This window comes from Onychomys torridus, chromosome 14 (genome assembly GCF_903995425.1).
Source record: "Onychomys torridus chromosome 14, mOncTor1.1, whole genome shotgun sequence".
Lineage (NCBI taxonomy): Eukaryota > Metazoa > Chordata > Mammalia > Rodentia > Cricetidae > Onychomys > Onychomys torridus.
The window spans coordinates 69,405,538-69,638,825 of record NC_050456.1 but is presented as its reverse complement, the minus strand read 5'-3'; the positions used below and the strand labels follow the sequence as shown (position 1 = coordinate 69,638,825).

The window sequence follows — 233,288 nt, the reverse complement described above, 5'->3', positions numbered from 1 at the left end:
ATAGTAGCCAACTATAGTGCTGGTAAACAGACATCTCCCACATGCTACAAGCAGAGGCTACAACCCCCATGACCTAGCCCTGAAACACAGGCTGGGGAAAAGCAAGACAACACGGTCAGAAAGAAGAGCAGCGGGGAACACTACAGTCACCTAGTGACTGCGGCTGTGTCATTAACCACTGGAGAGGACTTCTTTAGAGGAGGATGAAAATCATTATTTAAAAAAAGGAAAATGCACAGTGTTTTATTTATGTATTTTAAAATAGAGTTATACCAACCAGGAACCTAACATGCAAAAATTAAATAACTGCAGTTAAATATATGAAAATAGAAAGCACACTAAGTTATTAAAAAAGAAATCTTTTTATTTTTATCCCTAAATACAATTAGTTTCCCTGATTATAACCCATAATCAGTGTCACCTAAAATATGGAAAGGTCTGGACAGAGCAACAACCCCCAGGGTTCTTGTTCTCTCTCTCTCTGTCTCTCTCAGTATCTAGGGCAACTAACTGTACTCAGAAAAAGCAGAACTGAATTTGTCAAATTACTGTCTGCATTTAGAGAGACTCTATGGAAATCAGGGAGAGTCAAGACACCAGAGTAATAACTTAAAGATTAAAAGCTTTCCATGAGGAAACCATCTTGTGCACTGTTCCGAGCAGTCTTAGGTCTTTCTGTAGACCCTAGCTCTGGACAATGGCAGGCACTCTTGGGAACCAGTGGCTCAGTTCACTTGCCATATGGTTGGTCATGGTGCATTTCTGGTGAGTAAGTCAGCAGGACAATCATGACCCAGAGGTGAAGCAAAGCCTAGAGGGAGAGAAAACAATTCATATGTCAGTCAATCAATCAGTCTTTAAGGACTGTTCAGGGAGGACAGGGACCATGCCTTGTCTTTGTACCCTCTACGACAAGGTCTGAAACATAGCAGGGGCTCGGTACATTTACTGGCTGAATAAAGAAACAAATGACCAGTGGTGAACAGAGAGCTGCATACTGCAGATCTAGCTGGAGAGGCCCCAACACCAACACTCCTGACTTGCATGCATCTGCAGGAACAACCAAGCAGGTGGCTGCGCAGAGCTGGGAAAGAACTGCTAGGCAGACAGATGCTGGCTGGCAAGACCCTGTTAGACAATTAGTGACTGGTCTTCTGAGGACAGCTTAGCCAGCTTTGGAGAAGAGATGGGAAGCACACTGGGCAGGAGCAACACGTCAGTGTCAGAGGTTGAATTAGTGACAAATTCCTGGCTCCCTTGGGGCACTATCAATGGTTCCATCAGTTGGATGTGTAAATTCTGTAGGCAGCACACACAGCATCTAATACCGACCAGTACCCACAACACTCATGGTGGCAGGCGCCTGGGCAGTCGGCACTGTGAGGTGCACTCTGAAATCTTTCTGATGCCTTTCTATTTTCTTCCTCCCCACCCATCCTCCTTTCCTAAAGCTTTTTATTTAGAGGAATGACTCCTCCCTCTAGTGGATCACATAGAAATTTCTTTTCAAAGCAGGTTTCTATTTCTTAAGAAAATAGCCTTTAAGTCAGCTTAAGAGATACCCCCAACTCAGTACAGTGAGTGGCTTTTAGGCACAGCACACATGAACTAGCATCCCAACTTCTACAACTGGTCTGAACAACTAAAAAAATCAGAAGACAATGAATTGGCCTTCAGATCCTTCTAGAAAAATAAAGTAAAACACATGAAAGTAATCAGAGCAACTTTATAGCATTAAGATAAAAATTAAATCAGCGGTTCTCTACTGTATTTTTGTCATTAGACTTAAAAATGGAGATGACTGTTAAACTACATTACAGTTAACTTTATCTTCAGGAAAAGCCTCTGAGCAATGTATGTTCTCAACTTGTAATGTATTTTTAAAAAAGTTTATCAAGGAGCTGGAGAGATGGCTCAGAGGTTAAGAGCACTGGCTGTTCTTCCAGAGGTCCTGAGTTCAATTCCCAGCAACCACATGGTGGCTCACAACCATCTGCAATGAGATCTAGCGCCCACTTCTGTATACATAAGTAAATAAGTTTAAAAAAAAAAAAAAAAAAAGAATATTTAAAAAAAGAAAAAAAAAGTTTATCAAAAATGAGCTCTATTCTCTTTCAAAGTTAATTGGAAAAATATGAATAAGATTAACAGCCAAAACAACAGACAGTAATCAAGTGTGGCACTACTTTTTTTTTTTTTTTTGAGCTGAGGATCGAACCCAGGGCCTTGCGTTTGCTAGGCAAGCACTCTACCACTGAGCTAAATCCCCAACCCTACTTTTTTTTATATAATTTACTCACCATATAGATAATTACAAACACTCGTGCTATGGGGTATCTTCGGAGAAAAATTCCCAAGCGAATACTGTGCAAACAGGAGAGAAAAAAAAGGAATTATACTCAAAGCAATTCTTCCTGGGTTAACATCCTTTTTTTTGTGTGTGTGTGTGGTTTTTTGGAAACAGGGTTTTCTCTCTATAGCCTTGGCTGTCCTGGAACTCATTCTGTAGACCAGGCTGTCCTCAAACTCACAGATCCACCTCTCTTTGCCTCCCGAGTGCTGGGATTAAGGACATGAGCTACCACCACCTGGCTAATATCCAATGGGTTTTTTGTTTGTTTTGCTTTTGTTTTTTGAGACAGCATTCCACTGTGTAGCCCTGGCTGTCTTGGGACTTGCTTTGTAGACCAGGTTGGCCTTTAACTCACAGAGATCCACCTGCTTCTGCCTCCCAAGTGCTGGGATTAAAGACACACACCACCACTACCCAGCCTATCTAATATCCTCCTCTCCCATCCCCCAGATAGGATTTCTCTATGTAGTTTTGGTGCCTGTTCTGCATCTCACTCTGTAGACCAGGCTGGCCTTGAACTCACAGTGATCCACCTGGCTCTGCCTCCCAAGTGCTGGGATTAATTTTTTAAAGCATCACTCAAACTATTCATGTGACTACCACAGAAGGATGGTCTAATTGTAGACTTACATGATTACTTAAAATGACCACACAAGAAGGTCAAACAAATACTTCTATTGTTATTTGGAGTTAGCTGTTAAAACTTCAGTTCAAGCCAGGCGGTGGTGGCGCATGCCTTTAATCCCAGCACTCAGGAAGCAGAGGCAGTGGATCTCTGTGAGTTCGAGGCCAACCTAGTCTACAAAGCGAGTTCCAGGAAAGGCACAAAGCTACACAGAGAAATTCTGTCTCGAAAAACCAAACCAAACCAAACCAAACCAAACCAAACCAAACCAAACCAAACCAAACCAAACCAAAACTTCAGTTCAGCTGGAGAGATGGCTCAGCAGTTAAGAGCACTGGCTACTCTTCCAGAGGTCCTGAGTTCAATTCCCAGCAACCACATGGTGGCTCACAACCATCTGTAATGAGATCTGCTGCCCTCTTCTGGCCTGCAGGTGTACATGCAGATACCGCACTCAATACATAAATCTAAAAAAAAAAAATTACTAAAAAATAGTTTCCTCTAAATAAATAAATCTATGCAATTAAAAAGAAAACAAAACACCACAGCTCTATTCTGACTCAGAAAGGCTAAGAAAACATTACTCTTATCACACAATTCATTAAGACCATGTCTAACTATAAACACTAACGGGAAAATTGGAATATTAGATTTTTTTGAATAGGAAATTCATCAAGGCTCTAGGTAAAATATTTTCTTTATAAAGTGGATGGTTGCAAGCATCAAAATTCTGTATGTAAATACATAACATAAATTCTAAGTATTACTTATGGGCATATTCAAACAAGTTATAAGGAACATTGTTCAGCTCTCTATTGCAGCACTTTTTCTTCAAATCCACAATGAAGTACTAGATAAGACATCACATGGACACTTTTTCATGAGCAGAGGACTCATCACTCAGTGAGTTTCTTCAAATCCACGATGAAGTACTAGATAAGACATCACATGGACACTTTTCATGAGCAGAGGACTCATTACTCAGTGAGTTGTTCTGAGAAAGTCTCAATATTTGGCCCAAGCTGGTCTTGACCTCGGGAACTCAAATGATCCTGTCTCTGTCTCCTTGGTGCTGGGACTGGTTTCAGTGAGTGATGACAGCTTCTGTCATGCATGGTGGTGTATGCCTTTAATCCCAGCACTGGGAGGCAGAGACAGGTGGATCTCTGAGTCCAAGGCCAGCCTGGTCTGCAGAGCGAGTTCCAGGACAGCCAGGGCCAAGGAAACCCTATCTTGAAAAAGAAAAAAGAAAAAAGAAAAGAAAAAAAGAAGTGGATCTACCTCTTTCAAATTAGGTAATGCCAGCTTCTTGGTAGAGTTTGTTGGGAGAGGACGGCCAGTACTGATAATGTTCAATAATGCGGAGGCACTGGCAGACTGCCTAAGACAACTTCACAGCTTGGGAGTAGGAGTATCACAAAGGAATAAGGGAACTGTCACTTTAAATATTAGCTCTGCCCCAATGGGCTCAGGGTGGCTGTGCCAACTGGAAGACATTATTAAAATAGTTGAGGCCATCACTCATCCTGAGTGGCACTGCTTACCTAAATTGGTCAATGGAGCTAGCAGCTTTTCGAACCTTTCCATACATTCCTGCCAGATTAGTTTCTGTGTCGTTAAAAAGAACAGGAACATTCCGAAGGCGTGTCCCTATTGAAATAAGAGAACAGATTAACATACTGATACCAAAATTGACTTTCTAAGAAAACTAGAGTTGAAAATGTATCGTATCATATGAGGAAGAATTTCTCAAGGCAAACTTTCTAAGCACTGCCCCTAAAGTAGAAGAAATTGTTAACATGGATCAACTACAGAAAATGCTTCAATTTCCACAAAATTTTAGTAGACACTAAAAAGTTTACAACATCTGATGCTTGCCAGAGTCAACATTCCCGGGCCTTGGCTTTGAGAGAGGCCAGTGGTCCCATAGCACTGAGGATGCTAGCTCCTAGATGGGCACTTCCAGCTGCACCCCACTCCAGCCATCCAGCTGCTTATCTCTTTCTTCTGCATCACTAAGGGCACAATGATTCAGTCTCTCTCTGGATGTCTTCCCATTCTGGAATATAACAACTCCACCTTTCCATCCACTCAGGCCAAAATCCTTCACTCTTTTCTTGCAAGCTTTTCAGTAAATTCTGCCAGCATGCTTTTCAAACAAATTCTCACAGCCCTCCATCCCCCACCAATCCCACTCTGATCAAAACTACCATCTTTTACATAGATGAATGCAAAGGCACCCTGGCCTCTCTGCCTGCCTAGCCCTCTGAAACTTAAGACTTTTTTTTTTTTTTTTTTGGTGCTGAGGAAAAACCCAGGTCTCTTACACATTAGCAAATGCTGCACCACTAGACCACATCACCAGCCAGGTCTGAGTCACCCAGAGACATCACAATCTGGTGCAAATCAGACCCCTCCCTTCCTTGGAGTGAAGTCCGTATGTAGGTCTACGCAGCCTTCTCCACGCTCTCTGATTCACCTTGTACTGCTCCCAGCCTCACTCCGTCCTGTTCCTGAATCATCAGGGCACCTGCTCTTCCAGCTACTTGGAACACTTTTCCTCTGGGCCTCCTTACAGTTCACGTTCTTATCACACCCTCTGGAACTTGAATAACGTGTTACTTTTCAACTGGATTTTCCATTGGCCACCCTAAATTCCAACTAATCCCCCTAAATGGCATCCTCTTTAAATTTTTTAATTTTTAAAGGAATGTTAAAGCCAAAGAACTGAGAGATTTGCTCCATGACTGCATATAGGTTTTATGAGGTTGTAAATTTAAAATTCTGACCTATCGATATTATTGCTGACATACTTTTTGAATATGCATTTTAAAATCTTCATCTCAAAAAATCTTCAGATTTTGTTATCATATTAAAGTGCATGGACAAACATGCAAATTAATACAGACATCAACACTAATTTACTAAGGGATCATGAAAACACATTTCCTGTAAGTGTCCTGAAATTTCTATGCTATTGAATTCCTGCCTTTTCTCCGTCTTGTCAAGTATCTACTTATTCCAACATGCTTCCCAAATCCCAGGCCCTCTTTCTCCAAGTCTAACAGCTGTGAGGTATTAGTCCAATCTACATCTTTCTAATGATTATAACTAACAGCACAGGGACCAGGTCTCACACCAGGAAAAGAGTCACTGAAGAAAATTCTTTTTCAGTACAAATGGTCTTTCTGTAATTTTTCAGAATCATGTTTTGTTGCTGTGCTCTCTCTAGGGTTACCTTCACCACTGTCAACTGCAGACATGTTAATGGAGGATCCGCTGCTGGGCCCGGTGGAGGTAGCGTGCACCTGCTGCTCCAGGCGCTCAAGCTGGAAGACCAACGAGTTCTTTTCTGTGCTCAGGCTCTCCAGCATGGTCTGCTTCTGGATGAGTGTCTCCGTCAGCTGATGCAGTCGGCTTTCTAGCTCTGACTGGCTGCTGCTGCTTAAAGTTTTGTTGGTAAGCTGCAGGGGAAAGCGTTCCCTTACTCAGTTCACAGGCTCAATGGTGTATGCTATAGAAAGGACATGAACTGGGTCTTCAAATCTCTACAGCAATAAGAGATTTCTCACTGGCTAGAAGTAATCTTTAAACCACATCAGTAGGCCACATACCAGCAGTTAGAGAATGTAATAGATGGGGTATTTCCTGGAATTCATATAATACACAGTATACAAGTGTTATCGTGTTAACTTCTTTGTTATTATGAGACAGAGTCTCTTTTTGTAGCGTTGAACTCACTATATAGCCCAGGTTGGCCTCAAACTTGGACCATCCTGCCTCAGCCTCCTGAATGCTGAGGTTATAGGCAGGTGCCACCAAGCTGGGCTTCTGTTCTGGTTTTGTGTTATGAAAGCATGTGACGATGAAGACACATATAAATTACATTTCTTACTGCAGTTGACATGGTCAAGTTTACAGGCCACAGTTCAAACTTCTTAAGCAGGATTCCAAATCCACAGTTCAATAGTGTGGCACCCTAAAAGACTATGCTGTGATTCCCTAGCCATGCAACTTCGGACAGAACAGAATGTTCCCATCACCACGCACAACCCACTTTCAATTCTGGCACCAGAGTTTGCTTTTGCCTGTTCCTGGGTTTCCTGTAAGTGAACTTTCCTAGGGGAATAAAGAACAGATTTAGCTACGTTGTCACATCATTCTATACATTTTTATCATTTTGTTTGTATTTTATTTCATGTGTATGGGTGTTGTGTGTGCATGCATGTCTGCACACCTATTCATGCCTAGTGCTCACGGAGGCCAGAAGAGAGTACTGGATTCCCAGGAACTGGAATTACAGATGACTGTGAGCCACCATGTAGATGCTGGGAATCAAGCTCATTCCCAGGTCTTCTGGATGAGCAGCCAGTATTCTTAACTGCTGAGCCATTTCTCCAGCCTTAATATATACTGGCTCACAACTTGTTTAGTCATTCACCTGCAGGGAAACCTGGTTTGTTTCCAATTTGGACTGCTTATGAATAAATACGAAAATCAAGTGTTTTTGTGGAATACACCTTCATTTGCAGTAAACACCTACAGTCAGAGGAAAGATAGGTGCTAACCTCACCAGAAACCGCCAACTGCCCTCCAGAAATAGTAGTTCATGACTATAAGGCCAGAACTTGAGAGGCTGAGGCAGAAGGATTACAGTGCATTCCAAGTCAGCCAGGACTAAATAAATACATAATAAAAATAAAGAGGGAGCCCAGTTTTCCCAGTGCTGTGCAACAGCCAGCAGCACAGGCTTCTTGTTCTAACCTGAGAGCTGAGCCAGTGTCTTGGGACTGAGTGGGACTCATCCTGATGACCCTGTGACCTACACACACGCTCATCTAATCCTTCAGAAAAGGTCTGTTCAAGTCTTTTACCCACTAAAAACAAAATGGTATGGCAGCTTCTTACTGTCAACAGGAATTCTCAGGTGGCTGTTTGCTTCCCAGAGCTGGGCTGTGTGCACCATTGTCTGAGGAAGCATGAGGAAGGCTGAGGAGGTGCTGGAAGCCTCCTCTCCCAGTCTGTGGCTCTCCTCCTTTCTTTTCTGCACTGCCTTTTGATAAACAGAAATTTAAATTTTGATGAATTCAATTTATCAGTTTTTTTCTATGATTTGTGCCTTTTGGGTCTGCTCTAAGAAACCTTTCTTCTTAGCCAGTCAGTGGCTGCACAGGACTTTAATCCCAGCACTCAGGAGGCAGAGGCAGGTGGATCTCTGAGTTGGAGGACAACATAGTCTACAGAGTAAGATCCAGGACAGACAGGGCTAAACAGAGAAACCCTGTCTTGAAAAACAAACAACAACAAAAAAAAAAAGGAAGGAAGAAAAGAAACTTTCCTTCTAAATTGCATAAGGCCTTGTAGTTTAAGCCTACCCTCATCTCAAAAACAATTTTTGAAGCTGGTTATGGTGGCACAAGCCATTAATCCCAGTACTCAGGAGGCAGAGACAGGCAGATCTCAGTGAGTTTAAGGCCAGCTTGGTCTATACAGTGAGTTCCACACCAGCAAGGTGAGATCCTGTCTAAAAAAAAAAAAAAATTGTAAACTTGACGAAAGATTTATTTTTTCTACTCCCATAGAATAATTTTGAAAGAGTGGAAAGTATATGTAGGTGCCCATTATTTTATTTTACATTTTCAGAATTATAAAAAAGTATCGTGACTTTATAGATGTCCTACCAATTGATACTATGAAGATTAATCAGTGAATTTTTGTTAGGAAAAAGAAACCACAGTTATGAATGTGATAATCAGCACTCCCACACTGAGGCCAGAAGTCATGCAATTTTGGAGACAAGTCTAACCTCAGATGAAGCATCTACAAGATACTTCTACAGAAGAAAGCCATAGTGTACTGCAAGGAAGATTCAAGTGGTGTGAGATGAAAAATCTACAGCAGCTCAAACTTCCCATCAAATTCTGAAGGAAATGGAGAGAGAAGGCCTCACTGAAGTCTCAGTGACACCCACTTTCCTCATTCCTACCTGATTCCTTAGTTTCTGAATTTCTTCCTCTCGATCTTTAATTCTGCTCTGCAGTGTGTTCTTTGTTCTATGCAGATCTTCTTCCATGTAATGGAATTCCTAGTGTAAGGCATGGATAAATCAATCTGAGTGTACTCCATGCCACCTCCAGAGCCCCAAACCCACACTGACTCATACTGAGCACTCAGTTCATGTCACACCCGCACAGAATGGACCAGACATGGATTTGGATAGGTTTGATGAAAAGTCAACATGTCAGCATGATGCTGTAACATTGGCTCTGAAATGCACACTAATGGAATAAATCATCAGGAAATACAATATATTCTTACCTTATAGTAATGAGAAAGAATAGGCCATCATTTGTGAGTGTAAGACTTATTACAGAATATTACTATTGATTGTGGTAAAAAACGGAAGAAGATATTTGCTATCTATGATAAAGATTGATGCTGTCAGTAATACGATGTTCAGAATGGCTTTTAAAAATTCAGAATAAGGGCCAGGGAGATGGCTCAGTGGGTACAGGCTAATACCCAGTACAGATTTACTACTGTAACCTGGCGTCACCAGGTTTCTTCCATGTTCTGGTCTGTACAAATTCAAGGCTAAAATGACTTAATAAGGTGCACACTGAATCCTAAAATTAAATGCTTTACATCTGGCTGGGCTCTCTGACGAGTAGTAGCCTACAGCTATAGTCAGCTTATGCTCCTCTACTTCATTGTTTACAAATGGCATTTGAGAGAGGGTGCAGGGAAACATCTGCCATAATAAATGAAAATATCACCTATCAAGCATGAAACTGCTGTCCTTTAATACACAGCAGCTCCTTGAATAACCTAAAATGCAATTCTGAAAGGACAGCTAATCTTATAATTACATTAACTAAGACAGCCTGCAACACACTTGCTCGCAGGTCTCTGCTTGGTTTTTCTCTTAACAGTTACAAAATAATTTTAAGTACTTTTTCCATAATAAGTCCTAATGAAAAACTCATTTAAAGAATTTAAATGCACATAAAAAAGTAAAGAGAATTTAAAATATCCAAAATTAGAAATTTTATGAGTGATACACTAAGAATCACAAGAACAATTTTCTATGAAATGAATGGTGAGTGCTAACAAGTGTCGCTACTCAGTAGATACTACTACGAGATGTAGAATCTTATCTGAAAATGTGGCTAAAAGTGTGTTTAATATCAACTGCCTCGATACAGAAAACCCTAAATAAATAAATATATTATAAAACAATTTGTCTTGGGGAACTAACTGAACATATACTTTCACTAGGAAAATGGCCATGCTAGGCGGTGGTGGCACACCTTTAATCCCAGCACTCGGGAGGCAGAGGAAGGAGGATCTCTGTGAGTTTGAGGCCAGCCTGGGCTACAGAGTGAGTTCCAGGACAGGTGCAAAGCTGCACAGAGAAACCCTGTCTCGAAAAACCAAAAGAAAAGTGGCTAATAAGGCCCCGAGGGGGTTTCCACAAGTAGCAGTAGCAGTTTCACAATTCTAGGAAAGTAGATGTAACACTTGAATACAGTATGTTTCATGTTTGTACACACACTCTGACAGACAGATGGGACACAGACACAGGAAGTAGAAAGAATTCTGGGTTCTGAGCTGATGATGCTGGGTTTTATTCTCTGGGCTTATTTTACAGTATTGGGCAGTTATATCACCATTCTGTGCCCCATTTTCCATCTGTTAAGACAAAACAACAACAACAACAACATGGGCTAAAGGGATGTTCAGCAGTTAAGAGCACTTTATGCAAAATTATGAGGACTAGAGTTCAGCTCCAGCATCCATGCAACAAGCCAGGAGTCCTGTAGCCCCAGCTCTGAGTAGATGAGGGTAGAGACACTAGGTCTTGCTGGTTCCAGCTAGCTGAGACAAGTGCTCAAAGGACTAGGTAGAAAGTGATGGAGAAGGACACTGACGTCCTCTTTTGGCATGTGCACACTTGCACACATACCTGCATAGATTCAGCAAGAAGGCTCAGTTGGGAGGTGTGTGGGGGCACATGCCTTTAATCCCAGCACTCGGGAGGCAGAGGCAGGAGCCCACCCCCCCCAACAAAAACAAAACAAAACAACAACAACAACAAAGACTCAGTAGGTTAAAGCACTTATAGCTCAAGCCTGACAACCTGAGTTCAATCCCTCAACCCCATGCAAATGTGGAAGGACAGAACCAACCCCACAAGTTGTCCTTTGACTTCCACAAGCAAGCAATGGTATATAGATGATAGCACATATGTGCCTATACTGACACATCATGCATATAAACAATAAGAATAAACATTAAAAAAAAAAAAAAACCCAAACCAAAGCAGGTGAGACAGAAAAGCAGGAGAAACTGGTAAACTTCTCCCTACCACCAACACTCAGGGTTAGAGTTAGGGTGTATATAAGCTCTCCTGGGAGGAGGTCCCTCTCCTTACCTGTTTCATCCGGTCCAGCTCTGTCTCCAGCTCTTGTTTAGATGCTTTCTGCCTAGCTATCTGGTCTTGCAGATCTTGTAACTGTTCTCGCGATGATTCCGCTTCACTAACCTGCTGAGCCTCCATATCCTAAGAAGACCATACACACGAAAGCAAAAACTAATGGTTCTGTTCAACACATACTGAACAACAATTACATGCTAGACAGGGCTCAGCAGCTCCCAGAGGGATAAGGGGTCATGGGAATCAAATCAGGTATCTTCACTATGGAATTTGGCTAAGAGTGAGGGAATGACCAGGACATCACAGCTGCCTGGTCCACAAACGAGTGACCAGTAGTTTGCTAGGCCATTCATGCCTCCATTGAAAAGCTAACACTTTCAAAGAGCTGAAGTAGAATATCAAAAGAGCCTTCACTACATTATTTCTCTGTAGGCTGTAGGTAATATGCACCCAGAGAAAATAACTACTGAGGTTAGTATGTGAGCTGCTTCCAGCTTTACTACTTTTACTCAACTTCATAGCCCCCCATATTTCTTACGCTCACTTTTTCAAACTCAAAAGGAAGGCAGGCGTGGTGGTCACACCTTTAATCCCAGCACTTGGGAGGCAGAGACAGGACAGCTCTGGCTGTCCTGGAACTTGCTCTGTAGAAAAGGCTGTCTTCAACTCGGGAGATCCACCTGCCTCTACCTCCCAATGCTAGAATTAAGGGCGTGAATCACCACACCAGCTATATACCTATTTTTTAATTAAAAAATTATTATGATGTTTATGAACGGTAGGCGGCATGCCTGCCACCGTGTGTATCTATATGTCAGAGAACAAGGTGGAGTCAGCTCTTTCCTTCTATTTTTCTGTAGATTCTAGGGATTAAACTCTGGTTATCAAGTTTGCACAGCAAGGGTCTTTATATGCTGAGCTGGCTTGCCAACTCTAACAGCTTCTTTACTTGACTAGACCTAACACAGACTTTGTAAATTTCTTGAGCAGGGGAAGAAAATGGGTCAGTGTCATTTATGAGGCCGGGGTGAAATGTTAAAACACGTTGTTTTTATAGTCTTACCCCCAAAGCATTGAACAGATATGAGTAAATTTAGTATCTACACAATTTCTAACTAGATGCAATTAAATTCTTTGGAATTCATATTTATTTACAAATTTTAAATGATTCAACTAAAAAAAAAAAAGACTAGAAGGTTCATTACCTTGCACTTAATCTCCAATCACCAGAGACCTTCTCCTATGGTATTACTGTCAAAGATGCTATATTCATGTGGACTAAATGGCCCAATTCACTGTTTTGTGCTAGGGGAATTGAACTGAGGGCTCCCACATGCTAGGTAAGCATGCTATTACTGAGTCATATCCCCAGATTGTTACTTTTAGATTAAACACAGCACTTATACACAAACTACAATTATAAGACTATGCATAAAAATATAATTAGTTTCTGAGTACATGCTAATACCAGGAAACATTTCAGTTTTATTAAAAAAAAAAACAAAAAAACCCAAAAAAAACAAATTCGCTTTTTAAGTAGCAGGATTTAAGATCCATACATTGAAAGATTCTTGTCTGTTTCTTGGTACAATTTAGGCTCTTATGTACATGGCAGCATATGGTAAGTACTTCACCTGTGTTTGTTACCCCTTGGAGTTACAATCAGTCAATAGAAAAGACACCTACTGCTGTAGATTGCTGTAGATACATATCTACATGGTAACTAACATTCTAGCAGAATGAAACACATTGTTTCAATATGCCATCTCCCCCTAAAAAACAGAATCATAACCCCTCAAACTGATATAGCTGGGGTAAATGACTGTTTGGGATGCTAAGCAGTGACTGTTACCTGTAGCTCAGATCTCAGCTGATGTATCTGGCCCATCAACTTCTGGATCTCCTCCTTTTGCATCTCCTTCTCATGCCGAAGTTCTTCTAGCTCCATGCTGCTAGCAGTACTGCTATCTAGGCCTTCAAAACTGGAGCCTTCCTTTAAGCTGTTTATCAATTTTTCTTTAGACTGTTGTGAAACAATATAATTAAGCAAAGATGATATTAGCTTATTATTCTTTTTATATTTATTTATTTTATATGTGTAAGTGTTTTGCCTGCAAGTACGTCTGTGTGGTGACCACAGAAGTCAGAAGAGGGCATCAAATATAGTATAGATTGTTGTAAGCCACCACCTGGGCACTGGGAACTGAATCCTCTCTAAGAGTAACAAGTGTTCTTAACTTCTGGGCCATCTATTGAGCGCCTAGCTTGTACTTTACTTCACTCTATATTGTGGTGCTGAAGACTGAGCACTTCTCACTAAGCATTATTCCCAGCTAGCTTATAAGTGTCATCTCACCACCAGACATTCATCCACAGAGGAAATCCACAGCTAATTAAATTAAATTAAAGCCACAGGGATAAAAATGCAAGAGATCCTGGCTGTACTGTCCCTGGATCTTTTTGTTTTGTTTTTTGAGACAGAATTTCTCTGTGTTACAGCTCTGGCTGTTCTAGACCTTCACTTTGTAGACCAAGCTGACCTCGAACTCACTGAGATCCACCTGCCTTTGCCTCCTAAGTGCTGGGATTAAAGGCATGCACCAGAACCATCTGTTCTGTCCTTGATCTTAGTCCCCATGAACATGTTATAGTTGCAAATGTTTCCTAAGATTGTCCTCCTATTTCCTTCTTATCCCAATCACACTCAACTCAACTAACGAGTAGGGAGCATCTAAGACGTACTTGGCACTGTACAAAGACCTCTGTGAGATAAAGACAACGTCCTCTTCTGGAAAGTGCACACTGTCTCACAAACTAAACAGGAAATGAAAGGTACCCAGTAGAAGAATGCAATAAACCCAAACAAGGGGAAATGGTCAGATTATTGCAGAGTTCTGAGGAAGGTAGAAGGTTTCACTAGAAGTCAGCATTTATACTGACATTGAAATACAGCAAGTTTTAAAACATACAGAGTTACACAAAAGCACTGTGTGACAGCTCAGAGTTTGGGTCCATTTGTAAGTGCTTCAGATGCCAGGCTAAACTTTCATTTATTTTTGTTTTGTTTGAAATGAAGTCCCACACTGTAGCCCAGGTTGGTCTTGAACTTGTGGCAATCCTTCTGCTTCAGCTTCCTAAGTGCTAGAATAACAGGTAGGTGCCACCATATCTGGAGACCAATTTATTTTATTTGACTTGATAGGCTAAATCAAATTACCAGACAGTGAACAGGATAGTGCTGTCACTAAGATGCATTTTTAGGAGGGTTGATCAGGAACTACTGTACAGCAGGTGTCCAAATCATGGTCCATGGGTCAATCTGGTGGCCTGTTTCTGTACAGCTCAAAAGCTAATCATGTATTTCACAGTTCAATAGGATTGTAAGAAGTTAAAACAAAGAATATATGATTGTAACCATTTTAGCCCAAAGAATATATAATATTTAGTATCTGGTCCTTTACAGAAAGATCTGTGGATCCCTGGCATGAAGGATGAGCAGAAGAGATCTAAGACTTATGAAGATAACATATAAAGTGCCAATTCTCAACCAGTAAGGATCGATTCTTTTACCTTGAATACAAAATGTTAAAGTTATTCTCCTTTTAAAAGAATTTTTTCCAGCCGGGTGGTGGTGGCGCACGCCTTTAATCCCAGCACTCGGGAGGCAGAGCCAGGCGGATCTCTGTGAGTTCCTGGCCAGCCTGGTCTCCAAAGCGAGTTCCAGGAAGGGCGCAAGGCTACACAGAGAAACCCTGTCTCGAAAAACTAAAAAACTAAAAAAAAAAAAAATAATTTTTCCTTTTAAGTGGCAGAACTATAGGCGTTTCCATTTCTTTCTTCAAACTTTACTTTTCAAATCTGCTACATTGAACATCACCATTCATATACTGCCTCCCACCCCGATCACAAGACTCTAGCCTGGCAACTCTCCCATCTGCATCCAGCCTTTGGCCTTCCATTATGTTGCCAGTCAAGCCGTCACTATCCTTACATCCTCACTGCCCAAAGCCCACTGGACCTCCCTTCTGAGAAACCCAGAGACTCCACATGCCAAATCCAAGAACTCTATCCAGCCTTCAACACATCACAGAAGCTGTCTAACTGCCCATCATTGTTCTTGGGCACTCTACCCAGCCCAGCTTCTCTGGTTCTCCAAACTCTGACCACTTTCTTCTTAGGAGTTTTCTTTTTCTTTGCCCAATTTGTAAATGTTGATGTTTAGAAGAGTCCAATCAGTCCTAGGTCTCCTCTCAAGCTGCATATTACTCACAATTAATTTCCCCTACACCCTAACTGATGCTCTCTCCTATGGCTAACACCCATATCTTCTACTGAGCTTCAGGCCTGAATTTCTAATTACCTTTCTGACACTTTCACATCAATGTCATATCAGTTTTTCAACCTCATCATAACTTGTCATAACCTTCCTCAACCCTAACATGTCATTCCTCTTTGTTCCTTTTAGAAGACAAGAAACAACACCCCTTCATGCAAACAGAACTCCAGTCATCCCAGATTCCATCTGCCTTCTTTTCCTTCTCTCCAATTAAATTTCCAATTTAAATTTCTCGAATATTCTACTTCTACCCAGTAGCTATCCCATTAGCCATCTTCACTTGCACAAACCTAGGTCAGGTCACTAACACTTCTTATAATCACCTGTTAGCATCTACTTGCCTCTGATCTCACCATCTCACTTATTCCTTCATTACATTTCTTGAGTAGCAGATACTATTTCAGGATGCAACGATGAACAAGATGATGTCCAACTCTCACCTAAGTTCCTTACTGCTGCTACACTTTTGAGAGCTTGTTTGGAGGTTCTAGCAGGGAAGCACAGCTACTCGTATACCCTTGACCAAAGACCGGTCCTCCTCTATTTGGGGAAGGTCGTCCTCTTCGACCGAGCATGCAGCTTCAGGAGGGATGCACATGGAGCAGTGAGGGAGGAAGGGGACACCCGCCTAGCCAGCCAGATCAGCCTAATCAACCCTGGCGATCAATGGGGTGACAGATGTCCCAGCCAGATCACCCTCACATCCACTGCTACACTTCTTAATATCAAATCTTATAATGCTACTCAGTTTCTTTAGTACCTACAGGATAAAACCTGCAGGGGCCTTCACAATCTGATTCCAGCCTGTCACTGGGTTTTATCCCCATCACCTAATCTTGGGCACTAGCTTCCCAGGCACACTGTGTTCTCTCAGGACCCCTGCTTCTGGCACAGCTTTTTTATCTAAATCTTTAGCCCTGTGGGAGCCTTCCTACTCATCCTTCAAGGTTCTCTTTATAGTGTCAGCTCAGTGCAGTGAACCCTGGCACCCCGGGCACATAAAGCTTTTTTCTCTCCAAGTCCCACTGTACTGCATCAATGACTCTACTCTGTCAATTATTTATTTTGATTTTTTTAAATCTGCTAAGCTGAATGTGCCCTTAAATCAAAGAGTTTAAAAAAAAAAAGACTGAAGTTTTGTAAAGCATGAACTGTGTGGGTTCATGTTTTAGTGTCCGACGACAGTAATATTTACCAGAAGAAAACAATGAAGAAGCTGGTTTGGGAGCTGAGCAAGCAGCAAGAACCCGGGGTCAGGAAGTGAGGGTTAGAGACACGCTGGAAGTCTCACGAGAGGACAGAAAGAAGCAGAGTGAGCATATAGCAATGTAAGGCAGGAGAAAGGATTTAGGACAGGGCTTAAAGGGGCCTTTACTCTTTGGAGACTGGGAAGAAAACCCCAGAGATCTGGAAACAAGGACAAGAGAGGACAAAGTAGGAGCCAAGGTGGTATGTGGCACAGAAGGCTGGATCTCCAAGAAGGTGGGAGGGTAACAAAGTAACTGTGTCATCCAAGTCAAAGTGTATGCAAACAGCAAAATATAACCGCAAATACATGTTCAGGTCATCCTAGACCTTTGTGAGAAGAAAATTAAGAAATGTAATGGATAGAAATGATAAGATGTATTTTGCTAATTTACTTTTTACTAAGGGGGAACTAGGGGCGCATCATTCCTCTCCACATTCTATTCTTTCCCTTGCTTTATATATTTTAAATTTTTTAACGATGGATTCTGCTGGAGTATCCACTGCAGATAAGCACTGAAGGGCTCCTGTTGCAAATTACCCTCTGGAGCGATGGAAGGATCTTTCTCCTGGCACTTGGAGGGGACCGGATCTGGTGTTAGTATGGGCCCGGGGTTCTGCTTATGCCTTTCCTCAGGACAATGAGGTTCCTCTTTGGATTCCTGAGTGCTGTGTGAGCCCTGTGGCTGCTGCTGAAGCCCAACATGGCAGAGACCTATTGGGCCTTCGTGAAAAACTCTCCCCTTCTGATGCCAATGGAGATTGAGAGCCCAACATGGCCAGCTTTAGCAAGCATTAACATAAGCCTAGGAACTGTAGCCATGTGGTTGGATTCTCCAGAAGGTAATGTATGCTAACTGCTCTTTCAAGTATGTTTCAGAATGTGTCACCCACCTTGGAGATCAAGGATAACCCTGAAGGTCACTGACCTCCTTTTGTTAACAGTAGCATGCCAGCTAAGCCTTTTCATTTTCACAATCCTCTTCAAGCTGGTGTAGTGCCTACTTTTCAGGAATGGCTCTGTGCAACATTTATTGGCCTCCTGAAATTCATTTAGCCCCCTTTGAAGATACCTTAAAATTTATGAGCCTGAATGTAGCCATTATGAGACCATTAGCTCGGATCTTGTGAGCTCCCTGTTTTTTGTTTTCTTTTTTTTATAGTTCTTAGTTGTTCTTTTGTAGAGCTGCCAGCTTAAGTCGTGCTGGGATCAAGAAAAATGGGCATTGGGGGTTCATGTTCCTAGAGTTGTGTCCACGCCAGTGGATGCCCACATGCTCCAGAAGAGAATTTGACATTGCTGCTGCCGTTGGTTGTTGCTGTTATAGCAGTGGCAGCCATTGCTGCTACTGCTTCTGGGATTCCCATTTCAAAATCAGTTACTACAGCTAGCACAGTGGAGACCCTGACAGCAAAAGTAGCTACTACAGTTAGTCAATCTTTCATTCTATTGGGCATGATAAATTTAACTCATTAGTTATATATATTTCGATTGGCTTTGAAAATTATAAATTTATAAACTCAAGTTCCATTTGCTTTTGGGATACCATCTTACAAGGACTCCAATTTAGGTTGGGGATTTAGCTCAGTGGTAGAGCGCTTGCCTAGCAAGCACAAGGCCCTGAGTTCGATCCTCAGCTCAAAAAAAAACAAAAACAAAAACAAAAAACAAGGACTCCAATTTGCAGTAAGGCTCGTTAAGGAAGGGAATGGCTCAGTTACCTTTAGCCTACTGGCTATAGGTGGGTTAAGACTTCTGTTGGTCTTTTCTATGTCCAACACAGATTGCAAGCCCAGAGCCATTTTGAGATCTTTGGCAGCAGTTAACTCTGCAGCTCACACACGATTGAGCCTGTATGATAATGAGTATTCAGAGACAGGTAATACCTGAGGGGCACTCACCAACCTAAGACAGAGCGCCTGTGTGGCCTGGATAGGTGTCTCCATGACAGGTAAGGTGACCTGTTGATGTCCCACGCAACCTAAGTCAGAAGCTCATTTTTTAGTAAAAGAGGGGACCTGTAGGACCCTGGCCCCTGTTTTGGGTAACTGTTGCCTTGCTTGCTGACCTTGACCTTTGTATACTCCTTATGCTAATTCCCTGCTGGGTTCCACCCTCCCAAACGCTTAAGGAAAGTTCCTAGTCTGTGTATCCTGCATATGGGGCGTTAACAGCTTAGATGCAAGATTGTAAAACATAGTGAACTTCTGCCCTCTAGGGTTCTCCCATTGTGCTGTAAGCCTGTATTTAAGACCTCCTCTCTCCTTCAATAAATGGCATTCGACATTTAAAAAAAAAAATAAAAAAAAAAAATGATATGATGGAGCAAAGAGACCAAGTTCTTAATAAATGAAGATAGTCTAGTCCTAACCATTCTGATGTATCTGACATTGAGACAAAACAGGAGCCATTCAAGAAGAAAAATTAAAAAAAAAAAAAAAAAAAAAGAAAGGGCAAAACAAGAAACCAACTTATTTTTTCTTTGGGAGAAATCTAGTCCCCATTCTTCTGCTAAGTGACCACAGCTTTTGTGAGCTAGGAGTTCTAAGAGCAATAGGGCAATGCAGCCAGCACATCATCTCGAGTATTTAGAGTGCTGGTGCCTCCCAGCAAGGGGCATGTCGGGGTGTACACTCGTGCTTACCTGGAGGATCCTTGTAGCTTTCTGCTTGTAGTCAAGTAACTCCTGCTTAGAAGACTCCAAGCTCGACCTGTGTAGCTTGACTTGCTGTTGGAGCTCATCAACCTTCTTCTTCTCCTCAGAGTACTTTCTTTCTGCCAGAGTAACTGCTTCTGCCAAATTCTGACGTTCCACTTCCATTTTATTAAGGCGTGCAGCAAACTCACTCTGTGGTAAATTTTACATTATACTTATTCTATCATTTAGCTTGAAATATATTTACAACCATGCACTCAGAATCTTAAGGGATTTATAGCTCTAACCAACAAGGATGTCAAAAAAAAAAAAAAAAAAAAAAAAAAAAGAACAGCAATGCATTAAAGTCAACTAGGAGTTTGCTCAAGGTGCAACAAGGTCTTTTTTTTTTTTTTTTTGAGACAGGGTTTCCCTGTGTAGCTTTGTGCTTTTCCTGGAACTCACTTGGTAGCCCAGGCTGGCCTCGAACTCACAGAGATCCTTCTGCCTCTGCCTCCAGAGTGCTGGGATTAAAAGCCACCACCGCCTGGCTCAACAACAAGGTCTCTTTTGGGCTTAGGGAACTGGAATTTCCAATTTTGGTACTGGGGATCTGTTTTCTAAGAATCACCCGGGTACGGTGTTGCACACCTAACTCCAGTACTTGGGAGGCAGAGGTAGGAGGATTGCTACAAATATAAAGCAACCCTCAGCAAATCAGCGAAAGCCACCTTTTAGTTTATTTTATTTGAGGCAGAGTCTCTCACTGAACCTGGAGCTTACCATGGCTAGACTGGCTGGCCAGAGAGCTCCAAGAGTCTGCTTTTTTCCTCTGCTCACACAGAACTGAAGTCATCGATTTATGGCACCATGTCCACCTTTTTACATGAATTCAATCCTAGGTCCTCGTGCTGGCATAGCACAAACTTTACTAAAGCATCTCCCCAGCCTCACTTTATTCTTTTTTATGGCCTTAACAGGATTTCCTTATATGGACATACCACAACTTGTTTATCTCAGCAACAAGTAGCATTTGCATTTCCAGCTCTGCCCAGATATGAACACTGCTCTACTCACAGTCAGCAAGTTTTATGTGAACACACATTTTTAAATCTCTTGGGCAGATACCTAAAGTAGAACTGATAAACCATATGAGAACTCTGTCTCTATGTTTAACTTCTTAGGAAATGCCTGTTCTCAGAAAAAACTTCTGAATATTTTTAGAACATAGGTATGTGACTCTTGTTCATCTATAAATTTTAAGGAATCTAAATACAGACCAAATATTCCTGAAGATAGTTTCAATATCTGAGTGAATGAATTGCAATGTGCTGTAAATGTAAATAAAGTACACCATGTTTTAAAAACTCAGAAAACAGAAGAGAACATAAAATATCTCACTAATATATATATATATATATATTTCTTTGAAATAAGGTTTCTCTGTGTAGTCTTAGCTGTCCTGGAACTTGCTCTATAGACTAGGCTGGCTTCAAATTCAGAGATCCGCCTGCTTCTGCCTCCAGAGTGCTGGAATTAAAGGAGTGCGCCACCACCACTCAGGCTCTCACTAATATTTTTTTAACATGAACTACATGTTGAAACAGGTTATTTACCCCTTATCCAAAGTTCCCCAGGACCAGAAGTATTTCAGATTTTTTTTCAGATTATAGAATATTTATAGATACAAAATAGAAGTTTGCAACCTTGACTGTCCATTGGATTCACCCTTGAGTATTATAAAAACAAACCACTAAATTGGGCGTTGTGGCAAATGCCCTGAATTCCAGCACTTAGGAGGCAGAAGCAGGTGGACCTCTGTGATTTTTGAGGCCAGCTTGGTCTACATAGCAAGGTCCAGGACTTGTAGTAAGACTTTATCTCAAAAACAAAGTAAAAACAAAACCAAAATAACCTTCGCCCACCCTGAAAAAAACAAACAAACAAACAAAACCTTCAGTGGATTCATAGAGATGACTTTCAAGTGTAAACAGGTCAAAGACTGAACTACACCTAAAAACTGCTTTAAAAGTAGAGCTATAAGCCAGCATGGTGGTGTACACCTTTAGTTCCAACTCTTGGGAGGCAGACGGATCTCTGAATTTGAGGCCAGCTTGGTCTACAGAGCAAGTTCCGGAACAGCCATGGCTACACAAGGAAACAAAAACCAAGAGAGAAAGAGAAAAAGTAGAGATATAAATAGTATGTACAATTTTCTCCCTAAATAAATGAATCAGGTTAAACTAGAACTAGATAAGATTAAATAAAAACAAACAAGATACCCCAAGATGAAACAAGATACCTCATTTACTGGAATGGCAATAATTGTTACAACCAAATTCAATGACAGATGCAGAGCTCTGATGAACATAAACCATTTTAATTTTCTCTCATACATAAAATTAACTTAGCAAGACTTAAGATAACTTTTTTCAAATATCTAGACTTCAGTTTGACAAGATGCATGGTAGAATTCTGCTCAAGAATGAATGTGATATGAAGTGCAGAGGCAACCCTCCCTGCCTAAGTACCAAGAGAAGGTTCCTTCTGACCTGCATTTGTTTGTAGCTCTCTTGCTCTCTCTTCAGAGTGGCATCCGCTTCATGCAGCCTCTCCTGAAGAGTTTGCAGAGCTTGATTCTGTAGGCTACTGCCTTCATTGTGATCCTGCATTATTCTAAAAGAAAATGCATCACATGAAAGAACACATTGCCACAGGAAGCAAGCAACCAGGTACCATAATTCCTAGAGCATATACAAATTAGACAAAGAAAAAAGATGGTCTAAGACATTCTTTTAATTATTTATTTATTGGTATTCTGTTTGCATGTATGTCTATGTGAGAATGTCAGATCCCCTGGAACTGTACTTACAGACAGTTGTGAGCTGCCATATGGGTGTTGGGAATTGAACCTGGGTCCTCTGGAAGAATAGCCACTGCTCTAAACCTTTGAAGCAATCTCACTAGCCTCAACCTAGAATGTTCTTTTTTTTTCCCCTGGAGCTGAGGACCGAACCCAGGGCCTTGTGCTTGCTAGGCAAGCGCTCTACCACTGAGCTAAATCCCCATCTCCTAAGATGTTAACAGAATATTTTTGTATTTTTAGGCTAAATATAAGTAAATACCATATACTAAATAAAGGATGTACTATGCTTTTCAAATACTCTTAAATTTACAATTTTCTAACTATGTATCTCAAGGGTCAAAAAATGAATCCATTTTAATCACTCACATTTTCAACATTATAAAATTTTCCCTTTTAAATTTCTAAAAAAGCTGATTCTTCATAAGCTGTAAACACTACACGACTACCAACTGTGTACACTCTAGCTTGCCTTGTCTTTGTTAGCAGAACTACCTACCGTGACTTTTCACTCTTTAAGGCTTCCAGTGCTTCTGTGCGGGAACTCAGCACCTGGTCAGCCTCCTGCAGTCGCACTTTGAGGACAGCCAGCTGGGAATCCTTTGCAGCCACTGCTTCAGTAAGGTCGTCGACTTGGGCTCGTAGCTCCCGAGTTATCCGATCACTCTTTGAGTGATCAACGTTCCACTTTTCAACTCTTGCTCTTGCCTTATTTAATTCTAGAAAAAATGGAATTTCTCTACTCCAGCAAAACAGAACACATCTTTTCATGATATGCATAGTGAGATATGTAGTCTGCCACCAAAAACAATTTTAAAAGTATTGAAACAAACTTCATGGGGTTTCATGAAACATTAGTTTCAAAACATTTCATGGCTACATTAGTGTGAGGAAATCACAGATTTTTCTAGTCTTCTTAATAATCTTATTCTGCCCTCTGGCCTTTGTTCACGCCTAAATAAAACTTCCCACGGTCCATCACACTGACCTCACTGGCCCTAGGAACCAGGGTAAACATTTCCTGTCCCTTTTCATCTCTCCTCAGCCACAGCCATAGTATTCACATCCTCTCTGTCACCACCACATCAGAGACACATTCTTTCTTTTCGTTCTTTTTTCCCCCAAGGCAGGGTTTCTCTGTGTAGGCCTGGCTGCCCTGGAACTCACTCTGTAGCCCAGGCTGGTCTTGAACTCACCTGCCTCTGCCTCCTGAGTGCTGGGATTATAGGCCTGGCTTATTATTTCTTTTTTTGAAAAGATTATTTTTATGTGTAGTTTTTGTCTGCATGTATGTATGTGCACCATATGTGTTGCCAGTGCACCTGGAAATCAGAAGAGGACACTGGATCCCTAGAACTGGAGTTACAGGTAGTTGTGACCTACCCTATCGGTTCTGGGAAGAGAACTCAGATCCTCTGGAAGAGCGGCCAGTGCTCTCCAGTCCCAATTGTTTCCTTTTGAATCATTTCCAAAGTATTAGAGGATTATCTACTTGCATTCATGTCACTGCACGGTTCTGGAGGAAACTTCACACAGAGTTCCACATCCTTTCATGGTCCCTGGGGCGGCAACACTCTGACCCTGCCTACCAGTCTAGCACTTAACCCCAACTTAGGATCATGAAATAGTTCTCCTTAAATCTTAGAATAAATCAATCAAATAATTAGGTATTATTAATATCTGGTTTCTACTGGTTCTTAGTAATTTACACATGTAAACCTCGTATTCATCAGGCTGAAACAGAAAGACTGCTATAAGTTTGACATTAGCCTAGGCTATAGTGTAAGACTCTGTCCTCCCATATTGTTGTTTTTTTTGTTTTTGTTTTTGTTTTTTGTTTTTTTTAATTTAGTGGTTTCTTAAGAATCTGAACTAGGGCTGGAGAGATGGCTCAGAGGTTAAGAGCACTGGCTGCTCTTCCAGAGGTCCTGAGTTCAATTCCCAGCAACCACATGGTGGCTCACAACCATCTGTAATGAGATCTGGTGCCCTCTTCTGGCCTGATGGGATACATGTAGGCAGAATACTATATGCATAATAAATACATCTTAAAAAAAAATTTGAACTAGCCAAAATTTAGGTTCTAAATTTCTGAGGAAAAAACTTTTCGTAAGCCCCTTCTAATTAAGGCCTACCTTCTTGAGTTTCCTTGGATCTCTGAAGTAATGAGGCCATTTCCTGATTTAGAGACTGGACTTCATTCCTGAGCAGCTGATTCTCCAGTCGGAGGTTAGACAGCTCGTGTGAGCTGCTGCCGTCACCAGGTGCCGGACTGTGCTCCATGCTGGTGGCATTTGATGCCATGTTTTCCTTCGAGGATTCCTGGTGGCCTTCAGGCATAGACTCAGAACTATTTCCTTCTGTAAAACAAGAACATACTTGGGTATAATAGCACTGTTGCTGTAAGCAGCAGTCACTTGCTTTTGGAATGCCTCTGGGTGAGTTAGTCACTATAGTTAGGATTGGTGTGGGATGTCCTTCTGTATACTGTATGTTAGAGAGGAACTTTGGATGACTGTCCAGGCAGCCAGCTGTCTCTGTCATTCTAGATTTTTGGAAGTTGTTTACAATGCATTTCCTGTTTACTTAGGTAATATTATATCCTTCTGGAGTCTTTGATGCAACTGAAGACTAGATAGTTATAATTTTCCTTGGTTACGATAAAAGATAAATTAGATATAAAACTTTAGACTCACAAATATAGGATCGATGATAGAATATTTTCTTTAATTTTCCCAAATAAAAATAGACTAGATATTGTACCTGTAATTCCTGCTTGATACTGTTTTGTTATATGTAATTTTACATTGTTAAAGTAAAAACTTTCCTTTTTGATTAGACAGAAAAGGGGGAGTGCTATGGGATGTCTTTCTTATGCTGTGAATGTGTTGCTCTGATTGGTTGATAAATAAAGCCATTTGGCCTATGGCAAGGCAGCTTAGAGGCAGGCAGGAAATACAAGCAGATAGACAGAAGAAACCCAAGGAACAACATGCCAGCATATCGGTAAGCCACAGAATACATGGCAAAACATAGATTAATAGAAATGGGTTAATTTAAGTTGTAAGAGCTAGCTAGCAATAAGCCTGCCACAGGCCATGCAATTGGTAATTAATATAAGCCTCTGTATGTTTATTTGGGTCTGAGTGGCTGCAAGACCAGGCAGAACACAGGAAAACTTCCAGCTACACAGGATCCCATAAAAATACCATTAATTCTCAACAGATACTCTCTAATGAAAATCTAGTCTCACAAATGGAAGTCTACAGACCTTCAAGGGCCCTCAAAGTCTGGACACAATGAAAGAAAAGGGACAGAATATAAAAACAGTTCTGGGGAGAAGAAAGCCAGAGATAATTTAAACACTGGATTTCCTTATTTCTGAAATGGTTTTGAAAAACGGGGGTGCCAGGTGGTAGTGGCATTATGACTTTAATCCCAGCACTCAGGAGGCAGAGCCAGGCAGATCTCTGTGAGTTCCAAGCCAGCCTGGTCTACAGAGCAAGATCTAGGACAGGCACCAAAACTACACAGAGAAACCCTGTCTCGGAAAAAAAAAAAGAAAGAAAAGAAAGAAAAAAGAGGGTACAAAAGAGGGTACAAGTGTCAACCCTGAAAACACTGAGAAGGCACCAACAGAACAGCTGTGGGGTTCAAGGCAATAAGACTAATACAACAGGTTACAGTAATATATTAATTATAACCAAACTGAAATCTAAAATGTCTTACCAAAAGATGAGTTCAATTCATTGTTTTTAATTAACTTTTAATTTACTTTTTTTATTTATTTAATTTTTAAATTTTGTTTTGTTTTGTTTTTCAAGACAAGGTTTCTCTGTATAGCCCTGGCTGTCCTGGAATTAGTTTGTAAACCAGGCTGGCCTCAAACTCACAGAGATCTATCTGCTTCTGCCTTCTAAATGCTGGGATTAAAGGCATGTGCTACCACTACCCAGCTTACTTTTGTATTTTTAATGTGTATAAATATTTGTCTGTATGTATTTGTACAGCTTGTAAATGCCCTGTGTCTATAGAAGCCAGAAGAAGAGTATTGGATTCTCTGGAATTGGAGTTACAGACAGCTGTGAGCCATCATGTGGGTGCTATGAATCAAACCATGTCCTCTAAGAGCAGCCAGTGCTCTAAACCACTGAGCCATTTCTTCAGCCCCACATCTAACTTATTTTTTAAATAAGACAGAAGGGGACTTTCCACAAGGTTAGATCACAAGTAATAACAAGGTGAAATCCTCAGAGTCTTTGGCAACTGCACAAATGCAAACTAAAATCACAAGAAGCCAGGAGTGGTGGTACACACTGTAATCCCACCTCTTGGGAGGCCGAGGCAGAAGGAACACCATAAGCTGAGGCTAACCAGCAGAGTGGTGGTAGCACACGCTATTAATCCCAGCACTCAGGAGGCAGAAGCAGGCAGATCTCTGTGAGTTTGAGGCCAACCTGGTCTACAGAGTGAGTTCTAGAACAGCCAGAGATACACAGAGAAAACCTGTCTTGAAAAGCAAAAACAATGGGCTGGAGAGATGGCTCAGAGGTTAAGAGCACTGCTTACTCTTCCAAAAGTCCTGAGTTCAATTCCCAGCAACCACATGGTAGCTCATAACCATCTGTAATGAGATCTGGTGCCCTCTTCTGGCCTGCAGAGATATGTGCAGACAGAACACTGTATACATAATAAATAAATCTTAAAAAAAAAAATATCAAGGCTGACCTATGAGATCAAGGCCAACCTAGTTCTCAAAACTAGTGAGATCCAGGCTCATGGCACATGTAATCCCAGCACTAAGGAAGATGAGGTGGGATGGTTACATGGTTACAGGCTCTAGATCGTTGTCTCAAAATACGAAGGAAGGAAGGAAAAGGAAGGAGAAGGAAGGAAGGAAAAGGAAGAAAGGAAAAGGAAGGAAGAAAGAAAGACAGACTTTTCCCAAAAAATTTGACTACAGGCTCAACAGGAAGAAGCTCTTGCTGCCAAACCTGACAACCTGAGTTAAATCCCCAGAACCTTCATAGGAGAGAACCCATGTGGGAGAAACAAATCCCTCAAACTGTCCTTTATCACTCCATGCTTCTGTGGCACACGTGCACCCACACACCTCCAGAAAATAAACATATCTATTATTAAATATTGACAGCTCCTCATTAGGTCCAAAAAATGTGTTAAAGATCTGAAAATCTAATTTAGAAATTTAATGCAAGAATTTAGATATGTGTACACACACACACACACACACACACACACACACACATACATACACACACACACACTTAACTGAAACTCATGGACTGTTTTATCTGATTTCAATGTTATCAAGTTAAAAATCATAAAAGTAGGAAAAGGGAAACTTCTAAGTAGCTCAAAGTCAAAAGCAAAATCATAATTAAATTTAAAATGTATTTACCACTTACACATAAGTTTTAAAAATCTACATCTGTTAGTCAATAAATAAATTGTACAACAAAGACTGTAGGGTAGCCTACAGATAAAAATGATATTAAGGCCGGGCAGTGGTGGCACATGCCTTTAGTCCCAGCAATCGGGAGGCAGAGGCAGGCGGATCTCTGTGAATTCGAGGCCAGCCTGGTCTCCAAAGCGAGTTCCAGGAAAGGTGCAAAGCTACACAGAGAAACCCTGTCTCGAAAAAACAAAACAAAACAAAAAAATGATATTAAGATCTCAATTCTTCTCTGGAGTCTCAAAGACACCATTTTCTTTCTTTTTTTTTTTTTTTTTCTTTTCTGAGACAGGGTTTCTCTGTGCAGTCTTGGCTGTCCTGGAATTCATTCTATAGACTTAGGCTAGCCTTGAATTCAGTGATCCACATGCCTCTGCCTCCCAAGTACTAATATTAAAGGCATGTGCCACTACACCTGGCTTACAAATCTTTAAAAATATGATACAAACAGGAAATCAGAATACTGACTCAGTATTAAAAGACTACTAATTGTACTTTTCTTTTTTGTAGTACTAAGATTGAACACCAAGGCTTCCTGCATCCTAAGCTCGTGCTGCACTATTTAGTTTCATACACAGACCTTTATTATTAGTTTTTATTTTTAGACAGCATCTCACTAAATTATCCAGGCTGGCCTTTAATTCATCCTGTATCCTAGGCAGGCCCTAAACTTCTTATCCTCCTGCCTCAGGCTCCCAGATAGCTAGGATAATAGGCCTACATATCAGGAGGCCTGGCCAGCAACTATAAAATTTTAAGGTGATTAATGTATATTAGTGTTTTTTTACAGTAACAAACACAGATGCTTCATGAAGGAAAAAAAGATGTAACATCTATCATAAAAAAAAATATGAAACAGGAAGGTATAAACAGAATACGAGCAAAATTGCTAAGGGTGCAGCCTGGTGGTAGAATGGATGTCTACTGTATGCAAGGCTGAGTTCAGTCATGGGAATGGTAAAGGTCAACAGACAACATTCAAAAGTCCCTACTCTAACATAGTATTGACTAATGTAGACAATGACGTCACCCTTGTTTACACCACACATTGGCAAAGATCCTTCTCTTATACCTGTGAGGACAGTTCCTGTAATAGTGGGTGAAGAATACTATTCAAACATTTTAACTTAGGACGACACATCCAATCTGCTTAATTCTGAAAGAAACAGAACTGATAAACTACCAGGCCTTTGGCTCCCAGGATTTTCTTCAGTGGCCTTGATGGTGGTTACACTGGTGTTCGCAGAACTGACACTTGAGGACTGAGAGCTTGGAAAGACTGGTACTTTGCCCTTCTCTTTCTTGATTTCCACTCTCCCAGTGGGTTCCTTCTGGGAACTGTTAAGAAAATCAAACAGCAGCTCATCATCAGGCTCTGACTTTTTCCTTCGAACAAACTGTGATGAAGGCCTAGATACAGATGCATGTTCATTGGGATGGGAGGCCTCCCCGGCTGTCCTAGATCCGACTTTCACGTTTGCTGTGCCAGCTATGACAGTGGCTTTTTGTCGGATGTTATCAGCAGCTGAGGAAATATAGTTAGCTTTAGGTCCAGTCTGGTATGGTGAATCTGTGTTTTGCTGGTGAAATTCAGGGTAGTCAGTATTTTTGCTATAAAAGATGTTGCTGGTATTTTCCTTTCTGAGAGCTGTGGCAGCCCCTTGATCAACTCGGTTTAAAAGATCTTCTGCCCTTCCAGCAAGATCAGCAAACCAAGACATGATGGTAGCAGGATAATCCTACTGATGAACCTGTTAAAAAGGATAGGATATGATCAGTGTATCATCTGGAAAGAGTCTTGGGTTAAAATCCTAACCTGCCTCTTACTAGTCAGGCAACCTTGAACAGATTACTAATAGAAGCCAAGAAACCCTATCTTGAAAATGTCGGACAGTAAGTATACTTTGCTACAGAATGTTTTTGTAAATGTTCTGTGATGGGTTTGTGCTGTGCTACCCAAGCTACCATGAACAAACTGTCTTCCTATCTGAACTCCCAAGTAGGTGGGGCTACAGGGACTTATCACCATACCTAGCCCAGAATGGTTATAAGATCAAACAATAGGGGGAAACACTTTTTGAGATACATAAAGGAATTTTTTGAGATGGCATAAAGAAACCCCCTCTAGTAACATCTACTATCATTATTACAAATACCTCTATTTTCCTTATTATTTCAATTTAGGGCTTTTTTTGTTTGTTTGTTTTTTTGGTGGAGCTGAGGATTGAACCCGGGGCCTTGCGCTTGCTAGGCAAGCACTCTACCACTGAGCTAAATCCCCAACCCTAGGGCAAATCTTATCAGAGCAAAAACATTGTGTTAGAGACTGCATTGTGTTCCCCCAAAATACATATATTGAACTCCAAACCTAAAGACCTCAGAATGTGACTTTATGGAGACAGAGTCTTTAAATGTGTAATTTAAATTAAACTGATGTCTGTGTTAGAAGAAATGTAGACACAAAGAGTCATAAGAAGAGACAAGGTGAAAAAAAGAGAGAAGACAGTCATTTGTAAGCCAGAAGAGAATCCTCAGAAATCGGCCTCAGGCAAGAGTACTGCGCAGGTAAAAGTCCATTCCCAGAAGCTTGACAATCTAAATTCAATCCATGGAACCCACAGGGAGGGAAGCAGAGGACTCAAGAAAGTTGTCCTCTGGCCACACACATGCTCACAACTGCAAGTGAACACACAACTAATAAGTAAATATATACAAAACAATACCTTCATCTCGGACTTAAACCATGGAGAAAAATCAACTTCTACTATCTAATCCATCCAGCCTATGACACTTTTTCATGGATGCCCTAACAAATTCAGACAGGATTCAAATAGCAAAGGACATCCTCGGCAAAATTCCACTACAGCCAAATAAAAACAGTTCTCTGAAATTTGTTTCAGAGGGCTGAACTTGGGGAGAAAAAAAAAAAAAACAACCTCCTGATTATCACAAAAACCACTACTGTTAAAGTGAAGCACTCCCATGACTTATGATGTACATATAGGTCTCAAGTAAACTTTTAATAATTTACTTAGTACCTACCATGTGCATGTTAAGCTGAGTCCAAATTATTTTTAAATGACTGTATAAAAGATCTATCCTCCCGACACATTTGAACACTTATAGGTGCCATGTAAGTCAAGGCAATGAAGGAATTAACTTTTGTGCTATAGAAGAAAGTCAACTGCAAAGTCAACAACGATTGACGAATGTAGTCAGCATTCCTTTGGCCTGGAACTGTTATGTGGCTAACTTTTGGGCTTTCTTCACTAAACTAGCATTAGAATTATCTTTCTTTCCATCTAAGCTAGGTCTTGGTAGTCTGTGTGCACGCCCTTCTTTTGCCTTAGAGTGCTTCAGGTTATAACTGTTGTTTTTAAAACATCTGTCTCTCCCTCTTCGGGAAAGGGGAGTGGGTGGATAAACATAACGTCTGTTTTGCTCACTAATGAATTCCCAGAATCTAGCCTACACAGGCATTCCTAAAAACATTACTGAAGCAACTCATCTTTACACACCAAGTGTTGTGCAAACAGTATCACGAATTACGTTCTCAGCTACATTATGTGGCAAATTGCAATGTCCTTTAAAAAACAAACATGGATATCGTTTTAAAAGATCCCAGAGCTTAAATGGCACCTCAGACACTGAAATCTAAGCCAACCCAGTGTCAAGCCCACCTTTTAATCCCTTCCTCTCTATATCTAACCTCGTCAATGAGGTCACTGTTTAGACACATTCTTTAGGAAACCCATTAGGTGTGTATTTCAGTTTATGAGAAATGAAATGAAAACGGAAGGTGACATGCATTCTGACTTATAAAACTCCACACAGGCGTAAAGTAACATTTGGTGATGATCGAAAGAAAATTAACTCTCCTAATAAAAAAAGCCTAAAACAACGTATTAATTAATATTTTGCCTCCCGTGTAAAAAAGTTTATGGAACTTTAAAACACTACCAGGGACCTTCACATGGATTATAGACACTGAGCTGGGGCCTGGGCTCTTGTCTCAGTGACAGACTCCAAGAGGGGACTTCGGTGTGCAAAGGCCCCTGAAAGGTCAGATGTCACATAGAGGCGGGGTCAGGGGTCAGCGGCCAGGCCCGGCGGTCTGACGGACCCCGGGAGCCGAGGACACACCCCCATTGCGCCCCCACAGCAAGTTAGAGACGGGGGTGGAGGGCAATCAGCCTCGGTGGCCGGAGCCTGCGGGGCAGTGGCGTCCCCTTCCTCGGCCCTGAGCGAAGACGAGCGCGACGGCACTCGGGAAAGGCAGAGACCGGGTCCCACTTGCCAAGCCGTCCCGCCCGCGGCCCGGTCGCGCCTCACCTGAGGACGCCGAGCCACCACGCCACGGCCTCGTCGCCCACCCGGGCCGCCTCGGCAGCCGGCTGCTCCCGGACCTGCCGGCTACGTCTTCCGGGAGACGTGGAAGGGCGGCGAGGACCTCAAAACAGAGTGGCCGCCCAGCTGCCTGAGCGGCGGGGAGCCCAGCGCCGCCGGCCGCCCAACAGGCCACGCAGGCGGCGGCGCCGGCGTCCGCGGGGCCCTAGCGCCTGGCCACGCCCCGCTTCCGTAGGGGGCCGAACCCGGCGCCGCGCCAGCGTGCGTGTGACGCAACCACCGCCTGCACGCGGCGGGCACAACATTGCGGGTCACGCCCACTGCGGGGGCGTGGCCCGTGACGGGCCACGTGAATGGCAGGGGCGGGGCGGGTCTGAAGTGGGCGGGACGTGAGCGTCTGGTGAGCCCGAACAGGTCTCTAAACTCCTCCTCCCTCTGGAATCCCAAAGTTTTACAGAATTCCGAAGCAGAGGATGGGAATACAGAAAACATAATCTCTGGGCCTGTGGGATGGTTCATTATATAAATAGGCAGCCTGATGGCCTGAGTTCCATCCACATAGTGGAAAGTGACTTGCACACAACACACACACACACATATTTATTAAGAATATAATTTTAGCCGGCGGTGGGTGGCGCACGCCTTTGATCCCAGCACTCGGGAGGCAGATCCAGGTGGATCTCTGTGAGTTCGAGGCCAGTCTGGTCTATAGAGTGAGTTCCAGGAGAGTGAGTTCCAGGACAGCCAAAGCTGTTACATAGAGAAACCCTGTCGAAAAACCAAAAAAGAATATAATTTTAAAAAGAAAACCTGATCACTGATTTCATGGCGCTTGCTTTCAAGTGGCAGAGACAGATATTACCTAAACCAATGAACAATAATTTCAGAGCATTACAAAAGTTGTAAATCAAGAAAAACAGGGAGAAGTGACCAGAGGCAGGAAAATAAATCAGGCTGTCAGAGTCCCTTGAAGAAGAGATAACTTGAGCTGGGACCTAAACGACAGAGTAAAAGGCTTTCCATTCAATGATATAGTTATGTTCTGCATACAGTTCACAGACTTTGAAATCGTTGTTCAATAATAAAATGTGTGTTCAGTAATTCACTAAATGCTATATCTACTAGGTGAACAGGACAAGGCTAATTTGACCTAATGAAAAGCCTACACTATATTCTCAAGCGTGTGCACTTGGGCACTGAGGAAACTAACACTCAGAGATGTTAATCTGTCCAAGATTGCCTGTCCTAAAAGGGGTCCATCTCACTCCAAAGTCTGTGCTCCTAGGCTCCCACATTAAATATTGGGAATAATTGCAAACCGTTTTCTTCCTATCAAGTCAGTTTAGCCCAGTCCAGTGAAGAGCAGCAGAAGCAGATAATTGCTGTATCTATGATTTTAGAGCCCTAAATGGAGAACCGTTTTTAAGATCCTTGAGCTGCTTCATTCAAATTCCACAGCACTTTAAGGATTGTTCCTATTGTGTGGCAGGTGGTATTGCAGCTCTCAACTAGTAAGCTGCTCTTCCTGTTAAGGGTTCTTTATCATCTGTGGTTGCTAGGTGACTGCAACACATCCCAGGATACTGTTTCAAGCTCTGCTGATGCTGATTTGATGCAGCTCCGCTAATACACCTTTTACTGATGGAATGTATACCAGCATGTCTTCTGCTCCACCTAAACTTAAACTTTCAGAGTCAGTGATGTATTTCCTCCAGCTCTTTTTCCTCATGTAAGAGAGAGCTTAGGTCCCAGCTGGGACTCTGCTGTCAGCTTGGGTCCTGAAAGGAAGAAAGGAGCATTAAAACAGCCCATATATAACATGCCACTCAGTTAGAAATGGACCTTTGCAGTTATGAGCTAGTGAGATTTAGGATTGGCTTTCCCACAGTCTTACCTAATAAAACCTAATACATTACCCTATTTTACAGATGAAGGCATGAAATGCAGTAAGATATAGTTACTTGGCCCTGTTTCTTACTTTTCTATTGCTGTGAAGAGACACCATGACCAAGACACTAAAAAATTAAAACATTTAATTTGGGGACTCACAGTTCCAAAGGGTTAGAGTCTATGACCATCAAGGCACAGAGCATATGGAGGCAGGCAGGCAGGCATGGCTCTGGTCCAGGAGCTAAGAACTTATATCCTGATCTGGAAGTTGGAGGGAGAGACTGGGGAGGGGGGGAAGGGGACTGAGAATGGAATGGGCTTTTGAAACCTAAAAGCCTACCACCAGTGACACATCTGCTCCAACAATAATCATAATCCTTCCTTCTCAGACAGTTCCACCAGATAAGGACCAAGCATTGAAAAAAAATATAAGCCAATGGGGCCCATTCTCATTCAAAGCAAGCATACCATGTTTGAGATTTAAATCCAGGTTAATGTGCCCCCAGAAGTGGTTAACGCTAACCACTGAAAGATGAAAATGAAAAAAGTTGGGACAGAACCAATCTTGCTTATCAAAAATATTGGCAGTGGCTGGGTGGTGGTGGTGCACATCTTTAATCCCAGACCTTGAGAGGTAGACACAGGCAGATCTCTATGAGTTCCAGGCCAGCCTGGTCTACAGACTGAGTTCTAGGACAGCCCAGATTGTGGTGATATTGTTTTCCCCCAAAATATTGTGCACCCTAATAAATTTATCTGGGGTCAGGGAACAGAACAGCCACTAGAGGCCAGAAAATGGTGGCACTCACACCTTTAATCCTAGCCTTCTGGAGGCCAAGATCCATCCAGATCTCTTTGAGTTTAAAGCCACATTGGAAACAGCCAGGCATGGTCACTCATGCCTTTAATCCCAGGAAGTGAACCTTTAAACCCAGGAAATGATGGCAGAAAGCAGAAAACTATATAAGGCGTGAGGACCAGAAACTAGAGCTGGTTAAAGCTTCAGGCTTTCAAGAAGCAGTTCAGCTGAGATTCATTCTGGAAGAGGACTCAGAGGTTTCTAGTTTGAGGAAACAGAATCAGCTGAGGAATTGGCAAGGTGAGGTGGCTGTGGCTTGTTCTGTTTCTCTGATCTTCCAGCTTTAACTCCAATATCTGACTCTGGAATTGATTTTATTAATAAAAAACTTTTAAGATTCATGCTACACCAGGTGACAAAGTAAAACCCTGTTTTGAAAAATCAAAACAATTGTGGTGTGTGTGTGTGTGTGTGTGTGTGTGTGTGTGTGTGTGTGTTCAGTGGACAGGCTGCCAAAAAAATACGTCAAGGACTGGGGATATAGCTCAATTGATAGTGTGCTTGAATAATAGGTATAAAGCATGAAGCTCTGAGTTAGATCCCTAACCATGCATAAATTGGGTGCATGCCTATAATCCTAACACTTGGAAGATGGAGGAGAGAGGATCAGAAATTCACATTATCTCCCTTTCCCTTCAAGGCCAGGTCATGCTGTCTCTGGTATGTGTCAGGTCCAAAGGAAACTCCATTTCCCCAAATTCTGGTGGTTAGGCAAAAGCCAGTATTCCTCAGGAACTTGTGAAGTTGGTTCCCCTCTACCAAAAGGAGCCATTTCCCTCATCACTGTCTGATGTAGGACACCCTTCTGTATGCTGTAAATATGTGTTGCTCTGATTGGTTGATAAGTAAAGCTATTTGGCCAATGGTGAGGCAGAATAAGATTAGGCAGTACATTCCAACTGGAGAGAGAGGGGGGAGAAAGGCAGAGGGAGGAGACACTGCCAGCCGCCACCAGGAGAAGCAAGATGTAAAGTACCGGTAAGCCACAAGCCACATGGCAAAGTACAGATTTATAGAAATGGGTTAATTTAAGATGTAAGAGCTAAAGCCGGGCGTTGGTGGCGCACGCCTTTAATCCCAGCACTTGGGAGGCAGAGGCAGGCGGATCTCTGTGAGTTCAAGGCCAGCCTGGTCTCCAAAGCGAGTTCCAGGAAAGGTGCAAAACTACACAGAGAAACCCTGTCTCGAAAAAACAAACAAACAAACAAAAAGATGTAAGAGCTAGCTAGTAAGAAACCTGAGCCATTAGACCATACAGTTTGAAAATAATATAAGCCTCTGTGTGTTTATTTGTGTCGGAGTACCTGCAGGACCAGGCGGGATGCAGGAAAACTTTCAGCTACAACTGGCAGAAGAAGCAAATGGTTATCCATGGTACCTCTGAGCATACCAAAGCACATGCTGGCCTCTAGGCTCCCTCAGTATCAAAAGTACTGTTACATAATTCAGAATCCATGTTGGCCTCCAGCTCTTTTCACCTCCTCCCCTACCCTAAACTTCTCCAGTTCATGTGCTCCCTCCCACCACCTACTCATTCTCCCTATGGCCCTGCTGTTTCTGCTGTGCTCCCTCTTCTGTCCACTTTCTCTTCTCTTTGTCTTCCTTTCTCTGTCTCCCTCCTACCTCTCTCTCTGCTCTTCTGCACTCTCCTTCTCTCTGTGCCACCCCCCCAACAGCTCTACTCCTACTTCTCTCTTGGCCTGGTCCAGTCTTCTGGCCATGCTCAATCTACAACTTTCTCTCTCTCCTTTGGACTCCTCCAGATGCCTCTGCCTGTTCTCTCTCTCATATCTACAATAAAAACCTTCCCCTTAACCATGCCACAGAGTGGGCATGACATCAATTTATACAATATGATGCTATATCTCTCCTAATGCTGTCCCAGCCTTGCCCCACCTCCAGGCCTAACTATGATTTCAAGGTGCTCTCATCTTCAAAAGCTCATTCTGAAGGATAATTTTGTGTCAGCATGTTTCCCAAACTAACCAACCTATCTTGATCTGACCTGTAACTGACTTAAAAAAAAAAAAATAGAGCCTGGTGGTGGTGGTGGTGGTGGTGGTGGTGGTGGTGGTGGTGGTGGTGGCGGCACACGCCTTTAATCCCAGCACTCGGGAGGCAGAGGCAGGCAGATCTCTGTGAGTTTGAGGCCAGCCTGGGCTACCAAGTGAGTTCCAGGAAAGGTGCAAAGCTACACAGAGAAACCCTGTCTCGAAAATCCAAAAAAACCAAAACCAAAACAAAATAATAATTAAATAAAGTAAAGCAGCCCATTCACTCCCAAAGGAAATTCTTTTGTTTGATTTGTTTTGGCCTTGGAACAATAATTTTTTTTAACATAAACATACACTGAGATGGCAAAATGACTTGGTGCATAAAAATTCCTGCTGTTGGTGGATCTCTGTGAGTTTGAGGCCAACCTGGTCTACAAAGTGAGTTCCAGGACAGCCTCCAAAGCTACAGAGAAACCCTGTCTTGAAAAAACAAAACAAAACAAAATGCCTGCTGTCAAGCTCAAGAACTGATTTCCATCCCCAGGACCTTCATAGTAGACAGAGAGAACTGTTATCCTCAGACCTCCACACATGCACAGCATAACACATTTATGCACTCATACATCAACACCAAACAACAGAAATACATCAATTAAAAAAATTTCAGCTGGGTGTGGTGTCATATGCTTTAATCCCAGCACTTGGGAGGCAGAGGCAGGTGGATCTCTGTGAGTTCCAGGCCAGCCTGGTCTACAGAGCGAGTTCTAGGACAGACAGGGCTGTTACACAGAGAAAGCCTGCCTTGAAAAACCAAAAAAACAAAAAACAAAAACAAAACCCCAAAACAAAAACCTCTGAAGACATTGATAAGAGTATAGGGAGGTGGACATTGTACCTGCTATTGATAGAAATGTGGCCAGCAGTTGTTACATATGCCTTTTAATCCCAGCACTTGGGAGGCAGAGGCTGGCCTTGAACTCAGAGATCTGCCTACCAATGCCTCCTAAGTGCTGGGATTAGGTGTGTGCCACTCCACTGCCCGGACTGCCTCAGGGCTTTTTAACCTTTCTTTCTTCCTTCCCTCCCTCTTTCTTTCTTTCTTCCTTCCTTTCTTCCTTCCTTCCTTCCTTCCTTCCTTCCTTCCTTCCTTCCTTTCTTTCTCTCTGTCTTACATACCTGCTTCTCAGGTCTGGCTGGCTGGTGGCTGCCTGGCTTCTGGCCCCAGGCGTGTCCCTCTCTTTCTCCCTCTTCTGTGTCTCACACACACACACACCTAGATTCCTCCTCCTGCTTATTCTCTCTGCCTGCCAGCCCTGCTTATCCCTCTTTTGCCTAGCTATTGGCCATTCAGCTTTTTATTAAACCAATCAGGTGCCTTAGGCAGGCAAGGTGAAACAAATGTAACACATCTTTACATCTGTTCATCTGTTTAAAAAGGTAGCATAGGGATTAGGGATTTAGCTCAGTGGTAGAGCGCTTGCCTAGCAAGCACAAGGCCCTGGGTTTAGTCCTCGGCTCTGAAAAAAAAAATTGAAAAGAAGGTAGCATAAATAAATGTAAAACACCTTTATACAGTTAAAGCAATATTCCACAGCATAAATAAATATAACACACTTTACATAGTTAAAATAATATTCCACAACAGATAGATCTTTATATAGGGCAATGGAGAAGTGTGAATCAACATTTAAAATGTCCAAATCCTTATTGAATTCCATACCCAAATGAAAAAAAAAAAGAAGTAAAAAGGAAAGGAAAGGACATGACTTCTCCTAGGTATGGTGGAGGAGAAGGGTTATTATAAATATATGGGAGAGCACAGTCTGAGGTAGAGGTATCTGGGAAGGTCCAGAGTGAACACGACCAAGCTGAGCTGGGCCACATGAGGAGAGTGGGGAGAGGGACCAGGTGCAGCAGCCAGGAGGTCAAAGGTCCAAAAAGGGGCAGGTAATTGAAGTGGTTGGATTATACAGGGAAGAGCAGCCTAGCAGCCTAGCTAGGTTAGGGGGTGGAATATGCCAGCCATACTCTATGACAGGACAGGCAGGGACTGAGGAATGCTGTGAGAACCTGTCTAGCTTTGATATGTTAAAAAAAAAAAAAAGTACCTCCGTAGTAGGACAGGCCCATAGGGTTGAAGAAATTGGCTCAGACCAGTTGCCAAGGCATTCACATAACATACTCCTTATGAACCAACCTGGAGGCGGCCTGAGGGCCTAACAACAGGTGCTGTCAGAGTTCCTGATTGATACCAGACTTCCTGATCGTGCTCAGCCAATAAGGGACAACTATGAAATGCCACCAGATTGCAACTCAGACTGGGTGCTACTGGGAGGAGGGTATATAAGGCCTTCCTCATTATTAAATAAAGAGTTCATTATTTACCTTCACCTGATTCCTTGTGTGCTATTGATGCCGTGCTTTCTCCTGCCCTCCCCCCCCCATCCCAGGGAGCCATTAGGATCCAGCAACACACCTCAAACTTTTCTGACTCTGCCTCACCTTTGATTAAATGCGCACACCTTTAATCCCAGCACTTGGGAGGCAGAGGCAAGTGAATCTCTGTGTTCAAGGCCAGCCTGGTCAACAGAGCGAGTTCCAGGATAGCCAAGGCTACACAGAGAAACCCTGTCTCAAACAAACAAACAAACAAACAGAATAATTTCAAAACAGAAATGTCAAAAATGAAAGGTAAAAATCATACCTTTCTGCAAGAAATTTCTACAAGAAACAAAGGTAATAACTCTATGACTTTGAGGCCACCAAAGCACATGAATCCAGGCTAAGGCAAAAAAAAAAAAAAAAAAAAAAAAAAAAAAAAAACCAAACAAACAAACAAAAACCTTACAAACTCTGAAAGAATTGTAACTTGAACTTTGAAAACATAGATTTGTATATTTATTTGTTTGTTTATTTAATGTGCATATGTGTGTCACTGAGAGAATATGTATATGCACCACCTGTGTGTGCAGGTATCCACAGAGGCCAGAAGAGGGTGTCGGATCCCCTAGAACTGGAGTGACAGACAGTTGTGAGCAACCTAATGTAGGTGCTGGAAACCAAACCCAAGTCCTCTGTATTAGGTCCCTGGTAGTCCATATATCCAGAATGACCTCAGGATGGACTACAGGAGGATTTCTGGAGGCTAGAAAAAAGCCAGCGTTCCTCAGGAACTTGTGAAACCTATTCCCACCTGCCAAAAGGATTATTTCCCTTACCTCAGTCAAAGCAACGTTTGTCTATCGTGTTGCTTTTCAGCATATCAAAGCCCAAGCTGGCCCCCAGGCTCCCTCAGTATCACAAGTACCTGTTTTGCTTTTCAGAGACCATCAGAGCATCCTGCCCTTCCCTCCCCACAGGTTCTCATCCTCTTTATAGCCCACATGGTTTGTTCGCCTTTCTCTCTCTATTTCTATCCCCACTCTTGCTATTCTCTCACTCTCTCCGTATCTCTTTCTATCTCTTACCCCCTCTTACAACTATTCTCTTGCTTTCTCTTTCTCACTATACTCTATTCCCTGTCTATTGCTATCAATATTTCCACTATTCTCTCCTGTTCTTAGCTCTGGCCATGTCCAATCTGCTTTCTTGTCGTCGTTCCCCCCCCCCCCAGACAGGGTTTCTCTGTAGCTTTGGAGCCTGTCCTGGACTAGCTCTGTAGCCCAGACTGACCTCGAACTCACACAGATCCACCTGCTTCTGCTTCCCGAGTGCTGGGATTACAGGCGTGCGCCATCACCGCCCGGCCCAATCTGCTTTCTTTTCTCTCTGCTCTGGACTCTTTCAGATGCCTCTGGATATTTTCTCTCTCTTATTCATAATAAAACCATCCTAGTAATGGAGCAGCCATGTGGGCAGTTTCTTCCCTACACCCCCTCACAAACACTCTGCAAGAACAGCAAGTGCTCTTAACCACTCAACCATCTCTCCAGACCCAGATTTGAACTTCAAAACATTAATTAATTTTGGGACAGAGTGTCTCAGTGCATATTCTTGCTATGCAGACCAGACTGGCCTTGAATTCACAAAGAACCATCTGCATCCTGAGTGCTTGGATTAAAGGCAGAGAGAGAGAGAGAGAGAGAGAGAGAGAGAGAGAGAGAGAGCGAGCAACAATCAGGAGAAACTTTTCATGGTGTGTACATCTAAGACGCCATTTATGCTTGTTAATTATTAAAAACAGGAACAGTCTGAATTCCTGGAAGGCAGACAGATTCAGGGAGGGGCCATGGCTAGTTAATAAACGTGGGAATCTCCAAGATGGCCACCTTCTTCCTCAACCTTGAGACTTGGGATAAAGCCTGGCAGATTTTGTCTCCTGCTAGCAGGCCCCCTACTGATGGACAGGCTCAAGGAGTTCAAGACTGGATTAGGATATGTCACACTACAGTTCTGGCCAATCAACCATCCTAGGTTCCTTCAAACCGACCAGCTGTATACGAGAGATTTTAGAAGCCCCAGAAGAAACTGGACTTTTCAGCCTCTGCTTTGCAGAGGTTCTTTTTCTCTGTGTGTCTGTTGCATGTTTGTGTTTCCTCACCCCCATAAACACCTTTCTTTTTTGTTTTGTTTGTTTTTTGAGACAGGGTTTCTCTGTGTAGCTTTGGAGCTTTGGAGGCTGTCCTAGATCTCGCTCTGTAGACTAGACTAGGCTGGCCTCGAACTCACAGAGATCCGCCTGACTCTGCCTCCCGAGTGCTGGGATTAAAGGCGTGCACCACCACTGCCTGGCTCCCCCCCCCCCAAAGCTTGCTAGGCATGCGCTCTACCACTGAGCTAAATCCCCAACCCCCATAAACGCCTTTCTTAACTGCTGGTTCTGTCCAGCAGATTTCTCTGCTGCTACCTGTTGTGCTTCGGATTTTCCCTGCTTTTTAATTCTTTAACTGCAGCCCCTAGACTGCACCATTTCAAGACCCCCTAGGCTGTATATATCTAGTCCTTCTGACATCCAATGGGCCAGAGCACATGAAAAAATGTGGAAATTATTAGTCAGCAGAGAAACGTAAATTAAAAATCCCAGGAAAAGCTGTAGCACCCCTCCATAAACCATTAAATAAAAAGATGGGGAGCACCATGTCCTGCTGAGGACGTGGAACTGGAATGGGGGACATTCCTGACAGGTCCTGAGTGTGACCCGCCACTTTGGGAACATTTTACTGTGACAAATGAAGTTAAACAGGCCTGTTCTGTGACCCCACAAAGGTCAAAGGCCTTCAGCCCTTCCCCTCGCCCCCCCCCCCCCCCCCCCCGCCCCAGTTTGTACCACCCTCATTACGTCATCTATTCATCCATTCAGCCCTCAGGCTTGCTGGCTGTTCCAGCATCCTAACTAAGAGTCCTGTGTGTTTTCAGTTGGATTCTGTGACTCCACTTCCTTGTTCTACCTGATGTCAGAAAATGAAATCGAGGAAGCTGAGGATTAGCAGTTAAGAGCACTTGCAGAGGACCCGAGTTCAGGTCCCAGTACCCACGTAGGTCAGCTCACAACTACCTATAATTCCAGCTCCAGGGGATCTGATACCCTATTATAGACTCTGTGGACACTCTCACTCACAAATGAAAATAATAATAAAAAAAAATCTTAAAAAAACAAAACAAAAAACTGATGCTCTGTGCACTTTTAGCTTCCAGCAGCAGAGGGCACTTGGAACTTAAAAATCCGTCTGTGCCGTCTCTCTGGATTGCCAGATAAAATAAATATTGTTCTGTTCTTTTGTTCATAGAGTCTATGTTCACAAATGACATTTGATATTTCCTGGCCCATGTGGAAGTCCCTCCAGAGGTGACAGGCAACTCTGCTGTTTTCCTGGTGGTTAAACTGCTCAGAGAGATGAGGGCCTCCACCACTGAACCCCTGAGGACAACTCCTAGACCTACCCTGGTAATGATGGTTTGTGTCTCTGATTTATGTGTTGGAAGTTTAATCCCCACAGCAAAGATGCTGAGGGTGGGGATTAAATTTAAGAACTCCTTAGGTGGCTGGGCAGTGGTGGTGCACACCTTTGATCCCAGCAACTGGGAAGCAAGGGCAGGTGGATCTCTGTGAATTCAAGGGTGGGCTGGTCCACAGAGTGAGTTCCAGGACAGGATCCAAAGCAACACAGGCAAATCCTGACTCAAAAAAAAAAAAAAAGTGAGTTCGAGGCCAGCCTGGGCTACAGAGTGAGTTCTAGGAAAGGCGCAAAGCTACACAGAGAAACCCTGTCTCAGAAAGAGAGAGAGAGAGAGAAAAGAAAGACAAACCAATGGCCTGTAATCACAGTGCTTAGGTAAGTGAGGCAGGAGGCCAGGAGTTTGAGGTATATAGCCAGTTCAAGACCAATCTGGCCTAAGAGAGACCCTGTCTCAAAACAAAAACAGGTGATCGGGTCATCAGGGCAGAACTTGTAGATTCATGTTTTTATCGTAGGAACGGGTTAGCTACTGCTGGAGCCAATTTCTAAGAAAAACAAGTTCGGCTCTCTTCTCTCGCACCAATTTTCAGACTTTTGTCGGATTTCCTCATTCACAAATTCCCCAGTGCATTCATTCCTTACACCTCTTTTGTAAGCCTTGTCACGTGATCAAAACTGTCATTTTGCTTACCTCTCCCAATCACTTAGACTTTGAACTCTGGTGCCCCAAACTCCCCATATTTGACGAGACCACTGATCTGTCTCTATAGCCAATGCCAGTACCCTGACTTTGATGTCGAACAATGATGTAAATAAGCCCTGGACACTGGAAGAAGCTGGGTGAATAGTACTCTGGATTTCTGATGGCTGACTTTAGACATCCCCATGAGTTCATAACTATTTCATTAGGACCAGTGAGATGGCCCAGTGGGAAGAAGCTCTTGCTGCTGCTGTCCTGAGTTCAATCCCAGAACCCACAGTGGAAGGAGAGAACCAATTCCCTAACAGTTGCCCTCAGACCTTCACATGCATGCTGTAGCATGCACGCCCACTTTTATACAAAGGAGAATGCATGCATACATGCACATACATACACGTACAAATGCACACACACATACACACTAATTAATAAACATTTTAAAGGAAAAAGTAAAATTCCTATATCAATCAGTTCCTCAATGCTGCAACCATATCTGAGATTATGCACATATAAAGATAAAAGCTTCATCTGGCTCGTGGTATAGGAGGTTCTGATCTTGACCCGCTGGTTCTGTTGCTTTGGGCCTCTGTTGAGGCAGCTGTGGAGGTATGTGATGGAATAAAACCACTTAAACCAAGGCAGAACAGGAAGGGAGCTGAGTGCCATAAACTCCATTGTGCCACACCCTCAGGGACTCACAGACCCTTGTCCACCTTCCATCCACCCCATCCCCCATCCTAATGTTCCACTGCCTGCCAGTGGTGCTACACTGGGGACCAAGCTGTAATTCACAGGCCTTCAGCAATAATTAAAGTCTGAACTATACCAACACATACTGTGATATTATTTTATTGAAACATTTATGTATGATATATTCGTTTTCTATTAATCCATAGTCAGCTATCAAAACACACTGTCTTGCTACAACTGAAAGGACTCTGGCCTTGTGCTTCTCTCCTGTCTCCTCTGTCTTGCTAAAGCCTGTTACTGACATTCCTAAAGCTAGCCCCCAAGGTCTAGTCCCTTATTTGGCCTCTTTCTCCTCCTGAGCCCGACTACCAAGGTCCAGCTATCAAAGTATTAAAGTTCAGCAATCAGAAGCTCCCTTTGGTTCACCTAATTAATATGCCCAATCAAAATAAACTACCGTGACCTGGCGGTGGTGGCACACGCCTTTAATCCCAGCACTCGGGAGGTAGAGCCAGGCAGATCTCTGAGAGTTCAAGGCCAGCCTGGTCTACAGAGTGAGATCCAGGACAGGTACCAAAACTACACAGAGAAACCTTGTCTCAACCCCCTGCCCATATATATATACCACCACATCCTAGCCCATCCTAACACAGAACTTCCCTTTTCCTCCTCTTAAAAATTACACCTGCGAGGTCATTTGCTGCCGTTTTCTGCCTGAATCAGAAGCAGCCACTTGAACTTTTCTTCCCTGCTTGATAAAGGATCTCTCTCAAAAACACTAATGACAGTCAATGTTGGAGAGGATGCGGAGCAAAGAGAACATGCCTCCACTGTTGGTGGGAATGCAAACTTGTACAACCACTGTGGAAATCAGTGTGGCAGCTTCTCAGAAAATTGGGAATTGATCTACCTCAAGACCCAGCCATGGGTTAGGGATTTAGCTCAGTGGTAGAGTGTTTGCCTAGCAAGCACTAGGCTCTGGGTTCGATCCTCAGCTAAAAACAAAACAAAACAAAAGACCCAGCCATACCACTCTTGGGCATATACCAAGGAATACTCAATCATACCACAAAAATACATGCTCAGCTATGTTCATAGCAGCACTATTTGTAATAGCCAGAACCTGGAAGCAACCTAGATGCCCCTCAACTGAAGAATGGATTAAGAAAATATGGTACATATATACAATGGAGTACTACTCAGCAGAGAAAAACAATGACAGAATGAATTTTGCAGGCAAATGGATGGAACTAGAAAATATCCTGAGTGAGGTAACCCAAACCCAGAAAGACAAACATGGTATGTACTCACTCATAAGTGGATTCTAGATATAAAGCAAAGAACAATCAAACTGCAACCCACAGAACCCGGGAGGCTATATAGCAGGGGGGACCCTAGGATGACTGTGGCTTATAATAAATTTTGGTTTTACTCAATTACTGGGTAAGCCTCAATGAAACATTTCATTAATCGGATAAGAATTTATACTGTATCAAGCTGATAATAGAAAATAAATAAATAAAAATGAAAAAAAATAAAGGATCTCTCTGTGAAAATGGGTTTGGATGTGGTTTGTGCATAATCTGGGGTACAGGGGTAAACCCCCAATGTGCAGGGCCAGTTTTGTGTGTGTGTGTGTCTCCTTCAGCAATCATAAATAATATCACTGTCCACAGTTTTTGTGGCTCAGGAGGCTGTCTACCACAGGCTGCCTTCTAGTTGTCTCCAACTATTCAGTCCTTTGGATGTGAAAAATACATTCTTCAGCCAGGCATGGTGGCACATGCCTTTAGTCCAAGCAGTCAGGAGGCAGAGGCAGGCAGTTCTATGTGAGATCGAGGCCAGCCTGGTCTCCAAAGCCAGTTCCAGGAAAGGCGCAAAGATACACAGAGAAACCCTGTCTCAAAAAAACAAACAAACAAACAAAAAAAAACCCACCAAAAACAAAAAAACAAAAACAAAAAGTTTGTCATTTCCCAGGATCTCAGGCATCTTTTTTTGTTGTTGTTTTGTTTTGTTTTTTTTCAAGACAGGGTTTTCTCTGTGTAGTTTTGGAGCCTGTTCTGGATCTTGCTCTGTAGACCAGGCTGGCCTGGAACACACAGAGATCCTCCTAGCTCTGCGTCCTGAGTGCTGGGATTAAAGGTGTGCGCTACCACCGCCTGGCTTGATCTCAGGCATCTTATCCCAGTGTGACAGGACAAGGCAATACAGAGGCTCCTCCATCTTGTATTCTTGCTGAGGCCATTTCAGGTTTAATTAGAATTCGATCTCCTTAATGGAGAAGTCCATGGAAAATTACCAATCTCTAGTCTAAGAACCCGAGGTCAAGATACCCCAGCTAACTTAACTTCCGTTAAACTGCCTGCTTGTGCAGAAGCCCCTCCAGCTAACTGCTTATCTTAGCTTCCATTAAACTGCTTGCTTCTGTGAAGCCCCCCTGCAGCTGTGGACTAAGATACTAGGGCTCTATTTTTTGCCTTCAAAACCACATGCTCTGACACTCAGGGCTGTACTTAAGTCCAGAATACCTGAGTGTATTCTCAGTGGACTGGAATAAAGGCTTTCAACTAGCTGTGAACTGTGTCTGAGAGGTCATTTCTGGTGGGATCCCTATAACACCAACACCAAGCACTTCAAGGTGCAGAAGCTCACATTATAAATCACAATCAGGTTCCTCAGAACAGTTACTCAAAATTAAAGTCTGTAAACCAAAAAGATAGCAGTTATCTGGACTAGGGGGATGGCTTGGTGGATAAAGGAAGTGTCTGATACACAAACATGAGGCTCAAAAATCAAGACCCTAGACCAAGAAGCTGGGTGTGGTGGTGTATTCCTTTACTCAGAGGAGGCAGAGACAGGAGGAGCCCTGTGGAACTCACTGGCCAGCCAGTCTAGATAAATCAGAAAGTTCCAGGCTCAGGAAGAGACCTTGTCTCTAAAAAATAAGGTGGAGAGATGAATTCAAGAAGATAATGTCTCCCTCTGGCCTCCACACACCTACATGAACACATATATACACAAAGAAATTCAAGAGACGTTGTGTTATCTATCCTGACCCTACCTACACACAGTGGTGGAGCAAGCTGCTGTTCATCAATCTAAATCTTCCTGTTCCAACACAGGACATGGGTGTGTGGCAGGTGGGAGGCAACACATGGGAAGCCTTGCTCCAGAGCCATGAGTTCTGAGTCCAGCAGGAGGCTGGATTGAAGGCCTGATTGAAGTTTCCTATTCTACCCTTTCTTTGAGTTATTACTCTCTGTGGAAACTAGCCTGGCTTGGGAGGTAGGCTAAGAAATTAGGAAACTGTGAAAATCCAAAGATTGATTTCACTTAAAAATTTTTTAAATTGTGTATATGTACATGTGTCTGTATGTGCAGTTGCCCACAGAATTGGATCTCCCTGGAACTGGAGTTACAGAGAACTGTAAACCACCTGATGTGGAATAGGAATTGAATTTGGCTCCTCTGCAAGAGTAGTACACGATATTAAGCACTGGCCATCTCTCTAGCCCCTCTCCTCCCCAGAGATTTTATTTCATGCCATCCTAATCCATTTGAGGTACCGAGAAAGACAAGAACAATGGAGGAGACGTGAGAAGACAAAGACAGCCCTCACTCAAGAATCTAGCAGAGAGAAACTTCAGCAGGACTGATAAAATCAAAATTGCCTACAAAGATGGGGTTTAATTTCCCTGCAAACATCTCAGGCATGGATGTTGACAACATCAAACTGTGTTTATTATGCAGGGCCCAGTGTGAGCTGGGTGTGACCTTAGAACTCAGCTTCATCAGTTCTCATCTCCTCATCCCTAGACACCCCACAAACCTCATTTACAAAGGAAATCTATTAAGATAAGAAAAACCAGCTTGTACTTTTGTACTTAATTTCTAAACTTTACTTAATCTTTAAAACTTGTTGCAAACTACTTTAGGAGCAATGTGACTTTTAAAGACATAGAAGAGTGGTGTGTGTGTGTACTGATTATGAAAACACCCAAAGTCTCTCTTTCCCTTCTCTGCCAGACTACAAATTGAGTCTATATATATTATATATTATAATATATTATATTATGTATTATTATATATATTATATATTGTTGGTTAAGCAGCAGCCATGCCTACAGAGGAGAGTGCTGGACGGAAGAGTCAGTGCAACTTAGTTACCTTTTAGAGCTTTATTGGGAGAGAAAAGGAGAGGGGGAGGGGGGAGAGGAAGGGGAGGGGAAGTAGGAGAGAAGGAGACCACTTGGAGGGGGGAGGACAGACAGAAGGAGAGAGAGCGGAAAGAGAAAGGGACGCACAGAGAGCACGCCTGCTTTTTAGGCTGGAACACTACTGCAGGCTGGTGACGTAATTAAGGACAGAATCCTTACAATTATCCCTCAGCAAACCATCCCTGTGACCAAAAAGGAAGCCATAATGTCTTTTATGGCCATGGTGGGAGTGAGAAAGTAATGCTGCTATTTCTTTATTTTATTTTATTTTATTTTTTATTTTATTTTATTTTATTTTATTTTATTTTATTTTATTTTATTTTGGTTTTTCGATTCAGGGTTTCTCTGTGTAGCTTTGCGCCTTTCCTGGAACTCACTTGGTAGCCCAGGCTGGCCTCAAACTCACAGAGATCAGCCTGACTCTGTCTCCTGAGTGCTGGGATTACAGGCGTGCGCCACCACTGCCTGGCCAATGCCTCTATTTCAATCTACTTATTTCACAGACTGCCTCCCTCTCTGTGTGGCAGGAAAACAATCCAGGCTTGAACATCAGGAGGTGAGGGTCATCAGGCACCATTCTGAGAGCACGGTACCACACAGAAGAGAAAATAATGTTGGTAACTTGCTAGACTACTCTGGGTCGGGGAGCTATAATGGAGATACAAAGCCACCATGTCTGATCTGTGTTACCAGTTTTAGGACAAAGGCTACTGGCTGTGTGAGCCCAGCCAGACTAGGCTCTGCCACACATGCCAATACAACAAAGGAAGAATTAGTGGTGAAGTCAGAGAATAGAAACTTAATCAGTGTGGCCACTTTGGGAAGAGGAAAGGAGGTCAGTGACTACCTACTTCCAAGTGTCCTCTCTCCCCCATGGTTTCTCTGTGTAGCCCTGGCTGGCCTTGAACTCAACTCAGAGATTGACTGCTTCTGCCTCCTGAGTGCTGGGATTACAGGTGTGCACCACCACTGCCTGGCCCCAGTTCACTTTTGAGGTACTGATATGGTACCTCAAGTTTAGAGGGGAAATGGAGCCTGGGATGAGAAGTTTGCATAATGAAGCATTCTTGGTTAAGGGTTAGCCCTTATCTACTGTCTTGGCTTGAAGGGAGTGATTCAGTTCCTATAATGTGACCACTCTTGCTCCAGGGGTGGCCTCACCGGCAGAGATAATTGTGTCTTCTCTGCTAGGTTTGCAGATGTAAGGGTGTATTTTCAGTCCGTCTGAGTCGGAATGACTCAGCAGGAAGTTTAAAGAGGCAAAAGGAGCCAAAGAAGGACAAAGTGGAGTCAGTTCAACCAGAGACTAGCCAGAGGTTCTCAATCTGTGGGTTGAGACCTCTTTGGTGCCAAATGACCCTTTCACAGTGGTCGCCTAAGACCATCAGAAAACATAGATATTTGCATTATGATTCATAACAGTAGCAAAATTACAGTCATGAAGTAGCAACAAAAATAATCATATGTTTGGGGCGTCACCACAACATGAGGAACTATATTAAAGGGTCAAAGCGTTAGGAAGGTTAAAAACCACTGGACTAGACCCCCCCCCCCATCACTCCTATTACTCCACGCTGCCTGTTTTAGTATGTTTGAGATTTTTCACAATAAAAAGTTGAAAGGAAAAAAGGCCATGTGATAGTGGGTGGGAGTATTCCTGCTCAACCACAGCGAAGGGACCGAAGGGACCACTGCTCCAGCTCAAGGTCACCTTTTCTCTGGGTCACCAGGCTTCAAGACACACACACTTGCCTAGCTGAACAAATTAGAAGGAGGCTACTATAATGATTTTTATTTAAAAGTAATTTGGAAGCCAGGCGGTGGTGGTGCATGCCTTTAAATCCCAGTACTTGGGAGGCAGAGGCAGGCGGATCTCTGTGAGTTCAAGGCCAGCCTGGTCTATAAAGAGAGTTTTAGGCTAGGCAGGCTCCATAGTGAGACCATGTTTGTAAAAAGAAACGCAGATAAAAAACAAAACAACAGTGAAACATAGGACTGGGGAGGTGGACGGCTCACTGAGTGGACTGCTTGCTGCGACCATGAGATCCTGAATTCAGATCCTTGACACCTACAGAAAAGGCCGGGTGTGATGGTGTGTGCCTGAAGTCCCAGAGCTGGGGAGGGAGAGGCAGGAGGATGCCTGGAGCTCACTGACCAACAAATAATGAAGGTTGAATTGATGAGCTCCACATTCTGTGAGAAAACCAGTCCCTTTCCCTCCCCCCACCCCAAATAAAAGAGGATTAATGTTGTGAGTGAGTAAGGAAAACACCACCATCAACCCATAAGAAACCACAGCTCTCATCTTTGTTGTTGTTGTTGTTGTTTTGTTTTTTGAGTTGAGGACCGAACCCAGGGCCTTGCTAGGCAAGCGTTCTACCACTGAGCTAAATCCCCAACCCCAGCTCCCATCTTAAAGAGAGTAAGAGATGGTTTATTCTGGAGCCATTTTGAATGACCAGGGCCTGGGAACATAGATTTAGGTTACTCCAAATTCCATATTCCAGCTTGAAACCAGTTTCACAGGTTTTGTTTGTTTGTTTGTTTGTTTTATGTTGTTGTTGTTTGAGACAGGGTTTCTCTGTGTAGTTTTGCGCCTTTCCTGGAACTCACTTTGCAAACCAGGCTGGCCTGGAACTCACAGAGATCCGCCTGGCTCTGCCTCCCGAGTGCTGGGATTAAAGGCGTGCGCTACCACCGCCTGGCCACGGGTTGTTTTTTTGTTTTGTTTTGTTTTGGTTTTTGGTCTTTTGAGACAGGGTTTCTCTGTAGCTTTGGAGGCTGTCCTGAAACTCACTTTGGAGACCAGGCTGGCCTCGAACTCACAGAGATCCACCTGCCTCTGCCTCCTAGGGTGCTGGGATTACAGGTGTGCGCCACCACTGCCCAGCCCAGCCATGGGGGGTTTTATAGTTTTGCACAACAAAGAAGTCATGAATCAAGGCAAGTTTAAAATCCATTGGTGGGTGCACCAGAGGGGCAGGTACAAGAAGATGGAGGATGCAGTTCCAAAGGCCTATGATGCTATCTGATACATTCCTAGCTCTTGGATCAGCAGAAGCTGGTGTTCTGATAAATTAATAGCTTTGAAGAGGTTTATTTTTTTTATTTTTTTTTATTTATTTATTTTTTTATTGTAACAATAATGTGTTAGTTCAGATACAAAGTGGGGCAAGACCTGGCTGTTCCAGAGGCTAAAACTAGCCTAAGATAACATAATTAGTCTCTGAACCTGCCAAATTCCAATTGCTCCACAACACTGAATTCCAATTGAACCATCAGTCTCTGTAGACACAGAAACTCCTTCCAGCCAGGGACAGCTTCTTTTCCTGAGTTTTCGTTCACAATCCTCTGGCCTCCACCCACACATGCACTTATAGGTATGTGTGAACACTTTGACATGCATGAATACACACACAATAATTTAACTTTAATGGACAAAAAAAAATTGTAGAAGTATATACATGGCCTAAGTACATATAAAACAGGGGCACATTGTTGAACTGATTGATTTTTTAAAATATTTATTTATTTATTATGTATCCAGTGTTCTGTTTGCATGTATCCCTGCAGGCCAGAAGAGAACATCAGCTCTCATTACAGGTAGCTGTGAGCCACTATGTAGTTGCTAGGAATTGAACTCATTGACCTCTGGAAGAGCAGTCTGTGCTCTTAACCTCTGAGCCATCTCTCCAGCCCGAACTGATTGATTTTTAAGGGTCAGAAACAAATAGGATACAGTCTCATGACTCAATAAAACTGATCGTGGATATACGGATGTTTGTATTATAAGCATTTCTACTACTCGTGTGTGTGTGTGTGTGTGTGTGTGTGTGTGTGTGTGTGTATGTTGAATAGTTTTATGTCAGCTTGATACAAGCTAACATTATCTGAGAGGAGGGAACCTCAATTAAGAAAAGCCCCTACAAGACCAGTTTGTAGAGCAAGCAAGGTAGTGTTGGCGCATACCTTTAGTCCCAGCCCTGGTTAAGTAGAAACAGGTGGACCTCTGTGAGTTGAGGCCAGTTTGGTCTACAGAGTTAGTTCCAGGACAGCTAGGGCTACACAATAGAGAAACCCTGGCTTAGAAAAGCAAAACATAATAACAAATTGAAAAATGCCTACAACCTGATCCTTTCCCCCCACCCCCAAGACAGGGTATTTCTGGGTGTCCCTAGCTGTCCTGGAATTCGCTCTATAGACCAGGCTGGCCTTGAACTCACAGAGATCCACCTGCCTCTGGCTTCTGAGAGTTGGGATTAAAGTCATGCTCCACTACCACCCAGCGGCATTTTCTTAATTAGTGATTGATGGGGAGGGCCCAGGCTGTTGCGGTGGTGCCATCCCTGGGTTGGTGGTTCTTAGTTCTATACGAAAGCAGGCTGAGAAAGTCATGGAGAGCAAGCCAGTAAGTAGCACTCCTCTATGGCCTCTGCATCAGTGCCTGCCTCCAGGCTCTGTTTGAGTTCCTGTCCTGACTTTCTTCAAAGATGAACTGATCTGGAGGTGTAAGCCAAATAAACCCTTTTCTTCCCAACTAAGACTCGTGTGTGTGTGTGTGTGTGTGTGTGTGTGTGTGTGTGTGTGTGTGTAGGACACTTGAGGATGAAAGACAGTCCCGGTGCCATCTTCAGGAATGCTATCCTCCTCTGAGGTCAGATATTTCTTTGGGCTTCCAGCTCACAAACAACGACAGGGAGACTTCTTATTAATTATGAAAGCTTGGCCTATAGCTTAGGCTTGTCCCATTAGCTCTTATAACAAATTAACCTGCTTTTATTAATCTATGTTTTATCATGTGGCTTTTTACCTTTCTCCATGTCTCATTGGTGTCTCCTCTGTGCCCTATCTCCTTCTACTTCCTCTCTCTGCCGAAGTCTCACCTATACTTCTTGCCTAGCTATTGGCCGTTCAGCTTTTTATTACACCAATCATAAGAATGTACCTTCACAAAGTGTTCAAATAGCCCATAATACTCCTCCTTTGAAATAAGGTGTCTCATTTTTCTGGAGGTCACCAATGCAGCTAGACAGGCTGGCCGGTGAGTCCCCAGGAGATTCTGTGGTCTTATTTTGAAACATTTCCCAATAACAAATGATTTTTTGAAAAAAAAAAAAAAAAGTCAGGACAAGCCCTACTTACACTATTATACCTGAAGCCACAACCAACATAACAAAAGAAGAAAAATAAAATGTTTCAAATCGATGCAAATGGTCCTGGTATTCTCATAGTTTCTGAAATAAAATCTTTTAGAGGGTATGGATAAGGGATTTTTTTTTTTTAAAACAATGGGAGCCATTGCTCAAGATTGGGAATACAATAAAGATGTGTAAGAGGCAGGCCTGAATGGCTGAAGAGACGGTGAGGACCCTGGGTGTTTGTTACCATAAAGCACTCTTACAGGGTGTGTTGAATCCGCTTACACCAGCACCAGCTGTTTAAATTTCATGTTGATTCAGGTCTCACTTACGAGAACCTTTCACCCTGAGCCTTTCGCTGAGCACAGTGCTTTGCCAGATACTTTTCTGCTTCCTGTTTTGAGTTTGTATTTCCTCAGTAGTGATCTGACTTTTAGAACAAATGCTTGTTCTAGAGAAAGAAGACAAAAAGAGGAACTCAGTTCTCGTGTTAACTATTTTTATTTTTGAGCTAACGCTATCATGTGTGCACTTTGCTGAGCACCATAAGCAAGTCTTATACTTGTGCAATTCGGAGCCCGCTGGGGAAGTCGGGGTTCCAGTATACCCACAGAAAGCAATAAGGGATTTCACTAGCCCTCTTCCAGCTCATTACAGGGCTGGAAATAGATGAAGAAGAAGAGATAAGAATGGTAGTAGTTCTGTGATGTACTAAAATCTAAATTTGAAAAAGAAGGGCAATTTTGGAAGCATAAGAAAAGTAGGCTTAGCCAGGTGGTGGTGGCACATGCCTTTAATCCCAGCATTTGGGAAACAGGTAGGCGGATCTCTGAATTTGAGACCAGCCTGGTCTACACAGCTAGTTCCAGGATAGCCAGGACTACACAAAGAAACCCTGTCTCAAAAAAACAAAATAACAACAACAAAAAACAAAAAAAAGGAGGCCTAGTGATAACAGGAACTCATTCAACAAGTCAGGATATGTCGGCTCAGATTCTGCCCAGCCTCTCGGCCTCTCTTCTACCCTGAGGTCCCTTGGCTATGAACCAGCTGCTCACTAGACCTTCTCTGCCTGAGCTCAGGTAGCCTGTATCCTTCAGGGTCTCACTTTATATGTTTGAACAACCAGGGTCTTGGGCTGCTCATGGCCAAAGGTATTCCAGCTGTAAAATTACACAATCAAAAATCAGAAAGGAGAAAAAAAGTAAGAAATGGAGTTCAAGGCTGGGGATGTGTGGCTTAGTGGTAGTACACAGTGGTGTGTGCCTGTCATCCCGGGACTTGGGAGGTGGAAGCAGGAGGATCATAAATTCAAGGTCCTTTTTTTTTTTTTCCAGGTTAACAAGCTTGCATTTAATAAGTCTGAAGTCATTCTCAGCACATGGCATTGTACACAGGCATCTGTGGAAACAGATTCATTTTAACAGGTCGTAGTTTAAAAAAGTCATAGAGGATTGGGAATTTAGCTCAGTGGTAGAGAGTGCTTGCCTAGCAAGCGCAAGGCCCTGGGTTCGGTCCTCAGCTCAAAAAAAAGTCATAGATACTGTGAGTTCTGTATAAACGGGTGGATGGCAAGTTAGTTCCTTTTGATTTATTTTATTATAATAAAAATGTAGCCAAAGAAAGCGCTATCGGAGACTCATATAGGACAGTGTTGTTTCTATAATTTGAAGCTTTCTGAATGAACGGGTTCAGGCCTGATCCAACTGTGAAAAGATTACTCAGTGAGCCAGGAGGTGGTGGTGCACACCTTTAATCCCAGCACTTGGGAGGCAGAGCCAGGTGGGTCTCTGTGAGTTCGAGGCCAGTCTGGTCTACAAAGCGAGTTCCAGGACAGGCTCTAAAGCTACACAGAGAAACCCTGTCTCGAAAAAAACCAAGAAAAAAAAAAAAGATTACTCAGTGAATAGATGATCTGGGAACTGTACAAAGTGTCATTAACTTCCATCACTAATAGCTTACTCTTGCTATTTAAAATAAAAACTTGCTTCTGAGTCCCCACGGAGGCAGCTTGTGCTCGAAGCCTCGATGCCCTGGCCATCTCATGTCCAAGCTGTGCCAATACAGTCCAACAGAAACTTTGGCTTTAGGAAGGAATCACAAACATGGAAAAGAATGGCTTTAATTGTCATTAAGTGTGCGGTGGGAGGAAGTGTGCTTCAGACAGTCTGGGCAGTGCGCGCGGCAGGCCACTCCTGCTGCTGACGCTGCAGACACTATTTGTACACGACAAAACAAAGAGGCAGAGCAGTCCCTTTAAACAAACTTAAATTGTTCACAGTAGTACGTATCAACAGAATGCATTTATGACAACTACATGTACAGACTCAAGCACCCCAGGGCTTTCTTTTCTGTTTGTTTGTTTGTTTGTTTTTTTCGTGACAGGGTTTTGTCAGGCGTTTACCCACCGACCCCACAGCTCCCCAGAGTTTTCTTGAGTGTGAGCAGCAGGAAATATTAGATAGAAGGATTTATATTGCGGAGATAAACAGATAGAAAATAAAGGACAGCCTCGAGAGGACCTGGAACCTTTTCCAATGGGCCCTGACTGTCTCTGCCCCAGGGTATTTATAGAGATGCCAAGGGGCAGAGCAAAAGACCTCTCCCCAGCACAGCCAAGTGCAGACCATCTCAGACACCTGTACTCAGGCCTGTGGTCCTAATCATCCTCTATGCAGACCTGATGGGTAAAGCCACGAGGAACCTGAAAACGGGCTCCCACAGGGTTTCTCTGCGGTGTTTTGGTGCTTGTCCTGGATCTCACTTTGTAGACCAGGCTGGCCTCGAACTCACAGAGATCCGCCTGGCTCTGCCTCCCAAGTGCTGGGACTAAGGGCGTGTGCCACCACTGCCCGGCTCTTCAGGGCATTCTTTATATCCTAAAGAAAATAAGCATTTACATTATTCATGATTTGTACTAAATTCAAAAAAGATCAATTGTACACTTCCTCCTCAGACAGGATAAACTGCCGAGGAGTATAGCTTAACACCATCATCAGTTGTCTGCAAAGGAACAGAGGTTAAAAACAAAAAACGCTTTCTTGAGAATGAAGTGCCTTTCATTCGCTGCTATAACCAGCAAATACCAGTGATAACCAAAATGGAGGAGGGCCCAGCAGGTCTTCCCAGGCAAGCTGACCAGCACACATTACAGTTAAAAAAAAAAAAAAAGTTATGTCCGCTATGTTACAAGTCCCAGCAAGGCAGGGTCAAGTGACATCTATTTCTTTGCTTGCTTTGTGATCATACCCCTTGGCAGTCTGACCGGTCTCATGGCATTGGGCTTCTTTTTCTCTGCAGGCTTTAAAATCTGGAAGGAGCACATGAAGGTTTCATCCACACTCATCATGGCACCTGCATTGTCAAACTCGCCACAGTAGTTGGGTGAAGAAAACAGAGTGACTAACTGCCTCTTTGCAAAAAACTCATACCCATCTTCACCCACCTGATGGGCTCTACACGTAAGATCCAAATCATGCTTATGGAGAAATTTTGCAACCACTTCTGCACCAAATGTGAAGGACATTCCTCTGTCATTTTCACCCCAGCCTAAGACATCTTTATCAGGGTCAGACCACAAAAGATCACAAAGAAGACTCAAGGTCCCTTTTTGGCTACATAGTGAGTTTGAGGCCAGTTTAGGCTACATGAGAACTGTCCCGGGTTCTAGTCTATTCTAGAAAAGTCATCAGCAGTTGGCTGCAGAGGGCTCTTCAGGTCAGCTCCTCATTTGACACTCAGCCAGCATTTGCTAAGTGCTCATGGTGTTTTGCGGAACAGGGTGAAAGCACGTCTCGGAACCTCACTGTGGATGAAGCAGTGATTTCTGAGCCAGACATGGTTTCAGGAAGCAGAAATATCTGTCCAGGAAGACAACAGAGCAACCCCACCTTCCTCATCTAGATCCTAGAGAAAGTATTCTCTAGGGAGGAGACTATCTTCAAAACTTTGAATGCTGAAGTGGATCGGGTCTATTCTTCATCTCTTGGACTGGTTATTGTTCCAAACTGAGAAGGCCAAGTGAGATAGGACAAGAGCAGATGCTGGCATGTCCCTATGTCCCACACTATTCTAGACTTCATCCAACTGACATGAACACATTCAGTCCTCAGATCAGAGAGGAAGGGAAGTATAATCATTAGCCCCATTTCTCAGCCAGGGTAGCCAAGGCACAGGATGATAATTAAAGCTTTCAAGATTGCCAACAGGAGTCACCAGCCAGACAGGGGAAGCAAGATGACAAGGCAGAACTGAGAAAAGGTACTCCATAGCTGCTAAGTGTCTTTGTGTTGGGAGTCCTTCTCCTTCATGTTCTGTTGACAGCGTGTAGCCCTCATTAGGATGTGATCATTTCACATGGGTGTGGAACCAATTCCACACAATAATAGCAATGAAGCATCAACATTTCAGCAACTGGAAGAAGGGAAGATTGATTCCAGAAAATTAATATTACCAAATTGTTTTCTAACCATATAGACTAAAAACCAAGGCAAATTTAATGTCACTCTGAGGAAAACTATAAATGAGAACAAATTAAAAGAAGCAATATACTTCAGAATTACCTCCCTCCCCATGCTGGGTGGGGAATAGGAGTGGAGCCAGACATCTAGACATCCAGTTAGATGAGCACCATTTATTGAAGATGTTTTCTTTTTTTTCCACTGGATTCTTTATGAAAAATCAGACTTTCTGGACAGTGAGGCATGTCTGCTCCTGGCAGCACCAATCTACTTCAGGGATGATGATGGGCATTGAAGAAACTCCATATGAAGTTTACTTTCACTGTGATAAAATTAGCCATTGGGCAAAAAAATGCTCTTGTGTTGACTGATTGACAGTATGTTGTATAAAGTGGACATACAGGACCCATAGGAAAATGACCACTGAATTCTGCCAAAACAAGGTGAGATGGTCCTTCAGGTTCCTGCTTTACAGAGGAGACTGCCAGATATTCTACAGGACACAGGGAAAAGCAACCAAAAACAACAACAAAAAAACCAAAACAAACAAAAAACAAACAAACAAACAAAAACTTCTTGGTAGCTGGGGCAGTGGTGGTACATGCCTTTAATCCCAGCAATCGGGAGGCAGAGCCAGGAGGATCTCTGTGAGTTTGAGGCTAGCCTGTGCTACCAAATGAGTTCCAGGAAAGGTGCAAAGCTACACAGAGAAACCCTGTCTCGAAAAAACAAAACAAAAACAAAAACAAACAAACAAAAACCCAAAAAAACCCAAAGAAACAAAACCAAAAAACCTCTAGACCTATAGGCTAAATATGGATGCCCCAACATTGCAGAGGAAACTTGAATGACTGTCCAGGCAGCCAACAGTCTCTGTCATTCTAGATTTTTGGAAATTGCTTATCTGGGGTCTTTGATGTAGTTGAAGACTAAATAGTTACAGTTATAATTCTCCTTAGCTATGATAAAAGATAAATTAGATATGAAACTTTAGACTCACAAATATAGGATAGAATATTTTCTTTAATTTTGCCAAATGTAACTGTAATTCCTTCTTGATAACTATTCTATTATATGTAATTTTACTATGTTAAAGTTAAAACTTTCCTTTTTGATTAGACAGAAAAGGGGAAATGCTCTTGTACAGTGGTTTAATAGAATGCTGATTGCCCAAGTAGCTAGCAGGAAGTACAGGTGGGGTGAGCAGACTAGGAGAATGCTAAGAAGAGGAAGGGTGGAGTGAGGAGTCGCCAGCCAGAGGAAGCAAGATAACAAGGCAGAACTGAGAAAAGGTACCAAGCCATGTGGCTCAACATAGATAAGAATTATGGGTTAACTTAAGTGTAAGAGCTAGTTAGTAATAAGCCTGAGCTAATGGCCGAGCAGTTATAATTAAAAAAAAAACAAAACCCCAGAATTGATTGTATTAAACTGATTAAGTGAAAATTGTGAAAGGGGTATTTATTTACCATTAAAATTCAGTGTTTTGCTAAAAAAAAAAAAAAAAAAAAAAAGTCTCCAATAAGCAGTAGACCTGGATTTAAACTCTTATGCCTGGAAGATTGTACTCCTAACCCTAACCTCCCTAAATGGGTCTGGTCTATCCCTGGTAATAAAAATGAAGTTGGGGGTTGAATGAAAAAAAGAAATGGAAAGGAAAGGGCAGGACACGACTGCTCCTAGGTAGGTATGGTGGAGGAGAAAGTTCATTGTAAGTACACGGGAGAGCATAGTCAGAGAGTCCAGAGTGGACATGGCCAGGCTGAGCTGGGCCATGTGGTTGCTGTACTCAGAGTCCCCCAAAGACCACTAAGAGACCGAACCCAGTGCAAAAGCAAAGAGTCTTTGTATTGTTACGAATTAACTAGGGACTCTCTGTTCGTCTGACACAGCAGCAGAGCAGGAGAGACCCAGAGTAGCAATGTGGCAGGGTTTTTAAAACAAGGGGGTTTGGGGTCTACAGACTCAGGAATGGTTTATGTGAGTGGCAATCATGTTAGCAACTTTTAATTGGCAAGGGTTAGTTGGGTTACAGTTACCATTTTTGGTCAGGCCTGTACAAGTCCCTGGCTTTGTCCTTGAGCTGCTGTGGAGGCTGGCTGGCCTTGCACATTCACAGTGACCCATGCACATAGCTCTAAGATGGTGAGGGGTCCCGGACAGTAAACAATTGACTGGACCTTGAGCGGTCAGAGTACGTGCAGAAAGGGAGCTACTGCAAGGACTGTGTCTTTTGTTCATGGCCCTCCCAGAGACTGCTGGCTCATGTCTCAGAAAACTGAATTTGAGGCCTTATCTCTGAGAGAAATCTGAGCAGCCTGTTATGGCATCTGCTTGGTCCTTTCATGGGGAGAGGGAGAGGGGAAGGGAGAAGGGAGAGAAGGGAACCATGTACAGCAGCCAGGAGGCCAAAGGTCCAAGAGGAAAGGCTAACCAAAATGTCTGGGTTAGCTGGGGTTAGCTGGGCGGTGGTAGTGCACGCCTGTAATCCCAGCACTTGAGAGGCAGAGGCAAGTGGATCTCAGTAGGCCAGCCTGGTCTACAGAGCTAGTCCAGGACAGGCTCCAAAGCTACAGAGAAACCTTGTCTCGAAAAACAAAAAAAACAAAACAAAACAAACAACAACAACAACAAAAAAAAGTCTGGATTATCTAGGAAAGAGCCTCTGGGAGGAAGGGCAGTCCAGTCTCTGGGCTGGAGAGTTCAGGGTAGAGGGCAGAGTATGTGAGACACACCCGGTAACAGGTAGAAACCGAGGAATGCTGGGAAAACCTGTTGGCCAGATCTGCTTTGCTATGTTAAATAGGCACCTCACCATCCCAGGTTTGAAACTTAACAGGGGTTACCATAAGATCCAACGTAATAGTTTTCTGTGGCTGTTGGGATACAGATTTGGTGCCAAACACATATAAAGATGCAAAGAGATGCTGAGTGACTACCAGCTACTAAAAACTCTACCTCTAAAGTGCTCACTGCCCTGCTGGTCTTCCTTTGCCACTGGACATGATAGCAGGGGCCTGCTCACTGTGTTCTGAGGTCTCCAAGGTGAGGACCTGATGTTGAGAGTTGCTGGAGAGTACCCAGAATACAGCTTACCACTGAGTTAAGTGCTTAATCAGTTGACAGAAAGCTCAGTAAACTCCCTGCCTTTACCACTCCATGTTAGCCTTTAAAGCAAAGACTTCATCATTGAGCTGCATCCCCTTTTTTGAGACAAGGTCTCATATAGGCCAAGCTGGCCTTTGAATTACTGATCCTCCTGCCTCCATCTCCTAAGTACCTAGATTTTAGGCATAGGAAGCCATACCTGCCTGTTAATTCAGTTGATATATTTTAACTAAGCACCTATAATGTGGTAATAGTTAACTATTTCAGATCTGAGGATTTAGAAAATAAATAGTTGAGTTCCAGCCATCAAGCAATTTAAATTTTGGCTATGACCTAGAAAACTAACAAATTTAGTTTTCTTTCTTTCTTTCTTTCTTTCTTTCTTTCTTTCTTTCTTTCTTTCTTTCTTTCTGTCTTTCTTCCTTCCTTCCTTTCTTTCCTTTTTCTTTCTCTCTTCCCTCCCTCCCTCCCTCCCTCCCTCCCTCCCTCCCTCCCTCCCTCCCTCCCTTCCTTTTTCTCTTCCTGTGCTGGGGCTCAAACTCAGGGCTTCACACATCTAAGGCAGCATTTTTCCAGCTGTCTATACCCCTAGTCCCTCCCTCTCTCCCTCCCTCCTTCTCTTTTTATTTATTTTATTTATTTGTTTTAATTTTTGTGTGCATTGGTGTTTTGCCAGCATGTATGTCTGTGTGAGGGTGTCAGGTCCCATGGAACTGGAGTTAAAGACAGTTGTGAGCTGTTATGTGGAATGGAACCCAGGTCCTCTAGAAGAGCAGCCAGTGCTCTTAACCACTAAGCCGTTTCTCCAGCCCTTCTTTTTCATTGTGAAGGCAGGGCCTTGTGCTAGGCTGCGCTGGAACTCCACTCAGGTTGAGTTCCTCAAACATGTGGTTGTCCTTGAACATGTGGCAATTCCCTTCAGCCTTCCTAGAGCTGGCAATATAGACGTTTGCCACCAATTTCGATACTACAGTGCTAAAGCTGGCTGGAAGGCTAGATCAAGAAAGGCATATAGGTTATTTTAAGTCAACTGACTCAAAACTGATGCTCTGAGGAGGCGTTACCCTCATGACCATAGGAACCATCTGCGTGAGTGGAAGAGGAAGGACGTTTTGGGAACTGAATGCATAGAGGCAAAGGCTGGGGCCTGGCCACTTGTGAAATGGCAGGAAAGGAAGTCACAAGGAGAAGCAGGGATCCGAGGTATCAGCACCACCCATGATTCCTGAAGGGATGTGAATGGTTTTGCCTTAGAGATTGTGATAGGAACTTTTGGAAATAATGGTGATGGGTAGCACAAGCATGTGAGTGTCACTGATGACAGTGAACACACATTTAAAATGGGTATCATAGGGGTGGGGATCTGGAGAGATCAGTTAAGAGAACTAGCTGTAGCCGGGGCAGTGGGGGCACATGCCAGCACTCGGGAGGCAGAGCCAAGTGAATCTCTGTGAGTTTGAGGCCAGCCTGGTCTACAAAGTGAGTTCCAGGACAGGCTCCTAAGCTACACAGAGAAACCCTGTCTCAACACCCCCCCCAAAAAAAAAGAAAAAGAGAGAGAGAGAGAGAGAGAGAGAGAGAGAGAGAGAGAGAGCTACTCTTCTAGAGGAGCTGGGTTCAGTTCCCAGCATCCACAAAAGGCAGCCCCAACCTCCTGAAACTACAGTTCTATGAGCTCTAACACCCTCTTCACCCTTGGACACCCTCACACACCTACACACAGGTACACATAAATTTTTTAAAACTCTAAATGAGTTGGGCGGTGGTGGTACACACCTTTAATCCCAGCACTCGGGAGGCAGAGCCAGGCGGATTTCTATGACTTTGAGGCCAGCCTGGTTTACAGAGCAAGATCCAGGATAGGCACCAAAACTACACAGAGAAACCCTGTCTTGAAAACAAAAACAAAACAAAAAACTCTAAATGAAGAAAAACAAAAAAAAAGGGAGGGTTAAGTGGAAATTTTTATGTTGCAAGTAGCCACCACAATAAAAAAAAAAAATAGAAAAGACAAATAGTGCTTGATTGGGATAATGACAAAGGAAGTTGGGAGCAAGGGGAGAAAACATGTTGTGGTGCTTGCCTTTAATCCCAACACTCAGTAGGCAGCAGGCAGATCTCTGAGTTCAAAGCCAGCCTGATCTACATAGTGAGTTCCTATGGAAGCCAGAGCTATACAGTGAGACCCTGTCTCAAAAAACATAAAAAATAAATAAATAAAACAACTAACTAAATAAATCAAAATAAATAAAAACAGGAGAAAACACTATTAAGTTTCCAGAGTCAGCTGGGCAGTGGTGGTGCATGCCTTTAATCCCACCACTCAGGAGGCAGAGGCAGGTGGAGGATCAAAGCCATTCTGGTCCACAAAGTAAGTTCCAGCACAGCTAGGATTTTTACACATAGAAATGCTGTCTTGAAAAGCAAAATCAAACAAAAAAGTTTCCTGGTCCCCTTGGTTGCTGGTCAGGCTCAATTTCATATCTGACAGATGGTTCCCTGAATGGTTTCAGGGTGTGCTCATTTTGTGAATGTTTATTGAGGTTCACATTTACAATATTTATTATCAAGACAGGGTTTCTTTTTGTAGCCCTGGCTGTCCTGGAACTCACTATGTAAACCAAGATGGCTTTGAACTCTTAGATCCACCTTCCTCTGCCTCCCCAGTGCTGGGATCAAAGGCGTGCTCCACGACCGGCAGGCCACATATACAATTTGTGTATTTTTTTTTTTTTTTGATTAAAAATTTGTGAGTCAGGCAGTGGTGGTGCACACCTTTAATCCCAGCACTCAGGAGGCCAAAGCAAGCTAACCTCTGAGTTAGGCCAGCCTAGTCTACATAGTAAGTTCCAGGTCAGCCAGGGCTACAGAGAGAAACCCTGTCTTAAGTGTGTGTGTGTGTGTGTGTGTGTGTGTGTGTGTGTGTGTGTGTGTGTGTGTGTAAGAGAGAGAGAGAGAGAGAGAGAGAGAGACAGACAGACAGACAGACAGACAGACAGACAGATGCTTGCAGCGTATGTGGATGTAGGGATGTCTACTGTAGTGTGGGCAACCTACCAGGGGCCCCAACCCTGAGGGAAACTGACTTAAAGACCAGCAGACAAGGGAAGAGTAGAGGTTTATCTTGGTTTGTGGCTTGGCTTCTGGTGAGGGCTTTATTCTATCTTGGGACATGGTGGAAGGGAAGAAGAGCTCATGTGGTATGAAATGAAGCAAGAGAAAGCCAAGGAAGTCAAATTCTTGTGGCAATCTACTCTCAAGATCACTAACCTCCTCCCACAAGAACCAATTCACTCCTAAGAGAAGAGCATACATTTCCACACTGTAGGCCTATAGCCTACATACCTCCTCCTCCTCCTTTTCTTCTTCTTCTTCTTCTTCTTCTTCTTCTTCTTCTTCTTCTTCTTCTTCTTCTTCTTCTTCTTCAATTTTTCAAGACAGGGTTTCTCTGTGTACTCCTGGAACTAGCTCTGTAGACCAGGCTGGCCTCGAACTCACAGAGATCTGCCTGCCTCTGCCTCTGGAGTACTGGGATTAACGGCATGAGCCGCTACTGCCGCCACCACCACCATCCTGCATTTCCTTTTTGACATACCTCTTAAAGGTCCCATACCTCTCTCACATGATTGCACTGGGAATTATGGTGCAGCTCAGGATCTTTTAGGGACATATTCAAACTATAGCAGTCACCTCTAGAGAACCACCTGCGTCTGTCTCCTGAGTGCTGGGATTAAAGGCGTGCAGTGCTGCTGCTGCCGCCAACACCACCACCCACCACCATCACCACCACCCACCACCACCACCACCACCACCACCTGGCTGGGTTCTGAACTTTTTTTTTGTTGACCTTTTCCAGACAGGGTTTCTCTGTGTAGGCCTGGGTTCTGAACTTTTAAAGTCTGTAGATCGCCACACTGTCCCTTGGGGGTTAAAGCAGAGTACTGTGGTTGACATTGAAATGCCACAAATGCAGAAGCTGGAGCTCAGTGAGTGGCAATGATTGCCAGGGGTTGTACAGCAGAGAGTCCTAGAGCTGGAATTGAGATCCAAGCCATCTGGACCCAGAGCCCACTCCTTTGAGTGCCAGGTCAGACAGAATGAAAGGCTAAATACACACATGAATGGATATATTCAGCCCTCTCTTTGAATAGCTAGGTCCAAATAGGTGTGTGTTACCTCTCCTGGACCTTTTGTTTTGTTTTGTTTTTTTTGGTTCTCTCTCTCTCTCTCTCTCTCTCTCTCTCTCTGTATATATATATATATATATATATATATATATATATATATATATATATATATATATATATATACAGGGGTTCTCTGTGTAGTTTTGTAGGCTGTCCTGGAACTTGCTCTGTAGCCCAGGCTGGCCTTGAACTCACAGAGATCTGCCTGCCTCTGCCTCCCGAGTGCTGGGATTAGAGTCGTGCGCCGCCACTACCATCGCCCGTTTTTGTTTTTTCTTTAATTTTAAAAATTTTTATTGTTATTATTTTGGGTTTTAAAAAAAATTTTCCATTTTTATTTATTCATTATTTTTCTATTATCAGCTTGATACAGTATAAACTCTTATCCTAATAGTGAAATGTTTCATTGAGGCTTGCACAGTAATTGAGTAAAACCAAAACTTATTACAAGCCACAGTCATCCCAGGGTACTCCATGCTCTCTCTCTCTCTCTCTCTCTCTCTCTCTCTCTCTCTCTCTATATATATATATATATATATATATATATATATATATATATATATATATATATATATATACAGGGTTTCTCTGTAGCTTTGGAGGCTGTCCTGGAACTCGCTTTGTAGACCAGACTGGCCTCGAACTCACAGAGATCCACCTGGCTCTGCCTCCGGAGTGCTGGGATTACAGGCGTGTGCCACCACCACCCGGCCGCCTTTAATCTCAATACCAACCATAGAAGACCTGGAGGTCTGTATAGACAGGCAGTGACGAGGAGGTCATGTGGTTGGGTTTACAACCAATGAGAAGGCAGAACAGAAAGTCAATAAAATGACAAGATACACAGGAAGTAGGTCTCTTTTTGAGGAGGACGACAGTGGCATTGAAGGGTAAGAAAGGGTTTTTAGTATTAGCTCTTAGCTACTTCTCTGACCTCTTGGGCTTTTAACTTTGCATTTGGCCCTGTGTTTCTTATTTAATAAGACTGTTACATCTACACTCTGAATCCTCTCCAATATAGACTGTCATTAATGCTTTTGATCATAGCCATTCTGACAGGTGTAAGGTGGTATCTCAGGGTCATTTTGATTTGCATTTCTCTGATGATTAAAGACGTTGAGCATTTCTTTAAATGTCTTTCAGCCATTAGTGATTCTTTTGTGAGTTCTCTGTTTAGCTCTTTAGCCCATTTTTTTAACTGGATTGTCCAGTATTTTGATGTCTAGTTTCTTGAATTCTTTATATACTTTGGAGATCAGTCCTCCTGGACAGTTTTTTGTAGCATCTGTACACAGTTTTTCATTTGTTACAACTTGGCAGAGGGATGCTACCTGCACCACGTGGCTAGAGGCTGGGCATGCTGCAAAGCATCCTCTAGCACACAGCTCTCCCTAAAACAAAGAATCACATACACCACATGTCCGTGGTGCTGGAGCAGGAAACTGCTCTCACCCTAACCCAGAGCTTTCATACTTTCCCCAGCTCCCGCTGATGTATAATCTTTTGGTTACTGTTTCTCTCTGTGTCAGGGGTTCTCAAAACGTGGGTCAAGGCCCTTTGGGGAGTCGAACAATCCTTCTATAGGGGTGGAATATCAGGTATTAACATTGCAATTCATAATCGTGGCAGAATTACAGTTATGAAGTAGCAATGGAAGTGAGTTTATGCTTGGAGCCTCACCACAACATGAGGAACTGTATTAGAGGGTGGCAGCATTAGGAAGGTTGGGAACCACTGCTCTATGTACTCCTGACTGTCCTAGAATTAGCTATGTAGCTGGCTGGCCTTGAATTTACAGAGGTCCTTTTCCCTCTACTCTTGTATAATCTCAATCTCTCATTCAATCACCCGCTGTTTGATTGCCTTTCCAAAAATTTATTAGATTAGATTCGGAAATAGCCCTCTGTGCTGGTGTCTCTGACAAGCCAGGAGGCTGCCACACTCTGACATCACCATCTAACGTCCTGTCTCACCAACCTCTGACCCCAACACTGGAGCCACAACCAAGACTTTTCTGGCAGAAATTCTGCTGAGTGTTTCCCATGCCTATGTGTCTGCAGGGAATCTGGTGCCAGCCTGCTTCTGGGGCTCTGTTGGTGCTTACTTGAGTCAGTGGTTATTTCCTTTGGCTCAACACCTATCTTTGTTTGTTTGTTTGTTTGTTTTTGTTTTTCAAGACAGGGTTTCTCAGTGTAGCTTTGCGCCTTTCCTGGATCTTGCTCGGTAGACCAGGCTGGCCTGGAACTCAAAGATCCACCTGTCTCTGCCTCCCGAGTGCTGGGATTAAAGGCGTGTGCCACCACCGCCCGGCTTCAACACCTATCCTGTGCTGCTATGCTATGGGTGGGCACCATAGTGAAGGCAGTTCCCAAGGTCACAGAATCCCTCTTCCTTCAACCTTCCTTCCTTCCTTCCTTCCTTCCTTCCCTCCCTACTCTCTTCCTTCCTCTCTATTTTCTGAGACAGGGTATCATTATTATGTAGCACAGGCTTTTGGGGATTACATTGAGTTGTTTTCCTCATTAGAATTTGCAAGTTATACACACTGCCCAAGGAATCACCGAACCTAAGTAGTGGCTAATATTTATGGAACTTAGTTCCTTAGTTATGGAACTTAGTCCTTAGTTCTTAGGGAGAAAAAGAGCTCCCTCAGGTCATACAGTCTGTAGTTGGCAGTGTGGAGTTGAAATCTGAATCCAGAGAACCTGAAAGCAGTCCTCACCCATGCTCCCAGGCCTGGGGCCAAACCTCTTTGACATCACCTCGCAGGTCTTCTGTGCTGACCATCACCTTGGCAACCACCAGCAGCTCCTTCCATTGGATATCCACTTACAGTTCCTGCTCTTCTGGTCCACTCAGCTCAACAATTGCTGAGGGAGAGCAAAGGGGCTGCCCCAGGCCCTTTGTCTAAACATATCAGGCTACAGGTCACCACTTTCTTATGGGTTAAAAAAAAGTCCACCATTTATTGTGGGTAAAAAGGGGGAGGTTCTTTTTTCGTTTTGTCTTTGGAGACAGGGTTTCTCTGTGTAGCTTTGTGCCTTTCCTGGAACTCGCTTTGTAGATGAGGCTGGCCTCAAACTCACTGAGATTCGCCTGCTTCTGCTTCCCGAGTGCTGGGATTAAAGGCGTGCACCACCATCGCCCGGCTTAAGGACACATTTCTATATCTCGTACTGGACAGTCAATTCCCAAAGGGGAGAAACAAATCCTCTTTATCTCAATACTTGGCTACATGTGGCCCTTCAAGGGACCTGGTAAACACATTGAACAGGATGAATGAGCTTCTCACACTCATGGTGGAAGACCTGAAAGCATGTTTAGTCATGGGTCTTGACTTGAAGCTCACGTCACTTCGAAGCTTTACTCCTAGGCTGTGTAGCTCACTGTATGCTAAAGCCAAGAACTGACAAAGGGTCAGTTATTATCCTCATATGGACACCCCGACAGTCTGTTCAAAGCTGCCTTGTTTGCAAAAAATCGCCAGAGATAATACTAAGCTGGCAGGTGTGGCTGTGGTCTTACAATTTTTTGTTTTTGTTTTTTCAAGACAGGGTTTCTCTGTGAAGTTTTGGTGCCTGTCCTGGACCTCACTCTGTAGTCCAGGCTGGCTTTGAACTCACAAAGATCCACCTGGCTCTGCCTCCTGAGTGCTGGGATTAAAGGCGTGCGCCACCACCACTCGGATTTTATTAACCAAGATAGAGAGCAGGCCTGGTGTGGATTTACTGGGAAAGACAAACCAACAAACTACCAAAACCAAAAACTCAGGACTGGGGAAATAGCTCAGTTGGCAAAGCACATATTTTGTTAGTATGAGAACATGAGTTTGATCTTCAGAACCCACATATTTAAAAAAAAAAAAAAAAGCCGGGTGTGATGAGGCGTGCTTATAATCTGACCATTAGGGAGAAGGACGGCAAAGACTGACCCCTGGGACTCACTCACTGGCCAGCAGGCTACCCCACTCAGTAAGCTCCAGGCCAAATGAGAAAAACAGTAGATCTGGGCATAGTGAAGCATGTCTTTAATCCCAATACTAGGGAAGAAAAGGGTCTCTCTGAGTTCAAGGCCAGCATAGTCTACATATTGTGTTTTAGGACAGCCAGGGCTACATAGAGAGATCCTGTCTCAAAACACCAAACCAACCCAAAACACAGACAAAAATGAGGCAAATGGGTCTGGAGGTTAACCTCTGGCCACTACATTCATATGCATATGTATGTGCATGCGCCTGTAGGTATGCGCATGCGTGTCTTGGATCCTGAAATACTCATGCAAGACTGTGGATTCTATCACACTAACTCCATCAGCTCAATGTACTGAGCACCAGCTCACGGCACTTGCACATACAGTATTTTATTTTTTCCAGTTCACTGTGACGCCCAACACTAGAGACATAACAACCAACTGGGATCTTGGGATTCAGGACTAGACTGCTAAGGTTTGCTCCCGCCACTGAAAGTGTTCTGGGAGCTTGATAAAAAAATTAAGCTCCTGATTTTGTTAGGTGTTCTGTCTATAAAGTTGGGGTGGTCACCCGTCTCTTGGTGTTGTGATCACAGGTCAAGGCAGACCAACAAAATCACAACAGTTCCTAGGGGTGCACGACAGGGGAGTATCAGTAGGTCCAATGCGCTGACATGTTAGGAGACCAGTGAGTTCCCGTAGCCCTACACTGTTTCTACAATCCCCAGCTCCAGCCAAGCTCCTGATTCAAGAGCGCAGGCCCAACCCCAGCTACAGGGCCTCGAGCCCCACCCGCAGGCTCTGTAGCCACGCCTACATGGCGCTGAAGCCCCGCCCATACATGCTGGTATTTGTAGTCTTTCTGGCTCGTCGGCCTCAGTTTCAGCTTCTATTGGTTTTCTTAAACGCCACGCTCCGAGGCCGCACCAATCAGGGCACGCAAATTTTCGAGCGCAGGGAGCGGTGGTGGCTTAGCTCAATCACTGCGGGGCGGACTCAGGAGTTGGTTGGTCTGAGGCTGCGCGACTCTCGGAGTTCCCACGGTCCCGTAGTCCGCGCGGCTGTCACCCACCCGCCCAGGTTATCGCGGGCCTCCGGGAGGACCCACGCCACACGAGAAGGTGACTTACGGGATTTTGGCTAGGTTTTCCATCCCTCGACTCTTTTTGAGTAATAATTCCCTCCTGGGTCCACCCAGCCCTGGGCTTGTTTGTGTGTTTTGCGGAAAGGCTGGAGGGTTAAACTTAGGCTGGAGGAGGAGTCGATTTGCTCAAGTCCCACAGCCAGGCAGCGCCTGGCAGGGTCCGGGGCATGATTGTTGATGCTTTTAACTTGGAGCATTGCACCCGAGGAGAGGGGCAATTCCCATCTCAACAAAAATACCTCATAGGAATACCCCAAATATTCCTCCCGAGAAGAGCTGGTGGGATTCAGGACGGCTCACATCCACCTTGAAAGTGAAAGCTAGCCTTGTGTGGTCCCTGGCTCCTGTTAGGGTTAGGATTATTTCGTGCAAGTGGTTTAGACACTGGTCAGGGTGGAGGATGGAACTTAAGTCACCTGCTCTGTTTTATAGATGAAAATGAGTGGTCAGGGTTTGAGACTCGCCTTGTGGTCTGTAGCGACTGGAATATTCTTCATATTCTGGGACTGCAAAGCAAACATTTATTGGGCTGTAGTAAGCTTTTGTTTGGTTTTGGCTTTGATACAACGCCTCCAGCCCAACATGCTGGTTTTGAATTCAGTGACCTCCCTGCCTCAGCTTTCTGAAGGCTGGGATTACAGGATTCTGGGCCACCATGCTATCTATATTCGTTGCTAAAATTTTTGAGGCTAGTTTATTTTGTCAAGGGTAAAGGTAGTTCTTCCTGTACAGGGACAACATCCAATTCTCATTTGGGAGGAAGTAGGACTTCGTGCAGCAGAGTGTGGAGTGAAGTTGGAGCGATGGGCAATGGGCAATAGCCAGTGGGGTGGAGGAGGAATGTGCTTTACCTGGAATACAGCAAGGCAAAGTTGTGGACAATTCTTTGGACCAAGAATTCTGGAGTCTGTTTATAGTAAAGGATTACATGTGGGGAGTGAATTGATCAGGAGGAGAGACAGGTGCCCCTGCAGTGGGAAATTTAGATGTTGTCCTGAAGATCCAGTGAGCTGTCTTTAGTGTTGATTTCTCTTTTTCTGGAAGTGTTTATAGGGTTGAAAGGGTTAGAAGGGCACCACAATAGCTCCCAGGGGAGTTATAGCTGTGGTAGGAAGAAAGAAAATTCGAGACCTGTTAAGTAGATGGCACCATGTCCGGAGGCATTGCTTATTGATGGTGATATGTTCTGCGACAGTCAGTAGTCTGTGTTGCTGTGCATATACCATGGGGGGCTTTCACAGGAGCTTGGATAGTGTAGGGCACTCACTGGACAAGCTGCTAGGTGTGGTCAGAGATGATGTAGTGTGCATGAGAAGGATGAGGCTGCTGCCCGGCCAACTTGGCTGTTGTTTCACAGAATATTTTCTATTTATAGTAACTGGGAGGACTCTGCAGTAACTAACCAGTGAAGGGTCATGCCTGGCACATAATTATATGTGACTGGCAGCACAGGGGCTTGTTGTTACCAGCATCGCCAGAAACACATGAGTAAAGTGCTGGGTCACAGCTATAGTGACAGCAGTGATGGGACATTCTGGCTCCTGATCTTATGGGTTGTTGTATTTGTGATGTGGTTGCTGTTACAAACAAAAAAGTCACATTTCACCGTGTTGAAGTGAAAACTCTGCCTCTGGAGTTTTCCTAGGACTCTCTTTTGGAGAAATGTTCGTTATTTTTATTAATTTATTTTTTGAGACAGTATCTCTGTAGCCCTGGATGTCCTATAACTCACGATGTAGATCAGGCTGGCCTCACAGAGATAGACTTGTGTCTGCCTCCTGAGTGCTGGGATTAAAGGTGTATGTCCTGTGTGCCACTCCAGGTCCTGTTAGTTATTTTTTAATTTTTATTTTTGGTTTTTCGAGACAGGGTTTCTCTGTGTAGCTTTGTGCCTTTCCTGGAACCCACTTTGGAGACCAGGCTGGCCTCGAACTCAGATCCACCTGGCTCTGCCTCCCGAGTGCTGGGATTAAAGGCGTGTGCTACCACTGCCCAGCCCGTTCGTTATTTTTATGAGACAAGAGTTTTGCTCTGTATTCAGGTTGACCCGAACTTGCAGTGATTCTGTCTCAGCCTCTAGAATGCTGGGATTTTAGATTGTGACAACACTCTTGTCTCCAGCATTATTATTTTCTGAATTGTTTCTCTCTCTCCCTCCCCCCCCACCCCAATTGCACTCCTTCCATGGCTCACATTTGTCAGTCAGAGGACACAGTTTACTCCAGGTTAGCTGGTCCTCTGGTATTGAGAGATTCTCCCATTTCCTTCTGTCCTTGGGTGGGTGTTCTGGGATTACAGATGCATGACTCAGTTTTTTTCTGGGTTCTGGGAATCAGGCCATCAGCCTTTCTTGGCAAGTGCCTTTACCCACTGAATTATCTCCATGGCTGTCTAATATTATTTTTTAAGCTGCAGAAAGTTGCTTAGTAGACCAAAATTCAAATCTCAGTTTATGGTTAGGAAGTTGTCACGAGTATTGAGGGTTTTGAAATCTGCATGATTAGATAAACACGTGGTGAGACACATTTTCTCATTTTTTTAAACCAAAAAAAAACCAAACCCATGATTAGATAATTATGTATCCAGATTAGAGAATGTAAAGTTTTTTTGTTTTGTTTTGTTTTTCTGAGACAGGGTTTCTCTGTGTTGTTTTGGTGCTCACCCTGGAACTCTGTAGAACAGACTGGCCTCGAACTCACAGAGATCCACCTGGCTCTGCCTCCCAGGGTTGGGATTAAAGGCATGCGCCAGCACTGCCGAACTAGAGAATGTAAAGTTTGCTATGGGAAGAAAAGATGGAAGAACAGTGGTTCTCAACCTGTGGGGGTTGCATATCAGATATCCTGCATATCAAATATTTACACTATGATTCACAACAGTAGCAATAGTACAGTTATGAAGAAGCAATGAAATAATTTTATGGTTGGGGTCACCACATGAGGAACTGTATTACAGGGTCTCAGCATTAGGAAGGCTGAGAACCCCGCCTTAGAACAAAGTAGCCCCTTGCAAAAAGGGTTAATTAAAAAACCCAGTGTTCTCAGCACTTGAGTTCAAGGCCAGCCTGGTCTACTTAGAATTCCAGGACAACCAGGCCTAGGTAGACTCTGTCTCAAAATAGAACAAACACCCTCCACCCCCATGGTTCTTGTAAATATCCTAGAGATTTGTGTATAAAGAGATTTGTTGCAGTGTTTGTGACATTGTTTATAGTGGCTAAGAAACTAGGAACAGCCTAAAACTCCAGGGTCAGGAAGTGTTCAGTGGATGGCAATAGATCTGTTTAAGAATATAATGCATTAGTTGGAAAGAAATGCTAATTTAGAATAATGATTATCACAGGGTGGGTCAGGATGGGACTGCAGGGTGGAGATTTCATTAAACAAAATAAAAATCAAACAAAAAAGTCAAACTTCAAGGCTGGCGTGGTAGTGCACACCTTTAGTTCCAGCACTCAGAAAGAGACTAGTGGGTCTTTTTTAGTTCTAGGCCAGCCAGGGTTTTCTTTAAAAAAAAAAAAAAAAAAAAGGACAAAAGGACTAACCTCAGAGTTAACATGTAACTATGAAAGCTTCCTTTAGTCATTTTGGAAAAAGACCACAAACTGTAATTGAACCAAGTTTTAAAAATAATAATCATGATTTAAAAAAGTTCAAATTTCAAATAGGCATTGAAAATAAAGTATTAAGTTGTCAGCCATTCACTAGGCTGTGTCTCTAGACGCCTGAGACTTTGATTCTGTTTGCTTAGGAGTAGGTAGATGCTTGTGGTTTCTGTAATGATAAAGATACTTCTTTTTTAAAGGTGAAGTTAAGATGTACACATCTTAAAAATGAACACGTATTAAGGGTTTTGCTTAACTTATTAATAAGAAGACTTGTTGAGGTATTATAGCCAGTTTAAGGATGCTCCAAAGTGCAGCCAGGTCTGTAGACTGGAAATACTGGAGTGTGAATAATGGAGGAAGTCTGTTTCACCTCCCTTTGTTAGAATCCATTTGCATGTCTACATGAGAGTTATTTGCATAGCTTTTATCCACAGGAAGTAGGTAGAGAGTAATTTTGATGGAACCAGAATTAGATGGGCCAAGAGAGGCTACAGTCTGGGTACAGTCTGGCTCCCTCACCAAGTCTCAAATTCTTCTAGTTGAGGAAAATGGTAAACACATCTGCTAAGACATTTCATTTGAGATAGGATCTAGTTACCTTAGTCTTCAACAGGAAACCCAGAAGATGTAAGATCTTGTACTGTAGTCCTACTAGAGAGGGAGTGGTTGCCCAATGTTGTAGCAGAGGGTCCTGTTTTAGAGAAATTAGGTCTGAGGATGAAGCTCAGTCATAGAGCATTTGCCTAGCACTTGTGAGGTCCTGGGTTTGACCCCTAACATCTGAAAACAAGGCTGGGTACATGGCTCACTGTAACCTCAGCACTTGGGAGATAGAGAAAGAAGAATCTGGAATTTTGTGTGTGGGGTTGGGGGAGTGGGTGTTTCAAGATAGAGTTTCCCTGTGTAACCCTGACTATTCTGGAACTCTTGTAGACCAGACTGGCCTTGAACTCTGAGATCTACCAGTTTCTGTTCCTGAGCACTGGGATTAAAGGTCTTTACCACTAAGATAGGCTGCAAAACTGGAATTCTAAGTCATCCTTAGTTACATAGTGAATTTGAGGCCAGCCTAGGCTACTTGAGACTGTCTCAAAATACAACAGAATACAATGTAATAAAACAAAACAGAAAACCAACACAGCCAAGAAGTCTGATTAAGGAAACTGCTTAGTGCAGAAGTAGATATGCACACCTGTAATCCTAGTGTCTTGGAGTTGGAGGCGGGAGGATTGTGTGTTCTGGGTCAGTCTTTGCTCTGTAATGAGACCCGTGTCAAAAACCCAACCAAACAAGCGGACAGTCCATACCACCTCTTTGTTTGTGTTACATGATGTGAGCGTTTGCAGGAGGTCTTTGCTCTAACCTCTCAGAGAACAGTGTGATGAAGACTTTCCTGTTTGGAAGTTCTTCAACGATGTATGTCATCATCTAACTAACTAGCTTCTTGGCTTGGCTTGTTGCACCTGACCCAGAACCAGTAGTGAATGGTAGCTGGCAGTGAGAGGTCACATCTGTGGTGACGGAGGTGTCATACCTGGCTTTGAACTCGACCTAGCTACTTAGATGACCCTATGACCTTGCCTTTATTACCTGTATGGCTCATGAGAATTCGTCTAGAATGCTCACTCTGTCCCAGTGTCCCTAGTTAAGTCCATTTGATGATCTGTTTCTTGAAGTTGAGGCAAGTCTTTAACTTGACTTTCTGGTCTAGCTGAACAGGGTCATGGTGGGAAGGGCAAAGGATGAACCTTTGGCAGCTGGGAAAGTTCATGAGGTTTGTCAGTTGACTTAGGGATAAGTGTGTGGCTCAAGGTCTCCATGGTGGGGCACACAAGAGCTCCCACTAGTGCCTTAAAATAGCACGTGAGAGGTCATGGGTGTCCTGGGGGAAGGGCTGGAGACCCACTCTGTGTTTGAGCCCCAGGCTGGAGCTGTCTATGGTCATGGACCCACCAGGATGGATTTCACAGGAGCAGTGCAGTTGGTGCAGTGGGACAGGCATAGCCCACTTGGCCAGAAGCGTTACGTCACTCACCTGCAAGTTTCTCTTTTCCCAGTCTCAGCTTCCTCCCTGTCTGAAAGGGATGTGTGTTCACAGGGATCAGCCACTGAGGATGAGTAAGGGGACCGAGGTGGACCTCTGCCTGTCAGCTGTACCGTGACACCTGTATGAAATACAAGAAAGGGCTGGGTTTGTACAGCTGCTGTAGTGTGGGCTCATCCAGGTGGTTAAACTGGTGCGTCTGCTCTACTGCTCACGGTCAGGTTGGACATTGATTCCAGTACAGTCATCTGGGTGTCCTTGGGACTGCTTCCAAGGTTCCCTTGGATACTGACTAGGATGCGCAAGTCCTTTATGTGACATGACGTTTGTATAGCGCCTAGGCTTACCGTCTTAGAACTTTAATTCCTCATTGGATGACTTCCGGTAACTAAGGTAATTGTCATCCTGCTGTGCTCTAGAGATGGTGACAAGAAAAGAAAGGCTCTTAAAATTCAGCATAGATGCCACCCCCCCATATACATACATATATACCAGATGTGTATGATGCATTTGTATGTATGTGATTGTACACACATTCATGTGTTTGAGTGCAGGTGTGTGCATGCTGCAGGTGCCTATGTGGGGTAACCCTGGTGTTGATCCAGTTTGAGTAAGAGTTTGGGGTTCACTGCTGCATACGCCAGGCTGTCTGACCCACCAGCTTCTGTGGATCCTTCTATTTCTGCTTCTGGTCTCAGTGTAGGAGTGTGGGGATTACAAATGACCACTGCTATACCCAACTTTGAATGGGTTCTGTTGATTCAAACTCAGATCCTCATGCACACACAGTGGCAAGAGACTGACCCACTGAGCCGCCTTCCTACCCCCTCCAAGAGGTTTTGATCCAAGCGTGGTTAAATCTGTGGCTCTGGAAACTTTGGACATTGAAAGCCATGTGGATTTTATTTCTTCCCCCGCTAAATATGAGGAGAAAATTCACATATCAGTACCACTCATGGAATGAGTGCCTCTTTGGGACTAAGTCACACAACCAAACTTAGCAGAGGCTGATGTAAACCAGTTGGGTAATTTTGATGAGAGATTATACTAGTCATTCAGACTGTATTTGGGGCCAGGAGCTCATTCTGTTTCTCGAGGGCAAAGTCAGCAAACTGGCCCATAGGTCAAATTGCTACCTGTTGTTGTTGTTGTTTGTTTGTTTGTTTTTAATAGTTTTATTCAAACAGCCATAGTCATTCATCCCCGACTTGTCTATGGTTGCTTTCATGAAATACTGAGAGGGTCAAATGATTTATGTTGGAGATGGTTTAGCCTGCAAAGCCAAAAATATTTAAACTGTCTGGCCTTTTACAGAAGAGCATTGCTGACTGGATCTTGGAAAGTTTCCGGGCAGCTGAACGGAAGCTGAATAAGTACAGGGCGAAGAAGCAGCAACGCTGCTGGTGGTCACGTGCACTTTCTGGTGGGGCCGGTGGACAGCTCTGGGGACATGTGCTGCTGCTCCTTGGTGTCCTGCTTGTCCGAATATGCCTCGTGGGGGGCCCTAATCAGGCCTTCAGGACTGTGGAGGAGCCTCCCTGAGTTAACATTAACAGATCAGCTGGTCCCTGCATTGAAACCACCTCAGCAGCTCACTAGACCCCCCCCCCCCCCACGTGACCAAACAGCAAACCTGGGAGCGGTTACCAGAGTTACTCCTCTCCCTCCATGACCTCTGCAATGCAGTGAAAGAAATGGGAATCCAAGCTGGGTGTGGTGGTGCATGCTGTAATCTCAGCTCTTGGGATGCTAAGTGGGGATAAACACTGAGACTTGGGACGCTAAGGTATGAGAGAGAGAGAGAGATAGGCAGGCAGACAGACAGACTCACTTGGGATGCTAAGATATGGGGTGCGGGAGGAAGAAGAGGAGGAGGCAGGAAAAAAAGGATCCCTAATTTACACTGACTGAGGCTTACTAACTCAGGATCTGGTTCTTGAATTTGAGACATTTGCAGTGACCACGCATCCCAGTCCCAAGTGCAGGGATGCTGGGTTTAGGGACAAGGAGGATGGGGGCCCATGCGGCTCATGCCTGAAGTCTCTGCATCCAAGTGCAAGCTAAGGCTGGCAACATCTGTGTACCAGGAGTGCTTTAGAAGCTCAAGCTGTTCATGGACCTGGCCTTCAGTCACAGTCTGTACCTAATGAGGTTATCATGTGAACTGGTGCCTGATGTAGTCTCACTAGAGGCTCCACCCCAGGTACCCTGGCTTCCTTCCCCTCTCTCTGCAGACACAGGGCTTCCTTCCTCTTCTCTCTTCTTTGTCTCTGCTCTGATTTTGGGAGGGTTAGGACAGAGGATGGGGCTTCTTCACTTTAGAGATAGACCAAAGACCACAGTGCCTTAGCTGCTGTGTGTTTTCATGAGGGCGGAAACAAAGCAGAGCCTGCCCCACAGGTCCTTTCTGCTGAGTCCTCACACTTCTTATCACAGGGTCACAGGCCTGGGTGTGTCATTTCAGGACACAGGGAGAGGCTAATGTCACAATGTATGGTGGCTAGCATACGGCCTTTTTACTACTTTGTGTGTTAAAAAGTTTTGTTTGTTTGTTTGTTTTTTGGTTTTTTGAGGCAGGGTTTCTCTGTGTAGTTTTGGTTCCTGTCCTGGATCTCACACTGTAGACCAGGCTGGCCTTCAACTCACACAGAGTTGGGCAGTGGTGGCGCATGCCTTTATCCCAGCACTCGGAAGGCAGAGCCAGGCTGATCTTTATGAGTCCAAGGCCAGCCTGGTCTACAGAGCAAGATCCAGGAAAGGTGCAAAACTACACAGAGAAACCCTGTCTCGGAAAACAAAAACAAAAACAAAAACAAAAAAACCCAAAACCACGTGAAAACGCTTGTTCCACTGGGTACAAAGACACATGTACTTGTTGAGTGTCAGACAAAGACAGGAATTAATTAAAATTTGATCATAGCTTAATCCAGATGGCTCACACTTAGGCTTAAATCATGGTCACTGTTGTTGACACACAAACAGCGCTTACCTCAGAGGGAATAAGAGAGCCAAATATGAATGACCTTGGCCCAGGGAACACAGATATCATGTGGAAGTGGTTGCATGTGGTTTTCATTAGAGGCAGAACAAAGAACGTCATTAATCAAAAGTATTTACCGTGGAAGCGGGGATGTCACTGCTGGAGATTTCAGATGCTAGCTGATGACATTCTGGGCTTTTGGACTGGTGGACTCTAGCAGTTTGCTGAGGCTACATTGTAAGGTTGTGATAGTCACAAGGATGTTAGTTTAGACACGGGAGGGCAGTGAATGATTTTCAAAGGGCTAAAAGTAGCCAAGATCATTTGGCTCCAGTCTGCAACATTTTAACTCCATAATCTAGAAGCCCAGTCCTTTGTCTTGTAGAATCTTTAACACAGGTGCAGCATCTCTCTTTCCCCTCCCCCATTCTGTGCTCCCTTCCTGGAAACTTGAGTTCACATTATTGTTCATTGTACTGCGTATGCAAATTTTATAAGTAATCTGTGTAAACTTTATAAACATTGGAGCTGGTGAGATGGCTCAGTGGGCAAAGGTATTCCCTGTCAAGCCAGCTGACTTTGAGTTCAGTCCCTGGGATCCAGAGTGGAAGGAGAGAACCAACTCCCTAAAGTGGTCCTATGATGTCCATAACATACATGGCAATACATGCCCCACCCCCATGAATAAATAAAAAATGTAAATACATCTGGTAAGTAACACATTTATTGTAATAAGAGACGGTTTAGGAGATTGCCCTGTCCCACCCAGCACAAAAACCTCCCGTTACATTTTATGTCTGCTTTGCACTGTTTTCTCTGCGCAGCTAGGTCACATGTGTGTTCTTGCACAGTTCAGAGTATGCCGTGGACATGTCACCAGCACAGGGTAGCTGGGATGTCATCTGCGTTCTGGGCTGTGGTAGGAACTTGTGAAGTTGGCCTAAGTGCTCTCTGGATAGTATCCAGAGATACTGGTTGTGGGCTCTTGTGTGGAGGTTTGCGAGGTAGGGACAGGACTGCCCTTTGCCCCCACCTGTGACCAAAGCTCCTGAGAGGTTCTTCCGTCTGCATTGTTACCCTCAGCACATTCCTCTGTGCTAAGCAGTGTGCCCTCTGGCCCCAGGTGCTGTGATGTTATCTCTAGTTCCTGTTTCTTTAAAATCGCCTCTGTGTTTTCCTTTCTAGCCTTCTTCTGTAGCTGACACTAGGGTGCAGAATGATCTGGAAAGCGGCTGTGCTTCTCAGCCTGGTGCTGGGTGCTGGTGCTCTCCTGGTTGGTGTGGATGATCCTGAGGATGGCGGCAAGCACTGGGTGGTGATTGTGGCGGGCTCCAATGGCTGGTATAATTACCGGCACCAGGTAAAAAACTGAAGTTTCTTTATCACTGGTTTGGTGTCCACAAAGGGGTGTGGTCATTTTGGAAGACAATTTTGTCTTAGTATAATGCGGGATTTCCTTGTCTCACACACTGGTGGCCTTCAGAACCAGGTATTATTCCCTTTTTGGGTCTGTACTGTGTATGAAGTGATGGCGGCATCACTTACCTGCCTGTCACAATTCAAAACTCAAGTCTTCAGACATCACCACATATGCTGGGTGCAAGCTTACGAGGTGAGAACCCTTGCTAATACCTTCATCTGACACTGAGGACTAGAGAGGGGAGGCGACTTAACTGAGGCCCATGGCAAGAGGCAAGCAGGGCTGAAACTCTGGGAACACAGTCCTGACTGACCCCTCTGCCCGCTGGGCCTCTGTCCCTTTACTTAACCTTATCTCTCCTGGTGTTTCTGCTGATTTGGGGAAACACCACATCAGTGTGTGGAAATTAGAGGGAAAAACCACATTTAACAGCTAGCCTCCTGCCAGGAAGAAGGGGTGGCCTTGAGGAAGCAGCTTGGAAGGCCCTGAGAAGGTGAAATAGTTACCCTGTTTCCAAAGATCCCACCCCAGGGTGTAGACCCAAAAGGAATGAAAGCATGTCTATGTAAAATCTTGCGCTGGTATCAGCCTTACTCACAGTAACCAGTATGTGGATAGGAACATGATCACTGTTATGCCTAGATCTCCAGGACCCCTCAAAGACCACCACAGAGATACCGAATCCCTATGCAAACGCAAAGAACCTTTATTCAAGTTTGAGCTTGGATTCTCCATCTGTTGCAGCAGTGAAAGCCGAGAGTCCCCCGCGTCCAGGCAGAGTGGGGTTTCTAATCATAGCAGAGGTTGGGGTGAGGGGATTTCCAGGGTTTAGGACCCTGATTGGCTGACATTTGTCTAGGGGTATCTTGGTGAAGGAGAAATAGGTATGTGCTAGATTCAGGGACATCTGTCAATCCTGCTGGGCAGTGGTGGCGCACGAATTTGACCCCAGCACTTGGGAGGCAGAGCCAGGCTGATCTCTGTGAGTTCTGAGGCCAGCCTAGTCTACAGATTGAGATCCAGCATAGGCACCAAAGCTACACAGAAAGACCCTATCTCGAAAAAAGAAAACATAAAAAGATCTTACCTAATCTTATCTAATGGTTTGAATGTTTGGGTTGTCAGGTACTTACTTCCCTTAGATGCTCATCCCCAGGTGGTGTCGGCTTATGGCTTTTCCTGGATCTGCATGTTGCCTGCCAGTAAGCCTGTCATGGCAGCTGTATGGTCAGGCTGTTTTGGGTCTCCCCACAATCAGGCCACAGAAGGGATGGAGTAAACACATGTGCTTCAATATGGACGAATTGTAAACATACGCTAAGTAAAAGAAGCCAGTCACAAAGACCACACATTTAATGATTCCATTAAATGGCACTTCAGAGTAGGAAAACCTATAGGGGCAGCAAAGGCTGGGCAGAGGAGGGGCTGGGGAACGGCTGCTCATAGAATTTGGGGTAGTGAGAATGTTCTGGAATTAGAAAGTGGTCATGGATGCACAGGTAGTAAGCAGGAAGCCACCATGCTGTATTTTAAAGGCTGACTTTTTTTGTTTGTTTGTTTGGTTTGTTTGTTTTTTTTTTTTTTTTTGAGAAAGAGTTTCTCTGTAGCTTTGCGCCTTTCCTGGATCTCACTCTGTAGCCCAGGCTGGCCTCAAACTCACAAAGATCCGCCTGTCTCTGCCTCCCGAGTGCTGGGATTAAAGGCTTGCACCACCACCGCCCTGCCTAAAGGCTGACTTCTATGTAACTGATAACACTGTCATTTTAAAAAGTTGATTTAGCCAGGTGTGGTGGCACATACCTTTAGTCCCACCACTTGGAAACAGAGGCAGGCAGATCTCTGAGTTTGAAACCAGCCTGGTCTACAGAACAGAGCTAGTTCCAGGACAGCCAGAGTTACACAGAGAAACTCTGACTTGAAAAACCAAGCCAAACCCAAACAGCAACAAAAGTTGATTTAAACTTTAGATGTTTAGATGCAAGGTGCGTAGATTGTCACAGGATCATGCTGTAGACTCTCCTCAGAGCATCCTGAGGTCTTTAATCCTCACAGTGGGGCTGCATGGAGCCCAGCCTGTTCTCAATCCTCCTTTTTTCCACCAACACTTGGTTGGAAGTGGCCAGCAGTTTGCCCAGTGTGGTTGTAGCCGGCAAGCGGTACATGGGGGGCTGGGTAGGATGCAGTCCCAGCCAGCTGGCTCGAGAGCTGCCTGGTCCAGTAAGAGCTGCATGAGTCATGGAAAAACTAGCAGCCACATTTGAAAAAGCTTAAAATATGTAGGAGGGGCTGAGGAGATAGTCTGTTCGGTAAAATGCCTGTTGTGCAGGCACTAGGACCTGAGTTCAACCCCTAGAACCTACTTAAAAAAAAAACAAAAAACACCAAGGAATATTGGGGTGCACTTGTACTCCAAACATGATGTAAGGAGGTGGAGATAGATGGATCCCTAGGACTCACTGGGCAGCCAGCCTAGCCTGCCTGGCAAACTCCAGCCGGTGGGAACCATGTTTCAAAAAGGGGGTCTGTAGTGTTGGGGGTAGGCTGGAGAGGTAGCTCAGAGTTTAATAGCACTCACTGCTCTTCTAGAGGACCTGGGTTTGGGTCTCAGCTTCCACATCTAGCAGCTCACAGCCCCCTGTTAACTCCAGCTCTAGGGGATCTGATGCCCTCTTCTGTACTCCTTGGGAAACTGCACATACATGTATATACAAACATACAGGCATATACATACACAAATAAAAATAAAAATAAAGTGAGTAGCCCCTGTCCTAGATCAAGGCAACTCTTATAAAAGAAAGTATCTAGGGCTAGAGAGATGGCTCAGCGGTTAGGAGCACCTCTTCCAGAGGTCCTGAGTTCAATTCCCAGCAACCACATGGTGGCTCACAACCACCTGTAATGAGATCTGGTGCCCTCTTCTAGTCTGCAAGGACACATGCAAATAGAATACTGTATACATAATAAATAAATAAATAAATCTTAAAAAAAAAATCCCAGCACTCGGGAGGCAGAGGCAGGTGGATCTCTGTGAGTTCGAGGCCAGCCTGGTCTACAAAGCGAGTTCCAGGACAGGCTCCAAAGCTACAGAGAAACCCTGCCACAAAAAAAAAAAAAAAAAAAAAAAAAAAAAAAGAAAGCATCTAATTGGAGGCTTGTGTACAGTTTCATTAGGTCTGTTCATTGTGGCAGGGAGCATGGTCTGGATGTAGCAGGCAGAGAGACACTTGACATGGTGTGGGCTTTTGTAACTTCAAAGCTCATCCCAGTGACACACTTCCTCCATAAGGCCACATCTCCTCATCTTTCCAAGCAGTTCACCAGCTGGGGACTAAGCATTCAAATATATGATGAGCCTAATGAGGCCACATTCAAACCACCACAGCACCTGAGGAGCAGTACCCCAGCCTGTTCATTTGCCTCCACATTCTCTCTCTCTCTCTCTTTCTCTTTCTCTCTCTCTCTCTCTCTCTCTCTCTCTCTCTCTCTCTCTCTCTTTCTCTCTCTCACACACACACACACACACACACACACACATACACACCTATACACAAATGTATAAACACAGAAAATATATATAGGAAATTAACTTTGACATTTTATTTAAACCAGATGTCCAAATGAATATCAATTTACCATGTAGTTAATAAAAATTATTGTTGAGATAGCCTACAGTCTTTAAAGAAGTTTTCATTAGATTTATGTGTGTGTGTGTGTGTGTGTGTGTGTGTGTGTGTGTGTGTGTGTAAATGTGTGGGCACAAGCATACTATTGCACATGTGTGGAGGTCAGAGGACAACTTGCAGGAGTTGACTCTTCTTTCTACTATGTAGGTCTTGGGATTCGAACTCAGGTTGTCAGATTTGGCTACAAGCACCTTTATCAGTAGAGCCATCTTGCTGGTCCTTATGTCCTTTTTTTTTTTTTTTTTTTAAAGATTTATTTATTTATCATGTATATAACAAGTATGACTGCAGGCCAGAAGAGGGCACCAGATCTCATTATAAATGGTTGTGAGCCACCATGTGGTTGCTGGGAATTGAACTCAGGACCTCTGGAAGAACAGTCAGTGCTCTCTTAACCTCTGAACCATCTCTCCAGCACCCTCCCCATGTCCTTTTTTGATGCAAATCACTGAAATCCAGTGTACACCAGGGTGTCTGTTTAGACTGTCCATGGTGCAGGCACTTGGCTCCTGAACAGTGGCTGTCTGTTGGTGGGTTTTTCATGGATGTGCTGTGTCCCTGTGTCTGTCAGGGTGCTTGTCTGTGTGTGTTGAAGCGGTTGGCGTAGGTGAAGTTCTGGCTCATCTTGAATGGCCTTTGTGTGCTGGCCAGAAGTTGGCCTGATTAAGAGTTGTTATCATGACTGATTCCTTTTCCTTTGAGTGAAAAGATAAGTCAAGCACAGACCACTGGCAGCAAGCTTGCTGCTTTATCAGCTGCCTGGTTTTTATACAACCATCTTAGGAAAATACATCAGTTAAACATTACCTTCATGACCTTTTTTTTTTTTTTTTTTTAATTGTTTGCAGCCACAGCTACAGTCTAACTCATGGCCATCCTCCTGCTTTATTGAATTTTTTTTTCAACACAGGATCTCATACTGTTGTCCAAGCTAGCCTTGAATTCAAAGCAATCCTCCTGCTTCAGAAGCCTCCTGAGTGCTGGGATTGCAGTCAGAAGCCACCATGCCCAGCTGCTTCCAGAAACATGATTATTATTATTTCAAGGTTATTTATTTATTATGTGTACAGCATTCTGCCTGCAGGCCAGAAGAGGGCACCAGATCTCATTACAGATGGTTGTGAACCACCATGTGGTTGACGGGAATTGAACTCAGGACCTGGAAGAATAGCTAGTGCTCTTAAACTCTGAGCCATCTCTCCAGCCTCTATTATTTTAAAGGGAAAACTGCTTGCTTCCCTGTTAAAATATGAAATATCGAGATAGGTCAGGAAGTAGCTGCAGACATTAGTCTTTATCTCCACCTAGGAAAGGATGGTGGAGCTGAGGCTGCATGGGTGCCTCTGTTCCTAGTGGACCTGCAGCACTGGAGGTTAAATCATTCAAGAACTCTCCCTTGATCCTGTGCAGGTTTTAACTGGATGTATTTATAGAGGCTTGAGGTTCCCAAGGATCGACAGGAGGTCCAGTCCCCAGCTCTTTTTTGGTTTCACTCCATTTACTACATCCTTGCCAATGGCTCTGATATGCACCGTGGTGGTCATTTCTGCTTTTTTTTTTTTTTTTTTCTGGACCAAACTGGATTTCTGTTTTCCACACAGAAATGAGAGCAGAGGGGGGGCTGGTCTTGGAGACACTGGTGGGTCACTCTGTTATGGACAAACAGGAAGCCTCTGGAAGCTCAGGGTCAGAGAAGAAAGTCAGGGTGAGGGCTAGGAGCAGGAGGGGACAGAGTGAGGAGGGCAGCCTGCAGAATGGGGAACCTCCCCCATCTCACGGAGGGCCACACAGCATCTAAGGAAGGTGGTCAGGACTGGGAGGAGGGTCTGGCATGTGGGAGCTGAAGTCTAGAATGAGGCAAAAGGCCGTGGTTGGAAGTCACTCAGTAGCCGAATTTGCAGCAAATGGCTCATTCATCTTCCTTTTGGGACATTCATGAGTCCAGGCAGTGAGTCAGGTGCAACTCATGGGGATGACAGTGTGGGATAGGATACTACCTGCCCGTTACAACAGCACCCACATTCTGGAAGGAAAATGCCACCCTTACTGGGTGTCAGTCCTGTGCCAAGCACTAGATATGTATCTTCTCATTTATCTTCAGACAGCTCGAGAATGAGTCTTATTTCAGATCCCGTTCTAAGACTGGCAAACTGAGACACAGAATGGTTAGGCAACTTGTAAAAGGTCACACAGCCAGGAGAGGTACAAACGGGATCTGAACCAGGCAGCATGACTCCATAGCCTGCATTCATCACTTCTCTCTACTTCCACGGTACGGGTATCTTTAATTTATCAAGTTCTGTTTTAAAATAGTTCCTTTCTCTCTTATTAAAAATTAACATGTGTTTAAAGTTAGCAAAGGAAACTTAGAAAAATCAGATAAACCAAAGAGAATAGACGGGTTGTGTTCATTAGCTTCCTGGTGTCTGGTGTAACATTCTAAACTGTCCTCTGCCATAGCATCTCCTGAGGCATTTAGATAGAATTGACTTGAGCTGGCTCACCATTCCATTTAACTTCTTTTACTTGGGGGCCCATGGTTTGCAAGGGGTGTGGTGGTAGGGTGATAGAGAATCGGGGAGGAAAGGCTCACTGGCCTCACTTTGACAAAGCTGGTTCTGGTGGGAACCCCCAAGAACCAGATATGGGTCAGAGGGGTGTGTGTGTGTGTGTGTGTGTGTGTGTGTGTGTGTGTGTGTGTGTGTGTGTGTGTTGGCTGATTTTGTGTGTCAACTTGACACAAGCTGGAGTCATGAGAGAGGAAGGCGCCTCAGCTGAGGAAATGCCTTCATGAGATCCAGCTGGAAGGCATTTTCTCAATTAGTGATCAATGGGGGCAGGCCCAGCCCATGGTGGGTAGTGCCATCCCTGGGCTGGTGGTCCTGAGTTCTGTAAGAAAGCTGGCTGAGCAAGCCATGGAGAGAAAGCCCCCACTGACTCCCAGGAAAAGACTAGTTCCTGTCCTGACTTCAGTAGTGAACAGCAATGTGGACGTATATGCTGAATAAACCCTTTTCTCAACTTGGTTTGTGGTCATGGTGGTTTTTTCCCGTTTTTTTTTTCTCCAGTCAGGGTTTCTCTGTGTAGCTTTAGAGCCTGTCCTGGAACTCACTCTGTAGCCCAGGCTGGCCTTGAACTCACAGAGATCCTCCTGGCTCTGCCTCTGAGTGCTGGGATTAAAGGTGTGTGCCACCACCACCCAGGGATCATGGTGTTTTGTTGTTTTGTTGCATCAATAGAAACCCTTATTGAGACTCTGTGTGTGTGTGTGTGTGTGTGTGTGTGTGTGTGTGTGTGTGTGTGAGAGAGAGAGAGAGAGAGAGAGAGAGAGAATGGAGGGAAGGGCAAGGGGCTTCTGTGGAAGGAGCTATGGGAGAGTTGAGTGTTCCATGTGAACTGTGGCAACACGAAACCACAGTGAGGGAATAGCCAGGCTGCCAGGTACCAGAACCTCTTCCGTGTTATAAGTGGTAAGTGCGGAGAGCTCTAGGCTGGCCACTTACTTAAACTCAGGCCCATTTGACTCAAATCCAGTTTCCGATTTTGAGGTCCTTTCTCCAGAGAAGGGCTCCTTGTTATAAAATGGTTACAACAGCTCCAGGTGTCACCTGCAAACAAAACCGTAGAGGAGAAGGAGGCCGCCTGTGCCACAGTTCCCGCTCTCACGCTCTCTCAAGTGTGAGCCTTTTCCTGGGAGTCAGTGGGGGACTTTGCCCTCTCTGGCTGGCAATAGTTGCATCACATATCACATGCTTGTGTTCACATCAGTTCCTGGAGAAGGGAGTTGCGAGGTCTGACTCAGAGTTCCTGAGATGATGCAAGAATGGCACTTAGTCGGGAGATACTGGAATAGGGATAGTGGGAGAGTGGGAGTGAGTGAACAGCGAGCTGTATTAGAAGGGAAAACTTCAAAGCCACATTGACTTCATTTTGACAGAAGCAGGTAACTAAAATTTGATGGAGACTGTGGTGGTGCACACCTTTTATCTCAGTGCTGGCGGGGGGTGGGGGGGCAGCGGTAGGTGGATCTCTATGTTTGAGGCTAGCCTGGCCTCCAGAGTGATTTCCAGGCTAGCTGGTGTTACATAGTAAGACTGTAATAAAGATTGTTTTTTTTCTTGGACACAGGGTCTCTCTACATAGCCCTGGCTGTCTGGAACTCACTATATAGACTAGGATGGTCTCGAACTCACAGAAATCCACTCGCCTCTGCCTCCCAGCACTGGGATTAAAGTTGTGTGCCACCATGTTTGGCTAATATACATTTGTTGATAGAGAAGTTGGATTGTCTCCTACGTAAGTACTAACAGGGGTGGGGCACCCCAAACCCTGTGAACCTGCTTAGCTGCTCCCCCATAACCAAAATCAGTGCAATACCACGACTGTCTGGCTCAGGACCAGTCAGCAGACTCTTCCAGAAAGGGCCTGGCCGTAAATATTTTAGTGTTTGGAGTACAGAGAGGCAGGATGGAGGCTGTCGGGGACAGGAGCCAGGCAGCGGAAGTTGGGGAGGGGAAGCATCAGGGTGCTGACAGCCGCAGACAGTGCCAGCCATACAATCTGTCTTTTAGATAAACTGTTCACTTAGGCTGATGTCGCTGAAGCTTGTCTTCATTGGTGCAAAGGTCAGCTGCTAATGCTTGAAGCCAAACATCCTTTGAAGAGGGCATGCAGGAGAGGGTTGGGGAGGGCATGCTTGCTGGATGGGGCTGAGATGAGGCTGCTGAGCCCAACAGTGAGGAAGATGGAAGTGTTTGGGGTAGCTGCACTTGCTGTTCCCTACTTACCCTGCTGTCTAACGGGAACAGATGACATCAGCTCACTTTAAACCTCAGCCTCTTCCTTTGGACTTGGCGAACAGCCAGGCACTGCAGAACCCCAGCTCTGCACCTCTCCACCACTGCACTTGGATGCAAGACACTTGGGAGGAAGGATGCTGGGGAAAGAGGATGTAGGGCAGGAGGGGAGGAGCTGTATGCACCCGTCAGGCAAGCATACCTGGTCGGAGAGCCTTTCCCCATGACTAAATACAGCACACACCAGCTGTATTTAGCCTTTGCTCCAAGCCCCCTGTCTCATTGTGCTTACAGTTGGTGGTGATGGGTGATGCTCACTGTACATATGACATTGTGAGAGGCCTCAGTATCAGGAAGTCATGGGATTCCTCTGTGAGCCTGGCCACTTCCCAGTGTCAGCTTTGAAGTCTGCTGAGTCACAGCAATCTCTGCTACTGCAGAGGCTGTGCTCTGCAGTGAGGTCATGTCAGCCCGGCGTCATCTCCTTTGGCTTTTCGGAGGGGAAAACACCAGTTGTGCTGTGTCCATATCATCTGAGTTCATTAACCTCTTTATTTCGTATTAACTCAGTGCAGAACCCTTTGAATTCACTCAGGTAGAGGCATCTGAGTATTTCTGAGGACCCTGCGTATAGCCCCAACTTCCCTTGGAAGCCACTGAATAGGGGTATGGAGCATGGAGCAAGATACCTGGGTTTAGACCCTGATCTCATCCCACTTATAAAATGGAGTGAGCACTTGTCTGTCAGGGTGGGCCTGATGGACTGAGGTAGTCCTGGAATGCACCAACACAGGACTCATCATCCCTGTGCCTCTTAAAGCCTCTCCCTTGACCAAGGTGTTATTTCTGTGCCATCCCATACATTTCGGGCTCACAACTCTGGGTTATTTTAGTAATTTGCAGAATCGTGCAAACCTTACCATGAGCCAGCACCAGAACAGTTCTATCACCCCGTGTACCCATGTACTCTATGTGGTCCCCTAGAGTAGTTCTAAGCAACCCCTAATCTACATTCTGTCCCATACATAAATTATAAATTGCCGTTTCTGGTCCTTTTTAAAATATGGGATCTCGTGTAGCCTAGGCTGACCTTGAACTCACTATATAGCTGAAGATAACCTTCAACCCCTAATCTTGTTGTCTCAACCTCCCTAATGCTGGTGTTACAAGCGTGCACTACCACAGTCAATCTTATGCAATGCTAGGGATTGAACCCAGGACCTTGTGCATGCTAGGCAAGCACTCTACCAACTGAGCTACACCCTCAGACTGACTAGAACTTGATATCTATTCAGAAGTCTACAGGGTAAGTCTTTGGCTTTCTTAGATGATGTCATGGAGCACAGTCAGGTGATGCTACTGCCATCCTTTTTGTTGTGACATAGCATTCCACTGTGTGGACAGTTTGCTTGTCCGTGTCTCGGGTAATGGGCATCGGGCCATGGGCATCGGGCCTGCTTCTCATTTTGCTTCCATGGACAGTGTTGCTGAGCTCATGTATGTATGTGCTGGTCTTTATGGGGATGAATGTTTTGTTTTTCGTAGGTAGATACTTAAAGTAACCAGAGGCATTGTGAAGTAACTGCGCAGTGGTTTTCTACAGTGATGGGCATTTTACATTCCCATGAGTGGTATCAGAAGGCTCCTGGTCCTCCTCATTTGGTACTTGTTATTGCCTGTCTGGCTGGGGTGTGACATTTTGTGTTCCTCTAGTGACTACTGACATTGAGTATCTTTCTCCTGGACTTCAGAGAATTGTCTTATTGGATAAGGTGTTTTTCAAGCTTTTACAAACTCTTGAGGGCCAAGCGTTCTTTGTCTTTGGATGTCAGCCTTATCTAGTGTAGGCTTTGCAAATCTTTTCTATTCCCAGGTCATATTCCTATGGTGTGGCCATCACTTGACCACCTGAGCTCCAGGATCCTTTTTGTTTTCCTTATGCGTCTTTATTTTTATTTTTCAGTGCTGGGCATGGTACCCAGGGCTGTGTGTGTGCTAGGCAAGTGCTCTACCAGTGATCAGCACTCTACCCCTTCAATAGCATTAAGAAGATTTATTTATATTTTTAAATTGTATGTATGGATCTGTGTGTCAGTATGTGCATGTGAGTACAGGTTCTCACAGAAGCCAGACACTCCCCTGGAGCTAGAGTTACAGAAAGTTGCAAACCACCCAACATGGGTGCTGGGAACTGAACTCAAGTCCTCTGCAATAGTGAATGCTCTTAACTACTGAGCTTTCTTCTCTCCAGCCCTTTCTTCAGTAATGTTTTTGAAGCATTAAGTTTTAAATTCTGTGAAGTCTAATTTACTACTCTTTTCTTCATGGGCCTTGCTTTTGGTGTCACCAGTGACGTCATCACTCAAGGTCCTAAAGATTGTCTCTCTTGTTACTTTCTTCAAGTTTTCTCCTAGCCGTGATTGCTGCTGGGCTACCCTTGTGTGCCATGTGGGACACTGTTTCCGTTTGCATGTGGCTATCTCATCTGATCCAGCACCACTGTTGGAGCTGCTTCCTTCCTTAGTGTGACTTGGGAAGCAGAATGTGGACGGCTTTCGCCTCTGTTCTTTTTCCCAATTGTTTGGCTACTATGGGTCTTTTGTAATTCCATGTAAATTTTAGAATCACCTTATCAGTTTCTGCTCATCTTTTTTTTTTTTTCTTTTCTTTTTTAATTTTTTAGAGATAAGGTTTCTTTGTGTAGCCCTGGCTGTTATGGAACTCGCTCTGTAGGCCAGGCTGGCCTCAAACTCAGAGATCCATCTGCCTCTGCCTCCAGAGTGCTGGGATTAAAGGCGTGTGCCACCACTGCCCAGCTAAGGACAGACTTCCTAAGTGACTCTGGTCTCCTGAGATCCATGGCTTAGACATGATAGCTGCTTTAGTTTGTGTGAACACTCTCCAAATGATGCAATTCTCAGAACCTATATGACTGTATATGTGATGATTGATGACTTTTTTTGTTTCTGTCTAGATTTTTAGCCCCTTGCTTTCTCTTGGGGCTTCTGTAAATTTAATGATTTCTCTGCTGCTTTTGCATGAAGAACCATCAGGATCTGTAGTCAACATGATTGGCTTCTTTCTCCACGAGCCTAGAGGTCACCTCCTCTCCCCCAGCTGTAAGACAGGGGTCGTGACCTTTATCACCTGAAGACTGAGGACTAATGAGATAGGGGCCTGAAGTCAGTCCAGGGCAAACTGAAGGTGGACGTACTTGTTCTCACACTTAGCTGTCCACTTGTCTGGCAGATCCATGCTTCCCATACAGTCACAGCAGGTGGATGCTAAACATCTGAATGGGCATCTGGAGGCAGAAAGCCTAGCATTGTGGATGCTTTATTTTCTTTGTTACCTCATGTGCTCTTGGCGTGCTGTGTGCAGTGGCTGTACATACGGGAGTATCTGCCTGAGGATGTTGAGGCTGGCCACACGCACCTCGCTGTGTTTGCTTAGGTGTCTGTTCCTGGAATGACATTGTTAGTGGAAAGTTATGCAACGTGTTTCCTTCCTGACCTCAATTGTTCTGCACAGAGTGCAGTGTGCATCATCTCAAGCAAGGAATTCCAACAGGCATGGTTTCTGTTCCTCTTGAGTGCCTTCTTTTGTTTCAGATTACGAAACTAGTCATTTTTTTTTTTTTTTTTAAGACAAGATCTCTTGTTGCCTAGGCTGACTTCAAACTCACTGTGTAGCTAAGGATGACCTGGAACTTCTGGCCTGCCTTTACCTCCCCAAAACGTATACCAAATGCAAGTGTGCCCCCACCACACCCTGTTTGTGTGGTGGTGTGCTTGAACTTAGAGCTTTTGGCATGCTAGGCAAGCACTCTACCAACTGAGCTACATTCCTAACTATCATCATCATCACCATCATCATCATCATCATCACCATCATCATCATCATCATCATAGCTTTTCCAGCCCATCCGTCCATCCATCTATCTATCTGCTTATTTTGAGATAGTCTCAGGAGCCCATGCAGGCCCCAAACTTGCAGTGTAGTCCAGACTGGCTTTGAACTCCTGTTCCTCCTGAGTATACTTCCAAAGAGCTGGAATTACAGGCATGCATCACAAAGCCTGGCTTCTGAGTTAGAGTTGGAGACTTCACACTTGTCTGAACAGTGACTGGGTGAATCAGAAGCTGTGGACCCGTTGCTTCATCCTTCTGGGGCATTCATTCTGTTTGAGACCTAAATAAATCTATGCTTTGCACGCAATTCCTGTGGTCTAAAATATGAACACAAGGTGCTTAGTACTTTCAAGGGCCCTTGTTAACCTGTTGGTGTGACAGTGTGTGCCTATGTGTATGTACACCTGTCCCTGTGTGTTTATGCACATCTGTGTATTTACACACCTGTGCCTGATAGTACTACCTTGCTATCAGGTAAGTATGTGGATAATTAAGAGTGGGGATCTTTTGAAATTGACATTAAAAAAAGAAATAAAAATGAATGTTTTAAAAACGAATCATTTTAAACCTTGACCAGTAAGGATTGAGTCATAGGGAGCTTTCTGTAAGATAGATTGTACCCCAAATGTGCCTCCCCTGTGTGATATCTAAAAGCCAAAGGAATCATGTCTTCCAGGCAGATGCATGCCACGCCTACCAGATCATTCACCGGAACGGGATTCCTGATGAGCAGATCATAGTGATGATGTATGACGACATTGCCAACTCCGAAGAGTAAGTGGGGAGCTTTGAACTTGGCCATGAAACAGAATTTAAAAAAACACTGTCAGGCTTCTGGGTCTCCTTAGGTCAGTGGACCAGTGTGGGAACAGGAGTGGCCCCAGGTGTAAAGCCACAGGAATGTTATGTGTTAGGGTGCCTTGGGAGTGGCAGGAAACAGGAGATTTGCAAAAGGAGGTACTCTGAGAGGGTTGAAACCCTGCACCCCGAAGTTGGGAGCCTGTTCTTAATCTCTGAGCTGAGGCACCTGCCTGTAGATGGTTCTAGTCTGTGCAGGACCTCCTACCATGCTCCTTTCTGGCGTGTGTTTAGTATCACATGTGGTTCTCTTGCACACTCGCCCACGTTTTTCCGGAACTGAGAAAGAACAGATAGGGCTCTGAGCTTAGCAGTTTCTAGGCTCTGGCAGAGTCCCTCCTGATTATGGCACCTGAGGCTGGGTGTTCAGTTTTGCTTTGTGTCCTGTTTGTTTGGTTTTTCTAGACAGGGTTTCTTTGTTTGTTAGCGTTGGCTGTCCTAGAACTAGCTCTGTAGCCCAGGCTGGCCTTGAACTCAGAGATCCTCCCGCCTCTGCCTCCTGAGTGCTGAGATGAAAGATATGTGCACCACCACCCCCTGGCTTGTCTTTGTTTATTGAGAGCAGTGTTGTTTGCATGCTCTTGCCCCAGGATTCTCTGTTTTGAAGGGAGACACATTTTGTGTTGTAACCGTGTCCTTGAATTTTTCAGCAACCCTACTCCAGGCATTGTGATCAACCGGCCCAATGGCACAGATGTCTATAAAGGAGTCCTGAAGGATTACACTGGAGAGGTGAGCGCATTCTCATCTGCAGCCCAGTGGCTTTGGTTCATAGCTCTCCCTCCCTTATTTGTGGTTGAAAATGGAGATTTTCTTGGGAAATGGTGCTGGGTTGTAGCCAGGGTTCATATAATCTAGTCATGTGTTCTACCACAGAGCCATATCCTCAGCCTTAGTTGTTTGTTTTAATTTTTGAGATATGGGGTCTTTTTTTTTTTTTTTTTTGGTTCAAACTAACCTTGAACTCCTAAGACCTATGTGATCTTCCTGCCTCTCTTCCTCAGTAATGGGGACCATAGGCATGTGCTTCTGTTCAATTAGAGTTTTGGAAGCCAACAGAGGAAAAAAAATAGGGCAAGTGTTCAAGAAGTTACAGTCTATTGCTGTTTAGACTCTAGCCTTTGCATGTATCAAGCATGATAACGTATTTTCTTCAGTGACAACCTGAATGTCACGAGGTGTTAATCGGGTTAAAGATTATCTGTGCTCATTTATAAAAATCTGTTTCTGGGGTTAGGGATTTAGCTCAGTGGTAGAGCGCTTGCCTAGCAAGCACAAGGCCCTGGGTTCCATCCTTAGCTTAAAAAAAAAAAAAATCTGTTTCCTCAGCCCACACCTAGCACAAAATATGTCAGGATTTTCCTGAAGATAATTTGGGGGGGTGGGGCAGGGGGAGTTTTGAGACAGTATTTCTCTGAGTAGCCCTGGCTGTCCTGGAACTCTCTGTAAACCAGACTGGCCTCAAACTCACAGAGACCCGCCCATCTCTGCCTCCCAAGTGCTGGGATTAAAGGCGTGTGCTACCACCCAGCTTTGAAGATAGATTTAAAATTTTTTTAAAAATTTCTAATTAATTAATTTTCTAGTACATTCCTCCCCAAATGGTTAATTTCCTCCCAGTTTATATTGATACTGTATAAACTGGCATTTATGGTCTTTTTCTTAACTTTCTAAGGATGTCTTAGGAGGCAAAAAAAACATGGACCCAAAGCTTAGCATTTCTTTGTTTTGTTCTACTTTATGGTATCTTAATTTCAAATGGAATACAATATAGTTGATTCTATCTTAAGAGATAATTTCTTTCTCTATAGGTCTATAGAGATATGTTATTGGAGATGATTTTTTTTTTCCTTTCTATTGGTTTTGATGATCGAGGGTCCTTGGACATTGAGTATCCTTGGGACTCGGCCTCTGAGGTAGCAAGCTGGAGGCAAACCAAGGCCCTAACCCTTCACTTCCTCTCTTTTGCCCTCTCTTTGAGTTTTTTTTTTTTTTTGTGCTGGCAGAATCTTTTTTGGGGGGAGGGGGTCCCCACTTCATAGTTGTTGAGAAGGAATGAAGGCTTGCTGAGTGCCACCTGTACCAAACAAGGTGGCGTTGTCACAGTTCATAGGCCCCGGGGCCCCAGGAATTGATGTCATCCTATTCTGGTGTCGGGGTGTTTGCTATTGAGCTTGAAGCTGGGTGCCCTGGGTCTGTCATCATAGACTCTATCAAAATGTTCTTGGAAGTAACAGCCACATTTGTCTGACTCCCAATTCCTTGTAGGATGTGACTCCGGAGAACTTCCTGGCCGTGCTGAGAGGCGATGCAGAGGCTGTGAAGGGCAAAGGGTCTGGAAAAGTCCTGAGGAGGTACCATCGGTTTCGTGGACTCCACACTCTTAGAGCTGCAACCTTACACAGGGGATCTAGAGAGGACAGCTTTGTCCTGACCCAGGATAGGTCACACAGTGCTGATGGGTGGTTGGTCTGTTTCTGTACCACATACAGACCCCTGTCATCCAGGGTCCCTTATGATTTTCCCCCTCATGACTTCATGCATGTACCATTAAGCTACAATCCTAACCAGCCTGTGCACCCTCCCCCCCCCACTGCCTGCCTCTCCCTAGTGCACCCTCCCATTTATTTTTTGATACAGGGTGTCACTAAATTGTCCAGGCTGCTCTTGAACTTGTAGTCTGACTTATCCTCTAGAGTTAGCATGTGCCTGCATCCTTGCATGCATGTGTATTTTCCCCTTTCGGCATTTTTATGTAGTTCTGGCTGGTTTAGAACTCCCTGTATAGATAGACCAGGCTGGCCTCCAGCTCAGAGATCAGTCTGCCTCTGCCCTCTTAAGTGCTGGTATTAAAGGCACATGATACCATGCCCTGCTCAAACTCCTTAACTTTTTGATGAAGGCAGCTTTTCAGATTCGTGGACACAGAAACAGGAAGGGGAAGCTGTGGCTCCTCTGGCTCACCCTCTTCTCTCCTCTCTTGGCAGTGGTCCCCGGGATCATGTGTTTGTTTACTTCACTGATCATGGAGCACCTGGAATCCTGGTGTTCCCTAGTGAGGATGTGAGTTCTGCTTACCATTTTGATCGTGTTTTTTTTTTGTTATCATTGTTATTTGACATTGGGGATTGCATGCAGGGCCTTGTGTATGTTAGCCAAGGGCTGTACCTCTAAGTATGCTCCTAGTAATTTTTCTTAACATTGAAAATTGATTTTTACATTTATTTATTTATTTTATGTGCACATGTGCCATGTTACCTATGTGGAGGTCTAAGGACTATTTTCGGGAGTCAGTTCTTATTTTTTTTTTCCCATCCTGCAGGTCCTGGGGATTGAACTCAGGTCATTAGGCTTGGCAGCAAGCCCTTTTATGGGCTAAGCCATCTCAAGGCTCCCTTCTTAACTCGTTAAAGATAAATGAAAAGGATAGTTTCTCTCCATGCCACCGTACCAGTCAGGGCTGAGTACATTGCAGACACAGTACAAGAAAGGCTCTGAATGCCAAGGACAAAGCTTTGCACGGAGAAGCATCTTCTCTTGTCTTTCAGTGTGCAAATGGAATGGCTGATACGGCGTTCGAGACTTTGCTGCTCACCGTGGTTTCTTTTACTGATTGGGAAAAAGGCTTATAAGGTGTGGATGGGTTTTCTAGGCTGCTGGTCTGAATGTCTACCTTCTTACCTTTCAGCTTCATGTCAAGGACCTGAACAAGACTATTCGCTACATGTATGAACACAAAATGTACCAGAAGGTAACTTTAGTTCCTGAGTGCCTTGGGGAGGGAGAAGCCCACACTGGCACAGCTGGCCCTTGAACAGGTCCATGGGCTTTCTGGATAGGGTTTCACCTGGTCAGCTTTAACCAGTGGTGTGCCAGGGTTCACTGTACCTCTTAGAGAGCTTGTTAGCACACAGTGTGGGCTCCACCCCAAGCTTGGACCTAGCAGGTGTTGGCAGGGGCTATGAATTAGCTGCTTCAGGTATGGGGACCACACATGAGGACTGCTGTTCTTGAGTCTACCCCAGTTTGGGACAGTTGGGGAAGAACACCACTATCTTATTCTCTGTCCACTTTGGCCCTTTCCTCTCTGCATCCTCTGTAGAAACTGTAGCGGGTGGGGTACACATGAGGTTAATGCAGAAAGATGGCCGCCTTGCTGTCTGGCTCTGTGGAGCTGCTACTGTCAGGTACCAGAACCAATGTCTTCAGCATTTTAAGCTCCGGTCTTCCCCGTGTTCTGCTAACTCAAATCACTTTATTCCATTAGTGAAGAACTGTGATTACCTTTGGTAATAGCTTCTGTCCAGCCACAGTGACTCCCCAAATCCAGAGCAAAGGATAGTGGGCAGGGATGGAAAGAGTGACAGCCCAGTGACTAGCACTGCCTGCTGGGAGCTCACCTGCCCTGGGTGTCTTGCAGATGGTGTTCTACATTGAAGCATGTGAGTCTGGCTCTATGATGAACCACCTCCCCGATGACATCAATGGTAGGTGTTGAACAGGCTGAGGGCGGTTGTCCTTGGGTGTTCGTAGGGAATAAAGATTCTGTGAAGAACTGGAGACCCGGTTTAGTAGTCAGGAGCACTGGCTGCTCTTGTAGACCTGGGTTTGGGTCCATCTATAACTTAAGATTCAGGGGAACTGATGCCCTCTTCTGGCCTCCTAGGATTCAAGGTACATGACTAGACAAACACTCACCCTCACAAAATAAAAATAAAGAAATGCTAAAAAAACAGCAACAACCCCCCCCCCCCCAAACAATGGTATCAAGAAGAGTCTCTAGGCAAACTGTAGAAAGACTGCCCAAACTGGACCAGCTCTGTTCTTCTGCTGTGTGTTGGTCACTCAGTCTCTCTGATCTCAGGCAGGTAGGTGACTTGGTCCTTGAATGTGGGGATAGTGACTGCCTGCATCTTAAGAGTTTCATCTTAAATGCAGAGACTTTAAAGGTCCTGCCCAGCTGAGTGGTTTTTATGAGGCAGAATTCCTGTAGTCCAGGCTGATCTCAGACTTGCTATGTAACTGAGGTTGTCTTTGAACTCCTGATTTTCCCTCTACCTCCAAGTGCTGGGATTACAGGCATGCACTACCATGCTTGCCATTTTGTTGTTGTTTAGTTTAACTGTTTTGCAGGGCCTCACATATGCTCAGCAAGCACTCTGTTGTACTCCCAACCCCCATTTCAGTGTTTTCTAAATTTTTTTTTTTCTAAAAAGTTGTCAACCTTCCCTAGAAACCTAATTGGGCCTATATTCTTCGAGTTTCCCAATTCGTTAAAATCTGTCAGCCATTCTTCCCCTAAGTTGTGTTCTAAGCACACAAGTACACAAGATTTTGGTCATAGCTGCAGCAAGAGTCCCTTGGCCATCTTCTCTCCACGTTCGAGAGGAGTTATTGCTCTGAAGGGACAGGGCCATGCTCTTCTGGTGCTGAATACAGCTTTGGTGTCACTGAAGGAGGGACTCCAGTTTTAAGGGTAGTCCTAGGCCAGGAGTAAAACATGGCTCACATACCTTTAATCCCCTGTAGTTTATGCAACTACTGCCGCCAACCCCAGGGAGTCATCTTATGCCTGCTACTATGATGAAGAGAGAAACACATACCTGGGTGACTGGTACAGTGTCAACTGGATGGAAGACTCCGACATGGTAAGGCCCTTGGTGAGGGCCGGTCAGCCCACTACGGTGTAGCCCTTAGGCTTTGGCTCTCGAAGGACTTTGGTGTTTTTCTTCTTGCAGGAGGATCTGACCAAAGAAACGCTCCACAAGCAGTACCACCTGGTGAAGTCCCACACCAACACTAGCCACGTCATGCAGTACGGGAACAAAGTGAGTGGAGCCTTGCTTTCTTGCTCCCTAATCTTGGAGCCGCAAGCAGATTCATTCAGAACTTTGTCTCTTGATAAAGAGAAATGGGATCCAGGTGTGGAATTGTCTCAGAACGGCTCTGTCTCCTATAGCCACTCTGCCACGGGGTCTCAGGCTTAGGAACCAGACCTGCTAGGTTTGCACTTACCGATCTGGGCATTAGGGTGAGCTCTTTGAACCTGTGTTCTTCCTTATTTGTCAGAACCCTTGCTTGCAAGGTAGCCAGGTACACCTGGGAAGCACTGAGCTAGGATCTGTCATATGGCAAGAGGCTGTGGAGACTGAAAGAAAGCACACGTTCTGTTTCATGACTGTCCCGCTGAACCCCACACTTTGCATTCTCCAAGGATCTGTCTCATGTCAAGCTGCGAGTCATTAGTTTTCCTCATTGACTAGAAGTTGGAGACTCTTCACACATGCCCCATTACTACCTCTGTCCAGATAGTACTCAGGGGGCCGGAATGCTCGCCGGCTGCGGAAGGCTTGAGCCTTGGGTGGGAAGACTTTGGATGTATAGCTCAGCTGAAAAAAAAAACCAGAGCTTCTGTTCTTGTATGCCATTCCCCAGGCCTCAGAGCCTGTCAGCTGAGATCTGTTCTTGGGTGCAAGCTCTGGCATTCTAGAAGAAAATTCATAGCAGAAAGCCCAGCTCTCTTTAACACATCCTGCAGAGCATGGCCTGAGAGGCTGTGAGCCTGTCAGCAGTGGGAGAGCCACAGCACACAAGAAGTGTGCCCAGGTTGCTTTGGCCTGGCCTGGCACTTGAGTGGGTGTAGGAGAGAACAGGACACCCTGAAAGCGAGACAGTAACGCGGGGAATGCCTGACCCGCTATGTGGCTTTGTCTTCAGCTTTGCATTCTCTGTACAGGTACTTAGCTTCGTCCGTTTCTAGTCTGTCTGGGTCTCTGTCTCTCTGTGTGAGTGATGGATCTTTCCAAACTTGCTGTTTTTCCATTTGTAGTTTGGTTTTAGTTTTAGAATGAGTTTTGCATTAATGTTGCTTGCTTTGAGAAGGAGAAAGTCATTTCTTTCCCTGGTTGAGTCTGTCTTGACCTGTGTGAGTAGACACAGACCAGCACTTTTTTTTTTTTAGATTAATTTATTTATTTTTCTGTTATCAGCTTGATACAGTATAAATTCTTACCTTAATAGTGTAATGTTTCATTGAGGGTTGTTCAGTAATTGAGTAAAACCAAATCTTATTATAAGCAAGTCATCCTAGGGTCCCCCATGCCGTATATATAGCCTTATGGTTCTGTGGGTTGTAGTCTGATTGTTCTTTGTTTTATATCTAGTATCCACTTATGAGTGAGTACATACCATGTTTGTCTTTCTGGGTCTGGGTTACCTCACTCAGGATGATATTTTTCTAGTTCCATCCATTTAACTGCAAATTTCATACTGTCATTGTTTTTCTCTGCTGAGTAGTACTCCATTGTGTATATGTACCACATTTTCTTAATCCATTCTTCAGTTGACTGGCATCTAGGTGTTTCCAGGTTCTAGCTATTACGAATAGTGCTGCTGTGAACATAGCTGAGCATGTAACAGACCAGCATTTGTGTGCATTTGGTTAGCCTGGCCCATGGCTCTAGCTCCGCCAGTCATTCTCTTAGGACCCAGACTTCAGCTCTAGCCTGGACAGATGCCTCAATCCTCCTTGCTGCTGGTCCCTGGGGACAGGCAGGGGAGCAGGGGTGATGAGCACATCCAGGATTGCCAAACAAACTTTGCACAACTGTGGATCTGCAGTTGGCTTTGCATGTGAAGGAGCTCTTCCTGCAAAGCACTCTGGGTATTTCTAAAGTTCTTCAGTGGTAGATTTCAGCCACATGCATGTGTCATCTTGCCTGAGTTGCCTCTGCCTGAGTTGGTCATGTGTTTTCAGGTGAGTGGGGCCCGTTGGAGTTCTTAAAGCTAGGAGCGACCTATGACCTATGACCCTCTCACGGAGGAGCCGAGGAGCCGAGTCAGGGTATGCTCAGCACAGCTGCTTTTCTCACTGAACGGTTCATGTTTGTGTTCTCCCCTCCAGTCTATCTCTGCCATGAAAGTGATGCAGTTTCAGGGTATGAAGCACCAAGCCAGTTCCCCTATCTCTCTGCCTCCAGTCACACGCCTTGACCTCACCCCCAGCCCCGAGGTGCCCCTGGCCATCCTGAAAAGGAAGCTGATGAGCACCAATGACCTGCAGCAATCCCAGAAACTCATCGGACAGATCCAGCAGCTTCTGGATGTAAGTAGTGACCAAAGGGACTCTTCCTCGAGACCAGGCCAGTCTAGACTGAAGGTGTTTTGTGTGTGTTTGTGTGGCCCCTGGTCTACACACAACCAGCAACCAGAATTTAGGGTGCTTCCTCCCCAGATATAGAAAGGAGTATGGTCTCTGTGCTCTTGGAAAGCAGAGCAGTAAGTTATTTTGATTCTTGACTTAGACCCCTTCAGCGACAGGAAGGAAATAATTGAGGTCCAGCTCCTCAGAATCCTGCTAAAATGTTCTGGTTATGGGTGACCTCTTCCAGATGTTTCTCTCTAGTCACTGGTCAGTCTTTTTTTGGGGGGGGGAAGTGGGGTTTGAGACAGGGTCTCTGTGTAGCTTTGGAGCCTGTCCTGGAACTTGCTTTGTAGACCAGACTGGCCTGGAACTCACAGAGATCTGCCTGCCTCTCCCTCCTGAGTGCTGGGATTAAAGGTGTGTGCCACCACCGTCTGGCGCATGGAAAGATTAAGAAAAAAAAAAATCCCTGTCTGTTTTATTTATTTATTTTTTTTCAAGTACAGTCTCATGTATCCCAGGCTGGCCATCTCCATCTTGTTACATAGCAGAGGGTGACCTTCACCTCTGACCCTCCTGCCTCCTGAGTGCTGGTGTTCCATCATCCCTATTAAGTGTGTGGCTTTTAGGATTAGGACTTGAAACCCAGGGTTTCTTGCATGTGGGCAAGCACTCTACCAGCTGAGCCACATTCCCCAGCCCCATGTGGCTTTTTTTAAAAACTTGTCCCCTCCGAAAATAACAACTTGAGTGGCCAGGATGTGTTAACTGGTGTCAAAACAGTGGGAACAAATGTCTTTCTACTTTCTAATCTTTGGCCTCTTAATACCTTTTATTTATTGATCCTAGGGAGGGTGTGTCCATGGTAGTTAGTTATGTTTGTTGTTACTGCATTAAGAGTTAAAATGATTCAGGCAATGTGTCAGATGCCTTAAATCCTAGCACTTGAGAGGTGGGGGCAAGGAGGTCAGGAGTTCCTCAGCTACATACTGACTTAGAGGTCCCCGTGGGTTACATGAGACCATGTCTCAAAACAAATAACAATGACATGAAAGGGCATTCTGTCTTTATCCTCTGGGTAGTCACAGACACTAAACCAGGGGTTCCTTGTGTTGGTTCGAGCAATTGTGTACATTGTAGAATTTCTCTGGTGTCTGCTGTAAATCTGAAAACTATTTCCAAGCCTATACACTTACTGGATTCAACAGTTTCTTGGTAACTGTTGCATTGTTACATTTTTATGTAAAATAAAGAATTAAAAAAGTCTGGGCTGGAGAGATAGCTCAGGGGTTAAGAGCACTGGCTGCTCTTCCAGAGGTCCTGAGTTCAATTACCAGCAACCACATGGTGGCAGAAAGAAAACCATCTAATGAGATCTGGTGCCCCCTTCTGGCCTGCAGGGATACATGCAGGCAGAACACTGTATATGTAATAAATAAATAAATCTTAGAAAAAAAATTTTAAAAGTCAAGATTTAAAAAAAAAAAACATTTAACTTATTCAGAAATAAGCATAAGAAACTCATTTTGTGAGCTTGTATACTTTCTGAAAAATAACCGTTTTTAAAAAACAAAAGCACCTTTTTTGCGTGTGCAGAATAGCATCGCTTCACATTTACGAACTTTTCTGTGCCCAGTGTGAGAGAAGACAGCTGAACACTGTGCTGTTGTTTATTCTGCGGCTCTGGGGTTTTGGCTGAAGCATAGGGAAGCCGTTACAGGAACCACAGAGCTCTAGGGACCCTGTCTTTGGGTCCAGTACACAGTGGGTGGTGAGTATGAAGAATTCATCCTTGAAGGAGATAAACACTGTGTGGGTCAGAGACTTGGATGGAGAAGTCAGGTTCAGGTTCGGCAGAGTTTTCTATACAATGCTGTTTTTGAGAAACATGGGGCCTCTGTGCTTTCTGTAACCAGCCATGGTTTCCTGAGCAGGCAAAGGTGCCCCAGAGCACACAGCATCAAATGTAGCAGCTAGCTATCGATGAGCTTCAGAGGCAGGTTTAAGCCAGGCACAGGCTGCCCTCCCTCTGGGTGTCAGGTATCAGCTCTCCCATGGTGGTAGGAGGTCAAGAAGGCCAGGCCTTTCCAGTGTCCCAGAAGCCAAACACACACTCTCCATCTCTCTTGAATGCATTTCTCGGCCTGTGTGTTTTAATCCTCTGTGTGTTGAAGGCTACGTCAGGAGAGTTGTTTGTATATGCTTCTTACTATAGGGCCCAGAGAGAGTCCATTAAGCCGATTTGAAATGCTGTCTTTTCTTCTTAGGCCAGGCACGTCATTGAGAAGTCTGTGCACAAGATTGTCTCCCTGCTGGCAGGGTTTCGGGAAACTGTTGAGAGCTTTCTGTTGGAGAGAGCCACACTCACAGCACACGATTGCTACCAGGAAGCTGTGATCCACTTCCGTACACACTGCTTTAACTGGCACTCCCCCACGGTGAGTCCAGCCAGGGTCCGTCCCCAGGCCTCCCTGCAGCTGAGATCCAAAAGCTAAACTCAGGTGCATTGGCTTATAGAAGTTCTTTCTCTCTGGGCCTTAGGAAGATGCATGCCCAAGTTCAAGGTTATATGTCTTGGTCTCAGAGAGTCTCCCAGAGTTGTGGCTAATAGCTCCCAATACTGTTGGTGACCTGACCCTCACATCTATTAGACATTGGCTTCCTCCTCCTGTTTCCTAACTTTTCCCCAAGACCATGCACACCCTGGTCCACGGAGAGGGAAGAACGATGCTTCTGCCCATTGTAGACTGTCAGTCAGCTAGCAGTCCCCTAAAATCCTGTTACAAGGGAATGCTTGGATCCTGCTGGAGAAAGATGGGCAAACCGTGGCCTATAGACCAAGCCCTGGCAGAGCCTGCTTTTGCATCTTTGTTATCCAGTGTGGCATTTCAATGCCATTCTTCTCTCCTCAGCTGGGTTCTCAGAATCAAAGGCAAGGTCTGCCACCATCCAGCCATCGCCAGCAAGTCCTACCCTCAGACCTGACAGCGCTTTAGCAGACTCTTCAGCTCCCTGAGGTCATGTGTGACCCTTACCTATGTGCATCTCTCCCTCGAGAGGATGTAAATACCTGTAGATTGACAAAAATGATGGCAGATCCATGACCCAAACAGACCTAGTAACCCTGGCTGAAGTAAATGGCTTTGCGTCTGAATGCAGAAGTGAGGCGGGCTGACTGCATGGCGGGAGGCTCATGTGCGGTCCTGTGTTCTCTTGCAGTACGAGTATGCCCTGAGGCATTTGTATGTGCTGGCCAACCTCTGTGAAAAGCCATACCCGATTGACAGGTAAACAGCACTTGGCACTAGGAAGATGGGCATCATTCTGAATGCATCTGGGGGCACACCACTGGCCTAGGAAGACCTGGCCTAGGTTCGCAGTGGTGATGACCAGGGACTTTGTCCTAAGTGACTCCTGCCCAGGATTGGATTATGTCTTACTTTTTTCAGGGTTGACCTAACTGCCCAAATTCCTCTTCCTGTCTCCTACAGGATAAAGATGGCCATGGACAAGGTGTGCCTTAGCCACTACTGAACACCTGCCTCCCCAGTGCTGCTTGAGGAGTGAACACAGTCCATTGGGATGTGTACCAACCTGAGACTGAAAGGTTGGAGCCAGCGGCGGTACCTAAGCCCAGCTCCCCGAGAATGCTGTCAGCCCCTTCCAGGGCTTGCTTTCTGAAGATACTGACCCACTAAGAAGCCAGTTGGGGTGGGAAAGCTCTCCGGAGAAAGGAACTTTTGCTTCTTAGGAGTTTTTTGTTTTGTTTTGTTTTTTTTTTTTTTTTTTCTTGTCCATTAGCTTTCAAGAGCAAATTCACTGTGGCTTCTGTAGCCATTGAAGGAATCTTCTGAGAAATTGGAAACTGAAACCTCTCTGTCTCCGCAATGATTTACCTGAAGAGGGCTGTAAGCCTCTAAGGGAGAATTATTTTTAGAAAATATGATTTTTGATTGCTTTTGTATTTTATTCTGTGATAATGGATGTCTTAAAAAAAAATAGGTGAAGTGAGATGTTTGTTTCTGGCCTCTGGCTTCATGGTCTGTGTTTCACACTCATGGTGGGTCCTGTTCCCTTCCCACCACTCTGTCCTCCATTGCTCTACACTCTGTGAACTTGCAGCCCCATGCCCCACACCCCAGGCCCATTTCTCTTGTTCGGGAATGCCACATTTTCCCTTCTTCCTCCTATTCAACTTCAGGGGCCCTTTCGTCCTTAAGTTCGCTTCAGCCTCTCCATCTCCCTACCTGTTGTGATTTGAGTGGGGAATGTTCCCAACAGGCTTCAATGCTGAGAGTTTTGGTCCCTGGCTAGCAGCACTGTTTTGGGAGGTTCTGGAAACTTCAGGATGTAGGGCCTAGCCAGAGGAAGTAGGTCGCTGGTGATACACTGTAGAGGTTCCGCTGGATTTTGAGGTTCTTCCTTTCGCTCGGTTTTCTGCCCTTTGAGAGGTGTAGAAGCCCTGTCTGCCATATACTACATTCCCGCCATTACAATGTTCTGCCCAAGTCACAGTGTACCAACCCCGCCCCCCCCAGACTGTGAAGCAAAGTATTAGTAAGTCCTCTCTTCCCTAAGTTTTCACCACGATGAAACAGTCTGACACCATCAAAAGCGCTGTCCCTCCAGCCCCCTGTGGTCATGCCAGCAGCATGGCCAGGTGCAAGGCAGGGAGGGGACAGGCCCCCGGAGAAGGTGAGTTTCCCGGGGCTGAGGCCATCCAAACTCTGTTTCTCTGACACAGCACACTCAAAGTCGAGTGATGGGTTTGTTAGAGTCAGTGCTGCTGTGTCCATGCAGGGGAATATTTATTGTACTGCAGCAAAAGGGAGGGAGTGTCTGTCCAGGGTCCAGCCGAACTAGGCCAATTGAATGAAGCCACTGCTAAGACCATGTATCGCATAGTTTTGTGCAGATCAGGCTAACCCACACGGACGCTGATTGCTGCTAGGGACCAAGGAGGGAATCAATGGGGGTGACTGCTGATGGGTGGACGCCTGCTCCCTCAGCCCCTGCTCGCAACGTCTCCCTATGTTACAAGGCAGGCCTGGGACACAGGACTCTTCCTATCTCGGCCCCCCGCCCCCAGGTAGCCAGGACACAGGTGTGCTCCTTCATGCCCGGTTCGGGGATGATGGAAGACTGTTGCGATGCTTCGGCAGTGCAAGCATGGTGAAGCCTCAGACACTGTGTGCGGCCTTGCATTGTGTGGGTCTGTGTAGGAGCAGGGCTGCTTTTGGAGATTTGTTTGGAAAACACAGAGGACCCATATAACCTAGAAATAAAAAAAAAAAAATTCAAGGTATGCCTTGAATATATAAAATAGGTAGATAAGTATTGATCACTACTATAAGTTATATACAGACCTATAATGAAAAGGTAAAATTTACACACACATACACACCACACCACACCTGGCACTGTCAACCATAAAAAGACATGTAAACAAGGTAACACAATGTTGCATCCTAGCTGCAAAAACAGCCATTTCTTGCTATCAGCTCAAACTCAGGGCCTTGGGATAAGGAGACGGAGCTTATCTGTCTCTTCAGTTTATTTCATCTCCCAGGAAAGAGTGGTTTCTTGCACACCCAACCCCTTTCACCAAATCTAACACTCAAACCATAAAACTCTAGGCTATGGGGCATCATGAGAGTACCGGCTGTTCTAGAGGACTCAGGTTCAGTTTCCCAGCACTTACCTGGTGGCTCACAATTGTGTGTAACTCCAGTTCCAGGGATCCAGTGCCCTTGTCTGGCCTCCACCGGCACCAGGCACCCATGTGCACAGACGGACATCCAGGCAAAACAGCCATACACATTTAAAAAACATGAAAAAAAAAAAAAAAAGCCAACAGCAACCACCCCCACCCCCACCCCAAACCCGTGCTATGGACTACTAAGTTAGTGGTAAGGTCATCAGTGGGCTGTTACTAGTTAGATTTTGGGGGTGTCAAATGGTACATACTGTGAGGCTAGAGCCATGGCTGAGAAGTTAAGAGCTCAAACTAATTGCAGAGGACCTGAATTGGGTTCGCAACACCGTGATGGCTCATAACCACTTGTAGCTCTGACTCCAGGGGCTTTTGACACCCCCTCTGGCCGCCTTAGGCACTGCATACACCCGTATGCACCCCTGATACACACATGCACATATTGAAAGTAAAACGTCTTGGAGTTCTATGCAGATTTTCAACTGCTCAGGAAGTTAGATTACTAGCTTTAACCAGGAGAGTTAAGTGGCATGTGAATTAGGTCTCGATAAAGTAAATGCCAGGCATAGAGGTATATATCTGTAGTCCTGGCCATGGGGGAAGCTGAGGCAGGAGGGTTGCTGAGTCCAGGAGTTCAAAGCTAGTCAGAGCAGCATAGCTAGGCCATATCTCAAAAATAGAGCTGTAAGAAAGAAGGTCATACAGCCCGGTGGGTATTAAGATGGGTAGGGAGAAAGCAAAGGTAAGAAGCAGCATTGGGGTGAGGATGTAGCTCACTTAGGCAGCCCTGGGTTCCACCACCATGTAAACTAACCCAGCACCATATAAACTGGCCACGATGGTACACACCTGTACTCCAAGCAGTCCTAGTAGTCTTTGGCTACATAATGAGCTTGAGGACTTACTCAGGGGACCGTGTCTCAATAAATGAATGAATGAATGAAGAAAGGAATTAATGAAACCGATAGTTGTGAGCAGCTAGCTGTCTTTACATACCTTGTTCATCAGTGCGTGACTAACATGGGGAGTCAAGGAAGGCTTCCTGGAGATGGACTTTGAAGGACGGACATAAGAGCTGAGGGCAAAAAAAGATTGGAATTCCCAAGAGTAATAGCAAAGGGCAGAAGGGATGGTTCTAGAAATCATCTAGAGCCTAGGGTGATGGGGACCAAGGATGGTGATGATGCACCATGACCCTGGACTGTTGAGCAGAAGTTTGGCCAGTTCAGAGGACTTAGCTTTTGCAAAAGGGCTTTTATTAACACCCACAACACACATAAACAGTGTATCTTGTCAACACTGATGACCCACTGTGGTGTTTCCATCAGGGGACAGGACCTTCAATGCTCCCACCCCCAATCTCATGGCATTGTCTGAACTTGTCCATGTTTTCCTGGAGCTGGCTTGGCTGTGTCCAGTGGGGCTCAGGAACCCTGGCAGACTAGGCAGTCTGGTAGCTGATGACAAGCACTGAGGCAGGGGTAAGGTGTAGGACTGTCTCTTCAACACGCACGTGGAGAAACTCCTGAGATCTTGGGTTGGTGTGGAACATCTCAGCTCCATCTTGAGGCTCAGGGAGCAAGCAGCTGGGGCCAGGAACCCCTCTGTTAGCCAGTCCTGGGGAAAAAGCTCTTTTCTTGAAGGTGGGAGTGGGGGGTGGGGCATGACCTGGGGAAAGGCAGAGAGAATGGCCTGAGGGGCTGGGCGTGAGCAGGGCTGGGCTTGTTTGCTACAGCTGGCTAGAGAGCCTTTTCCTCCTCAGCCTAGTTTTTTCCTTACTGTCTGTACAAAGAAGAACATGGTGCCCCAGGCTATGACTCTGCCCTGTCCGTTTAGGCATGCTCAGTGGGTGGCATACCAGTGTGACCCACACAGGCACTTGTGTTGGGAGTATGTGTGGTCAGACACTCAGATGAATAAATGGGCATGGTTGATTGACTGAGTTTGGGAGTGGCCGCTGAGAGCCCGATCCTTGCCCCTCTATACTCCCAGTCTCAGGAGACCCTGCCACCACAGGTCAGCAATGGGTCATCTCATAGGAAGTTGGGCTCCCGCACCACTAGATAGGGCTGGTTTGAGCCATCCTTGCCACTGTCCAGGGGTCGATACACGAAGTGGAAGTCTCGCTTTGGCTCACTCCGGAGCAGATAGCCCTTGATGCGGTGTGGTAGTGCCTCATCGGCTAGCTGGAAGCAGCGCCTGTCCACCAGCACAAAGAGCCGGTAGTCTTGGGGGTGTGCCACCTCAAACTTCTCGGCACACTGTGCACACAGTGCCTGGGCTTCTGTGTCTGCCCGGGATGCCAGTGTCCGTGACTGCTGCTCAGGCTCCAGGTACGACACACAGATGAAGTCCTGCAGGCGAGATGGAGGAGGCTTGACGTCACTAGGCTTGGCCAATAGCATCCTGGGTCACCCGCATCCCAACGTCGGGAGCTAGGGCCAGCAGAAAGGAGCATGGTAGCTTTGGACCTGTCTTTGCCTTCTCTGGACAGAGGGGTCTCAAACAGCTGTGAAGCTGAGCATCTGTGCCCCCTTCTTTCTCTGCCAACAACTGATCCTGGTAGGTAACTTCCTTCTCTGGGTCTTACCTCCCCACTGGGCTTACCCTGGGTGATTCAGTCATGTTTTCAGATATGGATTTAGTTATTGTGTGTATGCACAATGTATCTGTGTGACCCAAGGCAACTTTGTGGAGTTGGTTCCCTCCTTCCACCTTTATGTGGAGTCCAGGGATTGAACTTACATCGTTAAGTTTGCCTGGCAAGCACCTTTACCAGCTAAGCCACCACTTCTTGGCTGATTCAATCATTCTTGAGTCATGGCAAGGAGGGAGTTACCCCCTTCCCCCCCATACCTCCTGTGGCCAGTCTGCGGCTCTCTATCCTTTTCTTGTTATCCATGGTTTCATCATTCTGTACTTGCCCACTGGGTCTGTCATGCACCTCAGGGGCAGCGTTGGAAGGCAGTCTAAAGTTGCCAGTGCAGACTGAACTAGCACCCACAGTTCAGGCAAGTGGAACAGTTTGGCCTCTTAGAGCAAGGGTTGCCTCTGTGGTTCAGAAGCCGGGTAAGAAGAGGCTTGGGGAACGCTGGGCGTAGGGAGCTGGGGAAGGGGTGAATTTAGGATGAGCGGAGCTGATGCCTGTGGTACTAGGGATGACGTATGGGTCCATGAGCTCCCTGCCCTTCCTGGCTTTGAAGATGGTTCCATTTGCTGTGTGACCTTGACCTCTGCTGCTTCAACTGTAGACTGAGGGCAGTCCCAACTTCAAGGTAGCAAGACCCACAACTGCCCCCAAGTCAGTGTGAAACAATGTGTTTGTGGCTGCCCTATTGTGGATGGAGTGCCAATATCAGTAGATGGCTCATGGCCACAACCATGAAAACACTAATGACATGTTACAGGGTGGTGTGCACTTACAGGGTGCCAGGGTCTGGGCCTCAAGTAGTCTTATGTTTCTTCCAGAAGGGAAAGGTGGGGCAGAAGTGCATTGGGGGTGTGAGTGGTGGCTTATGCCAATATATACCAAGTTGGGACAGTCTATGGTATGTATCTCCTTGTAACTCCTAGTTCAGCAATGCAAGTTGAAGTTGACCTTGCTGGGTGTATTTAAACCACAGGAAGCAGCAGAAGCTGAGGCTAGAGCATTCTTTTCCCTGCCCATTGGTTCTAAGATGCCTGGTGGCACTTCTATGCCCATCCAGGATCTGCAGGTCTGAGCAGATTGACAATCAGGGGCTTGCATTCCTCTGTGGGAGCTCCATCACTCACCCTGAGGGTAAGGCTGGTAGGCCAAAGCAGCCAAACACAGAGCACAGGTGGCATCTGTGCAGTCAGAGGCCCCAGTCACTATAGTCCCCAGCATTACCTGCACAGAGGAGCGGGAGGCCCTGGCTTTGTTGAGCGTGCGCCTGCGTTCCCATCGATGGATGGAGTCCTGCACCTCCATGCTCAGCTGCCTCGTCACTGTGATCTTGTCGTAGTTCTTAATGTGCTCTAGGGCCCCATAGGTGGTGGTCAGATAGTAGGAACCTGCGGGATCAAGGACACAGGCTGAACTAGGAAGGTCTGGATCAACCCACACGGGGAGGGTCTGAAAGGGTGTGGCTCAGCCCACTGCTTCCAACATGCCTCTCCCTCCATAGCCACCAGAGGGCGTCCACACTCTACAACCTGCTTCAGAGGCTTCATGCAACTGTAGTACACTGGGCAGCCTCAGCAGTTTTTTGTTTGTTTGTTTGTTTGTTTTTCTGAGACAGGGTTGCTCTGTGTAGCTTTGCACCTTTCCTGGAACTCACTTGGTAGCCCAGGCTGGCCTTGAACTCAGAGATCAGCCTGGCTCTGCCTCCCGAGTGCTGAGATTAAAGGTGTACGCCACCCCCACTGGGCAGCAGTATTTTACAGTACAGACTAGCTCACATCTTTCCTCAGCCCTCTTCAAGAAGGAATAATTTGGAATATACATATATATCATATATAACATATTTACATAGAATTATTACACATAACACATACTATATAAAACTAAAACAAGTCTATATTATACTATTATACAATATATATTTTATGTAACATATATACTACTTAGTCCTGGGCTGAGGTTCATGATGGAGACCAGGTTAGCCTCATAGAGCTCTTCCAGGCTTTACCTTCTGAGTGCTGGGATTAAAGGTGTGGTTCACCATAGCTGGCTGAGGAGATCTATTCAGCACAGCCACAATGGGAAGAAAACAGAGACCTAGTAATTCCTCCAAGTCTGTGTCCAAACTCAGTATTTTTAAAATGATATTTTAAAATAAGTTTTTAATTTTAAATGAGATTTTTAAGTGCTTAAAAATATATATGACAGGGGTTGGGGATTTATCTCAGTGGTAGAGCGCTTGCCTAGCAAGCACAGGCCCTGGGTTCGATCCTCAGACCCCCCCCCCCCAAAAAAAAAGAAAATATATAGGATACATAAGATATTGAGAGACATGGATATGGATGCCTCAGTTGGGGAAAGAAAGTGCTGGAAGGCAACTCTCACTGTATCATACACATGCTTTAAAGTATCTATTGTAATAGCATCATGAATATATTACCTATTATAAAAATGATTTTCAAAGATGTACAGGAAATTTCAGTTATTGCATGAAGTTTTTAAGGATTTAAAATAGTAAAAAATTTTAATGCTCAGTATCAATAATCCCAGTACTTGGGAGGCAGAAGCAGGTGAATCTCTGAGCTGGATGCCAACTTGGTCTACATAGCAAGTTCAAGGCCACCCAGAACTACATAGTGAGATCCTGGCCATTGAAAAAAAGTTATTACATTTTTAAAAACTTTATTTTGTACATATATTTGTGGACACACTCATGTGGAGGTCAAAGGGCAACTTGTAGAAGTCAGTTCTCTCCTTCCAATGAGTGGTGGGAATTGAACTGAGGTCCCCAGGCTTGGCAACAACTGCCTTTACCCACGGAATCACCCACCAAAATATTGGCCCATTTAAGTTTTCTTGTTAAAAACAACCTGAATCCGTAATATTTCCTCTAATTGAGGTTTTTAAGGTACTTCAAGCTGCACAAACCACATGCTTTCTCTGTGTAGCCTTGGCTGTCCTGGAACTTGCTCTGTAGACCAGATTGGCCTTAAACTCAGACATCCACTTGCTTCTGCCTTCTGGGTGATGAGATCTAAGGCGTACGCCACCACTGACTGGGCAGAATTTTAAGTTCAAAGACAATATTCTGCAGGGATGTTTATCTGCTCATTAGCTTAAGAGTTGAGAGCCTTGTTGAGATCCTTCACTTTAAAGGAAAGAAATTGAACCCCGGAAAAAGAGGGTGACATGGCCAAGATCACGTAGTGAACCCCCACCCCCACCCCAAGCATCGTGCTCTCTTCCAGTCCCTGGCTTCCCTGACGCTCCCCAGACTGCTCTTCCTGGCTATTTAGGCCAGGACAATGACTTTGGACAATAAGGCTGATTCTGCCAATGACCTACCTGAATCCATGTTCCCATCCTAACTCCGCTGTTATCTGAGGAAGTAGCCCTGGCCTGAAAATGCTCACTTCCCAGACTCCTTAAGTTCAGCTGAGCAGGCTCAGCCCTGTTCCTATCTCCGTGGCCAGGAGAGCAGGGCAAGGATAAGAATGCTCTGCTTCTGAGTCCCGGAGAAGAGCATGGCACCCTGAAGCAACCACTCACTTCTCAATGTCATGATTTGTGTAAGGGGCCGGGCTTAGTCATGCTTAGGCAATACAGTTATATGAGCTCAGATAATAGTTCTGGGGGATTCTGGTCTTCTCAGAGGCAGAAAGGAGGGACTTGAAGCCCTGTTGGGGCTCTCCTGCCCCCTCAAGCCTTACACATCCCTCACGGCCCTTCTAGCCATTTTTGGTGGAAACTATGTAGTGCCTGCTATGAGCACTAGGTGGCAGGCGACACCACTGTGAGTTTTGTAGACACTTCCCAGACAGTATATAGTGGGCTGAATGAAAAACTCCATTGGTGAGATTAACTGGACATAGGCAGCTGTCAGCAGGTCTGGGGGAGGACACATGAGCTAAAAGTTAGATGAAGATACTTGAGGGGGAGAGGTTTGGCTTCTCAGTTGGCAATTCCCCTGAGATGGGGTCGGGGTAAGCGGTGGGTATTAAGAAGGGGGTCCCACCAGCTCCCCCAGCTGCTCAAAGGAAGCCCCTCATCCCTCCTCCACAAATGCTTGCTGCAAAGACCATGGGAACCAGCTATCAGAGCTATGCTAAATCACACCACACCACAGGCTGGAGGGGTCAGGAGAACAGTAGGAGATACAATGTTTCCACGGGCAGGGAGTGAGCCAGGGCAGACACCTGCATAGTGCCCCTTTTTGTACCCTTCCCCTGGTCCCCAGGACTTTCATGGACATGGTCTCAGGGTGGGTGTCACTCTTTCATCAGGGTGAGCGCTGGCTAGAGATCCTTGCCAACTTCCTCAGTCTCTGAGTGCTTCCGTGGGCATGGAAACCCAAGAAGAAGCCTTGAGGAGATGGGGGTCGTAAGTCTGGGTGCAGAGTTAGCTGTTTGCTCAATCTCATGAGACTCCCAGCCTTTTCTGTCTTGCTCTGAACTGCAGCCCCATGCCTGACCTGGATGGTTCAATGAGTGCATGCGTTGGTAGATGGATAGATGGATATGTGGGGGATGGGTAGACAGATGGCAAGTATGAATGGATGGGTTGAGGAATGGGTAGGTAATTTTATGGATGGATGGACTGGTGAATTGATAAATGGGTGGATGGATGGATTGGTGAATAGATGGAGGATGGAGAGATGATAAAAATGGGTGGATGGATGGATTGGTGAATAGATGGAGGATGGAGAGATGATAGATAGGTAAATGAATTGGTGGATAGTTAGCTAGGTAGGTAGATGGACTAGTGAAGGCATGGGTGAGTAGATGGATGGATGGATGGATGGATGGATAGATGGATGGATAGGTGGGTGGATGGGTAAATGGACAGATAGATGGATGGGTAAACATGTAGATGGATAGATGGATGGTGGTAGGTGGAAGGGTGGATGAATGTGTTGATGGACTGAAAAACATTTACTTCTGAATTCCTGGACTGCCCAGGAAACACGTCTCTCCAATTGCAGGTAACGTTTAACTAAAGAGGGAAAAGAGCGGGCTCCAGGTGTCAGCCACGGCCAGAAGCTACATGTGACAGCCAAGTTCTCAACTTTCCCTGTTGCCCTGAGCTGTGAAGACCTCATGAAGCACTTACGTCAGGCTTTCTCTCTCTAGAGATGGGCAGATGCAAACACATGCAAAGGTGGCCAGCCATCTCAAGAACCACAAAGCCCAAAGGGGACACTTGTGCCTGGGAGGCTGGTTCCATTCTTCAAGGCTGGAAGCCCCGAGGATGTGTCATGGTCCTTCAGAGACCATAGCGGGGCTGCTGTATCTCAAGGGATTCTTAGTGGAGGGATGGCTGAGGTCCTGGCCTGAGGAAGTGGTGGGTAGAAGGACAGGGGAAGGGAAACTGAGGCAGAGTGCAGCAAATCATACTCCTCCTTTATTCAGCCAGGGAGTACAAAGTCCTTAACATCTCAGCAACTTCCTCCTACAGACAGAAGTTGGATAAACAGGGGCTGAGTCTCAGGGGGACACTCCATCTAAGACCTGATTTCTACTGGTCACGCTCCATGTTGACTGGCACTTTCGGCCGCTCCAGCCTCGCTTGTTATACCACCAGCTTTTGCTGTGCCCTCCAGGGATAATGCCACCCCCCTCTTTTTAATTTTGCAATTTATTTATTTAGCTTTATTTGTTTATTTTTGAATCAGGGTCTCACTATGCAGCCCTGGCTGGCCTAGAACTTAACCATGTAGACCATGTTGGCCTTAAACTCACAGAGATCCACTTGCTTCTGCTGTCTGAATGCTGGAATTAAAGGTGTGTGCCACTATGACCAGCTCCTTCCTCTTCTTTCTCTGCCGGCTCCCACTCACCCTCCAATGCTCAGTCCAGGTATTGCCTCCTCTAGAAGCCCTCCATGACTGCACTGTCTGCATAACATGCTCCCAGTCTCTGAATTTCCTACCATCCCAATTTTGTCAAGATATGGTGACAGTTCTCTTTGCAGTCTGTCTGTCTTCTTAATCAATGAGCTGTTTGGGCAGGGCCTGTGTGCAAGTCCCTCGGGGCCTTAACCTGAATCTGGCCTTACCTAAGAAGTCCTTGCTGGGCCGCTTGGCTTGGGAGCTGGTGATGGGCCTGAGATGGTGTTGTGCTGTGGGATGTCTTTCTGTATGCTGTGAATATATGTGTTGCTCCCATTGACTAGTAAATAAGGCAGCTTTGGCCCATGGCAAGGCAGCTTAGAGGCAGGCAGGAAATCCAAATAGAGATACAGAGAGAAGGAGGGTGGAGTGGGGGAGAGGCCAGCCCACCATCCAAGGAGCAACATTTAATGAGACACAGGTAAATCCATGGAACACGTAGTGATACATAGATTAATAGAAATGGGTTGAGTTTAGTTAGAAGACTAGCTAGCAAGAAGCTTGAGCCATAGGCCATACAGTTTGTAAATAATATTAAGCCTCTGAATGATTATTTTATAAGTGGCTGTGGGACCTCAGGTGGTAGAGATTTGTCTGGACAGTGGGTCTGGGCGGGACTGGAGAAACTTCCGGCTACAGTGGTTGGTGTAGGGGTGGTGCTGACTTACCCTCCCCCAATTGCAGGGCGGGGTCCATGAGCTCCATCATGTACTCCACGTTGAGGAGCATCTCAGTGAGGTTGCTGCGGGCCAGTACATACATGAGCACAGGCAGGAAGTCATCGGCCCCGTAGGGCTTCCCTGCAAGAGGAGGATGAGAGTTGTGAGTGCCAGGTGCCTGTGAACCACTCAGGGATGGGAGGTCATCCTGAGAGCCAGGCTTCCATATTCTCACAATTCAACAGTGAGGACCCTAACAACTCCTAAGGTCAGTCCCCGGTGGCCTGTGGCTCAGTACAGAGAGGCAAGAAGGAACTGAGAAATCTCTGGGCTGGGGTGACAAAATTCTGGTTTCTTGTACTTTCCTCATTCTTCCCCTATGGTTACCCCTGGCTGCTTGCTAGGCCATCAAATTCTTATCACACTGAATTCATAGGCCCATCACTACTGCATGGGCATCTCCAGGAATTTTTGCATAAGCCTGAGATCCAACCCTGTGCCCCAGATCTAACCACTGCCTGAGGTCCACCACCATTCCTGAGATCCATCACTACTCCTGAGATCTACCACTATCCCTGACATCTACCATTAACTGAGATCTATCACTGTGCCTGAGATCTACTGCTGAGATCCACTAAAGCCCCTGAGATCTACTGCTGAGATCCACTCCTGTCTAAGATCTAGCACTGTGTGAGATCCACCCCTGCCCCTGAGATCCACTGCTGAGATTCACCCCTGCCCCAAGTCCACCACTGCTGGAGATTCACCACTGTGCCTGAGATCCACCACTTGAGAATATCACTGTACATGAGATCCATTCTTGCCCCAAGATCTATCACTGCCCGAGATCAATTATCACCCCAGAGACCCACCATTGTGCCTGAGATCCACCACTGCCAGTGGTCCAAACTGAGCCCCATGTGGATTCTCAGTTGACTGGGTGGAGAGACGCTTCACAACAGACTTTCCAAGGGAAAGGCAGAAACAGAAACTGACCTGCAGTGCTGGCCTATTTCCATGACGTAGCCATTTCCACAGTGACCAAGTTCAAACTGCAGACCTGAACATGGAGTCGGGAGCAGAGGCATAACTAGCTTCGCTGAGCTGGTATGAGCTGCCCCCAGTACACCAACAAGTCCAACCTCACCATGGGTAGGACAATGATCAAAGTTGGGAGCCTATGCTCAAGTTCTGTGCCAATCACTGGTGGGACCAGATCTGTGTTGTGTCTCCCCGCCCCCACTCCTGTGTAGGCAAGGAGCATGTGCATGCGCACTGAGACCTGACGTCTGCTTAAGGACCAGCACTAGCTTTGAGCACAGTTGAAACCCATCAGCTCCTAGCTGACTCTTCCAGCTGTATACCAGGCGGCAGGCAGTATGCCCTGGGGTGATGGGGACAGCTGTGGAATGCTTCTCCTGTGATCTGAACACCCGGCTTGCGTGGATCGTGCCCTGCCAGTGTCAGCCTGTGTTTCCTGGTTTTAGCTTCTGACTTTCCCAGTTCCATCTGTTCATCTGCAAGCACACAATGAGCTAATCACACTGCCAAGAGCTGGCCGAGACCTTCTGCACATTTTATGGACTGGGGGACTTTGGAGAGAGAGAGTGAACTTTTCTCCCTGTTCTCTCTCTGTAGTCCTGGCTGTCCTGGAACTTGTTCTGTAGACCAGGCTGGCTTTGAATTTGCAGACATCTGCCTGCCTCTGCCAACCAAGTGCTGGGATTAAAGGCATGAGTCACTACCACCTGGCTGAGAGTGAACACTTATTCCGAGAAAAATAAACCGAGGAGGGCTCACCTGGGTGCCCTGCAGACTGGAATAGGTATCTAGGAAAATCCTAGCTCAGCCACTCTAGCTTTGTATGATCAGGCCTCTCCTGAGGCCATGACAAGCCTCAGTTTCCCCATCTGTACACTGGGGGATAATAATTGACTCAGTCTGTTACTCAGGGGTGTGGTGTGTGTCAAATGAGAAGCTGACAGAAAGTACAGTCATTTGGGGGCATTATCTCTAAGACAGGCTAGCATAAAGCACCAGGTAGGAAATATTAGTGTTTTCTCAGGCCATGCATGGTCTCATTCCCAGCTATTCAACCGAGGCTCTGTCACCAAACTGGCTGTAGACACCATCTAAATAATACTGATGCAGTCTAAACAGAAGCACACACATAAAACCAGGGGCCAGCCAGAACGAGGGTGGCTTCCAGAGCGCCGAGCTGGTAGGAAGAATTCAGCACTGTGTCCCCCTCTTCCCCCATCCCATCCCCTGGTTTTGCTGAATGGCCTTTTCCTGAAAGCAGGTAGCTGACGCAACAGTCCTGGGTCAGCTTGGGGCTCAGGACTAAACTGTTTTGCCCCTTTGCCCTCCAACATCGCTGTGGCTTAAAGTCCCTTCCTTTCTCCTGGAAGCCATCCCTGAAGATCCCCACCACTAGGTCTGATGCCCTTAAAATGGGTTTCTGGGTCCTGTCATGAAATAGTGGAAAAGTTAACATTATGTGGGACAAATGGAAGCTTTTCCGGAGCACCTGGTCCAGATAAAAAACACCCGGACACCCCGGGGCCTCACCCCACTTCATCTGCTCTCGTAGCCCATGAGCTGGTGGGGTTTGTGTTTCTATTTACTTGTTCAAAGCTGGAGGTAGAGACACATAGCAGAGCAGGGTTACCTGCCTGCCCAACTCCCCGGCTTCAATGCCAGTTCTATGCATGCCAGGGCTTTAATCTGGCTCAGGGTTAAGAACTGGACTGGTTAGCTTTCGATGTCAATTTGTCCCAACCTAGCCCAGTGGTTCTCACCCTTCCTAACACTGCGACCCTTTTAATACAGTCCTCACGTTGTGGTGACCCACCAAACCATGGAATTATTTTTATTGCTACTTCATAATGAATTTTGCTACTGTTATGAATCGTAATATACATATCTGTATTTTCCGATGGTCTTAGGTGACCCCTGTGGAAAGGGTTGTTCCACCCTAAGGGGGTCAAGAGCTACAGGTTGAGAATTACTGACCCAGGATCACCCAGGAAGAGAGTATGGCTGAGGAATTATCTAGATCTAGACAGCCCTTGGGTATGTCTGTGGGGGAATTGTCTTAAGTGTCAACTGATGTAGGAAGACCCACCTTCAAGGTGGGTGGCGCCATTTCATGGGCTGGGCCCTAGAACTGTCTAAGGGAGAGAAATCTAGCTGAGCACAGGATCCACGTGTTCATTCCCTCTGCTCTTGGTCCTGGATGTGTGAGGCTTTCAGTTGCTGTCTGCCTTGATATTACTGCCCTGTAAGAGCGGACGGTAACCCAGAGTTGCGAGCTGAGGTGAACCCTTCCTGTCCTGGTTCAGACCAGCAAACATCCCACTTTATATGCCTCACTAGTCCATGGTGGCATCAGAGGGTGGAGTTTGTGTTGCTGCTTTAGATGTCAATGCCCAGGATGTTTGAAAGCCGCATCAGCATGAAAATTCTCAACAATAAACATGGGTGACTTTGGTCCTTAGAATTCAGTGTCTCCTCCACATGCCGGCAATGTTATAGGCCCCTAGGTCCCAATTAAGGCCTCTAGGTCCTCCCATCCTATTCTCCAGCCACTGTCCCTGCCTAAGCCATCAGTGGTGGCCTTTGTCAGGAGGTAGATGATGAAGGAAGTTGGTTTTCATTACCAAGCTGTTGGCTCTACATCCTACCTTCCGGTCCTATGAATCCAGCCCTTAGTCAAAGCCAACTGCAGCATCCAAAGACTGAACTACTAAAGACAAGGAGGACAGCCCTTGCACCTTCCAAGCCCTTTCTGTGCCATCCACATTCATTCATTCATTCATTCATTCATTTATTTATTTATTACTTTAATTTTATTCCACGTGCACTGGTATTTTGCATGCATGTATGTCTGTGTGAGGGTGTCAGGTCCCCTGAAACTGGAGTAAGAGACGGTTGTGAGTGGCCATGAGGGTGCTGGGAATTGAACCCGGGTCCTCTGGAAGAGAAGTCAGTGCTCTTAACCCTGAGCCAGCTCTCTAGCCCCCATCTTCTACATGTATATTGGTTAGAATCTTCACCTGGGTTCCCTCTTGCCTTCCCGACCTCTCTGAGGGTGCTTCGATCATTCTTCCCACTACAGGAATGGATCCCCTTGCCTAGCTCTGATGTTCTAGAGGTGCCAATGGCTCCTTTGTCAGACAAACCTTTGTCAGAATTTGAACCTAAAAGCCTAAGTGCTCTTGACAAGCTTTGTAAAGCCTGTAGGAACCCCACAGCTCCCAGGTATGATGGATGCCAAGTTTATCCAAAGTCATTCGTCTCTTCAACTTCCCAGCCTGCCTGACCTACCCACGACCCTCAAACGTGTGCTCAACTGCTATCCCCAAGCCTGGCGCTTTCTCAGGATGGCCGGCTAGTGTAGTGATTACGGCATCGTCTGGTACAATGTGGCTCTAGGTTTGCATTCTGGCCAGGTCTAGACAAGTGTGATAACAGTTATCTCCCAGGAGAGGATAGTGTGACCAGCTACATTTGGTTCCTGTCACTCTGAATGTGACTGTCTTCTTACTGTCTCAACTGGTCTCATCCACAGCCGGGCTGTTTTATTTCTTCATAAATGGGCCACATAGGCTGGACATACACTTCTCTCCCCTGTGTGGTGATGACAGGAGAAGCAGGTGGTGGGCTTCTTGCTCAGAGAGGAGGGCCTGAGGCCCAGGGTGGGTAGAGGTCTAGATGGTCTAAGGCCCTAAGTGGCCCAAAGTCCAGGGATCCTGAAGCCTAGGAGGTCAGAGGTCTAGGAAGCCTGAGGTCTAGGGGTCAGAAGTCTGGGGAGCCTGAGGTCTAGAAGCAGAGCTGGGACAGGTGTGGGGGGGTTCTACTGAACATGGTCAGGGTGGAGGCCAGCTCAACACAGGCTGCAGTTGCGGCTGAAGGGCTCCCAGGCCTTCAGCACAGGGATGGTGGTGTGGGAACAGGGAAGGGAGTGAGGTGGGTAGGGAATGGAGGGGGGGGGGCTAGTCTTGAAATCAGCCAGTGTCAAGTCTGAAGGGAATTTGAGTCAACTGAGATGCAGCTAAGAATGTTTCACCTTCGTGTAACCGTAATAGTGTTAGCTGTCAACGCCATAGAATCTACAGTCACCGGGGAGATGGACCTCTGGGCAAGCCAATCATAGCAACTGATTACATTAGATGAGGAGAGGCATCTTTATTTGGGTGAGACCTGGGCTTTGTAGGCTGCAGAAAGCACTAGCCAGCATTTCTTGCTCTGGTTTTTAACTGTGGAATGCAATGCGACCAGCTGACTTCCCAGCCGAGATGGGCGACACCTTGCACTCTAAGTTGAAACGACCCGATTTTCTCTTATGTCACTTTGGTCAGAGTGTTCGATCGTAGAAATGAGAAAGTGACTAAGTCAGCAACTGGGAGGGAAGTGTGAGAGCATGAAATGAGAAACCGTGGCTGAGGTGAAAAAAGATGGGTGCAGTAAGGAAACCTGCATCCTCACAGATACCCACCTGGGGCTAGAGAGATAGCTCAGCACTTATGAGTGCATGCTGCTCTTGCAGGGGACCTGAGTTCGGGTCTCAGCACCCATATCAGGCAGCTCACAGGTGCCTGTTTGTAACTCTAGCTCCAGGAGGCCCACTGTCTCTTAGGGCACCTACACTCACATGTACATATTCAACACACAGATACACACACGTACACATAATTAAAATAAAAATAAAAAAATCGGTGTACTCAAAGAAAAGAAAGGCCCTTGAAACAGCTTAAAAGGAAGCTAAACACAGCGGCTCTTAGATGTGTAATTCCTAAGCCTTTCTGAGTCCACCAGGACCTTTATAGATCAGTGACAACCTGTGATCTGGTTAGAGATGCTGTATCTGCAGACGCTGCTGACCCAGGGACTCATCCACAGCCGTCACAAGAGCTCTGCAGCCTGCCTGGCACTCCCAGAGTCTGGAACAGACTCAAGAGAGAGCTGATTGGGATAAGTTCCAGATATATAACTTATGAGATTTGAGGGGAAAATGTGTGTGTTTGGAGAGGAGGAAAGCACCTGACAATTGCTTGGATAAAAACTCACAAGGGTACCCAGACATCCTTGTTTCAATGAGCCATTTCCATTTAAAGATTTTAAGTTTCAAGTGATAGGTCAAAAAAAAAAAAAAAAAAAATGTTCTGGGCCTGGGAGATGGCTCAGTCAATAAAGTGACTGCTGTACATGTATGAGGACCTGAGTTCTGATACCCAGCACCGCCCATGGGAAGAGCTGAGCATGGTGTGTGTGTGTGTGTGTGTGTGTGTGTGTGTGTGTGTGTGTGTGTGTGTGTGTGTGTGTGTGTAAAACAGGTAGATGGATCCCGGAAGCACACTGGTGGGCCAGTTAGCCAAACCAAATTGATGAGCTTTCAGTTCAGTGAGATACTGTGTCAAAAAATGTAAAGGCAGGAAGTAGCTGAAGAAGAAGATACCTGTACTGGTGCACCCACCCGTTGTTGCAGAAGAGAAAGCGTGAGTCATTCCTAGACTGTTTCCATCAGCCACGAGGGTACCCTGACCTTCAACTTCCCATGGCTGCTGTCAGCCTTGCTGGGTGCCTTCCCTGGGTTCTGGACCTCGGGGCTGACTGTGCTGCATGGGAGTAAGGCTCTGAATCCTGGAGGCTGCCCACGGTTACTGCCATTTTCAGGCAGGATTCAGTTGAGCTCACAGCCTAGCCTTAGCCTTGGTCTGCAGACTGCACAAGACCCCTGGCCTCCAAAAGACAAACTTGTCCTGATACCTTGCTTCTCACCACACTTGCCCATGCCAACACAGCCATCATGTAGCTGTATCCCCATGTGGCATTTGCCCTTCAGGAACTTAGTTCGTTCTCTCACAGTTGCAGAACACCCATTGGTCCTACACAAAAAAAGGGCTTCTAACCTGGAGCTGCAGCCTCTGCCGGCCTCCTGAGGGAAACTGGCTAGGGTGGAGGGACCTTGTTCCATGACCCAGTGCCAGGCCAACAACGGCTTTGCCAGAGGGCCAGCTGGCTGCTCATTCCTAAGGAACATGCAGAGGAAGAGGGGCCTCTCAGCCAGTCCCAGGTATTGTACCTGCTGGGCCGAGAGGTCAGATGTCACAGCTTGCTTCTAATATCAGCAAGTGCCTAAGTGTGGCTCTGACCTACTAGAATCTGGCTTCTCTTCCCACGAGGAAGCTGGGCTCAAAGAGATAAATGCCTCATTCCAGCTCCTACAAGTGGTAAGGGGCAGACTAGGAACCGGAAGTCAGGTCTGGGAGGTCACAACTGGGGTGTGGTATTCTTTCCACTATCACCTGGCCCCCATGTACAACTAACTACACAGGTAGCCACTGGCACCAGGGAATCTAGCTAAAGGGCTGGGTGCAGGATGAACTCTGGCCAACATTTTATTCCCTATGGAGCATGGGTTCCATGTCCTCTGTATCTAGAGGAGTGCTGTGGTCAATTGGCTACAAATGGGCATGATGATTCCACTCCCTCTCTTCTTCCCTTCTTCCCAGTACCTCCTGCAATGTGACATTGAAGCTTTTTCCATCCAACGAGGACATATACTTAACCCCCTTGAATCTGGGTTCAGCTTGTGACTAGACAGTGCAGAGTGCCATGCTGTCATGATGCTAGCTAGCTCTTACTACCCTGGACACCAGCTGGCCAGAGGTATATGCCTAGGAAAACATATTGGAGGATGAAGATATTATGGCCCTGAGACCCACCCAGATGGCCTACATCAGGTACCCACCTGGGTGTAGATGGGCCAGGCCATCTTTCATCAGCAGCTTCCACTGACTTTGATGAGTCTAGACCAGGTTCTCTTTGGTCTAGTGAGCTACTACTATCAACAGTCACAATTGGACCTGTCCCCTCTAAGTTCACACATGCTAAAGAGCCAACACTATTTCAAAAGGTGACCTTTTGTGGATGTGATTGGCTGAGATGAAATCACACTAGGGTAGGGCCAACCCTGATCCCCTGTGTCCTGTGTCCTCATAAGAGGGAAATGTGGACACAGAGCCCATGGGAGAATACTGAATGAAGACTGTTGGGTTTTCAGACTCAAGAGTGAGGCTGGATCAGGTCCTACCCAGTACCTAGAGAGAGCACAGCCCTGCCCTGCCCCACTTTGATCTTGAACTCTATCTTCCAGCATCGAGGCACAATGGTTCTGTGTTTGAGTTATCTGGCTGGCAGAACCATGTTTTTTCAGCCAGCACTCCCTGCAAACTCATAGGGTGCCTTTTCCTGATGCACATGGGTGCAGGTATGACCGGCTTATTGCCTGTCTTGAGGGCAGCAGGAAGCACCATTCCCTTCCTTGCCCAGGTCACCCTGTGGGGTGTGCCTAGGGAATGCCTCCCACTCTCTTCCTGCCCTAGTTCTGCAGGAGGGACCCAGCCTGCCTACCTGGGTTGCCGAGGGCCATAGAGTCGTAGATAAGCTTGCAGGTCTTCAGCAAGATGGAGATCTTCTTCCCAGGTGAGTAGGCCTTGTGCATGCTGCTCAGCTTCTGCAGGATCTTCTCCATGACAGCCACCTCAGGCACACTGGTGGTCACGCCCAGGTCGGTGGTGGTGGTGGACAGGATCACCAGCTGGTTCTCCTTGAGCTGCTGCAGTGAGCCATCGCGGCTGTGGATCTCCAGCAGGCTGGAGTTGATGGCATCCTTCAGGGGCTTCAGGACACACTTGTACAAGGCTGACTCCACAATGGCTTCTGGTGGGGTGAGAGTGAACGGTAAGGAGAGAAGAAGTGCAAGGGGCTCTCCCACCTGGCTCTGCTGCCTGGCAGCACAGCCCTTCCATCCCTGGTTCCTATTTAGCCCTGACACACAAGACAAGGAGCTACTCTGCAGAGGCACTGGCACCAGAGTCTCCCGTGCCTAATATCCTGGTCTCTCCAATGCGGTGTTTTCTAGGTGACTTGCCTCATCACCCACTCATACTTTCCTTGCCCACACTGCTCCTCCAGCCTTCCAGGCCTGACTTTGGCATCTCATGTTCCCCTTGTTCACACAGCTTGCCCTTAGCCATTCCACTACCCCCAGAGTCAAGCTTCAGTCTTGATCAACCTGCAGGCTGGGAGCTAAGTGAGCTTGGATCTCATTAGGTTAATTCAGGTGGGCTTTCCTAAATGTGGGCAGAACCATTCCATTCCGGGCTTGGGTCCTACAATGCACAAGGAGGAGAAAGTGAGCTGAACACCAGCACTCATCTCTGCTTCCTGACTCTGAATGCAGTGTGACCAGTTGCCTCAGCTCCTGCAGCTGTGACTTTCCTATCACAAAGGACTGCATCCTCAAACTTGAAACAAAACAAACACTTCTTTCCCTTTACTTTTGTTAGGCATTTTGTTACAGCAGCAGATGGGTAACTATTACAACTGGCCCTGCCCTAGTCCGGTACTGGGATAGCTCTGGATCATCATTCCCTCTTTATAGCTCTCCTCATCGCCTCTGGGATCCATCCCTTCCAGGCCAAATCCTTAGCCTGATTTTCACAGCCTGGCATGGGTGGCCATATCATCTTCCCGCCTCATGTCCCACCTCTCTGCATGCCCCCATAGCATCACCTCTGCCTGAAAGAAGCCTTCTCACAGTCCTCTTCACAGCCTGTCCCCTCCCACTTCTGCTTAGGCCATGGGTTTTACCCTCTGTTATGGCATGCATGGCTGACAACAGCTTCCTCTAGGCTGCTCTGAGCTGCCCATGTCCTTCCATGTTTTTCTATGCCCTTTCATGGCCTCCTGTTCTGCACACTGCCGGTGATCTTCCCTGCGCTCGATCTGATTTTGTCTCCCAGACTGTAGACTTAGCCTCAGAAGCCTCCACTTGTCCCCTCCTGGATGTCCAATGAGGTGGGAGGCCATCTCTCTGACACCGAACCCCTGGGCTTCTCCAGGTTCAGGCCTTAGGACTTGTAGCTGTGGCCAACCAGGAATGCTCACACTGGCCCTCGGCTATGCAGAGCCCATATGAGGCCAGTGAGGTCTTCACCAACTTCCATGGACTACATCTGTGCTGCCCCACCTAGCTGCCCCTGGCGCATCTTGTCATGACAGCTCTGCTTATCTCTAGTCTGCTTTCGCTCAGCTCAAGGATCAGAGCCGTGCTAGGCACACATGAAGTCCTGGCACTCCTGCCTTGAACCTGCCACAACCTGGCTCCTTGCAGAAATGCAGCCACAGGAGTGGGAGTGGTGACCGGTGTGGAGGCAGCCTGGTCTCTTGCAGAAATGCTAAGCCTTGGGGGCCATGATGCTGTGACCTACCTCTCCCAGAGCCTCCAAACTTCACTTCCTGTCTACTTTATACTTACGTCATCTTTTTTTTTTTTTTTTTTTTAGACAGGCTTTCTCCATGTAGTTTTGGTGCCTGTCCTGGATCTCGCTCTGTAGACTAGGCTGGCCTCGAACTCACAGAGATCAGCCTGGCTCTGCCTCCTGAGTGCTGGGATTAAAGATGTGCGCCACCGCTGCCTGGCTACTTCCTGACTTTCTTGCAGATAACCTACCTACCACTTGTCAGAATGAGAGCTCCCTGAGGGTAGGAGGGACTTTGTGATCAGCTTGCTGCCATCTCCGCCCCCCCCCCCCACCCCAGTACAACAGGCAAGGAGCTGGAAGCATAGTGCTCTGTCAAACTACTTACATAACTCACTTCTTCCCCAGACAAGCTCTGTGGTGGTAATGCCTGGTATCTCTGGGACATGGTGACTGTTAGTGGAAAACGTCAGGGGTTGTGTAGGTGGCCTTCTCATGTAGCACCCTGGGCATCCTGCCCAGGTGAGCCCTCCATCCCTAGTGGCATGCACACATAACTACAGCCTCCTGAGGAGGCAATGCCAGTCTTGGACCTCAACATAGCACCCACCCCCTTACTACTGTGTCCTGGGAACAGTATCGGTCTTCGGGAGCCAGCCATCAAAGGAAGGTGGTACTTGACAGTCTCTTTTCCTAGGACCTCTCACTATGAATCATCATCCTGTAGTGTCTCAAAGCATCTTTTTTCTGTGTGTCCAGAACTGATGCTCTTAATTACTGGGAGGAGGAGGAAAGGTTCAGGACCGACCACATGGTGGTGGTGCCTAGAGGCATAGTACTGTTTATCAGGTAACCCCTAAATCTCTCAATACAGTTTTTTTTTTTTTTTTTTTTTTTTTGTTTTGCTTTTTGAGAGCCCAGGCTGACCTTCAACTCACTCCATAGATGAGAATGGCTTTGACCCTCCTGCCTCCACTTTTCAAGTGCTGGGACTCCAGGTAGATGCTATCACCCCGAGCTATAGCACTGTGGTCTGCCTGAGTCTTTTCAATGTGTATACAGATGTGTAGGTGCCACAGGGACACCTGCCACCATGAATCCTAATTGCAGAGCTTTGATGGTGACTGGGTTAGAGGCTGGGGGGTGGGAAGGGCTGCTGGTGGTGGGTTGCTTGACAGGAGTGGTCAGGAAAGTGGGCTGCCTTGACTTGGCTCCCTACCAGTGGAGCCTGAGAGAGGGATCGGGGTCCAGGAGCTTTGTGGGGCAGTCAGGAATAAAAATGAGGACATTAGGCAAGGCTCTCCAGAGACTGTTCTGGGCCCAGGGATGCCTGAGGGTGCTGATGCACCACTGTCCCTCCCACCCTCCCAAGCTGGCACTGACCGAGTTCCTCCTCCGAGTGCAGGTTGGGTTCCACCAGGGCTTTCAGTTCAGTGCTCTGTAGCAGGTAGCTTTTGAGCTGGGTCATCATGGTTCGGATCTCCTGCAGCATCTCCGTGCTGGATGTCGGGCGGGCCATCATCTCCAGGCTGTACACCTTGTAGTCCTGCACTAGGCTGCCAAAGTAGGAGCCCTTGTCCTGTGCCAGCTCCACCACCTTCTTATACAGCTTGCGGTCATTGGAGAGGAAGGCGTGGAAGACGCTGGCGAAGCTGACGAAGCTGAGGCGGTGGCGGGCTTTGTCCAGGATCATCGAGGGCTTCTTCTTCACGTTGGGGCTGCTGAACTCCAGCTCGTCCTCTGCACTGCTGGTTGAGTAGGAGTCCTGGTCAGTGCCTGAGGCAGGCACCCCCAGGCTGTCTGAGAGCGAGGCCAGGGAACCCTTGAACTCTGGAGAGCTATGGGGACAGGTGCTGGTCTGGGCATGGAGGTGTTGCATGCCAGCTTGGGGGCCTGGACTCAAGCCTTCCCAAGGTGCACCAGGTGCTGGTTTCTCAGGGGATGCCTCTTGTATGGGCTGTTCAGAGATCCCCAAGGGGTTGAGAAGGGTGGCGGCTGCCAGCTGCCGAGAGACCCGCTTCTTCCTGGGGGGTGGGATAGGAGGTTGTTTGGTCTTGCCAGGAGACACTGGTACATTGTCAGCACGGCTAGCTTTGGACTCTGTATCCTGGCCTTGCTCTGTGCTCCTTGAAGGCCTGTCCCCAAGACTGCTCACAGTGCCATGGGAAGGAAGGCTGAGCGAGGCTGCCCTGGAAATACTTGGGAGGTCCCTGTCTGCTGTAGTTCCCACATTCTGGCTTTCCAGAGACACCCTTTCAGAGATGCGCCGTCTGGGAGGAGCTGCTGGAAGAGTCTTCTTCAAGGGCAGTGGAGGGGGAGGAGCTGGCTGCAAGGGGCTGGGAGCTGTCCCAGGCTTCGTCTCTTCTTCCCCAAAGGGGCCCAGGCTTACCGCTGGGCGTGGGAGACTCTCACAGGCTGTCATGGGTGGTTGGTTTGGAGGGCCTGGGGGGCCTGGTGCATGGGGTGCGAGGTGAGAGGTGGGTATTAGTGGGGAGTTGGGCAAAGGAACAGCAGCTGCAGGAGACACAGGAAGCGCAGGAGGCTGGACAGGGCCCGCTGGAGGAAGGGTGGGTATGGGAGGTGGAGGTGGGGGACGGCGTGGGGATCCCTTGGAGGTTGGTGAGGTAGCATCCGAAGCGGCAGGTACCAGGCGTGGAGGGCAGCTGCCAAAAGGTGGTGGATCAGCCGGCAGCACGCAGTCCTCGATGAAGATAGGATTCACAAACCACAGACGGTCATTTCCCACCGACAGCTCGATTTCACAGGAACAGTTTGCGTAATGCGCTGTGGGCCGGAGGCTGGAGGCTGCAGGGGCCCCAGGGGCTGGGCCTCTGAGGGGCTCGACAGGACCTCTTGGTGGGTTCAGTGAGGAGTCCCAGAAGCCTGAGAGAGCAGAGCAGAGCAGTCAGCCAGTGTCCTCTTCCTCCTAGCAGTGGGGGAAGGGCCCTCGCTTGTGTGTGTAGGTTTGTTTTCCCTTCTTGGACTCTCAAACTTCTCCCACCACTTCCTGCCTGGAGGGGAAGTCCCCTGTGTACCCACCAGCAGAGGGTGGAGTAGAGCTGGGAGGGGACACGAGAGGCCCAGCTTCAGTTCTGTGCCCATGTGAGAGCTTGTCATGGAGAACAACTGTGATTCAGGTGGGGATGACTATGGCTTTGGGCATGTGGGAGGGCATGGTGGGGACAGAGGGAATGAGGTTGTTTCTGCAGCTATCCAGCTGGGTACCCTGGGCAGACTGTGTCCTAGGCCTTGGTCTAGCTGTCCCTCCAATGGGTGTCTTAGCAGTAGCATGACAGGGTGCTGGGAGGGAACCCTACGGTAGACAGGAAGGGGCTAGAACTCATTACGGCCACTGCAGCTGGTGCACAGAGGAAAAGGGAACCAGAGAATTATGGGTGATGGAACTGGACCTATAGATGTCCACTACAGGCTGCTGTGATTTGGGAGGGTCTTGACACTAACTGAGGAGCTAGGCTATGGGACAAGTAAGGACACAGCTCCTACCTTTGAGCAAGCTCTGCCCTGCTGGCTACCAACCAGTCTTCATAGCCTCATTGTGACTGCTTGGCCTCGGGGTACCATATACCAGCAAACACTCAGGGATGCTCCCAAAAGATACAGGGTTATGACTTCTGGAGAATAGGCTACTCTGAGCTCATGAGATTGGCTCCATATGGAGAGAGACACGAGACCCAGGACCTGCTCACTGTGTTCATTTTAAAGGTAAGAAGATTATGAACCAAGCTGCCTCAGGATTCTGGGAAGAATGGTGGACACAGCTGATCTCCCATGTTCCTCAGTAAGATGCCTATGCAAAGGAGTGCCAAAGATGTCACCCAGGAGTGAAAGTCAGGGTTTGTGCAGTGGACAAGCCACGGGCTGCAGTTGTATGGGGACAGTCTTGATGACCCCTAGGCATAGGCTTTGTCCCCACTTTACAGGTGAAGGCAAGTGACTCAGCTGAAATGTATTCACCTGGAGTCACAGAGTGTGGGAGGTTGAGTGGGTCAGACTAGCCTGTTGCTGCCCTACAGACTCCTTCTGAGGAACTTGCATCACTTCCTGCTTCGGTTGCTCTGCCTATCAGTGGGTGGCTGGTGGCTCTTACCCCAGCCAGAGATGTGGTAAGAACACAGCAAGCACCTATGTTCTTTGTTTGTTTTTGTTTTTTTATGGTATTGGAGATTGAACCCAGGGCCTCCCACATGCTGGGCACGTGCTCTACCATTGAGGGCCCTAGCCCTTTAAAAAAAAAAGTTTTCAAAATTTGAGAAAGGGTTTCATGAAGTTGCCCAAGTTGCCCTGGAACATTCGATCTTCTTGCCTCAGCTTCCAGAGCAGCTAGGATTACAGGCCTGTATCATGAGGCATGACCACAACAGGTACTTGATTGCGAAAAGAGATATCGAAATATGGCAGGGTCATGCAGAGCCAGATTTAAGGATGGCCTGCTCAAAGACATGGACTTTGGCCACCGTGGTGGCCTGAGGTTGTATACCCATCAGTGTGAGCAGAGTCCAACCCCATGATAGAAAGCAAGCTGTGGCCTACCCAACCATGAGCACCAAAGCAGTATGGTACCCACCATGGAGCCTGGCTCTAGACAGACTCTGTGGCACCTGGCAGCCAGCCCAGAACACTCAGCTGTTACCACAAAAACAAGAGGATGACCTTTCATGTATCTTTCTACAATATGCAAAGCTCCCTGCCCATCACAGCCACAGGGTAAGATGTGACCAAGTTTAGTTTTTCCATAACCCGAGGGCCACTCTTCATGATGGCCAGGCTGTGACTTTGCTTTCTAGGATAGCACTTGACCTCTGAGTGACCAACTCTTGGTACCCAGAACACATAGGTGCTTGCTTTCTGTGGAGTAAGCATTGGAAACACTGTACCTATGTCTCTACAAGCCCAGTAGAGCAGGCTGGTCTCGTTGAAGTCTTTCTAGTGAGGAGCATCAGGCGGCCAGAAGGTAAACTATTCAGTAGTCCCAGGAAGCTGAGCTCAGCTCCCTCCATGCTCATGTCACAGACCCTTAAGACATGTGGATGAAGGATAAAATCATGGGGTAGCTGATGTCAAGAACTTCCCATCAATGCCTGGGTATGCTCTCCCATTATTGCTTGCCTAGATCACTCAAGGCCTGGGAGATATGCCCCATAGATCTTTTCTAGAATTATCTACTGAGTCTTCACTCCATCTGCCATTCACTTCTTCCTGGACATGACATCTGCTGCCTTACCCTTGGGTCTTAGCTGATGCTGTTTCCTCTGCTTAGAATTATTTTCCTTCCTACCTGCCAGGTTCTTACTAATCTTCTAAGACTGGTAATTAGTCTTAGAAGACTGATATGTGCAGGATACCTGTGTCCCCTAGCCCCATTGTGTACTGACTACAGGAACCTCCATTAGGACTGCCATTCCATGCTTTTGTTTGAGTGCTCCACCACACTCTGGGTTTCAGAAAGCAGCATTGATGCATCTTCCATTTGTGCATCGCCAGTCTCCAGGATGGTGCTCCAGCGATCAGGGGCCAGGCATCAGCACCTAACACTAGTGAGTGAACCAGCTTAGTCAAAGTGGAGGCAGCATTCTAGGGTATGGGGCACTGGCCAGTCTAGCTTTGCAAGCTAGGTGGGGACAAGCTGAGGGATGGGGGGAGGGGGATGAGGAGATGAGACAGTGAAAGAGGAAGAAAAAAGGAAGTAGAAGAGCTCCAGTTGGGGCAGAACTGTCAGCCAGCTTATCACTGGTCTGCAGACCTGGTCCCTTAGCAGGCACAGAATAGAAGAATACATCTCCACATTTTGATAGCATCTTACAAGTATGCAGCAGGCACTGGGGCTCTCCTGAGGTCCAGAGCTCAAGATGTTGCCTGCCTGCTCCCAGGACAATCCACAGAGCACAGGTTCTCCAAGGCAATGCTACTTCCAGGGGAGGGTGAAGCTGGGCACATACCAGGGCCTTTGGCTGTGTAAGGGAAGCAATGGGGCCATTCGGGGCTTTGTGCTCAAAACAAAACAAAACAGAACAAGACAACAAAAAAGGAAGTTGGAGAGTTCTCTGCAGCTTGCAGAAAGCCAAGGCTGGAGAAGTAGTCCCAGCAGTTGGCAGAGCTGTGGGCACCATGCCAAGTCTTAGCTCAGCCGTCCAGTGAAAAAGGGTCTGTCCCTTTGACTAAGGCAGCTATTTTGCTGGTGCCAAGGCTTTCTGAACCCGAGTGGGGGATACGTCTTGCCAGCTTCAATCTCTGTAATGCTTGGAGGACCTGGGATGTGCCAGGTGCTGGATTGTGGTGCCCGAGGGCAAAATTAGGATTCAGATAGCCTGGAAATGGTTGAAAAGCTCTGGAGACTCTGGGAATACATATTTTTGGAACATCCAAAGATGGCTGGTGAACTTTCACTCACACTGCAGTGTTTCATTTGGTGTGTAGTTGGCATGTGCAGGGACATGTGTGTCTGTGTGGAAGCTGGAAGACAACCTCGGGTGAGACGATCCTACTTTTTGAGACTGTTTCTCATTGGCCTGGAACCCACCAATGAGCTAGTGAGCTGGCTAGGAACCTACCTGTTTTTATCTCCTTGGTGGTGGGATTACAAGTCCAGACTACCATGCCCAGCTTTCTTTCTTTCTTTTTTTTAATATGGATTTTAGAGCTCAAATCAGGTCCTCATGCTTGCATGACAAGCACTTTATCGATTAAGCTTATCGATTAAGCTATCTCCCCAGTCCCCCGACCTCAAGCTTTTAACAAATCTTTACTAACTAGGAAATAGTCTCATTGTATGCTCTAAAGAAAAAAACAAGGTTCACATGAACTTGGGAGAGCTACACATTGTGTGGCTTTCCTGTCTTTAAAATACTCAGCATCCACATGCTTCAAGCATGTTCGAGATCCACAACACAGCATCTTCTTCCCTCTTTGCATTTAGAATCAGTTGCAAACAACTCAGTGCTGAATTCAACCCTCTTAGTTTTGTAGCCCATGCTAGCCCAAGGCTCTGCGTCTGCAATGATATCCTATATAGCCTGTACTATTGAATGGTGGTGTTTCCAGGTCTAAACTTGGTTTGTGTCAGCTCATGAACAAACACTCAAGAGCCATCTCATGGTGCTGAGCCTGCAAGAGAATACCTTTGCTTTGGTAACGCCATCCCTGTCCGAATAGCTTAGTCTACTCGTTCAAACCAAACCAAACCCAAACCAAGTGCAAAAAAATACAGTCACTGACACGGAGGAAGGAAACATGTCTCAAAAACTAGGAATAATTGTGAGACCATTGGGCGCACTGAAAACCCAGTAAATCTACCATTGATTAGACACTTCTTGACTCTGGGTATGAGAAAACCAAATGAAAGTCACACATAGGTTCACACATAACAACAGTGGAAAGCAAGATGCAGAACTGTGTTTCTGCAGCAGTGGAGGGATTATGTATGTATGATTTGCAGCCTTGTCAGTTAAAAAGAAACCCACAGCATGCTGGGATTTCATAATTAAAAAAAAGATGTCATAAAAAAAAGACGTACTCAGAGCGTACATGGCAGAGAGAGGGCTCTCTGCTCTCCCTAGCTCAACATTAAATACAGCCCCCCTCCCTTGGTGATAAGGTGCCATGTTATTTTCTGCTGGAGCCAGAGCAAGTGAGGAGGGAGCCAAAGAGCAGGAAGCAGTGAGCAAGGCTGAAAGGATCTAATGGTAGTAGGGCAGACAGAAGACACAGAGGTTCCAGCTCCTACCACATCGTCTTATAGGAGGCCTTAGGGTCCACCTCCCTCAACCATCTCAGCAGGAATAGCATTCACACAGTTCATCTATTTAAAAAATTCCCTGGTGGCTTTCACATATTCATAGTTGTACAACTGTCATGATAATAAATGTTAGGGCATTTTAGTCACAATGCCCCCCAGAAACTCCATGCCCATTATCAGTCACTCCCCATCCAGTGCTTTGAATGTGAGATGTCCTCTGCAGGCTCATGTGTGAGCATTTGATCCCAGCTGGTGATCCTTAATGGAGGAAGTGGGTCACTGACTGATGGGCCTGGAGTTTTATAGCTTGGTCCAATTTCTAGCCCTTTCTGGCTTCCTGGTGGAGATGTGAGATGTCCCAACCACACATTCCCACTGACGTAAACTCTTGCCACGACGGATTGTATCCCTCAAACCATGAGTCCAAACATGCTTTTATCACAGAAAAGAGACCCCAACACTGGTGATGTGCCAGCCAGCTCTAATCTGATGGCACTATGTTATGGCCTACTCTATCCCAGTCCATTAGCGACACTTCTCCCAGAGTGCTCAGACCTGTGTAATAATTTACACGTAACTCCCCTGAGATGGCTAAAGAAACTTAGTATTGCACCAGGCATCCTACGGGCTGTTGCCTTTGCTCTGGAATGTTTATGAGCTCCTAGTGGCCTGCAGGTGAGATAAGAATAGGATAATGGTGTTTCTACTGTGAGGTGTCAAAAGCTTTTTGCTTTTGTAAACCCACTTATTGCTGTGAGACTGGACTGACATGGTCTTTTTATTACTATACAAGGGGCAAGAGAAACACCTGAGGGGATAAACAATTTTCTTGCCCAGATGTGGCTTCCCTAGGTAACTGCACACCTTTGGTAACACCTTTATAAATCCTTCCTTCATCCCCCTTTGGCATGGCATCTGTTTGGCTCCAAGGTTGCCATCCTTTTGTTAGCAGGAAGATTAATTCATTTCATCTAAATTCAAATTGAGTCCGTCTCTGGCCTTTCCCAGTGGATTCGAATGCCACGACAACACAACTTGGCGACCACTAGCCTGCTTTCCACATCTGTGGATTTGCCTCCTCTGAGCACATCTACGAGGGAGTCTCACACGTGTTTTTCAGTCTGGCTTCTTTCACTAAACATCATGTTTCAATCCACGTGGTACCATGAACCAGTGCGTCATTCTGCTTATAGTTGAGGAAGCTTTTTAGACACCTTGAGTCCCACAGCTTCCTCTATCAGATGTGTGTGTGTGTGTGTGTGTGTGTGTGTGTGTGTGTGTGTGTGTGTGTGTTGTATAAAATCTAATAATGAATGTATGTACCTAAGTCAGTGAATTTCCTTCCCATCATGCTTCTGAGTTGCCTGGAAATACTGACTGAGTAAAGAGGACATTTGTTGCCAAGGACCCACCCTCAAAGCTGGGTAATGATTATCCCAATTCTCCCCAGAGGTCCTTTTGAGCAACAGCGGCTAGGTGGGGATGCGGCTGGAGGCAGAGCCTGGAGGGCTGGAGGACTCAGGGCTCTGAGCAGGCTGCAGAGTACCATGGGTTGTGGTACAGAGCAGAGGCTGTTGCTCACAAAGCCCAATGGCCCTGGACTCCATTTCTCAGGAATTCTCCATGCAAGTGTGAGTAGGTTTCAGCTTTCTGATGTAACAAGTGTGTCCAATCCTTGACCAATAGGCTTCATGGGTCCTAGGATAACTATGAATGTAGCCCAGTACAAAGTCGTAAAGTTCCTAAAACATTGAGGTTTTCTTTTCTTTTTGTAATTTGACCACATGGTTCTTGTGTGTGAACTCTGCAGGTGATAGCTTCCCGTTGCAATGTCAGAAGGTTGGACATGCTTGGTAGAGGAATGACGCAGATGTGCTCAGCACAAAGCCTTGGGTGCCTGGGTCCTTGGCAGACGCTCTCTGCAGTCATAATCGGAGCACACAAAGCCTGGCCTGGCTGCTGCTTGCACATGCCAGGGCCAGGCGTCTGACAGTTTTAGGTCTCCATCTGTTCAGGAGATGGACTGGAAAGCCAACCTTTCCTTGGCTCTGGGGAAAAATCAATCTGCCAAGCCTGGCTCTGTGTCTTCAGCGCCTGGGATACCTCATCGATCAGAACCTTCCAGGTGGTTCCTTATGTGTAACACACTTGGTTTTTAATGCCTCATTCTCAAAGAAGTCATTGCTGGCAGGCCAGTCTGTACCACCCTTGGCTTCTTGCATGGTGACTTCCATCTTCAGCCCACTCCATGCCTGAGGCCACTCCATTCCAGCCAGGAATTCAGTTCTCCTAAGTTGAGTGGCTTGTTTCTATCCAGCAAGTGCTCCCAGGCTGTCCCAGCAGGAAGAACCTACAGGGAACCTTGGACATCAACCCTAGGGACTCCTGCCTGAGCCTCAGAACAGGACCAATGAGTGTATGTGAAGTTCAATGCTTACTCCCAGGAACTCGGTGGACCAGCATAACCGAGTCTGCTAAGGGGTAGTATGGAATGGGTATGGGTTCTTCTTTCACACCGCCATCTCCAGACCCCTTTGGGAGGAGGATAGCAGCCTGGCCTGGAAGCGGGGGATGGGGGGTTGTCTTCTCTGGTCTGAAGTCTGCCCCTGACTTCCTCTGTGACCTGGCTCTTCAATCTGGGCTAGTTTTCCTCCATTCGGGCAACATTGTTATCTATCATGCCCGGTGTTTCTGGTCTGTGAATCAGCTGCAGACAGTGTCCTGTGAACAGTTAAATCTCAATGAAGAAGCTCTGTCTATAGACATCTCTTAGCTCTGGGTGCTGAAGTCCCGGGCCTCTGCCCCACCACTAGCCACAGAGGCTCTTGAAGCATCTATTGCTACAAATTTGAGACTGATTTATATAGATATGATAAGATAAAAAGATAGATTATTGAATCTACTTTTAGAAAGCAATTACTAGTTTAAGTATTTTACATTGGATTGGATTTTTGTATAGTGTATACAAATTATATATATTGATACAAATTTGAGATTGATTTTGTTAAAAAATACTATATGTATATTTCTAATCTTATGCAAGATATTGTACCTATACAGTTCATTTAACAATGCAATGCAGTTTGCTAATCCTTGAAAATTATTATTACCAACTATTAGGATATAGAGAAATGAAAGTTAGTAGTCATTACAATTAAACTTATAGTCATATTAGGTATGCTTTCAAGGTCAAACAGAGATATATTTTAGATAGACAGGTCATCTTCAAATGCTTCAGAGATCTGCAGAATATGGCATTTAGGATGTTTTAATAACAGATTTTTTTTTCCTTTTTTATGATGATGAGACATGTCGGCTCCTGGCAGTACTAATCTACTTCAGAGAAGATGATGGACATTGAAAAAACTGCATTTGGAGTTAACTTTCATTGTGGCAAAAGTTAGCCACTGGTCAAGAAAGTGCCCTTGCATCAACCGCTTACAGTATGCTGTCCAAAAAAGACAAGCAGGACACACACACACACACACACACACACACACACACACACACACACACACACACACGGACTACTGATCCTTGCCAAGACAAGTGTAGTTGCAGCTTTGGCAACAGGTGTCCTCTAAGGCCAGGACAATATGGCACTATCACTGAAGTGACTTTGCAATTCAGAAAAGGTACAGTGCCCCTTCCTTTGAAGGCAGCTGAGCAGGCAGTGGACCTATGGCTTCTGGTGTTCAGTGGAACAGTAGCTGAAACAGTTATTCTTGAAGGAGTAACAAGGCTGACAGAGTGTAACTTTTCTCAATGGTAGAATGGCATTTAATGAAGGAGATAAAGCCACCCACAAGCAGAGAAGAACAGAAAGCTGAATTCCAAAAATACCAGCAATTTCCAGAATTTAAAATTCTGAATCGTGACAGGATACAGTCAGAATTCAAATTTATCTGGTACATGGAATACTCACACCAAATGTGGGGTCAAGCTGTAGGCCTTGTATACCTCCTGCTTCACAAATGAGTCTGTCAGATATGCTAAGCGTGTAGGCCAAAGATGATGCCCCAATGTTGCAGAGAAACCTTGGGTGACTGTCCAGGCGGCTGGCTGTTTCTGTCACAACTCACATTTTTTTGGAAGTCGCTTGTTTGCATTTCCTGTTTTACTAGGTAATATTATTTACTTCTCGGGTCTCTGAGGGAGTTGAAGATTAATGAGATATTTGTCGTTACAGTTTTCCTTGTTAACAATTTCAGAAAAGAAACTCATTAAGAGGTGTGAAGAGGGGTTGGGAATTTAGTTCAGTGGCAGAGCGCTTGCCTAGCAAGCGCATGCCCCTGGGTTTGATCCTCAGCTCTGGCAAAAAAAAAAAAAAAAAAAAAAAAAAGAGGTGTGAAGAGTATAAATTTGAAGGACATCAAAAGATAGTTTTCTAGCTGGGCGGCAGTGGTGGTGCATGCCTTTAGTCTTAGCACTCGGGAGGCAGAGCCAGGTGGATCTCTGTGATTTCAAGGCCAGCCTGTGCTACAGAGCGAGAGCCAGGACAGGCACCAAAGCTACATGGAGAAACCCTATCTTGAACCACCCCCCCCAAAAAAAAGTTTTCTGTTGGTAATATATGTTAAGATAGAAAGTGAATTAGGTACATTTTGGACTCACCAAAATAGGATAGATAATGGAATATTTTTTCTGAATTTTTCAAATGCAAATGGACTAGATAGTGTTGCTGTATTTATTGCCTGTATATATTGTATATAATTATTGTACTTATTGTATATAGTTTTTCTTATATTAGTTATAACTTTTTTTTAGAGAAAAAAGGGGAAATGTGGTATTTTCTTTGTGCACTCCAATAAAGCTTATCTGAGGATCAGAGGAAAAAGCCAGCCACTATATTACACATAGAAGTCAGGCAATGGTAGCACACATCTTTAATTCCAGCATTTAGGAGGCAGAGATTCATCCGGATCTCTGTAAGTTCAAAGCCATACTAGGAACAGAGACAGGTGTGGTGGTACACCTTTATTCCTAACACTGGTTAACCCTAAAGGTCTGGAGGTCTATACAGACAGACAGGAAGTGACAGAGCTGGGCAGAAAGAGGAAGTGATGTAGCTGGGCAGAGAGAGGATCTAAAATGGCAGGGACAGAAAGGCATTAGGGTGGGTCTACAGGAAGTAACTCTCTCTTTGGCTGAGGATTTCTAGCAGTAAGAACGTGGCTGGCTTCTTTCTGTTTCCCTGATCTCTCAGTTTTTACCCCAATATCTGGCTCTGGGTTTTTTGTTTTTTGTTTTTAAATGAATAAGATTGTTTAGCAATTCGTCTTACAACCATCTGCCTTAAACACACTACTCTGGATACCACACAGAAGTAGAATTCCTATCTCCAACACATGCTGGCTTAGTGTCCCAGCAGCTACCAGCCGGGAGATCTTGGCTTCTTCAGAGCCAATATTGATGAGGCCCAGCCCTAGGTCAGCAGTGACCAAACCTATGCCTGCAGAGACCTCAGTATGGCTAGACACCCATGAAGGGCCCAGGAAGTCTGGGTCGCTAATACATTCTTTTACACAAAAGAATGGAAGTTGGAGATGCTCCCAACCCCACCTTAGGGTTGGTTGGTTGGACATGAAGAAGACCTAGGGCATGAGGAGCACACTCCAGTTCCCCATCACATCTATCCTGGCTAGCTTTATGTCAACTTGGCACAAGCTAGAGTCATTAGAGAGGAGGGAGCCTCAATTGAGAAAATGCCTCCATAAGATCTGGCTATAGGCAAGCCTGCAGGGCATTTTCTTAATTAATGACTGAGTGGGGAGGGCCCAGCCCATTGTTGGTGGAGCCTTTCTAACTGGTGGTCCTGGGTTCTAAAAGAAAGCAGGCTTAGAAAACCATGTGGAACAAGCTAGTAAGCAGCACCCCTTGATAACACCCCTTTTCATCAACTCCTACCTCCTGCTTGAATTCCTGTCCTGACTTCCTTTGCTGATGAACAGAGACGATGAAGCATAAGCCAAATAAACCCTTTCCTCCCCAACTTGCTTTTTGGTCATGGTGTTTCATCACACAATGGTCACCCTAACTAGGATAGCATCCATGCTGCTTTTCCTCTTTGTGAGGGCCGGGCCGGGCCAGGCCGGGCCAGAAGAAGCACGGCTGATGTTGGCCAGCCCTCAGAACTGCCCTGGTGTTGGCCTTGCTTTTCTCAGGGCCACTGCTGATGTAATCAGCCTGATGATGGTCCCTGGCTATGCAGGGGGCCCTCTGTCTAGAACCCCAAGGATCTTCCTATTTAGTGGCTCAGCATGTCTGGACCAAGGGTGGTTGGCTCCCAAACTAAGGATCCAACTTGGTGCCACCCAAAGATGTTTCTGCAGAGATCATTGGTCATTGGTATGATGGCTGTTTTTTTTTTTTTTTTTTTTAAGATTTATTTATTTATTATGTATACAGCCTGTATAACTGCAGGCCAGAAGAGAGCACCAGATCTCATTACAGACGGTCGTAAGCCACCATGTGGTTGTTGGGAATTGAACTCAGGACCTCTGGAAGAACAGTCAGCAGCGCTCTTAACCTCTGAGCCATCTCTCCAGCCCCGTGATGGCTGCTTTTAATGTCAACTTGCCACAAATTAGAATCATCTGAGTAGGGGAACCTCACCTGAGGGATGCCTTAATTGGTGTGGGAAGATCCACCCCAAGTGTGGGCGTGACCTTCTGGTAGCCGCTCAGGTGAAACAGGGCATGGCAGAAGGAAGATTACTTATCTTTTGCTTGCCTGGCCTTCTCTCTGACTGCTGGGTTGATTTACCCTGTTGCAGTGGGTGATTCCTGTGCAGCTAGGGTTTCTAGGCCTCCAGTGTTGAGAGGACCAGTGCCTCCCTCCAGGAACCCTCTAGGTCTTTGGTGCTAGCTGGGACTGCTGCAGCAGGTAGCCTTGTGAGTTGAACAAGTATTAGGTCCCTGGATTCTCCAGGGTGAGACAGCCACTGTAGGACCATACAGCCTGCCAAGGCTTTGGGCCTCCAAAACCAAGCAACTGGCAGGTTCTCAGCATCTCGTGTGTCTGAGGTTGTTACTACTTCAATGTAGGCTAGGGAATATTCATTCTACTGGTTCTTGTGGTGGTTTGAATAGGAATGGCCCCCACAGGCTCATAGGTTTGAATACTTGGTCGTTAGGGAGTGGCACTACTTGACAGGAATTGGGGAGGTGTGGCCTTGCTGGAGTAGGTGTGGCCATGCTCCCCGCTATGACAATGAACTAAACCTCTGAACTGTAAGCTGGCCTCAATGAAATGTTAAATGTTGTTATAAGAGTTGCTGTGGTCATGATGTCTCTTCACAGCAACAGGACACTAAGAGTTGTTCATCTAGAGAACCTTGATTAATACAATAACGTAAACCCTAGTACCCCCTTGCCTCAGTACCCACCCATTCTCTGGATCTGTAGGGAAGACTTACCCAGGCCCAGGTTGGAGATGGTCTCAAGGTCCAGGAAGCTGCTGGCTTCAAGGATGGCCTGGGGCAGCCGCAACGTGAAGGGCAGTAAGTCTCTGTGAAGACAGGAAGGCTGTAGGTCAGGTACTAGAGGGCCAGAGTTCCCATTCTCCGGCATCCAGATGTCTAGCTCCATAGCTCACATCCTGTGACTGCTAGAATTTTCATGTAACCTGGACATGTCCCGAGGGCAAGGGACAGGGCTACAGTTGAGGGAGCTGCCAGCAAGATCCAGATCTCAGGCCAGCTTCAGAGACCTGGAAAGAGCCCTGGGGGCATGGAGAATCCCCTTGCTTCTCCTTCCTTGCCAGGTCCATACTTTCTTTAATCATATTTAGTAACCTCTGACTCTTGCCCTCCACATGGAAGTAGGCGGGCAAACACAGAGGGGGTGCCCTGATGAGCATTTAGCCAGGACCATCTGCTGGCTGCAGGGAAATTGTTGAGGGTTCCTTCCGGAGATCTCCAGCAGCCACTCAGACGGGGGAAACGGAGGCCCAGAGGGGAAAAGGGTTTTTCTCAGGCACTGTGGTGGGCTGTGAGTAGATGGTGCTGAGTTCTAGTCCAGCCTCCAGTCTCCAGCCTCCATCCCAGAGACTGCCTCTCCAGCCAGGTTAGCTGGTCCTGATTCTATATTTTATCCTGGCATTTAGGGCCTGTCTGTCATCTTCCAGCCGTTTCTCTCTCTCTTCTCTCCAGTTAGCTGGTCTTCCCTCCATGAGGGCAGAAATTGACCAGAGGACCAAGAGGGCACAGAACAGCAGAGCTCAAAAGCAGACAGCTACCAAGATTAACCGACCTGCTCCACCACTGCCCCTACACGTTCCTACCTTCTTCCCAACCAATCCTAGGTAGAGAAATCTCATCCATCCACTTGTCATCTGCTGGGAGCCTTCCCTGTTGGCCCAGAGAGCTATCCCCCTCCACCCAGGCCCATTATACTCCCTGTCTGTCTCTCCTTTCCTTGTAACTCTAGGTTGGGGGCTCACGAGTTCCTGGCAGTGGTGGGGCAATGTCTGAGGTCTTAGAAACTGTATAGCGTACAATAAAACCATGGCACCTAACAGACCTGTTTACAATGGGACACTGAGCTGAAGAAAGGACAGCATCAGTGGTTGCCATGGGGCTGACAGAGGGTCCTCATGGCAGGGGCCCAGACCACCCTACACATGCTTGAGGCCTCTCTGCTAAGTGATTCTGCTAGTGGCTTCTGTTAGTGTCCTCCATCCTACTTCTGGGAAGATCTTTCAAGGGGGAAGAAAGCACTGTTGCACATTTGGGGTGACTGTTGCACATTTGGGGTGGCTGTGGCGTACTTGGGGTAGCTGTGGCAGGCACTGCAGCATCTTTAGTCATCCTCATGTGACCCTCCTCTGCACCTGAGGCCTTCTGATGTCACTTGCCCATCTGTCTATACTAGTCCGGCTGGACCCCATTCTGGATAGGTTTTCAGGGTCCTACTCCCCTCCTCACTACTCCAGTTACAAAGGTTGACAAAATTAATCTCCCATTACCTCAGTTTACCTGACTGACTCTAGTTTGTTGGTGTGGTTTTGGATGGTTTCTGTCCCCAGAAAAGTGCCTAGCACAGTGGCCAGCAGAGGTCACTCAATTCTCATGTTGCCAGTAATCTAACACTCACTTCTCTGTCTTAAGATGCTGAGGTGGACCTACCCTCAAACTCCCACACACAGGAAGGAGGCAGCCTGAGCCCTGCTCCACCCCTCTAGCAAGCTCTTCAAATGCTGCCACCCCTTGCCCGTGCCTCAATATACTCACTTCCCTGTGGTGAATGCACCATATTCCTAGACACCAGTCCCTCTACTTGTATCTGCTTAGATTATTCATATCCTTCAAAGCCACACCACAGGCCTCCTCTTCCTTCCAGACCTGGTTGTCATTGGTTTCATCATCCGGTTCCCCGCCCCTCCCCCTGGAGGGGCACTGCTTCCATCCAGAACAGCACACGGGATGTGGCAGCTAGCTGAGCAACATCATCTAACATCATTATTACACTACTACCGCACAGCAACCACATAGGTAGGCAATCTTTCCAGCTTTATGGCCAGTAACTGGGGGGGAGGGGGGGCGGCAGGGGAGGGTAGAGAGGTTGAAGAAACTGCCCTGTAACCCCACAGCTCCTCAGAGTTTTCTTGAGTGTGAGCAGCAGGAAATATTAGAAGGATTTATAGTGTGAAGATAAACAGATAGAAAATGCAGGATAGCCTTGAGAGGGCCTGGAACCTATTCCAACGGGCCCTGACTGTCTCTGCCCCAGGGTATTTATAAAGATGCCAAGGGATTGGAGCAAAAGGCCTCCCCCCAGCCCGGCCAAATGCAGACCATTTCAGACACCTGCACTCAGGCCTGTGGTCCTAATCATCCTCTATGTGGACCTGCTGGGTAAAGCCATGAGGAACCTGAAAATGGGCTCCCACACTACCCAAGACCACTCAGCTAAGAAAATACCTTTAGCTTCACAAATCACTTGTTATTTATTTTGCCTCTGGTTTCCTACCCAGGCCTCATTGCTCACCCAGGATAACCACATTACTGTTGTCTTCACTTTTTAAAATGCTAGACTTTGGATGGCTGGGAAGATGGCTCAGCAGGTAAAGGTACGTGCAGCCAAAGATGATGAATTAGATCCCTGGGACCCATATAATGAAAGAAGAGAATTGAATCCCACAACCTGTCCTCTGGCACCATGGCAGGTGAACCCAGAAAAATAAACAAACAAACAAATAATAAATAAATAAATAAATGTAATAAAGATGTGAGACTTTGAGGTAAGGGGTGAGGATGGAACAGAGGGTCTTGCCTGTGCTAGGCACATGATCTACCATGGAGCTACAGTCCAGTCCTACAGTCTGTTACTGTTTGTTTAATTAGAAACAAAAACATATTTGTTGTAAGAATTAAACATTACCAGCTGGTTGGTGGTGGCACACGTCTTTAATCCCAGCACTCAGGGGGGCAGAGGCAGGCAGATCTCTGTGCGTTTGAGGCCATCCTGGTCTACAGAGTGAGCTCTAGGACAGCCAAAGCTACACAGAGAAACCCTGTCTCAAAGCAAAAACAAAAACAAAAAAATTAAACATTACCCACGTGTTTAAAATAAAATGTTCTTCCTCTTCAGATCCCCAAGGTCAATATTCTAGTGCACAGTGTCCTTCACACACACACACACACACACACACACACACACACACACACACACAAAACTATTTTCTAAAGTAAATGACAGCCTGCTTCTTCCATGCACAGTCCTTCAGCTTGCTTTCTTCATACAATAATTATAATAGCCGCCACTGAAGGACATTCCAGTTCATGCAGGTGCAGGAACACTGACTTCTCCCCCTTTCTGTGCCTCCAAGTACTCCATGGGAAGACTCGTGTATTTTCTTCTTTGGATGAGTATCTAACCCTGCTTCTTCTTTTGTTCTAGCACGTAGCTTATGCTGACTGGCTTCTGGTCTAGCACTTTCAAATGCTAGGTTCTTTTTCAAATGCTTTCATGGAAGTAGGTAGTTTCCCTAGACCCATTTCCTAACTAGGCAACTGGAGGCTCAAGACCAGCTCGTAATGCCAGTGTATGAACTTGAATCCAGATTGGGTCTAAGGTCAGACTCTTCGTCCCTAGACTGGACTGCCTTTTAGTAAAATAAACAAAAACAAAGACAAAAAATATTTGCATATTGCCATTGGCTCAAACAATACTGCAAAGAAGAATTTTAGTTCCTGGTGATTCTACTCTTGGCTAATATTTCTTTTGGGTAGATTCCTAGTGAGCCTGCTCGGCCATGGGATATAATAGTTCAAGAGATGACAACATTTGCTATCCTTGCCCCAAGCAAGGGTATAACCCATTCACACCCCAACAGAAATGGTCCCCAGATTATGGCACTTTTTGTCTTTCCAATCTGAGTACAACTGAGCAGCCCACTCTAGTGGACTTAGTGGTGGCCTCTGTCAGTGACAATGACATGCAAATTGTCCAGTTTGTGGTTTGGCAACTAAAGAAGTCTTAGCACAGTGTGAAGGTGGGGAAGGCAGGCAGCCAAAAACAGGCTTAGTCACACCCAAATTGTGAAGTCCCTGGGCTTTGGGATAATGCCAGGACAGCCCTCAGATGACGTGCTAGGTCAGTGGGCATCTGTCCATAAGCCTACCAACCATTGAAACTTAAAGGGGCACTGGATACTTCTGAGGGACCCTACCATGTTTTCAGTGTTTGTTCTCTGCAGACTTCCTAGATCAGAACTCCTGGAAAGAGGCCCAAAGTATGAGCTCCTCTGCCCAAGGTTAGCAGCACTGGGCCTAGGAGAGCTGACATTAGCGTGCATTCATGTGTGCGAGCAGGTGTGATGTAGGGAATTAGTTCAAGGCCTCAAGACATTAGGTCAGTGCCCTACTAATGAACAGCACCCCCAGCTACAGAACTTGCATTTCTAAACGGCTCACAAGTATATCCTAATGAGCACAGACTTGGGTGGGGAATCATGTGAGTGGGAGTCATAGACCTTCCCCCAAAGCAAAGGCTATTGAACAGTGAAGTAATCAAACTTATGGATGCTCTGCATGTACACACGCTTATCTATTTCCTTATGAACTATAAAGCTCAGTGAAAGGCACCACAGAAATAGAGAGTTTGAAAGTGGGATCTTCAGAGTGGATGTTTTAACAACCACCCCTCACTTTTTGGGCCAGCTTGCACACGTTTAGGTACCTATACCCCTCTCTGGAGGCCCCTGTTCTAACCCCTGTTTACTTTTGATTGGGACTATGTAAGAAACACAAAGCAGCGCGCGCGCGCACACACACACACACACACACACACACACACACACACACACACACACTCAGCAACACAAGACTTACTCCACCTGCATAGGACATTTTTAAGGAGAATATAGCTTAACTCACTTTCTTTCTTACATACAAAGTCACAACATTGATTTTCTAGTCTAATGTCTCCATCTGCTTATCTACTGCTCTAGACACTGGGCATCTCAGCTCAGTTTGGTCCCAATGTTAGTTACCTGGAATTGAAACCAGACTCTGTAGGCTTCGGGGCTCAGTGACCCCCACAGGATCCCCCACTTCCAATGCCAGTCATAAGGCCTGGAGCACCAGCACTTCTGAGCTACATATACGGACTAGAGCTTCATAAGCACTGTGGTATTAGTTATCTTCAAAGGTGGGAGTGACCAGTAAGCCACTCCCTGAGGAGGGTGGTGGCTTAGCCACTGTGTGGGGCATATCTGAGGGAGAATGGGCCCACAGAGCTCCTTCCTTCCTCATCTTGGGTAACAGCATTTATTTCAGTTAACTGACCCTGTACCAGGGCTGTGTTGAGGGTCAGGCCCCATGATCCTGGTAAGGGTCTTAGATGAGCATCTGGTACCATGGATATGCTCAAGAAGCAATGGAACTAAGCATCCTGCCACCAGGAAGGAAGCCCCAATGTCTCCCATCTCTGCAACCATACCTCTTTTCTTCAGTGGCTGCCCCCTCCCTTTTGGGTGACATCTCTTCATGGCTCCAGATGACTTCAGCAGCCCCTGGCTATTCTTGCCTCTTTTCTCTCTTCAACCCCACCTCCTGCTGTAGACATATTGCTCTGTTTGGGGCTGTCTAACCATATGTCTACCCCAGAACTCATAGCAGCTGTGGAAGGAAGCCCCTGCAACTCAAGGCATGGCTTTGCCCTGTCCTCTCCATGGAGCTATTCCTGAGGCTACCTCTGGCTTTTTTTCCTATTGATTGACTGATTGATATTTTTCAAGACAGGGGTTCTCTGTGTAGCCTTGGCTGTTCTGGCACTCACTCTGTAGATGAGGAACTCAAACTCAGAGATCTTCCTGCTTCTGCCTCCTGAGTACTGGGATTAAAGGCGTGCCACCACCGTCTGGCTCTAACTGTGGCCGGGTCCTTTGCCTATCCTGTTTCCTCTGCCTTAAATTTTCTCCCTACCATCCTTGGCAGGCTCCCACATCTTCTTCATGAGGAGGGAGGACCTCCCAGCTCCATATACAGAGGGGATAGACTGAAGGGAAGCAACAGATATGTCATTTCCTCCACAAGCCTGCTACCATGCCAGGGCTCAAATCTGCTTTCAGAACTTGGCTGTGCCCCTTGAGATCACTCACACCCCAGCCCCAGTCTCCTCATCACTAAGAACACACAGAATGGATTTATGAGTAGCACTCCATACCTGCTACTCTGCTAAGGCCCAAACAGAAATCTTTAGTGCAGTGGGGATAGGCACTACTAGCCTTGTGATGCATGGCCATGTTAGGGGCTAAAAAGAGATGAGTAGGATGCATTGCGCACACAGACACTCAGGTAGCAGTCACGCTCCCAGTTCTGCACACTTATCACTGAGCTCCTGGGCACTGTCAAAACTGAGAAGCTTTTTGCAAGAACTGGGGCATCCAGAGATGGGGTTGTTTCTGAAGGCCTTGGCACCTGTGACCCTCACAAATGTCTGAGAGGGAGCTCCTAATCTGTCAGGCACTAGGGGGTGAGAAGGTTAAGATTTCTGCTGTGGTGAAGTCTTTATTGCATACTGACCTCTAGGGCTAGTGTGTGTTATTCTGGGAATGTCCCTATGAGCAGCCACCAGCTCACAGGGACCTCAGGTACCCAATGAGAAGCACACTTTGTGAAGAAGGAATCTAGTGGGTTTGCTCAGGGATGGGCTTGGGTTTAGTGTGATGATGGTGATACAGATCTAACATAGTCTAGACTGGACAAATACTCACCAGTACATTCCCTGGAGGGGGCACAAAGCTATACGTAGCATCTCAGGTATATTTTCAGCTGCCTCCAGGGTTTGGTTCTGAAGGAATCTGCAGGTAGGATCTTAGAATCTCAAAGTCACAGACTCTCATACCTAACTGTTAATGTCCCCTGACAGAGAGGCAAGGGTGCCTGGAAAGGTCAGGTGATGGACCTGAAGTCACACAGCTGCAAGGTGATAGGCTTCTGACACCAGGCCTGGCTCCTGAGGTGCTTAGCATTCAGGCCTTGTTGCCTGACACATCCCCCAGAACATGGTCAGGCCATCTCTGTCCCATGATCTCCTTCAGAGATCACTGGAGTGTGAAGACAGGAGAACAGGTACCTGCCTTGCTGGATGGTGGAGAAGTAGCAGCTAGAGGAGGAGAGGTTGGGAAGCAATATGGATAAGCTTGATGACCATGGCTCCTGATTTCCCAGGAAAATTCTCCTATAGTCCAAATGGCAGAGATGGAATGAGAGAGTCTATGGGGTTCCAGGCAGTGTACTCTCTCTTTCATGGACATCAACTCACCCTTCCTCTAGCATCAAAGCAATTGATATGAGCACTCCCTTTTATAAAAGAGGAAATAGAGGCTCTGAGGTGTTAAATATCCAGCTTAATATTTGAACCAACCATCCATCCATCCATCCATCCATCCATCCTTCCTCTATTTTTCTATCCTTCTATCCATCTATTCTTCTATCCTTCTATCCATCCATCTTTCTATCCATCCATCCATTCATTGCACCCGACACATGCCAAACACTGGACAGAGCTCCTTTAACTAACTAAACTCAAAAGGGTCCATCTTCCCACAGTCGGGTGTGTTGTAAAGCATAAATGTCCAGGGCCTCTACAATTCTTCCTTGTGAGTCAGTGGGCCAAACGGGTGTATAGAATTACTTCAGGGTGCGCTGGTGGTAGAGCTTTCTCTACATTGAACTTGGCTCTGCCATTTTACCAGTCCCCATTTTCTCTCTGTGCAATGGAAACAACCCTTGTGGGGTTGTTGGCAAGGTTTTAAAAGACAGTGTGGTGGGATCTGGAGAGATGGCTCAGTGGTTACAAGCACTTGCTGCCCTTGTAGAAGACTTGGGTTCGGTTCCCAGCACTCACATAGTGACTTACAATTGTCTGTAACTCCAGTCTCAGGGGATCTAATGCTGTCTTCTGGCCTTCTTGAGCACTGCGTGTACATGGTACACATACATATATGCAGGCAGACATTAAGATACATTAAAAAAAATCTTTAAAAGATAGTGGGTAGGGCTGGGCAGTGGTGGCACACACCTTTAATCCCAGCACTCGGGAGGCAGAGGCAGGTAGATCTCTGTGAGTTCGAGGCCAGCCTGGTCTACAGAGTAAGTTCCAGGACAGCCAGGGCTACACAGAGAAAGCCTATTTAGAAACAAAACAAGACAAAGAAAGTGGTGAGTATAGAAATCTCTCAGGGCCCCACTGAGTGCTGAAGGGAGCCCTCTCTAGGCAGCAGGAGGGTCAGCATCAGCTGTAAATTTCAGTGTTCCTCTGCTGGGCTGGAGGTGTTATTAGTGGAGCATGTGTTTCAGCAGAGGTAGCCTGGGGTGAAAGACCCCAACACATCTTACCAAACATCTGATCAGCCCTTGTGCAGGCCCTGCAGCTTCGGCTGATGGGTTATGGCACCAAATGTATTTTTAAATTCTTGCTGATCGGAAACCAGTTCTGAGTGAATGGAGCGGAACTTAGGGTGGTCTGCCCAGCCGAACAATCCCAGGCTCCCACCCACCAAGGGGCATCAGCTCTTCTTGCTGTCAACAGAGGAAGTTCCTTCTGTACTCCCTAGCACCAGTTGGTCTCAAGGGTCCCAAGCTGTCCCTGGTGCTGGTGACACTAGAAATTGAAAGACTAGCAAGAGCCAGATGGGCAGGTGGCTGGCAGAGAAGTCCTTACCAGAAGAGTCCAGGAAACATCAGAGCTGATCTTTCTTCTTGTAGTTACCAGAGCAAAGACAAGGGACTGTCCCCTCTCACTGCATCCCCTCCCTCTTTAGTCTTTCCTCCCCCATCCCACAAACACACCCAAGGTTGCATAGAGGTCTGTTGCAACCAGATGGGTGTATTGTAACAAATGGACTTCTGTTAAGACAGGAAGGGGAGCCACCCTCACAACCTCCTCTCTGGCCAGGTCACTCACCTACTGACACAGTAGAAAGCGATGAGTCTGAAGATGTCCTCAAACACAAGAACTGAGCCTTCCAGGTACAATACTGGGGAGAAACGAGAAAGGCTCTTGTAAGTATCCTCTAACAACAGGGGGTGGGGCTGGCTGCTCTCCTAGATCTGGAAGGTGGTACATGCCTGCCATGTTCTCTGTGGGTCCTGGTGCCTCCCAAAGGACCCCTATATGTATCAGGGGCCAACTGCAGTGAGAAACGGGAACTCAAGGTGTCAGTGTTGAGAGCTCAAGGGTTACCAGTTACTGCGGCTGATATCAACTAATACAGAGTCATTAAAAAAAATTTTTTTTTAATGAACAGGATTCCAGATTGTTCCAGATTGTAAAAGTAGAATGAGTTGCTGGTGACATTCTCAGTAGGCACTGGCTTTCATGATGCCTAAATCGCAGGCCCACACCCAAACCTCTGCCAATTTTTGCTCCCTAAACTCAGGAGTCCACACCGGGCTTCCATTGGCCTCAGTGGTGCTGAACAACACATGAACTGAGTTCTGGTATATTTTCCATGTGATACAGAAGGAGATGGTTCAGTTGGGCTTCCAGGCCTAGCTTTGACCCTGCAACTGATAACCAGGCTCTTCAGGCATCCCTTTCCCTCTCAATGCCTCAGTTTCTCCCACCTCCCAAGGGAACAGCCCTTCCAACCCTAAATACACAATTATTTAGGTGATACCAGCCTGCTATGTGGTTTGCAAAGCCTAGTCCAGTTTCCTAGAGGGCAGAGAGTGATACAGATCCACAAATATACATATTTCAATTGCTTCCCCCCCTCCCTGTAACCTAAGCACTGCTCTCAACAGCTCATGTGATTTTTAAAATATTTGTATTTATCTATTTATGACAAACAGACCATAGCTTCCTGTTTGGTTTGATATAAAAATTCATAAAGAAATTTAAAACAAAAACCGTCCTTGGCATTTCTGCCCTCTGGGAATGTCCCCTTTGGCTCTATCTGGGAATCTTGAGACTATCTTGTCCATGGTCTTAGAACTTCCAACATATGCTCATGGTCTTTCTCCCCTTGAGACCCAAAGGGGCACCCTGAACCTGAGGGAGCCTGTCTGGACAGAGCCTCACAACCTTCTGGAGTTGTGGAGCATGAAGTTAGCATGAGATGAACCATTTTTTATCCCAGGACCTTTATTTGGTACTGCACCTGCCTAGGGGCTTGTATGTGCACCGGGGCATCAAATCTCTATCAGGTTGTCAAATAGTCTCTCTGTGCCCTCAGTTTCTACAACTGTGAACCAGCATTATAAGTGTACCCATTTGTTGAGGACTGAACTGTCCCTCCCAGCCCGCCCGCCCCCCAAAGGTGTATTGAAGCCCTGAATCTTAGAACATGACCTTGTTTGGAAATCATTGCCATGTTTGGTGTCCCCTTTTATAAGATGGCAATGATTACACAGGACACCAAGGCACAGAGAAGCAATGACCATGGAAGACAGAGGCGGAGCCTGGAGCTGGGAGACCAGGAACACACTTGGGTCTGAGGCTTCGGAAAATGTCAAGCCCACCCACACCTTCGTTTAAGGTCTCTGGCCCCCAGAATGATAAGAGAGTAAGTTTCTGTTACTGAAAGTCATCCAATGTGTGTCCTTTGTTGCAGGAGAAAGGAAGGACCGACCATACCACCTCTAAAGCATGAAATAAATTCTCGGGAGCTGCTCCTGATATTGCATGGTATATCAAGACAGCAGTGATGATCCCAAATGGTAGTTCCAGCTGGTAAGATGATCAGAGAGGCTGTTGGCAGTGGGAGGATTCCATGGCCACACCTGCAGCTTCTACAAGCACATGCAGCTTCTACAAGCTTCTGCGCAGAAGCCATATGCCAAGGCTATACCCTTTCACCCCTCATTTCCACAATGCATTCCTTATTCCTCTCTCTTGTCTCTGTCTTTCCAGCCTCCAGAGCTCTCAGCCCTCAATCTCCTCTATGTCCCTAACCATTTTTCTCATTCCCATCCTTCCCTCTGCAGGGCCACACACAGGCAGAATCAGTGAGCCGCTCAGCGGGTTCCATAGGCTGGGGGCCGGTAGAGATCAGGAAAGTCTTGCTTTCCTGCCCACGTGTCTAGCATGCCACTGAGGCAGGTGCATAGCAAGGGCCTACAAAGCACAGGGTAGAATGGGCCTTCTGGTATGGAAAGCCAGAGCATACCCTATCTAGAAAGAAGATGTGTGGTTGCTTAGGATGGTGTGTGTAAGCTGGGGTGGGGGTAGAATGGGGGTGTGGTAGGGAGTGGGGGAGGTTGGGATGGAGGGGTTCTGTGCTAAACTATAGACAGCCTATTTATCAGAGTTCAGCGGCACTGTGTGTGTTCATACTGTTAGTCAATATGAGGTTTCTTTTAGATGTGGTGAAACATTCTTAAATGGTGGTGATGGTTGCCCAACTCTGAATATACTAACACCACTGAATTATATACTTTAAGTGGGCCAATCATATGATACCAAGGACAGTAAATTAACACATCTGAATAAAATTGAAATAAAAGCCATTACTTTAAAAAAATGAGGAAGATTCACTACAGAGTGGACTCAGCTTTCCTTCCTGAATTGTTTTGTGGGATTTTTATCATGAGCAAGTATGACTTCTTCAAAAATTTTCTTATTGTTTTATTTTTATGTGTATCAGTGCTTTGCCTGCAAGTATGTTTGTCCACCACATGCGTGCCTGGTGCCTGTGTAGGCCAGAAGAGGGCATTAGATTCCCTGAAACTGGAGTTATAGACAGTTGTGGGCTGCCATGTAGGTGCTAAGAATTGAACCTGGGTCCTCTGGAAGAGCAGCCAGCGCTCTTAACCACTGAGCCATCTCTCCAGCCCCAAGAATGGCTTCTATAAGCAGGGGTTTGGCAGAGGTGTCTCCTAAAGATTAGTTCCAGTATGTCCTCAGAAGCTGCCCAAAGCTGACAAGGGCTCAGACCCCAGTACTGCCAACAGGCCATGTCACCTTATACCTCATATTGCCTTTACACAGCCTTGGGGACATCCAGCACCCACTTCTGCACTTGGCAATATCCTATGGCACACAGAGCCTGCCAGCCTGTCCCTCCTGACAAAGACAGCAGGCCAGCCAGTCATGTTGGACTGTCACAGTGTTTATCCTCTCCAGGGCCCCTCAGTAAGAGCCTTAGTACAGAATACTCCAGAGAGCTGACCTCATGTGGCCAGGCTCTAGTGCCAGCCAGTGAGAAGCCAGTCTGTACTGAGGTGGCCACAGGTGACAGCAATCAGAATCTGCCTCTTAGAAGGAAGCCTTTTACCTTAGCACTCTCCACCAAGGTTGGACTGGGGACAGGTAGACATGTACCAACATGGCTCCTAAGTTTTTACAATATCAGTGTTAGAATGGAACAGCCATAAGAAACCTGAAAGCTATTAGGTATTGTTTTAAAAAAGAAATTCCACCTTGTCACCCTGTAAACGCATGCCCTGCAAAAGGCAGAGACTATATATGGCTCTCTTCTTTTCCATAGTACCTCCAGCACCTGGCATGGTGCTTGGCATAGTACCTCCAGTACTTGGCATGGTGTTGGCATACTACCTCCAGCACCTGGCATGGTGCTTGGCATAGTACCTCCAGCATATAAAGAGTGCCACTGTGAATATCTTCATGTACAAGCCTGCATGGACATATTCATGGACTCTTGGTTGCATACAAGAGGCAAAATCCCTCAGTCAGATGGTAATTCTGAATGTTTAAGAAACTACCAAACTATTTTTCACAGTGGTATCACTTTTGCATTCCCATCTGTCATGTATGACAGCTCTAGTTTCTCCATATCCTTGTCAATACTTGCTGTCTGACGTTTTGACTGCAGCCATCCCAGTGAACCTAACGTGTATCCTGTAGTTTTGATTTGCATTTCCCTAAAGATTGGTGAGGCTGAGCATTGTTCTATGTTTATTGACTGTGTATGGCTGAATATTTTTTCTTATAAAAACATCTATTTAGATCCTTTGCCTATTTTTAAGTGGGTTATTCATTTAAAACTTTCCCCCCTTGAGCCAGGCATGGTAGCACACACTTTTGATCCCAGCACTCAGGAGGCAGAGGCAGATGGAGAGTTCAAGGCCAGCCTGGTCTAAAAAGTGAGTTCTAGGACATCCAGGGCTGTTACACAGAGAAACCTTGTCTTGCAACCCCCCCAACCCCCCAGGTCTCCCCCTTTATTTCTATGTGTCTGGGTGTTCCGCCTGCATGTACATATGTCTGTACACCATGTACTTGTAGTACCTATGGAAGCCAGATGAGGGCATCAGATGTCCTGGAACTGTTGTTCAAATCTTAGATGGTCTTTTAATAAAAAACCCTGAGCCAGAGATTCAGGTGAAAGCTGAAAGATCAGAGAAGCAGAGCAAGCCATAGCCAACCTCACCTCACCAACTCCTCAGCCAATCCTGTTTCCTCAAAATGAAAGCTGCTGAGTCCTCACTGGTAAGGATCTTAGCTGAACTACTTTAGTTCCTGTTTCCTCATGCCTTATATACCTTTCTCCACCCAGCCATGTAACTTCCTGGGGTTAAAGGTGTATGTGTTTCCCAGTACTGGGATTAAAGGTGTGTGCCACCACTGTCTGGCCTCTATGTCTAATCTAATGGCTGGCTTTGTCCTCCAATCCCCAAGGCAGGTTTATTAGGGTACATAATGTATCACTACATGGAACTGTAATTACAGAGAATTGTGAGCTGCCGTGTGGATGCTGGGATTCAAACTCCAGGAAGACCAGTCAGTGCTCTTAACTGCTGAACCATCTCTCTAGCCCCAATCCTAAATGGTTATTCATTTTTGATGATGAGTTTTGAGAGATAAAGTCTAGACACAAGCCTTTTGTCAGATTTATGCTTTTTAGACATTCACTCCAAATCTAACTTACCTTTCCAAAGATTCAAGAATGAACAAAGACAGATGCTGTCTAAATGTGTCCATTAGATTAGAGAGGCCCAGCCTGCGCTGTATATTCCACCTCAGTGTGCCTAACGGGCTTTCACTAACAGTCAGTTCTCCACCCTCTGAAATGGCTTATGTAGAGGTCCCACTTTGCTGTCAACGTCACAGGATTTGGAGTCACCTAGGAGACATTAGTTTGGGCATTTTTGTGTGGGAGTTCCCAAAGCGGTTTAACTGAGCTGGGAAGACCCATGCCAATTGCGAGCAGAACCATCCTGTAGGCTGGGGTCCCAAACTAACAAGAAGGAGAAAGTGAGCTGAGTGGTGGCACGGGTCTCTCATCGCTTCCTGAGTACAGCCACAAAGGGACCAGCCGCCTCATTCCACAGCACCTTCTCAACATGGCTGACTGTACCCTCACACTTTGTCCATGAACCAAAATACATATTTACCTGTCCCTCCTTCAGCTGCTTCTTTTGGGTCAAGAATTTTGTCACAGTTATGAGAAAAGTACCCAAGGCAGTTAAGATGCTGTGGGACTTGAATGGGCCACCATTCTCATGGAAGCCACAGTCTCTGCTGTCTTATCCACATTGTTCTCCTCACAGACACTTTTTCATAGATGGTGTGGAAGGTAGCCCAGATCATGCCTGGTTTTACTCACTACAAATCCCCAGGGGCTGGGGCAAGTATATTTAACAAATGAGAATGTGTCCTTTATGCTGTATTCTTTAAGGTAGCATGGAACAGCTCTGACAAGGGTCACTACTAAGTGACAAGGGTCAGTACTAAGTGAAGGGTGAGCAGCTGGGACCCTCATTCCCAGCTTTGATGAGGATACACAAAATCATCAAAAGAGGATACACCTTGCCAAAGATTACTGTGTGTGGGCTACACACTTAGAAAACAGAAACTCAGCCTCCCACACTTAAGACAGTTCCACTAACCGTAGATATTTCACTTCTTTTTTTTTAAATTTTTTTTTTTCCCTGAGACAGGGTTTCTCTGTGTAGGAGATCTCACTTCCACATGCTGTCAACAATAGCTCTTACTAAAATGTTTAGCTGTGCCGCCCACATAAAGGGCTTGGCCAGAGTCACTCCCCAGTTTGGCCTGTAGAAACAAAGGGTCAGTGGGTGAGAATACTGACGTGCCCTCACAGAAGGGCCTCAGGGACCTTTCCTTTGCATGGCCTGGGGATCTATCGGGAATTTCTTCCCGGAAGTAGACAATGACGTAGCCATCTGCTAATTCTCTATGGATGACTGAAAAGGCAGACCCCAAGGACAGAAAGGGAAGGTGACAAGAGCCTGGGGACTAGGGAGAGAATAAAGCTTGCAGGGTTCCCCACAGTGAAGGGAAGCACCCCCGCTTTCTAGGGACTATCCCACTCCCAGACACAGTGTCCCCATAGGAATACTGCAAGGTGTGGGCTCCTTTCCCATTCTGAGGACCACAGTTGTCCTCTGTGTTCGTGTGTGTGTGTGTGTGTGTGCGCATATGTGTGTGTGTGTGTGTGTGTATATGTGTGTATGTGTGTATGCATGCATGTATATGCATATGTGTATGTGTGTATGTATATATGTGTATGTATGTATGTATGTATGTGCATGTGTATGTGTGTATGTATATATGTGTATGTGTGTATGTGTGTATGAGTGTGTGTGTATGTGTGTGTGCATGTATGTGTGTGTGTGCGCATATATGTATGTAAGCTGCTGGGCAGTAACTGTAACTGGCACCGGAAGCACCACTTGGCCAGTCTGTGGCTGGCATAGAGGAAGGACTGCTTGTTCCTCTCAGCTCAATTCTGTAAGGCCTAGGAAACCTGCTTTTCCTGTTCCCAGAGATGGCAGGGGTTTGTAGGGTGAGGTGGGGGAGGGAGTAACAATGACTCTAAGTCCTGGGGCCCCAGTCTAAGGTCTCACTTGTGCTGAGACCCTGCTGCAGTGCAGCCAGAAGAGAGGCCTGAGCCTGCTGAAGAGGGATTTGTGGCCAGAGCTGCCAGCCTCACCGCTATCACAGAATGGAAGCAGTCAGGATGAGGGAAGGACTAACCACCCTCTCACTCCCCACCCCTCGTCCAGAAAAACTCCTGTCTCCTCTGGGGAAGGGTTGGAAGGAGGCTGGGAGAGCTAGTTCCCACAGCAGGTCAAGGCTGCACAAGAGCAACCCAGTCAAGCCCCCTCTAGTCACAGACTTTCTGAGACTCACTTTTGGAGTGCAGGTCAGCACCGCAGTGGCTGAGCCCTGTGGGTCAGTGTGCAAAGGCCAGAGTGGCATGCCACCAAGGCTGAGTGAAGGAGATCAGCCATTTCAATAGCACACAACAGCACCACAGAGGTCCAAAGAACCTGAGTGTGGAGGTAACGCAGAGTGAGGCTCGGGCAGCTGGGAGAGTATTGTGCAAAATGTTCCCTTTCTTGCCTGGCTGTTAAGGATAATCTGGGGATGCCTCTGCCTCCAGTGTCCCGCTGATCAAAGCACCCCTTCTTTTCCTTTTTTTTTTTTAAAGATTTATTTATTTATTATGCATACAGTGTTCTGCCTGTGTGTATGCCTGCAGGCCAGAAGAGGGCACCAGATCTCATTACAGGTGGTTGTGAGCCACCATGTGTTTGCTGGGAATTGAACTCAGGACCTCTGGAAGAAGAGTCAGTGCTCTTAACCGCTGAGCCATCTCTCCAGCCCCCAAAGCACCCCTTCAATGTGCTCCCGACAGCCAGCCCAGCCCTCATGGCACAGCCCATCCCTGCAGCTCCTGGGTTTGTATATGATAATCTTCCTCAGGCCCCGATTCTCCACCAATCTAGGCCCTGGCGGGATTTGGAGCATCGAGGGGACAGAGTGAGTCTTGCCTAGGATACCACAGCTGGAAGCTGATGGGACAGGTACAAAGAGGCGAGGCAGAGGTTGAAACATGGGTCCATCCCTTCCAAATGCCTTGGTCATTGCTAAAGGCAGGAAACCAGGAAGGTTCAGTAGCTGGCCCAGAGGTGTGACCAGGTGGGGGTAGGTGACACAAAAAGCCCACTAGGCACTTTTTTTCAGGAACAGTGGCATGGGCAGAGGAGGTAGGGGATAGGGAGGGTACATGAGAGTTCCCATTGGAAATCAGTCTTTGGCTCCTGGCTGGTGTCAGCACACAGCCTCTCCTTCAGGCCAGCCTCCCCCTTGATACTGGAAGGCAGTAGCTGGGGAGGCCTTCCCGGGCAGAGTGCTAACCCCTCTTTTTGACTTGGGCACTGACTGCTCACATCTTGTTCTCTAGAACAGGGTGTTACCACATCACAGTTGCCACAGGCTCAGCCTGGGCTAAGCATGAAGAACACCGGGCCTGAGGCTCATTTCTTTCCACTGTCTCAGCTCTAGGATCTTTTTTTGGGTTCCTATTACATGCTCCCCGGGTTTACATTCATGAAAGACCATCTCTGAGCCCCGCTGAGGCAGCCGCACTGTTGCTTATTACACTGTTCTTGTTTAAAGAGAAGGCTCCTGTTTTTGGAGGCTGCTCTTTCTTACTGAGCAAGTGCAAACAAGAGGCTTCCAGAATCTGAAAGGGAACACAGGACAAACTGTCACGACGCAGCCGGGACTTCATCTGGAAACTATATATAGGTTCGGATGCCAACACAGGAGGGGGCATGGACAGATTTGCGAATTGCCAAGTGTCAGGGAAGACTAAATAAAGAGGAGGACATGAAAGGTTTTCTGGGAGAAGTCAGGTGGGAGTGTGGGGATGCTGAGGAGCTGTGAACCTGGGAAAACCATCCCTTCTCCCCGCTACACGGAAGCTGCCAAGGGCGGCTTGTGACTGCCCACACATGTCAAGAGAAGGGGCAAGTGGGGAGGGGGGTGGTCCAGGCACCACCCTGATAGGGAGGTCAGCTCCTAGTGTTATGATGGAGTCACCATGAATAGCCAGAGACCACTACTTCAACTTTAGGATCTTACAAGTGCATGCAAAATTAGCTTCTTAACATACTAAGACATCACCCAGCAGACATTCTGTGTTCTCTTTTCCATAGTATGTGTGAAAGATCTGGGGTGTGCTTTGCACTCATGTTTAATCTTAGTGCAACTCAGCCACATTTCAAAGGCATGAGAGTCACCACACTAGATAAAAGCATGGTTCTTACCTGGGAGCAAACTGGTGGCCCAGGGTTGGCAATGTGTGTAGATGGTTCTTTCTGGTTATCACACCTCAGGAGAGTGCTACTGGCACCTAGTGGTCGGAGGTCAGGAATGCTGGCAACATCATGCCCAGCCCAGGACAGCCTCTTACAACAGGGGAGGACCTTCTAGGAACGGGTGCCTATACTCTGAAGCTCCTGGCAGGGGATTCGAAGTACTTTGGATAGCAGCTCCTAGCCTGCTCCTGGCACATAGCGGGCTCCCAACAACAAAGCTTGGAACTGAGCTCAATGGACACCTCAGCCCTAAAGGGTCTGGGTTCCCATGTTCTAAACTAGCAATGCAGAAACAGAGAGCCACAGTGTGAATCAGGAATCAGGAACAAGGGGCCAGTCTTGGGCAACTGGTACTTTGCCTGCTGGGAAACTACTGAGCCAGACTCATAAACATCAACTTTCCTCTCACCTGCCTTTAGCATCTCAGACAGATTGAGCCCTTGCTCAGCCAGGAGTCTTGCAACTCTAGGGAACAAGGCTGATGGAGGTTATGGATGGGGGTATCCCCTTGTCCAGCTCTTGGTCAGTTTGTTGAGAACATCCATCTTCCTCACCATGTATACTTGTATGTAGGTTTTGAGCGGAGGATACTGGTGGTAGAGCAGAGCCCTGCCCTCCCCATAACCCTGCAGACACAGGCCATAGCTCCTAAGTCATCCCTACCACAGCCCTAGGTCAGGATGGAGTGCTACCATTGTTGGAGGCAATTCCTGGGCATTCCCTTTCTACATGCCAGCTGGGAGCTGGCTGGGAGTCCTTATAGGAAGACTCAGGTTTCACATTTCTCTAGCAGTTTTGAAATTCAAATTCTCTTTGGTGATAAGTTGCCACCCTAGGAGAGCAGATCAGATTGCCCTCTAGTTGCAGAGATGAAAAGGTCTCTTGGTCCCAAAGGGTAAGAACATTATGAAGAGACATGTACAATTTAACCTCTCATTCTGGGAGCTCCCTTTGCTAAGGGCCTTCAGATTTGCACCCCACACACTGCCCTCATCCTGACACTAGACCGGGAGCTCATTCAGCCTTTATTTGGTAACTATTTGGTAAGCACCTACCGCATGCCAATCCCATACCAACTGCATGGTTACCATGTCATTTGCTGTATCCCTCCCACAGCGCCTTTTCCTTCTGCAAGCCAGTTCTCTTGAATATTTCTGGGACATGTTCCTTCTCCTCATGCCCACCATGGCTGCCTGGGGCGAGTCCCACATGCTGTCCCTAACTGTTGCCATAGACTACTCTCTAGTCTTCAACCTCAGGGCCTCTCTTCAATTCTAGCCTTTAGCTCTCACTGCCCCCTCCCCAAAGACATGTAACTTCTCTGTAAAAGGCACATCAGATGACATCCCCACACACAGGTCCTTCATTGGGTTCTAGAGGGCTTTGGACAAAGGCTGAGCCTTACTCAAGGCCTGTGTGCACAGCTCTGGGACAGCCTCGTGGGCCTCCGCTGGCATCTGGTTCTCTGTTCACCCCTCCCTTCCACACACCCACATTCTGCCCACAATGAACTTCCCCTGGACACACCCAGCACCCTGGCACTCTGCATGAGCTGTCCTGCCTCTTGATATGCACTTCCTCTCTTGTCCAAATCGGACACTTCTCTCTGTCCTTCAGGACACTCCACATGTCCACACCCATCTGCCCATCACCAGTGTTTGGTGGATTCTTCTGAGAGCAGTAAAATCTTCACAATGCTCTAGCATAGTCATCTATGTATACCTTGGGCCTAGTGTGCTTAAATTCAATAAACAGATAAACCAAGGCATAAACCTCTAATCATGGCAAGCGAGTGACTCCTCTCGAGTAGACGCTTCTAAGAGCAGCAGTGGCTGCTGCTCCTTCCTCCCCTCCTCTTCTTCCTCCTCCTCCTTTTTCTCTCCCTCCTCCTCTTTCTTCTTTCCTTTCTCCTCCTCCTCTTCTCCTTCCTCCTCCTCTTCCTGAGGCAGAGTCTCATTTTATGGCCCAGGATGGCCTCAAACTTTGCTCCCTCCTCCGGCCCCCCAAATGCTGGGATTACAGGTATTGCAGCATCATATGGAGCTTGGAAGCATTTAGTTTGCATTTTATAAATTACATTTATTTATATGCAGAGGAAGGCCAAGTCACAGTGTATGTGGCAGCAGAGCCTGTGTGGAGGTCAGAGGACACCAGAGGACACCCTGTGGGAATTGGTTCTCTCCTCTCCCCTGTGAGTGGGTCCCAGGGTGGAACACAGTTGTCACGTTTGGTAGTAGGGCCTTTGCCTGCTAGGCCACTTCATCGGCCCAAGAACTACTGAGTACTAGGAGCAGGTGCTTAGAGCTAGGTTCCTGGGGTTTGAACCTAGCTTTGCTGTCAGTAATGTGTGATTCTGAGCAGCATCAGTTATTGGAAAACGGGAGTTTGGTTCTTGTTATCTACTGCTGTGTAGCAAAAGACAAAACAGAGGGACTTGGAAATAACAACCATCTTCTTACAACTCATTGTGGGTCTGAAATGGGCAGTGCTCAGCTGGGTAACATTTCCACTCCTTGGGGAGCTGACTTTTTATTGGCTGCTGGGGCCTGGTCCGGTTTGGAGGGTCCAGGATGTTTTTCTCAAATGAGCTCTTTCGCACAGAGAGTTAAAAGGCTACAGTCAGCCAGATCCATCTCCTTCCCAGGCCTGTCTCCCTTCCATCATCCACAGGCTTCTCTCTTCAGCTCTTAGAATTTAAGAAGTGCCAGTTCTCTGAAAACCTCTGAGGAACTGGCTAGAGTCATTTCTGCTTCTTTTGTTGACCGCAGAAGTCACAGACCAAAGTAGATTTAAAGGAGGGGCAACAGACTCCACCCCAAGAAGGAAGAAGCGTCAAAAAATACCTTAATCTGCCACGCTGTGGCACCATATCCTAAAGCTTACACGCAGATTAAATTAGCAGAGCAATTGTAATCCCAGCAGTTAGGAGGCTAAAGCAGGAAGACAGTGTGTTTGAGGCCAGTCTGGGCATGGAGAGAGATCCTGCCTCAAAATTAAAAAATAAATAATTCATACCAAATGCTTAATAAATGACTGCCATGATACCGTAGTCCTTCGTCTCTCCCATTATAACTGCCTAAAGCCCAGTAACGAGCCAAATCTCACTAAATACTTTTTGTGCCATCATTCTATGGAGAAAGAGGCATTTGGGCAATGTTTTAGACTAGGCTATAAGGGGGAGATTCTTGTGCCAATCCGTGGGCCATATTCTGAAAACTTGGGATCCTGCTGGAGTCCCAAGACTGGTGGGAAACTACAGTCCTCAGAGACACAGAGGGTCCAATACAACTTACATCATTCTCCGAGGGTCTCCCCCAAAGTTTGCTATGGGGAAGCTCCATGGGCCACAGAAAAGGAAACTGAACTCCTGTCCAGGTTCATCCATGTAGTATGTGACCATTGGACTTCAAAGCTAAGCCTGTCTTCTGGCTTTTTCTTTCATGGCCCCTGCCATTGATATTTCTCAAAGAAAAGCATGAGAAATCTCCACAGCATCCTTTCTGTGAATGACAGGCTGTGGTCTTCAGAATGCTGAAGCCAATGAGAAGCACCTCAGATGTCTACAAGGAAATTCCTCAAGACTGCAAATGCTAGCCATGAGCAGCTGAGTTATGTCATTCATCTGGTTTCTTCAGAATCTGTGTTCCTAACATAGTGTGTTCAGATTCCAACTCTCTTCTCTCTCTCTCTCTCTCTCTCTCTCTCTCTCTCTCTCTCTCTCTCTCTCACACACACACACACACACACACACACACACACACACACACACACACACACTTTGTTTTGTAAGATGCTCATATACATGTCAAGGCCCAGGTTCACACACCCTGATTTTCCAGACGGGAAGTGGCAGCAGCAGGAAGAATGGCCACAATCAGCTCTCCAGGGAAAACCACCCTGGATATAGTAGATATAGCCCCTGCTGGTCTCATGATATACTTAATCCCTAGCTGGGAAGAGCCAGCTCTCCCCAGGGGATCTGACTGGTTCTAACACTGCCAGGGCCACAGCCCAGAACAAGATTGCTTATGCTCAATTGTCAAAGGCAGAGTCAGGCCTGGAACTCCTATCCCTATGGCTGTCCTCACTGAGGCCACATAGCCCTACCTGCTCCTTTTCTGCCTGGCTCTGGCTCTGTGTCAGGAACACAAAGAGGAAACTGACATGATTATGAGAACATTAATGACTGGACTATTGTCTGCTCTATTTCTCTCTCTGCCATCTTCCTCTGGCCCTTGGAGAGCCCATTGAATGAAGAATACAGAGACATGACCAGAAACAACTGGATTCTGGTGAAAGAGCCATGCATCTCTGACTTGGCTGAATCCCAGTTGACATCCTTGGACACCATTAGCTCAGCTGCAAAGAGGAGATCCTAACACTTGCTTCAGAGGTGGTGAAGACAGAGAACAGGCAGTCCAAAAGCCATATGGGTAAGTCTCCAATACCTGAGACTGAAGGCTTACAATTTCAGAGTCCAGTGACGGTGGCTTGGCTTCACCAGGAGGCTTCTGCATTTGGAGGTGCCAGAGGGTAGTGTTGGACAGGGAACTACATAAAAGGAACATTCCAGCAGGGGAAATTCCTCTAGGGCAAGTTCCCTCAATGTTGACTCTATGATAACCAAGACAGAAGCAATAAACATAATAAAGTTTGAGTCAGCTATGCCACAAAGAGCCAGACAAACCTTTCATTGATTCTGACAAATGAGGGGAGACAGGCACAAAGAGCCACAGAAGACACTAGTCTGTTTTTTTGTGGAACTTCCCAGAAGTTCTTGCCTCTGTTGGGGAGACATACTAATATGGCTTCCCCAAAGGCAGCTAGGTTGTCTGGACGCAGCACCATGCATTTTCTAGATTGTGGGGAGGCTTTCTGATCTAGGTGTGTGGGACACACATAGTTGGACAAAGCTGAGGGGCCTTATTCTTCCAGGGCACTTTGAATCTATTATTTGCCAGAAGTCAGGAGTTCTCTTTCCCAGGAGGCTTAGAGGCATTGAGTGGCTCTAAGGACACACGTCAAGTTATTGGGGAAGCCTGATGAGAACCCACTTCATGATACCCACCCAGGGCTTTGTTCAAGCTCACAATGGCTCTACTGCTGTTCATTCTTCTTAGGGTAGTGCTGCCCGGGAATCCCTGGTGCAAAAGCAAACCTAGGAAGTGAGCCAGGTCAACTTCCCCAAACGTCCCCAGAGCGAAGGTTCCTAGGAATCTCTCCTTAGATGGCCTCTATGTCAGGTGTTCCACTCAGCTCAAGCCTCCTCCCAGGGAAGTGCTGAGGACTACAAGACACAAGCCCCGTGTCTGGTTTTGTCCAGTCTTGCTCCCATCCACTCAAGTACCCTGGTGACTCTTAGGAGCCAACTCTGGCTGAGCGTCACATCTGTGCTCTCTCTGGGACCTTGGTTTATAATAAGTATGATGCCATCCCTCACTCTTTCACTTGATCACAAGAGCCCTAATCACACTATTCTGTAACTGCCTGTTCTGTCTCCCTGGCCAGACTTGAAGAAAAGAAACCTTCTTATCATCACCCAGGAGCCCATAAATGCTAAGTACTCATATTCATAAACAGATGAATACAGGAACACATACAGCAGTGTTTGGACCACTCCTGTACTTTGTAGGTCTTAGGAATGTCCACACACATTTCTTGTCCATTCTTCCTACAGCTTCTTTAGAGGTATAATGGGCCCATGTGTGATTGATGGGAATGAGGGCCACATGTCACATGACCTTTAGTTTCCAGAGCCAGTTAAGTGAGAGTACTGAATAGGAAATCTGATTTCATTCTCTTCTAATGTACACATTCAATGCTATATATTTCCCATAGGTGCTGTCTACAATACAAATTTTGAGAAGTTTGGATTTGAGAAGTTTGGATTTTCATTTAAAGTATTTACAAATTTTCCATGAGATATTTTTTCCTTTGACATGGTTTTGTGGTGATGTGCTGCTTAATCTAGTAGGGATGTGCCAGTCTTTCTGCTCGTTGATTCCTACTTTGGTTCCATGTGGTTGGTCTGGTTTCTGTTTTCCATAATCTCTTAAGGCACACCTCATGGCCCAGAGTGTGGTCTGTTTGCTGCATGCTTCCTGTAAACGGGAGAGGAATGTGCGTATGCTTGTGTTGATGAAGTGGTCCATGGGTCTAGTGGTCTGTCACATTGGATAGGCTCTGCTGAGCTCGACTGTGTCCTTTACGAGTTTCTGCTTGCTGGATCCATCCATCCATAACTGAAAAAGGGGTGAAGTTTCTAACTCTAACTTCTCTTTGACTTAAGGAAGGTGGGGAGAGTGAGGAAGAGAACACCTTAGGTGTTGTTCCTCAGGAGCCATCCATCTTATTTCTGAGACAGAATCTCTTGCTAGCCTTAGGGTTCACCAATTCGGCTAGTCTAACTGGCTATTGAACCCCAGGAACAGGCCTATCTCTACCTCCTCAGTGTACAAGCACGTGGACTACACCTGGTTTTATGTAGAGCTGGGGATTGGGCGCAGGGCTTTATGTATGTTAGGTAAGAACTTAACCAATGTAGCCACATTCCCATCTCTTAATTATTTTTTTTTGACTTAATATGTGATGCTGGGATGAAATGCAGGCCTCATGTATGCTAGGTAAGTGCTCTACCACCAAACCACAGCATTAAGTCTTTACAAAGCTTCAAGCAGGGTTCAGCTCTCTGGTCCTTCCATCTCTTGCCATGGAGAACACAGTTCCCTGCCCCTCCATAGGATGAAACAGTAAGGCACCATGCTGGAGCAGGGAGCAGCCCTCAGCAGACAGTGTTACCTGCCCATGACTTAATGTTGGCTTTCCTAGCTCCCAAAATTGTGAGAAATGAATGTCTCTTTTTTTGACCACACCCGGTCCCAGTTATTTGTTACAGCAATACAGATGGACTCAGATATATATGTGTGTGTGTGTGTGTGTGTGTGTGTGTGTGTGTGTGTGTGTATGTATATATATATTGAGCCAAGATCACCCAGGTCTGAGACCAAAGCCAAGAGACCCTAGAGCTTGGCCCCTATGTCCTCCACCGCTGCTGTCCCTTAGATGGGTTTCTTGAAGCTGCAAAGTCCCTGAACGTGGGCAGTCACCCACAGGCAGACCAGGACCACACACTGTGACACCAACCTCTTTTCACCATCCTTTTCCTTCCACAATCAACGAGACCCTGCGCCTCAGATCTTTTTTGGGTTCTCTCAGAACAAAACAAACTCCTCTAGCCATCATGGTCACGTTTACTGGAGAAGGGCTGCTGCCCTATTTTTCTCTTGAGGCACTGACCCTGGGGAGTGCTCCTCTCCTCACCTGTTGGACTCTCCTGCCTGTCTAGGGTGCTCCCATGACAACGCAGAGTGCTCTCTTTCTCCAGGGCTCACCCCCAGTCCTGCCTTCCAGCTCTCCAGCCCCAACACCTAAATGGTCATAAAGCTTTCACCACTGGCTGTTTTCTCCAATCCTCCTTTCCTCTTCATTTGTGACTGGTCACTGTCCCGGCCAGCTGCCACACAGCCCAGGGGGCCTAAAGCATCCATCTCATTGGGCTGCTTCCTGCTCAAAACCTTCCCATGACACTACAAACCAAATCCTTAACAGTGGAGTGTGCTTGTCACAGCTGCTGGGGACCCAGCCGATTCCACCCCCGAAGCCTTGGTTTTGTCTCTTCGGTTACCACCTGACCAGCCTGGCCTTCCTTGTTTCTGAGCTTCTCAAGCCTGTTCCCCAAAGTTCTCCCTCACAATTGCTTCTCAGCTCCCCAGCCCCCAAGGGACCCGGGTGATCTCCCTTAGTCAGGAATAAGGAGTGTTGACGTCTCAAGAGCACAGTTACATTATAGGACCTTGTTTGTAGTGGGGAGCACCTCTTTTTGCTTGGTCCAGGATTGGGGTTGTGTCTTAGCCTCCTTATAAGTGTCTTCCCTCAAAACCCATTCAGTAGACACTTACCTGGGGATACATTTTGTGACCTGCTTAGCAGCATAGAGCTGAGAAAGCTCATGATAAAACAAGATTGTGAACATGGAAGGGCAAATAGTGGCATGCGTGACCGTGACTCAAAATCTATTGAGAGAAGAAGAAAAAAGCTAGGCATGTAATCACAGCATCCAGGAGGCAGAAGATTGGGAATTTGAGACCACCCTGGCCTTCAAAAATACCAAGGGAAGACAGGACCATGGAGAGGTGGGAAGATGAAGTAGGAGCGTGGTGGTGTATGCCTGTGATCCCAATACTCGGGAGATTGAGGCACGAAGAGATCAAATTTGAAGCCAGCCTGAGCTCTCCTGTGAGATCTTCAAAATGAAGAACTGAAAGAGGAGAAGGGAGAGGAGGGAGGGGAGGGAGAAGAGGAGGAGGAGGAGGAGGAGGAGGAGGAGGAGGAGGAGGAGGAGGAGGAAGTTAAGTTGCTTTCCCAAGGTTTTGCAGGAGATCTCTTAGAGCTAAACTGACCTCCCTGCCTCATCCTGACACAACTCCAGGTCTGGAAGCTCCAAGTAGGAATGATGAAGGCAGAATGAAGTAAACCATGGCTGTTTTAACCCAAGCTCCTGTGGCCACTCAGCAGTCCGGGCTGCATCTCCTTTTTAGAGCAGTCCTCAGGACAGGCAGTACAGGAAATGAGGGGTTGCGAGGTGTGAGCTGCAGGGTGCTAATTATAACTGCCACTGTGCACCGAGCACTTGCTACACGTTTGGGGCTGGTGACTTCTTCCCAGAAGTGTCTACATTTAGATACAAAGTGCTCCCCCCCCCCCAGCTTCTTTCAAGGATCTGCTCACAGCTGTGCTGGGGAGTCCCCCTCAGTTCACAGATAAAGAAACGGTAACTAGGACGTCAGGCATCTTACCTGATCTCACAAGAATAAAAATCTAGAACCTACAGTCATCCTAGCCAAAGTTCATGTTCTTAAAAAAAGGGTGGTGGGGGGCTTTGCATTGACAAGCCTGTGAGATCTCCCAAAAGGCAGTCAAACCCGCCTCACCTCCTGCTAAAATTTGGAGTCTCTACACCTATCCCTCCTTTATGCATAACAATTTCTCACCTGTTCATGGCCTCAAGCCACCTCCATTCAAAAACAGGTCAGATTTCATTCTAGGGTTTCAGCTGGTGACAATTACTTTCAAGAGTATGGAGAGAAGTTAAAGGCATTTTGGCAATACTCTACCATGCCTATATGCATCTCTACTGCCCAGGAGGACTAACCCTGAGAGCTCTCCCTTGCCTCTATTGATGATGACCCCCACACCAAACAGCATGAGAATTCTCATACTTGCCCAGGAGATGGGCTGTTCTCCAGGGGCTGATGTACACAACCTGATGTAAGACTCACACCCGAGAGTGACGATTTACTCAGAAATCATGGATAGACCTTTCTAAAGTCCAGAGGGACTAGAGTGAGTGATGGAACTGTGGCTCAGGCCTTGTGCACTGCATCGCCCCCTTCCTGCATGGGCCTGGCTACCACACCGCCTCAGGACTGCTCTGGTAGAGACAGTCCCAAATGGGTTTTCTTCTTCCTTTATTCAGCAACCACTAGGAAAATGCCATCCCATGAATATGTTTATCATCCTCGCCACCTCTATGCATATTAATGAAAAAGCAGGTTCAGCTGAGCACTCTTTATCTGGAAATTTGAAATCTGAAATGCTCCAAACTCCAAAACTGTTTGGTCCACCTGACATCTTTCCACAAGTGAAAACTTCTACACCTGATGTCAACTGACAAGCAGAGTTAAAAGGCAGGTACATTGCAAAGATTATAAAAGAAAAAAAATCACTTTAAGGCTATGTTATACAGTATGTATAAAGCATAAATAAGTTTCCTTGTTAGGCTTAGGTCTCATCCCCAAGACAACTCATTACACATGTGCAAATACTTCACAATCTGGGGCAAGTCTGCAACATTCCTGGCTCAAGCATTTAGGAGAAAGGATGCTCCTGATACAGTGCCCTCTAGGACAGGTTGTTCATACCAGCCATCAAGGGGCAGGATTACCTCCCGGAAGCTGGCATAGCCCCATCCATCCTTCTCTCTGCTCCTTCAACAGGTGCATCCCTGCTGTAAATCCTCTTTTGCTTAATCTCTGAAGTCACTTCCCCTTCCTGCTGGCCACATGTATGAGGGGAGATCATTCTTCCCACCCTACTGGGCTCCAGCCTGGCCATGTGGCCTGGTTTGGTCAATGAGTTGTGCAGGGAAGTGCTGGCTGCCATTCCTGAGTGGAACCTTCCAGAATCATCATGGAATTCTGCTTTCTCTCTCATTACCGGGATGGGTATGGCTCTTCAGCAGCACTGCAGTGTGAAGAAACTCAGCTGCAGGTCGTTCATATCACATCAGTGAGAACACACACGCTACTTTGTATATGTTTGTCATAATCATATGTTAGTACAACAGTACGTCCATGTTACTTTGTACGTAAGCAACTAAGGTTTAGGGCAGTCTGTTACCACCACAGGCTCAGCTGACAGAATCAGAATTTTTCAAAGAAAAGTCTTTGTAAGAAAAGAGAGAGGGGAGCTGGGCAGTGGTGGTGCAGACCTTTAATTCCAGCACTGGGGAGGCAGAGGCAATCGATCTCTGTGAGTTTGAGGCCAGCTTGGTCTACAGAGTGAGTTTCAAGACAGCCAGGAGTACACAGAGAAACCCTGTCTCAAAAACAAGACAAAACAAAACAGAACAACAAAAGGAGAAGGAGAAGGAGGAGGAGGAGAAGAAAGAGAGGGGATTCTAAGTGCCTCAAATCAAAGTTGTGGTAGAAGCAAGACTCATTTTTGGGGCACCCCCTGGTCTCCTCCCTCCACTTGTGTGGGGAAACCCAGAAAGCTCCAGTTCTAGGCCTGGGCCTTTGTATTCCCACTTCCTCCTCAGGACACTACACTGCAGTCAGCCTGGCCACAGAGTCTCACATCCTGTGTCTTCTGGACAACAGATTCCTTCCAGGCACCGTCATTATTCCTACCTCACAGACAGGGGTGCCAGGGCCTGGAGAGGTGGAGCATCTTACCCCAGTCACACAAGTGGCAAGAGGCAGAGGTGAGAGTCTACCAGGCTGTGTGACTCCCACGGTCAGTGCCAAGTCCTGAAGACAGTAAGGGCACAGAATTAAGAGAGGGTGGAGGGCGGGACCTAGAATTACTGAGGCAGAGAAACAGCCCCTGGCCCGGCTCTGGCGGCAGACCTCAAGGGAAAGAGGTTTGGGAGCAGCAGAGTAATGTAAAGAGAGAACAAAATAGACAAACCACGGGCATCTCTGTGTTTGTGGTAAATGTGGAGGAATAAGGATTGAAGAACCAGATTGCCTGAATGACTTTGGTTTGCATTATTTTGATTACCTTCAGGCCAAAGCTGAGCACTGAATTTATTTAAAGCCGTAAAATGCAGCGAATTAGTTCTACTATGTGGCCCTTGGAGGAAGCCAAGAGCCTGAGATGTCAGTGCTCCCATCTCTGAATGGTCTGGTGTAACCAGCGTGGCAGAAATGAAGATACTCTCTGGGCTACCACACTACTGAAGTCATTGTCGCCAAGGAATTGGAGTGTCAGCTAGGAGAAGAAGGCTGGGGCCCTGGGGCCAGCTAGAGGAGGGTTTATTTCCTGGAAAGAGATTTCACAGTTCTGATAACCTGTCAAACAACCTTGCAGGACACACTGGGATCCAGACAATGATGGGGTCAGTGATGAGTCAGGAATGACCACACCCCTCGGCCAGGGCTGCTTAGTTATGCCGACCTCTTGCCCTCAACTTAAACCTCAGGTTAAGACCCTGAAGATGGACTTTGTGGGGGACGGTGACGGGATCTCTTTACTTGTTCCTCTCCCCACACTGAGCAGCTCTCTTTTTTCATCTTTCCCCTAATCTCTGTTTAATTTGCCTACGGAGAACCAATGGCCCAGCCTAGTTTGTTGGGGCTGCCAGGGCCCGGCTCTGACCTTCATAGTTCTAGTAACACTGCCATCTGCCTTAACGGAACTTCACTCAACTAAGCGGTCACAGGCTCCTGGACCTTCTCAGAAGCCCCTCCATGTACTTCCTGTTTTAGCAATAACCCCTTCAAGTGCGGCGGAAACCTCCACCCCGCCCCTCCGATCACCATCTATACACAATCGAGCTTTTCTTGTTTCCCATCCTTTAGAAGTGGGGCCAGTCTGCCCACCTTCAGCCAGCACTGCATGGAATCATCCATCTCCAGCTTACTATAAATTCCCACCTGTGCAAGCTGGATCAGGATTGAGCCAGTTCTGTGCTGAGGGTTCCTTTCCATGGCTGCAATGCTTCTGAACTGGGTCTGGTTTAACTCTAGTTACCACCATCCTACTCTGTTTGCCTTCCGCAGGCTCAGAATTGGAAAGGGGACACGAAATCAGACTACCATCCTGCCTTCCAAGGGGTGTGTTGTGTTTAAGGTGCAGAGGCCTCCATGTGATGCCCCAAAGACAGCAGCAGGCATAGAGGACAGCAGAGCAGAACAGAAGCCCAGGTAGTTTCTGGGCGGCACCACTTTCCCCTGTCACCTCCAAAAACCTCTGGTACCCCCTTGAACCAGTCTTCTCTCCACAGAGCCCCCGGCACGCCCCCACCTGACCACTTTTCCAGTCCCACAGGCTAAAACTCACTCAAGGCACTTGGGTCCCTAAAAGTTCAGAGGTAACTGATGTGTGGCAGCCGAGTTCCAGAAGTCATGACTCTCAGTAAGAGGTGGGGCTATCCTGAAATCCCAGACCACCAGTTTGTGGCCTATTGGTCAACTTTCTCGAGGGGTCACAGGCACATCCAGGACCATGTGGTGCCAGAGACACTGTGAAGGTCACCTTCCCCAGGCCATAGGAAAAATGACCCAGGTTTCTTGGGTAACAGAAAACAACCCAAACAACTCCACCCCTTCTGAGTCACCAAGAGACATGTATTCCAGTGGTTTAGAAAAACCACAGCACCCCCACCCCATCCTCTTTGAGAGCTCCACCTTCGCCCCTGACTCCAGAGCCTTTTCCTAGTTCCACATCTCTACCCTCATACTCAGGGAGCAACTCCTTCCTAGCAGTTCATCAAAATCCAGCAGCTCCGTTTTCCTGGGCACAAGATTGACTACATTTCCCAGTGTCCCTTGCAGGTGGGCTTGGTCATATGACTGAGTTTTTGTCAATAAAATAATGGGTACAGGAGACACCCAGACTCCTTTCCTAGTCTAACTGTTGCCTTGGACCCAACCCTAAAACATGGAGGCCATGTAGCAGAGCAGCAGGGTCATGCAGGGTTCCCGAGAGAGGCACATCTTGCCTGTGCTTCCTGAAACTTGAAGCCATTTCTTGGTATTGTGGCAGTTGGCTGATTTTCCACATGGCCACATTCCCCACTGCCGTCCCTTATCTCACTTGATACCCTAAAAGGCAGGTGCCGTGTGTTCCTGCCACAAGATGCACTCTCAGTAACCATGGGCTAAGTATAGGATGTGCCTTGTGTCCGAGTCTCTGGAAAGACCCCTCCCAGCAGGACGGGAACCTGCTCTCTACTTACCTTTTGTAGAAAGTCAGCCTTCTGTTGGACTAACACAAGCACCTTCACACATTTAGGACCCAGCCCTAAAGCTTCCCCATCTCAGATACCCTTCCAGATTCTCCCTACAGAAGGGAGGATGTGGGCCCTCCATCCTCTTGGACAGGAGCCCCTTGGCAGTAACACCTGTCAAGCGATATCATGAGAGGAATAGAGATGTTTGCCATCTCTAGCATAGCCCCTCCAACCTGAGTGGAGAGCCCCAGGCCCTCCATCTTATTATTTTTTTTTGAAGATTTATTTATTTATTTATTATGTATACAGCATGTATGACTGCAGGCCAGAAGAGGGCACCAGATCTCATTACAGATGGTTGTGAGCCACCACGTGGGTGCTGGGAATTGAACTTAGGACCTCTGGAAGAACAGCCAGTGCTCTTAACCTCTGAGCCATCTCTCCAGCCCCTTCCATCTTATTTATCTGTGTATTTTCTCAGTGTCCCGAACAACAAGCAGGAGAGTATTTACTGTAGCTTCCTTAGCTGCTGTCACTCTGTGGTTGACGAGGGTGACACCCTGGAATTGTTTCTATGGGTGTCCTCAGTTGGTACTTGGAATAGCCTATGAATTCTTTTTTGTTTGTTTGTTTTTTGTTTCTCTGTGTAACAGCTCTAGCTGTCCTGGAACTCACTTTGTAGATGAGGCTAGCCTTGAACACACAGATCCACCTGCCTCTGCTTCCTAAATGCTGGGATTAAAGGTGTATGCACCACCACCCAGCTTTATCCTAGGGATTCTCATCACAGGCTTCTTGGATTTTAAAACCTAACCCGTGAACATGACCTTTGAAAGGATGCAGAAGCTGGTGCAGATGGGTGAGCTTAGCCTAGACGAGGTCCAAGATTCAAGATGTCTCGATCAGTACAAACCCACCCCAGGATCCAGGCATGGTAGTGTGCACCTCTCAGTTCAGCAGTGGAGAGGCTGAGGTCAGAGGCCTATGAGTTTGAGGCCAGCCTGGATTAAAGATCCCCAAACAGGTTCCCCCTACCCCAGCTCTGCTCTGATAGTCCTGTGCACACCCAGAACTAACACCCAGTCTTTAGAAGTGCTTGCCCATGTGACCATTTCAAAGGCTCTGAGGCAGAGACAGGACAGTGATCGTTAGTTTCATTTGATGGAAGAACAAGCCTGAGAGGCTACATGACACACCCCAGATCACAATCACGGCTTGAGAATGTACTAATATGTTGCTGAAACCCAAGACCAGACATCTTATTTCTTTACTTTTTCCTCTCTTTCTCTATCATCCTTTGTGCTCACAAACAAGAAAGAACTTGACTATGGCTACTGGGAAGCAAAGACAACCAAGTTGTGAGCAGAGACAGTGAAAATTAACAGTGACTTTGCTTAATGTTTTGAAATAGTGTCTTTCTAATTTGACACTTTGTGACCTGACACTCACTGCGTAGCTGGGCGGGTGCCTCTGAGTTACCCAAGCACGCACTACCATGTCTGGCAATTTTAACATTTGAGTGATAAGCTGAATTTAAAACAAACTTGGTCAAGGTCTAGTCCATATAATGTGGGCACAGGAAACACACCAACACGTGTCTCCTCTCAAACTCTTACCCAATCCAAACTGCTACCTTCAACTCAACCCTAAAAATGATTTTCACCATTCTGGTTTCAAACATGGGGACAGAGTGGAGGGTTTGTGGCTAGCAGGTTCTACTGTGTAGCTTGGAGGGAGGAAGGTGAGGTGAGAACTTACTAGATTTTTCTTCTTTAATTGGGTACTCCAGGACCTCCGTGGAGCTGTCCTTCAGGGAAGGGAAATGGACACACAGCACCAGGCGTTTCAGGCTGCTGTCCCGGCAAACCAGGAACATCTGAAATGGTAGAAGCAGAGGCTCAGTGAACCAGAAGCTTTGGTGGGAGGAAGGAGGGATGGAGGCAGGGTGGAAATCATCCAGAGGGTATCTGAAACAAACTCAAAGAGGAAGCGGTCACACATCCCTTGAGAAAAGTGAACCTGACCCATATCCAGACTGGAGTCTCAGTTTCTCCCCTGCTGATGCACAGATAGGGTGGGGTTCTGTATGCCAGTGGTCCAGGATCAGGACTCAGAAAAGCCCTCACAGTTGGGAGTTGGTTGAATTTCAACTCATGCTCTAGCATCCAGCTTTTCTAGGGGAGGGGTGGGGAATGTCTGTTGGAAACAATCATAGGTATCAGAAAATTTATACTTTTTCTCCTTTGCAAAAACAAAAAAGAGCAGTTAGGTGGTGGTGGTGCAAGTTTTTAATCCCAGCACTTGGGAGGCAGAGGCAAGGCCGGTCTTTGTGAGTTCGAGGCCAGCCTGGTCTACAGAGTGAGTTCCAGGACAGTTAAGACTACCAGAGAAACCCATCTTGAAAAAAAAACATAAATAAATCAATAAATAAAACTAGCTATTTTGTTTGGACTTTATGGTACTGGAGACTGAACACAGGGCTCGTGGGTCCTAAGTAGCAATGCCCTGCCACTAAGTTTCAGACCCAGCCTTCCTTTCATTTTTCTTTGAGACAAGGTCTCACTAAGTTGCCCAGGCTGGACTTGAACACACTCTGTAGCCCACATGGGCCTTGCTTGAACTTTTGATCCTCTGGTTTACCTCCCGAGTAGCTGGGATTATGGACCTTTGCTATCAGTCACTGCTAAAAATGGCCAACAGTTAACCTGGAACTCTCTATGGCAGGAACTGTCAGGGTCTATCATATACTCACTGGCTCCATTTTCTCCATCACCCCATGGTGTGAGTTTTGTTATGGCCCTCATTTTACAGGTAAGAAGTGAAGAGACCCTGACCATCACTGCCCACTATACCCCAGGAGGGTGTGGTGCCTGAGCCTGAACAAATGCCTGCCTGGACCACAGGATGAACTCAGGAAGGCTGGCCTGGCCAGGACATTATAAAACAACAGTTTGTAACAATGGGGAGGCCTCTCACTGTGACTGCGCCTGGGAGGCCACAGCCTCTGGGGACCATTCTAAGTGGAGCCAGTACATAATCAGAAGTGGTACAACCTGGGAATCTATAAATATAAACTTAGTCACGGCTTCCTGGCTGTGAGGGGCTGAATGGGATCCAGCCTCAGGATACCCAGGACCTTCACCATGCAAGGGCTCTCTGCACTAACCTGAAATGAAGTTCTTCCAGGTTCTCTTCTGCTACAGATTCTTCCTGAGCTGACAGAATCAACAGATGACCCTCTGGGCCAGGGGACATGTATCTGGGCTCCATTAAGCCAGTACTGGCTGACCACGGACACCAGGGACAACTCAGAATGGGAACCATCTATTTATAGACTCCTAGGCTGTACCACTTCTGATCATGTAGTGGCTCCACTTCCGAGTGGTCCCCAGAGGCAATGGCCTCCTAGGTGCAATCATAATGATAGGCCCTTCCTTTGTTACAAACCGTTGTTTAATAATGTCCTTTGCAGGCCCAGCTGGCCCTTCCCAAGCCCACCCTTCCTTCCCAGGTGACACCTTCTGGAATATTCCTAGCCTCCTGGAACACACTGTCAACAGAAGGGAAGCACTTGGTCTGTGTTCCCATTCTTTCCATGCTCACACTGCCCCTGGACTCTGTTTCCTGGGCTCAGGTCCCAAACAGCTCAGCTGGAATTCCCAAGGCCAGGAGTGTGGCCAAGCTGTTGAGGGCTGGCTGAGGAGTGAGGACACCGGGACATCCCCAAGTGTGAGGACATGACCCCAAGTGTGGGAAGCTCTGGAAAAGACCTCTCCTAAGGTTCCAGATTCTGCTACCACAACTACTGAGTATTAATCCCACCATGACACTGCCAGGTCATCTTAGGCATGAGTGCAGTGTTGTTAATAAAACACACAGTGAGCTCACAGCTCCTGATCCACAGCAGCTGACATGTATCATCTCCCCAGTTGGCCCCAAGCCTGAACTTGCAACTTCTCATATTAAATCTACAGGAGGTGTGGTTATGAGAAAACAGAGGTAAAGAGAGCCAGGTAATGCTTAAGACAGCACAGGAGATGCTAGAGATGGGTTTTAAACTCAGGCCCTTGACTCTAGGTCTCAGGCATGACCCTCCCCTATCTCACCAGGTTCTTAAAGGTTGTTTCTTCATGGGTATGCCTGGCCCTTCTGGAAGTTAGCTGAAGTGAGAAGGTGGGGGGTGGTCAGCCTCTCTTTTCTAGGCAGGGTGGAGAGAGCATGAGAACCAGAAGCAGAAGTGGAGAGAAGGGAAGAGGAGTTGCTAGTCTGTCCACTTGTTTCTAGATGCTTCCATTAGCTATCACTCCATGCCCAGAGACAATGGTCGAGACACTGAACTTTAACTGTCCCAAAGATGTTTCTCAAATATGAAGTCACTTTGTTTCTTCGACAGAGGTTCAAGGTCAATATGCCTCCTTGCCCACAGATCCATGGGAACCAGCAGGGCTGAAGGAAATGCGTGTGAATGAGTGTCTGAGTGGGTGTGGCACAATATGAAATACAGCTGGTCTTTGTTTCCAGTTCTTGGTACAGAGCTTCAAAACCCTGGGAACTTCCTGAGGCAGGGGCATCTGTCCTTTCATGGGGTTATGCTAACAGGAGGCTCTTGGGCCCTTGGTTTCAGAGAGGGGCTGAAGAGGGATTCCAGGCTGGAGCTGCCAGCCCTACCCTGACCTGGGAGAGGTGAGCAGGGTTGGGATGGGTACCCTCACACAGTCTGTGACTTCATTCCTGCCCAGGAGACCCCAGGAGAGAATGCTGCTGGCTAGATCTGGAAGCACATGCCTGGAAATCTAGCGTTTCTGTCCCCTGTAAGCATCTCTGAACCGGAAGAATGATCACATGGGTACGAGGCTCCTGTGGCAAGGAAACCATACAGGCCTAATTCCAAACTGCAGACCTTGGGCCTCGGCTCTGAGCAGAGAGAAGCCAGAGTGAGCAACATGGGGATGCAGTTGACAGGAGCAGGCACTAGGGTCTTCTGTTCATTCCTGGATGCTCACCAGGGTGACTGGTCACAGAGCTGTTCACTCTACTGCCCACACTGCCAAGGTTCCTGCTCCTGGGCCATTTTCCCCATTCACCAGGCCACCAGTAGACCTCGCCGGTCCCAGGGTCCTCACCTACCTGACCTGACATCTGAGTCTGGCTTCTCTGTCCCCGTCTCCTTTCATCAGCTCCCCCACAACAATCCACTAGGAACCCCTAGAAAGCAGAATGGCCTTCCCTGAACAGTGTAAGCCACTGGGCCACATGCCACACTGGGGTCTCACTTCTGTGACAGCTAAGATTCCCCCGGCTGAACTTTGAACTAGACAGTGGTGAGAGCCCTGGGCACTGAGTCTGAATAGTTGTGTCCTTCTAAATTCCAATGCAGAACTGCTCTGGGTTGTCAGGGAGGTCACCTGCCCTCTCTGAGCTGGCTCCGTAGGGAAGAAAACCATGTAGGATTCCAATGCTCTTCTTCCTCCGGCATGTTGGGGGCCTTCCCAGCCCCTCCCCACAAGGTTGCATGAGAGTTCATGTTGTGATGAATTAAGGCAATCTAAGGCTGGTACAGACAACTCAGAATCCTTCCCTGTCTGTCATGGCTAGTATGGAGTATCTTTGTTGTCCTGCTTTTTGACACAGTGTCTTGCTGGGTAGTCCAAGCTAGACCGAAACATGCTATGGAGCCCAGCAGAACACTGAACTTGCAGTGAGTCCCCTGCTTCTGCCTCCTGAGAGCTGTGATTGCAGGCATGTCCAACAATAGATCGTACCCTGCCTGATTTCCTTTTGAGACAGGGTATGGAGCCTTGAACTCATAGAGATTCACCTACCTTGCCTCTGCCTCCCAAGTACTGGGATAAGATAGGATAGGTTTTGAATAGGTCAATGTTTTCAACAATAGCTGGGATGGAAAAAGACTCAGGCAAAGAATTACATGGCCACAGCAATTCCCTCAAATAAATAAAAACTCCTATCTAGATATACTCTAAGTGGCTGTTTTCATCTTTCATTTTGGACCAGAGCTCTTTACAGCTGGAGGAATTTCCCATCATGCCTATGAGGATGCATCTAGTTTGGTTAAGGCAAGAACTGCAGGGCTAGGTAGGCAGCCCAGTGGCCATCCTGGGCTCATTTAGTTGTGGTAGTTCATCTGCAGCCAAGGACCTCTCACCCCAGGGTTCCCACCCCAACAGAGCTGGGGAGTGCATGCAGAAGATCAGAGACCTGGAAATGGACTGAAGGACACACTGACAAAGATTCATTTATAAGACATGGAGAAACTGCAGCTCATCATTCCTCTGACTTACAAAATGGCCATGGTAAGGCCCAGGCAGCATTTCTCAAGGCTGGCCACAGCTCGGATCACCTTGGGAACTTTTAAAGCATGCCAATGGCTCCTCTTTTAGAGAGGAGAAACACAACTTGGTGCCAACGGATGGATTAGCTTCTCAAGCACTGAGGGGGGGAGACAAAATGTCCCAGGCCCACATAGAGCGCCCCTCCACCCATCACCCAGCAGGTCTGGGGATGTTAGATGGAAGAATCCCGACTTTTTAAGCCAAGCCAAAGGACTAAGCATTTGGGGTGGGGGGCTGATGCTGTAAGTTTTTTTTGGCCTCTGAAGGCAGCCAGTGGTGGAACCAAATGAGACACCACAATTGGAAGCCAAACTCAGGTCATATGTTCCCCTCACAGGGCTGTCTCCTAAGGGTGGATGGAGAGTGTGCCCCTGTTCACAAGGCTGCCACAAGGGTGAGAAAGGGGACCACTGAACCTCCCCACCACTGTCAATGCCACCTTCCTCAGCCTCATCCCATGCAGAGGGAAATAGGACTTTCCTGTATAACCAAGGAAGCTTGTCAGAATGGAATTAGCGCTCTTGCGATCTGCCAAACCATCGTCTGCCAGTCCATCTGACAACATGCATCCCCACAGCTCTTAAGCTAAACTCTCACCACCATAGAGGCTTCTCTTATTGAAGACTACCTTTTAAGGGCTATCGAGATAGCTCAGCAGGGAAAAACACTTGCCACCAAACCTGACGACCTGAGTTTGAGCCCCAAAACCCACATGGTGGAAGGAGAGAACCAACTCCCACAAGTTGTCCTCTGAGCTCCACACTCCCACTGTGGCATGTGCATCCCTCCTCCATAAAGAGATACATCAATCAATGAAAACTAGCTTTCAACCGAGAAATGATGACAATTCAGTCATAACAGATCTAGGTCACACACAGACCTTGGCTTCTCGGAGAGTTCCTTAATCAAAGGAAGCAGAAGTCCTTGGAGACACAGGATATGGCTGGTCCCTGGGCTGAGGCAGAGTGTGTACAAGATAACAGCATCTTGTATGGCCAGAAAATAAGGAAGTGCTCCAACAGAAAGCAGGCAAGGATACCTCTACTCACAATTGTGGAGTGCTGGGGTCCAAGGGACACAGGAGCCATGTCCTTGTTTACTTTCTATGGCTGTGATAAACACTGTGACCAAAAGTATCTTGGAGAGGAAAGAGTTTATTTCATCTTATCGCTCACAGTCCATTATTGAGGGAAGTCATGGCAGGAACTGAGGTTGGAACCTGGACTCAGGAACCAAAGCAGAGACCGTGGCAAAATACTGCTCACGAGCATGTTCTGCTTGCTTTCTTATACAACCTAGGGTCTCCTGCCTAGGGGTGGCATCACCCACAGTGGCCCAGGCCCTCCAATAGTAGTCATCAACAAGAAAATGCTCCTCTGACTTGCCTATAAGCTAATCTGATGGAGCCATTTTCTCAACTGAAATTCCCTTTCCCAGATGACCCTAGATCGTGTCAGGCTAACAAAAGCTGATCATCACAATCCATGTGAGAGACTTCTGTGGACAGCTTTCCACAGAATTGCATATTAGGGTCTAGGGAGACAGCTTAGCGGGTAAAACGCTTGTCTTGCGGGCCATCAAGCCATTAGGACCTGAGTTTGCTCCCCAGAATCCTTGCAAAAGGTGGTGGCACACACTAAATCCCAGCACCGAGGAGGCAGACACAAGTAGAGGATCTCTGGGGCTCACTGGCAAGCTACCCTTGCATTCTATCATTTTTTGGTTTTTCAAGACAGGGTCTCTCTGTGTAGTTTTGGTACCTGTCCTGGATCTCACTCTGTAGACCAGTCTGGCCTTGAACTCACAGAGATCTACCTGGCTCTGCCTCCTGAGTGCTGGGATTAAAGGCGTGTGCCATCACCACCTGGCCTAGCCTTGCCTTCTTATTGAAGGTACAATGAAACCAGGTTCTATGAGACTCTCAATAAGTAAATAAATGCCAACCTGATAAACAACACCTGTGGTTGACCTTTGGCCACCATAGTAGGGGTGTAAACACAAGGTTGAAAATTAGTTTGCACCCGAAGTATAAAACTAGTTTTAGGATTTCATATTGATGGGCATGATTATGCAGACAAGGGGAGAGAGATGAATCTTATGCAGAACTCTAATGTCTTTGAAGCCCTGTCATCCAGGAGGCAGGGTGCAATGCCCTTCCTTACAGCAGAGTGACTTTCCTTCCAAAGATTAGGGACAGAGAAGGGCAAGAATGAGGTTGAGGTGGAGAGACGTCACAAACTGGCAGTGGGCAGGCAAAGCCAATGCCACCAGGATGAATTGCATTGCTATTTGGTACCTGTTGTGGTTTGAATAGGAAATGTCCCCTACAGATTCACTGAACACTTGAAGCCAAGGTCTCTGACTTAGTGTGCCAATTCAGAGCTCTGGAAACCTTAGGAGATGTGGTTTGGCTAAAGGACATAGGTCATTTGGGGATGGGTCCTTATATGGCCCTAAGTCCTTCCTGTTTGGCTATGTGTGTTCTGTCCACCATGAGGTGATGGGCTTTGCTCCATCACTTCTTATCTACCATGAGGTGATGGGTTTTGCTCCATCACTTCCTGTCCACTATGAGGTGATGGGCCTTGCTCTGTCACTTCCTGTCCACCATGAATTGATAAGCTTTGCTCCATCACTTTCTGTCCACCATGACTTGATAGACTTTGGTCCATCACTTCCTGTCCACCATGAGGTGATTGGCTTTGCTCTGTGACTTCCTGTCTACTATAGGCTGATGGGCTTTGTTCATCATTGGCTCTCTGTCACACCATTCAGCATCACTTTGGGCCTATAGCAATGTTAACCAAATACAAACTTAGATCTCTCAAATCATGAGCCCATGTAAGTCCTTTATCTTTTAATCTGTTTTTAACTCTCGGGAATTCATCACAGCAGCAAAAGTCATGACTAACACAGAACCTTTGAATGCTGGGCTGGCATTAGCTTCGTCTCTGTAACTCCACCAAGACTTGTCAACTCATGCCTAATCATTAGACAAACTCCAATGGAGGACATCCTGCTAAATGCCCCATTTGTCCTCCTCAGATCTCACTAACTGTCCTCAGCAAGAGGGGTCAAAGAAGAGGTGATAACTGCATGGCAAGTATGTCCTGGAGAGGGTCCTGGGGCAGACAGAGGACATCAGGCAAAAGCAAGCCCAGGCTTTAGCTGACACTAATGTACCAGGACTGGTACAGTAACTGTGGCAAGTGTTGGTTAGCTGCTGTCAGCGGCAGAGCTTGCATGTGGGTGGGCACAGGGCATGCTCTATTCTCAGGGTACAGGGCACTCTCTGTTCTGGGCTTGCAACTTTTCCATAACTCTAAAACCATGCTAACTAAAACAACAAACCAGCCTGAGTGCAGAAGAAATAAAGGCAACTTTCTGTTGCTGGATACATATGATTTTTTTTTTCTTTTAAAAAGGGCCACAGTGTTCCCAACTCCTTATCAGAGAAGAGGCTGCTGGGAGTAGAGGAAGGAAGTAGATGTGGCCAAGGTCACACAGACACTGGGCATGGGCAAGAGAGCTGGCTCTAGGCATGACAAAGGCTGCCTCTCCCATGCTTCAGGGGGTGGACCCAGGAGATCTCTGGGCTGTCTTAAAGCATAGGGACCACCCATGGTGTCTGTGCTTTTCAAAATAATGACCTCATCACGCTGGTTCTGTGGGAACCATACAGTGCAGCAAAGGGCTTTCCCAGCATCTTTGAAGATCACACCATGTGCCTCTCTTTCCTTTTTCTTTGGTATAGAGTCTTACACTGGCCTGGAACTCACTGAGCTATATTCTCCAGCCCCACTCTCCTAGCTGTGTGACTTTAGGCAACATCTCTGTACCTCAACTTCCTCATTTGGAGAGGGGGATGCTGATTATGTCTAGTTGACAGAAATGGCTACAAAGTTCAGATAATATTGGCACGTGGCCATCTTAGCTTGTGTAAGTATGTTATGGGATGTTGGCTCAACAATGATAAAATAGCCTAGTGTTCACCTTTCAGAACCCATCCCTGTCCTTAGCTAAGACACCTGAATCTCTATACAACCTGCTCACATCCTCCTCTTGTCTCTAAACCTTTCCGGGATCATTTGTCAACTCTGAGCCAGCCCGATGCTGTGCAAACGGGAGTTAGGCTGTATCTTTTAGTCTGTACTGTTCAGTGCAGATGCAACTGTCCCCATCAACATTCCCATCCAAGGTTAATGTGCAGACGCAATATGGAGATATGAGGGTGACTGTGCTTGCTTCCTTCCTGTTTCTCCTTTGCTGGTCTAGTCCCCACTCTGCCCCAGGTAGGCCACCACTCACCAGCCTCATCACCTGAGGCAGGTGACCTCACTCCCCAGGACTAGCAGCCTTGCTGCCCACCCAGCACCTGGCTTTCCCTAGACTTCAAATCCTAGCCCTGCCTCCTGTTGACAGCTCCACATCTCTTGACCTCAGGGCCGTTCTTGGCAGGTGATTGTTCTCACAGAACAGGCAGAGAGAAAGGATGGGAAAATGAACTGTCAAACCCATATAATAGTAATAGACTGATGAACAGCACAACACTCCCAGACCATCAGGTGGCAGAGCCCCGAGGCGTACACTCCACACTGCTTTCCAGGGGGATTCAGTTAGTGTATATAACCTCTGCCAGCCTCTTTTGCTTTCTGTGGCTTCTTGAGGACGCTTTTCTGGACACCAATAGTTCTAAAAAGCTGGCACTGAGGAAACAACTCAGGCCTCCTCATGGCTCCTGAAATAGGATAAAAGCAGAGCCTACTAATGACAAGGTGACATCGGGGATAGCACAGGGACGGTACTCACAAACAACCCAACAGAACCATCTCTGCTCTTAGGGGCCTGGGAAGATGTCAAATTCCTGTGCTTTTTGAAGAAAGGATGGCATGGGGAAAATGGGGGTGCTTGCTAAACACAGCATTTACACTACCACGGAGCCTAACTCTAGCCACAGAAAGACTTCTGACAAGACCACAATGTCTATTGCCCCAGTTTGTGGCATGACTCCCACGGGTATTCTTCCAGAGACTGGGGCTGGGGTGGGGTGGGGTGGGGTTGGGGTGGGGTGGGGTGGATCTGTTCCTTACTACTCTGTGACTAGACCCTCTTCACACACCCTAGACATACCCTTCCTAAGGGCCAGCTGTGGTGGTCTGAATGATAACTGTCCCTCCACAGTGTCAGGCATTTGAATACTTGGCCCCCACTTGATGGCATTGTTTGGGTTGGTTTCAGGAGGCGTGGCCTTGCTAGAGCATGTATGCCACTGGGGTGGGCTTTGAGAGTAACAAGTTTTACCTATGTCTGGGTTGCTCTTTCTGCTTCTGTGCTTGTGGGTCAAGATGTTAACTCTTAGCTGGCTACTCCAGTAGCCATGCCTGCCACTTCTCCATGACAGTTCCTCTGGGACCATCACAGTGCTGGTCACAGCCACAGAAAATCAACTAATAATACACTGGGCACCAGCTTGCTCCTTGGCCTGCCTTTAAGCTGCCTCCTCACAAGAATGGAGGAGTAATCCTGTCTCACAGGGGAAGGTGCAGGCTGCCAGGGATTCCTGCTGTGTGGGCCCCAGTCACTGAAGGACTAGAAACCTTTAGAGGGAGGAATAAGCAGTGGGTTTGTTTTCTGGGCCATGGCATCTCCCTGCCTCCCTGCTTCCTGCTGTTGCACCCCTGTGGAAAAAGAGGCATCCATGGACACTCAGGCTAACCTATGGGCTGGGGTAGGCTGGATGGGCTCAGGGATATTATCACCTTCCCAGCCCTACACCCTGTGGCAGGGTGGCTGGGACTTGGCTAGAGGTCCCTGGATTCCAGTCTTCCCAGTTTTCAGGCACAAATGACAGCTCTGTGGATCTAATATATTTGGGGGTGGGAAAATCTGAGCCCTAAGTTCTAGATGGAGGATGACTTCCAGGAGACAGAGAAGTGCCACAAGCCACACCCAGATGAGAACAGCTAAGAAGCAAGAGTCTCCAGTATCAGACACAGTGTGAGATAGATTTTAGGAGCCCTCAGACAGCCCAGGTTCAAACCCTGGCTATGCTACTCCATCCTGGTGTCTCCTGGGATGTAGTAGCAATATGTATTACTCTCATTGGTTAATAAAAAGCTGACAGGCAGGAAGTTAGGTAGGAAAGCCAAACTGAGGATGATGGGAAGAAGGAAGGTGGAAACAGCAGAGACACTAGCCAGCTGCTGCCGGGCAAGCAGGACATGTAAAAATGAGGTAACAAGCCATGAACATAAACAGAAATATGGATTAATTTAAGGGTAAGAGTTAGTAATAAGCCTGAGCTACTGGCCAAGTATTTATAATTAATATAAGCCTCTGTGTGGTAATTTGGGAAGTGGCTGCTGGGTATTTGGGGAGTTACTAGCAGGATAGAAACTCTCCTTGTTTGCAGTAATAGTTGCCTTAGGTAGTTAGGGGTCATGGGAGAGAGCCTTGGACACAGTGAATCTTTGGGGAATATGGCTGCTAGGGTGTGGGACACTGTCTGGAAGAAGACTAAAAGGATACAATGTTGGTGTCTGTCAGAATGATTGTGGAAGCATAGTGGGTCCTGGGGTGGAGGGGGAAGTAGATAGGTGCTGCTTAATGGAGACAGGACTGACTTTTGAGCTGAAGAGAATGTCTCAGAACCAGATGGAGGCAGTAGCCGCATACTAATGCACAGCATACTAAATGCCTGTGGTACACTTTAAATGTCTGTTTTTATGTGATGTGATATGATGTATATTTTGCCTTAACTTTTTAAAATGCCTTCTGGGGAGTGAGTTGGCCTTGAGTAGGTGGAAAAGCCTTCATTAGACATTTTACTTCTGACAATTTTGTTCATTTCTGTCCAGCTTGTTTTTTTTTTTTTTTTAAAATAACAAATGCATATATGGATCACTTTTATAATTAAAACAAATTACATGCTGTTTTCAAAAGGGAATAGCATTTGAGAAAATGTGTGGGGGTGCAGGAGGAGCAGGGGAGGTGCTCTGACTCATCCTATCAACTGTCATCTGGTCATCTCTGTCTGTTTAGCCATCATTTCATCTATTCATGTTCCCAACCACCCATCTACCCACCCATCCACTCACCCATTCACCCACCTACCCACCCATCCACTCATTCACCCACCCACCCACCCATCCACCCACCCATCCACTCATTCACCCATCCACTCACCCATCTGCCCACCTATCCACTCATTCACCCACCCACCCACCCATCCACTCATTCACCCACCCACCCACCCATCCACTCACCCATCCACTATCTACTGTTCACTCTCTCTTCCTATGTACTAAGAATAGCACATGGAGAGGAGATATTAAAGCTTCCATTTCAAAGAAACAAAAATGAGTCCCAGAAATATAGGGCCATTTGTCCACCCCAAAGCCCGACTCCAGAGCATCTGCTGATGAACCATGGTACATCCTGAGCTCTTCACAGTTATACCTGCCTCACTGGAGTGGACAGAGCTGACTTACCCCAGCGCTCTCCCGCTGTAGGATCCTGGCAGCCTCTGCCTGGCTTAGCCCTAGCTGCAGCCACACAGGGCAGGTCTTCACCAGTTTCTCCAGGACACTGATGCCCCGGCGTGGGATGCAGTTCTTTGGGGTTGTTGGCAAACCAAGCCTCATGCCATCTTTCTCCTCGTCTTCTTCTCCCTCTCCTTTGCCAGCATCTGAAACAGGACTGAGATAGGACATAGAATCAAATGGTCAGTGCATCCTTCAGAGGGCCATGGGAGGATGGACAACAAGTAGGGACTGAATTGACCCCATTTGCTCATTTAACATCTATATGGCCAGGGCCCTTTTGGGGAATGATATCAACAGACAAGTCTCCACCTAAGGCATGTATCGTTACAGCAAGTAAGACACACAGAAACAGGAGTAGAGTGGACACACTGGCTAGTTTCAGCCCAGTGGACTCAAAGAAACACGGCAGCATCTGAGTAGATCCTTGAAAAAGGGTTTTGAAACCTTTCAATTGAAGAACAACTGGCAGGCTATGAGATGTACACACGGCTTGTATACAGCTAGCTCCATTTTGACCTGTCCACGCCCATGTAGTTACCACCATGAATGAGAGAGACCTGTACCAGCTAATGTGACTTGACACACATTGGTCACTGGGTTAAGAGTGACTGGTCCATACTGAAAATATGGGCTGAGAGCATTCTAGGCCCAGGTGACCAGTGTGCAAAGTGGTGAGAGGCAGAGAGAGAGAGAGAGAGAGGAACCCCACAAACCATCCATGCATTTGCATTTCAGAGGGAAAGGAGGTAGTGGGTGGGGCAGTCTGGACAGCAGAACTGCAGGGAAGGGCGTCAGAGGGGGGGGTGTTGCTGGAAGGCCAAGGAGGATCCCAGTACACAGTGACTTTAGACTGAAAAGTGCAGGTGTTGGGGGAGAGGTGTCCAGGAGAAATGTCAGGGATAGGGGCAGGTGACGGGGTGACTTTGGAAGATGAAGTTAAGGGGGCAGGGGACCCCAGGAGTTCTGGAGTCACTGGGAGCCTTGGCTCTGAGTATTCAAGCAGCTCCTCTAGAGCCCCAGTGTTGAGGGGAGGAGCCTCTGACACCCTGTTCCCTGGATTGGACCTTGAGCTTCCTAAGCCTGGGATTTTTGCGGACCTATAGAGGTGATGCCTCTCCCTCTCCCACTCAGTCCTCTCTGCATCATGAGCTGTATGCTGCTGCTCTCGGATTACCGAGTGGAAACTATTCCAGACTCTAGTTTGAGTCATGAGGACCTAACACTGTGCAACCCCACTCTAAAAGCTTCTGTGGCTCCCACTTCCTAAAGAACTCAGGCCAGTGCCCTATTATTCAAGGCATTCTCATCCTGAAAGGACCCCCTGAAAGGCAGCTCTCCATCACCCCCCATAGAACCTACATATCTTTCTCTAGTCACCTGCTTAAACTGCCTGTCTGCCTATAATTACCATGGGGGTCTTGACTCACTGCAGCTGATAAGCAGAGATGTGAGACAAGATGTCAAAAACAACTACTATATTAAAAAAATTGTTGAATTAGAGTTGAAACTTCTACCCAGGTCTGGGGTGACTGGAGATAAAGTATTTGCCAGGCAAGCATGAGATCGGAGTTTGATACCCAGAATCCATATAAAAAGCTGGGCATGGTGGCACACACTTGCAGTTCCAGCACTGAGGAGGTAGATACAGGTGGATGTCTGGGGCTTCCTCACCAGGCAGTTTAGCCTCCTTGGCAAGTTCTAGGCCAGTGAGAGATCTTGCTGTGATGAGACACCATGACCACAGCAACACTTACAAAGGAAAGCATTTAATTGGGGCTGGCTTATAGTTTCAGCGGTTTAGTCTATTGTCATCATGGTAGGGAGCATGGCAGCGTGCAGGCAGACATGGTGCTGGAGAAGTAGTTGAGTGTCCTACATGTGAATGCACAGGCAGCAGGAAGAGAGGGGCTCTGGGCCTGGCTTGGGCTTTTGAAAGCTCAAAGCCCATCCCTATTGACATTTCCTCCAACCTCCAACAAGGCCACACCCACTCCAACAAGACCACACCTCCTGATTCTTTTCAAGTAGTGCCACTCCATGATGACTAAGCATCACAAATATATGAGCCCATGGGAGCCATTCTTATTCAAACCACCACATCCTGTCTCCAAAATCAAGGTGGAAGGTGCTTGAAGAACACCCAAGTTTGTCCTTTGCCCTCCACAGACACGTGCACCTAAACATGTGCACACAGACACATGCATACACCTCTGCCCATCTATCTGGAGGGAAATATTTGCAAAACACATACTTCATGAGTGACAAGCAAGTCAATTAAAAAAGGGAAGTCAAAAGATCTGAACAGATTCTCCACAGACGACATACATGGGCCAATAAGCAGGTGAAAAGGTGCTAGAAATCCTTGGTTATTAGGGACACGCAAATTAAAACCATAAGGTGACACCATGGTGTGACCAGAAGATTGACTGAAATAAGGACCACCCCCACCACTTTTGCTCAGGATGGCTCAGGTACCAGAAGGCTCTCAGATTTGCTTGTACAAATGTACATTGGTACAACCACTTTGCAAAATGACAGGGCAAGTTGTCACAACCTGAACACATGGTCTCCATGGCAGGTCCCACTCCTCAGTATGGTCCCCAAAGGAACAAAAGCCCACGTCTGTAAAAAGATGGATAAGGAAATGGTCACAGCAGCTTAACTTACAATAACTCCAAACTGGCCCGGGGACCCATCGATGGAAGGAGGAGGAAGAGGCTGGGCTCCCCACACAAGGGAACAGCTAGCAATAAAGATATCCACTGATAAATAGCCACGTGGGTGAATCACGAATGCCAACAGTACATCAAAGCCACAGGCAAAGAAGACAGATCCCACAAGTCAATGTGAAGTTCCAATGGTACATACTTCCATCTGTGTGTTTATTTACTTTGCTCACATCCATTTTATACTAAAGCAGTAGAGAGCAGTCATCTACTGAACTCTGTAGTTAACAACCCATATGCTAACATATTCAGGGAGGGCTAGAACTTCCTCTGGAATGCACAAAAACAAAGGGAACTTTCAGATAGATGAAGGCACGTAATAACGCAAACAGGGAAAAACATTAAGGATAAGTGGTAGATATGACTGTTCATTACAAAATCTGCTCTTCTGCATGTTTAACATTCATTTTTACTTCTTCAGGAAACTAAGATAAAATTCTTCGCATCCTGTGAAGCCCATTCAAATGAAGCTTGATTGCTGAACCAGAAGCCTGGATCTAAATTCACGCTGTGTGGCTTTAGGCTCATTATCTTACCTCTCTGAGCTTCAGTTTAATTACCATTTAAAAAAAAAAGTCTTTGCTTGGCAGGATGACTGTGCAGCTCTGACGCAGTCTGTTGAAGATTTAGCATAGTGCTTCCTGTAATTTAGCAGAGCTAGCTAGCTATTGTGTTCCTATCCTTTGACTCTCCAGCTGCCATTCTTCTCTTCCTGCTGCAATCCCCTACTGTGTGCAGACTTCATATGAGGACTTCCGGCACATTTGACTGGCGTGAATGGTGCTCACATGCTGTGTGCTGCTGTCTTGTGTCCGAGACTTCTGGCCCTGGTGGCAACCCATGAGTTCGAGTGTACAGGAAACATGCAGCCTGGCATGAATGCAGACACAGTTGCCAAGAGAATCCAAGTTTCTTGACCAAGTAGACCCCAGGGAAGACTCTTCTCATGCCCTATGTGCAGCTGGTGGATGAACAGGCAAGGCCAGGGTGGTCCACACAGCTGGCAGTGACAAGCACCATGGGTCAGCCCAACACTGGCGCCAAAGATGCTTTCCAGAAGGTCAGCTCCTTGAGGTTCCTCGGGGTCCATGCTAAGTGTGAACATGACAGAGGCTGGCTCAGAGCCCTTAGGATGGTGGTTTTTTGTTTGTTTGTTTTTTGCCTAGAGGACTCTGTAAGATGTCAAAGGCCACAGTCCTTACCTCCTGGCAAGGTATAGAAGTTGGAGAAACCAAGGCCTCAGGGAGGTGTGGACTTCATACTAGGTTGGAAGAGTGGCAGGAACCAAGGGACAAAGCCACATGGTTTCTGTCATAACCAAGCTAGAGACAGATGACACAGGGAAACCTGAGTTCTCAACTGTCCACAGGGAACAGGCAGGAGGTGTGATTGCACACGCTGAGCTGGCCCACTCTGAGCTCTGCCTGTGGCCGTGACTCCTGCTGTCAGTGGTGGCGGCTGAACCCTCTTGGCACTGTGCCTGTCATCGGCTGGCAAAGCAGAGACTCTGACACCCACGCCCTCCCTCCTGACAGCAGATGCTGAGGCTGCCGTACCCTGAGATCTTTGATTGTAGATAAAGAAGCAAGCAGACGTGACATGTGACAGTGACGAGGCCATCATGAATGGAGTTGACAGCAGGAAGGAACTAGGCCAGGGGTTACAAAGGAGCTCTGCCACAAAGAGAAGCCCTCCAGGACAGATGCTCCTCCAATGTGACCTCAAGCAATGGCTCTAGTGGCCTCATAGCCTTCCCTTCCCACAGCTGTCCAGGGACACTCTGCTGCCTCCATGTGCCTGTGGTCAGTTGCCCAACAAGTCCACAGTGTACCTCAGCACCTGGCTTCTCCAGGATGTTCTGAGCAGCTCTGGAAGGGAGGAGTGGGCCCTGTCACAGGCCTAATGAACCCAAGTGGGAAGAAGACAGAGCAGTGGGGTAACAGCCTGGGTGCTGGCTGGCTACCACCTGCCTGAAGGAGAGCGCAGAAGTTTCCTGGCCAAGAGCCACAGACTTTGGCTGCCTGGTGAGCTCCTGGAAGCTTTACTGGGCGAACTGAGACCTCTTGTGTAGACTTGGACAGAAAGTGGAGGGTTTGAGAGATGGAAGGTCTAGGAAACAAGCCATGTCACCCCACCTATCATCATGACTTCTGGCAAGGCCTGGACACTCTGCACAGGGCTCCACAGAGAAGGCAGGAAGAGCTTCACAGAGATGATGTGAACTCTCTGTGACCCTCACACCTGCTGCACAAGGCTGAGCCAAGTGCCCCAAAGAGAGTCTAAATCTCAACCCCAGTACCCATGCATGAGACTTGGAGAAAGGGTCTTTGCAGGCAGGATCAAGTTAAGGGTCCTAAGATGAGACACCCTGGGGTCAGGCTCTGGAATGTGTTTCTAACCATTGCACTAGTTCCCAAAAATCGGGTCAGTGAAATGGCTTAGTGAGTAAAAGGGCTTGCTGGCAAGCCTGAAGATCTGCGTTCGATCCCCAGGACCCACATGGTGGAAGGAAAGACCTGACTCTTACAACTTGTCCTCTGAACTCCACGGGAACTTCATAGTACACATAACCCCACATGCCATAAATAATTAAATGATCAATGCAATAAAAATAGGCTTGTTTTTTACAACTTAAAATCTTTAACTTTTGAAAAAGGTGATGTTTTTAAAGTTCCACATTTGCATATCTTTATGTAGCTGGCAAAGAAAATTCAATAATTGTTTTTTTAAATCTTATTTGGGAACAGATACATACAGAGACATATAAATATGCACAAGGAATAATTTGCAGATGGCCATGCAAGGCATCATTAATAGACAGTTCTGAGATGTGCAGGGGGTGTGGCTCAAATCATTATAATGATTACATATTGTTTCTATGACGAAAATCATTTTAAACCAACAGTCTTCTCGTCTGCTCCATGGAGTTGGTGAAGTCTGGCCCATGGGAACAGTTCAGCTAGCTCTTGCTAGGTAACTAGGTTAATGGTCACATGTGCTTCTCCCAGGAGTACCTATACTTGCCTGTTCATTGCTCCCAGATCTACCCATTCCTCTGCCCACTGTGCCTCACTTAGTGTGAAGCAAAACAGACAGCAGCTAAGGAGGACCATTTCTCAGGACCTAAAAGCTAGGCAAGGCGGGGGGGGGGGGGGGGGGGGGGGGGGCGTGCGGCGACAACACACATACCCTAAGAGTGGAAGGTTATGCGCCCTCACATGACAATCTATCAGATCTGAGACGTGAGACGCGGTCACAGATGGTGACAAAGGCCACAAAGGCCACCACTGCTACAGTATGTACCAATTTAAAAAATGGGAGAAAGCAGATGCCCGGGGCGGGATGCTGGCTGTAGGTAACATGCTTTTTGTGCAAGCAGGGGGACCTGAGTTCAGATCCCCAGCACACATACAAAAGACAAGTGTGAGAGTATGTGTCTGTAACCTAGTGCCGGAGGGAGGGGCAGAGATGGGGAGATCCTTGGAGCTGGCTGGTCAGCCATCTAGCCAAAATGGCAAGCTCCAGGTTCGGTGACAGATGAGTCTCAAAAAATAAGGTAGTGAATGATGGAGAAAGATATCCAGCAACAACCTCCAGTCACCATATTAGCATGCATGGATGCACACATGAACAGATACACATACCTGCTCACAGGTACCACACCTACACACACCATGTGCATCCCCCAAAAGTGCCAGTCTATAAGATAATTCTATAAATCTGTAAGATAAACTTCCAGGCAGGCAATCTTCAGCTCTCACAAGGCAACCGACACATCCCCCACCTCCCCAGTGCACAAAATCCAAAGACCGTGTTGGTGCTCATTTCCCATTTCATCCCTGGGGCAGAGGTGAAAAGGACATAGGTCCTCAGCTCTGAGAATAGGTCACTGAGGTCTGTAAGGCAAAACCAAACCAAACAACAACAAAAAACAAAAACAAACAACAACAACAACAAAAAAAACCAAGACCTGAAACTTGGTGTTCTACTGAGTCAGGGAAAAAGAAGAGGGAGGAGGAGGGAGACAGAGTGTTCACATTGATGAGAGAGGAGTTGCCACAGGAATTCTTTGTTCTGTTCCTGCAGCTACCCCAGGAGTCTGGGATGAAGCCCAAAGAGAAAGTCCTAAAATCAAACAAACGAAAACACCAGAATACGAAGAGCAATAAGCAAACTCCTGAGTCCAAAAGCATTCATCACAGCTGTGTGTCTCCTCTGTGGCCACAGTTCACCAATGTGGGTGAGGGTGCTCCCTGGCTGGAGTGGTGGTGAGGGTGCTCCCTGGTGGGGGGTAAGGGTGCTCCCCAGTAGGGAGGTGAGGGTGTTCCTGGCAGCAGGGGGGGGGGGGAGGGCAAGGGTGTGGGGGTGTGAGGGTGCTCACTTTGACCAGGGTTCTAAGATTACCATAAAAGAAAGACTCAAGGCAAATGTAACACACTGGGATGTCACAAGCTGGATTGCAGCTACGCAGGGCATTGCTGAGTTTTCTGTAGGTTTCTCTGGACTTGGAATAGTTCTAATTTTCAAATTACGTTTATTTATTATGTGTAGCTGTGGAGCCCAGGTGCTATAATAGTGTGGAGGTCAGAGGGTAACTTGTGAGAGGCTGGTTGGTTCTTTCCTTTTACCACGTGGGTTCTGGTGATCAAAGTCAGGGCTGTCAGGCTTGGCAGCAGAGTGTTTTACCTGCTGAGCCATCCCACCAGCCCTGTGCTCCAACATTTGTTAAAAAAAAAAAACAAAAAAAAAGCCCATGTGCTTGCACCTCCTTCTCTGAGGTGCTGGGGAAAGCAGTCTGAGGAACCCAAGCCTTTTCCTTCTGCTGGCATAAGCCCTTCACCCCATCTGATATGAGGGACAGAGACTCACTACCTTCCCGGGCAGCTTGAGCTCAGCAGCAATTCTTGGTTTCCATGCAGAAGACATCTGTGCATTGCCTTCTCAGAGCTTCGGAGTCAGGTCAGAAGCCTGCACATCCATGTTAGGAAGGAATTGGAGAGCTCACCCTGGGGGGAGTCTACGGCCACCCAGAGACTTGGGGTCCAGGTATTTTTAGGGAGCAGCTTGGGCAGCCATCCCTAGGACATCAGAGCAGAAGCCCATGAAGGCCATTGGGAACTGTTCCTCTCTCCTGTGGCAGCTAATAGGACTTTGGGCAAAGAGCAGCAGCTGACACTGAAGGTCACCAGACCTGAAAGCCTGGTGTTTTCACCAGATTTAGGATGGTTCACAGTAGCATAAGGCAGGTTACAGTCTCAGGGAAAGCGTAGAGCCTCATTCTGGGGCCACTGCATCCTTTGAGCCTTATGTCCTTGGTAAAACAGGGAAGGGAGACCATGCCACCTACCTTAGTGGTGAGGTAAGAACTAAAAGAGACAGCAGAGCCAAGAGTTCAGTCCATCACTGACATAGCAAATAGCTACTGCTATTGAGATGAGGCCCTCCGACCAGTCAGGAGGGAGTCGAGACTTAGTGATAATAGGCAGGGTTGGGGAGTAAGTCCTACTAGAACAGAGGTGGCCAGGGTGAGGGCTGGGAGACGGCTCAGTTGATAAAGTGCTTGCTGTAAACATAAGGATTGAGCTGGCTGTGGCAATGTGCATCTGTAATTCCAGTCTAGCCAACTGGTAAGCTCTAGATTCATCAAGAGACTCTTGCTTTTTCTGCACTTTGCAGGGCTGTGGTGACAACCTCTTGTCCCTATATAGCACCCCCCCCCCAACTTTGTGATGACAAAATGTACACCTCCCTGTAGACAGCCATTCAGTCTCAAGTAAACACACAGAGGCTTATATGAGTTACACACTGTTTGGCTTATCATTAACTAGCTCTTACAACTCAATTCAACACATTTCTATTAATCTGTGTTTTGCCACATGACTTTGTGGTGTTACCTGTGTGTTCCATTACATCTCTCCCCCCCCCCCCCCAATCCCCAGCAGTGCTCAGTGTCTCTCTCAACTCTGCCTTCCTTCTGTCTGTATCTGCTTGGATTCCCCACCTGGCTCTATTCTGCCTTGCCATAGGCCACAGCAGATTCTTGGCTAACCAATGGTAACAACGCATACAGCGTACAGAAAGACCATCCCACAGCACCTCCTTCTCTAGGATCTGCACCAGTCAGACTGAGCAGTCCTTTTGCCACGAAGCACTCAGTAGGAACATCTGTTAGCTGCTTCTTCCAGACAGACATCAAGCCACATGCTGGCACACACCACCTCTAGAAATATGCTGACCAAGCTGTCAATTTTAAATAGTTCTAAGAGTATCTGACTCCATGCATGGTTTTTAACATTGTCACAGCTGCACAGCCATCACCACAACTAGTCTTAGAACATGTTAGCCACTGGTCAGTCCCCATCCCCCATCACCAACTACCACTCATTTGCTCTCTCTTTACAGACTCGACTAGTCTGGGTATTTCCTGTAAGTGAACCTGGGCACTGTTTAGTTTCTTCCACTTTGCAGAACATTCTCGAGGTCCACCCGCAATGTTGTGGTGACTGGTGGAGCCTATCAGGGTTTCTCTAGCAACCTTTTGGTTCTTATGGACAGATGGCATTGCTTTATATGGACAGACAGCATTCTATTCAGTTAACTCCTGTTAATAAGACCTAAGGTAGCAAGCATCAGTTTTCTACAGCTCAATAAATGGAGAAATTGTAGCAGATTAACTTGTCTGAGGGTGGAGTTATACCATAGAAATGAAGGGAGACAAGGACTTGTGAGTTGAGGAGTTCGTAACACATGCTGATGTCGGCAGAACAGGGATGGCATTGGGCATGGAGTCTGATAGGGGACCAGGCACCTCCCCTCCCCCATCTCTCAATTCAGCAGCCTCTTCAGGAAAAGGAGAGGGTTGGGCTCAACCTCAGATGCCTGGTAGGTTGAATTTCTCCACATGAACCCCAGCTGCTTGGCAATACTCAAGACAGTTATGCTGAGGGTACATAGAACAAGACCGTGGGGGTCAACTAGTGATGTCTGTGGGGGGCTCCGTACGGGAGAATAGCTGTGCCTGCTGCTCTATACACTGACTGGGCCTCTCTCTCTCAGGCCAAAGACTAAAGGTCCTTCTAGCCCTGCGAATTCCCTGTCTCTATGACTCATCTGACCCTTGGCTGTGGGCCTCTGAAGGCTTCTCTTTCTAGCTGGGCTGGCCCTGCTCCAGAAGACAGCACAGAAAAGGCAGGAGGCCAGGCCAGCCTCGTCTCTTCTGCCAGATCCTTTCCCCTGAGTGTGCACAACTCAGCCCCAGCTGTTGCCTCTTTCCTCGTCTGGCCCAGGCTGCAGAGAAGCAGGACCAACAGGAGAAGTAGCTGGCTACAGACCTCTTTCACCCATGCTCCACAGACACCTGCAGCCCATTTCTAGGGTGGAGTGACAGTTGGAGGTCCAGGCCAGTACCCACAGGCAGTGACCAGAACCTTCTCCTAACACCGAAAGCCTTTCACGGTAAGATAGGCCCTCCACAGTTTTGCCCAGCGCTGGCCAGTTCTGCAGGCTGCCCACAGCCTCTTAGAAGGGAAGTCAGCTCAAGCAGGTCTTCCGGCCCCCGGAAATAATGAGAGCAGACCAGGTCACCTCAGGTCATACGTCACAGCCCACATCAAGGGGTCTGGCAAGTCTGAAGCCTTCACGTTTTCTGTGTCTACCTACAGAGGCCTTCGTCTCTCCCAAGTCAATAGTCACAGCCCAGTTCCCAGCCCTGCCTTCCTGAATCTACCATGGGTTCCAGCGTTCCCTCTGGACTCACACTCACCCCCCATACACATCCACATCCACATGGGCCCCACAGAGGCCACAGAGGCATTGCTAAGGCTCTGTGGATGGCAGCCTCCACTATGATAGGCCAGCCCTAAACCTGCTTCTCAGATGCTCTGACCTGCTCACTGTGCCCCACCCTCTATGTCTTCATCCCTGGCTGCTTTCTCTTCTTCTTGGGCCCTAGACACCCATGCACCTGACTTGAGTCCTTCTGTCTTCCTTCAGTACTTCCTCTGGATCACAGGATCCTTCTGCTAATGTTTGACCTGGGCCTACTACCCTGCCCCAACTCCCTGAGTCTTGGATGGGACTGTCTACTCCCATCAGGTCCCAGCTTGCAGGTGATTGTGCCAGTTCTTGGCCATCGGTATGACCAGGGCTGTGTTGCTTGGTACCTAGGGTATGTTCTTATTTGCTTTCTATTGCTGTGATAAAATGCTGACCAAAACCAACTTGGGGGAGGAAATGGTTTATCTGACTTATAGGTCCAGATTATAGCCCATCATAGAGGGAAGTCAGGGCAGGAACTAAACTAGGAGCAGAGGCAGAAGCCATGGAGAAAAGCTGCTTGCATACCGGCTTGCTCAGCCTGCTGTCTTACATACCCCAGTGATGGGGAAATGTCTTTCCATTGTGAATGTGTTGCTCTGATTGGCTGATAAATAAAAAGCTGATTGGCTAGTAGCCAGGCAGGAAGTATAGGTAGGATAAACAGACAAGAAGAATTCTGGAAAGATGAGGCTGAGTCAGGAGACACCAGCCCACCATCCAGGGAGAAGCACATAATGGCACACAGGTAAAGCCATGGAACACGTGACAACATATAGATTAACAAAACGGGCTGAGTTTAAGTGTAAGAGCTAGTCAGTGGTAAGCCTAAGCTAATGGTCAAGCAGTTTTAATTAATATAAGCTTCTGTGTGTTTATTTGTTTAGGTCTGAGCGGCTACACGACTGAGGGGTGAGAGAGATTTGTCCTGACTGCAGGCCAGGTAGGACACAGGAAAACTTCAGCTACATCCCAGACCCACCTGTCCAAGGGTGGCACCACCCATAGTGGACTGGGGCCTCCTATATTAATCACTGATCAACAAAACGCTACTGTGGAATAATCCTCTTACATACTATAAAGATTTGTCACTCGAATTGGTTTAATAAAATGCTGATTGGCCAGTAGCCAGGCAGGAAGTATAGGCAGGGCAACCAAACTAAGGATGATGAGAAGGAGAAGGGCAGAGTCAGGAATCGCCAGCCAGATGTAGAGGGAGCATGAGATGAATGTGCCATGCTAATAAAGGTACTGCCACGTGGCAGAGCATAAATAAGGAATATGGGTTAACTTAAAATGTAAGAGCTAGTTAGTAATAAGCCTGAGCTATTGACTAAGCCTTTATAGTTTATATTAAGCCTCTGGGTAAATTATTTGGGAAGCAGATGCCAGGTATTTGGGAATAGGCAGGCCAGAGAGAAACATCTGTTTACAAAATGCCACACAGACTTGTCTACAAGCCAATCTGATGGAGGCTGTGGTGGTTTTAATGAGAATGGCTCTTGTAGGCTCATATTTGAATGCTTGGTCTCCAGTTGGTGGAACTGTTTGGGAAGGATTAAGAGGCGTGGCTTTGTTAGAAGAGGAGTGAAACTGGGGGTGGGCTTTGAGGTTTCAAAAGCCCATGCCATTCCCAGTTAGTTCTCTTTCTCTGCCTCCAATTTGTGAATAAGACATAAACTCTCAGTTGCTGCTCCAGCATCATGCCTGCCTGCCTGCCACAGACTCACCCCCTCCAATAAACATGTTCTTCTATAGTTGCCTTGGTCATGGTGTTTTGTCATGGCAATAGGAAAGTAACTAAAGAGAAGTATTATCTCAACTAAGGTTCCCTCTTCCTAGATGGCCATAGCGGGTACCAAAATCACAAAAAAACTAACTTGCTGAGGATGTAAGCTTGAAAACCAGGCAGCCTGCAGAAAGAGTCCCAGCTGGGTAGCCTTTGCACATGACAGCTCCTATCTTTGCCTCTCTGCACATGTATTTAAGTGGGGGTGGGAGCCTGAGCACTTTATATACTGGTTCTAAGAGCTTGACACTGTGCTGCAGCAAAAGCAATGCCTGATAATATTGGTACCACCCACCAATCCATCCACCCGTCCATTATATTGATATAGCTCTGCTATGGATGTCCGATTCTAGGCTAAGCATAATACTATTGAAGTAAGCATTGTAGCCAGCAGGCTGGAGAGATGGTTCAGTTATTAAAACATGTACTGCTCTTGCAGAGAACCTGAGTTTTGTTCCAAGCACTCACAATGGGTGGCTCACAGACAGCTGTAACTCCAGTTCCAGGGAACCTGACACCTCTTTTGGACTTTATGCACCAGCACTCACATGTGCATATACCTACACACAGATAGAAAGACAGACAGACACATAACTAAAAATAAATCTTTAAAACAAAGGGCAGCTGGCATCCCGCATCCACCCAAAAGAGACACCCAGAAACGTCATTAGATATGGAGAAAGTACGGAGAAGGCAGGATTCAGTGATCCGTATATTGGCCAGGACTGAAGTTAAAAACCTCAAAGGCACAGGACCCAAGTCCCCATGGCAGGGACAAGCCCTGGGCACATGTGCTACACACTCATATCAGGATGATCTCAGGATACCTGTGCAGGGACAGAGAGAAAGCGGGCCAAGATGTGCCCAGAGGGGACAGATGGAGGACCTTCCATGTCATCCTGCTATCTTTTCTGATTTTGAATCATGTGACTACACTGTGGGTTAGGGATATAACAAATGTGGTTGGAAACTCCAAAAAAAGCTAAGTTTTCCTTAGGAGGATTACCCATGTGTGGCTGAGCAGTACCATGCAGTCCCACTCACAGAGTTCGGCCCTCTTTGGGCTAAGCTTATCTATGGTAGGCCATTTTTCTTTTAGAACCTACCTCAAAGAACTCTCTCAAGAATGCAAATGTGTTTCCTGTGCCATGATTCACAGTTGAGGAAAATGGGAAAAAAGAATCAAATGGTGAAGGTGTCACCCCACCCATGCAGATCCCCTCTCGTTCCCAGTCTGTGTTTTGGTGCCGAGGATGTCCACGACCTCAGCCCAGCACAGAGCAGAGGTGAAGGAGGAAAAAGGAACGATGTATAAAGACACATTAGCATTATAGGCAACTGGCAATATCCATCCATACTTGATCTTAACTTTAGATGCTGAACTTAGTACAAACACTGAAATAATAGACAGCCATTAAAAAGTTCCTAAGGTCCATTTAGCTGGCCGGAACATCGGGCAGTACAGCTTCCATAGAGGGTTAACTTTTTAACTTCTAACACAATTGCAGACACACATGCCCTTTGACCTAGCAGCTGTGGAGGGTCATCTTCACAGATGGTGCTGCCATGTGCAAAATGATTCCTGGAACAACCACTATTCCCTGGAGTCACTGGAGACACTGTCTGTACAGGAGAAATGACCGGAAACAACCTAGTGCCCATTGATAAGGGATCAGAGAAAGGAAGGGCAAATTATGCAACTGAAAAAAAACAAGACAAAAAACAAAAAACCAAAAACCAAAAATGGAGGAGGCTGTGTATTGCTATGGAAGAATGACTGGATGTGGCTAATAATGACAGAAGGACAGAAGGACAGAAGAGAGTATGTCCTGAGCTTCTCTGTTGGACAGAGTGGTGGTGGTGGTGGGGTGAATGGAGGAGGGAGGGGGGAGGGAAGAGAGGGAAAGGCTGAAAATCTGACTATCGCTTGTAGGGATAACCATGAAGACAGACACAGCCCCCTTCCAATCCCTGGCATAGGAGAGGGGAACCCGGCCTTGGCTCTACATGGGCAGAGCACCAGGTACCATGGCCTCCTTCACATCAAGATCCAGAGATTTCTGTGTAGTGGGTAGCCATCCCAGCCTTGGCCTGGAAGTTCCAACCCCCACCGAGGCTTTGGTAATGGTCACGCCCACAAGGCGGGGCTGAGGGAGGAAGCGGAAGACCCAGGATCGAGAGGAGAGGTCTCTCTTGGTTCTGGGACCCTGGACGCTGGAGGTAGACCAAGCAGAGTTCTCCAGAGAACACCGCTGGACTGCGCCATACCTTTCCCAGACCTTGTTACCTATCCCTTCATTTGTAAGTTACCCCACAAAATAAACCTCCCTTTTAACTACGTAGAGTGGCCTTAATAATTTCACCAATATTTCTGTCTCCTCTATACTTTTCTGTACAGACTATACTTCTGTAAGTTTATATTAATACTAATTGCTGTTATCAGAAAGTAACGGGAAACTATGAAGGTAGAATAGAGCTGAGGAGGCTCAGTCAGGAAAGAGCTTGACTCAAAAAAAAAAAATGGTAGACTCTGAGTTCCATCCCTAGAACCCACAAAAGAAGCTGGGTGCAGTGGTGCGTGTTTGTAATCTACGAGATGGTAAGATGGGAGATGAAGACGGGCTTAGCCTACTTGGTGAAGTTTCAGGCCAATGAGAGGCCCTATCTCAAACCAAAAACAGAAGGCTCCTGAGTTCAAGGTTGTCCTCAGATCTCCACATACAGAGCATATATATGTGATGTGTATACACACACACACACACACACACACACACCCCACACCACACACACACAAGTGAAAGAATGGAGACCCAGGAACAAGCCTTCCAGACTTACTTGCTACTTGCCTGTTGGGGTTTCTTGTGTGAAAGGGCAGAATTGGGCAGGTTGGGGGCGGGGAAGGAGTGGCTCAGTGTCCAGGAGCACCTTGGACACCCTGACAGTGCCAGGGGAAGACTGGGCCAGCACTCCCCACATTTGAAGCTCTTTGCCTTCGCTGTGCTCCAGCATCACAGAGTTGTTCTGAAGTGTCTTCCCAAAACCTGTGAGTGAAGGGCCCAAGGTAGCAGAGTTCAGAAGTGAGGCCTGTGAGAGGTGACAGGTCACGAGGACTCCAACCTCATGCAGGCAGTCACTCACTGTGGATCATGGTTCCGTGAGCTTTGGGGGGCGGTGGCTTTACTTCACAAGTGACATTTCCTCACTGCTGCCCAGCCACAGGTGAGGCAGACAACTCCCACTGTGACGCTCTGCCTTGACACACAGACCCCAAAACAACGGAGCCAGTGAGCATGATGGGAGCTGGAAACTGTGAGACAGAACAGACCCTTCCTCCTTGAGTCGATTCTGTTGGGTATTTTTCTGAGCCAACTAACACATTCAGCTCCCTCCTCTGTAGGGGAAATATCCTCATCTAGCCATAGGGCCAGAAGCCAGGGGGATCAGACAGGATTGTGTATGTGGAGTTGTCTGAGTGCAAGAATGCTGTCTCCAGGATACTCCAAAAGTGCCAGTACATAAGATGGGGCCGGAGGAATCCAACTCATTCCAGACGTTAGTGAGTGGCTGCTGGCAGGTTTTGCTGGTTTGTGGTGTAGCCAGTGCTGTCTCCCGGAAGTCCATGTGATGCTGGCAACCTGGCAGACCTCTACCACCTGGTGCAGTCTTCACGCATTGCATTTAACATGTGGATAGCTACACAAGGCCGGTGGCTATCCCAGGGGCTAAGGCAGATCTAGACTTCTCTATTGTTTGCCTTTTCAGGGTGTTCATGAATGTGTGTTTCTGGCAATTTGGTTTCGATTGGACAGAAAAGGGGACTGGGAGGGAGAGTCACACATCCTTACTATGCAGCACTTCCCTAAGCACAGCCCTGCTGGGAAAGCCCCTCACAAAAGAAACACCACCCTGCCACCAATGGCTTTTCTCCCAGGAACTGTTGCATGCGGCAGGCTGGACGCCAGGCCTCGACTTTAGTAGGTTGACTCCAGCTGCCCTGGGGTTCCCCCAGCTTGGTGCCCTCCCTGTTTCTGCTGCTTCCTTTTCCTAGGGAGGGAGCTCTTGAAGAAAACTGGACCAAGGAGGCTTGAGGTACAGCCAGCCAGGGGTAGAGAGTCCCCATCCAGGCCAGCCATTCTAGCTTTGAGCACGACGGTACATAGTGTCTCCCACAGCACGCTGTCACCCCACCTCTGGCCCTGTAAGCTGCTTGCTTACTCAGGGTTGAGGTGGAGAGAAGGAAGAGAGCGCACACCCTCTGCCCCCCACTGCGTACTGACACAGGAGCTCAGGGTGTGGGGGAAGGGATACAACTCACAGAAGGGGTCAGAGACCAGGCACTTCAGCCAGGCACCTGCCTGCAGTGTACGAAGACTACTCTTCTAGTCACAGTACCAATCCTGACTGACCCAGAAGGGCTGCCATGGGGAACCCTAGAACCAAGGCACCTGGTTCAGTAAAAGGTTGGCTATGGCCACCGATCTATCCAACTTGCACATTTCTGAGTAGGGTAGGAAAAGTACTGTCCTGGGAAGGGAGCAATCATCGGGTCTAGCCTCTGCTACTGACATGCTGTGTGAGCTCTGGCTACCCACTCCCCGCCCCCCGCCCCCCGAATCTGTCTCTTCAGCAGTAAAACAAGAAAAAGGTTATGTGCTCCTATCGGCTTCTTGGGGCTACTGGAGGGCACGGATGCCTGTAAGAAGGAAGCATGCTTTGATAAAGGAGTCCCCATCTCTGAACCGAAAGGTGACTCAGAATGCAAGGCTGCCTTCCAGCTGCTGCCTCTCCCTGGGTCACCGCTAAGAACAAGAGGGTGCAGACAGGACACAGGCCTGATCCGCGTCTTGCACAAACCACCAAAGCATCACGTCTCTCCAGTATCTGTGACACCGAGTCACTTGGCACCCTCCCAAACAGCGGCTGTGGCCGCATTTCCTCTGTCAGGTGTCAGGTGTGTTTATGTGCAGCCCAGGCTGACTAGTCTCCTGCCAATTCTAAGGGAGCCACTCCCGGGGCTACCTTCAAAAGCCTAACAGAGTTGCCTGCCCTGGCCCGAAACCCTACCATTCAGTTATTCCCTGATACTATACATCCAACTACCCGATCAGATGTGACATGTGACAGGTGTGAGTGTTCAGATGAGAGGCTGAAGCTGAAGACACTGGCTGTCACAGACCCCTGTCTTGTGCTTCCAGGTGCCCATGACAAAGCCTTACCTTATGGGATGGTATGAGGAGATGGTGCCTTTGGGAAGGGATTATATCATGAGGGAGGGTGAAGCCTTGTGGGTGGATATTTTCCCTCAGAAGAGAGGTCCAGAACACAGCTTGGTCCCTTTCCATGTGAGGACAGAGCCAGCAGCAGCCTTGTGAGAAACAGGAAGTGCCCCCCCCCCCCATGACACTGAACCTGTTGGCACTTTGATTTTGAATTTCACAGCTCCAAAACTCTGAGAGGGAAACTGCTACTGTTTACAAACCGCTGCCTCGGGCATTTTGTCATAGCAGCAGAAGCTGGCAAGATACTGGCTAGAGAACTTGAGGCAGGGTGAGGTCCTGAGGTGGGGGAGAGTGGGAGCTGAAGGGAGAGACTCAGGGCATATGCTCCACACACCCATTTCAAGTGCCCCTGGAATTCCAAGGACAGAGTGTGGCCTGACATCCTTTCTGTGCCTTCCAGCTTGGGTATCACCCTACAGTGGGGCTAGGGATGATGGGAAGGCCAAACGGCAGTCTAGCAGGGACCCAAGGCATTCCTGGATCGAGGGAGGCATCAGGTGTGAGCCTCAGTGGTGGCACAAGGATACAGAATTCAGAGGATGCATGGCTAGGCAGAGGATCTGGCTGGGATGGAGCTCCATTCTTGTTCTACCTCTACTGTCTTGGTCTCCTCACTGGCCAAGAGGCACCAGAACTTCAGCCTTGGAAGACGGCGACCATAGGGAGAATTCTCAACAGAGTGGTCAGAAGTAGATCCTCAGGGTGCAAGCTGGGGTAATCAGGGCACAGTCAAGAGTGCTCAGAGATGGCACATGCCTTTAATCCCAGCACTCGGGAAGCAGAGGCAGGCAGATCTTTGTGAGTTCGAGGCCAGCCTGGTCTACTGAGCGAGATCCAGGAAAGGTGCAAAGCTACACAGAGAAACCCTGTCTCGAAAAACAAAACAAAACAAAACAAAAACAAAAGCAACAAACCAACAAACAAAAAGATGGTTTACCACTTGGGTTGGGGATTTAGCTCAGTGGTAGAGTGCTTGCCTAGCAAGTGCAAGGCCCTGGGTTTGGTCCTCAGCTCTGGGGGCGGGCGGGGAAAGTGCTCAGAGCCCCTGCTCCTGTCCCAATAACACACAATATTCACACTCCCAAGAGTTCTTCTATTAGAGTCACAGAACCAAAGCTTCTTACACTGACTACTGACCTCCTCAGAAACTGGCCTTCCTAAACTCAGACTTCAATGGAGGTGAGGGAAGTCCCAGGGCCCAAGCAGGGCCTGAGGGACAATGTGTGCTTTTCTAGGCAGACCACAGATAAAGCAGACACTCCACAGCCTGGAGGCCTAGGAGGGAGGGAGCTGGCAGGCTTAGCCTCAGATTCTTACTTCTGAATACTGAGAGCCAATACGGAACCCTGTTCTCAGGGCCTCTGGCCAGCCTGAGGTTCAGTTATGTGCTGAGTGAATACACACCCTCCAGTGTGTGTTTCATTACTACGAAACACCACATGCCACGGCATCACAGTTCACGCCTGTCAGAAGCCTGCAGTGCCCCATAGATCTCCCAGACACATCATGGCCTCCTGTGCTTAGGAACAAGATATTTCAATGCTATTGGGGCCACTTAGAACAATAAAACGACCACCACCAACAAAAAGCACAATGATGCAGAACACATCTGATGTGAAGGATGCTTTGACAAGGACCTTTGTATGCAGCACGAAGTGGAGAGACCATGGAAGGATGTGTGTCCACCTTGTCACCTGCTGTCCTGTCAGAGAATTGCTAACCCTTGGCAGGCACTCTTAGAGAGTTTCACATGAATTTCAGCCAGCAGGCAGATTTTCAAACAAAAGCTATGGAGTATGAGGATCCACTGAAAATGTCCCCATTCCATGATACCAGTGGTAGCCATTGTGAGCCTGGCTTCTACACAGGACTCTGGGGAAACCAAGATCCATGGGGGGGGGAAGGGATGGGGGTAGGGGTGGGGTGGCTCTCCACTCAGAGCCTAGCAGCAGCCTGCTCACTCAGCTCCCTGTGGAGGAAAGGGAGGATTGGTCAGTGGTAGCTGTAAGAGACTCTCCCAGCCTCCAAATTTGGGGGGGAAGGGTCTCCCAAGAAGCAGGCCTCCTCCTCACCCCACCATAAATGGGGAGGTCATAAGCCTTTGTGAAGTGTCACTGTGTGAAGGCTGTGAGGCCACCCACCACTTACTTCATTCTGGTGACCAGCACATGGGTCCTCTGCATCTCCATGCTGCATTCACAGAGGAAGCAAAGACTAGAGAGGGCAAGCATCCATCCCAAGGATTAAAAGCAAGTCAAAGCAGATCATGGACAGGAACTAGAGACCAGTTTGTACATAGAAACACTATGAACTGGGTTACTGCCAGAAGGCGGCTGAGTGACCAGCAAATGAGCGTGAGGAGCAGAGACCTTCAGAAAACCAAGTCACAGAATTACTTTATGATCAACCCTGTTCAAACTGCTCACACATATTAACTCACAAAATCCAATAACTCTGATTTAGGAACAGTTATGACTTTACTTGTACAATGAGGAAACTGAGGCAGAGATGGGAAAGTGTAACCTGCCAGTTTGCTCTAGACCCTTCTTCTCTGACCACAGTGGACTAGCCTCACTGAGAGCATGCTGAGCCATGGCTGCCCTGTCCCTGGGGAGTTGCCTGGGGAGGGGATAGCACCCTCCCCACCTGCAGACACATGCATGTGTCAGGTCCCATGCACTCTTCCTTCTAGGGCAACTTGCAGCGACCTGACTGCACCCTGTCTCCTCTACCAAGATCTGGTCCAGATCCTGAGCCTCATTTAGCCGAGACTCCTGTAGTAGCCTCCACAGCCAGGGTCATCCACTCTCTTTACCTAGCAGCCTGAAGGGACGCAGCCATGTGGGTTCCACTAGGAAGTCTGGGCATAGACATCTGTGGGGCCTGCATTTGTGATCACCCCAACTGGAAGCCACCCACTGGGCTGTGAGGACCTGGATACACAAACCAGCATACCAACCCAGTGAGATTCCAAGTGAAAACAGGAAATGCCTACTGGGCCCCAAGTGGCTCAGAGGGCTTCAAATTCATCAAGCTAAGGAGTTGCAGCCTGCTTACATAGGGCATACTGACTGGGTCCATTCCAAGGAAAACTGACAGGCACAGAGAAGTGAGTGATTGCAGGCCTAGGTGTGACCCTGGGAGCTGGCATCCCTCATTCAGGGGGATGCGTGCATGCCCTCCAAGCCCTGGGATGCAAGATTCTCCCCAGCCCTGGCCACTGTCCCTCAGTGCGTTTCTTCTGGGCTGAGTATTCTATGCCCCACGTATGCTAATTAGTGTATTCTTTGGTTGGAGTCCCCAATGGCCCACAGAGTGCCTCTGTGCAAGTTGGAGCAAGATGCTCTTTGCTCTCCCTAGAAGCAGGCCGAGCCCACCCCACCTCCCACACAGCTGTCATGACACTCAGCTCGGAGCAAAATGCAATTTCCTCCCCCCTCCCCCACTGGCGCTCCCTCAGCCAGGCACATCTGAGCAGTGAACAACCTGCACAATGGTATGCAGCAGTCTTGAGGAGGTATGACACATCCCAGAGCACAAGGCTCTGCTGTCAGACAAGAACCAGAATAAATACCCTGAAGCTTCCAGTGAAGTCTAAAACTCACATGCCTGCAACCTAGTCTAGAGGAGGTGGCCTCTCCTCTCTTCCTTTTTCTTCTTTCTGCTCTCACTGAGAACAAGGACTTGCACATAGTCCTAAAATTCAGTTTAGTATTTCTGGGTATGGACAAAAGATAGAATTTGTATAGCAGAAAAAGTAAAATCGTAGTAATTTAGACAAGATGAATACAGGTTCCCCCTCATATGAGGAGATGCATGTAACTCTGGGTAAAAATAGTCCAGAGCAAGAATGATGCTTTATGTTTTGAGACCCTAACCATATTGTTATCCCTCCCCGTATAGCTTCTGCATTTAAGTTTACCCCAGAATCCAATATGGCTGCCTCAGTTCCAGAGATGATATCTGCATTTCAGCCAAGAGGAAACACACATCTTTTCAGTGTAAAGGCATCTTTGAGCAAATTTGACTCCCTCCTTACACGTCACTGTCCTGAACTTAATCAAATGACTATATCTACTTGCGAGAAAATGGGGAAACGCTCAGCTTAAAGGCTATGCACACCTAAAATGCAGGGGTTAGCTGTGAGGATTTGCTTCACTGTCACCTCAAACTCCAAGATTCTTGGGTAGAGGGTGGAGGAAGTCGTCCCTCCACCTCAGACCCGCACATGTCTTCAGAGGTTTCATTGAACACAGAGGAGACTTGGGATGATGTTGAGCAGCCCACAGAGGCAATGACTAAGTTGGCTCTGTCCATTACATGACCATAACATAGGCCAGAGAGGTGGCTCAGTGGGTAAGGGCACTGGCACCAAGCTTAACAACCTGAGTTCCATTCCCAGGACCCACATGAAGGAAAGGATGAACTGACTCAAGAAGTGATTCTCTGATCTCCACCGTGCACCATGGCGGCGCGCGCGTGCCACACACACACACACACACACACACACACACACACACAGTGTAATTCTACACCACATGGTGCCATGATGGTTGGCAGGCAACACACGTCCCCAACACATGTAGAAACATGGAAGGAAGTAAAGTTTGGTGCAAAAAGAGGAACACAAGTCATCATGTACACACAGATTAAAATCATACAAACACACATTTGCTCTGGGTACAGACTAAGACAAATGTTTGAGGCTTTCAATTTCATCACTTTTCTCTATGAATTTTTAAAGTAGATAACAAAAATTGTTTTTGAGAATCAATAGCATCCACATGTGTATGTATGTGTGCACACAAGCATGCACACATGTGCACATGCACACAGAGTTCCCAGTGTTCTCACAGCCCAAAGGCCTTAGCACACTGTCTCTGGTCACCATGACAACACTGTGGGAGCTGGGGTTGCCACCCTATCTTCAATGCCAGAGGAAGAAGGTGCTGTGGCAGGTTCAGCTGCAGTGTCTTGCCCAGTACCGCTGAGCTGCCACTAAGTGGAGGAACAGGCCCGTGGTCTTCATCACTATGGGAAATAAAAGCTGAACTCTTCTACAGAGAGCCAAGTAGAAGCCCCTCTGTGTCTTCACACACAGCACCTTCCCCTGGCCCACATCAGACTCTTCAGAGCTCCACACACATGGCCTGTTGGTACCAACTTTTCTACTTCCCACTCAACCTAACTCCTAACTGAATTCCTTCTCCTGTATTCCTGATCTCAGTCGTTAATACGTACTCACCCTTCAAGACATAACCCCAGTGCTATCCCTGCCAGAACCCTCCCTGCTCACCACAGCCAACGGTAGTACCACCCCAGCTCCTTTATCTACAGTGCCTTGTACTTCAGAGGTGCACATGCCTTAGTAGATAAACTGGGAATGTCTAGATATCTACGTGCTCAGTGAATGGCTAGATGGATAGAGATAAACTGATGAGTGAGTGGATGGAGGAATAGACGAATAGATGGATGGGCAGATAGATGGGAGGACATTTGAATAGATAGATGGATGAATGGATGAGTGGAAAAATGAATGGATGGACAGATGAATGAATGTAGAGGTGGTATAGATGGACCAAACTTCTGGTTAGATGGCTGTATGAATGAACAAGTGGTGGGTGGACAGGTGGCAGGGAGCTGGCTGGTGGTGGGAGGACCATGGGTGGATGATGGATGGATCAACAGGTGGTAGATGGATAGATAGCTGTCTGGATGGCTGTGTGGGTCAGCAGATGGATGAGTGGGCAGGTGGCAGGTAGCTGGCTGGCTGTAGGAGAATGTGTCGATGAATGAACAGGAAGATATTTACCAACTGAGAAGTGCCTGAAGATGCTTTAGAAGGAATATGTTTTAGAAGCTCTACCCAACACGTAGAGCAGGAAGATACAGGTATAACTGACAGTGTCACCAGATGCCCTCCTTGGAAACTGTCCTTTAATCTTAATGTCCTAGACACATCCACATGGACAGCCTCTGACACCAGCAGAGAAGGAGGAAACCAGATGTGAGTCTGGGAAGAGCTGGGTGAATCCTGTCTTGACAGCTGACCCATTAGGCAGAGATCATCAGACTGAGTGCAACCTGGTTTACCCTCTCACCAGCCTCTGAGCCCCAGGGAGCCTATAGAGGAGGGCTTCCCAATGCCTGAGGTCTCTCACCTTCTGGGCTAGCTTGGCCTTTGAGAAAACAGGCTCCTTCCATAGGCTCCAGCATCCCCACTGGGTCCCAGTCCAGTAGGGTGGTAAACAAATCTTAAGTCTCACCTCTTACTAGGGAATAACAAGCTCTTGGCTTGTTTAAAGATCCCAGAGCTGGCAACAAGAAGAGGCCAGCATCCCAGGGGGCAGTGTCCCACCCCTACCTCTGTCATAGATTCTTTCCTTCCCAGGCCAGAACTAGAGGTCCCTTAGTCTACCTGGCCCTGAATAGGAAGATGAAGCCTTGACCCAGAGCCTGGGGCCAATGCTTTGTAGGATGTGGCCTGATCTCACTGTAACTACCTCAGATACAGACAGCCCTGACCACAACCCAGCAGAATTGGGCCACTTTGTCTGAAAGGAACTAAGATTCTGTCTCAGCTGGTGCATTCTTTTAAATCTACCGACAGAGTGGGGACATAACAGGAATTGGCAAGAGAGCATGAAGGACTCTGTGACCCTTTTCAAAGCTTGAGGCTATTGACTATTGGTCTGTACCTGCTTTGGAGCAGCCCTCACAGGACTTGATCTAGGGGAGAGGAATTGCATCTGAAGTGGAAATCAAGATACTTCCAGATTCTTCTGTGAACAGCTATGGCTGACAGCCAGAGAGATACAGAGATGAGAAAGCCCCCTTCTGCCTTGTTGATATCTGAAGAAAGATTCCTCTGGCCTGTACAGTTGTCTCCTTCAAGGGCACGCTACACTGATTGGCAATGGAAGACACACTTCCTGGCCTCCTACACAGGGACTGGCTGACTGGTGTGAAGAAGGCCTTAGAGGAGACCTTATTCTGGAGGGTAGCCTGAGAACCCTTCCCAGGCAGGGTCTCTGCTGATCTCCATCTTTCTACCCTGGCCAAGGTTGACATCACAGGCGACTTACACACTGCATAGACAACTGAAGGTTGTTAGGACTCCCTGTTGTTCTTACTCTACCCACTGAGAGGTCACTCAAACCTGCTTGATGGCACCTTTCCCTGGAGAAGCCCTCCTACCCACCCTCAGTCAAAGCTCCACTAGCTCAAAAAACCATTGGTCTTATCCACAGGAGCTCTCAAAACAGAGCTCTTTTGCAAGAACAGTTTTGTCAAATAAACCCCACAGTATGAGAAAGCATTTCCTCCCAGCTGCTTGGACAGAGAGGTGGTCCAGAAGGCTCCTTTCTGAATCTGTCTTTGTTTCTTAGGAAAGGGAATAGCATGTTCTAGACTATTCTGAAGACTACCTTTCTAGCCATTGGCAGGAGAAGCACTCACTGCCTGCCCTATTGATGCACCCTTCCTATTGTAGGATTTCCATTCCTGCTGACCATGGGCCAGCACTGGAGGGAACTACTGGATGTCCCTGGAACAGCGGCTCAGAGATAAGAGTCTATTTGGGGACCAGAGCTGCAGAGAATTGCTTCCTAGGAAACCAATCCCCAAACTTGAGAAGGGACATGACCCCAGGATATTCGTTAGCTCTACAGATGATCTATATGCAGCCTCCAGATCAAAGAAAGCCAGACTCTCCTCCAACCCTGCAACCCTCCCCCAACAATGGTGCCTTAAAATTCTGAGTTTCTCTGAGCTCAGAGATCTGCAATTGAAACCTTGTGAGGTAGCCAGGGACCCCAGAACTTGCACCTCCAGCCAACTCCAATCTCCAGGCTTAGCAGATGGTCCACTCTGCCCATCCCTGAGAGGGGCTCATAACATCCTGGCAGTTAAGGACCATGGTGGAGTGGGGCTCAGCTGGGTCCCTTTTCAATGTCCTGGGAATCTAGCCCCTTCTGCCTTCCAGACTAGGGAGGGTGTAAAGACGTTGGGGTCTGAACTCCTTTGAGGGGCTTTTTAAACAGGTAAGCATGCACCTGAAGGTGACAAGGGGCTGGAAGGAAATGCTGCTCTCCTTGCCTGAGACTCTTCCAAGCAGCTGAAACAGCCGTCCTCTTTCTTATCAGCAACACTGTGCCACCATAAGGGCTTCTGATGACAGAGGAGAAGTGGGGCACGGGCCAGAAAAGCCACTGAAGTTGTGGGTTTGATCCTTAGGTCCATCATTGGGGAAGACTTCCATGGTCCAGACCTCCCTCGGGTACAAAGCAGTGCAACTTCCTGATTCTGAGAATTGGCTTGTGCTGCATTTTCTTAATTGATGATTGATAGGTGAGGGTCCAGCTCTCTGGGCAGTGCTGACTGTCCTGGGTACTATGAAAAGGTAGACTGAGCAAGCCATGAGGAGCAAGTCATTAAGAGCATTCTTCCACGGCTTCCAGTTCCTGGCCTGACTTTCTTTGATGATGAACTGCGAGGCAGATGCGTCAGATGAGCTAAACCCTTTTCTCCCCAAGTTGCTTTAGGTCATGGTGTTTATCACAGCAATAGGAACCCTAACTAAGTCATCCACTAACTGGGAACAAGATGACTCATAGTCACTTATCCCTTCACTAAGGAGGGACTGATAGAGGGGCACAGAAGACTTTCAGGGGTTCTTCTAGATCCCCTCCCCTGTGCTTGGGCTCTTTCCAGGCACACAATTCTCTCAAACTCCTACAGTAGCCGGGAAGCCACCTCCATACACCTGTATCTTTTCCATCTAACGCCCCCCCCCCACCCCTGCATCCCGCAACCCTGGCCAATGTCTTCTTTTTCCAAAGTCCCTGGAGTGGGTACAGGGTTATTCACTTCTGGAGAGGGCAGGGCTACACCCTCCCTCCCAGGCCTGCTAAGAATTCCATTTCCAAGCCTTTCCAGGCTCCTTGCTTCTCCAAACCTGCTCTCCCTCCTTTTTTCATGGCTGCCTGCCAGTTCAGCTCATTCGTCACTGTCTAGTGACATGAACCACGGAATGATTCACTGGCCATGACAGGTGGAAGCTGGGGGAAGGCCCTAAGGAAGGAACTGCAGTCGCCCTAGGACCCTGAAGGCCAGCTCTCACTCCCTCTGCAGACTCATTGTGGGAGGTGGAGAGGATGGACAGGGCTGCCTCTGATACCATGTCTGCCTTCCGCTTCTGGCAGAGACGCTGTAGGTTTCTCCACTTGTAATGTCCAGACCCCATCTGTATTAGAAGGCTAGTACCTGGTAACATCTTAAGTTAAGTTTCTACACAGACTGGGACCCAGGACAGGCAGGCATCAAGAGAGAAAGGAGCATCCAGGAGGGCCACAGGGAGGGGTGTGCCTAGACTCCTCCATGCCATGCCAACTGTACCCCTCCCCCACATCCCTGATAAGAAAACCCTCATGTCTCAGGTCAGGGTCTCTGTCAGGAGGTGGATGCCAGTCAAGACTACCTGAGAACATCAGACCCTGAAAGTGAGAAGGCAGCAAGGCTGTAGGAGCTGAGGCCTCTCTAGGGGCCTCATCCTGATGATCTCTGAGTCTCAGAGCCTAGAAGAGACTAAGGATTCATCTGCAGGGCCTTAACAGAACCCCTGTGTCATGTCAGGCCAAAGACTCAGAGAACCAAGTTCACCTTCCTCTTTCAGGATCTCTGTTTCCTCATTGTTACATTGAGGACAGAGTGGGTCAGGGCTCACCACATTTGTTCTAAGAGAGGAATTCTTTTACAAATACAATTTTAAGTAACCCGTAAGCCCTCGACATAGCAAACTTAGGAAAATGCACTGGGTGTGTTTCCCTAAAGCAGGGCAGTGTCCGGTGCCTGCCAGGTCTCCCCTGGGCCTAGAAAACTTCCAGCTCTCATAGGCTCTGTGGGATACCATTCTCCATTCTCCTAGGACTCCACACAGTTGGGTGTCTGACCCCAAGCAGTCTCAGCCTCTCTGGAGTTGCCCCTTATTTCCTATTCCATTCATCTAACTTCAGTCTATCAACAAAGGCTGCCACTCTAACTTCTCCTGCCTCAACTGTCCATCCTGTCTATGCCTGGATGGTCAAGGCTACCTAAGCCTCCCCCCCTCCCCCAGCTACTGTGTGCCTGCCTACAGTCCATCACCCTCTGTGCAAACCTCAGCTGGGCCCTGAGCACTCCCCAAAGACCGATCAACCCCTGCAAGACCCACTTTCTATGGCCCTGGCTCCCGCTAACCACATTGCCCCATCCCTAGAATGTTCTAGATTTTCTTAACCTCTACTCAGTGTCCTCTCTTCCCTCTGACCACCTGTCTAGACTGCTCTGAGGGTTCCTTATGCCTCCCTGCCCAACTTATATCCTCAGAGGACACCAGTCAGGGGGCAGAGCTGGCTCTAGGAGTTGTTAACAGTCTTAAATTTATGGCAGAGTCCCTCACGCAACAGTGTGGGGGGGGGGAATGACAGCCCCGGTAGCTAACAACCCATCTGCAGTTTCTCTTCTTCCAGCCAACTGTTTCAAGAAGCAGCAGAATCCCTCCCACCCCAGAAAGGCGAGGGCTCTGGACTAGCAGGGTGCGAAGACAGACTCAAGCTTTCAGGACCAGCCCTGGTAGCAGCAGGGCCTAGGGGTGCCTTGGGGTGAAAGGCCTCTGAGTTTTCAGACATGTAGCTCAGGAGCAGGGTGTGTTGGAAAGTACCCTCTAGTACTTGAAAGGGACCAGCCCCTGAGCAGGGACCAGGGTCATTAGATGAAGATGTCACTTCAGTTTCTGTATCCAGAGGCTGGCCACTGGCGGGGTATGAAAGGTCATTTTGAAAATGTTGCCCTGAAGTCCCTGCCCCAGGTACAAAGTTTCATACATGCAACCTAGGAATCTTTCCCATGTAAAGGGCCTCTGGAGTATCAAGCATTTTCAGCAGCAATTTCTACTCACAGAGTGCTTAACATGTACCAGGCACTGTCCTAGGCAGGTCAGAGTAGTGGCCTAACCCCTATACTGCCTATAGACAGATGCTTAAATACAACTCTTCTGGGTGCTGGGGAGATGGCTCAACCCGTAAAGCGCTTGCTGTGTGGGCATGAGGACCTGAGTCTGCCTCTCCAGAACTCATGTAAAATCAGGCAGTCAAGCTGAATCAGTGAGATCCAGTGAGAGACGGTGTCTCAAAAAAACTGAGGCCAAGAGTGACTAAAAAAGACACATGACATCAGTGCTGGCCTCGATACACACATGAGCACACAGGTTCACACATACCAACACATACTCCTCACTCCCACACACCACAATTCATCCAGTCCAATCCCAAAGTGAGGGAGGAGGGATTATAGGACTCTGGATTTTCAGAGGCGGAGAAGTCAGATCACTCTGTCCCAATCACCCAGTTGGCAAAAGGAAGGGTCCCACCCAACAGATGACAATAATAATGAACATAATAACTATTGAGGATGTCGCCTCCCAGCCAGTCTGCGTAATGCTTTTGACTAATTTAACTCTCAAAAACAACCTGTGAAGAGTAGGGACTATTGCTTATCCTTGTAGGTAAACTGAGGCACAAATTAAATCACTGGTGCAGGCATGAATAAGGAAAGGCAGGAGGAAATAGGTCAGGCCAGGTCATCCTGGAGGAAAATGGAAGCAGATGAGGTCAGAGCCTGGTTGCTTCCTCATCCTCCTTTTCTACCCTGTTTGCTCCCAGGAGACCCCTTCCCCATTGGAATTTCCAGTTCCCCAGCGGATGACATTTGTCTCTGCAGAGATCACTTCCAAGGGAAGCATCAACACAGAATTTCCGGTCAGTAACAGTAGCTGGGATTGGGGGTAGGAGGAAGGAGGCAGCCACATCTACATGACTTAAGGGTCCCGACAGGTCAGACTCTCCTACCCGAATGGGGGCCAGTTACATCCTACTGTCCCTCAAACCCCCCACCCCCCGCCGCACATGATCGGTACAGCATTCCAGTTCTACAGAGTGGAGATCCAAGGACATGGGAGATGAGGTCACTGACTTAAATCAGCCAGCCAGCCTCGGGAGTCCACTAGGGACTAGGCCCGGGACTTTTAAATGGAAATACAAAGTATGGCACCCCAGATGCGCCCATCAGCCATGGCACCTCAGAAAGTCCTGGAAGGCTTTCCCAGAAACCAAGTCCTACTCCTCGGTGCCGCTTCAAACCTGACCCTTCCAGAGCTACTCTCAGGACTGGGCTGGATGACAATTACATTCCCAGCGGTGCACGGCTCTGGGCAGTGTCCCAGTCTCGTGGTGGGGGAAGGTAGGGAAGAGCTAAGTAGGAATCTCTTCAGAATGGCAGTCCCCAAACCACTCAGTTTCACCCACTTCACGATGAATCTGTGCCCTGGGATCCCACCAACCATAAGTAACCCGAGCACCCTAGATCATCCTCACACAGATGCAGAGGGCAGTCCAAAGGTCACTGTCCCCAGCCGATCCAGCGGGCTAGCAGAGGGGATCCTGGTGGCGCCTCAGTTCAGGCAGAGGATCAGCTGCCTGGTGGGGCTGCCTGAAGTTGTTCATGCTTTTGCTCCTACTACCCTACTCTCCTTCTGGCCCTGGGATCTGAGGGCGTAAGCGATCGGAGGGAGCCAGCGGGAGTCTGGGGGCGGAGGGCTCAAGCAGAGCATCGGTGCTTTGGGGGTGCACGGGGCTGGCTGGGTCGGGACAACGAGTGCTTGCATCCAAAGTTCAGCCCGGGCAGGAGCCATGTCTACACAGACACACCGGGCTCGAACAAGTACAAATACAGATATACTCTAACCAAACCCGCCCAGGCGCGGGGAATGTGCGCTGTTTTTCCAGTTAACAAAGTCTGGGTTTGAAAGTTTGGCCAAGTGTTGCAGTCACCAGGGCCGTCCCCTTTCCCTGTAGAACCTGGTCCCTGCTGGGGCGGGATGGGGTGGGATGGGGGGGTCCCATCTCAGCATGACACCCAGGATGTTCCCAGCCCAGGGTCCCTCCTGAGCACCCCAGACTCTCGGGGACCAAGCAGAGCAAAGGTGCAGGACCCGGGCCACCTGGGGAGAGGCGGGCGCGGGGTGCCACTTACCCGGCGGGGTGGGCACTCGCGGGCTCCTCAGCACGTCTCATCGTGGGGCCCGCAGTTGGGGGACGCGGCTCCGCGGGACTCAGGGGCGCGGCGACCTCCGCGTGGCGCCAGCGCTGTCCCTTGCCGAGGGCCGGGCTAGGCGCCGCCGCCTGCCGCGCGCCCAGTGGGGAAGCGCGGGGCCGCTGGCTTCCACTTCCTGGATCGCAGCGCGCGGGGCTCGCAGGAAGAGGCCGGCCCTGGTGGTCAAGGGCTTTTTGTCAGAAGTCATTCGGCGGCGGCTGCTTGCAGCCGGGAGCCCCCTGGGGATCGCGGAAGCCGAGCCGCGCCCCTGGGGCCGGGCTTGGCGGCGGGCGGTGCCGGGGTCCGAGGGCTGCGCTGGCTGTGGCCGCCGCCCCCGGGAAGCCTGCGAGGGAAACTTACAGGAAAGTTTCCAAGTTGGCACCGGGCAGCGAGGCGCCCAGGGCCGGCAGGTGACGAGGCCCAGGGCCCGACTGGGAGCTCCTCCATCTCAGCCCATCCTCAGATCCCAAGGCAGGGCACCTCCTCCACATCCCTGACAGGTGGCCATGCCGTCTCCCTTTGATGCCACCTCTGCTGATAAGCTCACTATTTAACAGGGCAGATAGCGTCCGGCCAGCCTGACATCTAACGCTCCTGTGCTAGGTACCACACCCAGATGAAGGCAGAGGGAGAAAACCTGCCAGCTTCTACAACAACCGAAGGCTTGTAGCCTCTCCTTTAAGTGCCCAGACATTCAAAAAAACGTCCCCTGAGCCTACTAAGCCCCTGAGACCGGGTAACAGTAGACCTCAAAATATCACCTTGTCTAATTCATTCTCAGCCTGGGCACTAGTTAGACAACTGGGGACAGGTGAAATGTTTTGTGCTTGGGACTGACTGTCTTGGGCATTATAGGAGTAACCCAACGTCCATCCACATCTTACACACTTCTGTTAGAGTGTCCACACACCCCTCACCACTTCTCTCTTGTCATTTCCTCCAGATCAGCCGGTGGAAGTGAGAAAAGCTTAGTTAACAGCCTCCTGCTGGGAATGGAAATAGGGCAGTTGTTTTGGGAAGTGGCCTTGGCAGTCTCTCAAAAAGGTTACCTTGTATTCAGAGATCTTACCCTCAATTGCATATCCAAAGGGTGTTATTTCAGCTTTCAATTCCAGGTTACAGTTCTTTGTTACGGGGAAGTCAAGGCAGGGACGTCAAACAGCTGGTCACGTGACAGCCACAGTCAAGAGCGGAGAGAAATGGCATGTGTACATGCTTACTCTTACCTGCTTGCACCCAGTTCTCCACTCATGCATAGTTCAGGACACCCTGCCCAGGGAATAGTACTGCCCACAGTGGGCTGAGTCTTCCCACATCAATAACGTAATGAAGACAATCCCTCACCAGCATGCTCACAGGCTAAACTAATGTAGACATCCCTTATTGAGAATCTCTTCTCAGTGATTCTAGGGTTGTGTGAAGTTGGTTAAAGTGATCCATCAGAGCGTGTCCAGTGAAAACCTTGTATACGACTGTTCATATCAGCCTCATTCATATCCAGAGCTAGGGCAGGAGCTCAGTGGTAGAATACTTGCCTAGCATGTGTATGTGAGGCCCTACATCCAGTCTCCAGCACAGAAAGAAATACAAACCATTCACAGTAGCCAGTATGTGGAGGCAATCAAGCATTCCTCAATTGATGAATGGAGTACACCTGGTAAGTGACATTCAATCAGGGATTATAATTCAGCTGCAAAAATGAGTGGGGCCCCAACAAAATGGTGCTTCCACATGGATGAATCTTGAAAACATGCTAAGTGACGGAAGTCGGTCACTAAGCCCACATTCCATTTGTATGAAGTGTTCAGAACAGGCAATTTCACTGACACAAAAATAAACTGGTAGTTGCTAGAAGTGGGGGTGGGGGAGTGGGGGATGGGGGTTGGGGGGGTAAGGGGTGGAGGTTTGGGGGAGGGGGCTGGGAGAAAAGGGAGAGTGGAGAGCAACTGGTAATGGCTATGGCGTTTCTTTGGGGGTGATGAAAATGTTTTTAAATCGACTGTGGTGCCGCTTGCACAACTTTGCGGCTATCCTGAAAACCATCAAATTATACACTTAAGTGGGTGAATTGCATCCCAATCAAACTAGTGTTTTTTTTTTGAAAGGCACAAAAAGTGTGGTCTCCAGAAGGCCACCCCAGTCACTTCAGCCCACACTATGTCCCCTCTTTGTATTCAGATTGCTGATGGCCTCCCTCTCAGGTCACCACGAGACCCTATAGGCATCACTTCTCCAAGACTAACTCCTCCCTGGGCCACAGTCACACTTTTTACCATCTCCCTTAACACTCCTGGAGCTTCCTGCTTGGAGGCTGGGCACAGAGGACAGCCACATATGCAATCCAACCCCAGGACTATCCGGGCAGCAGTGGGCCCATCTTTCTCAGAGCCTCCATCTTTCATCTGTAATGGACTGAACACAGATGAGGTGTACAGGAAGAAAGCACCCCCTTCAGGAAGGAATCTTTGGTTGTTGTTCCTCAGATAAGCCGGCAGGCCACTCTTAGGTGGCCTTGGACCTAGGTAGGTAGGCCATTCTATACTGCAAGCTGGCCAGGCTCTTTCAGGCTGATAAGATTAACCCTATATGCCCAGACCCCATCAGTTTCCTTCCAGGACACTGCTCTGACTCTAGACAAACCCTTAAGAGCCTGAGTTCCACAGAACAGTCCCAGGCTTTCCTCTTGTCCTGTCAGAAGCCTCCCGAAGGCTGGCCACTCACCTGCTCTGGGAAGCCACAATTCCTCAGGTATGTACCATGGAATTACTCTTGCTGATAAACGACTGGGGGGTGGGGTGGGGCAGTCTGTCAAGATTCCAGAAGGCTGAGTGGACACTGTTAGTGATGATGTGTGGTCAGTTTGTCTTTACCCTTTTCCTGGATTCCCTTTCCAGTCCTCATCACCGCCTCCCACCCCCATCCAGTCTTGTAGCTCAGCATCCAAGGGGGAAGTATGAGGGTCTGTTATGATTTGCACCTGTAAGATCCTCTTTTGATCACCCCTTTGGCAATGAACCCAGATTTCCTTTAAAGAGCCTCCCCGTTCCTCCCCTCACTCTCCATTTTACAGCAAACATGTGATGCACATCTGGCCAATCAGAGAACTCCAAATACCTGCCACTGTGATGTGGTTCATAGATAAATGTATAATTCAGCTGGGCCAATAGATGCCTCTCTGGGACTTTGGCTGGCAGGACCAGAAATACTCCAGTCTGCTCTCGTGCCAAGCTCCTGCAACCAAGACAGGAACAAACTTGGAATAGCCAAAGCCAGCCTGGGCTGCCATGTTCTAAAAGTCTACTAGTAAAGAAAGCCGAGATGGAGGAAAGCCATGCACACACTGTCCTAGTGAGATCACCACGGAGGCTCAGAATCTCATGTGCTTCAAGCCAGGGGCTTAGTCAGAAAAACCAATGCAGACCTCTTTTTATTTCTGAAAACCTAACCCATCTAGATGGGCTTCTAGAGTGGCCACAGAGACTCCAGGCTCTGCATGGTGGCAGCACCACCTGGTACCTTCCATTCATTCTTTCCTTGTTGGGAGAGGAAAACTGAGGTCATTTAGGGATGAGGAATCACTCTCACTGTGAGAACTTGATCTGTATCTCTGGGTCCTCCTAGGGTAGTGCTCACCTCCATGGACTCTTCAGCCTCCTCCCTCTACACAAGGTTCCAAATTGCTGGGTCCCCAGTAGGAAAATGGGGAGGGGGGCTTTGAGGGGAAAGTGGCCTTAAGCAAGGCCAACTCTAAGCTTCCTGGAGTTTGGGGGAATATTAGTAAAGACAAAGGCCTCATAGCCCAGTTTTGCTTTTCAACAGCCTCCCAAACCTTGCTCTGGTCAAAAAACCAGCAGATTTTGTCTTTCTATAGTAGAAAAGAAGAGCAAGGTCTTCAGGGTTCAAAGCCAGGCTTTGCCACGTAGTGGCTGTGTCATCTTGGCTAGTTACTGTGCCTCTGTGTGCCTCACTGTCCTCACAGGTGTGATACAAAACGGCCTACCTCACAGGATGTCTGCAGTATTAGTAGAGCAGATGGGAGGACAGAAGCTGGGATGCACCCCGTTAGAAATGGCTATTTGTACTGTAACTAGACCCGCACTATGTTAGTCCTGTCACCTAGAGAACAGCTGACTCTTTGATTAGATTGACAGGAGAAGGATTTAAGAAGTGCTCGGAGCTTGGTGGGGCAGCACACGCTTATGATCTCAGAACTCTGGAGGCTGAAGCAAGTTTCAGGCCAGCCCAGGCTACATGGGGAGACATTGTATCAAAGGAAAAAGGAAAGAAAGAAAAGAATAGGGAGGTACAAGTGAGAGTACCATAACCCCCAGATCTCTTACCATCCTAAGCTCCCAAGAGGAGGAGCAGGTGGTTACCTAACCCGGAAATAGTTGTGCCCTGCAGAGACCACCAGGCAGAGGCTCCTGGTGAACCTAGGGGAGCAACCAGGAAGGAAACACAGGCTTCCTTCCTGACCCGTTGTGACTGTGGTGGTTGGACTGCCAACCTAACTGGAAGCAACCTAACTGGAGGACTGGACGAGGCAGCTCATTGGTCACGCCCTGTGGGTCCTTTGGTGTGTGTTGGGGGAGGAGATCAGAGCCTGGGGCTTCTGGCTGTGAGCCCTGGTGGACAGAGTAACAAAGGCACCGAACGGGCTAGCATGGCTGCTGTCAGATAACTGCCACTCAGGTGCTTCTTTTGATGTCGTATGGGGTAGATGTGCCACAGATGAGCCCCGTCTACACACCTGACTAGAGCAACAGTGACACAATAGCTCTTTAGGATGTTTCATTCGGCAAAAAGAGATCAGCAGGAAGCAGCTTTGTGGGGTCTCACCTTCTTCTGATGCCCGACAGGGACAGGTTCCCACACTTCCATTTCCTGCGGCTTTGGAGTATGGATACACTGCTGTTGCAAAATCAGTCACCCTGTGCCATGGCCGTACAGACACACAGACATCTGCCCTGGCTGCATAGGGTTTGAGGTGACCACCAGGCTCTGCAGGGAGAAGCAGCAGCTGCTAGGTAGCACAAGGGGTGGTAAACATACACATCCCTGTCTCTGAGGTAGTCTGGGCACATGCTGAGGGCTGCCTCTGCAGCCATAGTCTTGACTTCCGGGTAGTAGCTGAATGCTGCCAGGCTGGGGTCTCATCTGCAAGCTCAGCCAGGGAGAGGCCTACTCCCAGGCAGGCACATGGGCAGGACTGTGTTCCTTAAAGGCTCTGGGTTGAGGACCTCAGCCACCTCCCTTGGCTCCTCACACTCCTCCATGTGCTCAGACTGGGATGGCCAAGTGAAGGCTCTTGTGCCAAAGCTGGGAAGTCCTGGTCTTACACAACCTGATCACCACAGAGGTGACATCTAGTCACAGAGGAGACATCTAGTCACAGAGGTGACATCTAATCAGAGGTGACATCTAATCACAGAGGTGACATCTAATCAGAGGTGACATCTAGTTACAGAGGTCATCTTACCTTGTGTTGTCAAAGTCAAGTCAGGTGCATAACAGGCACCGGAACAGTGCTTGTCAGCCATCTTTGGAAACTGTCTGCTGTGGCTGAAATCATATGTGAATAAGGAGCTAGGGGTTGGCCATCGGCCACTGATATTTGAGCCTTTTCTCTGCTCTGTCCTCCTTGGGATTAGCCTCTCTAAGGTTAGCTCTCCTATGGCTTCAAGGTAGCTCATGAGAACAATAGGGATCATGTGGTCTGTCTTTACTGTAGGAAAGGATAAAGTCTTCCTCCTATTATGGACTGAAACTCCATGTGCAAATTGGTCACATGCCTGCCCTGTGAATAGGAAAACGCCAGACCCACACTTGGCCCAAAGGTTTTGTGTGTGTATGTGTGTGTGTGACTTTTTCCTTAATCAAGTCGGGGAGGGGACGAAACCTGATCAAGAAGACACTGACATTAGCCTAAAACTATTGCACACTTCATCATTTTCTCCTCCATCTCTGTTACAGCTTGGGTTCACACATAAGGACACTCTGATAAATACATTCAATATCTTGCTTATCATGGTGTTTAAAACTATTTTAAATTACATTTATTTATCTATTTACTTACTCATTTTGTGTGATATCTATGTGTGCATGTGGGCATGCTCACAGCACGGAGCATGTGTGCAGGTCAGAGGACAGCTTGTGGGGGTTGGTTCTCTCTTTCTTCCATGTGGGCCCTAGGGACCAAACTCAGGCTGTCGAGCTTGGTGGCAGGCACCTTTCACACCGTGAGTCATCTCGCCACGCTGCTCCATGGTGGTGGTTTCTGCGGGGCTATTCCTACATCTAGACTCACTAAACTATACGCTTAAACTCAGGATTTTTATGGGCGGATTAGATTTCAAAGCAGCTGATTTAAAAAGTGTCATTTTGGGCTGTTACACTGTAAAAATCGAAAAACAAAACAATTATTTTTATATTTTTCAAAAACCATTATCTGGTAACAGAGCAAAGTCACTTGTGTGATCAGGGATGAAGCCCTGACTCATGCCTTCACGATTTACCCTTGGTAGTCAGCAAAAATATGTTCAATTATAGTATTTGTGTCATTTACCCTTGCAAAAAGGCTGTTACAGCCACAAGAGGCTGACAGAAAAATCAGCAAAAATGGCTTGTGGACGTGCTGTACAGAGTTCATAATGAAGGGTATTGTGTAATTTATTATCATTAGAAAGCAAAGCCCTGAGTCACCATTGTCATTTAAATTGCTGACAGTGTGCTTTAAAAACATTAAGCGCAGAGAGTCATTTTTCTGGAAGATTCTTTCCTTGCCCCTCCTGACAATGTAGGATAGTCACAAAGAAGAAGGAGCCTAGACAGATTCAGCCCTGAACACCAGCTGCTGGTAGCAAGCTCAGGCAGGCTCTCGCCTGCTGGCCTAGCTGGGCCTTCCCTTTGGCAGCCTTGAGAAGGAGGGGATGGAAAGAGACTTTGCAACAGTGACCTCTGGAAAGCCGAGCTACATTTTTGACAAGAGGCCAGTGGTTACATATTAAGCGGCCCAGCTTCTCCAAGCTGCCTCGTTTGCCAGAAGGCAAGCCAGGAGGTCATGCTCATCCTGGAGAGCAGAGTTCCCACTGTGAGACAGACAATTGCAGCCCTACTGTGTGCCCCGGTTGAGGGAAGGGAGGTAGATCAGAAAGATGGAAAATTATGTTGACATGGGAAGGGAAAGGAGTTTGGCTAAAGTCTGACTGTAACCTCTTGCCAGCTGGGAACCAGAATTTCAGCTCGATTAACATTTCCTTAAGGCCATTCTCCCTTTGCATCCATAAACCTGCAATTTTCTAGGAATCTCCCCAGCTACCCAGTTTATAGAAAAAGGGTGCAGTCTAGTCTCCCTTGCAACCCTGGTGGCTCCTGGTTTTACCTGATTAGATTGTCATCTTATATCTGGCACCTTAGGAAACACCCTATAACTTTAATTACCACAATAAGTAAGTAAATAAATAAATAAATAAGCAAATAAAAATGTAAGTAAATACAGATTATTTATTTAAGGGCTTATTTAAGGAGGATCCCTTAAAAACATAACAAATTCAAGTTAAAATTTATTAAAAAGTTGAATTTCAAAAATGTAAATAAATAGAAATTGTTTATTTAAGGGACACAGGGTCCCTTAGAAACCTTTTAAGCAAGGAAATTCCAGGTCTCTAAAATCCTGTATACAGTCACCTCTAGGACATCAAAAAGCCACTCTTATTTGAGAAACACACCTATACTCTTGGGTGTGCCTTGCTCTTTTGGGTGCTTTTCGTCCTATTTTTAATAAACTTCAACTTTACTTAATACTGGATCATTCTAAAATTCTTTTCCATGGCAAAGTCGAGGATTCATCTTTACCTGAGTGGAGGTCCCTAAAGGACTCAGAGAACTCCTCAGGATACTGGCCACAGTTCTGGGTCATGTCTACTGCTGCAGTAGGGCTGACACAAAGACAAGACAGGTGTGACAAGACTCCTTTCTCCTCCCTCAGAACTTGTGTGGGCAATCAGTAGCTCTTTCCCCTTCATCCAAGTATCCTGGGTTAGGGGCTCAGGAATACATGGTGGAAACATTGTATATGTAGTGTTATTTACCACTGAGGGTAAAAAAAAGTCACCTCCAAACATAACAGCTTTAAACAACAATATCCTATCCATACCCCATTTTATATCGTTTCTATGGGTCAGTCTTTTTTTTTTTTTTTTTTTTTTTTTTGAGACAGACTGTTGCTATGAAGCCCAAATTGGCCCTCAGCTTGAGGTCTTGTTTCCCCAGCTGTCCAAGTGCTAGGATATGAGGCATCAACCACCAGATCCTTGCTTGGCTAAAAGTTTGGGAGCTGCTCAACTGGTTGGTTCTAACTCAAGGGTGCTCATGAGGCTGCAGCCAAGATGAAGTTGGGCGGCCATTTTGGACTTTGAGGAAGTAGCCTAGAAGGATGCTGGGTCACTGGCACCACTGAGTGCGTTGAATTTTCTCATCTACATGGAATGAGTAGCAAACTCTCACCCTGTTTCAGTCAGGATTTCTTAGAGTAAGCTTTTTGTTTCTTTGTTTAGGCAGGGTCTCCTATATCCCCTATGCTCACCTGGAATTTATAATCCCCCTGCCTCAACCTCCCTCTAATCCCTGAGATTATAGGCAGGTATCATCACATAAGCCCTGGAGTAGGATTTCAAGGAGATTTCAAGAAATGGAGGAAATAATGGAAGGACATCTTTAAGGGGATGAGCTGATGTATGGAAAGACCTAGAGACAGGACCATATCTCCATCTTTAGACAGCGATGAGAGAAAAATGAATTGCAGGCTGTAATAGCATTAGTGCCCATGGTGGAAACTTCTGGAATTACTAGTCTCTCTCACAGGTCTTTTCCCCCAGAGTCCAGGGCAGGGAGCCTTGTGTCTTAGCAGAGCTGGCTGCTCCCCAGCTGCTTGAGGGCAGCGGTGATTATTTCTTTTCACTCTTTGGAATTGATCAGTGTCCATCTCACGGCTCTCTAGGGAGAACATTCTCTGTGAATCACCTTGGGGTCCTCAGACCATCTTCCATGTGAACGAGGGAGGTTCCTGTGAAACTGACTGACAATAGGTAGGATGAAGGGACACCCAATCCTACCTGGTGGTCACCAGGCCATGGTCCCAGCCTGGGCTTCTGCTGTTATCTCAGTTGAGGCCCCTGAGTCCTCAGACCAACGTATCCTCAAATGGGGACTCGCTCTCCTGGGGTGCTGCTAAGGGTGTGCAGTTGCTAGGAGACAGCATCTTTCTATGCTTCAGATGACAGGGTTCCACTCACAGCTCCCTTCTTTTTATCCCCCCAGTGTGGCCTTGGGTAAATTCCTTAAACTCCTGGGGCTGACCTCCTTTAAAAGGTGGGCATCCAGGAGCCTAGCCCCAGCAGCTTGTGAGGAGTCTGTAGGAGGTGGTTAACTGCCTGCCAAGTAGTAGGGTCCTGACGAATGGTGCTTTCTTTTCATTCACTTTCTTTTCTTTTCTTTTTCTTTCTCTCTCTCTCTCTCTTTCTTTCTCTCTTTCTCTCCTTCTCTCTCTCTCTCTCTAAGTTATTTTTATTATATGTATATGTGTTTTTGCTTGCACGTATGTCTGGTACCATATGTGTACCTGGTGCCCTCAGAGGTCAGAAAGGGGCATCAGAGCCCATGAGCTGGAGTTATAGGTGATTATTAACTCCCATGTGGATGCTGGGAACTGAACCCAGCAAGTGTTCTTAGCTGCTGAGTCTTTTCAGGCCACGCTTATTCAGTCAGCACACAGAAAGGTTCATTATGGTGCTCTCCTATATGGGTTGTTTAGGTTGGACCTTCCTCACCCCCCTCCACTGCCCGCTTCTGCCCCCTTGCTACTTTCCACAAGGACCCTATTACCCTCCTCCTCCTCCCCAACTCCCTTTCCCCTCTCAAGTGCCCCTTTCCAGTTTCCTGGTCCCTATACACACTCATCCCACATAAATACTACATATGGGATATATAGCTGTGGTGGTCCATTCCTTTAATACAGCCCTTGGGAAGCAGAGACAGACAAATGTTTTTGAGTTCAAGGCCAGCCAGAATCACAGAGACCCTGTCTCAAAAACAAAAACAAACAAACAAAAAAACCCAAAACACTCACCAAATAAATAAATAACTAAAAATTAGAAGCTAAGGCATATAAGAGAGAACATAAAAGTATTTGTCTTTTTGAATATTGGTTATTTTACTTAAGATTTTACAGTTCCATTGTTTTCCTGAAAATTTTATATTTGTTTGTTTGTTTGTTTGTTTTGAGACAGGGTTTCTCTGTGTAGTTTGGGTGCCTGTTGTGGAACTTGCTCTGTAGACCAGGCTGGCCTCGAACTCATAGAGATCCACCTGCCTCTGCCTCCTGAGTGCTGAGATTAAAAGTGTGTGCCACCACCACCCGGCACATTTTATAAATTTTTTTTTATGGCTGAAATTCCACTTTATGTATGCCATTTTTTCTTTATCCATTTATTCTTTGGTGAGCATCTAGGCTGATCCCTTGCTATTGTGAATCATGCAATAGTAGACACGTATAGATAAGCATCTCTGTGGGGCCAGTGTAAAGGTTTAGCATGTCAAAGTACTTGCTACCAAGATCAGCAACTTGAGTTCAATCTTTGGGATCCTTCAGTCATGGTGGAAGGAAAGAAACAACTCCCACAGGCTGTCTTCTCATCTCCACATGAGCTTTGTGGTATGTACATGTGTCCCATCCCCCAGCAAATACATATAATAAAAAGGTTTTTAAAACAGTATCTCTGTGGTCTGATGGCTCAGTCATATAGCAACGCTGTTTTCAGTGAGAGATACTGCCTCAAAATGTCAGGTGGGGAGCCATAGAAGACACTACCTGATGTCAATCTCAGGTCTCCAAATGTACACATGCACACCCAAAAGTGTCTACAACATGTGCAAACACACACACAGAGATTTTAAGATAGTAACAACTAAGCTGAGGCCCTTTAAAGTGTGTGGTGGGGCACAGTGAGATGACATGGCTCCCATGAGGAAAGGGTGGTGCCATCTGGGCTCATCCCAGCTAGTCTAGGTGTACCACAAGCCCAGCTCTGTTTTATCCATTTCCAACCATTGTAATTAAGAGCTCCAACTTCTCATCCTTTTTTTAAGTTTATTTTTTTCTCAATATGCAAATAGAAATGGTTTTCGATGGCTGTTATTCCAGTGTAATTAAAAAACAACAACAACAACACATCTGTGTCTATGAAAATGTAGATTAAGATCTATCAGGAGGGGTGACTTGTGCTTTTTTTATTGTACAGATAGTGTACAGGATTTTGATATACTGCATCACAATACTGACTGCTAGGTTTCTTATAAAGGTTTAGTTTCATATTTTACTCTAGATTGTTTTTCTGCACAATAAAAGTAAACTCATGCCAGTGTTTAGGAACCAATAATATCAATTCATTCAAATTTAATGACAGTTTTATTAAACTAAGAATCTCATATCACAGAGCATTCACAGTGCAGGAGGTCACAGTTATTGAAAAAATAAATAGCGGCATAAATATATTTATTATTTACAGCTTTCCAACCCCTTGCTCCTGCTCTGCCTGTTAGAGAATGAACAAAGATAGCGGTGCTCAGCCCAGCATGCTACATGGATGTCTTGTGGGCACTCCGTGGCATATGGATGGCCTCACAAGATCTTGGTTTGGAGTGTTTTTAAGGAGGCTCTTTTAAGATTCAAGACTCCTCTGTTTCCATCTGCCTGTGACCTGGTAAGTTGAGACTGTGTTGAGAAAAGGTCCAAATCCCCCAGGGAAACTGTGCCCAGCCTGGCCCTTGGCATCTTGGATGTTCCTGGCCTCGTCACGCCCAGCTTGCCTTGGTGGTCCGACCTCTGTCCTGGATCTGGCGCAGCTGGTGCAGCTGGCTGGCAGCCTTCTGTCACCTCAGTGTGATCAAAGCTGCCTTTGTATCAGACATCAGGAAGGACTTTGGAGACACGGGGGGGTGAGCACCCTGCCATGAGTGAGTGCTCTGAATGGTACATCCAGCCTCACAGACTAGCAGCCAACCCTCCACAGACTGGAGATGCCCCCAAGTCAGCCACAGTGGATCAGCCACAGCTTTGTCTGCTGGGTCCCCAAATGAACTTGGGGTAGGTCAAGAGGAAGAATCCAGAGCATATTCACAGGGTCCACAGCTCAGAGGGGTGTGGCTCAAACTGAGGCAGGACACCCAGCAGCGAGACCCCCCCCCCCCAACAGAGTACTTCCCTTAGTTGAACAGAGTGACCCTGTCTCGGTCCCAGGTATGTTCAGAAGTAGGAAAGTCCTCCTATTGGAAGAGGACTGTTGTGTTTCCTCTGGAGTGGACCCCAAAACATCCTTGTTGGTAATTCTAGAGTAATGAAGGGTGAGTGTTGTCTTGGACCCTTCCTTAGTAGAGAAAAGCTGATCATACCAAACCAAAAGCCACATGGTCTCTTCTATTAAGAGCTAAAACCAGCAACAAATAAACTTGTTTTCTAAGGATGGAGTAGGGAAGGCCCCGGGCTCTCTCCAGGATTAAGGATTTTCTTGAACTCACGGATGGAAAAGCCCCAACCAGCACTGAACCTAGCCAACCACTGCTCAAATTTTGGCAGCACTGTGGGAAGAGCTGTGGGTCATGCTGGAATGTATCCTGGGTTTTAACGAGGAGTAGGCGAGCCCTGACCCTGTCAATGTAACGGATAGATAAGCCACACAGCCACAGCCTTGACCTTCACAGAAGTAGACTGTGTTTTCAATGCTTCCCAGAGCCCTAGGACTATACCAGGGCACACCAGAGGAGATTTGATTCCAGCCCTGCTGAGGGGAGCAGGGGCAGCTATCCAACTTGGACAACTGGACCGGAAACAGTGGGAATAGAAGAGTTTAAGAAACACAGGGTGGAAGACACCTCAGTGGGGAGCCCTGACTCCCTAGCAGTGCAGAAGTGTGTATGCGGGTGTGTGTGTGTGTATTTGAGGGTTCAGCAGAGCTGCATGGGAACTGGAAGGCAAAAATGGTTGAAAAGCTATAATGCTTAATGCCCCCCCCCCCACCCTGGGGCTAACCAAAGCTCCTAAGCCACTCAGCTGGCTTTCCTAAAATGATAGCTCCTCCTGGGTGGCAGAGGTGGAGAAAAGTGCCCCTTTTCCCAACTGCATGAAGACATGCATTTGCTTGTATTGCACTGTGATCAAGGGACACTGTCCCAAATCAGACATGAAGCGAATCACAAGGCTAGCACCCAGGTTGAGGCTGCTTTTTATAAAAAAATAACCATCAGAAGTATCCAACATACAGCCTTGAGCCACACCAAACTGTAAACTTACTTAAAATATTAGATTTTTTTTGGTGGGGGGAATATAAATATATAGTATATATACATATATGTATATATATATACACACACACATATACACACATATATATATATATACACATCTGTGTGTACACTATATATATTTGGTAACATGACTGCATGCTTCATGTATGTGAACTTTGTAGATGATGCTGTGGCTTCAGAAAAACCAAACATGGGACCACTCTGCTGGCTGTGCCCTGGGAACATGCCTTTGAGGCACCAATGCTCTGCAGCAAGGCAAAGCCTTACGCAAGCAAGACAGGAAGAAGGCTGACTGTGTTTCAGAGTCCCCCCTTCTCTGCCCCATGGGTAGAGCCCATGAAAGTCTCTCCCCTGTGTCCACATAGCTGACAGTGGGAAGAGCAGCCTAGAAGATAGGAAGAGCCCCTTCCCTAGACCAGGGGTTCTCAACCTTCCTAATGCTGCACCCCTTTAATACAGTTCCTCATCTTGTGGTGACCCCCGACAATAAAATTATTTTAGTTGCTACTTCCTAACTGTAATTTAGCTATTGTTATGAATCATAATGTAAATATCTGTGTTTTCTGGTGGTTTTAGGTGACCCCTGTGAAAAGGTTGTTTGATCTCCCCCAAAGAGGTTGATGGTAACAGGTTGAGAACTGCTGCTCTAGATTTTTGAGGAAGTCTAGTTGGGGTATGACCCTTGAGGGGCTCATGGGATGGAACAAGCTGCAGAGACCAGAGAACCAAGACGGAGTGTTCACACCTGGAGAAAGCAGGGTGCTCTCTGAGTAAGTCTATACAGGACAGAGGGATCTGGGCTCAGGGAGGCAGGGTCTTAACTAGTCAACTGGAAGGAATCAGGGACTTCTTGTCACTCAAGAGTTAACTAGAGAGCATTTTCAAAATTTTCTACAAGTTTCTATGGACACGACATGGCATCTGAGCCACGCCCAGGTATGGATCCCCTCAGGATGTGTCCTGGATACATCTGCTCACTGCCCCAGAGAAAGAGGACCCCATGTGGAGATTGTGTTGGGAGACATCAGAGCACCTCTGGCATGTATCTAAAACCTGGCTGATGGATTCAATCTCCCGGTGATTTTTAACTCTAACCAGCAAGTTCTTTGTCCCTTATGCACCTACCAAGACACAGCCATCTTTTCCATCCATTGTTACAAGGGGATCTTACAAAGGAGGGGAAGGCAGGTGGTAAAGAGAGGACCACGCCCTGCCCAGGGACCCAGGCAGGATTGGGGTAGTGTGTAGGTGCACATTAGTGCCTTGGTGGGTTCAAAAATGTCTGCTATTCTCTGC

The 233,288-nt window shown here is 46.8% G+C and overlaps 3 protein-coding genes across 3 annotated transcripts; 1 reads left to right on the top strand and 2 right to left on the bottom strand.

Annotated features, from left to right (window-relative positions):
• Positions 1–343: 343 nt before the first annotated feature.
• On the bottom strand, positions 344–32,525 carry Golga5 (golgin A5). The gene is made up of 13 exons (XM_036206506.1): positions 32,301–32,525; positions 29,152–29,719; positions 24,631–24,855; positions 22,995–23,214; positions 22,185–22,308; positions 19,642–19,845; positions 13,268–13,438; positions 11,413–11,541; positions 8,965–9,063; positions 6,217–6,442; positions 4,523–4,628; positions 2,301–2,364; positions 344–811 (listed from the first exon to the last, which is right to left on the bottom strand). The coding sequence occupies exons 2-13, from the start codon at positions 29,687–29,689 to the stop codon at positions 731–733; spliced, it is 2,187 nt and encodes a 728-aa protein (XP_036062399.1). The 5' UTR covers positions 29,690–29,719; positions 32,301–32,525; the 3' UTR covers positions 344–730.
• A 37,861-nt stretch (positions 32,526–70,386) lies between these two features.
• On the top strand, positions 70,387–105,982 carry Lgmn (legumain). Its single transcript, XM_036206635.1, has 14 exons — positions 70,387–70,548; positions 80,388–80,562; positions 93,689–93,786; positions 94,521–94,602; positions 96,139–96,224; positions 96,858–96,933; positions 97,559–97,621; positions 98,291–98,357; positions 99,400–99,518; positions 99,609–99,698; positions 101,774–101,974; positions 104,281–104,451; positions 105,233–105,300; positions 105,505–105,982. Exons 2-14 carry the CDS (start codon positions 80,419–80,421, stop codon positions 105,545–105,547), a joined length of 1,308 nt encoding a protein of 435 aa, XP_036062528.1. The 5' UTR covers positions 70,387–70,548; positions 80,388–80,418; the 3' UTR covers positions 105,548–105,982.
• Positions 105,983–108,561: 2,579 nt separating this feature from the next.
• Positions 108,562–218,888, bottom strand: Rin3 (Ras and Rab interactor 3). The gene is made up of 10 exons (XM_036205992.1): positions 218,574–218,888; positions 187,843–188,050; positions 175,761–175,878; positions 151,356–151,428; positions 142,358–142,449; positions 128,571–130,070; positions 125,335–125,643; positions 116,926–117,057; positions 111,598–111,761; positions 108,562–110,080 (listed from the first exon to the last, which is right to left on the bottom strand). The coding sequence occupies exons 1-10, from the start codon at positions 218,612–218,614 to the stop codon at positions 109,760–109,762; spliced, it is 2,958 nt and encodes a 985-aa protein (XP_036061885.1). The 5' UTR covers positions 218,615–218,888; the 3' UTR covers positions 108,562–109,759.
• Between the last annotated feature and the right edge of the window lie 14,400 nt (positions 218,889–233,288).

Excerpts from the sequence above, each read along its gene's own strand:
- Lgmn (XM_036206635.1), top strand. The coding sequence starts at position 80,419 with ATGATCTGGAAAGCGGCTGTGCTTCTCAGCCTGGTGCTGGGTGCTGGT. Across the intron at positions 96,225-96,857 it reads TCTGGAAAAGTCCTGAGGAG|TGGTCCCCGGGATCATGTGT; the intron begins GTACCATCGGTT and ends CTCTCTTGGCAG. Across the intron at positions 105,301-105,504 it reads AAGCCATACCCGATTGACAG|GATAAAGATGGCCATGGACA; the intron begins GTAAACAGCACT and ends TGTCTCCTACAG.
- Golga5 (XM_036206506.1), bottom strand. The coding sequence starts at position 29,689 with ATGTCTTGGTTTGCTGATCTTGCTGGAAGGGCAGAAGATCTTTTAAAC. Across the intron at positions 9,064-11,412 it reads AGCTGGACCGGATGAAACAG|GAATTCCATTACATGGAAGA; the intron begins GTAAGGAGAGGG and ends GCCTTACACTAG. Across the intron at positions 812-2,300 it reads TGTTTGTAATTATCTATATG|GCTTTGCTTCACCTCTGGGT; the intron begins GTGAGTAAATTA and ends CTCTCCCTCTAG.
- Rin3 (XM_036205992.1), bottom strand. The coding sequence starts at position 218,614 with ATGAGACGTGCTGAGGAGCCCGCGAGTGCCCACCCCGCCGG. Across the intron at positions 151,429-175,760 it reads AATTAAAGAAGAAAAATCTA|TATTGTACCTGGAAGGCTCA; the intron begins GTAAGTTCTCAC and ends GTTTCTCCCCAG. Across the intron at positions 111,762-116,925 it reads CGCCCTGCAATTGGGGGAGG|GTTCCTACTATCTGACCACC; the intron begins GTAAGTCAGCAC and ends TTGATCCCGCAG.